This window comes from Candoia aspera, chromosome 1, assembly GCF_035149785.1.
Source record: "Candoia aspera isolate rCanAsp1 chromosome 1, rCanAsp1.hap2, whole genome shotgun sequence".
NCBI lineage: Eukaryota > Metazoa > Chordata > Lepidosauria > Squamata > Boidae > Candoia > Candoia aspera.
This window is the reverse complement of record NC_086153.1, coordinates 51,989,624-52,218,167: the sequence shown is the minus strand read 5'-3', so window position 1 is coordinate 52,218,167 and position 228,544 is coordinate 51,989,624. Positions and strand designations below refer to the sequence as shown.

At 39.5% G+C, this 228,544-nt stretch overlaps 5 protein-coding genes and 1 non-coding gene across 12 annotated transcripts; 3 read left to right on the top strand and 3 right to left on the bottom strand.

The window, feature by feature from the left end:
* Positions 1 to 5,377: 5,377 nt before the first annotated feature.
* BROX (BRO1 domain and CAAX motif containing) lies at positions 5,378 to 39,672 on the bottom strand. Of its 5 annotated transcripts, none has more exons than XM_063303951.1 (13): positions 39,549 to 39,672; positions 22,494 to 22,597; positions 22,289 to 22,395; positions 16,087 to 16,183; positions 14,975 to 15,070; positions 14,489 to 14,561; positions 13,776 to 13,881; positions 11,802 to 11,891; positions 11,313 to 11,398; positions 9,956 to 10,037; positions 9,293 to 9,443; positions 6,595 to 6,754; positions 5,378 to 6,319 (listed from the first exon to the last, which is right to left on the bottom strand). In XM_063303951.1, exons 2-13 carry the CDS (start codon positions 22,592 to 22,594, stop codon positions 6,233 to 6,235), a joined length of 1,236 nt encoding a protein of 411 aa, XP_063160021.1. In that variant the 5' UTR covers positions 22,595 to 22,597; positions 39,549 to 39,672; the 3' UTR covers positions 5,378 to 6,232. The 5 variants fall into 5 exon arrangements, with proteins under 5 accessions (XP_063160021.1, XP_063160012.1, XP_063160031.1 ...); XM_063303942.1 differs by having other exon boundaries at positions 22,494 to 22,625; positions 39,556 to 39,672; XM_063303961.1 differs by lacking the exon at positions 39,549 to 39,672 and adding an exon at positions 37,570 to 37,604 and having other exon boundaries at positions 22,494 to 22,601.
* A 1,096-nt stretch (positions 39,673 to 40,768) lies between these two features.
* On the top strand, positions 40,769 to 63,797 carry AIDA (axin interactor, dorsalization associated). Of its 2 annotated transcripts, XM_063303881.1 has the most exons (11): positions 40,769 to 41,049; positions 47,188 to 47,257; positions 50,014 to 50,067; positions 51,486 to 51,540; positions 53,300 to 53,363; positions 53,574 to 53,680; positions 56,170 to 56,181; positions 60,329 to 60,451; positions 61,934 to 62,056; positions 62,430 to 62,547; positions 63,362 to 63,797. In XM_063303881.1, the coding sequence occupies exons 1-11, from the start codon at positions 40,940 to 40,942 to the stop codon at positions 63,456 to 63,458; spliced, it is 933 nt and encodes a 310-aa protein (XP_063159951.1). In that variant the 5' UTR covers positions 40,769 to 40,939; the 3' UTR covers positions 63,459 to 63,797. The 2 variants fall into 2 exon arrangements, with proteins under 2 accessions (XP_063159951.1, XP_063159960.1); XM_063303890.1 differs by lacking the exon at positions 56,170 to 56,181.
* Positions 63,798 to 72,062: 8,265 nt separating this feature from the next.
* Positions 72,063 to 115,929, bottom strand: MIA3 (MIA SH3 domain ER export factor 3). 2 transcript variants are annotated; one of them, XM_063303902.1, is made up of 28 exons: positions 115,770 to 115,929; positions 113,535 to 113,668; positions 107,194 to 107,280; positions 103,587 to 106,440; positions 97,063 to 97,335; positions 94,274 to 94,413; positions 91,101 to 91,232; positions 89,296 to 89,317; positions 88,415 to 88,503; positions 88,048 to 88,128; positions 87,880 to 87,969; positions 87,009 to 87,080; positions 86,746 to 86,850; positions 85,745 to 85,867; positions 85,531 to 85,633; positions 84,708 to 84,763; positions 84,515 to 84,605; positions 83,258 to 83,396; positions 82,133 to 82,234; positions 81,986 to 82,046; positions 81,855 to 81,890; positions 81,614 to 81,681; positions 81,411 to 81,505; positions 81,172 to 81,303; positions 74,435 to 74,503; positions 74,268 to 74,347; positions 73,908 to 74,034; positions 72,063 to 73,385 (listed from the first exon to the last, which is right to left on the bottom strand). In XM_063303902.1, exons 1-28 carry the CDS (start codon positions 115,912 to 115,914, stop codon positions 73,069 to 73,071), a joined length of 5,823 nt encoding a protein of 1,940 aa, XP_063159972.1. In that variant the 5' UTR covers positions 115,915 to 115,929; the 3' UTR covers positions 72,063 to 73,068. The 2 variants fall into 2 exon arrangements, with proteins under 2 accessions (XP_063159972.1, XP_063159981.1); XM_063303911.1 differs by lacking the exons at positions 72,063 to 73,385; positions 73,908 to 74,034; positions 74,268 to 74,347; ... (4 more) ...; positions 81,855 to 81,890; positions 81,986 to 82,046 and having other exon boundaries at positions 82,132 to 82,233.
* A 5,459-nt stretch (positions 115,930 to 121,388) lies between these two features.
* On the top strand, positions 121,389 to 136,388 carry TAF1A (TATA-box binding protein associated factor, RNA polymerase I subunit A). Its single transcript, XM_063303868.1, has 11 exons — positions 121,389 to 121,625; positions 122,772 to 122,918; positions 125,649 to 125,818; positions 126,660 to 126,773; positions 127,500 to 127,698; positions 129,075 to 129,205; positions 131,381 to 131,539; positions 132,560 to 132,626; positions 133,523 to 133,646; positions 134,475 to 134,635; positions 135,991 to 136,388. The coding sequence occupies exons 2-11, from the start codon at positions 122,780 to 122,782 to the stop codon at positions 136,110 to 136,112; spliced, it is 1,386 nt and encodes a 461-aa protein (XP_063159938.1). The 5' UTR covers positions 121,389 to 121,625; positions 122,772 to 122,779; the 3' UTR covers positions 136,113 to 136,388.
* A 3,936-nt stretch (positions 136,389 to 140,324) lies between these two features.
* HHIPL2 (HHIP like 2) lies at positions 140,325 to 158,029 on the top strand. Its single transcript, XM_063289021.1, has 9 exons — positions 140,325 to 140,696; positions 144,814 to 145,466; positions 146,461 to 146,604; positions 147,279 to 147,610; positions 149,659 to 149,785; positions 150,817 to 150,962; positions 152,251 to 152,332; positions 155,621 to 155,703; positions 157,076 to 158,029. Exons 1-9 carry the CDS (start codon positions 140,325 to 140,327, stop codon positions 157,489 to 157,491), a joined length of 2,355 nt encoding a protein of 784 aa, XP_063145091.1. The 3' UTR covers positions 157,492 to 158,029.
* Positions 158,030 to 159,624: 1,595 nt separating this feature from the next.
* TRNAT-UGU (transfer RNA threonine (anticodon UGU)) lies at positions 159,625 to 159,697 on the bottom strand. Its single transcript has one exon. It is a non-coding gene; the product is annotated as a tRNA-Thr (tRNA).
* Between the last annotated feature and the right edge of the window lie 68,847 nt (positions 159,698 to 228,544).

The following is a 228,544-nucleotide window of genomic DNA, read 5'->3' as shown; positions in this document are numbered from 1 at the left end:
ACCCCAGGAGAAAATGTGTTGCCAGAATTGCTTGTGTGCAAATTGAGAATAAGACATGTAGAAGTTAAAAAAGGGAATATTTACTGTTTAATAATCCAGGAAAAATCTAGTGTTTGAAATAACTGTGTGCATCTTCATAGGCATTTCCTTTTTGATACTTTCAATGGAGGGGAATGACTGAAAGGGTAACTGTCATGTTCATCGTTCCAATGGTCTGGATCCATCGTAACATTTCGCATGTCACTTTCCTGATCCGTGTCTGTCATTTGCGGGGAGGAGGATTTCAGCCCTGCCGGGCTGTAATCTCCTTACTGTTACTGAGGAATGTATGTTTGGGTTATTGCATGTGTTCAAGGTTACTTTCCCAGGCCAATGTGTAACGGTTACCAACACCTGGGAGGGGGTGGTTGCTATGCTGGGGCGAGGGGCGGGATCGGGAGTGAAGCAAGGGTTTTTAGTTTGTATTTGGCGCGCTTTTGGTCATTCTCAGCTTTCTTTGTATTTGCACACTATTCTTTCAATAAATCAGTTTTCATTAAGAACTTGCTTGTGAGGCGGAGTATGTCAGAATAGGCAATCATTACAGTAACCCACTGCAAAGTTAAGAATTTTGGATGCAGCTGCAAGAAAAGATGGACCTGAAGTTTTTCTACCCATTCTCTCCACGTTTATTTCCAGACAGGTGTCATGAAATCTAAAAGCCCTAAATTCTGTCCGTACTTTTATTATCTGTATTGTCTCTCTCTCTGAAATCATTACTTTCTCTTTCTCTCCACACTACAGCTCTGGTCTATGAAAGTTGATGCTGTAATACTATGTTAGTAATAATAATACTAATACTAATAGCAGCAGCTTGTCTTTAAGGTGCCACAAAACATTGGGTTTTAATAAACAAATCGGACAGACCAACAGTGCCACCTGGAGGACCTGGAACAAAGTAGGCATTAATTTTGATTTCTCAATAGGCCTTCCATTTAATTCTTCTCCCTCCTACTGCCAAACAACAATAATTTGTCATATTCCCCAGAAAAGCATCTGACTTGAAGCGAAGTGCTCACTGTTCTGCAATGGAATTTTGACAATAATAATACAACTTTATTAAATTTATATGCTGCCCACCTCTGACTCTGGGTGGTCAAGAGATGGAAGCAGCTTTTACAGATATTTCCAAGTGATTAAACTCCTTGCTTTCTCTCTCACAAAAGCTGCATTCTGTTTGTAACTGATTCTATATAGGGTTGTGATATTAAGTATTTTGTATCTGTTTTCTACAGGTAAATGTCACATTAGCATTACTGAGACATGCAAGAGAAAGAATTAGGAGTTGAAAAGTTGCATCTTCTATGTCCTCCATCTACACCAGCTCCTTTGAGTCCAACAAAGTTTTGAACTGTACTAAGAATTTTATTAATTTCAGTAACAGTGGCTACAGAGCCAGTTTGGTGTAGTGGTTAAGGCATCAGGCTAGAAACTGGGAGACCGTGAGTTCTAGACCCGCCTCAGGCACAAGGCCCCCAGGTGACTTTGGGCTAGTCCCTCTTGCTCTGCCCTAGGAAGGAGGCAATGGCAAATCACTTCCAAAAAACCTTGCCAAAAAAACTGCAGGGACTCATCCAAGCAGTCACCAGGAGTCAAAAACTGACTCAAAGGCACTCCCTCTACCAAAAGTAGCTAAGCCTAATGGTATTTAGAAGGACTACAACCCAAGTTACTTGATAATTTCCTGGAAATAAACACAACTTAACACGCCAATTGTTTTATTATTTATGCAGTGTTATCCAACTTACATAGCATTTATAAAATTATGTTTTAAAGCCAGTATTAGACTTAGTTCAAATATCTCTTAACCAAGAAAAAGCAGCCCAACATTTAGAAACAGTATGTCCAATTTCCATCTTGTCCATGTATACAGAGATACAAACCCAGCTCTAGTTCTTCTAAAAATTATGCAAGCATACAAAGAAACAATTTGGAAATATTAAACAGACATAGAACATATTGGTATTGAATAGTATGATAAAAATGTTTTATGAAAGTACGATTGAAGGTAAACCTACATATACACATACACATATCCTAAAGTGGAAAATAATATATTATATAAGAGTAAAGATAAAGTGTTTACCATTATCTTGAAAAATCAAACAAGGAGTTCTTTAATTGATATTTTATTGATGTATTTAAAGCCCAAAGGCAGGGATCAGTAAGAAATGCAACAAAGATAATTGAATAGCATATGAAGGCTATGTCTGCATTATGCAATGGCCAAGCATTAAGATTAATGTTTTCTTATTCTCTAAACATCATAATATAGCTGGGGAGTTTTCAAAGAGACAGAACAGTGTGTGTGTGTATGCACACACAGCAAAAGTAATTTAAAATAGTTGAACCATACAAACATTAAATTCTAGTTGCAGATGTGCTAGAAAGCCTTTTAAAAATATACATTAGTTCAACTTTCAATTTTATATAAAGTTCCCAGTGTTTCCATCCTAATTATTGATCAGGTCCGCACTTTTTAAAATTGAGCACCTCCAAAGTATCTGTTATTCCCCAAATCATGAAGCACTCATTCCCTGAGAAATCTCAACAAAGATACAATGAAATGTTTTTACTATAGCAAGATGACTTTCAGAATCCTTCCCCCCCAAAATAAGTAAAAAATCTGATGTCCGCAGATTAGATCATTAACATTTTGTTAATTATAGACCTATCAGTTTAATAGACATTGTTGCCAAAATATACGCTAGGTTACTCTTGAGCAGAATTGAAAGCTGGGTAAATCCTTGCAGAAGCAGCAGCAGGTTTTAGGCAAAACCGATCTACCATGGATAATTTCTTCGTTTTGAACCATCTGATTGCCAAATATGCCTGTAAGAGGAGACACTTGTATGCTGCTTTTATTGATTTTACTGCAGCATTTGACATGATGAATAGAGAAGTATTATGGAGTAAATTGACAGCCCTCAAAATTGAACCCAGATTGCTGGTATTGATTGAAGCTCTATACACAAGCACTTGTTTGAAAGTGCAGTTTGGGGTAAATGGAGCCATGACAAACAGGATCAATACATACAAAGGGGTAAGACAAGGGTGCATACTAGCACCACTATTATTCAACCTATTTATCAATGACCTGCCAGGAGTAATGAAGGACCTTGCAGCACATATGCCCAAAGTCCTAAATGCATATTGTAACACCTTGCTATACACTGATATTATCATCATACTCACAAGTTGGACTATGTAGATTGTTAAGAAGACTTAGCTCCTATTGATAACTCTCTAATCATCACTAAATCAAAGTCAAAAATTATGGTGTTTGGAAAAAGACAGCAGAGACATAGATGGCAATTAGATGGTGACATAATAGAACAAGCAAATACCTTTCCTTACCTTGGGGTAATTTTCTCTGAGACTGGATCTTGGGTTTTTCATCACCAAAGGAGCTCACTTAGAGCAAAGGCACATCTGAATCTACTACTTAAATTAAAAACACATAGCTACCCAGGTTCCTTAGCACCAATAATCAAAGTATATAAAGATAAAGTTACCCCTAAGGTAACCCTAAGGTTACCTTAGGGTAAGCCCCTAAGTCTGGGGCTTAAATTCCATTACATTAATAGAGCAAACACAATCCCAGCATCTGAGAAGCATCCTGGATGTAGATAAAAGGACTTCAGCTGCTGCAGTTAGAGCCAAATTGGGAATTTACACAATCTACTCACAGTCTAAAATTAGAGCATACAATTATTGGTGTAAAAATCAATGAAATGGAGTCTGACAGACTTCCAAGATTGTGTCTATTAGAACAGACAAAATCCCAACTACAGACCTCCTGGATTACACGATTAACGAATTATATAAGGAGCTGTGGTCTCCCTGTCTCCTGCACTTCTGGAGATGAAGTCAAAGAGAGTGCTGCACAAAGAATCTCAGATAGAGAAGTGCAAAAAGCAAGGCTGGCAATTTGAAATGGTTGAGCCAATATAAATGCACTTTTCAAATTGCAAACTATTTAAAAATACCAATGCCAAGACATCTCAGGGAGGTATTTACCCGAGCTAGATTTGATCAGCTTAATACAATGGTCAGATACGGGAGATTTAACAGAATCCCTTATAATGAACGCATTTGTATATGTGGAGCGCCTGAAATAGAGGACATAGCGCATATATTATTCAATTGTAATTTATACAAGGAGAGAGATCTGCAACTTGGCCCATACATTAAACGAACGACCCACTGGGAATCACATATTAGAACAACGTATTTTATGTGTGGCCAAGACCCAAATATAACATATAATACAGCTCTGTATTTAAGCAAATCAATACACTTGAGATCTCCATATGTGGGGTTGATTGGGGTAAACTGTAGGGGTGACACGGAAATATGATGTGTATTTTCACTTATATGTATATTTATCTAGTGTATTTTTATTTACTCTTCATTTAACTTGTCTTTTTTATAATAATTTTATATAGAGTTTTATTAACACTCAGTGTTCAATCTTGTATTCTGATACGGCCTAAGGGCTAATCAATAAACTTTGATTGATTGACTGATTTTGTAATACTTTTTTTACAATTGTTGCAAACCTTTTTTAGATATTTATAGTGAAACTGGTAATTAAAAAATAACCTTTTGTCTAATTGTTAGACAAAACATGGCTGCACAAATATGTGAAATCAAGTAAATAAAAATTCTCAAAACATAACTGTAAATGAAATACAATACATAATACAATGTACTACTAACCAGAATGTCTATCAAGACTACAGTTCCTCACTATAGATTGTGAAACATTCTGATACAGGTATATCTGATCACTACTGAGAGCTGTTTGGATATCTTCAAGATCTCTACATAACCAGTAAAGTATGTACAGAAGATATTTATGTTCACAATTCAAATATTTTCTTGTGACTGACTTATCTGGTTTATTATAAGCAAGCAGGAAAAAAATCAGACTGATTTGATGATTTTTGATGACACTCAAAACATAGGATTGCATTAGCACATGCACATCAATTTTAAAGAATAAACATGATGGGGGGCAAAATTAATGCCTAAACATTTTGGCCTTAGTAAGGATTCCCACATGTGCCAAGCTGATATCACTATGCCATATTAAATATTCCCACTTACTGTCTTCAAATATACAGTAGGTCGAAAGAACAAGTCAGAGAAGTTTACAGAAGTTACCACAAACTTAAGCAAATCTAGTATATAAATTAACACATTTGATGTCAATTATGCCAAGCACACATAAACTGCAGTTCTTCACTTTGAAATTAAAGTTTTATAAAACCAAATTCCACTTAAACATTTATTAGCTATAATTTATCTATTATTTTTTTTAGATGTCAAAGACTAAAAAACAGCAATGTTTTCTGCTGGCAACAAATATACAACTGCTGGCAACAAATTGCATACTGTGACTTTCTAGTTGTGGATATATCGAAAGACGGATATACAGTAACTGCACGGAATAATTTTTATTCAGGTTTTTTCCCCCACATATCCAGCTGTTATTACCTTGTGTCTTAATTCTAAATGTTTTTGCCTGCTAATTATTATGGAAAGCCTCCTTTATTTAGGAAAACCTCCTTATTGATTTGACATAACAGTACTTAAAGTGATTCCACTGAGACTGATCCCATAGAATCAACCATTATCTGAAATCACCTTTTCCTTTGATTTCCTTTGTAAAATTCGAAGTACAAAGATGGCAACAATCTATATTCCTACAGGGACTTAATTTATACTGCCTAGAACTTTCCTGTGCTAAACTATATTTTCCTCTTGTTGATAATATGGTTTATTCTTCTGAATAATTTGAGCTTAAAATACGGTAATACATTTTTGTCTTGCTTGCTTCATTGTTGTGCAGACCTTACAACCCCTGAGCACAGCCTGTCTCATCCCTTGCATTCGCCATTATTTGTTCCAGAATCAGATGCCTGTTCATCTAAATGCTAATTTCTACTACGAGGTCCCAAACTTTTACCAATCCAGCTTTAATCTGTTCTTCTTCAATATACTTCTTTTGAAACAAAGCCATTCAACCCAGCCAATGAAAGATAGATATATATATATACCAGTTGAAAAGGAGTGCATTGTTTTTACAGTACAGGCAGCCAGAAGAACCAGCACACAGGATAGGCAATAGTAACCTAAAGTTTACAGAATGCAGTTCACAAGGAGTATTTCTTCACATTTGAGGATCTTATGAGATCTGGCACCCGGTGTCTTTTTGAGGCTTTATATCTGGTTCTTTCAGAGGTTTCACTTCTTCCTCTGGCTTTGGTTTAGCCTATAAATAAAAGTAGAAAAAATGATATTGCATTTGAGGTATGATAAAGTTATTTAAGACTTTTTAAAAGCTTGGCAACACAGCTTAAGCTTTTCAACATAAAGCCTTTGATAAAAGACAGAAATACTCAACATTCCAGTCCCACCCTTCACAAGACATTCTCACCTTCCCCTCCATCCCCAGCATTTCTCCTCTCCTGAGTGAGAAAGAACCAATATAAAAGCTGAACATTACAGATAACACTGGTGAAAAAAGCACCCTGTTTGTGGTCTTACACTGTCCTCCTTTGGCCTTTTGGTGAGATCAAATGCGGCAAGGGATTCTGGGGACCACTGGGCATGCACATCCGGAAATTCAAAAGCAATAGGCTCAACTAGACCGTAGTTTGCTTTCAGCTCAAGCTGGGGAGCCTCTGGAGGAATCTTCTGGAAGTAACTAAAAGAAAACCAGTTTGAATGTTAGCAGTCTTCTAGTTCTGTTCCATGCACTTCCAAATAGGCTAGGAGTGATTCATGCCACACTGCACTTTCACAAATATGGCAGGTGCTAAACTCACTGAAGATTATTTTTATAGCCATATGTACAAACAAATCAAAACAGAATCCAAGACAAAGTAGTGTTTTAGAACTCCTGTTGGCTGAGTGGAAAATGAATCCCCCAAATTGCTTCATTGTGGCCAGTCAATATTAGAGAAAAATCTAATTCCCCTTCCATTATACATTATTGTTTAAATAATGTTAATTATAGAATTAAAGAATTATTCTGCTCTGGGTAGAACTGATTAACACTGAAAGTCACACCATACACATTTCACTGAAGAAGCTATGTGCTCTTTAATTTAAAAAACAAAACCAGCTACAGCTGGGAAATATTGGCAATTACTGCTGTAGGAGGGGGCAAGAAGGGGCAAATAATGGCACTTGCATCGTAATACAACTGTACTTGTATCAGATATTATCATCTCATTACATCATCAATCCATTTGGGTGATATGATGCATGTTGTCATCATTTTGTCACTGTGGCTTGTTGTGGACGTCAGTGAAGCAAGTGCCTGAGAAAAACTAAGTTCTGCAAACTCCCCAAGGCCAATTCGTTGAGGCAGTCCCCTGAAGCCAGAGGCAAACCTCAACAAAATTGTGCATCTAGGCCAGAAAGGTTCCAGTTGCCAGAGGCATTCACAATTATTTACTGTATGTCTGTACCATTACAAGGCAATAGAAGCAGATCTCTCACCCCTCAATTTGCAATCAGCAATACTGTCTTGGGACTAAATCCTTAATTCTAAGGAATTTTAGTGGAAAACCTTAGAACAGCATTCCCTTAAAGCATATTTGTAGAGGGAGAGGGCATTGCCTTTGAGTCAGACTTAACTCCTGGTGACTCCCCGCACAAGTCCATGCAGTTTTCTTGGTGGCATTTTTGAAGTGGTTTGCCACTGCTTCCTTCCTAGGGCTGAGAGAGTGTGCCTGGCTCAGGGCTGCCCAACTGGCTTTCATGACTAGGCCTCAGGTTTCCTGCCATAGCTCCCCTAGCATAATTTGTTGAGGCAGTCCAATAATGGAATACTTGAATAAAAAAGAACGTAATCCCCCGACACTGGTAAACAGGCGTATATCTATACTGCTTTATGCAGACAATGCAGTAATTCTATCACAAACACTGGCTGGTTTGAGAACAGCCATGAGGGCGTTACCCCGCTTTTGCAAGGAAGATTTACTGCAAATTATGTCAAAACTAAGAACATGCACCGTGCAAAGAGTTTTAAAAAACTGCCCTAGAGACTTAATGGAAAATCAGTCAAATAAGTACCCCACTTCTCATATAGGTTTTGTGTTGCAATATTCAGGGAAGTCACATGCTCATAACGTTTAGATTTCTCTGATTGCTTCAAAAAGTTCAATCGCTGTCCGCTGATGTACTTCTCAAGAGGTGCAGTTTATTCCAGCTGCTCTATGTCTGTTTGAGGCCAAATTGTTGGCCCAGCTTTTACATGGGGCTCAGTAATGCCAGGCTCCAACTAAGTATGCTAAATTAGAAAGAGTGCAAACTAATTTCTTGCAAAAAAATATTCCAAGTAGCAAGATGTGTTTCTAATACAGCCTTATGACTGCTGAGGGTTGAAAACAAGGCTATGGCTGAGTATGTTTAAATATTGGCTAACGATTAATTTCCAGCCCCAAGGCCTGACCTCCCTTATTTTGTTTGACACATTTCAAGCTACTGGGAAGCAACAAATTGGAGATAAAATTCAGAAATTGGATTTTTCACTGGAGGCTCTTTAGACAGTCACTCATGCTTTGATTACCTCACAACCGGACTACTACACTGTGCTCTACACGGGGCTTCCCTTGAAGACCACTTAGAAACTGCAGATGATCCAGAACACAGTGGCATGGGCAGTTATGGGCATCCCACGGTATGGCCACATAATATAATTATTTTATGTGCTGCAGTGGTTACCACTAGGCTTCCAGGTACAATTCACGTGCTAGTTATTACCTATAAATACCTTTATGGCACAGGGTGTGATTATATGGGAGAACACTTGTTTTCTATAGTTTCTGCCCACATCATTCAATCAGACAGAGCTGGCATTCTTCAGGTCCCACTTATTAGCTGTGTCATCTGATGGGACCCAGGAAGTGGGCCACCTCTGTCTCAGCACTTACCCTCTGGAATGACCCCCCCCCAACCTTATTTAAATGAGGCCTTAAAACCTGGCTCTTTCCCCAGGATTTGTGCTAGAGTGGGTGATGTTCCCCTTGTGGAATAATTGGTCTGCTAGAGCTTGTGAGTTTTTTCCCGGATGTTTGTTTTTATATTGTTCTGTATTGTACTGCTTTAAATTGTCTCATATTGTATGCCATCCAGAGTCATGATAAATTTGGGTGGTCTATCAATTTATTAAATATATGTTACAAAAACAGACTAAAATGTATTTGTTTGAAAAAAGTACTACAAATATACTTACATGAATCCATTTTCTCGCTGAGATTTTTCTAAGGTATTTTTGACCAGAGTTCCTAATTTCGTAAAGAAGAGATGTCCAGAAGGCTTCGCTGTAGTCCCCGGACCTTTGGTTTCACCATATTCTTTGCACAATTTTTCCGCCTTGGCATAAACTTTACAAGAAAGCAATGCATCAGTTTGTGTTCTTACTACTTTTTTGTACAATTTTTAATATAGTGCAGTACTTCACATTATAGTCTACTGTACTCAATCAAGATGCATCACTGAAATGTTAAGATACATACAAGAATATTAGCTATCCAGAGATGTAGGGTAGCATGTAACAATTACATGGAAAAAGAACACCAAGCTTTGAAAAAGAAGAGTATTGCTTTTATTTATGTTTGTTGTTAAGCTTTTCATTGCAAACCTGACTATAAAAACAAAGCTGTTTTTTATGCTCATATGGCTCTAACATGATTTTTAAAAAATAGGACATGATATTCTCCCTGCAGATTAGACTGTCACAGGAAAATTTACCACGGTAATCCTTAGACCACTCAAGAATTAAAGGTATGCTTTGATTTTTCAAATTTATGATTTCTCACGTATTCAGTGATTTTAATTTGTAGAAATGCAGGGGAAAAAACACTTCTTCTCCTATAAAATATGAAAAAGCACTTACATTTTTCTGCTTCTTGTAGAGACCTAATAGATTCTCCACATTTATCACTGGCCAAGAGGGTCTGACCATGGTAACAGTAGGCCTGGAGAAAGAAAGACTATCTTGAATATTCTTGGCATGCTCTGGAGGTACCTTAATTTCTTACGTGCTTCAGCAGTGAGGGCAGAAGAGTGAGCTTCATGACCTGGGAAGGCGTAGGGCTAAAAGAGAACAATTAGCAATTCTCCTGCTGCTATGGTACCGCCCACAATAAAGGAAGGCTGTTCCAGCTGCACACATACACCTACGCACTTACAGTAGCAGAAGGACTTTGATATATGGCAGTTAAGTACAATCCATTAAAAAAGGAAAGTACCTGCTCTGTGTTCTCAGCTATCCCAGCACAGAGAAGAAGAAAAAGAAAAAGGTATGCATGAAAATGGGTATTTATGCTCTGCCATGTTGTATTTCCTTATCTGAGACAATATACTGCTCCCTCTGCTGAACAGGCTCATGAGGCAAAGGGATGTCTATTAAAGTTGAATGTCCATTAAATGGTAAATGGGATTTTTCAAACAGAAAAACATACATGAGAAAATATACTTTATAGACAACAATGAATACCCTTTGAAAGAAAGCAGCAAACATTGTCCAGACTGATTTGCAAAACAGCTGACTTGGTTCACTGTTTGGAGAAAAGTCTGATTGCCTGAAATTCAGACAAGACTCAGATATGCAGATGTTGTCAATTAAATCCAAGATCCACTAACCTGAAATCGATTAAATCAATCCAGTGGTATGCAGTGCTACTGCATACCATTTCATTGTTAGTCCCACTGCACCAGGAAAAGCTTCTATATGCAAATAAAAATGGGAGGCTGCAGTACACGGACCACCTGTCTTTTACTGTTTTTGTTTGTCTAGTAAGACCTAACAGAGTTCTCCAGGTTCCCTCTTTAAAACACGTCATCCCAGGATGCATGCCTTCTCTGTCCAAGCACCTGGCTTCTGGAATAGTATTTTCCTGGAGGTACGAGTAGTTTTGATCCTGCTGTCCTTTAAAGAAGTCTTGAAGGCCTGGCTTTTCCCCCAAGCTCTGGGTTAGGGGATTGGGTGCCTTCTGAATGCAACTGTATTAATGTGCTGAGTATGTTGGACCCCTGGTATCACCATATTTTATTTGTTTTATTGTATTGAGTTTTGTTTTTATGCCTCCCAGAATCATTATGAGTTGAGTTGCCTTTCATTTATAAATAAATGAATTCTAAAAGACTTACAGAAATATTGCTTGAATAACATTGGTTGCCATTTTATATGACAATTTCATAGCCCTTTGAAAATCCTTTTAAAATAGTTTTTTTAAACCCTAAATACTCACATAAGCCATATAGAAACATGACTTCAACTGAAGGTATTTTCGCCACTTCACTGAATATGTGGGATCCAGACTAGATAACGTTTGATCTAGGAAAAGACAATATTATTTTTAAAATAGTAATCCATTCATGAATTTATCCATCTGCAGTACTTGCTAAGAGACTGATTTAATATTAAAGCCCTGATTAATACCAGAAAATTGTCTGTAAGATACGTTTGTCCATGAAACAGAGATATATAGCAAGCCATGTAAGTGCTAGATTTACGTTAACTTCTTGCCTTCAGTTACCATAAAAACAAAAGTAAATAAAAATTGAGTAAGTTTACTTGGCAAAGCACTACAACCTAAATCAAGTTTACTCTCAGGACCACTGATTCAATTTTTTATCCATGGCACTTCCTTGGTGCTCTGTCCATGGATAAGATTCTATGCCTTAAAATTGGTATCAAATATTCGCCAACTTTTTATTAAATGATTATTTTAACATACCTGCTCTTTGGTAGAAACTGGCTGTTTCATAGGCCAGAGCAGCTATTAGACCAGGATTGTGTTTCAGCTCAATAGCCCGGGCAATTGTCACTAAGACAGAAATGAGAGGCTGCTGTAAACATCACCCCATCATCCCATTTCTCTAATTAAATATGGACAATTCATTAACCACATAAGACCTATCAGAATGCAATGTATTTCTCTCTCTTTTCTTTTCTTACTTCTAATAGCTGAACAGAACTGCTGTTGTGAGAGCTGAGTTGGGGCATTAGCCTACGTGTGAAGTGGGTCTGTCCTTGAATTTGTATCCTAAAGTTTGGAAGATGGGATGGTTGTGTGGACACATTTTTTTTTTGTGGAATTGTAATTGATTCCGTTTCCATGTTCATTGCATGCATGCATGGATAGGAAATCCCTATGGTGGACAGGCAGGAGGAGGGGAATGGGAGTCCCCTTTTTGGGAGACATGGGCAGTGATAGAAATTTTATACATACATACATACATGCATGCATGCATGCATGCTCGCTCGCTCCAATTTATGGGAATTTATGATCTCCATGGCAGACCTGTCAGCATACAAGGCAAGACATCAATTTGCTCTGGCACACTGGTAGGAGGAGGTGGTCTGGATATTTGGAAGAGGGGGGTGGTTACAGTTACCTCATGATACAGACCCCCATCTGGTGAAGTTTGGTTTTATGGCATATTTACTGCATGGGTGATGGTTTCATTGAGACAATACATGTCCTTAAATGCTTACAGGGAATTTCCAGGCACTAGAGCCAATGATGCTGTGAGGACTTCATTGACTTATGGAATAGGGAAATGGAAGAGGCCATTGACACCTTTGCCCCTATCCAGTGCTGTGGATTCCAGGCTTCTCTTTAATGTTATGGTGAGCACTAAGTGATTAAAAAAAATGGGAAGACAGCTAAATCGTAAGTAGTATAAGACTTGCAACTTGCTATGACATCATCCCATCCATTCATTCTAGTTAAGTAACTATTTTCTGCTTTCTATGTGGGGCTGTCATGGTCACCGTTGCGATGTTCACTCCATCATAACGGTTCGCATGCCAGAGTGTTGATGCGTGTTCCTAGCTGGGAGGGTGCTGCTGATAAACCTTGTATGGGGAGATGTGTAGGGCTGTGCCAGGAAGGAATGTGTTTGGGTTATCTCTTAAATGTCAAGGTCTTTTTGCCCGTCGATCAGCAGAGCTCGTTAGGAGCACCTGGGAATGTGGGATTGTTCTGTATGCAAAGGGGGGGGGGTCGTTGTTGGAAACCGAGCTATTTAGTTTGAGTTTAGGCGCGCTTTCCTCATTCTCAGCTTTCTCTCTGTTTGCACCTTATTCTAAATAAAACCAGACCTTAAACTTAGATTTGGAGTCTGAGCATTTTATTTGAGTAGGGCAATCATTACATGGGCTCTGCTTGCAGTTATATGGGAAACCGCAGCTGTTGTATAATGTGAATTGCTGAGCAGAGCACCTAATGCACATGTTACACCTCTGTCAAAGCAAACGTATAGCCGCCAATTTGCTATGGGGCCAAATTCAACGTTATGCTTGTGGCATTTGAAAATTTGGAGCAGAATTTCTGACAGACCACTTCAAGGCTAGAGACCCTGTTAGACTGTTAAGATAATCAGAGATAATCTTGCCGTCTGTGATGAGAGGGACAAACGTTGTGTTGTGCTTATATGTGGGCAGGCTTGCACTTTGGAATTCTCTTCCCTTCCCTCTGAAATTCATGAGGTGCCTGTTAGATAATCTATTACATCCTACTTTTCATTAATAATTCAGTGAGCAAGTAACGGATGCTGCATTTGAATGGAGTAAGGGGCAATGTAATACATTATGTCAGACTATGTTCTACCATTCAGTTCTCCAGAAGAACAAATTGTTTTAAAATCCTCAGAGAGGAAGCCCCCAACATTTATCAGATGCAAGGTTAGTAACATTGTGTAAATACCTTCTTGTGCTTCAGCCTGACATTGGATAATATAGGAATCTATTATTCGAGCTTCTAAATCTCTTCCCTTTTCTACAGGAGTGATCAATTTAGGGATATGGCTTTCCTAAATGAAGAAAATGCACTTTAGTATTGGAAACAGTAGCTGCATTTAATTGACTAATATAAACACACATAAATGAAGCATCCAAAGATTTATGAAAACTTATTAACTATGAAGTATACCAATATAAAAATTGCAACCATTCTATCAGATATCTATCAGTCATTTAAGAAAGGGATCTAGTATTTTGCATTAAAAATCTCCTTCATTGGAAATTTTGTTTAAGAAACAAAGATTTTTAGCTTTCTATCTATGCAAGGAATAATGGAAAACATATGCATCTCCCACATAAAATTTTGAAGTGGAACAATTCTAAGAAGGTAGTCCATGTGTTCTTCCTGAGCTTAACCCTATAAATTCAATAACCTTTTCTAAAAGATACGTGGATCCTAATGAGCTATTGCACTAAGAGGAATATAAGTTGAGCATGCTTCAGAAATGATTTAGAAGAAGTATTTCAGAATTCACACATGCACTGTATATTTCTATCCATTATTCATTAATGCCACTTTTCAGGCTTCTGTGTCAGCCTGGAAAAAAAAAGCTATTTTAACATTGCATTCAAGTCACAGAAAATGCAACTTTTCTGAAAAAAAAAAAGGTGTTATACCTTTAAATGTTTGAAAATTCCAGCTGCTATTTTCATACTTCGATGGACATCTTTTGCTTCATCTTCTGTTATGCTAAAGGATTAGCAGTTCATTAGTATTGCAGCACCTCAGGAGTTTTAAACACCATCCATCAAATTTCTTAATATTCTTGCTAGCCAAGTTCTTTTAACCTTTCTATTGTTTCCTCTCCTTATTTCATGTTTGCTCAGCAAATAAAATACTATCTCTAAGGAGTCAGAAAAAAATTAACATAGGGAACAATATTACAACTGAACTTGGTTTACATTTCTAAGTGTAAGGCTGGGACCCATATTGTTTGACACTAAGAAAGTTGAAGACTGCACTGAAATGGTTTTGCTCTCAATAGCAATTTAGGCTACAATCCTGTGCACAGTTTAGAAAAAACCAAGTCCACCAATTTCAAATGGGCTTAAGGTATGTTTTTAACCTTCTGACATTATTCTAATTAAAGTGAAAATACTTACTCTTCTTTCCCAGCTAATCTCGATGCATATTTAGTATACCACAAGGCCACATTAAATCCCATAGAAACTAATTCAAACACAGCATCTTGCTGGGCACTAAGGAAAGAGGGGAAAAAAATCTCAATCTCTTGCACTGTTTATAACACTTCTGAAGTACAAAACACTGCAATAGCTCCATTTATCTTTTAGACATAAGGCACAATGCCTCAAAATATCTTCTCAGAAATGTCACATTGAGTTCAGAGTCTTGCTTAATTCTTTTCCATACCTTCCTATCCCAAATCACGAGAGCAAACCTCCAAAGCATTCAGATGTTTACATAGAACCTTAACAGCTTGAAAAGTGGAATTGTTTTGGCAGAAATAATTCATGCTTTGTTTTAGCCTGGGTTAAGAATGTCCAGAATATAATGTTTTTACAGTTCTTCCCCTCAGAATGAAAATACAGAAGTAGCAGTCAACCAAGTTACCACTGTTCTTTTAAAATATTTAACTGAGCACTACTATTGAAATAGAAACTACAGGTTTTTTTTCATAGAAGTGGAAACTTTGCTTGATCCAACATAACAACATTGCAAAAATAAATTTCATCTTGACAAAAATTAATTTATCTAGGCTTATACTGTCACACAAGGTCTTGTTTTTAATTATACAAATCCCAGGGAGATGCAATATTAAGATCTGATCATATAAAGATTAAAAAATCTATCTATCTCTTCTACGTGCCACTACCTTGCATACTGGCAATATTTTTATTGATCAGTTGTATTTGTGCTGTATATCTGTATAGCCCATCAGACAATGGAAAATCTGTACAGCCCATCTGTATCTGTATAGCCCATTAAACAATGGAAAAAAGAAAAGGAAAGTCATAACAAAAACCACACATGGAGATAACAGCATGATGCAAATTAAATTAATTGCAGACTAAGATTTCAACTGATCTGATTGATAAAATATATTTTGTCGTAAGATGGCTCTTTCAAAACATGAAAGAAACGTAAGAGCTTCTTTTTTAAATTCCATAATATCCGCTTGGTAATCCATTAAGTTACTTAGTGTTTGCACTACTAAGAACTATCTTACAATTTGAAAACCATACTATAGGTATACCTTGGTACTTGTCCTTGTAACGTGTCTGTCCATTTAAAATTCTGAATGTATCTCAGTTTGCTGTCCTGTGAAGAACTATCCAGCGCAACTATAAAGCCTGTTAAAATAATGCCACTATTAAAATAGCACATCCTCTACAAATCAAAATGCATTTTAAATAATCATTTATCTTTACTTTTTCAACTGATAATGTGGCTGTTAATATAACACTTTTAATGTTTAAAATGTCTGGTATTCAAATTAGCCTCAGAGGTCCTTTTCACTTGGCTGATTGGGGACCAGTTTTATACTACACTATGAAGGTAAATGGTTTCACTAATTTCTTTTAAGTTCAAAGTAACTGACATTCCGTCTTCACAGCAACACCAGACAAAGAATTCTAGGAAATGCGCAGATGGGCTGGTGAGACAATTTACTAAGTACAGAAGAAAAAGAGTCAAAAGGAGATGATGCAAATGGAAAGCCCTTCTGCTCATGTGAGGGGGCTTCCCCTTTGCATTATCCCACGTCATTCCAGAGGCCCTCCCAATGCCTTCTGAGGGGCAGGGGGGACCAGTGGTAAAGCCCCATTACATGGCAGAGATTCAACTTATATGTTACAACATACGACATGTACTCTATATATACTAACTGCAAACTTACTTTCCAAAGGATAATCTTTACATAGCCAAGATGGCACTATCTAGACCCTGTTGGCCTTTTTGAAGACCTGGATGTGCTCCAGCACAGGGGTCGGTTAGTTAGACAGCCTGTGAACTGTTGTTACCGTTGAGTGTTTATTGGCTTTGTTCTTGGCAACCACTATAGATTTTTACGATTTTGCTATTTTTAAAAAATTGTTTTTAATAGGTTGTTAGCCACCCAAAGTTGCATTTGCAAGACAGGTGGCCAGATACATCAATTCAATAAAGAAACAAGGGGGAAGCATCATCACATTTAAGGAAAGTCAAGATTTGCACGTGTACAAAAGAATTCAAGGAAATTCCCACACAGACTAATGGGAACTGAGCATGTACGATAGCTGCAGAATTAAAAAGAAGGCATGACATGGTAGCCTGAACAGGAACAAGGCACTGAAATATCTTGTGGCAGATTGCATTTATAGTTTTAAAAACTAAAACCTATGCTTAAAAAAAGAAGAAAGGGGAAAGAAATATATCAAAAGTAGCAGTATAAACCCAATGGGCTTGAAATAGGGAAAGTTCTCAAAGGAAGAGACCTTGAAAAAAGTAGGAGCAGTTCTCTGTAGATGTTGTTTAAAGCAGCGTTTCTCAATCTCAGCAACGTTAAGAAATATGGACTTCAACTCCTAGAATTCAACTCCCAGCATGCTGGATGGGGAATTCTGGGACTTGAAGGCCACACTTCTTAAAGTCGTTGAGATTGAGAAACACTGCTTTAAAGTATAATAGGCAAGGGCATATGAACATGCTCAGCTCTTTCTTCTACAATACATTTAGAAGGTTATAACTATCTGCTAACTAAACAGAAGACAGGAAACGCTGAAAAAACATGTATTTTGTGGCTGGCTTAAAAAATGAGTGTGTGTGGGTAGAGGGGGAGACTGACATATGAATTGCTGCACTCATGTGGAGGGTTTTTTTAGTTAACCAGTGCTAACTAGTGTTTGCTATTTTGCTCCTTCAATTTAACTGATTTGTTTATCTACCATGTGCTCAGGTTGTTGAAATGTAGCAGGCTACTCTTGAGAATTTCTCAAATAATCTGTAATACTCAAGCCCAAACAGTAAGGCAACATATCACTGAAAAACCCACAATCTTCTTCACTCATTACCTTCCACAGTGTATTTACATGGATACAGCTGCACTCAGCCAACAATTATGCCTGGCATCTACTCATGAAAAAGACTGGCAGCACTGCATTCAGCAGAGAATTTTGCCCATCCCCACAGAAGCCTCTGAGAAATAACGCATGACTGTAGTTCTTTCTCCATGTGTTGGGCATGAAAGAATGGCAGTATTTCCCTTTGCTTTCATTGCTTTGGAGAAGAACAGAAGGAACCACAGAAATGCCTGCATTCCTCTCTTCTCTCAAAGCTTCTTTGGGCTTGGTGCTTGCTGCATGGCCGGAGGAATTAATAAAGACTGTTCTGATTTGTAGAAAACTTTGGACAAATAATGAAACACCAGGCAGTATTCCCCCTTTTCTGACCTTCTACAGTTTTTCTGCAGATCAGAGACACTTCCCTCTCTTTTGTGTTCTCTAGTCATCAAGACCATCAGCAAAGGATCGTTACCTTGTCATGGTGCTGGAGCTTGAGCACCTCAATGATGCCATGAGCGAAACCGTGAAGGGCCACCCAAGACGGGAAGGTCATGACAGAGAGGTCAGACTAAATGCGATCCCTGAGGAAGGTAATGGCAACCCACCCCAGTATTCTTGCCATGAAAACTAAATGGATCAGTACAACCAGAGATATGTCAGTATACCATCGGAAGGTGAGACCCCCAGGTCGGAAGATGGTCAAAATGCTACTGGGGAGGAACAGAGGATAAGTTCAACTAGCCCCAGACGTGATGACGCAGCTAGCTCAAAGCCGAAAGGGTGGCTAGCAGCTGACGGTGCTGGTGGTGAACGGCGAATCCGATGTTCTAAGGATCAACACACCATTGGAACCTGGAATGTAAGATCTATGAGCCAGGGCAAATGGGATGTGGTTATTGGTGAGATGTCAAGATTAAAGATAGACATTTTGGGCATCATTGAACTGAAATGGACTGGAATGGGCCACTTCACATCAAATGACCACCAGATCTACTACTGTGGACAAGAGGACCACAGAAGAAATGGAGTAGCCTTCATAATTAAGAGTAAAGTGGCTAAAGCAGTGCTTGGATACAATCCAAAAAATGATAGAATGATCTCAACTTGAATTCAGGGCAAGCCATCTAACATCACAGTGATCCAAATATACACCCCAACCACAGATGCTGAAGAAGCTGAAGTAGAGCAGTTCTATGAGGATCTGCAGCACCTGCTGGACAACACGCCTAAAAGAGATGTTATTTTCATCACAGGAGACTGGAATGCTAAGGTGGGCAGTCAAATGACACCTGGAATTACAGGCAAGCATGGCCTGGGAGAACAAAATGAAGCAGGACATAGGCTGATAGAATTTTGCCAAGACAATTCACTCTGCATAACAAACACTCTCTTCCAACAACCTAAGAGACGGCTTTATACATGGACTTCACCAGATGGGCAACACCAAAATCAGATTGACTACATCCTTTGCAGCCAAAGGTGGCGGACATCTATATAGTCGGTAAAAACAAGACCTGGAGCTGACTGTAGTTCAGATCACGAACTTCTTATTGCACAATTTAGGATCAGCCTAAAGAGATTAGGGAAGACCCACAGATCAGCTAGATATGAGCTCACTAATATTCCTAAGGAATATGCAGTGGAGGTGAAGAATAGATTTAAGGGACTGGACTTAGTAGATAGGGTCCCGGAAGAACTATGGACAGAAGTTCGCAACATTGTTCAGGAGGCGGCAACAAAATACATCCCAAAGAAAGAGAAAACCAAGAAGACAAAATGGCTGTCTGCTGAGACACGAGAAGTAGCCCAAGAAAGAAGGAAAGCAAAAGGCAAGAGTGATAGGGGGAGATATGCCCAATTAAATGCAAAATTCCAGAGGTTAGCCCGAAGAGATAAGGAATTATTTTTAAACAAGCAATGCGCAGAAGTGGAAGAAGACAATAGAATAGGAAGGACAAGAGGCCTCTTCCAGAAAATTAGAAACATTGGAGGTAAATTCCAGGCAAAAATGGGCATGATCAAAAACAAAGATGGCAAGGACCTAACAGAAGAAGAAGAGATCAAGAAAAGGTGGCAAGAATATACAGAAGACCTGTATAGGAAGGATAACAATATTGGGGATAGCTTTGACAGTGTGGTCAGTGAGCTAGAGCCAGACCTCCTGAAGAGTGAGGTTGAATGGGCCTTAAGAAGCATTGCTAATAACAAGGCAGCAGGAGATGACGGCATCCCAGCTGAACTGTTCAAAATCTTACAAGATGATGCTGTCAAGGTAATGCATGCTATATGCCAGCAAATGTGGAAAACACAAGAATGGCCATCAGATTGGAAAAAATCAACTTATATCCCCATACCAAAAAAGGGGAACACTAAAGAATGTTCAAACTATTGAACAGTGGCACTCATTTCACATGCCAGTAAGGTAATGCTCAAGATCCTGCAAGGTAGACTTCAGCAATTCATGGAGCGAGAATTGCCCAATGTACAAGCTGGGTTTAGAAAAGGCAGAGGAACTAGGGACCAAATTGCCAATATCCACTGGATAATTGAAAAAGCCAGGGAGTTTCAGAAAAACAGCTATTTCTGTTTTATTGACTATTCTAAAGCCTTTGACTGTGTGGATCATAACAAATTGTGGCAAGTTCTTAGTGGTATGGGGATACCAAGTCATCTTGTATGCCTCCTGAAGAATCTGTATAACGACCAAGTAGCAACAGTAAGAACAGACCACAGAACAACGGACTGATTTAAGATTGGGAAAGGAGTATGGCAGGGCTGTATACTCTCACCCTACCTATTCAACTTGTACGCAGAACACATCATGCGACATGCTGGGCTTGAGGAATCCAAGGCTGGAGTTAAAATCTCTGGAAGAAACATTAACCATCTCAGATATGCAGATGATACCACTTTGATGGCTGAAAGTGAAGAGGAACTGAGGAGTCTTATGATGAAGGTGAAAGAAGAAAGTGCAAAAGCTGGCTTGCAGCTAAACCTCAAAAAAAGCAAGATTATGGCAACCAGCTTGATTGATGACTGGCAAATAGAGGGAGAAAATGTGGAAGCAGTGAAAGACTTCGTATTTCTAGGTGGGAAGGCAAAAGGAAGAGGGGCCGACCAAGGGCAAGATGGATAGATGATATTCTAGAAGTGACGGACTCGTCCCTGGGGGAGCTGGGGGTGTTGACGACCGACAGGAAGCTCTGGCGTGGGCTGGTCCATGAAGTCACGAAGAGTCAGAAGCGACTAAACAAATAAACAACAGTCATCAAGACAAATTGGAAGTGAAGTGGCAGTGGGGGGTTGCCTCCTACGAGAACAAAAGTGATAACAGAATTGGTGGCAGAAGTGTTTACCACTCATACTTTGCCGAAATCAAGGAAAAATATCTAATTTGAGAATTAAGAGAATGTGCTTTCTGCTCTGTAACCCACTCTCAGAGTATCAGACAGGTAACCTGAATATAAGATGGACAGTGAAGAAATATAAGAAAGAAAGAAAGAAAGAAAGAAAGAAAGAAAGAAAGAAAGAAAGAAAGAAAGAAAGAAAGAAAGAAAGAAAGAAAGAAAGAAAGAAAGAAAGAAAGTCAAGCTTTTGGTTTCCCACGAAATGTACAGTATGTGTGTGTGTATATACACACGTGCACACAGACTGTATATACACAATACACGCACACATATACTTGCTCTGGAGTTTGCTGAAAACAATGGAACTCTCTTCCCCTAAAAATAAGGGTAAGACTGAAACCCAATGCTGAATTTTGTACACAATTACCTGAAACGGAATCCCACTGAGCTCAGCAAAACAGTAATAGGATTACACTGGAAATCCTACTTTTTATTCATATAGTTTATTTATTTATGCTCTCAATTCTTTGGATATACTTTAGAACCTATTACACCTTACATATTATAGAAAAGGATAGGTTAAAAAAGCTATTCAAGTTAAGAAAGATAAATATAGACTGGTTTTCCACTAGTTACTGCACATGTTAAGCATGTTTGATCAGCCACATAAACAGTCTTTGGGCCACTGATATTCCATATAATGTCCTATTTCTACACAACTATGCCTTGAAACTTCTACAAAAGGGCAAGCAACCTTCTGGAAAGCAAGACTATATTTAATACAGGGTGAATGTCTGAAAATAAGGTATCTGTGGCAGTATGCAATGCAACATCAGTGACATGGGCTTGGTTTGGGATATTCTATTTTCTTCCTGTTTGCCAGTGGGTGAGGAATTTTACTTTTTTTAAAAAACTGAATTTTTAGGGTTACACTCTAGTTGTTATGTGTTTCACACTGCAAAATAGCAGAAAACTCTACTGTCAAGTTTTGGCAATTATGTCACTGAAATTTAGCAGCACATTCAGAGCAAGCTTCAGCCCTCTCCCCAAATAATTGATTTTTTTTTACCTTTCAGGAGTGAAAAATAGGAATCAGTTGCATTTTTCATCATATCTGGATTACAACTCAAATCAGTAAAAAGTTCCAGGAGTCGTGCTCTTGATAACCTTAAATCACTATATTAAAGGGGAAAAAAGACCAAACAGATACTTCTCAGCTGTGCATTGTTTTCACTTATTAACTTATATTTGCATATGTTCTTACAATCACTTACTTGCAGATTTTTGCTGCAGCTGGAGTTGTGGCCACTCCATAGTAATTGAATGGGACAGGAGCTGTAGACTTTAAAGGGTTTCGATGAAACCAATGAGTCATTCTCTTCCTACAAAATTAGAATACAGAAAGACTAAAATAAAAAGGAGAAAAAGTTAGTGATTTTATACATAACTACAAACATAATATTTAACTATCTGGTTGTTAAATACACTTCAGTTTTCTACTGGAAAAAGTCAAACTATACAAGCAGACCCTCATATACATATCATATTTATGTTAGAGAAAGAGAGACAGAAATAAGCCTATCCAGATTTCTGAATAAACATACATACATAGGATTGCCATATATGAAATATTATTGCATATTAGATGTAATGGACAGCACTGAAACTCTGAACTTTTAACACATTACAATTGTGGAAGAAAATCACTGGTTATAAGAATAAACAAGAGAGTTGTTGTTATTATTCATTTATATAGCTGCCCATCTCACATACATGACTCTGTTGTTGTTTATTCATTTAGTCACTTCCGACTCTTCGTGACTTCATGGACCAGCCCACGCCAGAGCTTCCTGTCGGTCATCAACACCCCCAGCTCCCCCAGGGACGAGTCCGTCACTTCTAGAATATCATCCATCCACCTTGCCCTTGGTCGGCCCCTCTTCCTTTTGCCTTCCACTCTCCCTAGCATCAGCATCTTCTCCAGGTTGTCCTGTCTTCTCATTATGTGGCCAAAGTATTTCAGTTTTGCCTTTAATACCATTCCCTCAAGTGAGCAGTCTGGCTTTATTTCCTGGAGGATGGACTGGTTGGATCTTCTTGCAGTCCAAGGCACTCTCAGAATTTTCCTCCAACACCACAGTTCCAAAGCATCGATCTTCCTTCTCTCAGCCTTCCTTATGGTCCAGCTCTCGCAGCCATGTGTTACTACGGGGAATACCACTGCTTTAACTATGCGGACCTTTGTTGTCAGTGTGATGTCTCTGCTCTTAACTATTTGATCGAGATTGGTCATTGCTCTTCCCCCAAGGATTAAGCATCTTCTGATTTCCTGACTGCAGTCAGCATCTGCAGTAATCTTCGCACCTAGAAATACAAAGTCTTTCACTGCTTCTACATTTTCTCCCTCTATTTGCCAGTTATCAATCAAGCTGGTTGCCATAATCTTGCTTTTTTTGAGGTTTAGCTGCAAGCCAGCTTTTGCACTTTCTTCTTTCACCTTCTGTCATGATTGCGGTGGCAATGTTTGTGACATTGCAATGGCTCTCATGACAATACAGGGATATGGGTCCTGAGCTGATAAGGCAAGGGCAATAGAAAAACACAAAAAGAAGTAAGGGGTTTAAGGAAACTATGTAACGACCGAGTCCGGCAGCCCAGGAAGCAACAATAAAAGGAAACTGACATGAAATTGAATAACAACTGAACAGGCGAGGTTTGGAAGGGCGTGCCCGGGCTTTCGAGGAATTAGAAGCCTAATTGCCTGGCAATGGATCATCACCGCCCAGGAAGGCGATCGAGGCAATGCCCGGGGCGCAGAGGGCTGGACGACCTCTCACCTGGCAAGGACGAACTGTTGGGACTCATGGGGTGCACCTGGGGTAAGGTGGGGTGGAGCGCTGACCGGCGCGGGCTATTTAAATCCCGTTCCGGCGCGCTCCCCTCACTCTCAGCTTTCTAAGGGCATGCATTCTATTCCCAAATAAAACCAGAACCTAAGTCTACTCTAGCATCTGTGTTTTTATTGGGTCTCAGGCAGAGCCTGACACAAAGCTGAGAGTCATTTAAAACGAACCTCGCCGGTTTTTTCTGTGGGAGAGAACACCGGCGATGACGGAACTGGGGACGGCCATGGAGTCGGCGCTTCAGACCGGAGGTGCGAAAGACGCAACACACGTGGGAGAGACGACCAGACAGCTTCTGGAGTCGGCGCACCCGAGGGGGGACACGGGCTCCCTCCCTGCCCACACCGCACCCCAGTTCCAAACCTGGAGCTCCAGCCCGGAGTGGAGAGCCCCGATGGAAGAGGAAATCGGGAGCCAACAACTCTTCACTTGGGACGGCGTAACGGGACCCTGGCCGGGGGCATCCTACACCACCTGGAGACTCCACTACCCTCAAATGCCCGAGAGGGAAGTCGCAGGACTGCCAATCGGGCAGCAACCGGCAGCACCGAGGATGGACGACCCTGTCACACCCGACAGGTTCAGAGCCCTGGAGTCCAAGGTACAAGCCCTGGAACACATGCTCCAGTTCATGGCATCGGTGATGAGCGAGCTCACAAAGACTGCTACTGCACAGGGGGTAGGGGGGGATCGTGGCACCCCACCCACCCTATCGACAACCCCGAGAGGAAGGGGCCAAGCCCGGGACTCTTTCTCAGGGCCCCGTGGTCCCATTCTGGTGGGGGTCATCCCTAGCCACCCACAGGTGGGGGTCTCGCAACATGGGGGGTTTGCCAAGGACTTCCCCGTGAAATTTGACGGAGACCCCATGAACCTGTCCTTCTTCGTGACGAACACCACGAACTACATGATGCAATATGGACATTGCTTTGCAACGGAAGGGGCCAAAATCTCGGCGGTAGCCACAAAACTCAAGGGCAGGGCTGCGGACTGGTATGTCCAGATGTCAGAGTCCAGAGCCCCAGCCCTGGCTACCTTCCATACCTTCCTAGCCGCTCTAAAGCAGTACTTCGAAGACCCCCTGGCAAAGGAAAGGGCCAAGAGTACCCTTAAAGAACTTCGCCAAGGACAAAAGCAGTGGCGGACTACGCCCTTGAATTTAAGGTTCTAGTGGGGAAAATCCCGGAATGGTCCAAGGCCACCTTGATCGACATGTTCAAGGATAGCCTCAACTGTGAGGTATTGCAATGGGCACTATACAGAGACGATCCAGACTCCCTGCACGAGTGGATCTGTCTTGCCGGGAAGGCTGAGCACACCCAGTACACCTTCATGCTAGAGACTGAGAAAGACAGACCCCCTCCCAGCGGGAAAGGGCCAATTCCACAGTCGGGCTCAACATGGGACGCGGAGCGACAACGTCGGTTTCCCCGCGGGCAATGTGTCAGGTGTGGGAAGACGGGCCACCGGGCAGCTGAATGCCTCAAGGCCAGAACGACAGATTGCCCGCCCAGACCAACGCAGAAGGCGCCGCACAAGCCACCCAACCCTCCCAGACGGCTGACAGGAGTGCTAGCGACCCCGGACGAGGAAGAGGATGCCTACCTCGTGGGGGATGTGTTGGACGCCCAGGAGCAGCCAGCGGGAAACGCCTTCCACCTGCCCTAAGCAGCGCCGCCGGGCAGGTGGTGAAGAATGGGTGTGACACCCCCAGGGTGAGTGGGGATTGTCCCATCCTGGCAGGGGAAATCAAACTGACCTACGGCCCCAAAGCCATCGCGGTCGGAGCTTTGGTGGACTCTGGGTGCTCCAGAAACCTGATCCACCCGGACATTGCCGCCGCATTAAACCTACCCTGCTTCCCCCTCCCAAAGCCGCTGATCTTTCAGCAACTCAATGGCTCCACGGCAGGGGGGGGCAGCCACCCAGGGTACAAGGAAGGTCACCCTGAAAATGGGCACCCACAAGGAGACCATAGACTTCGTGGTCACCCCGGTAGGCAAGCCCATAGTGGTGTTGGGGATCCCCTGGCTAACCCGCCACAACCCCTACATTAATTGGAGGACCCGTTCAATAACATTCGAGGACGGGTTCTACCAGGCACCAGCAAGGGAGAAATCCTCCAATTTGACTGTGGGGAGGGCTGAGATCGTCAACCACCAAGCCCACACTCCCCCCCCCCGGAAGAACTGCCGGAGCAATACTTGGACTTCGCCGACATCTTCGGGGAGGAGGAGGCAGACCAATTACCCCCCCATCGCAAGACGGACTGTGCAGTTGAACTGCTCCCGAACGTCCCACTACCCAAGCCCAAGATTTACCCCATGACTCAGAGGGAATCGACTTTTTAGACAAAAACCTCGCTAGGGGCTTCATCGAACCAGCAAACTCACCGGTTGGAACGCCCGTCCTATTCCGGGAGAAGAAGGACGGCACTCTAAGACTATGCACAGATTACCGCGGGTTAAATTCCACCTCCCTGTCAAACAAATACCCCCTCCCCCTCGTAAAAGATATGCTGGCACACTTGTCAAAGGGAAGGGTGTTGTCATGAGTAAGGATGGCGAGCAGGGGGCTCCCTTCCAGACTGTTAAAGCGCATGTGTAGCACTGAGGAATTGGTGAGCCATTCCAAGAGGCACAGATTGGGACCGCCTTAACCTGCGGGGTTTATATGGCTGGGTTTTCCCACGTTTGTTCAGTTTGTTAGGATTACTGTTATGTATTAGCAATAAAACATTAGAGACCAGTTCCCTGTCTCAGAGTGTTTCCTGGGAGTCAGGACAGGTGTTTTCCAAACTCGACCTCCGCGAGGCGTACTACCGAATTCGCATCAGGGAGGGGGACGAGTGGAAAACAGTGTTCAACTGTCCCTTGGGCTCCTTCCAGTACAAGGTACTGCCTTTTGGCCTTGCGGGGGCCCCGGGGGTCTTCATGCAACTAATCAACAAGGTGCTGCATGAACATCTGTTCAAAGGAGTCTTAGTTTACCTAGACGATGTCCTAATCTACTCTAAGACTCAGAGGGAACACGAGAGATTAGTGAGACAAGTTCTCACTAAGCTCCGGAAAGCCAAACTCTACGCTAAGCTCTCCAAGTGCGAATTTCACAAGTCGCGCTTGGATTACTTAGGGTACAGAATCTCAGACAAGGGCACAGAAATGGACCTTGTGAAGGTTCAGGCTGTTTTGAGCTGGGAGCGCCCACGCACCTGGCGCCAGCTTCAAAGTTTCCTTGGGTTCGCGAATGTCTATAGGTCCTTCGCAAAAGGGTTCACTGAAATTGCCCTGCCCTTGACCAATTTATTGAAGACCAAAGGGTTCGGGGAGACGCGCAAGGTCAAAAACCCAGGGGCCGTACTTAATTGGACTCCCAACCGTCAAACCGCTTTCGACAGGCTGAAAGCGCTGTTCACAGTGCAGCCAATCCTGTCCCACCCCGACCCCGAACAGCCTTTTGTCATGCAGGCTGACGCCTCCGACTTTTCAATTGGGGCTATCCTACTGCAAAAGGATTCCGCCGGAATCCTGAAGCCCTGCGCCTATCTCTCCCGGAAATTTTCTGAGACAGAGAGGCACTGGCACGTGTGGGAGAAAGAGGCATTTGCGGTTAAAGCAGCACTGGAGGCTTGGCGTCACCTTTTGGAAGGGGCGACTTGCCCTTTTGAGGTCTGGACAGACCACCGCAACCTCGAGGCGCTCCATATGCCCCGGCGACTCAGTCCCAAGCAGATACGCTGGGCTCAGTTTTTCAGCCGGTTCAAATTCCAGCTGAAGTTCATCCCAGGAAAAAAGAATTTCCTGGCAGATGCACTCTCCCGACTACCCCAGGACGTGGAGCCTATCTCCGACGTCGTAGGGACTGTGCTTTCTCACTACCAATTGGGTTTAGCAGCTGTCACCCGGAGCCGCGCTCAGGGACAGCCTTCCCTCCCCTTGCAAACGACTCCGGCACAGTCCGCCCCGAGCCGCAGGCAACCACAGATGCCAGGTGGGTTATGTACAGATTTTCTAACAGCATTAAAATCTGACCCCTGGCTCCTCGCCAACCCTAACAAAGTGACTATGGAACAGGACTTCGCCTGGGTGGAGGGAAGGTTATATGTCCCTGACTCACAAAGACCGACTATCCTCAGCAGGTCGCATGATAGCAAACAGGCTGGTCACTTTGGGTTCCTAAAATCCCTTCACCTAACTCGACGCCAATTTTGGTGGCCCTCGCTGAGGAAGGACGTCAAAACGTATGTGGCGTCCTGCCCTGTGTGTGCGATGGCCAAGCGACTGGCTGGTAAACCCCAGGGGCTGCTGCAGTCCGTGGCTGAACCTTCATGCCCTTGGGATGAAATCTCGATGGATTTCATCGTGGATCTACTGCCCAGCCAAATGAAAATGGTCATCTGGGTAGTCAAAGACTACTTCTCAAAACAAGCCCATTTTATCCCGTGCCTCGATCCTGTCAGCACAACAGCTGGCGAAACTCTTCCTGGTACACGTGTACCACCTCCACGGCTGCCCCTCCGCTTGGTGACCGACAGGGGCACACAATTTACCTTGAGGTTTTGGCGGGCTTTTTTGAAATAGGTACCCAGCAAGCCCTGTCAACCTTCTGGCATCCCCAGATGGACGGATCTACAGAGATCCTTAATGCCACACTGGAACAATTCCTCCGCTCCTATATAAATTACCACCAGGATGACTGGGTGGACTTACTCCCGTTTGCAGAGGTCGCATACAATAACGCGATACATCAAAGCATGGGACAAACCCCCTTTGGGGTGGTGCCGGGTCGGGAATTCGTCCCCATCCCAGAGCTCTCTCAGCCCCCATCCCCAGCAGTGGCCGCCTGCAACTAGGGTTCAAAACTCGCAGACTCCTGGCCCGTCATCAAGGACGCGCTTAAGGAGGCACAAGCCACATACAAACTGCAGGCGGATAAACACCGGCGCCAACAACCAACTTTTCGGGTAGGGGACCTGGTTTACCTATCCACCAAATTCATTAAATCACCGCAACCATCTAAGAAACTGGCCCCCAAATTTATTGGGCCATTCCAGGTGACACAAATCGTGAACCCAGTCACGGTGCGCTTGGACCTGCCCCATAATTTAAAGCGGCTGCACCCGGTGTTCCACTGCAGCTTATTCAAGCCGGCAAGTGACTCCCCCCGGTGGCACCAACGCACTCCCCCCCCACCAGTTATGATAGACGGACAGCAACATTTCGAGGTCAAGGAGGTACTCGACTCCCGCAAACTGCGGGGCTCCCTCCAATACCTGGTAAAATGGAAACACTTTCCACACCCTGAGTGGGTCGCTGCCTGAGACATCCAAGCTCCTGAGCTAATCTGCAACTTCCACACCGCATATCCCTCCAAACCCTTGGCTTGATTTTCTCAAGGGGGGCAGTATTTCATGATCACCGTGGCGATGTTTGCGACATCGCAACGGCTCGCATGACAATACAGGGATATGGGTCCTGGGCTGATAAGGCAAGGGCAATAGAAAAACACAAAAAGAAGTAAGGGGTTTAAGGAAACTATGTAATGACCGAGTCCAGCAGCCCAGGAAGCAACAATAAAAGGAAACTGACATGAAATTGAATAACAACGGAACAGGCGAGGTTCAGAAGGGCACGCTTGGGCTTTCGAGGAATTAGAAGCCTGATCGCCCGGCAATGGATCATCACCACACAGGAAGGCGATCGAGGCGATGCCTGGGGCGCAGGGGGCTGGACGACCTCTCACCTGGCAAGGACGAACTGTTGGGACTCATGGGGCGCACCTGGGGTAAGGTGGGGTGGAGTGCTGACTGGCGCGGGCTATTTAAATCCCATTCTGCCACGCTCCCCTCACTCTCAGCTTTCTAAGGGCATGCATTCTATTCCCAAATAAAACCAGAACCTAAGTCTACTCTAGCGTCTGTGTTTTTATTGGGTCTCAGGCAGAGCCTGACACCTTCATCATAAGACTCCTCAGTTCCTCTTCGCTTTCAGCCATCAAAGTGGTATCATCTGCATATCTGAGATGGTTAATGTTTCTTCTAGAGATTTTAACTCCAGCCTTGGATTCCTCAAGCCCAGCATGTCGCATGATGTGTTCTGCGTACAAGTTGAATAGGTAGGGTGAGAGTATACAGCCCTGCCATACTCCTTTCCCAATCTTAAATCAGTCCGTTGTTCTGTGGTCTGTTCTTACTGTTGCTACTTGGTCGTTATACAGATTCTTCAGGAGGCATACAAGATGACTTGGTATCCCCATACCACTAAGAACTTGCCACAATTTGTTATGATCCACACAGTCAAAGGCTTTAGAATAGTCAATAAAACAGAAATAGATGTTTTTCTGAAACTCCCTGGCTTTTTCCATTATCCAGTGGATATTGGCAATTTGGTCCCTAGTTCCTCTGCCTTTTCTAAACCCAGCTTGTACATTGGGCAATTCTCGCTCCATGAATTGCTGAAGTCTACCTTGCAGGATCTTGAGCATTACCTTACTGGCATGTGAAATGAGTGCCACTGCTCGATAGTTTGAACGTTCTTTAGTGTTCCCCTTTTTTGGTATGGGGATATAAGTTGATTTTTTCCAATCTGATGGCCATTCTTGTGTTTTCCACATTTGCTGGCATATAGCATGCATTACCTTGACAGCATCATCTTGCAAGATTTTGAACAGTTCAACTGGGATGGCGTTGTCTCCTGCTGCGTTGTTGTTAGCAATGCTTCTTAAGGCCCATTCAACCTCACTCTTCAGGATGTCTGGCTCTAGCTCACTGACCACACCGTCAAAGCTATCCCCAATATTGTTATCCTTCCTATACAGGCCTTCTGTATATTCTTGCCACCTTTTCTTGATCTCTTCTTCTTCTGTTAGGTCCTTGCCATCTTTGTTTTTGATCATGCCCATTTTTGCCTGGAATTTACCTCCGATGTTTCTAATTTTCTGGAAGAGGCCTCCTGTCCTTCCTATTCTATTGTCTTCTTCCACTTCTGCGCATTGCTTGTTTAAAAATAATTCCTTATCTTTTCTGGCTAACCTCTGGAATTTTGCATTTAATTGGGCATATCTCCCCCTATCACTCTTGCCTTTTGCTTTCCTTCTTTCTTGGGCTACTTCTCGTGTCTCAGCAGACAGCCATTTTATCTTCTTGGTTTTCTCTTTCTTTGGGATGTATTTTGTTGCCGCCTCCTGAACAATGTTGCGAACTTCTGTCCATAGTTCTTCCGGGACCCTATCTACTAAGTCCAGTCCCTTAAATCTATTCTTCACCTCCACTGCATATTCCTTAGGAATATTAGTGAGCTCATATCTAGCTGATCTGTGGGTCTTCCCTAATCTCTTTAGGCTGATCCTAAATTGTGCAATAAGAAGTTCGTGATCTGAACTACAGTCAGCTCCAGGTCTTGTTTTTACCGACTATATAGATGTCCGCCACCTTTGGCTGCAAAGGATGTAGTCAATCTGATTTTGGTGTTGCCCATCTGGTGAAGTCCATGTATAAAGCCGTCTCTTAGGTTGTTGGAAGAGAGTGTTTGTTATGCAGAGTGAATTGTCTTGGCAAAATTCTATCAGCCTATGTCCTGCTTCATTTTGTTCTCCCAGGCCATGCTTGCCTGTAATTCCAGGTGTCATTTGACTGCCCACCTTAGCATTCCAGTCTCCTGTGATGAAAATAACATCTCTTTTAGGCGTGTTGTCCAGCAGGTGCTGCAGATCCTCATAGAACTGCTCTACTTCAGCTTCTTCAGCATCTGTGGTTGGGGTGTATATTTGGATCACTGTGATGTTAGATGGCTTGCCCTGAATTCAAGTTGAGATCATTCTATCATTTTTTGGATTGTATCCAAGCACTGCTTTAGCCACTTTACTATTAATTATGAAGGCTACTCCATTTCTTCTGTGGTCCTCTTGTCCACAGTAGTAGATCTGGTGGTCATTTGATGTGAAGTGGCCCATTCCAGTCCATTTCAGTTCAATGACGCCCAAAATGTCTATCTTTAATCTTGACATCTCACCAATAACCACATCCCATTTGCCCTGGCTCATAGATCTTACATTCCAGGTTCCAATGGTGTGTTGATCCTTAGAACATCGGATTTGCCGTTCACCACCAGCACCGTCAGCTGCTAGCCACCGTTTGGCTTTGAGCTAGCTGCGTCATCACGTCTGGGGCTAGTTGAACTTATCCTCTGTTCCTCCCCAGTAGCATTTTGACCATCTTCCGACCTGGGGGTCTCATCTTCCGATGGTATACCGACATATCTCTGGTTGTACTGATCCATTTAGTTTTCATGGCAAGAATACTGGGGTGGGTTGCCATTACCTTCCTCAGGGATCACATTTAGTCTGATCTCCCTGTCATGACCTTCCCGTCTTGGGTGGCCCTTCACGATTTAGCTCATGGCATCATTGAGGTGCTCAAGCTCCAGCACCACGACAAGAAATCTACGTGGTATTATAATTGTTGCATCATGTTTAGTATTATTAGCAACAAACATAAAAGAAACAATTAAATCTGATAAAAACAACTCAAATTACTATTAAACAACTTCAATTGAAAAGGTTTGACTAAGGAGGAAGGTCTTGACTCTTCCTAAAAGTGGAAAGAGTTTGGGAGCAACACATGCCCAAGAAACAGATCTCAAAAAGTGAAGGCATTTTAGAAGGGCCTTTTCTGATAACTTTAATGTTCAGACAGGATATCAAAATAATTGGTCCCTTGGATAATCAAGCTCCAAACCACTTTGACCTGTACATGCCAAAATATTTAAATTGTGCCTAGAAAACAACTGACAGCAATCCAGGTATTTTAATGTATGCATGATATGCTTCCAGTTAGCAGCCTGAAGTGTTGTGCTTCCTACCTGGCTCCAGCACATTCCTGCAATTGAAAAAACAGTATTTCTGATGCTGGAAAAGGTAATTTCAAATACATATGGACCTACAACCTTTTATTTTTTTGCAGTTTTTCACTGTAATTTTTGTCATGGATGCCAAGGAAGTTAAACAGTTAGTGTTGTCTGTGTCCTCCTTTGCCTGTTCAATATCTGGTAACCCTAGGAATACCCAAGGCCAACAGCCTAGGTGTTAAAAGAGTCCCTCAGCACCACTTTCTGGACACAGTCCAAACAGAAAAGACTGAATAAAATAGAGCCCTCAAGGCCTAGCCTTGCCAGGTGGTCCAGAAACATCATAAAACTGTTATGAATGTAGTTCCCTCCCCAGTTGGCAGAACTGAAGAGATTCCCATAAACATTCCTTCAGGCAGACTATACAGTTAAAATGCAGATATTTATGAGGTAAGGATACTCTCCATCATGTAGGCACAGAGAGATACCCCTCCATAGCTGGAGACAAGGAACATCTCATCTGTCCTTTTAAGAACCAGGCAGAAATAAAAGAGAAGCTATGGACTAGGGTGAGGGGAAAAGAGACTGATATAATTCCCCAGGAATTCAGATTAAAGGAATTCTGAGGGTAAAGGAAAATTCAGGTACAGTAAAGCAGAGTCAAGATAAAAGGAAGCTTCATAAAACATGGTTCTGTAGAAAGTGGTAGATAGGTTCTAGCCACTAATTTCATTAATCTTTTTGTTCCATGGCCTATGCTAAAGCCTCATTACCTCCTGTGTGTTATCTCTCTATGCAAACTTAGTAATTGTATGTACATCAGCCTTAGACATAGCATTTTATTTTGTACTTTTTAAGGCTCTTATATTTTGTTTCTTCTTCTTCTTCTAAATAAAATCTGATTTTGTTTACATCTGATGACACTGGGAAAGAAGGGTTGAAGTCACATGTCTTTATGCTATGAACCCACAAGGTTGCATAGAAATATTTCATATTTCCCATTTTGGTTATACTGGTTCCAAAAATGCAGCACATCTCTCTCATAAACTAGGATTAAAAGAAGGACCTCAAGCAAAGCACTCCTGGAAGACATGTGATGGCATTAGGAGCCACCAAGCCTCTAAGTTAAAATAGGAGACATGGCAGGCTACGGAGAACCGAAGGTATTCTGGGAGAGCTGTTTTAGTCCTCCAGCATTCTACCCTACATGCTCAGCTATTCCACTACAGAAACCTTCTGAGAGGTCCAACAGAATTGCTGGAGTAGTACTGTCCCCATCTTGTTTGTGACATAGGTTATCCACTAAAGTATCCAAAACAGTTTCAGTTGGGCAGCTAATCATCATCATCATCATCAGGCTGAAAAAGCAAAGTAAGTTTGGATAATCAGTATAATGTAGGTCTATTTAGAGTTGCAAGGAACCAGTTTCTTGATCCTTATCCATAGATGATACAGAAAGTGGTTGATAGTTGCTCAGCTCTTCCAGGTTGAAGAAACATTTTCTTGATGACAAACTTATCACTGCCTCTTTTAATCAGGAAGACACATACCTTCAAAGAAGCATTAATTACCTGTCTAAGCATGGAGCCAGTTCTTTCTGAACATTTTAATCAGCCAGGAAAGGCAAGAGTTGAGCAAACAGAGGTTGGCCCTCACTTCTTCAGATACACTCTCTGTATCCTTGAGATCCAAAAACTGAAAAGAATTTAGAACTGCAAAACCAGTTGTCATGGTTACACCATCATATTCTGTTCCAAGGGAACATAAGGAGCCAGTGTAGTGTTGTATTTAAAGTGCTGAACTAGGACACAAGGGATTCAAATTAAAATCACTCAACTACACAGTTCACAGAATTTGGGACCAATCAATCTCTTGGCCCAACATATCTCAGAGTGTTCTTGTAGGAATAAAATGAGTGCAGTCCCCCTCTGTAAGGCAGACTGAACAGGAAGTAACAACAACAATGAACTCCAGGTTGAGTGAATTTGCTTTTATCTGGAAAGAACACTAAGTTGCCCAGAACAAATCCCCAACTACTAAGAGTCTCCCCTCTCATCATTCTAGTGCAGAAAAGCTGCATGGTACAGAAAAGCAGTGATGGTCTAGTCTATATAGACACGGTAGAGGTCTAAAATAGATGTTCTTTGCTATTTTCACTGCCGCAGAATATTGCTCCAAGTAGGCTTTAGTCCCTGCTTGATTTGATTGCCCCAAGATATTCTCTATTTGCATTTACACTGTTACCTTTCTGGATAATTGGTTAAGCTACCCAATATCTGAGGAGCTGATTTAGCTGTTTTGTAAGGGTTTTTTTTTTTTAAAGATGCCTCAGACTAGGATTTTTGGTGACTAGCTATACAAATCTGCAACAACAATAACTCCCAACTTTACAGGCTTACTATCAATAATCTCTTTTAAGAAGCAAGAAGAGCGTGGCACTCTGCATTAACTAGACTTGCTATCCAGTATTTCTATCAATGGAGTCATTATTAATTAGCCTTTGTATTTCTGAAATCATTACATGTATTGAGAAATGTTGCTGTGACATTTGAGAAATCTACAGCAGTTAAACATGAACATTTGGACCAGATATATAATTATTTTTATTTTAAACCCATTTAAAGCCACCGTTTAAATGAGACCTTTTACAAATTTGGCCCATACTAAAGCAGCTTCCTTCTGGAACAATTCAATGACCTATTTTATGAAAACATGCTAATTTCAATCTTGGGAAAGCTTTTACTTTCTTATTTACTTCTACTTATTTGTTGCTGGCAAATGTTATTAATGGAAAAGGCTTTTATAAACATTATTTTCTATCTTGAATATACTGACTTCTATAAAGTCAAGAATTTGTCAGTTTGACTTTGATTCAATTTCATGCAAATAGAAGCAGGTGCTCAATTTGCTGGATGACCATGAGGCTTTTGAGAATTTTTTCCATAGCCTAGGACATCATGACAAAGGTACAAGTTAACATAAGAGTGATAAAAAAACATAACAATGTACAATACTGTATGAGAGTAGTAGTCGTGGGCAAAGGGAGATGTGGCAATGGCAGTTGGATAAGCTAGTCATGGAAAGACCAGTGAAACATCTAAGGCAGTGCTGCCCCAACTACAGGGCCATCAGTTTGCCCTCAGATTGTGCAATACTGTTTTTGCATTTGAATGCAATCTGAAATATATAGAAGAAGTCTGGATGGCTGAAAAGGGAGGAATTTATTTCTTCTGATTTTATTCACCCAAGTACACAGCACTGCACAAGCTTCACTATTAAACAGCAGGAAAAATAGCTTTCATCTTGGCAATCGTTGAGTTTCAATGTTTGTACCTGGTAGTGGATTAGAGACACAGGAGAGGGGTTCTCCGTATGTAACCACCACCCTACAACTGTTCAGTCTTCCAGGAAAAGGAGATCTCTGGCATGGTATCTTGTCCTGGATGTTTTCAGAATATATAGGAGGATTGCTTTGGGGATTGCTATTGGGACTTCATGGCTGCCAACGTTATCCTCCTATATTAGCTCATCTTTATCTTTCAGGAAGTGGGACGCGGTGGCGCTGCGGGTTAAACCACTGAGCTGCTGAGCTTGCTGATCAGAAGGTCGGCAGTTCAAATCCGCGTGACGGGGTGAGCTCCCGTTGCTAGTCCCAGCTCCTGCCAACCTAGCAGTTCGAAAACATGCAAATGTGAGTAGATTAATAGGTACTGCTTCGGTGGGCAGGTAACGGCATTCCGTGTAGTCATGCTGGCCACATGACCACGGAAGTGACTACGGACAAACGCCGGCTCTTCGGCCTTGAAACGGAGATGAGCACCACCCCCTAGAGTCGGACACGACTGGACTTAATGTCAAGGGAAACCTTTACCTTATCTTTCAGGAGTCAATCCTGACCTACTATTTTTGAAAGAACGGGAAGCTGAAGGTTTGAAATCACAGTAAAGTGTAGTTTCTATAACCCCCTCTGTCATAGCTACTCCAAAACCTTTTAGCCTCTGCTAGTCAAAAAGTCCTTTGAGAATGACCGATTTGGGTAATTCTGTACTCAAATTGGAAGACTTCTTAACAAGGGAGTGGATCCTTTGCATCCAGGGCAAGAAACATATAGCCTCAGACATTTTCCCAATACAACACAGTAAAAAAGACCACCTCCCTTCTCAAATATTACATAAGAAAATTCTGGCCCTGCTTGCTTATTAGACCCAGACAGAAACTTGAACAATAAGACATATTGTTTAGCCTGCCTCCAATAAACACAGTCACAGTAATGAATTAAGACTTTCCCGTGCTGCAGATTAATCACAGTACCAGCCAAAATGTTCATCTAAAATTCTGCAGGAAGAAAAAAGAGGCAATTCACAGACTTAACTTTTGCTTTAAAAAGAAAGCGGAGCCTTAAAAAAAGAGCCTTGTATCCGTGCTCGGAAATTCTGCCCATCACATATTCTAATACACAGGCCTTCTCCGGCTTTAATTGCGCTTCCGCCCTAGCAGACAGCAAAGCGAACAGCACCATATCTGGGACCAATCCAAGCCTCTCCCCCTACCACACATTTTCCTGTCTCCGCCTTCTCTCCCTAGGGTGGGGCTGCTCTATTTACCTTCTTGCTTTCCAGCGGACTCTGTCTGCAGTAGCCACTACTGTACAGTACTACGGAAATCAGCTCCTGCTGGAGGAGGGGCTGCATCCCCAGAGCTATAAAAGGAAGGCGGCAAGGCCCGAATCCGCCTAGCGGTGGTTCTGCTGGAAAGCAGAGAAAAGCGATAGCGGGGCGAACCCGGGCAACTTCGCTGCAGAGAAAAGGCGGAAAAGGACTCGCCTCTCCTCAACCTCCTGCTCGACTGGCAAATGCGTGGCTAAACCCATTTCCTGGAGACACTATGATGCTTTCTGATCAACAGGCCATACAGTTTTGGGATAACCTCAATTGAAATCGGTCTCTTTCTCTCGCCAACTGTATCAATTGCTTTGCGAACTGCTCGTCCGAGCTGTGTACTGGACGGCCATTGGCAACCTGGTGCTCCCTATGCTTCGGATTAGTAGTCCCATTTTATCGACTGGGACTGATAGGACCTGGAGTCTAAATATTTGAAGGACGCTCCCGTGCAGTGAGCACATTGGTGCCGTTTTGTGCCAGCTTCCAGCTGCAAATCCTCTTCAAAGCCGAAGCGCAACTGACCAGCCACAATAGTAAGCAGGATGCTAATCGGAATGGGCTTTCCATTGGATATATAATACGGCTTCTTTGGGCGTCACCCACCGTTTAAAAACGCACTCTAACCTTATCTGAAGTCTCACCAAGGGATTTCCATAAGCCTCAAAACCAGGCTCTTTCCCCACAACAATTGTTTGCCTCTCTAAATAGTCCCACTGATTACAGCAAAGGAGGTCCCGCTGAGTGAAACGAGACGAGACGCCACGCCCTCTCACTCCAGTGAATGGACCCCACGAACGATCATCGATCACAAGAGAAGCAGGCGCGCCTCATTGTTCTCTGCTTTCTTTAGTACAACTGCGGTGTAAACATCCCGGATAGCCTGCCCGGGAATAATCCTTTAATTTCTCACGCTCTGTGCTGTTTACGCCTGACCCATTAGGGTCCTACTATATTCACATCTCCACCCTGAAAATACCATCTAGTTTCCGTCAATTAAGACTGCACCCACCTTACAACTAGCTGCTTCCGTAACAAAGTATTCACATTTCCTCCACTCCGGCTTATAGCGACATCAAGTCTGTTTCTCTTCTATTTTCCTAAAGGGCTTGTGTTTACATCTACTTTACAAAGCCCCAACTTTGTCCTGTCTTGAGGACACCAAACAATAGGCGAAGGACGCGACGAGCGAGGGGACAAAAAACAAAGCAATCTGAGTAAAAACGATATTCATAAATCGTTTAAGGTTAGTCTTGAAACGAAGGCGGAAATGATAGGTTTAATTCTATTCATTCTGGAAATTGCGCTGTGATTGGAGGTCGAGAGGTTTGTGGATCATAGTAGTAAAATAAGGAAAAGAAATCTTAAGAGGGAAGGGGGACAACTCATTTGAGAAGCAATACCTATTTAAACCTGGGTTTGTCCTTACGTGTCCCAGATACATCCAAGTGATCGTGTATACCTAAGAATAGACGAAATAAAGCTTAGGAACGCAACGACGTGGGGAAATAACAGCCATTAGTTTCGAAATTAACACTCAACTGATCATATTTCACAAAATAACGAACTGATTTATATAAATCGCCACAGCCAGATGCAGCTAGTTCTGCAAACTACCAGATCTGGGAACTAAGCCCCGCGAAACTCCGCAAAGAGTCTTGCGGCGCCTTAAAAACCTAACCAGTATTTGTTGGCAAAGAAGTGTTAAAGCATTTATTTTTGTTGCAACAAACTAAAAGGTAATCACCACACTGAATGCACGTAATTCCATGACCAATTATATGCGCAAGACTGGACTGTGGAAAGAAACAGAGGAGCAGGAAGCCACTGAGACGCATCACTGCCTGCGTTCAGGTGCAATAAAGAGGAGCATTTCTGAAGACAAGATACAAGCGCCTGCGATAAAATAAATAGAAGCTTCCTACCACTCACCCACCACGGCAGATTCTCTATGCCAGAGACTCAGGATTAAATAGATCCAAAAATGGTAAAGAGGAGTGTCAGAGTTAAAGGCTAACTTCTGACGGGTGACCTCGGCAATAATGAACCAAGAAATCCCGCCCGACTCCCTAGGCATCAATAGCCGAAGATCACGCGGCCTTCCTGGGCCTGGCAAGGTCTCGATAACCGGGCGGAAGTGCTTCACGTAATGGTAACTTCGAAATCGGGCCGGGCAGCTCTTGGCTCGCCAAGGCATGAATGCCCCCAAGGAGCGCATGGCTTTGTATGCAACCGAATTGCTTGACAAAGCAGAGCGAGAGAGATTAGTTAACTCTCAGGGCCTCCTTTCTTTTGTCGACTGAAAGCCAGTACATTAAAAGCCGGTTAAAATGCATACCCACGGCAAGAGGCTCAGACTTTGAGGCGTGACGGAGAGATCGTGGTGAGTCTGCAAGGCGAACAAAAGGCGAGAGGGCCACCAAAGGGTGGCGACCTGATTTGTCTTGGCTGTGGTGATTAAAGGAAGCGCCGCATGGACCTCACGAGAGCGTTTGGAGTAACGCATTCCAAAGGACATTGGCACAGGGATGTTGTAAGGAAAAAGCGCGCATAAAAACCTAATTTTCTTCACATGTAAAGTTGAGGCAGCTCTACTCTACTCCAAGAAACAGCACAGAAGTATTTGGGACTTGATTTCCCCAGCTACGGCTACAGTTCCGGGCTTTCCTGGTGGCCTCCCTTCCGAGTTCAAACCAACTCGGACTTTGCTTTTTCCTCCAGTTCACGTAAACACAGCGAGTAACAAAAGGTGGGCAGGGTTATCGTGCATTCCTCTCTCTCAGGATCATAACACACAAATCCTCCGTGAGAGCGTTAATGACTGCGCTTTTAGGTGAACATATTTAAAGCTACATTTTTCTACAGGGCAGTGTTTGCCGCTGTCTTGCAACTTCTCGAAAGTTCTGCAATTTTCCTCTGTAGCGACTGGTCTTTCTTTGCCAGCGCGCGCCCGGTGGAATAGAGCCTCAAAAGTAATCAAGAAGCGCCTTCCCCGAGGGTGCTTTTGCAGGTTTAAAATAACTTAGATCTACGCCCGCACGCGCACTCGGGAGCCAATAGCGCCCCCAGTTCCGCTGCGCAGGGGAAGAAGAGGAAGGCGGCTTGGGTACAACCGACCATGCTGGGGGCGGGGCTCGTTAGAAGCGACTGCCAGGTTTGGATGAGAAGGCAAATGGGCTTGGTCGGGGAGTGAGCGGTGGTGTTGCTGGGCTGGAGCGAGCGGCCGTTGCCCGGCGAGAGCCCTCCTCCCCTCGCTCCCCGGCCCCCATTCCCCGGCGCGGCCGCGGGTGAAGATGGAGCCGTAGCAGCTGGGACCATGTCTGAAGCGGCTCGGAGCCTTCTGCAGCGCTGGGGCGCCAGCTTCAGGAAAGGGACCGACTTCGACTCCTGGGGGCAGCTGGTGGAGGCGATCGACGAGTATCAGATGTGAGTGGGGGTGGGCGGCGGCGGCGGCAGCTTCAAAGGGCAGGGCTGGCTGAGGGGAAGCCGCTGAAGAAGAAGGCGGGAGGAAGGGAGGGGGCCGCTGGGTGGGGCGAGAAGTTGGGGCTCGGTCGAAGCACCCGTGGGGTTGGGTGGGTCTGGCGCTTCTGGGCGGAGCCCAATGGGGGTGACCTAGAGGGCAGGCAGGCGCTGCAAAGCCTCTGGGTGGGGCGAAGGGCAGCTGCAAGCAACCAGGGGCTCGGGCTGCAGAGGGGAGAGGAGGTTGTGCGAAGGTCTCTCTAAAGCCTGGTTGTAAATACTTAGCGCTAGAAGGCTTTGTCTGGCGCGAAGGGTCTTTGGGTGAGGATGGGGCTCTGCATCGAGGACATGGAACTGGGGAGACCTCCTGAACAGGGTCCTTTCCGTCGCTGCCCCATGTCTAAGTCTAGGATGCAGAGGGGAAGATGCTGAGCCTCTTGTCGTGGGTATGCATCTATTGGTGCTTTGAAATGTACTGCTTTTAAAAGGATACATGCCAACAAAATGATTCTGCTAATGTTATGCTGCTTCCCCAGGTTCTGAACAGTTTTTAGGTTGGGCAGCTTTGGGCAATCCAAGGAAAGTTTTGCCTTTGGAAGCCACCTGTTGTTTCCACATCATTAATCTGGACATTGGGATTCTCTCAGGGTCAACTCTAGCACTACCAGATGTGGTATGGTGTAGTAATAGTGGAATAAGAGATTCTATAGGTTTCATTGCCGCTGTTTCAATGGTTTGAAAAAGTGTATTTGGCAGCATTGCTTTTTGAATGCAACAACTCTAGTCACCTGCCATTCATAACATCTGGTAAACTTGATAGGCTTCCATACATTAATATTTTGCTAATTTGTATTGAATTGGCATATGGGTTTTTTTTGTAACATTAATAGTTTGTTGTGAAGCAATTAATGTATTGTCTGCCCAAATGTTGCTGCTTTTGAAAACTCCTATGGTTTCAAAATCCATGTGGCGTGAAGAAGGCATCCAGTTGAGAGAATGAACTTGGCTCTCAGGAGGAAATCAATATTTCATTGGCTCCTGACAATTATAAATCATATTCAGTAGTTGATATCAATTACCTTTTTTTTGCTTTCAGAATGTGCAAATTAATTTTGTTTCTTCCCAACACGAAAGTGTCCCTCCCAAATGGCAGTAAAGGAGCACTTGTATACTAGTTTTTGTTTGCTGAAGCTGTCCCAAGACTCCCAAGACTAACATATGCTGTGCTACAACATCATGATACCTACCTCTGATTAGAGTTCAGTGAGTGCAGTTGTAGTCCCTTTTGCTCAGTTATAAAATTCAGTGTGTCTAAATAAAAGATCAGATATTTATATTTAACTTTTATGGCCTGTAACAATAACCTGAGCAACTAGGAACCAAAAAAATCATTTTGTTTAATTAAACTGTGGAAAGATTAAGCTGGGAGGGAGGTTACGGAATGTATAAATGCATACAGCATTTCCCTTGCCCATCCAGTTGGAATGTGCAGCATTGTGAATGTTCGATCCATAATTGTCTACATTTCTAAGAGCTTGCTGGATCAACACCTAGGCTTCCAATATATAGTGTCATCATATAGCTAGTCAGCTAGTAGGCAATGTCTTTTTTCTACTGTTGATCTCTAACAACTGGAATTTAAAGCATTTTGATTTTGGTGGTACTATAACTGCATCAACTAGAAGGCCTTGAAAGCTGTATCTCTGAATTCAATCCTTTTTAAACTGTCTGTAATGGTAACTACCACATCTGATACTAAGCATCTGTATGATATTCTAATTTAAAACCTGGTGTCCATTTCATTTTCTTAACTATATTGAAAAGGAGGGACACTATTGTTTGTAAAGGTGAGCTGAAATGAAATTTTGATTTGTATGCTTTTTCTGAAAAAAGATTGCATCTAAGTAGTTTGCAGTATAAAAACAGAAAAAGCATAATACCAGTTAGCACAGTATAACAATATTTCAGTGACAATAGATGTATGTATTTGGTATCAGATTTAGTATAGATTTAATATAAAAATTTAACAAATCATGGTAAAGGTAGATGACCCTCTAGCACTTTTTCTTGCTAACCTGCAAATTTTGCATAATTCCCAGACATTCTTGTAATTGTGGTGAATGGGCCAGTACCATTTAACTGTTTTTTCCTTACCTCTCAACATTTTCTTAAGTGAGAGAGAGGCTGCTCCAAACAGCAGAGGTAACGATTCTTATTACCAAAAGGCTGTGTCCTTAGAAAATAGCTATGATGCTAGGACCCACAGCAGCTTTTCCCCAATAGTAACTTAAAGGTGGATCATAACACTATTTTCCTCTGAACTTTCATTCAGAACTATTTTCCAAACTAGTTTTAGTTGATGTGAGTATGTACATTTGTCATAAGAGAGTGGTGAAATCTGGAAATGATAAGCTAGAAGTGGTAAATCTAACCCTATGTTTCCAAGAAATACTGGGCAGTGTCACCATGTGGGCAGATTTGGATTTTAATCTAGGTCTGTCAGATCCAAGTTGTACTTTTGCCAGTTTGACTCATTGTGTGGCCTTGGACAAACTGCCATCTTTCAACATCAATTTCTCATCTTAAAAAAAAGAATAGTGATTTGCTTCAATATTTGCTAAAGAAGTAGAGTTTGGGTAGGAAGGGGGATTTTTTTTCAGTGGAAAAGTCTGCAACGTCTTTTGGAAAAAAAAGAAAAAAGCAGGTGTACAGTGCTTCAGATTTGGTTCCAAAAATGTATTTGGAATGGTTGTGGAGCATGAATTTAGCATCTATCTGCAACTCTTTAAAGCAGCTGCATCATTTCCTGTGATCATATGGTAGGTACAGAGGATAGCTACACAGTCCCAAGAAAAGACACTGCTGCTCTAAAGTGTTGCAGACAGGCATTATGTTCATATTCTAAAGTACCTTTCCTGAATTATTTCCAAATTTCTGCATAGCTGTTATATATGATTGAAATACATATTTTAACATATTTGTATTAACTAGTTTTTCCTCAAAATTATAACTCTGCAACATTCTACAATCTTAGATTATTACAACACTTGAATACTCTCAATCTACAACTCAAACCCTAATCTATTAAGCCAGAGAGTTCTCTGTATAAGAAAGTTGAAAATAGTTTTTGAAAAAAATAATCTTTGCTTTCTGTACATAGATACGTCTTTTTCATGACAGAGCTTATTGATAAAATTTTTAAATTCAAATTATTAAGAACTTTTTGGGGTTGATTCTTTGTTACTGTGCAGCTATCAGGAACTAAGATATATCTGTATCTTGGCTGCAGTAGCTTACTCTCCCTCCCTCCCTCCCTCCCTCCCTCCCTTTCTTCCTTCCTGGTATAGCTAAATATCGGAATAAAATTAAGGCACTTTTACATTACATAGCATTGCATTTTTATATGATATAATACACATTGGAGCATTTTATATCGTTATAGGATACTTTTTCTAACTACAGGTAGTCTTCACTTAATGACCATTGTGACTGTTCGAAATTACGACAGTGCTGAAAAAAATGGACCTGTGCCTGAAATTACAGCTGTTGCAGCGCCCCTGCAGTCATGTGATAAAAATTCGGGTGCTTGGCAGCCCGCCCGCACTTACGACTGCAAGGGTGCTTGAGCTCCCCCACCTGCCTGTCTTCCCCACAGTCTCTGCCCTTTTGGAAGCCCTGCACCCAGCCTTGCGGGCGGCAAGCCCAGCAACGTCACCTGTGTGAAGCCACTCCAGCAAGCTCCAGCCTCCCCAGCCTGCATTTGTTCACCCAGCTGCCTCCTCTTCCAGTTCCCTGCTCCTGCCTTTTGACTTTCTCGCCCAGCCGCAGCCACCGTGGGTGAAGCAGGAGCACCTTGCTGCCTTTGCTGAGTCTCTGGCGAACATTTCCTCTGCGTGGCTCCCTTCAGAACGCTGTCTTCGGAGGCTTAGGCTATCTTCTCAGAACCTCTGGAGCAGCTTTCCAAAGGCTCTGAGAAGATAGCCTACACCTCTGAAGACAGCGTTCTGAAGGGAGCCACGCAGAGGAAACGTTCACCAGAGAAACTAGGTCCAAAAAGGACTCAGCAAAGGCAGAAAGGTGCTTCTGCTTCCCCCACAGCGGCTGCGGCTGGGCGAAAAAGTCAAAAGTCAGGTGTGGGGAACTGGGAGAGGAGGCAGCTGGGTGAACAAATGCAGGCTGAGGAGGCTGGAGCTTGCTGGGGTGGGTGGCTTGGTGTGGGCAGCTTCGCGCAGCGGTGGGCTTCCTGCCCCGCAAGGCAGGGTGCAGGGCTTTCAAAAGGGCAGAGATAGGGGGGAGATAGGTGGGGGGGGGAATTAAAGGCAGTGTTCGGGGCTGGAAGGAACCAAGCCCAGAATGGCTTGGATTGGGGTGGGTACTTGAGCTAACAGTGGGTAAAGTTCCCTTAAAGATGGCATAGTTTTTGGGATGCAAGTGATGGAAGTCTCATTACTGGGTGTTATGGTCATTGGACATACAAACAAGTGAGTATTTGCTTGTGGTTATCATTTGTGTGGGTGCACCTTCAGGTCGGTCTTGACTCCTGGCAACTGCCTGGATTAGTTGCTGCAGGTTTCTCGGCAAGATTTTTGGAGGTGGAGGTACTTCCTGGGGATGGGAGAGAGACCGGCCCAAAGTCACGCAACTGGCTTTGTGCCTAAGGACTAGAACTCATGATTGCCTGGTTCCTAGCTTGGTGTCTTAACCAGTACACCAAACTGGCTCTATGTGGTTAGCTAATGGATATCAATCTTTGTTTTTTTCTAGTCCCTAACTTAAAACTTGGAGAGATAAAGCTTATTCCAGGAGGCAAGCAAATGGAGATTCCTTTAGCGGTGCATCAAACAGTTGGCAGAGTAGGGTGGCGGCAAGGAAATAAAGTGATTAAATACATTATGCAAAATGAAAAGTGCCACAAAAACCACAAAACACATTGAATTCTTGCTTATATGATTCTTGAAGAAAGACAGAGCCCTAGATTACTTTAAAATAGGAGGAGGAAGGAGTATTAGGTATGTTCATCGCCTTGAGTTATTTATAAAAATAATAAAGTTGAGGTAGAAAAATAAATAAACAAATAGATAAAGATGTTTATTTCAAGCATACATTCTGCTATCCCAAATGTGTGTTTAGAAGCAAGTTTTGTTGAAATCAGTGGGATGCACTGCTTCTCAATTTGCACTAAGGGAAAGCAGCTAGAATAGCCAAGTAAAAGTCTGTGTGATGTGTCTTGCTCTTATATGGATATCTAAGGGAAAAGTTTCAACTAATCTGTCAGTTTTTTATACAGCAAATACATTTTTATATATAAATAAAAACACTATTAAGCTTAAGGCAAGGGCATGATGTTATTTCTGTTTTAGAGTTTCAGTGAATCTTAAACAACCCAGTCTAAGCCTGTTAAAAATTAGGTTTGAAAGATCACTTATAGAACAATCAAGTTACAAGTATGCTGCATTATTTATTTGTTCACTTGGAAGTCGTGTAGGTATATCAGGTGTGCCATTTCTACAAATCAGAGTTGCATAGTTTTGAAGGGATTTGGGGGAGGCAATTTCTAGATAAAATAATGAAAGCAGGTTTTTAAAATATAGTACAGGATGGATTTAAATGTATACAACATATGCTGCTGTCTGATAAGGATCTACAAAGATAGCAGATGCTATAAATATGCTTTATGCTTTTTTTTTTTTTTTTTTGAGAGAGAGAAGTGGGAAAGGTGTGGAAAATTTGGATTGCCATAGGCTACAGTAATTTACTTTTTTTTTTTACTTTTGGGTGAGGGCTGCTTGAAAATTTGTTCTGGGGGATAAGGTCGCCAGGGCAGAATCTCCCTCACAGTCAGTATGAATGACTATGCTCCATTTTCTATGCATAAACAAAAGGACTATTAGATCACTAATTAAAGGTTAAAACTCTTGTAGAAAATAGAAACTCTAATATGTTGGTTTATATATCATTATTTTCTACACTTCTTGGGATCACAAAATACATTCTGTAATTTGCTTAATCTACTATTCATTCAATTTATATTTCATGGTGAGTATTTTTATAATTGCAAACTCCTCAAAGCCCTTAAATTATTTATTTTTCTTTACTTCTCTCCAGATTAGCAAGGCATCTACAGAAAGAGGCACAGTCTCAACCCAACAATTCAGAATTCACAGAAGATCAAAAGGTATATAATGGTGTATGTTCATTTCATGGTGAATCTGTTTTTAGAAGGATTTTTACATTTGTTTCTTGCAGTCATTAAGAGAAATTACACATGGAATTTCTAATAGTTTTGTATATGATGAAAAGAGAAGTATTATTGCTTATCTGGGCTATTGTTTACAAGTGCTGGGCTTGTATAGCACTTATATGATAACACTGAGTTCAGAGCAATAAACTTAATACTTCAATTCTTTAAAGAAATAAAATACCTTGCAAAGGAACAATACCTATTTTATTGCATATATATGAAATATATATTATCTAAGAAGGGTTATAATAATAGATGTGTATGTTTTTATCTTATTGAATATTGTGTTATTTTTTCCTATATACTAGATATACATGCCTCAACTATATTAGATAATACATTAGCAGTTAAATGAAATGTGATTGTATTTAGAAAAAATAAATTAAAATGCAGACAACTGTTTCTGAAATACCTTTTGAACTATATCAACCTTACGAAGAGGTATAGCTCTTTTGCTGGATTATTATACTTTTTAAAGGAGAGCAAATTTCAGTCTGGTTTCATACCCTGAAAGCTGAAAGTCAAACATTTCAGAGGACAGATTACCAGAAAACACATTGCTGCTTCTTCACAGGTTTCTTCCATCAGGAACTCAACAGCCCAGGTTTTTTCTCAGAAATGTTTCTTTCATGCACAGACTGCCATTGCTATATTCCTCTTATTTTAGGCTATTAAGGAATAAAGAAGCAGTTAAAATTGCTGCCTCTTCAATTGTGATTGAGCATTTCCATTAATAAAATGGCTCTGATTGAGTTAGACATTAAATACTACCAGTGAAATTTTACTCATCTAGTTAGGCTTATTCTTCTTCCTATAACCTCCCACCCCATCCAAATCTAAACCTGTGGTTTTGGAGGCTTTGAGGACAGTTCTGAATGAGAACGCTGCAGCTGGAAGGTGGACGTGTTTTTCTCCTCTCTTCCTCCTACCCCATTGCATGAACGAAAGTGCCTTTTACTCATTCTTTGGCTTTGTTGGATCCCTGCCATTAAGTAATGAATCCTTCATGTAGAAAGTATATGATGAGGGATGGGAAGAGGATTTCCCTGCCTTGCCAGGTACATCCTACAAAGGCATGGATTTGTTCCCTTTTGGGGTTTGTGTGTGTATTGTTTTACAGAATAGCTGAATGCAGTAGTTTTGTGTTAATGTTAAGATGTAGTCCCTGATGTATATGTTGGGCTGACAGGAAATTTTCCTTACTCTCTAGAATAGCAAAACTTCTGCCATTCAGATGAATTAAGTACGGCCCTTCCTTCCTTCCTTCCTTCCTTCCTTCCTTCCTTCCTTCCTTCCTTCCTTCCTTCCTTCCTTCCTTCCTTCCTTCCTTCCTTCCTTCCTTCCTTCCTTCCTTCCTTCCTTCCTTCCTTCCTTCCTTCCTTCCTTCCTTCCTTCCTTCCTTCCTTCCTTCCTTCCTTCCTTCCTTCCTTCCTTCCTTCCTTCCTTCCTTCCTTCCTTCCTTCCTTCGCTATTTTCCCATGCTAGATTTTGACATCTCATGTTTTTGGCTCCTGAAAAAAGATTTTTTCTTTTTTTTTCCTTTTATTTTTCTGGCCATGTGAAATCATGAAAATCTAGTTACACTGAAAGTATTTTTAGTTTAGAAGGTTGTCCTTAAAAACTGATTTAAGTTTCTGAAAAAAGCAGAATTCCATTGGAGCTATAAAATTCTGCATGAAATCGGAAATACGTTTCCATTAATGTTGTTGCTTGTTTATAGAGTTGGTGGCTAGCAAATCTACTAATCAAGAATTTTTTACAGTTTTTTGAAACATAAATTGGGAACAAAGATTCTCACTTTATTTAATGTATTTAATGAGGCATTTTCATTAGTGAAGAATGAAGTGTCTTGTTGGGGATAGTATCACTTAGAAAAACATTAGCTGAGTCTAGCTGTAGTGTTTTAATTTTTTTAATGTTTGTGTTGGGTGTGGTTCCTGAGAAACAGTTGTGAATAATGCTTTCTGGTAACTTGCCACAATTCAGAAGAGGCTTTTACTTAAAAAAAATTATCTCTAAAACTCTCAAGAAAATCTGTTCAGAATACTTTTCTTCAACTCTCAAATGCCTTTTAATATATTCTAAAACTTTCTGGTACATTTACAAAGGATAGTTGCCAAATTCAAGCAGCAGTAATTTTTTTAAAAGGTGAAGATATAATCTCTTAAGCATACTTGCTAAACTGGAAAAGAAAAGTGGCCTGAAAGCTCACTTACCTCTGTCTAAGTGGGTGAGCATATGGTAGAGGTAAAGAATATCTTCATCCTTACTGTACAGGGGAGCTTCTGAACTATGCTTTCATACATATAGATTTGCACTAAGGTATGAACATGTATGTCTTAATATTACAGTCTGCAACTGAGTGGCATTCTGCTTCCAGATCTCTTATATCACAGTGCTGAACTTGCATAAGAAAATGAACATATTTGTGCCTGAGTATGGGAACACATATCCAACTATAAAGTGAGAGGTAGCTTTTGGTGCACAGTTTTGGTTTTCTTGTTTGCTGCCTCTAGAAGCTATGTCAAGTACTTCGGCTATGTCAAGTACTTGGTTTTCTTTTTTCTGTTCTACATATTGGGTTGCTGCTCCCTCGGCATAAATCCTTAAAACGGTTATTGTTGTTTACTTCACATGTAAAAGCATTATTATAACAGCATCAAATTAATCAGTTTTTTCCTCTGTTGCAGAAAACTTTAGCTAAGATTGCAACATGTTTGGAACTCAGGAGTGCAGCTTTGCAGGTAAAATTCTGGTTTCACCTGTGATTTCCAGTTTCTTTATGGGTTTCATTAAATATTAGAGGATTAAAGAACACCCTTTGTAAAAAGCTGGCTCAGGGGCATGTATTCTAATTTATCTCTCTGTTATGACTGATTTATTACAGTGTCTGGGTTTAAGAGAATAGAAAAATTAAGTAATGGCTTATAATATGAATCTTAAAAAAGAACTTGACTTTGGAACAATATAAATACTGGTTTCTCTCAGTCCTTCCATTCAAGCAACCTGAAAGTTATAATATACATCTCCTCTCTCCCCATCTTCCACCAACCTAAGTAATATTCCCAAAAACACTGTTGTAACTCGTATCCACCAAAGAAAAATATTTCTTATTAGCAAAGGTGTATTTTGAAGCTGGTCAAGAATGAGTATCAAATCTGGCTTCACTGTACCTTTTATTATTTATTTATTGCAGCATGTACACTATATACCACCATATCTCATAGAACTCCAGAAAGTTAGAACTGGAGCACTGTTCTGCAGTTATTCTGCTCCTTTCCTAGTGGTTCCAATCAGTGGGGAGGAGAGGAGCCTGTGGCTGCTGTCTTGTGGAGTGCTGTAGGAGTTAGTTCTCCCCGCCCCTTCTGCTTAACATCTACATGAAGCCACTGAGAAAGGTCATCTGATGATTTGGGATCCATCAATGCACTGAAGATACTCAGCTTTATGTCATTATCCCAGGTCAGGCTGGTAATGAAGTACTGTCCCAGTGCCTGGAGGCTTTGAGATTCTGGATGGGAGAAAACAGACTTAAATTGAATTCTAGCAAGACAGAACTTCTGTTTGTCCATCAGGGCTCTCTGTCTGCTCCAATGGTGCCTCTAGATGGGTCTTCCTGGACTTGTGGCTTCTGCTGGAACAGCAAGTAGATGTGCTGTATGTGAGACTGTCTTTAAAGACCACTTGGAAGCAGTAGTTGGTCCAAAATGCAGCAATCTGTGCCTTCCCCAGTGGGAGCACATTATACTAATACTGTAGGCCTATGACTTGGCACAAAGTTATCTGCAGGACCACATTCTTCCATTGGAATTGGTCCACCCAGTTTGATCTAACTGGAAGAAGCTGCTAATGATTCCCTACTTTAGGGCAGTGAAGGGAACTGAGGTTTGGAGGTACTGCTTCTAACTGGCTGCACTGGTTGTTTTGAATGGCCTCCTAGCTCAAAACAAGTTCATACGGAGGGTCTGTGAACCATGATGTCACCTTGATTAGATTAATAGGCTATATTTATATTTTTTTGTATCATGTTTTATGTTTGGTATGATTGGAATTTTTAGTTATGGTTGTGCACTGCAAAACTGCCATTTTATTTATTATTGTAACTCACTACAGTATAGCAATGAATAATAGCTGCAGCTGTATAATACCATTTTTGTTGTAGTCTACACAGTCACAGGAAGAGTTTAAGCTGGAGGATCTGAAGAAACTAGAACCAAGTAAGAATTTCACTTTTTTTTTTAAATTTAGAAGAGGAAATGGTGTTGTAATGGTTAGAATGGAAAAAGTGTTAAAGAAATGTCAGTGAATACCCCCACCAGAAAAAAAACAACTTACAGTGCCCTTTAAAATGCATTTCAGGATTTTGTTTTCATATATGTTTACTTTTTATCCCAGTTGCTATAATTTTGTTCAGAAAAGCTATATATTTTCTGCTATCACAGAAAGTTAGTTTTGAATTATAGGAGAATTATCATTCTGTCAAGAGAAGCAAAATAAATTACGGACAGAATTTTTAAAGCTGGGTATTATGGAATCTTTCTCATCTGCCATGAGATTATACTAACCAAAGGAACCTATACATTCCAAGCTCCCATCCAGTCACATATAAGAGGCTTGTTGCAGTTTGTTTCTTGGAGACTGAGTGATCCTGTCATTTCTCTGCATTGGATTGCTTGTCTTGTTCAGTCACAGGGTAAGGATGGATTACCCATTTTTGGAGGAGAATGCCCATTGCATCTCTGTATGAGCCACTCACAGTACATGTACAGAACACTGACCAATTCAGAAATATAAAGCTTTTGGGTTCCACTTTGGCAGGTAACTGTCATTCTTCCCAAATGGATTTCTCCAATCTGTATGAGTATAACTCTACGTTTTATACAAAAGGCTGCCTTTCCCTTGTAAATAATTACATTATACTTTATGAAACTCAATCTACATAGTATCTTCTTTGTGTTAGTAAAGTCTTGATAGGTTCCTGTGGCTACTCCACATTACCCTGGGAAGGAGTCTTAGGTATATAATCTTCCCCGGTAATTTCTGCTCTGATGGTTGAGTTTTTAGTAAAAGAGGTTGGGACGTTATCACTGTGGGATCAACTGGCAAAAGTATTGCCACAAATTGCTTGAAGGATCATTGCCTGAGCTTTATTGGCAAATATAGGAAACACTATCAATTGTTTGAGAATTTTGAGAATTTCTGTTTTTCTTGGTTGGCAGAGGTTGTTCCAATTGGAAAAGCAAAAAAGCATGGCTTCTGTTTTGCCAATAGTTAAAAAAATGATTTATTTTTTCAACCATATGTACTACTGCTATGACTTTATATAGCTTTGGGTTTTTATGTGAATGGTCTTATATATCAAATGTACTTAGTTTATGTGAGAACTATAATTCTCTGAGAAAGCCAGTTTGGTGTAGTGGTTAAGGCACTGGGCTAGAAACTGGGAGACTGAGTTCTAGTCCCACCTTGGGCACAAAACCGGCTGGGTGACTTTGAGCCAGTCACTCTCTCTCAGCCCTAGGAAGAAGGCAGTGACAAACCACTTCTGAAAAACCTGCCAAGAAAACTGCAAGGATTTGTCTTGGCAGTCTCCAAGAATCGGACACAATTGAACAAATTAAAAATAATAATAGTAATTCTCCGAGTTTCCCAATTACATAATAATTTGTTCCTGCACAGTATTGGTCACAAATATCACCTAAGTGAAATTTATCCTTTCAAGGTGGATGTCTCTGTGTTCTAAAGATAAAACAAATTCCAGTAAGAACTTATAACTAGTTTGTTCCTGCACAGCATTAATTTATGGAAAGAGTTACAAGGACTTACTGCTTTCTTACTGTGGTTTATAAAGAATACACACACACACACGTGTATATATATATACACACACGCACGCATGCACATACTCTTTTATGTGGTATATATATGTAATTACATAGAATTTTGATGGGTGATTATTATTGTCTTCTCTTACAGTCTTAAAGAGTATTCTTACCTATAATAAAGAATTCCCCTTTGATGTTCAGCCTGTTCCACCAAGGTATGGAAAAATTGCATGTAGAAAGAAAGAACCCATGTCAGAAATTGCAAAATATAGGTCTGTAGAATGTAGAAATTTTGAAATTCAATTCTAAGCTTCTGATACTTGAATAGGAGGCCATAGATATTCCCAGTATTACCTTCAGGGATACTGGAGATGCCTATCTAAGTCAGTTCTCAGTTGTACTATGGTGTTTTGCTTTTTTAAAAGGAAAATCTTAGCACCTGGTGAAGAGGAAGACTTAGAATTTGAAGAAGATGAGGAGGAAGGTGGAGCTGGAGCAGGATCTCCAGATGCATTTCCTGCCAGAGTCCCAGGTAAGGGGACGAATGGGTTCAAATGCAATTGACCAGAAGGAAAAATGAGAATGTCGGAAGTACAGTTTTAGAACTGGAAAATGTAAGGGCTGGAAGAGGCCTTGAAGGTAATCTAATCCAATCCCTGACCAGTGCAGGAATCCACTATTACAGCCTCTAGCATCCACTACCTCCTGCTACTGTTAGATTTTTTTTTTATGTTGTCCAATTAAAATCTACTTTCTTGTTTAAATCCATTGTTTCTTGTTTTCTCTTCTGGAACAATTTTGCCCCATTTTCTGCAGGTACTTGAAGACAGCTTTTAAATCTCTGTGAAGTCTTTCTTTTTCAGGTTAAACATACCCAGTGCCTCTAAATGCTCCTCATAAGCTTTTCTTTCCAGTCCCCTTTTCATGCTCCTCATAAGCTTTTCTTTCCAGTCCCCTTTTCATCTTGGTTTCTATCCAATCCTATGCAAGAGCTATTTGGGGAAAAAATCTGCAACTGGACCTGGGTGTTCATTAGCTAAATCTCTTTCTGAGTAAAGAGTTGCTAGAATGCCATATGTGCAAAGATTTCATGAGATGTCATTATTGTTAACCTAAATAAAGACTATTGTGCCTTATCTTCATCTGGAGGTAAGGTGAAGAGCAGAGAGCAAAGCAGAAATCATGGAAGGAGTTTTCTTAGAAAAGCTTTCCCTATATCAAGAAAGCTTGCTTTGTGAAAATCTAAGGATACTAGTTTAATCTATACTAATATTTTGTCAGTTCTCAAATTCAGGTAGGATTTCCAAGTTTACCGTTTTATTAATGCATAATTCCTATGCAAATTGGTGCTTCATAATTATTCATTACTAGCCAGTGGTTAAATAAGTTTGCTGATTGTAGATAGCTCTTTATCTGCTAAGCAGGAAAAAAAATGACAGGGTGTGATTTAAGCATGGCTATTGTATGAACCCAGGAAAGGCATGGCTTCTCTAAAGAGGTACTGACAAGTACAGTAAGTACACCCTACACCCACCCACCCCGAAGCACTTCTTCCTCATTGGATCCAAATAGCTGCACATCTCCGATAATTTGGCTTAAGTGCCAAATTATTTGCAGGAAAACTCATCAGGGTTGCATGCTAGTGTGGAATAGGCAAAAAAAGCATGAGTGATTTTTTAAGAGAGGGGCTCTGCATTGGTAAAAAGAAGATTGGCTTTCTTCTACAATGCCCCCTGAAAACATACCCCATGCAACAAACATGGTTTAAAAGTAGCTCCATTTGTGCAACTAAGGGTATTTTAATAATTCTTATAAAAGCCTTGGAAAGGAAAAGCGGTTATTTGCAATTAGTTGCTGATAGAAGATAGGGGCTTTTTGAGGCTTGGAGAAAAAGCCTGGTGTGGTCAGGAACTGTGTGGCATTTCTTTTGGCCATACTTAGTGAGCTGGAGGTTTCCATACTTGATTTAAAAGCTGGGGGTGGGGGGATGAAAAGATCTTTCCACATTAAAATTGGACCAGTTTTAGATAGCAGTAATGGCAAACCACCCTGCTATAGTCTGCCAAGAAAATGTCACGAAAGTGGCGTCTCCCCAAAGGGTCAGACATGACTTGGTGCTTGCACAGGGGACCTTTCACCTTTCAAATGATTTATGAGGAAATGAGTGAAGTAGGTGACATACTCTAGTTCAATCCAGCAGTATCCCTCTGTCAGTGAAACAGCACTGCTGGGAGGTCGATATCCCTTGCAGCTTCCTTTATACTAATCAAATATATTCTAGAGGATTAGTAAGATCTTCAAGACCTTATGAAGGCAAAGGAGGAAGGATAGAGAAACTTTATACTGGTTTTGTTGAAAGTCCATTTATGTAATACTAGATTTAGCCCAATAGTTCCTTGTAACTATATGATAGTTCTATCTTGTTTTCTGTGCCCATTGCCATGTCTGAAATAGTTAAACATCCAACATAAGCTTAAAGTCTCAAGAAATCCTGTTTTTGGGATATATTCATATATTACACAAGGAGACTTTGCCATGAAACCACACACGCCCTTCAATTCTTCAGATAAGAGTGGGATACAATCTTGACATTTGCATATGCTGACTAAAATGGGTAAAAATTTATTTATCTATCAAATTTCATCACCTCCCATCTCCCTCAAAGAATAGAATTTTGTAATGGTTGAAATACCATGGTGCTGAAATTTATTTATTTTACTTATTTTTTAAATTTATGTAGCCACCCATCTCACAAACAAGTGACTCTAGGCGGCGTACAAAGAGATGGTGCCATTTAAAGATTTATGAAGTTTGAGATAGCTTACCCATACAGTACTAGATTTTGGAGACTGTTTTGCTGAAGTTGTAACTTCCATTGTATGCACTTCACTGTGCAATCTACTACTTTGCATGGATCCCATATTGCATTATTGTGCTGTCTAATCATACATGGTCTTGTCTTGTCTTCTACATGCATGGCTCCATTGTATAACCATGTGCTACATCATTCATCTAATCCAGGAGCCAATGAAGGTATGATAATGTTAATGTTAATAGTTACTATTTGTGAATATAATCATGTTGCTGTTGTCTTATTTTTTAACATTTTAAATATGAAAGCTCTTGTATGCTAAAATCAGCCAGCTAGCTCTATTTTTCCCCAGATAAATGGTAGATGTTGAATGTCCATCCTATATGCATAGAATTAAATTGTACAAGTTTCTGAATTGTTTTTGATACAGAGAAAATCTACCTTTAAAAAAAAATCAGTTGAAAAGGCAGATACTGAAAAATAGTATTTGGATGTATTTTAATGATTTATATCGCATTGTCCTAAAATGAATCTTGGGTATTACGGAAAAAAAGCTACATAAAAACATGTCCAAATCCCCTGGGCTGCTAGTTTTGCCATCATTCTGCAAAGTTAGTGAGCATAATGAAAATACTGCCACATTGCTTCCAACTGAGCATGTCCTTCGTTAAGCATAATTAAAGGAATGGTGCTTTGGTGTTAGTACAGTATTCAGTTCTTGCAAATATTGGGACCTTTATAAAATACTGTAAACAAAAAGTAGTATATAGTGCTTAAAGCCATGTTTTGAATGCAGATTCTGAAAACAGTTCCTTGTCACATGACTAGGGCAAAAGGTAACTGGAAATTTGAAAGAAACCTGAAATGATAGGGATGCAAACCAGCAGTTGCTTGGCAACTGTCTTAAGTGGGTGGGAAGCAAAGCAACTTCATATTTTCCCCACTTTGGCTCTTACTGAAAATCCTGTATAGTTGTTAATAATAACTTGGCTTCTAATGTGAGTTGATTCCTTCCTCCATCCCCAGATGAACAATTGTGGAAGAGTAAGTTCAACATACCTGGAAGACACCAAGTTGAGGCATGCTGTATTAAAATACTTGTTTCCACTTTTAAAACATGTTCTATGTACAGTTCTGGTGAAATCTCTTATTTTGTGATAAAAATCCTTTTCAGTCAGGTTATGGCTCTTAAGTATTCTAACTTTACAATTGGTTATTCATGCTGGTGGCATACTGGAGTCTCTCTGTCTTCCCCTCCCTCCCAGCAAATCTCTTGCTTAGCTTAGGGGAACTTTGGAGCATGTTTTGGGTAAGAAACAGTGGACACTCCTGTTGCCACTTGCATGTTGATGATGGTAATAGGATGTAGGTTCTGTGTTTTTTCTGCTACTCCTTTGATAGCTAATAACTTCCATGCTACTTTAACTGCTTTGGTATGTTCGTGTGTGTATATCTGCATGTCTAAAATGCTATTTTTAAGTGAAGAGAACTGGTATTTAAATGCATTCAGTTGTGTCATATGCATAGGAAGGATTGATATGCTTTCCAGCTTTGTATATATTGCTGAAGGCAGAATATCTGGTCCTTGAATCCTTAAAAGATAATAATTAGGAAAGCTTTATATGGAATCCTATGAGGAACAGGGAGAAAAATTTGAAGTAAGGGTCTCAGATACAGAGTTGTTAGACTGTTGCTGTTACGGAGACTTGAAGGGATGATTCTCATGATTGGACTATATCAGTTGCGCAAATGGGTTAAAATAAATGGAGTCACAAATAAAAGCAGCAGCTGTCATTGTCTACTACCAGCCCTCTCCTAAAAGGAGAAGATGCAGATTATACCTTCCAAAATCAAATTGCAAATCTTTAAAAAAAAAATGTGACACAGGTTGTAGTAATGATTTTGATAATCCCAACCCCTCTTGGGAGACAAATTCTGACAAGCATGATCTTTCCAGGAAATTCCTGACTTATCTTGGCAAAGTGGAGGAAAGCACAATAAGGGAAGACTTAATTGATAATTGGAAATGTAAGGAATGTTGTAGAACATAACTATGTAATGCTGTTATCCTTCATTTTAAAGGATGCTAAAGCTAAATGCAATTAAATACATATATTGGGACTTCAGAAAAGGAGATTTAACAAACTTCATTCCAGAGTCCACAGTGTGGTTCCTCATCAAAGTGGAGAGACGTATTGAGCGTATTGTCACGCAGTTCAGTCCTCTACTCTTTAATACTTTTATTAGTGACTTAGATGAAAATGACGACAAGAATGCTTGTCCAATTTGCAGATGGCAAAATTGGGTGAATGAGTATAGTAGAAGAATAGAAAAAATACTCTAAAAAGGTTAGAGAAATGGGTGGAAATTGCAGAATTACATTTCACAGAGACAAACACACATTTATTGCCTTAGGAAACAGAAATCAAATGCCCAGGAACACCTATACTGCTACTGTTACTTGCAAAAAGGTGTTGGAATAATAGTTGATTGAAACCTGAATATGAGCTAGAAGTATGATGTGGTTGCAACAAGACACATGCAATGCAATTTTAGGCTGTGCTCAACAATATGTAACCCCCAAATCCTATTAGTCTCCGCTACTTTGAGCACCATACTTAGAGAAGAATTCAAAGAAGCTGGAATACATGCAGAGAAGGGCAACAGAGATAATCAGGCAACTAAAAACAATGCCCTGTTGAAAGAGAGTAAAGGAATTGGGAATGTTCAGCCTTGAAAAACTGAGAGGATATGGTAGAATTCTTCAAATACTTGAAAGGATGTCACACAAAAGAAGGTCAAGATTTGTGATCTCTCATTCCAGAGTGCACGATACAGAACATTAGTTACAGGAAGGCAGGTTCTGATTTAATGTTTGGGGGGGAGGTTCTTCCTAAGAGTAAGAGCAGTTTCACAATGGAATCAATTACACAAACTGGTAGTGAACTTGCCTGCATTGGATGTACTGAAGGGGAGGCTAGACAATATTCTAACTTGGAAACTCTAATGTAGATTCTTTCACTGAGCATGAAGTTGGACTTTTATCACCTAAATTGCCCCTTTAGACATACAATTCTCTATATAAATGTCTTTATTTAAATTATTGTATATTGAGGGTTGATATCCTTTTTTAAATTTGAATGCCAAGATTTGTTTTGTTTGCTTAAGAACAAAATGGCCTTTGCAGGTAAAGGAAAAAGCAGGAAAATATTAAGTCTTTTTATTTTTCAGTTCATGTTTGTATTTTACTCTAAAATACCTTAGAAACTTCTTGTACTGATCATTCTTGATGGCATGTGTGGAGACTGCAGAAAGTTTTTCTGTCTGAAGTGCAAGCTTCCCAAGGATGTTGAACTCCCGAACACATTAACAAGTTAGAAGTGCAAGTAAAAAAAAGCACATATCTCAGTGTTTGGCTTTCAGTTGTTTATTTCTCCATAAATCTTATTTGGCAGCCTTGATCCATTTTTTAAAGAAATGTTATTTTGCTAGACTGTAATAACTCATGTGCAGATTTGTATCCCTATGTGCAACATACTGTGTACATCAGGCATTAGCAGTGTGATGCCTTTCAGATGTTTTGGACTTCCATTCCCAGTGCCCCAGCCATCATAGCCAATGGCAATGGATTGTAGAATATATCATCTAGAAGAGTGGTTTTTGGCTTTTATGTCTTATGTTCCAGCAATGATGCTATTAAAGAACCTGGGTTCCACCATGATAAAAACCAAATGTCCCCTTCAACAAAGAAGATTGTATGGTACCAAAATTTTGCTGTGTTTATCATTTACAGTATACTATAAATGTTAAGTTTCCATGCTCCACCTCTGGTTATATCTATCATAAGTTAAAAACTACAGGTCTAAAATATCTGGAAGGTAATTAAGTTGCTTATCTCTGGATCATGGGGTAAATAGGTTTTAATTCTGTCAATAATTCTGCATTTGGCTTTGAGTCCTCCCCAAGCTGGTATTTAGCAAGCGGTTTTAGTTCAGTGGACCACAGATTCTAGTGTTCAAAAAGAAAAGCCTGATGTCTACTCCGTCCAGGCTGTTAACTACTTGTCGTCTTATGATGAATATGTTTGAGTTCATTTGCTCATGCAATACAGCTGACAAATCATTTGTGCAGAGGATTTAACAGATGGTTCCTCACTCTGCTTGTTGAACTTTGAAAAGGATCCTACTTTTTCCAAGATGCTGTAGTTTACAACCAGATCCATATGAATAAATTATGCCTGAGATTGACTCTTATGAAGTTAGCATGGGCTGTCCTTTTGTTGACAGAATTAATAGCAACAGATTGACTCAGAGAATAAAAATATAGAAAATGCTGAATGATTCTATTATTATGGTCAATTTTCCTCAGGTACTTTATTACCCAGATTACCATCTGAACCCGGGATGACATTACTAACTATTAAAATAGAAAAAATTGGTCTTAAAGATGCTGGGCAGTGCATCGATCCCTATATTACGGTTAGTGTAAAAGGTGGGTACATTTTTCTTAATCGATTTGGCTAGGCATGTAATCAGATCCTATTTATCTGATACTAGCTAGTACTGAATTGGCAAAATATTCCAGTATATAATATGCATTTAGGGTTAAAAATTAGTGGCATTTGTCATACTGGATCTACCTTTGCCCCATGGAAACTCTTAAGATGCTGCCTTTCTAGAACTGCCTTATCCTGACTCCATACAAGACTTAACACTTGAAAATACCTGTATTTTTAATTTTCTAATGAAGGGTCACTTTTATTTAATATACAGAGTTCTTGAAATTTAATCTGCCTTTTACACATCAGCTAATTTAAAACAAGTTTTTATGGATTAACTTCTGATAGTGAAAATGTACTGGTAGTCCTCAACCTACAACCATTCGGTCAGTGACCACTCCAAGGTACAATGGTGCTGAACAAATGGTGGTTACGACCAGTCCTCAGAGTTCTGGCTGTCCTGGTACCCCCACAGTCATGTGATCATGATCTGGGTGCTTGGCAACCCATTTGCACTTCCGACTGGTTGCCAAGCACCCCGTGAGCACGTTATCACCATTTGCAACCTTCCCTGCCGGCTCCCCCAGAAGGTCAATGGGAAGTGGCAGGGAAGGTCACAAGTTGCTAGGGTTAGTCTCCCCCACCCACGCACTCTTCCCCAGCCCCTGTGCTCATGCTGCACCGGCCACTTGTGCAGCCTCCAACCCACACGACAACTCTTGCATACCCTCCCCAACCTGCAGTGCACCTCACAGCCCCTCACTTGCCCTCCCCCCTCCCCACTGTGACTTTTGCACACCTCCTCACACCCTCACTGACCTGTGCCTCTTGCGCACCCTCCCCCACCTCCATGTGGCTCCTCATGCACAGCCCCTTGCACATACATCCTCCCAGATCCACACAGTATCTCTCGCGCATTCTGGGATTCGATTAACGATGGCAACCAGGCTGTGCTTTATGACTGCATTGCTTAGCGACAGAAATTCTGGACCCAATTACCACCGTAAGTTGAGGATTACCTGTATTAAATGATTTCCATCTGTTCTTTTTTCAAAGAGCCCTTGATAAGAAATTGTGTTTGTCCTAAGTGTACTTTGTTTCTGCTCAATAAATGTTCACTGGACTGGACTAAGTTTCTGTTGTAAATACCAAGTATGCCATCATGTTGGAAAGCATGTGTCACCTTTCTCAGAAAATGTGCACTGGGAAAGTCAGATAAGCAAGGTTACTTTGCCATAACCACACTGCAATATTGGCTACTACCATGTTTTTGGAAGTGACATTCCTGTAAAGAATTAATCTTGTGTGAAGATGTTTGGACTGTTCACAAAAAGAAATAATCTCCTTTGTAGCTCTTAACTGTTAGATCATGAATGTAATGCCCTGGGGGAACAGATTAAGGTGCTTCTTGTTCAATATTCCAAATGTCGCAAGTTTTTCCCCTTCTTAATGCTTAAATTTTATTCTTGGGACAGATATCAATGGGATAGATCTTACACCTGTGCAGGACACCCCAGTTGCTTCAAGAAAGGAGGACACTTACGTTCATTTTAATGTGGACATTGAGATTCAGAAACATGTTGAAAAATTAACAAAAGGTTTGTTGCATGGAGAGTTGAAAATCATGTTGAACTGTGATCAATAGGACAAAGCATAATTTGGATCAATAACTTGGAGAGAGGGCAAGTGTGCTATCCCCAGAAAAATTTGGTTACCCAACAGTGCCTTAACAAAACTACTCAGAACTTTTTAAAAAAAGTTATTTATGATTAGGGGTGGGGGCAGATCAAAACATTGTGGCTTCAAAGTTCTTAGCCTCTAGTTTGATTCTTTGCAAATGTTCAGAATCTTCAGTGAGCATTTTTCCTCAAGGCAGTTCTAACAATATTGTACTGACTATGCTAGTCTATACAGAAGTACACTGGTGTGATTTGAAGAGTGTTTTAGATTTTTTTCTCCCCTGCCTTTCAGGTGCAGCTATTTTCTTTGAATTTAAACACTATAAACCCAAGAAAAGATTCACCAGCACCAAGTGCTTTGCCTTTATGGAGATGGATGAAATTAAAGCCGGACCAATTGTTATAGAACTGTAAGTAGGAGTGTGCCTGAAAGACTAAAAAACGTTCAAACCCAAACATACAATTGCATTCCAGAAGTTCTGCTAAACTTTCAGATCAGTCATGGTTTGGCAAAAGCAAAACCTGGAATGTTTTGGTGGTTCCAGGCTTTGGTGGAAACCAAATTGGGACTGATTTTATGGGGCAAGTATGGCAAAGCTGGTATGCATCATCTTCTCATCAATGGTGCACATGTCCATCTACCTGCCTATCTTCACAGCACCTCTCCCCACTCCAGCTGCTGCTGCTGTCTACATGTGCCATTGCCAAGAAAATCCCTTATGTACTCTTGCTTTTTCCCCAGAGCTGTGTGTCTCAGTCCATATCCAGAACAAAACAGTCGTTTTATTCCATATATGGACAAAACTTGAGTTTTAGTTGAGGCATGGACCACCCAAAACCAAAAGTTCCATGCATGTCCCTAAATGTAAGTAAAATTGTGCACACAATAGGCATCCATATCCTCTATTATGCAAATGACTTGTGGGGTTAAAGTTCTGCCTGGAAGTAGTGCACTTCATTAACCTTCATTCCAAATAGAAAGAGAACCGTTAAGCTTCCATAATGGTTTTTCTGTGCAGCACAGACTGTGCTCTTGATTTGTATATTTAAATGGGACAATCATTGGGGTGGTGGAATTTAGGATTAAGAGTTATAGCTATTTGTTTTACTTAGTAAGCCTTTCAAATTGTACAAAATCCTTTTAAGTAAGCAAAGAGTAATCTAGGGTAGATTCCTAAGCAGCATTAAGATTAATTCTGATACTTACTCTTTTCACCATTACAGGTACAAAAAACCCACTGATTTTAAGAGGAAGAAACTTCAGTTGTTGACCAAGAAGCCACTTTATCTTCACCTTCATCAAATACTGCACAAAGAGTGACTTTTGTGAACTGAACCACTTGTAGCTGCATATGTAGCACATCTTTCAGGAGGGAGGAAGAATGGATGCATTTACTTTGTGGTCACATACGGCCATTGATGCTGCACAGCAGTGGATCAGCATCCAAGCCCCTGCATCCAAGTCCAGTTTTCTTTGGAATGTATATTTTTATCTCAGATGTTCCAAAGTGTGTTGCGAGTTTTTCCTAAATGGGCTGGTATTAAGTTCAGTTATGTAACTTGATTTCTACAATTATATCAGAACCCTTAATTAAAGCAGTTGAGAAATCCTCATCTTCTGCACCTGATACAGCAATAAAGATATGCCAGTATCAACAAACTTTTACTCTTCTACTGTATCTAGTTTGTATCATTTTCATAAGTTCATTAACTTTATGAAGTATAAATAATTACCATTTGAGTTTAATTATATAGGTCTTGTTGAAAAGACACTCCACCCAATGTTGCATCCATTTTTTTTAAATAAACTTGTTTTTCCTTAAGATTGGAAGGTAAAAGTTGTAAAATGAGCTACTGAAAGTAAACTCATTACAGGTAGTCCTCAGCTTACAACAGCATTGGGACTGGAATTGCCATTGCTAAGTGACACAGTCATAAAGTACATCACATGACTGCATTGCTTAGCAACGGCAGTCCCAGCAGTCCTGGTTGTTGTCAATGAGGACTGCATGGGTCATGACTGCAACTTCCAACTTCCTGCTGGCTTCCCCATTGACTTTGCTTGTGGGAAGCTGGCAGGAAATGTCAGAAATTGCAATCATGTTACCATGGCTCGCCGTGATGTAATGAGCCAGGAGCCCAGATCGTGATCATGTGAGCGTGGGGACAGTGTGATGGCCAGAACTCCGAGGACCCATTGTAAGTACCATTTGTTCAGCCCTGTCATAACTGAACATTCGTAACTTGGGTTACAAATGGTCGTAACCCAAGGACTACCTGTATACTTATTCGAGATAATTTCAACTGCTGTAGAATTTCACTATTGGGAATAGGTTGCAACAAATGGTTTGATTTTTTTTTTTTTTTTAAACTGGTTGATTCTAAAATGAACCCATTCTAATTTACTCTAAGAAAAAAAAAGCTGAACTCTTTCGTTTTCTAAACTTACACTGGAATATGCTTAATGATTCTATCTTTAGAAGAAAAACATACAAATATCATGAATTATGCATATTACTTCTGGATAAAAGTATCTAACAAATATGTCACTGTTCTTAAACAAGTTTGTATCTCATGATTATAACTAATTTCTACATGTACTAGAATATGGGAGACTGATTCTTAACAGTAATGTATCATGTACTACAGACCAGTATTTCCCAACCTCAGCAAGTTTAAGATGCGTGGACTTCAACTCCCAGAATTTCGCAGTCAGCATGCTCGGCAGCAACCTTGGCAAGTTTAAGATACCCACACATCTTAAATTTGCTGAGGTTGGGAAACACTGATTTAGACCACTAACTTCAAATCTTCATTCCATGCAAGAATCCAAATTAAAGCATCCATAAGTGGCTATCCTACTGTTGCTTGAACTTTCCTGGTGAAACCCACTGTGTCAGTAAATGGTTCCACCATAAAACTGCTCTGCTAGAAATTTTCTTTTCACCAGAAATCAGTATTCCCATAAGTTAAATCCATTATTTTACAACCTGCACTCTAGGATAGGAGAACAGGATGAAGAAATGCCATCACATCTCCTTTGTCAAAGCTAAACTTTCTCAAAATGAAATCAACTACTATTCCAAAATCTTTTTAGAAGTACTGATACCAGGCTAGATGTCCCCCATCTTAACTTCTGCATCTGATTGTATTGGTCTCTACTAAATTTCATTTTGTTTTCATTTCTGCATCAAGATCATTTTGAATTTTCTGTTTTCTACAATCATAACTATCCCATCCAAATTTGTATCATGTGCAAATGCCATGAGAATTCCCACCATGTTCTCATCCAAGTAATTGATACCATGTTGAAGAGTAAAAAGCCTGAGATTGGACCGTGTAAAAATAAGGATAATTGTATCTACACACCATTTCCACTATCTACTAAGGAAGTCAGCTGATTTTAAAAAAAGATGATAAATCTGGTCAGTAGTTTATCTGTGCTCACATTTTTTTCAAGGTGATTACAAATTAATCATTTTTTTAAATCAGTGCTACAGCCCTTCTGGGTAGCAATAGCAGATTGATTACTCTGCAGTCCCAATGGCATTTGCCCTCCTCAGTCTGTGGCCCTTCACATGTTCTCCAGTATTTCTCAAATACATGGTAATTTGGCCACACTATCAGCAAGTTCCTTCAGTATCCTAAGATGCAATCTAGATAGAGATGTCAATGTTCAAAGAGGTGTACCTTGACCATGTTTCTATCTATCAAGCTTCAATCATGTCCCTTTAGTCTACTTTTCACATTTTCTTGGTGGAACTATACCCTGTTCTCGGGGAAGAGTGAGCCAAAATAAGAATTAGTAACTGCACCTTTTCATTAGGCCTTTATTGATCAAGTGAAGCTTTTTATTTTTAACCTTTCTGAAGAAGCTGTTTGCCACTGTTTTTAGTATCTTTTCAACCAACCACAGATTAAGTTGTGTGTTATTTTCTTACACTATCTACAATTCCAGGCTACTTACTATGTATTCCTCATTGATGACCTCTCTTTGACATAAACTTTTTGTGCAACCATACTGGCTTTTTCTGCTTGTTTTTATTTTCCCCTTGTTGGAATTCATTGGAACTGTGCCCTTACTACTAACTCCTTAGGAACTTTTTATGAACAACTAAATGGCAAATGATTTAGTAATTACAGAAAAAATAAGCAAACACAGAGGATGCATTCTTGATGAAAAGGAATGAAAATGGCTTACACAATGATACATGTTGGGTCACTAGCCTTCTACACTTTCTTGATGGCAACTAAAAATACTGTATATTTGGACTTTCAAAACAGCCTTGGACAAAGTCCGTCACTGAAGACTATTTGCAAACTCAGGAACCATAGGAGAAACAAATAGATTGGCAACTGGTTGAAAACAGTAATAAGCAGGAATGGGCAATTGCCACATTTGTGAGAAGGCAAAGTGAGGTTCCCCAGCAAATGGTGCTGGGAGACACTTAACTCATTTATTTGATCACCAAGAATACTGACGGAGCAGAACACTGTCTTAGCTCTGCTCTAACCCACTATATCACCTTGCTATGAAAGCAATGGATTTATAACTTGTGCTTTCCTCAGACCTGGTACAAAAGCATGAGGAAACAACCCAGATATGGGAAATAAAAGTACATCAAAAAAACAAGGCAGGATAAGCTCTAGACCAGTGTTTCTCAACCTCTGCAAGTTTATGATGTGTGGACTTCAACTCCCAGAATTCCCCAGCAAGCAAGCAAGCTGATTGGGGAATTCCGGGAGTTGAAGTCCACACCTCATAAACTTGCAGAGGTTGAGAAACACTGCTCTGGACAATCATTGGACACACTGCCAAAACAACTAAAATTGACAACTTGCTGACATCCAAAGCTCAGTATGTACTCAGAATGCTTTAAATTTACTACCATTAAACAATAGATATGAGCAATTAATCTTATTAGAAGTATAAGCTAAATTTAGATGCCAGTGGGAGGAAACAATTTCCAGCAACAACCACAGAGCAGAAAATGAGACTCAAAGCCAACTCAGAGAAAATACAAGTGAGTATAAAGAACTGATTTTATAGCTAAAACAATACCTTTAACTGCACAAACAATGCTTTCTATTTTTGAACAACTAGATAAGGTTGATAACAAAGTAGAGGAATTAAAATAAGTTTTTGATTGGTTTATACATAACTGTTCAAAGAAGGATACAAAAGGCACAAAAATATTGAAGTTAACCAAACTGGCTAAGAAAAAGAATGTGGCTGGCCATATAGAAAGAAAAATCTTAAATTAAATTAGGCAATAGACATAATAGAGAGAAGAATAGAACAAAATTAGCTCAGAAGGGAAATAAAGCCCCAGAGAATCTTATCAACCCAATAACTCCATTCCCTTCTTCAAGCGGTAAGAACAAATCTGATGTCAGGGCAACCTGCTCTTTCAAGTTCGAAGGATCAACATTAACAGAAGAAAATGGAGTTCACATAAAGTGATTCTCAACTCTCTGTGAGAGCTGATACAGTATCAAATTTACTCTGATGACATGGGGATTATAGAATAGTTACCATCTTACCATGATGGGGACAGATTAATGATTGAATTTAAGAAAGCCACCTTTCCCTCAATAATGTTGCATATGAAAGAATTTTTGAGAGAATTCCACATAACCCCAGTTAAGAGTATTTTAGGATACCTTTACTGAAACCTTACCACTTTTTCCTTAAAAGGTGAAGAGATATTCTTGTGAGCCAGAAAGAATCGTCAGTACAACACAGAAGTTAAAGAGGAACAGAAACCTGCTCAATGTCACGAAGTCCTCTCCCCATCAAGGCCAACTTTAAGCAAACATTCTCTGAAAAGGGAGGGAACTGAATATCAAAACCCTGATGAGGATGACAAACTTACTCCTTTATTGCCCTCCTACTACATTAGCAAGAAAACAAATTACAAACTGGAAACACTAAAAAGCTCCCTATCACCAATGCTCTTACATCATTGATCTCACAGAGCTCAAAACCAAAGAAGCCAGGTTTGGCATAAACAAGAGCCCAACCCTCTGCTCATGACAACAGGCAAAAGAATAATTTACTGCCTCCAAAAATACAGAAAATTTTGATAAGATTTAGAATCACTGATGAGCAAGTATCACAGGAATGAGACACTCAACAGCTTTCCCTTGAATCACTTCTCAGCAAATTAACCATCATTCAGCTAAATCAGCAAGTTTGGCTTTGGAACTAAGCTGATAGAAACCCACTGTTCAACAACAGCAGAAGCAAACTCTTGCCCTGGTTGCAGAGGTTGGTCAGCCAAACTGATCACAGCTCTAGAAGGGCTTTTGAATTCCACCCACCTAAAATAGGTCCATATGGAGATTATTTTGATGAAATACCACTCAGGCTTTATGAGCATATGATCCATTCTTGCAAAGAGACAATACTCTACCCCAGATATGGCAATGGGCTAAGTAATCACTGTATTGAGTGATTACTCAATACCAAGCACTGGTTTGATTAAAGAATGCCAAAATGCAAAAAAAGTAGGTATTTTTAGGGCTTACAGGAAGAATTATCTCTCTCACACACACATATTCAAACATTTTGCTTGAGAAGAAGCACTACCAATTCCTGATTGCCCCCCAAATGGGAGAAGCTGTTCATTCATCCTGGGCTCAACTGGTAGTGGTAGCATGGGAAAGACACCCTGCCAAATTCTGATGGCTAGTTGCCAGTAATCTGAATAATCAACCCTCCTGGAGCAGAGTGTTGTTCTCCAGTAGGCATTTGGGAATCTTATTTTTCTGATTTAGGATTCATGCTGCAATACAAGGGAATTGAAATGCTCATACCACCCAGATCTTGTTGAATGCCAAGAGTCAGCAGCAATCCTTTTTCTTCTCTAAAGGCACGGCTGTGCTCTGTCTCTTTGTTACCAAACCCTTGGCTCAGCTAAATCCAGGTATCAATTACAGTAAACTTGAAAGAGTGCAAACTAATTCCTTATGAAAGCTATTCCAAGTACCAATGTGTGTCCCTAATACTGCCCTATGGTTGGAGGCAGGGCTGCTGAGGCTTGAGACATAAGGGTGGCTAAGTATTTTCAAATACTGGCTAAAGATTAATCACCATTAACTTAAAAGTTTGACTTTTTTTAATCTTGCTGACAGCTTTCATTCCACTTGGAAACAGAAATTGGAGACAGAGTTCAAAAACTGGGCTTTGGGTTAGAGACACTTGTTGCTGGGACAAGAATAGACTATGGCTGCTTTTAGACAAAAGGATCAAGCACTGCAAATGGAATATAGCAAAGTACCAGCTAGAATGCAGTTGAGACAAAGTAAATTCTGCTTTCAACTGGATCAATATTTTAACCAGATTACAGTTAATAAATTTCATACAGCCTTTACTCTGAGGCAGTTTGGTATCCTGCCATCAACTATACTGAAGTGCAAGTTTCAGGAAATCCCAAGGACTTGTCCCTGTCAGTCTGGAAACGCTGCATCGGTGGTCCATGTGTTAGCCTCTCGGGACTTCTGTAGCGATATGCATAGCAAATTCTAAATATCAATTCTTATTAGTCATTCTGATGAGCAGATGAATTTGATGTAAATCTCCTTCTGGTAAACAAAGACCCTAGACAAAACAAGCCATTGCTGAGTTTGCATTTGCAGCTTTCAGAATGTATGCTTTACTAATAGCAAATTAATTCTGGATTGATTTGGGGCTATACTATGTACGTGAACTGGAGTTGGAGCTTATCAGTGAAGTGGGCATGTTTGTTGATGGCATCAGCTGTTCAGGATGGTAAAATCAAAAAGGGATTGTAAAAAGCTCCAAAAGACTTCTTCCAAATTGGGAAATGAGCTTCAAAATAGTAAATACAAAGTTATGCATAATGGCACAAAAAACCCACTAACCATCTATACGTTCATGGGATCTCAGGTGGCAGAGCTTGACCAGGGAAGGATCCTGGAGTTACAGTGAATAGCTAGATGAAACTGTCAATTCAGTAAGTAGCTGCTGTTAAAAGATCTATACTTGGAATCATTAGAAAGGGAACTGAAAATAAAATAAAAATATAATAAAATAAAAATACAATTTAAAAATTGCAAATACAGTGATGCCCTTAAAAAAATCTATGGTGGAACCACATTTTTGTATAAAACTTGTGTTGTTAAAAAAGGAGCATCCAAAAAAATTAGAGAACTAAAACAACTCCCCACAAGACAAGACTACAGCATGTAGGGCTCTTTCACTTGGAACAAAGGGAAGACATGGGAGAGGAATGGCACAGGTAGTGCGTGGCATAGATAGTGTGGAGAGAGAAACTTTTTTCTCTTTCTAACAATGCTAGAACTCAGAGTCATCCAATAAAACTAAATGCAAGGAAATTCAGGAATGACAATACTTTTTTTTCATGCTGCACAAACTGTGAAATTCCCTGGCAGTAGTTGTGGTAATGGTAGGTAATTTCAGTAGCTTTAAAAGGGGATTGCATAAGCTCATGAAGGATCATGAGGGCTACCAACACTGATGGGTGTTTATTATTTCTTAAATCACAGGCAGCATGCCCAAAATCTTGGTTGCTGGGCAATATGATAACAGAAGAAGGCTGATGTCCTTCAGTCTGGGCTTGTGAGTTTCCTAAATGCTTCCTGTTGTTATTGACAGCAAATGCTGTATTAGATGTGCATATGGCCTCATCTAGCAGGACTTCATTTATGTTCTTAACTCCCACTCTTCCTGAGCTCTTTTCCCATTAGTTTCTGAATTCATTAAAATATCCTTTCTTGGTCTAAGATACACAATTACATACCCAGCATTTGTTTCTCTTAAAATCAACCCCACTGCAACTTTATGTGGTCACTTTCCCTCAATATCCTAGTATCAAATCAAGAACATCTTATCCTGTTGTGCCTTCCTTTATCCTCTGAAGAAGGTATGAAACCACATGGCCTAAAATAGGGGCAGAAGAGGGGAGAAGAAAAAACATTAGTGCTTCACTCCTCTGATGATACTCCTGACTCAAAGACTTGTATGTGTAAAAATCTGAGTAGCTATTTCCTGAGGTACCACAACACATTTATTTCCAATATCTCAAAGTGCCTGTAGTAGAAATAATGCACTTCCAAAGATAAAATGCCACCCTGCAAAATAATCAAGCCTCCTTTCTATTCATTTAGAAAGCTCTAAGAAACCTTTCAAAAGCCAGCACTCTTAAGTTATAGGGCAGAGTATCTATGTTCAAGAAGAAGAGATGGTCTGTTCTAGAAGGGTCCTTTCATGATTAGCATATGTTTGCCTAAGCTGTGTGTTACATACACTCAAATTACCATTTCATTAAAAAGGAAGTGAAAGTTTTGCTTCAAGGTAAGTAATGGCTACTGAACCTCTGCTTACTCTTCAAATCATGGTTCAGTCTTTGTCTCTCAGGCTAAAAACCCAACACCACAGTTCTACTACGGACTAACAATTGGCACGCCTTGGCTTATGCTCTGTAAGCCATCACTAATCCTGGCAGTTTTGCTGGCTTGAGAGAAAGGCACATATACTCTGTGCTCTGTTCCAAGCCTCCAACAACATGTAGCTCTTAACAGAATGGAGCTATCACCAGAGGAAAAGCTACTTCTCCACTATAGGTTTTACCACTGAGTAGACAGACTTACAATTAGTTTATGAGTTGTAGTTAGGCTATCTTTTCTATTGATAGAGTTTGGAAATAATATTAAATATTAAATTAAAATTTGGAAATATTAAATAGTATTTCCAAACTGTAAGTAGAATATGTATATGTATACATGCATGCATATGTGTGTGTAAAGAAATACATCAAAATAAGCATACAAGTACAGAAGGTAAGATTCAGAAGCTCTGTGAACAGAAGGTTGTCTTATCTCTCTTGCTTTATCATTCTACCCACCTACCCACCCTCAAGAAAACTGCATGATTCAACACTGTACTCCTAGAAAATGCATCTGGCCTACAGCTGTTGTTACACAACAGGATGGGATTTTTTTAAAGACAGAAATAATGGAAGATTTTTACATTAGAAATCAGTTTCCAGTGTCCTCTGATCCAACACATTATTTTAAATAAATTGCCCAGTGATTTGGTATGAAAATAATGACATAATTTCCACCTGTGGTCTTCTGAGCCATTAACTGGGACAAAACAACAACAAACCAGTTGTTATAGTTCACTGTAAAATAAGTTCAAGTTATCAGACTTTATGTGAGTTTGATTTAGAGTTCCCTAAAGCAACAGAGGGCTCTCAAAATAATGCATTTTTATCCTTGCTTCTTTCTTACTGCATTCCATTGAACTGGAACATTGTTTACTCTGGGATACTTAATTTTATAACTACTTACAACTTGTTTAGCCATAAAAGAAAATCATTTTGTATATAGCAAAAAAAGAATCTTGCTTTCTTTATTAGTAGATTTGTCCTTCCAATCTAGCATGTAGCTTTCTTCCGGTACTTTTACACGCGATGCTTTAAAAAGGTATGAGTTAGAATCTTTCTTTATGTAAACCACTTGTCTACAGTGACTGTAGGCTATATATGAATGGTAGCATTTCTTACTGAAGCTATTTCCACAGGAAATGTTCAGATTATAATTTTAAATCATTTAACAATATTACATAGGCTACATTAATTAAAAACTAACCATACAGGTATTTTTGATATATTGCACGTTGAGAGCTGCAAGTTGGCCACCGCTGTAAAAGCAGGCTTCAGGCTCATCAAAGAAACATTCTATGTGCATCCAAAGAGGATGAACAAGTCCTGATTAAAGGTGATCAAAATGCACATTACCAGAGAAATTATTTTTGCAAAAAAAGAAAAAGAAGAGAAAAAGAAAGCTATACTGAAACCAAATCTAGAAGAAACAGTCCTGCTGAAGCCACTGAAATCCTCACCACATGAACCGTGATAAGAGATCAGTCCAGAACTCCAAAGTCATGGTTTCTGTTCAGGAAGATGTGCAGAGTCTTGTGAGCTAGATGGAGAGTGAGAAAAGGGAGGACTTTCTTGGTAGTCACTGGGCCTTGTAGGTGGCAAGTCTCTGACTGGAGGAGGATAGTCCCTTAAACTTTGTGGAGGTAGTCGTGGACCCGGAGGATAATCCCTGGGGAGAGGTGGCCGGAAAGGAGGTGGCCCCCGAACATATCCCCTCTGTTCAGGAGGTGGCAGTGGGCCAGGAGGAAAATCTTGCACTCCAAATGGAGGTCCAGGTGGATAATTTCTAGGAATAGGTGGTGGAGGAGCTCCACGGACTGAAAGAAAAACAGTAAGTGAAGCTGGGTTGTTTAAAATCTGGTTGCCATTTGCCATCACTTTCATTTTAAGAAAGCATGTTTCTAATCTTTATGCCTGCACGTAAATGTTCAAGACAGGCTACAAAAGATTTCTGAGTTGAAAGGATGAAGAATCTGTGCTCTTCATGGCCTCTTGTCACTTCCAAGCATTTTCCCTGAATTTTCCTTTTGTTAAAAATCCATCATATTTAGTACAATTACATTAAGGCTAAACATGCCATCAAAGAAGACTATAAGACTCAAATGGTATTACTGATCCCGCCCAATCCTTACATGTCCTGTATATAAGACAGCATCATATTCTATAAGAAACAACATTTCTCTGAATAATAAGAACTGAATGCCTTTTAAAGTGCGTTTTTAACAGACTCTCTGATATGTACCAGAAAGTATTTGGAATATGTAACAGCGAGTATGTAACAGCATTAAAGCTAAATAATCTGGAAAAAAAAGTAGCACAATGCACAACAAAGTTCATACCTAAAGAGAGAGGAAGAGGCCGAGGTCCATAGGGCACACGGGGTGGTGGTCCAAATCCAACAGGTGCTGGGGAAGTCATTATGGGGCCCCCCGGGAAAGATGGTGGGCCTTTAGAGCCTATGTTAACCTGTAGAAGACCGCAGTGTTAGTCATCTACTAGGCATTATCCATGAAATTACAGAAGTACTGGTAGAGTTTTGCTTCCTGCCCCCCCCCCCAGCAATATAAAGAGGGGATGACAGACAAAACAGAAGTTGATACATAAGTAAGGAATGATGTGGCATCTTTGAGATAACGAAACAAAGATTCTGCCCAGAGTGTCATCTCACCCAAAGAAATAGCACCCCCTCCCTTACTTACCATTCCATCAAGAATTGCAGATGAAGGAGAAGATGTTCTTGGCCCACAGTTGATCAGTGTTGCTACAGTAGGACCAAGATCTGGAAGAAGAAAATTAGACGTTTAACATTGCTTGAAAAAAGATGCTATGCTTCCAGAATGTAGATGGAGTTTCTTGCCATTCTTACCTGGAGCAGACATTCTTCCCGATAGCTCAGAATGCCTTTTTAGGACTGGAGGGCCATCAGTCATAGTATCTGAAGGAGGATTACAATGCAGCTTGGTAAACAGATTGTTATTTTGCCACTCAATAGCAACATGGTACTCTCCAGATACTTTGGACAGCAACCCCCAATCCCTGACCGTTGGTCATGCACAAACTATTTCGTAAGATTGCTGTATGAATAAAATGAAAGAGGGAGCATTATGTACACCACCTTGAGTTCATAAAGAAAATGTAGAATATGAATTTAAATAAATATATAAAAAGCTAGAGCCCATTTTTTCCTTTTATACACGAGCTGTTCAAAGTAAAATGTAAAAGATATTATAAAAGGATTCATCACTAGCACATAGGTATTTGACTGAATTCAGCAAGAAAAAGCGTAATATCTGAATTAAAAATCAATGAGTTAATATAGCATGACAGGGAAACAGCCTAAACTTTGAGGTAGGAAGTTCTGCATACAAGGTATAGCTAAGTATTTCTGTAAAGGTCGTTTATGATTTAGCATTGGAAGAATCCTAGGCAAAGTTATTTCTCACACAATGTCATGTTCATCGTTCCAATGTTACCGCTGCATCGTAACGTTTTGCATGTCATTTTGCTGATGCGTGTTTCGGTTGGGAGGGGAGGAGGAATCGGTCTCCTGGGATGTTTTCTGTATTCAGCTGGATTGGAATGTGTTTGGGTTATTTCGTGTGTTCAAGGTTTTCTTCCCAGGACATCAGCAGAAATTGTCACCAGCACCTGCGGTGGGGAATTTGAAACGGTCTGGGCGAGGGGAGGGATTACGTTCGCACCGAGGGTTTTTAGTTTGTGTTTGGCGCGCTTTTGCTCATTCTCAGCTTTCTCTGTATTTGCATACTATTCTTTAATAAATCAGATATCATTAGGCCTCTACTTGTGAGTCTGGTTTTGTTAGGGTAGGCAATCATTACACACAAGTTCAGTAAACAGAATTATCATGCTTAGTTTTTTTTTAAGCTATAGTGATTCTAAGTACCTCCTCCCCAGTTCTTATCTTGACTCAGCTTGAGGAAGAAACACAAGAACCATTTGATTTAGTTACTGAATTTAACAATTCAGGAAAAGCATCTGTCACACTGGGTGGATCCATATGTTGTGCTAAGCCAAAGGTGAGCAGCTTTTTGATCGTTGGGAGGAATGCTTAATATTTTTCAGGTAACCAGGATGATGGTGATGCAAAATGGATAGTGCCAAAAATTTCCTGATTTTATTCTGAATTTTGAGAAGAGCCTGCTATGTTCAGTTTACTTTCAGTCTGACACTATACTTTTTTAGTTTCTGAGCTCAAAATGGAAGGACATCATTAATTTTCAGCAACTGTGGTCAGAGGTACACTGAGGACCAGCAAAAGGCTCAGGGCCTCAGGTTGATCACCCATGTGCTATGCCACAGTCTGTCTATTTTCAGTTCAGTACAATATGCAAATCCAATTACAATTTTGTTGTTGTTGTTTATTCGTTCAGTCGCATCCGACTCTTTGTGACTGCATGGATCAGCCCACGCCAGAACTTCCTGTTGGTCGTCAACACCCCCAGCTCCCCCAGGGACGAGTCCGTCACCTCTAGAATATCATCCATCCACCTTGCCCTTGGTCGGCCCCTCTTCCTTTTGCCTTCCACTCTCCCTAGCATCAGCATCTTCTCCAGGGTGTCCTGTCTTCTCATTATGTGGCCAAAGTATTTCAGTTTTGCCTTTAATATCATTCCCTCAAGTGAGCAGTCTGGCTTTATTTCCTGGAGGATGGACTGGTTTGATCTTCTTGCAGTCCAAGGCACTCTCAGAATTTTCCTCCAACACCACAGTTCCAAAGCATCGATCTTCCTTCTCTCAGCCTTCCTTATGGTCCAGCTCTCGCAGCCATATGTTACTACGGGGAACACCATTGCTTTAACTATGTGGGCCTTTGTTGTCAGTGTGATGTCTCTGCTCTTAACTATTTTATCGAGATTGGTCATTGCTCTTCTCCCAAGGATTAAACGTCTTCTGATTTCCTGACTGCAGTCAGCATCTGCAGTAATCTTCGCACCTAGAAATACAAAGTCTTTCACTGCTTCTACATTTTCTCCCTCTATTTGCCAGTTATCAATCAAGTTGGTTGCCATAATCTTGCTTTTTTTGAGGTTTAGCTGCAAACCAGCTTTTGCACTTTCTTCTTTCACCTTGATCATAAGGCTCCTCAGTTCCTCTTCGCTTTCAGCCATCAAAGTGGTATCATCTGCATATCTGAGATTGTTAATGTTTCTTCCAGCAATTTTAACCCCAGCCTTGGATTCCTCAAGCCCAGCATGTCACATGATGTGTTCTGCGTACAAGTTGAATAGGTAGGGTGAGAGTATACAACCCTGCCGTACTCCTTTCCCAATCTTAAACCAGTCTGTTGTTCCGTGGTTTGTTTTTACTGTTGCTACTTGGTCGTTATACAGATTCTTCAGGAGGCATACAAGATGACTTGGTATCCCCATACCACTAAGAACTTGCCACAATTTGTTATGGTCCACACAGTCAAAGGCTTTAGAATAGTCAATAAAACAGAAATAGATGTTTTTCTGAAACTCCCTGGCTTTTTCCATTATCCAGCGGATATTGGCAATTTGGTCCCTAGTTCCTCTGCTTTTTCTAAACCCAGCTTGTGCATCTGGCAATTCTCGCTCCACGAATTGCTGAAGTTTACCTTGCAGGATCTTGAGCATTACCTTACTGGCATGTGAAATGAGTGCCACCGTTTGATAGTTTGAACATTCTTTAGTGTTTCCCTTTTTTGGTATGGGGATATAAGTTGATTCTTTCCAATCTGATGGGCATTCCTGTGTTTTCCAAATTTGCTGGCATATAGCATGCATTACCTTGACAGCATCATCTTGCAAGATTTTGAACAGTTCAGCTGGGATGCCGTCATCTCCTGCTGCCTTGTTATTAGCGATGCTTCTTAAGGCCCATTCAACCTCACTCTTCAGGAGGTCTGGCTCTAGCTCACTGACGACACCGTCAAAGCTATCCCCGATATTGTTATCCTTCCTATACAGGTCTTCCATATATTCTTGCCACCTTTTCTTGATCTCTTCTTCTTCTGTTAGGTCCTTGCCATCTTTGTTTTTGATCATACCCATTTTGGCCTGGAATTTACCTCTGATGTTTCTAATTTTCTGGAAGAGGCCTCTTGTCCTTCCTATTCTATTGTCTTCTTCCACTTCCGAGCATTGCTTGTTTAAAAATAATTCCTGATCTCTTCTGGCTAACCTCTGGAATTTTGCATTTAATTGGGCATATCTCCCCCTATCACTCTTGCCTTTTGCTTTCCTTCTTTCTTGGGCTACTTCTAGTGTCTCAGCAGACAGCCACTTTGCCTTCTTGGTTTTCTCTTTCTTTGGGATGTATTTTGTTGCCGCCTCCTGAACAATGTTGCGAACTTCTGTCCATAGTTCTTCCGGGACCCTATCTACTAAGTCCAGTCCCATAAATCGATTCTTCACCTCCACTGCATATTCCTTAGGGATATTAGCGAGCTCATATCTAGCTGATATGTGGGTCTTCCCTAATCTCTTTAGGCTGATCCTAAATTGTGCAAGAAGTAGTTCGCGATCTGAACTACAGTCAGCTCCAGGTCTTGTTTTTACCGACTGTATAGATGTCTGCCACCTTTGGCTGCAAAGGATGTAGTCAATCTGATTTTGGTGTTGTTCATCTGGTGAAGTCCATGTATAAAGCCGTCTCTTAGGTTGTTGGACGGGAGTGTTTGTTATGCAGAGTGAATTGTCTTGGCAAAATTCTATCAGCCTATGTCCTGCTTCGTTTTGTTCTCCCAGGCCATGCTTACCTATAATTCCAGGTGTCATTTGACTGCCCACCTTAGCATTCCAGTCTCCTATGATGAAAATAACATCTCTTTTAGGCGTGTTGTCCAGTAGGTGCTGCAGATCCTCATAGAACTGCTCTACTTCAGCTTCTTCAGCATCTGTGGTTGGGGCGTATATTTGGATCACTGTGATGTTAGATGGCTTGCCCTGGATTCGAATTGAGATCATTCTATTGTTTTTTGGATTGTATCCAAGCACTGCTTTAGCCACTTTACTATTAATTATGAAGGCTACTCCATTTCTTCTGTGGTCCTCTTGTCCACAGTAGTAGATCTGGTGGTCATTTGATGTGAAGTGGCCCATTCCAGTCCATTTCAGTTCACTGATGCCCAAAATGTCTATCTTTAATCTTGACATCTCACCAACAACCACATCCAATTTGCCCTGGCTCATAGATCTTACATTCCAGGTTCCAATGGTGTGTTGATCCTTAGAACATCGGATTCGCCGTTCACCACCAGCACCGTCGGCCACTAGCTGTCCTTTCGGCTTTGAGCTAGCTCCGTCAAATTACGATTTAGTCATAATAAAACAAACTGAATCAACCCAGTTTCTTGATTAATACATCACACTAAGATGTGGACTAACTTAAAATAAGCTGAATTCACAGAGTTTATGCACCATGGGTGCATCTTGGTATGCCTATTTAATATCATCACTTTGTGAGCTGCAGTAGTTACCACTGGAGTTCCAGGTGTAATTCAAAGTGGTGGCAATCACCTACAAAGCCCTTCATGACACAGGGCCTGGATATTCGCAGGAACACTTGTCTCCCTTTACCTCTGTATGTCCTTTAAGATCCAAAAGGGTTTGCACACACCAGGTCTCATAAATTAAACAGTGTCATGGTATGGGACCAGGAGGCATGACACCTCTGTCACAGCACCTGCCAGATGGAACAGCCTCCCCACCCCCATCCCAAATGTGGTTGGCCTTGACTCTGCCAGCCTTTAAAAAGACCCTGAAGATCTAGATCTTCTCCCAGATGCTGGCCCAGGACAACCCAGGGATAAGTTGTGTGTCTGGCCCCTAGAAGTGTATTTTATCATTTTTATTTGTTTGTTTACCCAATTTGTCCCCACCCATCTCCTCCCATCAGGAGACTCTGGGCAGTTTACAATAATCAATTAAAACAACAATCATAAAATATACAGTATAAAATTACAATAAACAATTTTCCTTTGTATTTGATGTTTTTAACTGCCTAGAGTTGTCTGGCAAGTGGGTGGCCATATAATTGAATGAATGAATGAACAAACAAACAAACAAGAAAAGTCAAAAAATGGCTGCAGGTCTGCATTTCCCATACATAAATATTTAAATGTATGTGGAAATGGTTAGATACAAAGTAATTCCTAGAAAGTTACAGGTGCTCTCTGGCATGGTTGACTACTTCTACTTCAATGACTAATGTTTTCAACCATTTTCTGATCCATGTGGATACAAAGAAACATATATTATAAATGTTTAATGCAGCCCTTTGGTAACCAAAGTGCAGAAGGTTTTCTAGTTCTAACTAGGGTATAAATAATATAAACCTAACCAAAAGCAATATGTATTATTTTTTTTCTGGTGAATGATAAATTTGTTATTCATAAAATGCTGCCACTTTTATTGAAAACTTGATAATATAAGTTAACAGCAAGTGATATTGGAATCTCCAAAGGCCCTCATCCAAGATACAACGGTGATGATAACATAATGGAAAGAGTGACAGTAACAGAAATGAAGAATTAATAAACAGGTCTGTCCAACAAAACAGATACCATTGGTGGAACAAGATCTGCTTTTGCCAAAGTTCCCTAAGTCCACTTGAGGAGACTGGGGATATCCTCAAGAGGAGTAGACGGAAAAGAAAAAAATGAGTAAATCCCACTGTGCAAGTGGCAGCCCATTATCATAATATTGGATGTTGCCCAAAGTTATACAGGTAGTCCTTGTTTAGTGACCATTCGCAATTATGACAGTGATGAAGAAGTAAGTCTGTGACCAATGCACGCATTTACAACCTTTGCAGTGTCTCTCTCAGTCACATGTTCACCATTACAGTCAGTCAGTATGTGCTGTCCTATGCCTGACCTGTTTTTTTTTCTCCCTCCCCGCCTTGCAGGGCAGAGAGATTGCCTAAACAAGCTATCTCTTCCTGAGCTGCTTTTCTCTACAGCACAGCACTTCCCTAAAAAGGGCTAATGGCAAGCTAAACAAGCTCAGCTCCTTCACCTTAATTTGCAGAGACTGCCTGAAATTGACAAGACCCCAATCAGTTTCACACTAAAGGCTTTCTTTTGCCTCCTAAGCAGGTTCCCCCTAGTGCTGGTGCTAGTGCCTCGCTTTCAATGTGTATTCCCCATTGTGTGCCGGCTTACTCTGTTGTAATCCCTTCCTCTCTAATGAGTGTAAATACAAATATTAATTCTCTTCTTGCTAATTATCCCAGCACAAGGGTGAGCATTCCAAAAAGGTGGGGGAGTGGGGAAAAAGGGATAAAAGATTTGCCCTTTTACCCTGCTTCCTTGTGAGTTGAGTTCCAGAAATCTTCCCCGCCTTTTGGGCTCACCCAGCTGTATGGGATTGTATCCTTCTGACACTGTAAAGCAAAGGAAAGCTGAAATAAAATTGTAAGCATAGTTGCAGTGACATGGTTTTTCACTTAGCGACCACTTCACTTAACAACCAAGTTGCCAGTCCCAATTGCAGTCACTAAACAAGGACTACCTGTACTATTGTTAACTCCATAGAGTTGTTTTTTTAAAATACATCTGTTTAGAAGATAAATATTAGAGTCTTGCTGCAAAATAATTATTAAAAAAGGTTTGCTTACTAAGTTCACCTCTTGACCCATCTCTTGGATTGGCAGAAAGAGGTCGTCCAGGGGCTTCCATCATCAGTGGTGGAGAAGGAGCTCCACCACTCACAGGTGAAGGCCCAAAAGATCCATCCCGACTTAATGGACCTGTTATATAGTAGAAATAATGCACAGGAAATGTGGCAAAGTATCTACAGTATTTCCTCTTCTAAAATGCTAACTCTGAGACTTTAAACACATGGGAAAAAATATACCTCTGCGAGGCAGAGTTTGGTCTGGCCGTCCTGCAGTTGGTTTCACAATTATTGGTCTCTGAAGTGCAGCTATTTTTTGATTTACCTCTATGTATCTAATAAGAAAAAAAAAAAACATTCTTGAGGGAATTCCAGCTACTTAAAAAAAAAGTTCTTTCTCAGTGGTGTCTCTTAGAGACAGTGATCACATGCACAGAACATACTTTTGTCTCAAGCTGGCAGCTTCCCTTTTTTCTTCAACTAACGCCCTCTCTGCAGAACGTGCTATGAGCTGTAAGACAAAGTATATAAATCAGAAACTGTTAGGTAAATACCACCTGAAACCTAAAGATACTCTGCCAGAACAGCTGTTCAAGAATATTAAGAGCTTACAGTGAATAACTTCAATGCAACAAAATATTCAAAGCTGAAATATGATTCTTAAAAGAAAAAGCACAGGCTTACCCAATTGTCATGGGCCTTCTTCTCATGAGTAGCAATCTTAAAACAATAAAAGAAAAATGTTTTGTTTTAATTTGCACATCAGCTTATATCTAAAATTTACTTTTTCAGAATATCTTGAAATAGCTCCAGACCTGATTTTTATAAGACCGCTCTGTTTTTTGCAATTCTTCCTCCATTTCCTGAATCCTCTGCCTGTTAAAGAAGATGAAAAGTTACTTCTATTCATAATGCTCTCCCTCAAAATCAAAAGTCCCCAACTCTTTACGTGTTAGAATTACTTGTAAATTTTCACTTCTTCAACAGCCAGGACTGCCTTTTCATCTGCAGCAGAGAGCTTCTGCTCTTTCTCTTGACGTTCATACTCTTCTTGTGTCAATTTCCTAGGACAAGATAAAAGGAGGCATAATGAAGTATAACCAAGTTATGTTCCGTTTGGCAGCATTCAACTGTCAGTACCAAAAAGCAAGCAACCAGAGGAGAGGAGGTGGGGAGAAAGCCAAAGTAACTTTGAAGGAAGAGATACAAGAGTATAGTCTCCAGCTAAGGAAGGAGGAAGAGTGCCCCTTCCTCATTTGGGATTATAAGATGTGCTGGCACTCTACCTTCCTGCAGAGAAAGGCAGCAGAGACAAGCTCCTTTAAAACACCAATGCATCCCTTAAGAGAAGACCTCAACTTTAGAAAGCTGAAACCTCCACAACAAAGCTTCAGAGCTGTGACTGTCACTGAAGAGAAGGCAAAAGTACAGTGCTTAAAGAAACCCACTAGCCTAAAAATCCAACCCTGTTTAAATGGAATAACATTTGCAGTATGGATAAGTTTTGGGTTTCATATACAAGGCATTGTGTTTCCTTAATGAAACATACTGAAGGCAAACCTAGCAATTCTTTCTTACTGCCTCATTGGGCTCCTTTTCTCTTGATACTACTAACTGTCCTTTTGTAGCAATAATGTGTAAGAATTCTACTGAAGGTATTAATTTTAGAAACAGTTCACCCTGCAGGTTAGCCAAATGTAAATAGCTTTTCAAAGGATAAGTAAATATTTAAGTAGGGTGAGCACAGGACTGGGGAGTGCTTGTTCTCTTATTATACTACAGCGCTGTCTTCTCCATTTTTCAAGGACTGCTAGCAAGTATACCTAAACCTCATCACTCATGCCACCAGCTGAAAACTGCTGAGCTAGAAGGTGAGAGTTGATCTTTACATTGAGGGGGATCACATTTTTACTTATTTATAGCTACTTTTCTTCTCAGAGCTCAAGGCTGGCTGCAAGCTACTTAGGAGGACAGAATATAATTGTATCAAAATAGAGTGAAATTAGCTGGAGGGGAAAATGTAATAATTTTATACTATATTTTAGGCCATATGGCCTAAAATATGATAATGATTTAAAAATACTTACTTTTGAAGTGCCATCTCTTTCTGCTGATAAAGTTCATTGAGAATCTCTACTTTCTGTTGCAGCACTTTACACTCACTTTCTAGCTGAGATTTTACTGTCTGTAAGGAACATGAATCATGCTCCAGCTTCTTGATTTGCTCTGCAATATAACAAATCTACATAGTATTATTGCATTCATGAGAGTAATACTTCTAACTCTTATTATCTGTGTTGATGTAGCAATGCAAAACACTACTCAGAGCGAAGCAGCTTTGGAGCAGATAAAAAAAGACAGCTGCTCACAGAAGTAAAATATGGATGAGGGGAATGAGGAAGAGAGCTGAGAGCAAGATGAAGCTTGTATCAGGCAGGGTGCACACCTGCACATCCTAAAGTAGACCAAAAAAAAAGTAACATTCGCTGATGCACAGCCGTTCCTTTTACTAGGCCCATTTTCTAGTTTGAAGAGCCGGTCTGGTGTAATGGTTAATGCATCAGGCTAGAAACTGGGAGACTGTGAGTTCTAGTCCCGCCTTAGGCACAAAGCCAGCTGGGTGACCTTGGGCCAGTCACTCTCTCTCAGCCCTAGGAAGCAGGCAATGGCAAACCACTTCTGGGAAACCTTGCCAAGAAAACTGCAGGGACTTGTCCAGGCAGTGGCCAGGAGTCAAAAACTTCAGTCTTGACTTCATACCCAGTAACGCAGAAGGATGCAACCCTTACTGGACAGCAGTTTTGAGAGTGGGAGTCCAAACATAGGGAGGGCAACAGGTTGTCTACCATAGCGCTAACTATATGCTGCTGCTTTTTCAAATTCTCAGGTTTTCAAGTATGTCTTACCTGCTCATTTATATCCTATAACTTTCGGGGCGGGGGGGGGAATGCCTTTGACTCAAAGGCATCCCCTCAAAAATTTTATACTGATAGGATATAAATGAGCAGGCAAGACATACTTGAAAACCTGAGAATTTGAAAAAGCAGCAGCATATAGTTAGCGCTATGGTAGACAACCTGTTGCCCTCCCTATGTTTGGACTCCCACTCTCAAAACTGCTGTCCAGTAAGGGTTGCATCCTTCTGCGTTACTGGGTATGAAGTCAAGACTGAGAGAGATCTAAGCTAACAGCTATAACTTCCATTGTCACAAAAATGTATGAACTTTTAAGAGGAAAATCAAAATCTAAAAGCAGGATAGACTTTTTCTGTCTCCAGAATGAAGCAGACATAACTGATACAATACTTCAGTTAAAACAATAAATTATTAATTTGCTGAACACACCTTCTAATTCATGTCTTGCTGCTACTTCATCATTTAATTTGGAACGTAAGTGATCTCTTTCTTCTTCAATGATAGATAATGTTGTTTTTACCTGCAAAAGGTTTATTAACTTAATTATATTATAGCAAGTTATGAACCATGCTATAATATAAACATGAGTCAAATCGTTTAGGTAAATCAATGTGTTATATACCCTTGAAACATCCATCATCTGTTTAATCTGAGTCTTCATCTTTTCATTCCTGGAATCTAAGGAAAGAAAGAAATTATTTCATTGTGTATAATATGAAAATATTTTTAAAAGGGAGCTCACAATAATTTCTTATAAAGTTCCAGTTTGAGCCAATGAAGTATTATCATACAAATTAAACATTGCTACTAAGGCAAGAAAGGAGTATGGCAATATAAATTCAAACCAGTTATCTAGCGAATTACATTGCAAACTAGAATGTAAGAAATGCACTTAACAATTATTTTATCATTTTTATTAGGTGATTTTATTTTCTTTCATTTTGCTTTTATCTTTGTAGGCCACCCAGATTCTCATGACTGGGGTAGTTCAGTATAATAAATAAAATAGATTAAGTATGTGGTATAATACAAGATGCGCTCCATTTGTGTCCTCATTCTTTTGGGGAATGATGGGCAGATTTGGAATTCTGAGAACAAGACATGCTCCTACCCAATGGCAAATATGACTGTAGATCTGATGGCCCAAGAGAAAAGTAATTTCTTTAACAACTTGAAAACACTTTTTTGAACCAAGGTGGTTGTTTTTGCCCTAACAGACATATCACATAGAAGTGAAATGATGAATATCAGAAGCAATTAACATAAGGAACTCAAGGCAAGGCAGAAATTGTATCGAGCAAGTTCTTCCCTTTAACTAAAAATCACTACCATCATTGTAAGATTTGATTACACACTGTTAGGCTCCACTACTCTTTTAACTATTGCTCAAAATTGGGCCTTGTGCAGTTATCACATCAGAAGTCTATCATCTGAGTTTTAGGCACCTGAGATTTCTCCATTGGCCAGGTCATTTCCTTCCTCCCTCTTTCCTTCGGACTCAGAATCTGCATCAAGTTGCTTCAGCTGAATAATGCAATTAGTCAAAACCTAAAGCAGCAGCAAAAAGCCAAAATTTAGCCAAAAGGACTAGAGTACTTGGTACAGTAATGTAGTGATGCAATCACAGAACAAGCAACTGTACTGTTAAACTGAATTCACCTCAATTTCATTTTCCTTATAGGCAAGTGCTTCTTCAATATCTTTCTGAGACTTCTGATATAACTTGATCTGTTCACTGAGTTCCGCATGCCTTTCACTCCAGCCCTCTGCTTCTTGCAGCAGCTAAAAAAATGAGTTAAAATCTTATTAAAATGTATCTTTCAAGGTAGTCCTACAAGGTTCACATGAAGTGCTCAGGTGAACTACCACAGGCATCTAAATATTCACATAACTTAAAATGAAAATCACAAATTTGAAATGGTTCTCTTTCATTCATATTTATGGACGTGTACACATGAATGTAGAGAGCCAGTATGGTGTAGTGGTTAAGGCATCAGGCTAGAAACCAGGAGACCGTAAGTTCTAGTCCTGCCTTAGGCACAAAGCCAGCTGGGTGACCTTGGGCCAGTCACTTTCTCTCAGCCCTAGAAAGGAGGCAATGGCAAACCACTTCTGAAAAACCTTGCCAAGAAGACTGTAGGGACTTGTCCGGACAGTCCCCAAGAATCGGACATGACTGAATGGGAAAGAACAAAACACACGCATGTCCACTTGTTGAACGTTTGTGGATATAAACAATACATCATGTAATAAACTAACCAGAGGAAAATAATGGATATAAGAAAGACATTTTTGGTGTTTTGTGTCTGTGTGTGATGGCAAAAGCATTCTTAAAGTACCTATTAGTTATTTAAAGAAACATCAAGCTGGCATTAGAAAACAATGTACTCCTTTAACTGCAGTTCTCCAAAGTGGTTTGCCTCTGATCACAATATTCCTTTAGTTACTGGGACATGATGTCTGCACAACATTCCCCTATATCCAAGGTATTCTTCCTCAACACTGCTCAATTACCATCCAATGTCACCTTTTCTTAATTGCCTTATGGTATTACTTGTGTTCTCCATAAAATATGTAACGTTCAAGTCTTCACCAAACCTAACATGCAGGCTAGTATATTCAAGAGGCAATTTTTAAAGAATTGAATAAGCACAACTCACTTGCTCCTTACTCTTCTTCAATCTTATATTCTCTTCTTGCATACGATGCAGTTCAGACTTCACTTTTTCTTCACTTAATTTAGCTTCATTAAGAGCTATCAGAACCTGTGTCAATAATTTCACATCTGAGATACAAATCTTGAAAAATTCATATTCCCAAGCACAGATTATGCAAGAATTTTATTTGCCCAAACTTTTAGTTTTTAGATCTTGCTTTTAATAGTCATAAAAGCTGCTTTAAGTTGAAGATCCAGATACTTTACCTCAGAAAGCTCTACAGAATGCAAAGTAATGACTTCCTGGAGTTTCTCCAAAGACTTCTGTGCTTCCATAATCTACACAAATAGAAATAAAAAACTGTCATGTAAATTGACTTCAAACCTGAAGTCAATTTGAGTTAATGCAATAAAAGATTTGCAAAGATATTTATGCACATAAGTTTTTGAAGAGTAAAGCAAGCCTTCAGGTTAATACCAACCCAATTACTTACTAGTTTGTATCAGGCAATCAAAACCAGCTATAAATCCCCAGTGTGGATCATTTTAGAAAGAGAATCCTTTGTTCCTCAAAAAAAAGGCTTACCAGTTATGCATAAGAACTGACTACTCTCAGCATAAAAATGATAACATAGTTAATACTGTACAGAGCATTGGGATGCTTGTGGATATTACTTTTCACTAGCAATAGCATCAGACAAGCAGGGCACTACTTTCTTACCCTCACTCACAGCACCTACTATGCCTACTTAACAGGACTATGATAAAGATTTACGTAAATTCCAACAAGCACTTTTCATACTAAAATATATTATGTAAACATTAAATATACTATGCTTTAGCAAAATGTATACAGTATTCCTGCAGCAAATCAAGAATCTGCAAAGAACAAAAAGGAAGCATTTATAAAATTCTTATCTTATCCTCCACAAAGAGTAGTAAAAGAATATACCACAGTACAAAAGCAGACTGTGAAATCAGTATAATCAGAATAATATACATGAATTTCAATAAATGTCAGAATATTAGGTTTCAGGACAGAGTAGAACCAGGAGCAACAAAAGTTGTGACATTTTTCTTCCTTATGGATTCCAAAGACTGATTAAACTCTCTTTGGCAAATAAGAAAAGTTACTTACTTCTTCCTGTTTCTTCAAACCATGCTTTCTCTCCACTTCTAGCATGGTGTTTAAGTTTTTCATCTTTTTATCCAGAAGATTATTTGTGTCCTATAACATACATTGTATCAATTTAATTGAACTGAATTTGAATTCTTTAATACAAAACCAAAAATCATTCCTACATACCTTAAGCTTTGCAATTTCCTCCGCAAGATTTGTATTTTCTTTCTGGCCTTCCTCCACAGCTTCCTTTACCCTTTCCTTTATCTAATCACAAAGGGAAAATAATGTAATAAACAACAAATAATGGCTGATAATCACAAGTTTTCTTTGTTACTTGATTGGTTGTTCCTAGTATTTTTATTTTAATGTTTTAACTTTTAATGGTTTTTTTATGACAGCTTACTTACCTGCTCAGTATTATATGTTGTTATAAATTTTGCACCATTAATCAAATGTAGATAAATGCATACATTTTAAATTAGATTGACATTTATACTTATTCCGTATATTTGCCTTATGTCACAATTAAACATGTAAACAGCACATATACCTTTTGATCATATTCTGACAACTTTTCTAGTATTTCTGTCTTTTCTTTCAGAAGAGTCTTAATTTTTTCTACTAGCTGCGCTTCTGTCACTAAGAAAAAAAGAAAGTAAAGACAAATGTAGAAGAGTTTCTTGCAGAACTGGACTATTTGCTATTTTATCTCAAAAACTGACCCATGAATTTCCAACATACCCCCCTCCCACAGCACTAATTTCATCACTGGAAATAATAAGAGGCATCTTCCCACCCTGGAGCATGACATTTAAATGTATGTACTGAATCTGTTTGTCTTTTTAGTTGAAAAATGCTGGTGAGGAAGGGGGGAAACTCTACAAATTAATAATACAGTAATGTTTCAAACTGATAAACACTCCAGCTAGGGCCTTCTTTCAGAGTCAAAAGGAAGGTACTTCTCACAGTTGAGATCAACTAGGCCAAAATTATAGTGAGGTATTGAAGACATGACATATTCAGGAATTTATCTGGAAAGATTGAGGCAGACAGAACAAGTGGAATTTTGGAAATAATAAATATCCAATCTCAGAAGGCTGCAATTACATTAATGTTTCTTAGTCTCCTATTCCCAGTTCAGCTGTCCAAAAACCTCTACAGAAGAATAAGAATTCTCCCCAAATGACATTAATACAGTGTAGAAGTATACAAATAAACCAGACAGTACTGTTTGAGAAGTACAGAGTTAAAGATGTTTTGGAATCCTAAATGTCCATTGACATTGGAACACAAGCTCATCATGCCGAAATAGCTTTAAGTACACATGACAGTGCAGCATATTCTATTATTTATAACAGCTCATAGTTATATTAAACAAGTAACTCTCCCAAAATTAATCACAGTACCATCATTTAAGGGCAAAAATCTTACCTTGATACATTCTACTCTTAATCTACAAACAAAAAATAATATGGAATGTTATTAAAAAATAGCCATTTTATTAATACTATTTCAACAACAAAAACCAAGAGCTGACCAATGTATCAGCAAACACACTGCTTCCAACAGAAGTATCAAGTGACATAACACACGTAAGCTGATTCTAATTAAAGCTTCAAGTTCAATGTCCTACTGGAAAATCAAGCCACCAGTTTGGTTACTCAATTCTTATGTAGGAACAATTTAGTGATATATATTTTATTTTAAAACTTAATTAGAAAATTAACCAAAAGTTACAATAAACAAGATAAAGAATTAGTATATGTATAATTGTTTTCAATAAACAATCTATCCTGAATTTTGAAGGTTAAATGGTTGGTCCAAATTTTGCTCTCTCAGGTTGAAGTTCAGTTGTCCATCAAGTCATTTTGTCACTGGCTACATTGTAATTTCAGGCTGAGCACCTTTAACAACAGCATATTGCATACTGATAACCTCTTTCACCTCAATATACTTTATAAACTGTATTGATAATTTGTATCAGTATAATTTGTATCAGTATTTTTTTTTGTCTGAAGTACTGCTATTTAAGTATAAAATGCTTTCTGTGCATTGAGTTAAATCATCTGTTGAAGCCAAGGATTCAATACGTAGACTACGAGTAAAATCGTATGTACAATTGCTTTCAGTTAAGTAGGTATAGGACTGTAGCCTGACGGCATAGTCCTGTAGTTAAATACATTGAAGTAAGTTAATTAAAGTCAATAGAACTTGCTTCTTATATGCATAGGGTTATGCTATATACAAGTTAAGTGAGGCAAGGATCTGTACTGTACCAGAAAATAAATATCCAGTATGTACTATGGAAAACCCATGCACCAGGGAACTAATCCCACAAAATAAAAAGCTGCCTTATACCTCAACAGACCAGCACTGGTATTCTTGAGTTTCAATTAAGAAGATTTTGCCAGTCCTATCTGCAGATCCCAGGACCTTTGGTATGTAATACATTTACTGTACTGTTCCTCATTTGAGAAAGATTAGCAGAAGAGAGAAGAATTCTACATAGGAAAAAAAAAGTATTTGGGGGATCACAGCATGTTACACTGTATCTTGCTCCTTTATTCTTACAAATTAAATTATTAGCTAAATAATCTCTGCTGTCATCCCAACTCTTAAAAATAGAATGATTTGGGGAAGTCAACTTTATATTGCACTACTATAGTAGATATTTTACGGCAGATGCGGGGAACCTGTGGCTGTTATTTTCAATTCCAATCAGTTCTAGTTTATACAGTAAGTGATGGGACGTGCTGGGATCTGTTATTCAGCAACGTCTGGAGGCAAAGGATCACCAAATCTGTTTTATAGCAACAGCCATGAGTTACTCTTATGGTTTTACAAATCTCAATATTATTGTTCCCTTCCTTATAACCATTGGTTTCCACAGATAATAAGCTCACACAAGTCACAGCAATTTATCCTGGTAATTCAGATCATTGCCCAAATTATCAAAACTGAATGAGTTAAATTACTGTTTGAAACCTGGCCATAACAGCAGCAATAACAAAGCTGGCAGCCAAATATTAATATGACATTTTTCAGATGAATGGGAAAGATGACCTGCTAAGTCTTTTTTATTAACATCACATTTTACATATATAAAATAAATGTTATGCTCTATTTCTAATGATAAAAAACAGGACACCAACTGATCCGCAAAAATTTATTACTCACTGCTAAAATTAGTTAACTGCTCTATTTATTAGCATCCTAGGTCATGAAAGTTTACTCACAGATAGACAGGTTCTCCAGAAGAAAATAGCAAGTGTAGCAATTCCAGCAAAGGCAGTGATAATAATGGGCTCCCAAGGAAATCCATGAAAGTCAGGGCCAGGCTGCATGTTTTCAGGTAGTGTTGAAACCAGCTTAAAAAAAAAGAAGGTAAGCCTTTACATTTAAAATAATTTAAATGGACATTTAGAAATGGCAGGACAAATTTCTACAAATACTCTACAAATTTCATAAAAGAAGATTCAAATTAATTCCATAACTTGTGTATCTCATTATAATCTTATTCCCAAAAACCACAAAGCCAGAGTTAAGTATATATACAATGATCTGAAGAATAGCATAACAGATTTCAACAGAACCATCAGATTCTCTCCAGGAAAGCAAGTTCAAGCTGAAACAAGAGTTACAGGGTAGAAATCCAAGCAATTTTATCCTACTCTAAATTTGTTTAGAACAATTCTAGTTTATATTCTTCACTATTTTTAGTATTCTAAGTATAGACCAAAAAAAAATTCCAGAAGCTAATGGTAACAAGTTAAGCCTAATTACATGCTAGTTTATAATTCTTGATGATTCACATTTAATTCCAATACTTCACAGATTTTGAATGTATTATTTTCATCTTTGCACATAATACATTAACCTAACTTTTAAAAACATGCATATATTCTATCAAATAGTTTTTAGCATAGCTCATAAAGTTTGCCTTATTTTCCCCATCCATAATCTCAGAAAAAATGACTTGCTATAATGTTATCCTTTTGCTCCATGATAGGATTCTACTAAAAAGTACCTCAAATAATTAGTTTACCACTGTTTTAAGACTAAAACAACATGCCTTTAAGATACTGCTCTAGCCAAACAAGTTTACATTTAAACAATATGTTAATGCTGTAGCTAGTGTATAATGAAGAAAACACAGATGAAACTAATTTAAAGTGCTTTCTCCTGAACTCCACATCCCTATATTTTATGTTTTCAGATGGATATATATACTCTTAAAAATGTTACAATCTCTGACAGCTTCCTATACTGTATATTTCAAACATTTTACAATCCAGATTATCAGAAGTCAACATACAGTTATATCAAACTTATTCCCTCACATGGCTCCTCAAACATTAATAATTAAAACTAAATTATCAACACAGAAACAAAATACTCATATATAAAGTATTCTCCACCACCACCACAGATACTACTTTAACTAACAATTTTCACTCCCTTCAGCATTTGGATAAAGCAAGTAAGAATTCAACTTCTTTAATCCTTTTACCCCCCCCCCCCAAAAACCCCACACCTTTGCTTGATCTCCTCGGCACTTCTTTCATTTACACAGGACCACCAAGAGCCACAAAATCTGATCCTAAAGTATGAAGGATATCTATATGGTCGCTAGAAGTGGAAAATGACTTGATGGCACATAACCAATCAAAGTATGAAGCCAGCATTTTGTTCTGGCTTTTTTTTGTTGTTGTTGTTTATTCGTTTAGTCGCTTCCGACTCTTCGTGACTTCATGGACCAGCCCACGCCAGAGCTTCCTGTCGGTCGTCAACACCCCCAGCTCCCCCAGGGACGAGTCCGTCACCTCTAGAATATCATCCATCCATCTTGCCCTTGGTCGACCCCTCTTCCTTTTGCCTTCCACTCTCCCTAGCATCAGCATCTTCTCCAGGGTGTCCTGTCTTCTCATTATGTGGCCAAAGTATTTCAGTTTTGCCTTTAATATCATTCCCTCAAGTGAGCAGTCTGGCTTTATTTCCTGGAGGATGGACTGGTTTGATCTTCTTGCAGTCCAAGGCACTCTCAGAATTTTCCTCCAACACCACAGTTCAAAAGCATCGATCTTCCTTCGCTCAGCCTTCCTTATGGTCCAGCTCTCGCAGCCATATGTTACTACAGGGAACACCATTGCTTTAACTATGCGGGCTTTTTTTTAATTACTATTTATTTCCAAAGCAACAACACATCCTTTTTTCCCAGCAGCCCCGATCCACCTTCCACTTATTTCTTCGCCGACAGAGTGGCTTTCTCCGTTTCCCTCCACCACCGTGATAACAGCAATCTTCACCAGGCCCCGCCGCCCTGTCGATACTTCCCCCTCGTCCTTGCCCGCCCGCAGCCGTGGGAATTTGGCCAGCCACGAAAGGCAACCGGCTATCCCGCTTCTCCCCGAGAAAAGACCCTTCGGTCCCCTCGATTACCCCCGTCTCTTCCTTTCCTCACCCACAAAAGACGGCCCGTAAAGGAAGCATAGCCCCGGGACAGCGGCCCCAGGAGCAGAGCGGCGCCGCTGCCGCCGGAAGGAACAATGGATTCCATCGAGAAACCGGCTTGCGACGAACCTCTCGCTCTCCTCCTCGCCCGTTGGTGCGGCAACCCCCCCCCCGCTCCTGTTTCCACAGGGACACGTCACCTCACCGTGACCCCACCACGACCCCTCAACGTCATCAGCCCGTGCCTGCAAGTCACGATTGAAGGTTCCGGAAGCGGAGAAGCTTCGCCAGCTTTTGACCGGAAGAAGGGTGCAGGAAGAGCATGTAAATTCGTTAGTTAAGATTAGCTCTTGGTAAAAAGAGTTGGGGGTGGGGATGGTTTTTTTTGTAAGCTGTGATGACAGGGAAAATCTCTTATATGGGAATGGCTGCAATACTTATATGGACTCTTCTGAGCTCCTGAAAAGTATATAATTTATTTTCCTTATTATGTAGCAAACAAGATAGGGGAACGGAACTTACAGGCAATCTCAGGGTTCCAATATTCGGAGCTCAGATCTACTGAGCCCCATATAAGAAGGCAAAACTAGTTGGGGGTTCTCAAACATGTGCTTAAAAACCCAGTAAGCTATATACACAGACCAACAGAAGCAGTTTCCGAAATCGAATTTTTAACAAAATACCAAGTTGTGTTACATAAGTAGCTATTTTCCTACAGCATTTTAAAACTAAAAATGCCCCACTATACTTTGCTTTTCTCCCCTACATGTTTATAATTTTTGTCAAAGACTTAAGTGCCAGTAATACTATTTCAACAGTGTTCAGACTAGGCTGCAAATACTGTGTGTATTTTAATTCTGCAGTGCTACAGTTACATGGAAGCAAATTCTATTAAAGCATATGGGAATTAGTTTTGGCTTTTAAATCTACTATATACCAGGAAAGATAAAATACTTACAATTTCTGTGATGGGTTGCATATTTTCTTTGGCTGACAGGACTACACCATCCAAGATAGAAAGAATGTAGGGAGCAGCACAGTTTCCTTCTGATAGATTACTATCTTCTTGCATTGCCTCATCCTTAGCATTCATTTGACCTTATATTAAAACAAAGATTTTAACGAAATTATCTTTATTGAACAATATTTTTGAACAATATTGTTCAATAATTTTGAACAATATTGAACAATAGTTTTGGGGCATCTCAACACAGCTATGAGTAATAATCATATTAGTATGTAGAAGCAAACCAAAATCTTGTGGCATAAGTTTTCATAAATACAGTCCACTTCATCAGACACATAAAATATTTCTGTGGCAGGGTGCACATGTATGTATATGCTAGGGCTGTCCACATCTTTGAAAGATGCTACGGAAAGCATAGCAACAAGCATGAAATACCCTTTTTTTAAGAAATCATTAAAACAGCCACATCTTTTTACAGGCTCATGCAGCTTACTTCACTTTATTGAGGAAAACAAAGCAGGGACTGTGTATACACATACAGGGTGAGATAGCTGGAAACACCTTCTTAAGCAGCTACTTGAGTGTGGCTGCTAGAAGTGCTCTGTACCCCTGCTCATTTCAAAGCTTTTCTTCTAAAGTGCCTACAGGTAGATTTTAAAAACAGAAAACAGTAGGACCACAATTCATAAGCTACTCTTTACGTCCCACATTTAATTCTATTTTTTCTATATTCATATGTGTGTGCAGACATGGGGAAAAAAAAGGAGGAAGCATGGCCTGCACATGTTCTTCTGCCACCACACTATAGTGATCTCAAAGTACGGTTTTATTGTTCAAGTACAACATTTGGAGAAAACTCCATAGCGGCTAAGTAAAGCAGCCTACTGCAAACTTTAATGTGGGGAAAAAAATCATACAATATGGAAACCACAGCCAGCAATTATACTAAATGAATCAAAAGAAGTATATGTTTTAAGCAAATAACATGATTTACAGATCTCATAGAATCATAGAGCTGAAAGGGACCATTTAAGACCACTGGTTCAACCTCCTAGCATTCTAAGGTATCAAAACGGTCTAACAGTCCAAACATCTACATTGTCAGTAAAACTACTTGACACTGCATTTTCACAATCCAATTTGATAAAAAGCTAATTAAGTATTTCTGCAGAAACAATACAACTCTCAACAGGGAATCAGCTTAAAAGACCAACACCCAGGACACTGAACTGTATTCAGGGTCTGTTTACAAATTTCATCTAAAAAATACAAGGGGTTGTCCACAAGAAATGTCATCCCCTCATTCTAGTCTCCCGGAGACAAATTCCTAAAATTCAGAATCTCCTTATACTGCTCAATATAACTTTAGAGAAATAACTGTAAACTTACATTTAATCATGATACCTTTTTCTATATCCTACAAAAGAATATACATGACTTCGTATCCACTCTCTGCTAGCTTTCTTCAGCTATGTCTCCAGATCTCTCTTCCATGAACTATGTTTTAAGAATTCTTGGATCCTACTGAAATGCCTTGCAATTATACAGTTCCACTATATTTTTAAAAATGCAGGCCAGCTGAAAATAACTTTATGCAACTGATAAATCAATTTCTAGACCAAGAAAGCTTATGACATAATGAATAATACATATATTAGCATGTAACTCTCACTAGATTCCATTATTTTCTTGGAACTTTGAAATAAGGCTACCTCTTTTGAAGTTATAATTACACTGTTTGTCTTTGCTTAATGCTTACTTTAATTGTACCCCTGATCTGGACATTGTAGCTTTACAGTTTCATCAGAATGGATAGTGAGGGATTCTAGAAATGGTAATTTACTAACACCAAAGGAGACATTGATTGCCTGTCCCTCATTGAACTGATTTTTGAATAGACTTCAGTGGACTCTTTGAATCAGTTGTTTGACTAGAATTGTATCTAAGTTTATATTCGATTTCAGCCTGACAGACAAGAATCCTTAGAACGTTTACTCAAAAACAAATCCATTCAGTTTGCTGGAACTTATCCTCTAGTAGAAGTTTCAGAACTGCGGTCTTAGTATGACTTAGCAATGTTTTTGTTTAGACATTTTGAAATGCTAGGCTCAAATTACCCTACTTTAGACACATTATGCAAAGACCTAACTCTCTGGAGAAGAGAGTATTGCTGGGAGAGATGGAAGGGAAGAGAAGAAGAGGATGACCAGCAGCAAGGCTATGAGTGCACCGTTGGAAGACCTGAAGGACCAGGTCAATGACAGATTGTCTGGGAGAAAATCTATCCATGGGGTCACTAGGAGTCAACAACAACTTGAGGGCACATAATCAGTCTATTAATTTTGAAATATAGTGTTTCATGAGGTAAGTACAATGGACTCCTAGCACGATTTAAAGAAAAACAGTGCTTTGTTTCCATTGCTGAGTTTGTACTTTGTCCCTAGCTATTGTTTGCTTAACTAAATTTTGTTGAATACACTATTAGTGCTTAAGTCTGTACCCTAAACCATCAACCATGGCTTATAAACCACACTGACTAGGTTGTCATAATCTGCTATCTTGAAACCAAATACCTCTGTGGCTTTGATATAACCTGACTCATGGTAGCAACATTTATCCCTCTAAGGCATTTGTCTCTTTAAAAGTTTACATGCAGAAGACGATGTCTCTCTAGTAATGAACATATTTTTTTAAAAAGTCATTTTCTTAATTACAATCTTACAGCTACTTTTATATGCTACTTCTGTATAAAGAAACAAGTAAGCTACTATGAAAGTTACCTGTAATGAAGTCTTTTTTAGTTTCCGAATCAACTGATCCAAAGACTATATCCACATTTGGCAAGCTTCTGTCACCCTCAGGAACATCCTTGTTTTCCATATTAACCACAATTCCAGTCTCTGTCAAAATGCTTCTTTCTTCTTTTGATTGATCCAGCTGAACAATTTCTTCTTTTTCAAATATCTGCTCTACGTCTTGTGGAAACTTTTGATCTATCCCCTCCACCAGGGTTTCCCCAGTATGTCTGTCGTATTCTGTTTGTTTTCCATTACCTACAGTGAGTAGAGATATGTATCTAGTTATAAGCTCACACCTCACTTACTTCTTGAATTATATTTACTATGACACATTTTTCTTGCAAATTTATTTTAGTTATCTCTAACAGTGTTTGAAATTAAGCACAATACCTACATAGATATTAAAACCACTTTTTGTCCTGCAAGAATCCTGCAGGAGAATGGATTCCTTTTTATTATTTTTGTTTTCTCTTGCCTTTTTTTCATCTTAGAACTCATGGCAGCAAATTCCTAGGTGGTCTTTTATGCAGGCATTGATCAGACCTTGTTTAGCTATAGCACATTTCTTATACTTTCCAGTAAGATTACAGTCCAAATTGCTAAGATATCAACTAATTTTGGGAACAAAATAAAATAAATAACAGAGTCACAATGTAATGTCTCAGGAACAATAATCTTTTGCCAGGCCGTTACTTATTTATCCACATTGTTGTTGTTGTTGTTGTTTTCAATATTAATTCTCAAACAGAACTGGTAAACCAGTTTTTATCAGCTAAACACTAGTAATCTTAAAATAGTATGCAAGGTATATGAAAATTGATACATATACAGTAATGTTTTTATTGGGGTTGATCATGTTTCCTAGTCTCATTTTACTGTTGTAGTAAGGCAGAGCTAATTATAATAGTCTAGCCTACAAATGTTAATTGGCGGACATTTGCTTGCAAGTTCATTTTTAGGGAATGATGATACTGAGTTCTATAGTAACGCACAATTTGTTGCTAAGAATCTGGTTCCCTATGTAAAAGTATATAATAGATCCCCTAACTTACTTAAGCTTATAGTAGTCCTCAGGACCGCTGCAATCTGATGTGCAAACTGTGTACTGCACGAGGCTGCCACACGAGGGGAGGGACCAGCTGCAACTGAAAAAAATGTTTGAATGGCAGGCAAGTGCACAGGTGCACAGCTGGAAGCAAGTGCAATATTTAATAAATTTTGAATATTTTTTTAAAAAGTGGGGGGCACTAAGTGGAGTTCTGCACAAGGGCACCTTGTATGCCAGCAGCAGTCCTGGTAGCCCTACTGAAATAATTGAGATTAAGGTGTTCAATTATTTTAAACCTGAAGAATGATTATGTCGGGATATAGCCCAACGTGTAAACAATTACAGTGCTATGCTTAAGGACAGGTACTTCGTAATTTTAAAAATAGTTTTAACTGAGAAACTGAAATGAAGATATTAATTTGTGTAGCAAAATATGTCTGCATCTTTCAGGCCTGGAAACAGAATGTCACCCAAAAGCATAAAAACGGAAAACATCAAGATTATCTTATTAGAATTTGTACTGAAATAAAGGCACCAAGCCCTCAATTATAAACTATTAAAAAAATCAGTTTTAATTGAATGGGAGGATGACAAAATGATGGAAGAAATAGAAAAAGTCTTTCACATTAACTCAAGGTACACAACTATGAATAACAAGCCAAGAGATGTTCTGGTCTAGTTTGCTAGGAGGAAAACAACAGAATTGGTCCTACAAGGTAACTTTGTCTCTAAACTTAATATTGACAAAGTGGATATAATTGTACTGAAAGAAATTCCTGTGAGAATTTTAAGAAAGAGAAAAGAATATACTTTCTTAACTGATGTTCTGAAAAAGAATGGGATTCCCTTTTGTTGGGAAAAACTGGAAGGGGTAAGTTTTACTTACCAACAACAAAGGTTTAGACTAACTTTAATCCCTAAACCAAAGATTTCCTTGTCAAGCATGGAACTAAGTTGGAGCAGGATGCAACTGAAAAGGTTGCATCTGGAACTAAACAAATGGATTCCACAATACAAGATGAAGAGATGGGTGCTACATCCAAAGACTTTGGTGGGTTGTTTATATTCCATGGACTGTCTTACATGGAATATAAATGGGGCAAATGCCCCTCAAAAAAGAAGAATTTTTTTTCATTATTTGAAAAAAATGAAACAAGATATCTACAAGAAACTCATACAGGGAGAAAAGATGCAAAATATTTGATAAATAAAAATTTGGGACAAGAATTTATTTCAGCAGGTTTGAAGAAAATTAATGGTCTTGTATTATATGTTAAACCACATTTAAAACCACATTTATTATTAGCTGATGAGCATGGTAGATATATAGCAGTTGAAGTGGAACTTTATGGACTTAAATCTATTATTGTGGGAATATATGTACCAAGTGAAGATAAAAGCAATTTCTTAATGCAACTTTTGAATGAATTGTCATCTTTTTTAGATCAAAGTCGGTGTTTAATGTGGGACTGGAATGGAGTTATTTCCCCACTGATTGACAGAACATCTGAGAAACAAATTAAAATTAAACAAGGGAAATTACCAAAATCCGTTTTTGATCTGATGGACAATTTGGCATTGGTGGACTCTTGGAGATACAAAAATGGACTGGCAAAGGATTATACTTTTTTTTCTGAGAAACATAAATCTTTTTCAAGAATTTTTCAAGAATTGGATTTCAAGGGACTTGGTGAATAAAGTTTCTAAAGTGGATATTTTACCAAAGACTTTTTCTGATCATAATCCTGTAAGTATGACAATGAAGAAAACATTTAGGGCATATAGATGGAGACTGAATGAATTAATTCTACAAAAAGAAAAGATTGTGGAGGATTGTAAGAGGAAATTAATTTTTTTAATATTAACTTGAACAATGAAATAGATCTGAAAACTGTTTGGGATACTAGTAAAGTGGTTATGAGGGGGCATTTTATGTTTGGGGTACTAGTAAAGTGGTTATGAGGGGGCATTTTATCTATCATAACTGCAGTCTTAAGAAGAAATCTCAACAAAAGTTACAGTTTTGGATCAGATTAAGCTGAAAGAAACTGAGCTACAGAAAAAACTGACAGAGAACAATATTGTGTACCAACTTAAGTTACTACATCAGCAATTGTCAATGTTGACTGTGAAAGAAATAGAAGCAAAGTTGAAATATGCTAAACAGAAACATTTTGAATTTGCTAATAAACCAGGAAGATGGCTAGCATATAAACTGAGGAAAGAAAGAGAGAAGAAAATGATATTAAAGATTCAAGAAGGAAATGTGGAATTATTGGACAATGAGAAGATTAAGAAAGCATTTTATAGTTTTTCTCTAACTTGTATAAGAAACAAGAAGTTTCATCTTCTTGTAGAAGATAGATGAATATTTGAATAAACAAGATTTACCAAAACTTTCACAGACACAGAAGCAATATTGAATAATCCTTTAACTACTTTTGAAATAGCCGGAGCCATAAAAAGAACAAAATTGGGAAAAGCACCAAGTCCCAATGGTTTACCTGCATTATATTATAAATGTGTTGAAGATCAGATTCTTCAACCTTTTAAAAGACTGATAAACTCTATTTTGTTAGGTTCCACAATTCATGGAAAGAAGCTAACTTTGCACTTTTACCAAAGGAAGGACAAGACCTTTCTCTAATTAAGAATTACAGACCAATCTCATTGCTGAACAATGATGATAGAATATTTGCTTCAATACTGCCTGAAAGAATGAAGAAAATTCTACAGGAATTTATTCATCACGATCAATGTGGGTTCTTACCCAAAAGACAGCTAAAAGATAATGCAAGAATTGTTTTGGACATTATAGAATACTTACAATATCATAATGAATGTCAAGCAGCTCTTATTTTTCTAGATGCAGAGAAAGCTTTTGACAATTTGAACTGGAGTTTTTTGTTTAAAGTGTCGGAAAATAATGGACTTTGGAGAATATTTTATTCAGGGAATTAAGTCAATCTCTACACCTCAAAAGGCAAGCTTCATTGTGAATGATGAGTTAACTTGAAATGTGTCATATACAAAAAGGGACAATACAAGGATGTCCTTTGTCACCTTTGCTCTTTATTTTGCTGTTGGAAGTTTTTAATAGAGGTTTTAGAAGAGATGGACAAATAAAGGGATTAAAGATTTAAAAAGAGGTCTTTACACTGAGGGCTTTTGCTGATGATTTAGTGTTGATACTACAAGACCCTCTGGATGCTCTGGAGCATCTGATGAAGAAATTGAGAGAATTTGGTCATTGGCAGGACTTAAAGTAAATAAACAAAAAACAAAGATGCTGACAAAAAATATGACTTTGTCTAATCAAGACTTGTTGATGGGTAAGACTGGTTTTAAGATTGAAAAAAGGTTAGATATTTGGGGGTGATTTTATCAACCAAGAATAGTATGTTGTTTCAGAATAATTATGTTAAAATTTGGAATGATGTGAAAAACGACCTGTTAAGATGGGAAAAATTACAATTGTCTCTTATGGGGAGCATATCTGTGATCAAGATGAATGTTTTGCCTAGGATGTTGTTTCTTTTTCAGACTATACCAATTTTGTCAACAGATTTACCATTTAAACAATGGCAGAAGGATATCTCTAAGTTCATTTGGCAAGGCAAGAAACCAAGAATTAAATATAAATTGTTACAACATGCCAAAGAACGAAGAGGTTTGGGTTTACCTGATTTGAAATTGTATTTTGATGCCTGTTGTTTGCTTTGGATGAAGGAATGGATAACTTTGAAGAACAGGAAGTTACTGCAACTTGAGGGACATGAATTGAGATTTGGGTGGCACACCTATTTGTGGTATGATAAAATCAAAGTTAATAAAGATTTTAAAAACCATTTTGTTAAGAGTGCCATAATGAGGGTTTGGAACAAATATAAAGCAAGACTATCTCCTAATGTACCATTATGGTTGCCACCTCAAAAAGCATTTGTTAGAAGAGAAAATGTAGGAGGAATAAGTTGGTTAAAGTATAAAGATTTGTTAAATTTTGAAGCGGGTGAACCAAAGCTGAAAACAAGGGAACTGTTAGAGTTGGAAGGTTTTACATGTCATTGGTTTACATATCTACAATTGTTAGAATGTTTTAAAGTGGATAAAAAGAATTTCAGATTTGTTAATGAAACAACTCAATTTGAAATGGAACTCTGTATAAATGATGAACATGTTATTACAAAGAGGTATAAAATGTTGTTACAGATGAATTTAGAAGATGAACAAGTTAAAGAATGTATGATTAAACGGGCTAAGAATTTTTGATACAGTGTGTTGGAGCAATGGGAGAACATGTGGAACAAAGGTATGAAATTTACTTTGAATTATAACTTAAAAGAATTTTTATAAAATGATGAATTATTGGTATTTAACTCCTGATAAATTGTCAAAAATGTATAATGGAGTAACGAATGTTTGTTGGAAATGTTCTCTTGGTGAAGGAACTTTTTATCATCTTTGGTGGACTTGTGAAAAGGCCAAAAAATTTTGGGACCAAATACATGCTAATATTCAAAAGATCCTTAAAGTGGACTTACAAAACAAACCAGAGCTGTTTCTCTTGGGCATAATGGAGAAGCAGCTCGAGAAACAACATGGGACTTTGCTTTTATATATGATTACAGCAGCAAGAATTTTATATGCACAAAGATGGAAAAATCCACAAATGCCTACGGTGGAGTACTGAATTATCAAACTGATGGAGCTGGCCCAAATGGCCAAGTTAACAGCGTAGATAAGAGAAAATACTGTTTCTGGGTTTGTTTCTACTTGGCAACCACTTTTAGACTACTTGCTTGTGTCAGAAAAAATGAAGTTTTGATTTTGGGTTTTAATGATTAAACAGTTTGATTTGATAGAAATAATGATACTAAGGTTTAACTAATGGTAAGAGATTATATTTGTATATGTATTCATATCTGTATTGGAGAAGGTCGGAAGTCACTTTTTGTTTCTGTTCTCTCTCTGTTCCACACTTTTATAGTTGTTCTTTTTTCTTTAGTCCTGTATTCTATCTGTTCTATATTCTATATTTTGTATTTTAATTATATTCTGAAAATTAATAAAGGTCTTTAAAAAATCAATTTATCATGAGCTGATTTTCTGTCATTTAAATCTGGAACAAATTGATTTGTCACATCAAATTTGACAAGTTTGATTTTGTCATATCAAGTTTGATTTGTCATGTCAAGTAATTTAATCAGACATGAAGCCAACAACTTAGTTAAAATACGTCCTTAACAATTAGTCTAGTCAAGGGCTATTGAAATAGTTGACATTTACTCTGAGATTACTATCAAATTTGCTTACATCACAAAGGAATCTGGTATTCTTTCCAGCTCTGTCACCAAATCATTATAAAGCACAATCCTAAATATATTAAAAAATACGAACCATGAAAGGAATGGAGTTTATTCCCAACTAAGTGGTGTGAAACTGCAGCCTGAAGTCTTACCTTTAACGGGATCAGGGAAGTCCATCCCTGCTTTCGGAAGGGATGCAAGTGGCACACTCTCGCTAACTGGAGAGTATTTTTGCCTTAATGAATACATTAGCTCCTGTATATCATCCATTAAGGCAGCTTCTTCATCAAACAAGTCTGTTTCCTTAATCTCTTTATTTTCCAACTCCCTCGAATCTAAAACCTTGTTCAAAATGTCCAGAATATTAGACTCTGAAGATTCAAGGATCTGATCCAAAGTTTTTTCAGTGTCCTCTTGATTATCACTATGTTTCTGAGCAAGCATCAGCTCTAATTCCATGTCATGAAATAAATACTCTATTCTGAAAAGATGCTGTTGCCCAAGATACTTTTGTAAACGTGCAATACGTTTTTCATCAAGAAACTCTTTTGTTATACGGAGCTGGGTCACAGACTCACTATATTCTGGCTCTGTAAGTTCATTTGAGTTTTCCATCACATCTCTGGGATCATGAAAGTGCTGGAACTGGTTTTCTGAGATCTGTGGAACTTTAAGACCCTCTTCTGAAAAATCTGTAGGGAGGTGCTCATTTCTTTGACTGAAATCATAATCCCTGTCTTCTGGTTCAGAAATGTTTAAATTGCTTGGTATTATTTTATCATATATAGTTTTTTTCTCATGTGGAGATGTTTTAATTTCAGACAATATTGTTGACTTCATCTTCTCCTTGTCTTCATTTCCCCTCATTTTATTCTGTAGAGAATTGTGGTTTATTTGCACTGCCTCACCAATGGCCTCATTAAGTTCTTCACCCACATCTTCTTGCTTAGCCTGATCAAGTATCATTGCTTCTTCTCCTGTTTCATCAACAGGATTAGCAGTTTTTAAAATAGCATGATTTGGCATTTGCAGCTGAGGACTTGGAATTTCAGTATCTAATTTGAAACTATGATCATCTATAAGTTGCTCCTTGGATAATTTGGCACTTTCAGCATTTTCATCTTGTAGTAACTCCTCTTCTGATTCCTCTATAAAATCATCATCTTCAGCCTCTAGGTCTATAGGCTCAGGTTCTTCTGTGAGTGATTTTTCTGTATTTAAGTAATCAGCTTCGCTGTAATCAATATTATAATGAGTAAGGTTTCTAGGTTGTGCAATTCTCTTAGATTTTTCTAGAGCAGTTTTTTCCTCAAATGTTTTCTTGCTACTGGTAAGGTCATCCTCTTCATTTTCTAAATCCTGCATTGCAGTTTCTTGTTGAGACTGTTCAATAGGCACTTCCATATTTTTCTCATTGGAAGTATTTCCCACTGCAGAGCCATTTGACTTCTTCTTACTACTGAAAATCTTTCTTAATTCAAAATCTTCTTTATCTTCCTTTGTGTCATACTTCCTTTTTTCTTCAAAGAATTCACCATCATCCAAATCACTTAGTGACTTATTCATTAGGTCCTCTGTCAAATCTGGTACTACATTCATTGGCTGATTACCTTTCTCATCTGTTTTGCCCATTTTTTCCAAGCTATTGTCCTCACTTTTTTCTTCTCTTTCATTCTCTTTCATTATTTTATTTAGAGAAAGGCCTTCTGAGTCAACTTTGATATCTAGAGATGGACTTAATGTTTCTTCTGTTGTTTTCATAGATGTTTTAGGTTTCTGGTCATCTACATAATTAGAAAAAGTACCTAAATTATGTGTAGAAGTGCTTGGCAGTTGTTCTTCTCTAGTTTGTTCTTCTTCATTTTTTGCATCCTCTTCAGCATAGTACTGAATTGTATCTGTTTCTCCTGTAAGGTCTCTGATATTTACATTATGCATCTCTTCTTTAATAAAATCGTGTTCTGATATTAAAGGATCATCTTCAGATGAAGTATCTGCATGCGTTAATACATGCTCAGTATTTTGCTGCTTTCTAGATGAATCTTCTTCTTCTTCTTCTTCTTCTTCTTCTTCTTCTTCTTCTTCAGTTTTATCAACTGTTCTTTCATCTCCACTGACAACTGCAAGAAAATTATCTCCTAAATGTGCAGAATCATCTTTTGTTTCATGCTGCAGTTTTGCAGCAGCTTCCCGAGTACTATCATCACCACCACCACCACCATCACCTTCATCATGGTTATCATCATCACTATGACTGCTTGCTTCTGATACAAATATACCATCAGATGACATCATTTCAGCTTCTGGGTCTTTTGACAATGTGATTTCTTCTTCTACAAATGATAATGAAGGAATTTCTTCTGATTGTGCCTCTGGTTCTTGTTGCTTCTCTATATCGTAAGAATCAGTGTCCAGTTCTTCCCTGAAGTTGTCACCATCACGTGATGTAACAAAGCTAGTTGTCTCATCATCAGACACAAAGGCATCTGCAGTTGAGCCAAATGTTGTTTTCAAGTCTTCTGATACTTCTTGGTGTAAAAGTGTATAAGCAGCATCATTTTTATCTCCATAATCTGATTGTTCAGTTTCACCCTGAGACTTGTCATAAGTTTTGGCACTTTCATGTTTTGGCACTTTTAATGTTTCCTGCAGCATTTCTTCTGTAGGCTGATGTGCATTTTTGTCTCCCTGAGAATTGTCTGTCTCCTTACTTATAACAAGGCTTTCCCCCTTGGAATCAAGAGCTTCTTCTACATTCTCATTCTTCTTATGGAGAAAACTGCTGTGTCCATCAATTTTGGCATAGTCCTCATTGTCTTTTAAGCCTATTTCAAAACCATTTTCAATCTCTGGATCAACAGATACTGTCCAATCAATCACTTCTTCCTTTACAGTTTCCAACTCTGGTTCTTTAGTTTCCATGTTCTCTGATAGTTTTAAAAGTTCATTCACGTTATAATTGTCAAAATCATCTTTGCCTCCATCAAAGCAAATAAAGTCTGTTTCCTGAAAGAAAAAAACCCTCAATTTAAACTATTTGTCTTAAAATTATATTTACATTAATTGTTCCTGGAGACTAAATATGTGATCAAACTAGCAGTCAGAAACTCTTTAAAATATAAACAAGATCTGTGCTGCAATCCTCTCATATTTACCCATGAATAAAGCCCCCCAAGCCTATTTGGGATTTTATAACTATGCATTGTATCAGGTGGCACAGAACTTAAAATATATTAGATTGGATTATATCACAATTTATACACCACTATCTTCAAGCCACAGATGCAATCCTATATTCCCAATGGGAGTGGACTGCACTGGATTATATTAAGCAGGCAATGATGCCATTTAACATAAATACACTTCACAAAATCTGGTAATCTGATATGGTAGGAGCCTGACAATGCCCTTCTCTTCTATGTCCCAGTCAGGTAGGAAAATAAAGGTTTACTGAATCTGCTGTGTATTTTCATACAGGACGGGTGAAACAAGAAAGGATTGACAACTGTCGACTCAGCTTAGCAGGTTGCATTTTGTGCAAGCTTAATAAACTAGTAGAATTCTCTTCAGCCTTCCTCCCAATATTTGAAAAAACTAATTGCACCCAGTTAGTGGTTAGCTTAAACACAGACGAACACTTGATGAACCGTTTCCTTCTTTTCCCATCACTTTTCTCCTTTGCACTCTGTTTCTACTGTCTGCATACAATTCTGTTGTGGCATGTAGCTGGAAAACAACACACAAACTTAAATAACTTACATCTGTTGGTAATTCTAGCTCATCATGAGTATAAATATGATTTATTTCAAGTAAATCCTTAGGAAAATATCCAAATTCATTCCCAACCTGTCAGGAAAACAAAGTAATGAACAGTGTAAGAAGAAAACTTTGTAAGGACTCTATTTCTATCCCTGTTTAAGCCCAGCTGTGCCTAATAGCCCATACAGAAGCATAAGCTCTAGCAAAGTAGGCTCCCATCCAGAGGTTCAGCAAGTATGGCCAACATCTTCCACAGGACATTTAAATATTATTTAAAAAATAACTATACTGCACCAGGATACCCATTTATGGAATTTCAGATTCCTTTGTAGTGATTTTATTTCCGTCCATAATTTTAAAATTATTTAAATTAGAGCCACAGAATAAAGTAAGTTTTAATCCATTTTTTCTAAACAAAATTAAATGAAAGCTACCGTTAGAATATTATTCCAAATGCATCCAAACATTATTTAAGACATAATTGACAGTCATGTGTCTTTAAAATGTTCAAATAAATACAGAAAACTGAAACAGCAAACTCTGCACTCTGTTTTTTTTAGTATGTCCCATTATCATTCCATTTGGGGTAACAGCATTATCAATAAAGCGCCAATGGTACTACCTTCTTGATTATCCTAGCCAAAAATGATATATTTCAAACTGGGTTGTAATTTCCTAGATTTTCCAGGTTAAGGGAAGGTGTCTTTAATAATGCTCTTTTAACTACTTTACAGAAGAGGTGTCACTGAGCCCACAAGAAAGCGTTAATTACCTCCTAAACCACGAGACCAGCGCCATCCTGGCCAATTTGATCAGCCAGGAGGGAAAAGGGGCAGACGCCTTATCTACATCCTCAAAATCCACAGGCTGAAAGGAATCCAAATAATAGGACCAGCTTTGCAAAGGTTTTATCATCATATTGTGACCCAAAATTGGAGTCCAGTGAACATTGCTGCAAAAGCATTTCTGCCCTCTTCATTGGTATACCCCATTTCCTCTGCAGTTATACTTGCCACTTGAAATGGGAACACTCCTATTCCAGTACAACAAGCACTATTAAAAAAAAAAAGAAGCAAAACCTGTAATCTTAAACTCATTTTATAGGGAGCTATAGCAGAGCTTCTTCTGAATAAATTCGTAAGAGGCTTATACTTTCTGGTGCATTCATACTATGTTCTCTAGGTTATTACAACTGTTATCAGGAAGCCAGTATTAACAGTGGAGAATTGCCACTGAGATTAGATAACCTCGGCAATTAGATGCGGCAGAACACATTAAAAGTAAACACACTCTCTAGAGATACTATGTGTAGTTAGAGTGTGCTTTGTGAGTGTTGCCCTTTTCCTTTTATTATAGGAAGAACTAGATAGCCTTTTATTTAGTAATATTCTTGACATTTACAAATAATCTGATGGCTCAAATTTTCTAAAATTATTTTTATTCTTAAAATAGTGACATTCAAAATACAAAAGATAAATCAAATTCTAATTTTAATACATTTAATATTAGTGGTTTCAATTGGTTTTGTACAATGTGAAAGCTGATTCTAAATACTTAGGATTTTGGATCCAACAAATATTTTCCTAGAATGTGTTTGTTCTCTTAAAAGATGGTAAAATAAAAATTATGGGCTTAATAAATAGCTAATTAAGGGTCTAAAATTTAATCCTTGACAATCCATGGAAATGGTTTAATCCTCAGAAAATCTAGCAATGAATGGGAACAATTTTTGTTAATACAGCCCAGCCAGCAAAAAGAGCAAAAGAGAAGGAAGAAGACAAATCACTAAAATCACATTTTTTCCCCTTCACTTTTGGCAAATACTCTCTCTCTTTTATCTTTTACTTCCCTTTTTTCTCCTCCCAGTTGGTTTTTCTAACCTCTCCTTTTATCTATCTCTGTTGGAAGAAGAGGAAAGACTTCTGTTCTTATTAAAATAACTATAAACTACCTTTGTGATATAGACTGATTTATTACCTAGAATGATAAGGAAGTTACAATGTTTTAGATCACTCTAGTTTACAGTAACTATTTTTTTAACCTGTACAAGATCGGAAATCATGGAGGGAGCTGGAGTATGGAATTGTCAAGGGTCAGATACGACTGAATGGATAATTCGACTCGATCTTTTTAACAGATTTTCCTTAAGTCTTACCCACTGTGAAATGTCAAATTGAGATTGGAGAGTTGCTTTCTGGATGTACCAATAGTCCGATTTGAGATGATACAAGCTTCCAGGTTTACAATGAAGAATTTTCTAACTACAAAAATCTTTTTTAAAGATTATTAAACACTATTTCAAGTGTATGGAAAGTTTTCTATGCACTAGTCTCAGACCAAGTTAGTAAAGAGAGAGAGAGATCCTAGTCCTTGTGTACATACAGCTCTTCTAGAATTACTTGTCTGCAGCTTATTGGGAAGTAGCTTATACATTATAAATGTATTTGTAAGACATGGAAGGACATACTTACTAAAAAATTAAAATTCTTTCTCTGCTGTATAATTTGAAAGCGGTAGAAGTCTGCACTTGGTAAGTGGAGGTTTTAGCGTGAAAATTTCAAAAGCCTAGCACAAATCAAGCCTTTCTTCCCTGCAAACTACTTGGAAGAACCCAGCCTGGCAGCAACTGTGCTTATTTTTTAAAAAGGCAGTAGGCACTTGCCATTCAGGCAGGCAAGATATAGACTATTACTGGTAATGGAGCTTCACCGGATTTCTCCTCACATTCCAGAGGAATTCGTTTCGCTAGCACTTTCTCAAGCTACCTGTCATTCTATTCCTGCAACTCTTAGTTAGCCATGCCCAAAATGGTCTGAAAACCAAGAATATCTATATCTTTCAAATTTAGCCAATATGAATGTCTTTCATTATGCAGATTGCTGAATGGACTCGGCATATGTTTTTTCCAACCTGAGTAAAAAGTATTATATTTTTGCATGCAGATTTGTATTTTCAAAAAGCATGTAAAAATTGAACCTGTTTTGTTAGCTTTGATCCAAACTTGAATGTTTAATGTTTCTGACCCAATACTCAAGATTATGATCAAGAACCGACAGGCCTTGCCTGTATCATTTTAGTTGCCTAGATGAAAATGAAAAGGGTTTCCCACCACCACCTCCAAATGTAAGGAAGATTTTTAAATGCACATATGGCATAATTTAATTAGCATAACAGAAACCCTGCACCATGATAATGGCAGGTGGAATATTAGACCTGGGCTTGTAAAATAGAGGGCAACCATTTAATTGGGATTACTAATGAAAAACATGATTATAGGTATACAGTACTTTGAACTGTGAAAATGCTACTATAGTCTAGACCAGCGTTCCTCAACCTTAACAACTTTAAAATGTCTGGACTTCAACTCCCAGAATTCTCCAGCCAGCAGCTGGGGAATTCTGGGAGTTGAAGTCTAGACATCTTAAAGTTCCTAAGGTTGAGAAATGCTGGTCTAGATCTATAGTTCATCTAAATCACTATGCTGCACTCTAGATGTCAAGATCAAGAGAACAATCATCTAACAAGATTAAGTATCCTACAGAGTGTGATCTGTTAGAGATCACCACATGTCTACATCAAGAAACAGGGACCTAATCCAACAAAATAGGCAATTCATTCTTCTACATGAAAAACTACCCTTGCTGAACCACGGTGATCTATCTATCTATCTATCTATCTATCTATCTATCTATCTATCTATCTATCTATCTATCTTTTCCATTCTTCTAAATTATGTACTTCAGGCTTTGGAACTGAAGCTTATGACAGATTCTAAATATAGAATTCTAAGATCAGCTCAAGAAGTGGATAAGTTACAATTCCATACAGTGTCAAAGGAGAAATATAATGCTAACTGGAAAAAAACAAATACATCATTTTTTTTAGTAAAACAATGGCAAAATTGTCATTGATTTTTCATTGATACCATTTCTGTAAGAGGAAAAGACAGTTCTACTTTTTATTATATCATTTTATAGTCTTATTTTACTAGAGGATTTCTAATTAAATACAATAGATTTCCAAGATTAATATACCCTCAGCTTCAACTTTCACTGCTTCCTGTATACAAACTAACGTGGTTAATATATCTGTTAAGCACATTAGTTTGTACACAGGAAGCAGTGAAAGTGCTAAATCAGTTTTCTTTAATAACAGTTTTCTGATATTAAGTGCTAATATCAGTTTTCTTTTGTTTAAAAACTTGGGATGTCTAATTATCCAATCCCATGGTTAGAGCTGCTCTTTACAATTGTTCGTGTTTTACATTTATGTCTCCTAATTATCCAGGTTACTTGTGACACAGTACTGTAGATGTCAGAAGGGAATTATTGGAGTGATACAGTGATTCCATTCTGCCACTTTCACTGTATGAGATTTATTTCATATGAGCAATTTTAACTGTTGTTGAGAAGCTGTCATGTCACAGCCCTAGTCACATATCTAATGCAAATAGCACTTATAAAGACTCAGAGCAGCAGGTCTTCTTTTGCACAGGAAAATGATCTTTTCAGAGATACAGTGAGCCCTATCATCTAGTACAGCCACCTCTAAGGATCTGTTCACAAGTGACTTACTAGTGAGAAAGGGCAGCCCACTAATATCTCCTTGACTCTCACTCGCAAAAGAAAATAGCACTTAATGTAAGATGAATCACTTTGAACTGAAAGCAGTATCTCTGAAAGAAATTCCAGCACCAACCTAAGATAACGCCCTATCATGCTAAGCCAGAAACAAACAAAACCAGCTATATCAGAGTTCAGAGCGATGTGTACTGAAGAAAGATCCACAGATATCACAGCAATTTGAGTTAACTAACTTGTATGATTTTAAATGTCACTTAGTTGAGGCTATTAGTATACCATGTTTACAACAGGGAATGGTGTCCAATAGCACAGTCATTCTTAACAGGTGGCATGCGTACCACAGGTGGGACTCTGAAGTAGTCTCTATGAGTCACAGGGCTTTTAAAGCTTTCAAAACTTTAGTCTTTAAAATTTACTGTGGATGATAAGAATGCTTTTAAGAAATCGTTGGGGAAAAGAAGCCTATCATTTCAGCTAATGCACTTACATCCTCAGGCTTATTTCAGTAATATTTGAAATGCTACCATAATTAACTTTTTCAACTGAAATACAGAATGTTTGAATTATTAAAAATGTACTTAATAACATGTTCTTGCATGATACAGCAGACTGATATTTACAAGATAAAAACTCTCTCTCTGTATGGTTAATACAGTTTGCCATGCAGGAGCATTTTATTATTACAATTATTATTTTAAACAATAACTCTCAGTAATGAGAGTTTATTTAAATGAACTGGCAATGGCATTTTCACTTTCCTATTAGATGTGGCCTTAATATGGGAACAGAAATAGGATGTAGATTCCTCAGCAATTGGCAGATTTCCCCTCAAAGGAATTGTTCTGCTTCAAGGGAGCAGATCTTCTACCTTAAAAAAAAAGAGAGAGAAGTAGGGGCTAGTTCAAGTAATACAAAAATAGATACTGTTACAATTGCTAGGAACCCATTGTTTCTTAAGATAAATTGATATTTGGTCAAGGAGAGATTAGAGATATTTTCATGGAAGTGAATTCTATCCAGAGTCAGATTCAAGACCAGTGTTCTGTGTGAATGAAGGAAAAGGAAACTGTTAACCAATTACTTAATTTAGAAAATGCCACAAAGACTATGCTTGGATTATCATATTTGTTCAAGAAATCAAGACATAACCCAGATGTTTGTCTCTGCAATTATATTCTTTAGTCTTTTCCTCAAACCATAATACCTCTAATCAACAATTTACCATTTGATCCCAACTTTGAAATGGTGGTTATTTCAGAACAAGCCAAGATATTAAAGCATAATCGGTTACTATCCCAATTTGTTCACAACCTGCTCACAGTTAACAGAAATTAAGTAGTACAAGCTTTCTGATTTGCTTTTTATTTACAACAAAGCTAACTAGAAGCAAGGACATACCTTAAAACAGTCAACTTCCTTGATTTTACATTTGAGTCCCAGAGAAAACCAAAACCAAACTATTTCTAACCCTTTTCTTTGTCCAATTCAAATTTGTATCATGCTTTATCTATTTTCAACTATTGGTATCATGCCTTAATAGGCAGAGAAATGAATGAATGGTCTCCTTACAATACTGAAAAACAACAAAATCTTCAATTAGCCACGGTTCTCCAAATATTTCTCAGCAAAATTAGGAGGCTTTGGTAATACAGGATTAAAAAAAACCTTGGTAAACACAGTCCTATACAAGTAAAATTCTAATTAAAACATTAAAGCATCAGTTTTTCCAATGTTTGTAAAAACAAAAACAAAACTTACACTTCCAGCCCAAAGCTCATTTGTTCTTCCGGTTAATTTGTAGTATACATATATTGATTCACCTTCTTTAAAATCTACAAAACGACAATCTGGACTTTTAAAATCCTTTACTGCCTTTCCTCGACACATTAACACTGTTGAAAGAAAGAGAGACAAAAATAAGAGACAGTAAAGGAAATCTGTCACTGATGTATAGACCATTGTGTTCACAAAAGAATGCATGTAGCCCAGGAATGAGAACTTAGAAAGGCACTAATGTACTGAAATTATGTCTTCAATATTTCCTAGCACAATGAAACCCAGTCCATGATTTGCTGAAGATTATGGCAAAATTTCTATTTAATTCAATGGGCTGCAGCTGTATCTCAAATTCAATCCACAATTAAGTTCCATGTAGACCATAAAGAACTTGAAATGTTAGATACATTATCAGTTAACGTCAGGTCAAATGAATAATCTCAAGACAACAGATTCAGCTATGCAATCGAAGAACCACCCATTTATTATTTTCAAAGGACCACATTTTATGTACTTGTTACTTTTAGTAATTTGATTCCAGAGAGAGAAAAGGAATAAAGGAAATGAGAATTAGATACTGAAAGTGATTCTCATTAAAGCCACTTGTAGAATTTGCAGGTTTGTTTACAAGAAGAAAGGCACAAAATATTAATATCTATTCAATACACATACAACACATTAAAGCAATGCTGGGGGGGGTGAAGACAAACAGGTTTATTAGAAGCTTATACCCTACCCAATGTTAAAATTGCACAATCATGACATAAGGTCAATTTCGGACAACATCAACACAATTGGCTAGCTGCCAATCAGCATCGAGGTGCAGTTCAGGGTGCTGGTTATCACTTTTAAAGCCTTACATGGCTCAAGGCTTGGCTATCTCCAAGACTAACTGTTTCAAAGTGAACCTACATATCCTGTAAAATCTGGGAAAGAGGCCTTCTTGAGGGTTCCATCTCTGAAAAAGTTCTACCTGCAGGAGCCCTGGTGTGCAGAGTAAGGAAAATGGCCTTGAGGAAAATATACAGGAATCGTGATCTGGGCAAAAGGGGCTAAAACATGTTTTAAGTCCAGAGAAACAAGATAACAGTTGGAAGCAGCTCAGGCAGACACCTCCCTAATTTACTGGATGAAGGGGAAGTTTAGCACAATCAGACTTACAAGATTCTGTTATTATAACCACTCTCCGTAAAAGTAGTTTTAACCGTCCTATGGAGTTGATTTCCTGGTCTCATCCACCTAGTGAGAGTGACATCTGGAGCTTAATAGTGGTGCCCCTCCCATGGAACAGCTTCCCCTCACCTATAAGAATTGTGTATTCCCTAGTTTCCAAAAAGATATAAACTTCTCTCTGGGAAATAGCATTTGGGGGATGTAAGATTTTCTTTTACGATCTTCCTCCGCAGGGGAAGTACTACCAAGGGGATGTACTACCAAGGTTAGTACAATATATATCAAGTGTCACTGTTTCAATGCTTTTAATTTTTATTTCTGTTCTATGCCACCCTGAGCTATTCAGAGCAAAGTGGCATAAAAATACCAGTAATACAAGTTACAATGGAGCCACAAAAGCCTTTAACGTTGGGCACAGAACTCTTTTTCTGTCACAGCACAACATCTCAGACTGTGTAATGTGGCTGCATGGGGTGATAACATGTCAAGGATCAAGCCTGTCTCTCCAGTGAACTCAAAAGTAATACAGTACACAAAGGTGAGGAGAGAATGTTTCTCAGCTTTAATTCCAAGCCAGAATTTATTTATTTTTTAATTCCGCTATAAATCCTGTAGTAATCAAAGAAGCCTAGTTGCCGTAAGTTTTACAGCGGCCCAAACAAGCCTCGATTGCTTTCATCACCGACTTCAATAAGTAGCACAGGAAAAGCAAGCAGCAAGGAATGCTCAGCCTCCAGAGGTTCCGAAACAGCAAAAGGCGTCTCTCGCTCTTCGCAACCAGGAAAGGCGAGGGGAGGGATGCCCGCCGCTACCGCCTCCCTCCCCAGCTCCGCCGTAGCCCCAGCTTGGGAGAGAAACCGCGGCTCTCCGAAGGGAAGCAGAGGCTGCAGCCCACCCCTCTCCCGAGCGCCCGGGAGGAAGGAAGCAGCCAGCGGAGGTCTGCTTGGCGTGGCCTTGGGGATGCCACAGGTCCAGCCCGGTTCAGAGCTGCCGCGGCTCGGCAGTCGCAGGGACCCTGTGGACGCCGTCCTCCCTGTCACTTACTGCTACATTCGGGGTCGGCGCAGCGCTTGTATTCGGCGAACCGGCGATCCGGCTTTCGGCTGGCGTGACTGGGGCCCGCCGCGGTGCAAAGCAGCAGGGCGAGGAGCGGGAGCGCCGAGGGAAGAAGCCGCCGCGCCGCAGCCATGTTTCAGTTGACGAGGACTGCCGAGCTTGGCGGAGGGGGGAGGTAAAGCAGACACGTCAGCAGAGCCGGCTGGGAGAAGGATGTGGAGAGGAGGAGGAGGAGGAGGAGCAGACTCGGCCGCTCTCCCAAAGGCGGAGGGGATGGAGGCTCACCACGCCCTGTGCGGCGCCCTCGGGGCATCCTCAGCCGCCCCGCAAAGCCCAGGGGAGGAACGCTGCATTTTGCTTGCCGAGAGGCGTTCAACTATGCATCCCCTTATCGCGTTCTCATCGGTATTCCATTAGAGATGGATGGATGGATGGATGGACACAGACAGACAGACAGACAGACCATGTAAATATAGATAGACCATATAAATGTATCAGGCGAGGCTTCCTCTGGTATGGCTCCCAAGCGTACAAAATCAAAGGGTTTTTTTTCACCCTCTGTTGTTAAAGAAAAATTCTCCCGTTGACTTTCATTGCTGAACCGTTTTAGTTTATGGTCCCCAATAATCAGGAGTCTGGTAATAGCTTTTCTGATTAACAAATTTTGTTGAAAGGCATAAGTTTTTGTGAGCTGCAGCTCATTCCATCAGATGCCTAAAGGGGCTAGACTGATATAGGGCTTAACACGTTGCAATTATTGATACAGGACTTATAATGTGTCTCACATGCAAGCTGCATCAACATAACCAACCTGTCTTCCCCTCGCTTTCCCCCAGCCCAATTTAAATCCTACACCAGTTTAGCCACTCTGTGCCTTTTATGAAGTGTATTGTGGCTCACAAATTTTTTAGTCCGAAAAGGTGCTCCCAGACTCATGATTTTTCACTTCTCAAAAAGCTGTGAGCTTAGGCCTGAAGTTACTGAGCTGATGCGCAGTGAGCAAGATTCCCACAATTTATTGGGATTTACTTGTTTCCCGATTTAAAGTATTGAAAGGGATGGACTTTACACCCAAGGGATCTCTCCAAAAAGAAAAGTGAAAAAGGAGTGGGAGATCATTTTTCAAGTGTAAGAGATAAAATAGATAACTTAGACTAAAGAAAAGGAGGGAAATCCACTTTTTTTTAACCTCCAGAAAATAATTTTCCTGCACGTAGTGCAAGGACAATGCAAGACAAATAAAACCTTCTCTTCTGTCTTACTACCTTTTGTTAGTTTCTTGAAAGGATTATGAAGGTGAAGGATGTTACCTCTGAAGATATGGTTGGATGGAAAAGCGCACAAGAATTAGTCCTGTACAGGAAATATCTTTCTCCAAGAGTCTGACAAAAGAAAGCCACAGTCACACGCAGGGAGCAGGCTACCCACTGAAATGCAGTTGTGTTCATCTTTGGATGGTTGGCAGAAGGGTCCTTGAAAATAATTGAAATGTATAGAGACAGAGTTTCTGGGGCCAAGTTCAGTGTGTGACTGTTTTAGTTGCAATCCACTGTGTTTTTCCAATGTTGCTATTTTCTTCTCTGAAATTACTATAAGTAATCTTAATTAATAACTAATGGCAATACTGAGAATATATTGGAACATCAGTCACAGTTAATTGTTTTATCTTTGTTGCTGCTGTTGTTGTTGCATGCTTTTCTCTGCAATCCTCAATGTTAACCTGAACGTTCTGAAAGATTGCCTACCGTCCTGCTCTTTAATTGTTATGTCTAAATATAAGAGTGAGAGCCAGTTTGGTGTAGTGGTTAAGGCATCAGGCTAGAAACTGGAAGACCGTAAATTCTAGTCCTCCTTAGGCCCAGAGCCAGCTGGGTGACCTTGGGCCAGTCACTTTCTCTCAGCCCTAGGAAGCAGGCAATGGCAAACCACTTCTGAAAAACCTTGCCAAGAAAACTGCAGGGACTTGTCCAGGCAGTCTCCAAGAATCAGACATCATTGATTGGATAATGAGTAATTTTGTCGCGGTTGGCTTACTTTTAAGTGACTTGTTGATTACTAGGATCTTTGATCTACATCTGTTTGAGTTGTATGATTATTCACTTTTTTTTTGTCCCATACAAAATGGAATATCTACTGTAGGTTCTTCATTCACCAGGATAAATGGTATAGAGGAGAAAACATCATACTACAGTTACTTAATATTTCACCCTAGATCCAATCTCTGGTCCAAGTAAAGGAAGAATAAAGCTCATCATATGTATGAAAACAACACCTCATAGTCACTGTGTTGTTCTCATGCCTGGACAGATCTTCCCTGTCATGTTCCTGTTCCGATGTTTATGGTTTCTCGTAACGTTTCACATGTCATGTCTGCGGTTGCGTGCCTGCCTGGCCACGCTGGTAAATTTCCTCTCTGCTAACTGTGATCTTCTGGAATGTATGTTTGGGTTATCTCTGCTGTTCAAGGTTACTTTCTCAGGCCGATTCTAACGGTTGCTAGCATCTAGGGGGGGTGGTTGCTATGCTAGCCTGAGGGGAGGGTTCGCAACGGGAGCAAGGCTTTTTAAGTTTGTATTTGGCGCGCTTTGGCTCATTCTCAGCTTTCTTCGTACTTTGCATACTATTCATTCAATAAATCAGTTTTCTCTAGTATTTACTGGTGAGACTCCTTTTATTGGAATACGCAACCATTACATTCCCTGTCTTCTCTCCAACCACTAATCTTGGTCCAGAACTCTGCACTATACATTATTCTAGGCATTTCTTGCTTGTCCCATATTTCCTCCCACTGCAGGGCTTTACACTGGTTCCGTATTAGGACCCAAGCCCAATTTAAATTGTTGGTGCTAGCATTTAAAGCCTTATAGTTAGTGTCCCTTCTGTCTTGGAATGATCCTGTTTCTTTCTGTCCCTTTTTTGCATCATGCTCCATCTGGAGTAAATCAGATGGAGCATGATGCAAAAAGTTCAGGATTTGAGTCCTCAGTTACAGAAATGTTCTCCTCTCCCCGGATACATTTTAAAAAGTTTTGAAAACTTGTTTATTCAGTAAAGTAGGTTGATTAGTAGAAATGTTTTTGAGTAGGTGCTGAGAATGGCAGAAGGGCTTTTTAAGATCAATTGTATTAGTAAAGTTAGATTATAAGTAGGCTTAATCTTTATAATTGTATAGTATTTTTATTGTGATTGTAAATATTATATATATATACACACACACACACATTTACAAAGTCTTTTTATGTGATTTTAACTGCTGTTTAGTTCTTATTTAATTTTATGGTTGGAGCAAGTATTATAAATCTTTTGTTTGTTTTGGTTGGTTGAGTTGTAAGTCTTTCTGGATGTTAGAATTATCAGAGGTCAACTCAACATTGTCTCATAAGCATAAGGGGGTCTCTCTAGCAAACGCATCTCTATTGTGCTTGTGGGATGTCACATGGGTCACCTGATTTCCACTTCCTCCTCCTTGGGCTTGGGGATTAACAACCTCCATTACCTTTCTGGCAGACATGCAAGCAGGAGGTGCTGCTGTGTACAGCTCCTCCCCCTACCATCTTGCTTGCACCCAGACTTTCTATTCGACATAGAAAGTGTCTACAAAGAACCAGTGATGATTAAGTGCTGTCTGCTATGAACCTACCTGTATCCAGATCTACTGAATAAAAGTATGCTATCTCTATTTTTCTTCATCTAACTACAGAGTGAAAACTGAATTTATTTCTGAACATAATTAAGCTTACTGTGCAAGTTCTCTTTTTTGGGTCACGCGTCTACTCTGCAAGATTGCTGTTAGCTGCTTGGAGTTCTTTTATTAATATTTAAAAACTCCATCACTGGAGGGCAGCAGAATGGTGAAAGTAATCTTTGAGAAACCGCTTAGATAGGATATATGGCCCAATCAGAGCATTAATCCATAGTTAATGCTGGAAAGTTATATAATAAGGCCTCTGGGGTGCTTTAGAATCCAGGCATTTCATTGCTGGCTCTTGATTAGGCAAGGAAATCTTTGCAAAGTCTGTTTCCGAGTCCCAAATCTATTTTACTTTGTGAAAATGTCTTTCCAGTATACTGCTTGCAGTCCCTAGCATACATTCATGGAATCCCTCTCTGGCCACCTCTTTTGTTGTTTTTAGTTAAGCAAGCTATCTGTCCTAACAACCAGGAAACACACTGAGACAATGAACTGGTCTCTAATATTTATTGCTAGTACTTAACAGGAATCCTAACAAACTGAAGAAGCGTGGGAAAACCCAGACATATAACCCCCAAGGGTTAAGGCGGTCCCGATCTGTGTCTCTTTGAATGGCTGAACAATTCATCAGTGCTACGCATGCACTTGACTGTCTGGATGGGAGCCCCCTGCTCGCCATCCTTACTCATGACACTATCAAGCAATAAGCCTTACTATACAGCTGTAAGATAGATTGACTTTTAACGTGGATAGTGATTAATATTTTGCCCTGGGACTAGGGAGGTCCACGTTCAAGTCTACTCTCTGCCTTGGAAACTCACTGGATGACTTTGGGCTAGTCGGTCTTGCTTATTTGAAACTTTACTGCACAGAGTTGGGTCACAATAAAATAAAATTCACTTTGTGTGCAGTGGCAAAACAATACTCTGTGAAAGAATGTATGCCAATCATAGTCACATTTTTCCAAGTGCATGTAATAATGTAACACCAGAAATATCAGAAGTCTCAGAATATCCTAAGGAGGGAAAGAACAGCCAATTAGCATTGAACATGCTGAGCCAATTAGGATTCAACCATAGATGGAAGAAATTTCTCCCTGCATAGTGATTAGGTTCTATAAATGGTTAGATACCAGTGGAAAGGGTTAGATACCAGTGGAAAGGGTAAATTAGTCCCAGGGGAACGAGAATGAATGGATTTCCAGAGAAGATCACAGGGGGAGGGAAATATTAACTCTCTCTGTCCTATATTCAAGGAAAGGTAGACTTCCTTGAAACAAGTTGTTTCATGCATGTAGTTTTCTTGACATCATTCTGAGAGTGGTTCACCATTGCCTTCTTTCAAAATGTTCCTAGTCTAGCCCACAGCCCTGGGATTTCTGAGAAGACCCTGACCCTGCTTCACTTTCTGAGACCAGCCAAGGTCTATTAGGCTCAACCCTCTGCAAAAAGCATTTTCTGGAGGTGAATCTGAAGTGCACCTATGTTATCCTGGATGTAAATACTTTTTAATGCAATATTAGACTACAGACCATAATATGAAAACAGACAATACAGCAGTGAGACAACGTACGAAAAAGCCTGAGAAGCTATTCGTCAACTTATTTGTTCCTGCTCATTCTATTGTGTATCGAAAGACCACCAGGACCTCTGAAAAAATATGGAAAGGATTAACTGGCGGTATTTTAAACAAGGCTCAGTTTACGAGCACAAAAACGCGTATCTTGGTCCCTGGGCTCCGAGGCGGGGAAGGGATGCCGGAAAGAAAGTGAAATCTCAAACAATCAGGCCAAGAAAACGAAACGGTTCACGCATGCACATGCGAGTTTGAAACTTTTGAAAGGCAGCGAAGATCTCGTGGCATAAAGGGCAAGCGTTTTCGTGGTGCCCAAAGAAAAGATGGCGCTCGCTTTGGCGAAGCATCGGAAGTGAAAGAGAAGGCGTTGCCTTTGCGTAGAGTGTAGTGCGCATATCCTCGGCCGGAAGGAACGCCTGGTGCGTTCTTCCCCTATGACCGGAACGAAGGGAGGTGGGAGGAAAGGCAAGCTTCCTGTTCCGATAGGTAGCGCCAATCTTAAGCGTTCTCAGGTGTCGCGTTTTCACTGGCTACTAGAAATAGGAAAAGGGAAGGTAGCAATCAGTCTTCTAAGGGAGGTGAGTGGTGTGTGGGTGTGTTGCTAGTCGGTTGCAAAAGCAACAGACGATTGCAGCGCTTAAACTAATGAATTCATTTGCAGGTTATGATGACGCAAAACATAGTCTTCACGATCTTTATAACTCAGATGTTATTTCGTATTGTCGTTTTCCTTTTGCTCTTAAAACAGGTGCTTGGAAGACTCCTGCAAAGGCCAGCTGAGTTTCCCGCTTCGCAGCTGTGGATTGCTGGGTTAATATTTGAAGGACTCCTTTTTTACCAGGAGGCTATGAATCTTATGCTTTTCAATTGCAGGCCCTGTGAAGCAAGGTGGGCTCTAACTCCTCAGTTGAGGGCTTTTTTAGTCACATTATCTTCCACTTGGAAAGCATGTCAATGGCAGCTTTTTCTGTAATTTTGTACTTGTATGTATTTAGAAATTTTTAATGCCACCCACTCCTTTAAGAGTTCTTGAGGGCTCACAAGATATAGGAAAAAGATGCATAAAAATTATTTATATATACACACACATACACACCTGCACCTAGAGACCTCTGCAGGACCAGTGCTTCAGTTGAAATGATGAAAGGAACATTACATCTTAGGATACAAGCTGGACCCTTTTCATATGTGCATATGAATGACTTCATGACACATGTATAGAAGGGTGGCTTGCAAAGGTGCAATGCTGATTTCATCATTTGCCCCCTTCCCCATGCCTCTGCATAACACACAAATGTGAATACAGTAATATTGAAAGGGATGGGAAAACACATATTTTGAAGTTCTTGAACTGTTACAAGGAGGGAAATTACTTCAACTTCAATGGCAGTTTATTCCATAATATGGTTCCTGCCACAAAGAAAGCCAGATTGGTTGCTTATGTCCAACTCATCAATAAAAGGTGTCCATTACAGGTTCAGGAATATAACTAGTGTGGCTAGCTACATTACCTGTTAAACACATTTAAAACTATGAAGGTTGCTGATTTTTTTCTAAGCTGTAATGTGTGTTTTTCCTCTTTCCTGTTTTTGCAGGCTATTAGGTTTTGATTTTTTGTTTGTAAGTTTTGAACTACAAGTAATGGGTTTTCTTCCACTTTACTTTAAAGCTGGTTATAACAATGTTTTTTCCTCCTTTTTGTTTCTTATTCTTAAAACATATAGTCATAGAAATGGATAACTTTGTTGAAGAACTGAGACAAGAAAGAAGTTGGCTGTCCACAGAAGAAGAAACAGAGGATGTGCCTGCAGCCAATGCTCTGCTCCCAGGAATTTATTTGCCTTTACTGCCAAGATATTTCCACCATCCAAGTACGTTCTTAGTGTCATGATGGAATTGGTAGGGATGAAGGAAAGTAGCAAAATCATGGGGTCATTCTCTCCCCTTCCCCCATGTAGATACAGTACATGGTAGTGTTACCTTTTATTATAAAACCTCTTATAGTTTTTGTGTTCAAGAAAATTGCATAATACATCTTTTAGGTGCCACTTTGGAATGCAGTTGAGGAATGGTATGTTGAACATTAAGATAACATGGAATCCTCCTTGTTTATAGAAAAACTAGCAATTAGAAAGATGGGTTCTAACCTAGCTGTTGCTCTGATACTTTTTTCCTTTTTGCAAAGCAAATTCAATCAGGTGGCCCTTACCAGCATGCTCTGCTATAGTACATATTAAGGAGATGGTGACAGAGTATTTAACAGTATACAGACTGGTAGTCAAAAATCACATGTTAGAAACTTGCAATATCTTCCTGCAATTCTGTAGCCAGAGTTAGGATATAATGTATGTAGTAAAACTGCAGCTATTACATACTGATCAGGTTCTTCAACTTGTTGTTTCCACAAACTCCCTTGCTGCTCTGGGGCAAAATGTGAGTTCTTTTGACGACAGGAGAAAGAGGGTAGGCTGGAAAATTAGTGGAAAATGACAGTAGCATCTGCAACCTTAGGTTTATTTACTGAAAGGGATTGTCTTTTGAAGCCAGTAAATATAAAAAGGAAATTCTAGAAGCAATTAAACTGTAAACTGTTGGCCCAAAAGTCTTTGGAGAGAAGAGCATTGAACTTGGAAGGATATGGAATTCAGAATTCTTTAGCTGATTCAAAAAACAGTCATGTAAAGTATCACATGATCTGTTTATATTTAACTGATTACAGCATTATTTTGTAATTGTCAGATGACAATTGGAATGTCAAAATATTGTGCTTTTGTATACTGGTGTTTACACTAAAAATTGATTTGTATGTGACTGAAAATGGCCAGTGAAATAGATTTTAGTACGAACTGTCCTTTCTACCACATAAACATCATGTACTTTAAAGAAAATATGGTAATACAAACATTCTCTGAGTAAGGGTATGCCATCTTAGCTTAGATCAGTCCTCTTGAATCTGGTTCCCTTCAGATATGTTGGGCTACAGGATTCATCAAGTTGGTTGGAGATGTGGAGAGTTGTATATTTATCTGGGGTTGCCAGATCAATGAAGCTGAATTTAAGTATTGATTTCATGTAGGATTTTGTAGCAAGACACTTCAAATTATAAGGAAGTATCCTGAGATTTTTTTTTAATGTTTGTTCTGTTGAAAAACAAGAGTAACATTACAGTATTAGGAATTGGCATAAAGTATGTTTTTATATCTGGTATGGAAACATGCTTTCCTACTGACAACAGTTTATAAACAGTTTACAAAAATTAAACATCTTTAATTTTAATAAAGATGTTGGATGTTTAATTAAGTTTTGAATATACTTGGACATCCTATTATTGCAGCACATGTTGGAACATATCTGCCTTTGGTATAATAAATCTCCAGATGCAGAGTGACAACTGATGGCACTTTTATAGTTTTTTCCACTTTGTTTGTTTGTTTGTTTGACTTGTATGGCTGCTGGTCTTAGGCATCACAAGCCTGGGCAGTTCATAAAATCCATCAGAACAGTAAAACCAACATACAAAAAAGAAAAAATGAATCCCGGCACCGCAACCAGCACTTCCCAACTGATTCACAATTGCAATCACTGGACCCCGGCCTCATGTTATCCCAACGTCTGATTTAAAAGCCAGCTTTTCAAGGCCTTCCGGAAGGCTAGGAGAGTGGGGACTTACTGGATCCTGAGGGGAGGGTATTCCACAGAGCAGGGGCTGTTACAGAAAAGGCATGCTGCCTAGGTCTCATTGGGGGCAACATTTAAGGGAAGGTGTCTGGATCATAGAGCCTCGTGTGGCGCAGTGTGGTAGGCAGCAGTATTGCAACCGAAACTCTCCCCACGACCCGAGTTTGATCTCAGTGGAAGCTGGATTCTCAGGTAGCCAGCTCAGGTCGACTCAGCCTTCCATCCTTCTGAGGTTGGTAAAATGAGTACTCAGCTTGCTGGGGAAGGCGACGACTGGGGAAGGCAATGGCAAACCACCCCACTATAGTCTGCCAAGAAAACATTGTGAAAGCGGCGTCCCCCCAAAGGGTCAGACATGGCTTGGTGCTTGCATAGAGGACCTTTCACCATCTGGATCATGCCCAGCCTATCTAACCTAGTGGAACAGACAGATACCTTTGGGACACCCTGTCCCGCAAATAAAATGGCCTGGTGCCATGTAGGGCTCTAAAGGTGATAGCCAGCACCTTGAATTGTTCCTAGAAAGAAAGTGGGAGCCAGGGCGGTTCACACATATGCTCTCAACATTCTTCCACTAAGAAATATTCCTTCTTGTTTTAATTCCATTACAGGAAGGATTGTTTATGTTTATAATGTTTGTGCATTCATCAGAAAGCAAGCTGGATTTCATTCATAATGCTTTTCAGTTGATGTGATGCATGGTAACATGCCAGGAAGACCCAAGAATTTGATGCTGCAGGGTCTGATAAGGTTTATGAAATCAGATAATACAAAGTTGATTACAGTACATTCTTGGAGTTCACATTCCAGACATGAATATAGAAGTTCACATTTTTTTTCTGTGAACGGCAAACTTAGTTCCGTAAATGCTTTATATATGCATTATTTGGAAAACAAATAACATTTTCTTATGTTGGTTGAAGCAAATAGGGGTGTGAAACCTTCAGAATTTCAAAAGGTGAAAGAAGATTGTTTATGCTGTATCCAGGATGCCCTCTTACAAAGTCAGTGGCAGAGGGCTGCAGAATTAATGATAAGCTATGTAGAGATGCTGGAAAATACAACTGCAAGAAAAAGGGTGGCAGCTCAAGAGGTAAGTAAATTAATAACACAGTATCTTTGAAATCAATGTGTGGAGAGTTGTCGCTTTAACATTTCTGTAGCATGTGCCTCTATGTAATATGATTAAGAACAGGGTAGAAAAATGGGTAGAAACCTTCTGTGTTTTCCACTTAGGTGTGCCACATGTGAGTCTTATTTGTAAATTTGGGGTGCAAACCTTTTTCAGGCAGTGGGAACCCTTGGAAATTTGAATGCATGTACTGGGTGCTCTCACAGAACATCTGAGTAAGTTGCAGTGGGGTTGTCTGTTCACAAAACGGTTGCCAAACAATGCAGCCAATCACGAAATACCTGTTCTGTTGCCATAAGGCAAGCTGGTGAGGTTGGCCTTCACCACCTGTTAGCCCTTCAGAAAGCTTCCTACCATCTTCTATTTTATCTTTGACGTTTTCCTACCTTACATTCACCCACCCTTTTTATGTTTCTGTAATATATGTTGGGTCTATAAGAGGTCCTGTATTCTATGAAAATAAAGATGATAGAGGCTGATGTTTTGATTTGTAGAATGCCAGATTGATCTGCCTGCCATGCCTGCTGGGTACAGCCCGTGGTGAGGTGAATATGGGAACTGCAGTGTTCATAGGCAGGTGTGTTGGGATGTCAGTCAAGAAAATCAAGATGGCAGCCTTGATCACACAGTTGAGGCTGCCATCTTGACCTCTCCCCTGTGGATACCTCTGCTCATAGGCATCATGTCAGTGATTTTGTTGCAAATAATAGCATACATTAAAGGTGCATCAGTAGTCACAGTACATTTGCTTCTAGTACTATGGCTTTATGATTTGCTTGGAATGTATTTTCTTCCTGATTAGGAAATCTGGAGAATAGGAACTGAAATCTTGCAGCAGCATCCACAGAGTAATATAGAAGAGATCAACTGTTTTGCAGATCGGATGAAAAATTTAGGGGTCAAAAGATATTTAAAAGTAAGAAAAAAAAACTCTTAAGGTGAAAATAATTTTAATTCAACATTTTAATATTGAAAATGTGCCGTTTTATTATGAGACCTGCTACTGATTCCTTTAAGAATCATGATGTAACCTTAGAGAGAGAGAGAGGGTAAAATATAAATGTATTTATAACTGCTGTCAAAAAAATCAGAAGCTGCTTCTTTAAAATCTTTAAAATCAAAAATCTTTTTCTATTTTCTTTCTTATTCGCTATATTCTTTTAAAATTCTTTCTTGTCTAATACTTGTATTGTCTTGTTAAAAATTTACAATAACAAAAGTTATTTCTGCGATAAAACATACAGCTTCAGATTTTAATTACACAGAACTGTGTTTTAGTTATGGCTCTGGAGCTATTTAAAAATGAGTGGTTCCATAATTAGTTGATTCTAACTGAATATCATAAGCATATTTGTTCTACAACCTGATCTGGAAAAAATCACTCTCATGTATGAGCAAAAAAATGTGATTTTTTTTCTACAGTAAAAATCTTTGGTTTCATACACAAACTGAACATCTAGTACACCCACACACAACTCCTGCAGTTGAAAGTGGTTCCTTGTAAAAGAGAATAGTTCTGAAGACATGATTCTTTTCTGAAGTTATTGGAAAGATTTACTGCTGCGGGATCTCTTTGTTTATGAACATTTGTATCCAAAGTTGCTGCTTCTGTTCAACCTGGTAAACAAAGCTCATATTACAGATTTCTCTAGAGCATACCTTCCACCTTTTGTGCAGCGGGTTTCTGGATGAGGCCTATCAGAACTTGATCTTGGCTGAAAGTTGGCGATATGGAGAAGAAACAGTTGCTCAGGAGAAATTGCTGAAACTCATTCAAGCTTATAAGGGGCTGCTGGACTATTACATGTGGTTAAAAAAGAAGACAGAGCTGTTGGAGCTGGGTGAGTATGTGCCTGTAGATGGCGCTGTGACAGCATGCAGCAGGAACTCCTGCAGTTGTCCATGCATTTTTCAATTCCGTTCATGAAATGGGAAAGGTGAGATAGAACTTTGGCTGAGTTCTCTGGCACACTTACTAGGAAGGAAGTCCCAGAGAATTCCATGAAATTGGTATCTGATGAAGCATGTAGAGCAGTGTTTCTTAACCTTGGCGATTTTAAGATGTGTGGATTTCAATTCCCAGAATTCCTCAGCCAGCTTTGCTGCCTAGGGAATTCTGGGAATTGAAGTCCACACATCTTAAAATTGCCAAGGTTGAGCAACACTGATGTAGAAGGTTTTGAAATTCATTTGGTATCTTCTTCAGCCATGGGGGAATGGCTAAGCATGACTGTATAAGTTGTTCCTCCTCTGATTTTGTCTGTATTGTGTGTTTTAAAAGAAACCTGGCCTTGGAGAAATCAAACCAAATGGCTTTCTTAACTGGCTACTTTTGTTTTAGTCTCTTTGCAGATAAACTCCATCATATTCCTTGGCCTTGGATAATAATAATATTTATGATTTGGGGCCATAATCAGGACTCTCAAAAATGCAGTGACAACATGGGTTTAGCTTGCTAAGCTAAATTTTATTCCTCAAAGGAAAATGTAAGGAGAAATCTAATCTGTTAGTCATCTTGAGAATACACAGAATGGAGAGGTAGGGAAACTATGGTTGCTCAATTCAGCTATAATATTGTACAGTAAGTATTAAACCAGGGTTTTACATCCTAAAACATCCGATTTTTAGCAGTGGTTTTTCAAGGTGGAAAAACATTTTAACCCCTTACTGTTTGTACAGGACCATTAAGTTTGTCACAGTATAATGGTAGTGGGAGAAAGTGAACACATCTGTGTTGTTTAACCAGGGTTGTGTATTTCAGAGAAACATCCTCTTCCCAACCCCAAACCATGTGCAGATATTATTGGCAATATGAACTGATTATCTTGGGATGCTACTTTTGAGTTTCATGAAAGAGATGCTGATCATAACTTACCAAGTATATTATTGTGGTATTTTTACTCCCAGCAGAGGCACTGATTGAATATTTTGCCAGTTATGAGATGAAGGACTGATCTTTATCATTTCCCCTCACTTTTATTGTTTGGCTTGTTTAGTACAAGAAATATTCAGGAGATCTGAAATGGCAGCTATTGTATTGTAAATACAACATATCCCTTCCTATGTTCAATTTGAATCACCATCTTCGATTATCTCTTTTTTTAAGGTTTTTTTTTCCTGGAGGGTTCTTGAAAAGTTGATTTTAAAACCAAGGGTAGAATCATGATGTCATCTGTTTCAAATTGGAGTTATGAGATGGGTGTCTTGCCTTTCACAGATGAAGACAGCTATGCACAATCTTCTCTTCAGCAGGAAATGCACGGCTTGTACCAGCAGGCTAAAGTCAGCCTCAAGGAGATAATTAGAATTCCTGGAGTTTGGGATCCTTTTGTGATTTGTTATGTGGATGTAAGAACACACTTTGTACAACAGGCTTGCCTCTTAATTAATACTTGATCTAAGTTGCATTGGCAGTTCAAAGTCTTATAGCTTGGTAAATATTGTGTTGACAATCCCATGGCAGTGAATAAAAGAGGACTCCGATTAGGTGTTAAGTAAATTCCATGTCATGTAATCTGGATGGCTGTCAGGTGGGGCAGCTTTAAAGAGGCATTAGGTAACTTAGCGGTAGAGGCTTTTGGGGAGGTCTGTAGATTTGGAAAATTTTGAAAGTGGTATAAGCCCTACCATCACACAGCTAACGGTCAAGTACAGCTAGTCAAACAGTTATTGGGTGGACTAGTATTGCCTTATGCTTAGTTTCATGGGCATGAGCCCAACATATGAACTCATACATTTATCCCCACATTGTAAAAAACCACAAACAAAACAACCCTCATATGTATTCATTTATTTATTTGATTTATATCCCACCTTTTGTTCAGGAGCTTGAGGTAGCATGTACAGTGCCCCCTCTTCTCATTTCCCCCCACAAGTACCCGTAAGGTAGGTTGAACTGAAAGAAAGTGACTGGCCCAAAATCACCCAACGAGCTTCCTTGGCTGAGGGTGGATTAGAGCCTGGGTCTCCCCAGTGCCAATCCAACTCTTAACTGTTCCATCACACTGGCTCACCATTATCACAGAAGGCGCATTAACCCTGGTTCAGCTAAAGTCTCCTAAAAGCTGGCTTGCTCGTGGGCTGGGGAGCAACAAAAGCAACCGCATGGGAAAGAAAGAGGTTGCCAGGGCATGGTTGTACAAGTGGGGAATGGTTGTAGAATTTATATAGCTGCCCATCTCACTAGAAGAGACTCTTACACTAAGCTGTAACGTGATTTGTTTGGTTTTGCCGTAATACATTGTGGGAGCCAACCACTTGATCTGTAAACCAAAGTTTATGATTCTACATGTTTTTGTGGAACCAACCAGTCATGGGCTAGACCAGAACCAGTGGTTTTGAGATATTAGGAAACTAGATTCAGGTTAGATACTGGGAAACATTGCCTGATGATATGATGTGTCACTCAATGGAACAGGTTGCCTTATGGAATGATATGTTCCCCTTCACTGGAGGCCTGCAAACAGGTTGGAGATCCATCTGTCCAAAATGCTTATTATATAATATTATTATATTATGTGCTATGATACTGAGATTTGACTTTTCCCATCACACATACACAGATCCCCTTTCCATATTTATCACTGTAGCAAAATCTTCCTTGGTGCTGTGGCTCATTTAGCTGCTGATAGATGGCCCCCTGGTGCTGATTTTAGCAGTGAGACAAAAACTGGAAAAAGAAGCCATAAGGGAGGAAGAAGAGAATAGAAGAGGAAGGGAAAGGGAGAGAAGAGGAGCAGCCTGTGGGATAATAGAAAGGCAGAAAAACCACATGGGAGTGGGGAGGAAATGCAGGGAGGCACAGTGGGCAGGAAATGTGGAAAAGCATTGGGGAGGCAGCAGGTGGGGAGAGATGGGAGGGCAGTCAGGAAGGGAACTCAGAGATCATCTTGTCCAACCCTCTGCTTGTGCAAAATTTGTGAAAGCCTTTTGGACAGATGGCTATCCAGCCTCTGTTTAGAGACCTTCACTGAAAAGGAACATATAGGCAACCTGTTTCATTGGTTGACAGATCTAACCAGCAGGAATTTTCTCCCAGTGTCTTATCCAAATCTACTTTCTTGTGGTTTTAATCCACTGGCCTGGTCAATACCCCCAGAGCAACAAAGAAGAAGTTCATTCCCTCCTTTATATGACAGTCCTGTAGTTATCCAGAGACTGCTGTCACGATCTCACCTCAGTCTGTTCTTATGCTACGTCCTTTAACTGTTCTTCCTGGGACTTGGTTTCCAGGCCCTGCACCATCTTAGTAGTATTGGCAGGCAAAAGCTTGGATGGGCATATGGGTGAGAAAAGAGCTTGTCAGGGAGCCTCTGGGGCCACATCTGACCCCCTAGGCTGCACCTGAGGCTGTATGTTTTTGCACCGTGCCTTAATGAAATTTAAAAAATAATTGAATTGCTAAATTAATCATTTGCAACTAGAGCTTTTGTTATAATTTCATTCTGTTGCAAAACACTTTTGTACTGCTTTGTAACATGATGGCAGTTTTAAATGATCAGCTGGGCATTTATGTTCCCTTAGTTGCTGGAACATTACGAGGAGTATGAAGAAGCACGGGAAGTGCTAAGTGACTCTGCGTATGATTCCAGGTTTCCTTCCAACCCTAATGCTCATGTCTACTACTACCAGTTCTTAAAGAGAAGAGGGGAATCAAGGAAAACACAGATCTCTGCACTGCAGGCAAGAATTCTAGGGCTTTATTATTCTGTTTATCTATGATTCTGTTACTATCCTCTTTTATATATGAAAAATGAAGAACACCAATCAACCAATCAAATCTGAATGCCTTCTTGGAAGTTGAATGTGTCTAATAGCATATCAAATTGCACACTGAAATCAGAAGTTATAGCTCTGACGTAAGTTCCTACATTCTTAACTTAAGCTGGAACAAAAGCTGTCCGAGTGGTGCAACTATGTACGCAGCAACATAAATTCTCCAAACCCAGATTGTCCTTTCTAAGAACATTGTCCTATTTTGTCACAATGCTGCTATTGCACAATTTGCTTGAGAGAATTCAGTGTCTTCTACAGTGAACAGGAACTTGGGAGCATGCAGAGGTGCAAACATAGCACCTGTCTGCAACTTCTTAAACCAAATACTGTATGTTTTGACCTAGGCTTGTGTAGTGGGTAGTGCAGCCACACGATCCTGGGAGAAGGCAGGGTTGCTTTAAAAAGTTGCAAACAGGGTGCCCCTGATGTTTTCCAAACCACCTTTTGTATTTGTAACTGAAATGTTGCACATACTTTTATATGTATATAGTCATGGCCTTCTACACTGATTTTTTTCTTCTGTACTGTGTTTTCCAAGTATAAAATGCTCTAACACTTTTTAAAAAGACAAATTAAATGCAATAATTGTGCCACAATCCTAAAATATTTGCCATACAAATCTGATACTCTTATTCAATAATAGTGTGATGCCAGCAATCTCTGCAGTAACTGGGATATATTAATGGGCTGACTTCACGCACCATACGTGCTTAATAATATATATTTTTTTGATGCCAGCATATCTCAAACTCTTAATGTGGTGTGTACTTTACACCTGAATAATATGTTGGGGTTCTGAGTTGAAACTGGCAGTCCAATCCTGTCCTCTGGCATAAACATCTGCAGGTATCTTCTGTGAAACCACTGGGATGTAAAAGTGCCTAATTTTGCTTTCAAACATTCATTCATGTGCCTGTTTCTTCCTAGATCCTGCATGAGCTTGTTCCTTCCCATGAACTGATGCTGGAATTTTACAAATTGCTTAAAAAATCAAGTAAGACCTTTTAAGGTATCCCAGCATTACACTCAAATTAGTTGTTGTGTTCCTTCCCTGAGCCATAATTAACAGAAAAGGTAACAAGCAAATGTAAATAAAAGTTTATGGCCAAGAGTGCCTTTTGCTATCTTGGGGTTACCGGCCTCTTGGAGGAAAGCAGAACAACCCTGTTCCACCTGCATTGGTTACAGCCTGACTAAACTATTGTAAGCCATTCTGTGCAGAACTGTCTTTGTTTTGAAAACATTAATTGCTATAGATGATAGTGCCTGGATGCTCATGAAAGCCAAACGTGCTAATTAGATTACGCTGATAATCACTTATTTGTTTGTTTGTTTGTTTCCTGGCTCAGTTTATCCTATTGGTGTTCATATTTAAAGGCCTGATCGGTTTTTTAAAAGATCACCTGTACTCCCATGAACCTGCCCATATCTTGTGATGGGACCCCTCTGTTTCTGGCCCAACCATTAATGTCCATCAAGGGACAGGACTTCTTTAGCTGTGGCTCCCTATCTTTGGATAATGTATGGTTGGCTTTTAAGCTAATTTTAAAAACTAGTTTTTTATCACTTGATTTTTAATTCATTTTATATTGAGTCCTTCTCAGTTTGTGATCATTTCCAACTAGCATGGTTAAAAGCTAGGAATTAATGGCACTTGGTTTCAGAATGGCATCTGGTTGGGGAAGGTTAATACATAGTGTTTTATCATTGCAAAATGAGGGGACTATATCCAACATGATTAGTTGCTAATATTGCAGCTACTATTGGGCTTTTGTGCTTGATTTCAGAAATTTTTTTAAAAAAAAACACCAATTCACCAACTGGAAAAGAGAACTAATACCATAAAATATTAGAATGCTGTAAGAATAACGGGATATATTCTAATTTCAGAAAAAAGGAAAAAACACAAATTACAGCTGAAAGTTATTTTTGCAGCCTTGGATTTTGCTGCATGGAAGGAAAATATAAAAGCTTGGAGTTACTTGGCAAAGCAGACAGTAGAAATTCTGCAGAAGTAAGTCTATCAGCTCTCCCAATGTGATACATGTATTTGCTGTTCTATTTCATATGATATATTTAAATTCTCCTTTATGCAAAATCTCTTAATGAGCTTTAACTGGTATGTCAGGGAAAGGTTCTAGTCCTTTGCATGAAATGAGGGATCATTTCAGATTGAAATAAGAAATCCTTAAAAAATAGAATCTGTAACCCAGAGTTGGAAATGTTCAAGAAAGCTACTAGTCTACTGAAAATTTAGTAATCTGCATTATTGAGCATTAGCTAAATTTTAATAAGATGCACACCTGGGAAGAGTTTCCCCCCCTTAAATTCTAGGTTTTAGGTGATCCAACTGTACCAGGTCAAAGCATTAAAAATAAAAGTGAAAAGTAACTCAGTGGAGTTTCATAGGAATGTGTAGTTTTTAAAAAAAAATCAGTTGCATAGAGTTTTTTTGCTGGATCCTCTAGAAAGGTTCTAACTGACTGAAGATAGGTCAAAACTATGTTTGCCCAAAGTGACATTTAATTAGAACAAAGCTGCGTTTACTTAGATTTGCTGGCTAACACTCACCTTGCTTCACCTGCCCTTTTGAATTTAAGCTAGGATTTACTAAAACTGGAACTAGAATTTGTATTTAGTATGAGAGTGCAACTATAATTGTCTGAAAACAGAAATGGCCTTAGATTACCCAGAGTGAGCTTTTTGAAGCAATGAACTCTTTGTACACGATCTTTGCAATCTTCTAATAAAGTATGAAATTCTCCTAACAATATATGAGATATATCTACTCAGGTCTAAACCTAGCTTAGATACTATTGGGTTTTCTTTGAATGTTTTTCAGCACTGACAAGCAGTTTCACTGGCTCAGAAAGGAGTGGGATACCCGAAAGGACTGGTGGCCAGCTTTTCATTTCAGCCTTTATTTGGCAAAAAATAACTGGCATCAAAACAAAAAACTTGCTTGTGAAAAAGTTCTGATAGCTGGAATATTGTTGGGAAAAGGTGACTTTTTTCTCCTATAAATATTATTTTCTTATATGTTGATGATGATTTAAAAGAATATTTAAATAGTATTTAAAATACTATTCCTTCTTCCCCCCAAAGCCTACATAGTCCATGACTCTGCCATGAAGAGCTTTATAGGTGATTACCAGCACCCTGAATGACACCCAGAAGGCTACTGGAAAGTAGTGCAGCTATCAAAGTAGTAGTGTTACACGGGCATACTGTGGTACATCATAAATACATGTGTCACTGTATTTTGGACCAGTTGTACTTCTGAGTGGTTTTCAAGGGCAACTTCATATAAAATGTGTTGCAGTAATCCAACTGGGAGGTGACTAAGGGAGTGACCATGAGCTAGGCTTTCCAGTCCAGGAACAAGTGCACATAAGATGGAGGTGTGCAAAGGCCCTCTGGGCCACAACTGACCTGCTATTCAAGCAGGAGCCACAAGTCCAAACAGATTCCCAAATTTCACACTACTTCTGGTGTCTGATAATTCACATCCTCCAGGGCTCTCTGAAGCTGCAGCCTGACCACCTTCTCAACAGCCTTCCCTAAAAATGATTTCTTGAGGAGGGGACAGGCCACTCCTTCCTCAAGTGCAGGCAGAACCACCCCCTCACTCAAGAATGAATTTATCACGGCCTGGACTCAACCACATGATGTCTCCCAGAAGGCCTTGACCAGCCTGATTTAATAGGCAGACAGCCATGTTTACAGCCCAGGGACACTTGTCTACAACAGGTGTAAATTTTCCCCAGATAACCAAGCCAGACTCTGCTTCGGTCCACTCCAGAGGATCTACACACGGAGTCCAGCTCAGAGCTGATCCTAGTGACTTCATGTGACAGATGCCTCAAGTGGTCCTCACCGTTGCCCTGCAGATATTTCTCTGACCCTTCCCTCCGCAGGAGGGACCAGGTCACCTTGAAGAGGCTGCAGTGGCAGTAAGAGCAAAAAATAGTTGTTTGGCTGCTGTTCTTGTCACAAGGTAATACCTGTGTTTGGCTGGATTTGCTGTTCATCTCCAAGTGTCTCTTCTGAAGTTTCATCTCCCGGAGTTTTGAAAGTCGGGACTCCCTGGGATTCGTGAGCAGGGAGAGGCCACACAGGTACAATCCTTGATAGGAAGTAGGAAGCCTGAATCAGGATTACTAATGTGTCCTTGTGCAGCCAGTTGCCTTAAAGAATCAACCAGGTTATATTTCAATTAGTGAAACAAAATCTAAAATTTGTCTTTGTCTAAAGCTAAGAAAATATGCCCAGTTTAATTGGCTGATTGTGTTCAGAAGAGCCCTCCTTGGGTCACAAGTTGTTCTAACGCCATTTCATCTTTGTTTGTATATGCTTAGACTGCAAGTACTTCAAGTATGTCACAAAAGAAGGCTGTAAAGTTCAGAAGAAAAAGTTCCGACAGTTGAAGAAATTTGTGAAAGAACACAGCTGGGTCAGCTTAAGATTGACTGATACCTGATTATTGTAGTGTCAAATCTCTTGATTTTTTCAAAGGTGTTAGATGATTTTGATGTATATATAAGTCTTCCTGGCAAATAATTCTTATAAAAGACTTATATGTATAAGAATGTTATATATATTTTTACAGAGTTCTTTCTATAATCCATTGGTATGGATGCATTGTTCCACTTTGAGTTTATGTTAAAATAAAAGTTGAGGCTTTAGACTTTTATAGGAAACAGACATGATCATTTATATTTCCAAGGTTGCACATACAATAAAACCATTCATTCATTCATTCATTCATTTAAAATATTTATATGGCTGCCCATCTTGAGGCACACAAGTCAAAATACGTTAAAAGTGGATGTGTTTAGTGGTCATGCACATGGTGTTGTTGGATGCATCCTGGAGGCATACATTGCTGAAAGCTTCCCTGTTCAAGGATAGCAAGGTGTGTGATATAAAGGATGACACCCAAGAGATGGGCAGGACTAGGCTCCTTGGGGAGTGATGAAGTAAGTGCTTAAGTAAGTGCACAGTGCAAGCCACTCATTTTACTGTTTTAAAACATCCTAAATCTAATAAAAAAAGAAACTAAAAAGGGATCCCAAATGTTGGTCTCGTCCACATTTTTCTTGCTCTTAAGAACTTTCTTTGTCATGCAGCAGTTTATAGCATGATAAGTGGGACAGTCAACCACTGTCCGCTTTATGATATGAATGACATGTTTGCAAAGTTACTTGTATTTTAATGCACAATACAGGTCCTCAACTTAATGACTGTTCATTTAACAATGGTCTGAAGTTACAGTAGCCTCTGAATGGGTGCTTTACGACATGTAAAGCACTTCCGGGCTTCGCAAAATGTCACCCCCCCTGCATGATCGCATTTTGAGAGCTTGGTAACCGGCTTGCATTTACCACCTGTCGCAGCATCTTGTGGTCACGGGATCACATTTTGCGATCCCCCCCTCCCCTTTTTAGCAAAAAAACGCCCATTGGGGAAGCTGGATTCGCTTAACAACTGCCATAAAAATGGTCATAAAATTGGGTGACTCATGACTGCAATGATTTACAATGGAAGTGCTGGTCCCGATTGTGGTCATAAGTTGGGGACTACTTGTATGTATGGATGAGGTGGAAGCAAATATGATTTTCAAGGAATTCAAGAAATGGGGAAGAATTAAGCTGATGTAAACTAATGTTAGCTGCTATTTCCTTTTCTGTTATGTCTTTAATTTCTTTTGTTCACTCATTTTCTACATTCTACATAATATTAATCTGAAAGGGAATAACATCATGGATGTGTATCTATGAGATACGTTTTAAAAGATAAACTTACTTACTTACTTATTTATTTTCCCTCTTTTATGTATACAATTAATTTGTCCTGTATGGTTGTTTTGAAGGTTGGGTGTCATCCAAATCTGTTCTTTCTCATGCTTACTGTTAGGATTTACATAGCAATTAAGTCACCCTACCTTCCCATTCATCAAAAGGTTGCGGTGGTGGTGGGGTTCCCAACAGGATAGTTTTACCTTGGCTGGGCAACTTGGCTGGGCAACATCAGATCCATTAGTCCGGTGTTCCTCAAACCTGGCAACTTTAAGATGTATGGACTTCAACTCTCAGAATACCCCAGCCAGCACCCCAGTTCACACATCTTAAAAGTTGCCAAGTCTGAGGAACACTGAATTAGACAATTAAATGGTCAAAATCCTTACTGTAAGGAGGCATCTGATTCTATCAGTGGTTCTGATGGTGAGTGTCTAACCCAGTGAAAATTCTTCTGAAATGCCACTTCACCCTTTATCGGAACTCAGATGTTGCAAGAGCCACGATACCATGAAGCAGTATTAACCCATTCAGCCCACCCTCTACAGCTCCTTGGAACTGTGTCTTTGTCTGATGTGTGACTAGACAAAGCAACTCACAAAGACATCCAGCAGATAATGTCTGGACTTCGACAAGGCAGCTTCTCCTGCCCTTCAGTGAATGATGAAAAACATAAAGATAGCAAGACGGCTGCTACAAAAGGATGGCGGTGGTGGTGGTGGTGGTGGTGGTATCAGCCTTCGTTGCTACTGGCCAATGTATATTTCTTCTAGTACAATCTTGTGAATGAATCCACATCAGTTACAAATCTCACAACAGGCCTGTTGGACAATGACAGAAACTGAATTGGCTCCAGCCCTCTTTCAGTAACTCCCAGCATGTCTAAGCAAGCTGCAAGGTGATTTCCCTTTTCTGGCTGCTGACTTGATATCTATGCTGGATGCAAAAGAGGTTGGAGAAGCCTAACTTTGCTTTATCAGATTGCTTCTTGCCTGCACGTGACTCCTGTTTTCTTGTGGCCTCAGGTGAGGGCATTAATATAACATTGCTTTAATGTCTTGGAAAAATGTAACAGAGACATGCAAAGAACTTTGGCCATTGAGTTTCATGATGGTAGCTTGCAGGGGCTAGAGTATCTTCTGTGCAAAGGGTTCACCTGCATGATAGTAAGATGCTCTACTTGTATGTAGTTGGTTTATCAATCCCCTCAACTATATCAAGACATTTTAAGCACTCCCTGGAAGCATCCACAACAGGTTTAGCCTAGATTACAACTAATCCAATCATTGGCCCTTCCCACGGTATCTACTAGCATCTAATCCCACTAAGTCAGTCAATGGCCACCATCTGAGGGAATACAGAATCCCTGCCTACTTTCTTCAGTCCTGCCTGGTCTACCAGGACTCCTTACACCAGCAGTGTATTGTCAAAGCTTTGTTATGTTAATGCCCCTTCATCTTTAGGGAGTGAGCAATGGGCTTGACTTACACACTGTAAATAGTGCTGGGGAGGCCATTTCTGTGGCTTGCAGGCCATGGTAGCTAGATTTGTCAAGAAGTATCTCACAGTTTTTGCTGTTCTACACTTCTGTCATGTTCCCTTGAAGGACTGACGTGATAGAACCTGGATTTTGCCACTTGATTGAGTGGGGTTTTGGGTCCACAGAAGGCTAATGGGGGAGGATAGTTTGATTCACAATTACCCCAGTACAATTTTGAGTTACAATTGACCTGACTAGTGGATTCACAAAACAAACTAATTCGTTATTGTGCAGTTAATAATGTGTGAATCCAAACAAATAATAAAAATAGTACTATTTAGGCGCAAGGACAAAAAACCAAAATAGAATATAACAGGTACACCACAATCTAATAAAGCAGAGTAAAGAGTTGGTGTAATAAAAAAGACAGAAGTTTAAAAGTGGGTGTAAACCTTTGGGGGCAAAAGAGATTAGCTGCCAGTTCCAATTTGAGATCAAACTCAGTCTTCTCACAGCAATCAGAATTAAATAAAATTTCAGTCTGTGTGTACAGAATTCTTGAACTGCAGAGTATGCACTTTGTATACAGAAGACGTAGTACAACCAGTATTTCTGGAGTCAGCAGGTCTGAAAAATCAGACAAAATCCTGATACTGGTCAGTAGGGGCAATATGACCTTCTGTTCATATGATGCTGTAGCACAGCAGAAAAAAAGCCAGTGGACGCCCCCCACCTTAAAGTGCTTTGTATGCTTAAATTTCCAGCGCATGTATGTATATTGGTGTCTTTATTAAGTCTGTTCCTCTCTATCATTTTAAAAAATATTATTGTGAGGTTGAAATATATTAAAGTACCGTTAATCCAAAACTGTTGCAGCAAGAAGCAATTACAAATGACTGATGATTAAAAGTCCTATTTTTGTTTCCACATGCTTAGGATCTGATATGGAGGAGAATCATGCTTATAATTCAGTCTGGCTAAGCTGAAATAAATTGGAATGGAAGCATAATTGATGAATATGATTCATCTTCCTTCTCAGCTGTTTGGCTGAGCTTTGGGAATCATTTGGAATAGGAAAAAACAGATCATTTTCTCCCCCTATAGCCACAGACCAGACATCACTGAATGGCTACAGCAGTTATTATTATTGGGTCTGTCTGTCCATTTCCCTCTTAGCGATCTCTGTCTGGGATGTGCTCTCGGATGGCATCTATGGTGTTCAGGGTAGCAGATAACTTTGCAAAAAGGAAGGACGGAGGCGTGGAACTGCAAGGAGGCGGACTGGAGGGTTGCTTCTCAGCTCACCATTAGCAAACTTAATGAGACAGGGAGGGATTGTGGGGGTGTGCTTGCATGCCTGGAAGCAAACCCGAGCAAACATTGGGCTCTATGCTGATGTATCACAGTTTAGAAGATGAATGAACCCAATTTTCCAGATGGACACATCTCAGATTTGCATGAACCCAGGAAACTTCCAGGGGAGAAACCTACTATAAGCCTCCACAGCTCCAGGGTTTCTCTCCGTGCGTCTCATTTCCTCATTTGCATCTCCGTACTCCTTTTGCACCATGCTGCAGTTCTCCTGGGACATCCCCAATGCCTGGATTATGGCCCTCCTTTCCAGCCCCCTTTCCATCTGGAGTTTTGCTCTGCCTATGAGACATTTGGCTGTTGCGAGCAAGAGAAGGACAACCGTATTGCAGCCAAATACTGGGAGATCATGGACTATATTGATCCCCATGCCCATAAACTGTGTGGAGGATACATCAAAGATATCTTGTGCCAGGTAAGGTGGTGGTGAGTAGCCTCATCTTCCTCATGTGCCTTTATGATGGATTTGATTGTCAGCTGTATTGGACTTTCTGAAAAATGGTGGGAACGGTAATTTAGGAATTTGCATTTGAGGTTGCCAGGAGCATTTTCCTCTGGCAATTAAGGTGAGCCGACTAGATGAGCATAAATCCTGCAAATCTGCTTCACGTGGACATATCAAGTTGCTAAACCGTATGTTAATCAAAACAAGGTTCTGCTAAACTAAACCACTATGATTCAAGGGTGATTCAAGGGTAGAAGTTCGCCTTCTGTTGAATTCACAGTTCCAAGCAAGTATAAAGTTATGGCTGGAGAGAGAAATGTTGGTTTGCTCTTCCCTGCCCTCCAAAAATGTAAAGGTAGCTTGGAAAAAAAAAATCACTGCTTGTGATTGAACACTCAGGCCATTTTATTCCCTGGTAAACAGATTTTTCAGATTTCATACTGATTTGGAATGGTGGCATAGTTTGAACAGTGGCAGCAGTGTGATAAATTATATATATCTATATAAAACACACCACGAGAAGCAAAAACTTCTCAGAGCAGTTGATGGAAGAATGATAATCATCCTCTCTGTCACTCTAAGTCTCCTCTGCAAGACAGATGTGAGCTCAGGAAGAAGAACATGGAATGGCATATCCTGGTGCCACAAAAAATAATTTGCAGTGTTCTATCTGATCAAATAAAAAAGAAATGTTGCATTCTGGCAAGGGATGCAGCGGAATATTTCATGTTCATGGGTAAAACCAAAAGACCAGCATACCTTTTTGTGGGGTAGGCGCTCAGCAAATGAATCAAATCAACCCACAGACTTTGGTAGTTTGGTTTTTGGCTGCCATAAAGGAGCTGTTTGGACAGCACTCCTAATGACCAGCAATAGCCATGCTCCTGAAGACAGCCTTAGGTCAAACAGCTGGATTCCTGCCTCTGGAACAGCTCTTGGAACAGCCACCCTCCCCTCTGCTCCCTCCCCACCTCTCCCTGTCTCCCAGCCTGCTCTCTGCCTTGCTAAAGCAGCAGGCCCACCAGTGTGCAGGAGAACAATGACTTTCGGGTGCAGCCCTTCCTCACCTCCCGCCTATTCATTGATTTATGGGCAGGACGGGATTCCCTTCTGAACCTTAGCCAAGTTGTTGTGATTTACCATATGCCAGCACAGAGCAGCGAAAAACCCCCAAAGGTTAACGTTCTTCCAGCTTGCCATTCCTTCATGCTACAATGATCTATACATGTTGGGTATGTCCTAATGTTGTTCAGTCAGTATGGAACTGTTTTTCAGTTTCCATTTTGAAAAGAATAATGGCACAGCTGCAGAACCCTAAATTGTTGTGATGCTAAATGCACTTTTGCAGTTAATGTGCAGGCTTTAACAAAAAATAAATTGGGTCAAGAAGTGGATTTCATCTCAACGCAAAGACCAACTTCAGAAGAGAAATTTTCTAAAGAGCCACAGCTGGAGAGAAAGGGATTAAACTAAATCTTATTGCTCATCTGAGCCAAGTTTCCTTATTATCATCTTATAGCTGATGAATTTGCATTAAAAATCTGCACATTAAATAAAACACATTTTTAATTACATCACTGTGTCCCTTATTCACTTTCCTAAAACAAAATTCTGACATCAGTATGCTAAGCAGACATATTCAGGGTTGTGCTGTGAATCATGTCTTTTTGGACCCTTTATCATGCTTCTTATGTCTCAGCACAACAGCCTTTTCTAATTAGGGAGCCTCCAAGTGTGCTGGACTTCAACTCCCCAAATTTCCAGCCAGTCAATATAATTGCTGAAAGCTGCAGACCAGTGCATTCTGGAGGGCTACACAAATTAATAAACAAAATTGTCATTAACTTCTACAAGGAAAAAAAAGGGGGGGTTGATATATTTCCTCAAGCACCATCAGAATCTGAAAGATTATAAGATTCTGTTTTAAATCCTTGTTGGGCCTCTGAAATTTAATAACAAGCAGAGCAATTGAGTGAAAGAGTAAAATGGAAGATGATTCACAAGTAACTCTTGAGTCTTTGAAATTCCATCCCACTCTTGAATCCAAGAAAGCAAAATTTATTAGGGTTAGTTTCAGATTGGGATACTTGATGGGTCCAATCCTGATGCCTCATAGAGGATCCAAGGATATCTCTGATCTACCTAGGTATATCCCTGGAAAACCCTGTTTGGGGTCCTACTGGCAGAAATGCCACCATCAAAGATCTACATGTACAAAACAACTCTCCCGGCTCTTCAGCAGAACACTTCTGCATAAGCACGGGATAATTTTTGTTCATCCTGAATTTCAACCAGCAGTTTAGGATTGTACTCTAAAGCTTTGCTTGATTACAAAAGTCTGCAGCTGTATGGGAATTTGATTTCAAGACATTCTTTGTAGGAAAGGAGTAAGATATACTTGAATGCCACCTGGATCATCTAATATAAAGATGGTATATAAAGGAAGGAAGGAGGGAGGGGTGCTCATGCAGGGAGGGAGGGAGAAAGAAAAAGAAAAAGAAAAAAAGCTGCTCACACGAGTAGAGAGTGAGTGTTTTACAGCTGCTATCTAGAATTAGCAATTACATTCTGGTGACAACTAATTCTATGTAGGTCTAAACTAAAGACTATTTGGTAAAAGCAACTTTTTCAAAAGGGAAATGAGCAAAGAGAATTCAGTGGACACAGTGGGGATGAAATTTTCATGTGCCAAGTTCTTGCTGAGGCAGAACAAGAACAGCCAGCAGAACCTCATCTTACACCTCACATGGAAAAATGAAAAGTAACAGGGGATGAGCTTTTTATTGTTATGACACTTTAATTCTAGCAAGGTTATGTCAACCCGAAGGACTGTCTTAACTTTAGGCATGCTTAGTCACAATGGATGTTTCCTGCATTCTTTGATATAGAAACAAGGCAGGGGCAAAATTTGGACTTTAAGCAATAGACCACAAACCTAAGGAAATGGCAGGAAAACAGGTATTGATTTGTTAAGTTACATTTTTTGAATAAGTAGCACCTCTGTGGCTTTCACTTATTTTTGATTTTCAAACTAAGTATGTGCTGTCCTACAGGTAACTTGATTTACAAGAACATGGAAGACATAAACCAATCAACTCTCTCTTTAAATTGTGCATTTGCCTGATCTGTGAGATTTGAAAATGTTTAGGCTAGAAAGTTTTCTTCAGGGCTCCTGGCTCAGGCCTGAATCACACTGATGACCTTGATTGCTCATTTGTTCCCTCAGGAACCCATATAATTTGCTTTGCATGGAAAATGCCTCTGACATTTCCGATTAAATGAATCAGAAAGCAGATGATGGGAAAGGCCACTGCTCCTAGAAACCACGATTTAAACCCATGGCAAATTGGAATGAAAGCTTGGTCTCTTAATAAGACAGTTGTTAGGTAACTTCAAAAGGTGCTGTGAAAATAAAAAAATACATGGGGTAGATGCAACTACAGTTCATTTACCCTGAACTCTCTAAAGAACGCATAGCTTTTTTCTGGAAACATCTCAGGTATTGTCCCCCCATTAGAGGTCCTAATTTAGTTAAATGTTGACTTTTAGCCAACCTAGAATAAATGTAGCATAGTTGTTTTTGTTTAAACCTTTCTCTTCAGTTTATGGTTCAGATCTTGATATTTTAACCTATGATAACAAATGCTTTCCAAGCAATCAATTTTAAGTTAATTCTCCATGATATTTTCTAGTACCCCCCTTCCTTTCGCACCCCCACCATATTGCCCAGCATCTGACATATAGTTCTTTGATGAATGGCACCAAGTATCACACTGTTAATTTGTATGTACAACAGGGAAGTCCAGATTTAATCTTACACATTGCAGTCAGTGGGGCAATGACTAGCCTAACTATGTCTGGATCCAACTTACTGTTTATTCCTCCATTGTGCAGTGGAAAGCTTAGGAATATTTTTAGATGATTGTATTCCTTAAGAACAAGAAGCCCTGCCTATTTGAAGTGTCTTTATAATAATTTATTTATTCACATTTGGCTTGAGCAGATGCAAATGGTTGAGCAGATGCAAGCAGTCACAATCTGTTCCACAGAATTCCGGAGGATGACAGATTGTTTTAACTTTTAACAGGAATGCTCACCCTATGCAGCCCATCTGTATGATGCCGAGAACCCCCAGACACCCCTTCGAAACCTCCCTGGCCTTTGTTTTGACTACTGCTCAGAATTCCACCTCTACTGCCGTTCTGCAATCACACTGCTTACAGATGACAGACACATTCGGGAATGGTGTGAGAAGAACAGGACCCATTTCTGCAACATCTTAAACATTCAGGATAAAGACTATTGCTTCCCTGATGTACTGAAGAACACTGACCTTAACAATAATTTGGGTGCCGTGGTGGCAGACAAGAAAGGTTGCCTTCAACTGTGCCTTAGAGAAGTGGCCAATGGGCTGAGGAATCCAGTGCTCATGGTGCATGCCAATGACAATACCCATCGTATGTTTGTAGCTGAACAAGTAGGCCTTGTGTGGGTTTACCTCCCAGATGGAAGTAGATTAGAAGAACCTTTTCTAGACATTAAACAATTGGTGCTGACTACCCCCTGGGTTGGGGATGAGAGGGGCTTTCTTGGGATGGCTTTCCATCCCAAATACAAAGAAAACAGGAAATTCTACATTTATTACTCCTACCAGGACAAGAAAAAGGTGGAAAAAATCAGGATTAGTGAACTGATGGTCTCCATATCAGATGTTAACAAGGCTGATATAACCACAGAAAGGTAATAACCCCTTTCCTTGACTTGCTTTCTGCCAAGGCCTTAGGACATGTTCATTCACGTAAGAACCTTACATGACAGGATAGACCAAAATTGAATGCCAAGGTCATGAATAACCCATTTCAAAATAAATAAATCAAATTAAGAAACACTTATTTTTCTGCTGCTAAACAAGAGAAGGAACACTGTGATGTTAAGCACAGCCAATAATGTATCTGTCTGTGGCACACATCAATCTTTAGCCAACATCACTTTAGAGCAGTCTTTAACTGTTTGTGAGTCTGGAGCTAGCTAAAACTCTGACCCATAAACAAGCTTTTCTGCTGTTTTCACTGAGGTATGGCATGACTGATTTTTTTAGGGTCCTGACCAACTGGACCAACTGAAGTCCAATTCAGAACTAGGGCTAATAATCTATCATTCATGAAGGTACAGAGGGTTCTAAGAAAAAAGCTTCATGAGATTTTGTTCTTAGTAATCCTGCAACCAGGCTTGAATTTTCCTATTTCAGAAGACAGGGAGGGTCATGAATACCTTCTGAGATAACAATGGCCTATGCAGCAGAACCTTCAGAGCCTTCAGTCATACTCCAGAACCAGCAGCAATGCTGCTACTGCATCCAGAGTTGTGCTGACTAGCAGTCTGGATTCAAAATACATAGGAGAGCCATCATACTTCACTCCAAAGCTAGTGACTCTGTTCCACAATCACAGAAGCGTAGATGCTGATAGACATTGTGTCCTCACCCAGCTTTTATCGTGGGCTGATGATCAGTGTCAGCAGAAACATAGAAGTAGCCAAAGAATGCTAATGCCTTTTCTTTGCTTAGTCTAAGAAAAGTTAAACATCAGGCATTAAGCTGATAAGCTGTTCTGATTAAAGCTTGAATAAATAATTTATTTGTAAGGAATCCTTGAAAGTCATCCAAGAGATCCAACTTTATCTATGAGTGTTTCTTCTTCTTTTCCTTGTTCCTTGTTTCTCTTTTCTTCTTTAGGAATCTCTTAGAGATTGAACAACCAGCCGCAAATCATAATGGTGGACAGATCCTCTTTGGATTAGATGGTTACTTGTATCTGTTTACTGGAGATGGAGGGAAAGCTGGGGACCCTTTTGGAAAATTTGGAAATGCTCAAAACAAGTAAATATATCCACCTTTCATTGCATTTAAATGTGAATGGTTATATGGGACATTTGTTAATATAAACAGGTTAATAAAGCTAGTTATTCTAACTATTTCAAATTAATTTTTATTATATTTTAATCTCTATATTAGTTTTCAAAACTATTTAATAACAGCTGTCTTAAGTATCATTGATAACATGGCAGATGGGCACCTTTCAAATAATGCTGCAGTTTATTAATATAAACTATTAAATAAAGTTTGGCATATAATGCCAAATAGGACCCTATACAGGAGAAAATATTTTTCACAACAAATATTCAATGCATGATAGGCAAACAGAAAAACAAACCGGTTAGATTGCTCAAAGCCTCCTCACATTTGAGTAAGTTAAATTGTAAATATTGGTATTCTGTATTTGGAGATCAAATCTTGGCTTAGAATTTCATTCAGCTGGCCTTGAGGAGTTTCATGGAGAAATAAAAAGTAAACCAAGATTCTCTGCTTCCCAAACCAGGATAAATCTCTATTGAGGCTCTTCATGACTACTGTATTGTCTGCCGAGTAGTACAATATATTATTTCTTCTAGTTCAAACCAAACCAAACCAACTGCCTATTTTTAACTTGTTGTAGGCTTAACCTGTTTGTCCATGCCTTTAACAATGCCTTCTTATGTCTTGCTTTTTTGTAGGAGTAGCTTGTTAGGGAAGGTATTGCGGATTGATGTGGATGGAAGAGGTCCTCAAGGGAGGCCCTACCGCATTCCCCCTGACAATCCTTTTTCCTCGGATCCCAAGGCTCGCCCCGAAGTCTATGCGTATGGTGTGAGGAACATGTGGCGCTGCTCTGTGGACCGTGGGGATCCACTCAGTCACAGGGGAAAGGGACGAATGTTCTGTGGAGATGTTGGCCAGAACAAGTTTGAAGAAGTGGATATAATTATTAAAGGCGGGAACTATGGTTGGAGAGCCAAGGAAGGGTTTGAGTGCTATGATGTAAAACTGTGTCAAAATTCCTCATTAGGTAATTGTTATAACATCTCAGAGCTGTTAATAAGATGAACACCAAGGCACGGGTATCCATAGAAGCTTACTACTTTCATTAAAACAATGAAAGCAGTGTTGTGGCATTGGGGTCCCTTTCATGCATGCATGCAACATCACAATGCACACACAAAAGGATGTGTAAACCTGCTTTTGTTATTTTATCCCCCTCGCCTGCCTCTCAGATGCTGCTGCACCTGCATCCTTAGAAGAAGAAAGTTAAGGCCCCACAACATGGGTTAAACTATCGTTTAGCTTGTTGTTGCAAACAAACAAAGGGGGTTAACTAACCAAAAATAGACATCTGTAACTCTACCCAGGCAGTCATGGAACCACCTACATTTAATCAACTGAACCATTTTGCATACCTAAGAAAAATGGCTGGTGAGAAAGAGTTGCAGAAAAGGCAAACCCACACCATTACAGAACCCAACGCATAGTCCTCTTGCTGCCTGCCTGGCCATAGAACAGGGTAGTGATGTCCCAAAGCCTTGCCAGTACTCCCTTGGCACAAAGGTTCATAGGATGCTAGATACAGTACTAGGATACCGGGAAGTGGGTGGGACTCTGTGTTCCCCAAATGGTGATTTTTTAAACTAGTTAGCATGTGTGGTGCTACTAGAAACACTGGCATGGAGCATATTGTGGGAACAGGGTCTGTCAGATCCCTTAGAATTGAGCATTAAGCCATCTGCTTCCTAAGAGACACAGGTGTCCTCAGGATCTGGCCGCTTTCCTCAAAACAGCGAAAAGTGTGTTGTGGAGTTGTGCCACAAGCTCTGCCCTTCTACTGAAAGGGTGGAGCATGCAGCATGTAACCACTATGCTGGTTTGGGGATTTGGCTCTCCCTGGGCCTCCTCTGCAAACGCTGCCGCTAAGACCCTTCCTGAGTCTCTAAGTGAGCACCCCAAATATTACTTCTATAGTGTGTCAATCAGGCAGAAGGCCCCACCTACAAACATTTAACTTTTTATTTACCTCTGGAAATGAAGGATAAATAAAATTTATTTATTTATTTAGTCATATTTCAAATTTAGTCACTGCCCATCTCACTCAAAGAGCAACTCTGGGTGGTTTACAATAAAACAAGAATAAATAATTGTTTAAATATAATAAAATAATATTCTTAAATAAAAAATATAGTCCAAGACATAGATGTTAAAAAGTTCTTAATTTACGGGAACATCTTCAGGGTGCTAACCACCCCCAGGGTTGGTTGTCCCTCCTCCTGCCCATGAGAGATGGCAGAGCCAGGTCTTCACTCCTTTCTGGAAGGCCGGAGAGAGGGGGCCTGCCTCACCTCTGGGGGAAGAGTGTTCCACAGGGCGGGGGCCATGGCAGAGAAGGCTCTCTTCCTGGGCCCCTCCAATCGGCAGTCTCTCATGGATGGGGTCCATAACGTGCTTTCTCTGCCTAACCAGGTGGAATGGGTCGATGTAATGGGGGTGAGACGATCTCTGAGGAAACCTGGACCTATGCCATGTAGGGCTTTAAAATAATATTTAAAAAGATTCTTGGACAGGCCTCTTACTTATAAGACTGTTTGATTGCCTAGTATGTTGCAGCTATTGTTGGGTCAAAAGACAAGGCTTTTAATGTACTTAATAAAGAATAATATCATGCAAATCCGTTTTCTCTGGGCAACCCACCCTAGAATACTGTGCCTGTGTGCATGCACATTGCACATAGATTGAGGAAGTGGTGTTTGGAGGAGTCAAACTGCTCTGTTCCAAACTGAGTGTCCTGACAGGGGCTCTGGCCTGCTTTTGAGATTCCATTCTCCCAGTAGGCTTTTCTTAATTTTGGTTTCTTTTGTGTAGCTATAAATCTTGGGGTTCATCCTTCTCTGCAGAAGTGGTGCTGGTTTGGCTATTTAAGGACTGACCCATTGGAAATTTAGATCTTTATTAGTAGATAATAATCAGAAGATAAACATTAACATTGCTCTCAATTTTCAGTGCATCAGGAGATTTTTTTTTTTAGATAATTGGATAATTTCAATTGAGCAACTTCTATTTTTTTAACAGAGGATATACTTCCAATATTTGCTTATGGTCACTCTGTGGGAAAATCAGTCACTGGTGGATATGTATATCGAGGGTGTGAATCTCCAAACCTCAATGGCGTTTACATTTTTGGTGACTTTATGAATGGGTAAGAAAGACACTTATTTCCATTAATATTTAAATACACTAAAAATGTGTAACATATAGAGAAGACCAAAGTTTGTTGATCACAAAAAGAATTCATTTCTGTTCATCTTGCCTGAGTGTCCGAAACATTGTTTCTTTTCAACTCTTCTCTTTTAGCCCAAATATTTATCTGGGATTATATATTTGTTGATAGTGCTGTTTGTGTGACCCCATCAAGTAAAGGCCAGTGGGCTAGCAAAGCATCACAGTGCATGAAGTGACCATGGTAGAGAAGTTCAACACCATGTTTCTAAAGGTTGTGTTCCTGTTCTGGTTGCTATCACTGTGCAATGAGTTGTATCACCTAGTTTTTGACAGCTCTCATCAGGTAGCACTATGTCTCAGCGGCAGATAGGTAACCATTCCTTCAAGACACAGAGAATCATTAGAAAATGAATGTCCTTCCCACAGGTACAGGTTTATAGCTCTACACCTAAAAATCACTCATAGAGCCAGTACCGATAGGGAAAATAGATACAAGTTATTTAAATGGGAGAGAGCAGTAGATGGCAACCTATTGCCTTTCAGTTTCCATCACATCTAATTAGTATGTTCAGTAGCCAAGGATGATGGGAAGTATAGTCTAACAATATCTGAAGCGTCACAAGCTCCCTGTTTCTGGGTAATGCAGAAACATAGGAAGTGACCTCATATTGAGCCAGAATATAGATCCATCTAGTTCAGTTTTACTACACTGGCGTTCTGGTCCAAGCTTTCAGGTGAAAGATTTTAAAGCCCATTTTTTAGAGATTCTGGGGATTGAACCTAGAAACTTTTGCATGAAAGCAGATGCTCCAACATGGAGTTATGGCCCTTCCTAAATGAATGCAGTGGGTGTATGGCTCAAGATCCCCAAGGTTTAAATTAACTTCTGCTTGAATTAACAAGGGAGCCACATTTTGTAGATATGTACCACCATTATTTTTCTAAACTTCAAACTACCATGAAATTGCAAAATAATAAAAAAAAGACTTTATTTTTTTCCCCATTCAGTCGACTTATGGCTTTGCAGGAAGATGAGAGAACAAATACATGGAAGAAGCAAGACATCTGCATCGGTAGCATGAAAGCTTGTGCTTTTCCAGGGCTCATTAGTTCTTATAGCAAATTTATCATCTCTTTTGCAGAGGATGAAGCAGGTAACTTGTTTCCTAAACCTTGTTTCCCAAATCTTAGGAATTGGGGTTTTTTGGGGGGTCTAATTCAAAGAAGTATATGATTAGTACAGGGATACATCAGTCACCGCCTTGTCAAAATTGAATCTCCCATCTGGTCTGAACCACTAGAGATAATCTGCTGGGAATCCTACTCTCATGACAGGTACATAGGTGGAAGCTAGATGACAGGCCTTTTTTTGTAATAACCTCCACACTGGAAGAGGCTTTCCCCAGAGAGATTTCACAAAGAAGTTAAAATGGTATTATTCTACTAGGCCTCTGGCTTGATTTGATTGGGTATGCGTGCATCTTTTAATTTAATTTTGGTTTACTGTACTTTGTTTTATTCCTTCTTTGTTTACCACCAAGAAGTTTTAATTGTTTTGGACAGTCTACACATATTGTATGCATTGTATTTATGTGCAATTAACTGATTAAACTTGTATGCCTTTTTGGTGACTTTCCAAAGCATCTGTTTAGTCACAGACAATGTTTTTGAATTGCTAGGCACATTTGGAATGTTTAGAGCTTGCTGTGGGTGCTCTCACAAAATGACTACTGCAGGAATATTTGAAAAATTATTACCATGGCCAGTCCCCAAATACCCATTTGTCAGAATGCACTTGAGGTTGCTCCTGCCAAGTCCTTGACTCTCACAGGAATTTCTTTAATATTTTAGTTTACCTTTTGTCTTTTTCCCCACCAGATGGACATATTTCCAAAGTCCTGAGCTCAGCTGCCATCTATTTTTCTTCCTACGGATGCCTGTGGGCTAATGTGAGGCCCATAGATACACTTAGAACCAAAAATAATGCTAGAGGCTGATGCTGTCTGCCACTTTCCCATTAAATTGTGCTTTTAAAATTAAAAACATCTTTAAAAAATTAAAATGAGGAGGGGCAAGGAGTACAGCAGATGCCAAGGGAAATGTCTGGTTACTCATGTTGTATAGCTCTATACCAGATAGAACATTACTCTTGCTTGTATTAGAATAGAGGTAGGCAGACATGGCCAGCTAGTATTCAATAAAGCCAAATCAACTATACTTGGTATCCTACCAAAAAAACCTTCCAGCTTTATATCTGCCAGAAATTGCAAAAACAGGAACTGGAAAAGAAAGACAGGCTGGCTATAGTATTCAGCTGCCTTCAGCTTGATGTGACCTATAACATGAGCCAGCCAAGAGAGAAATTACATCCTATCAACCAATTCAGTTTTGTGCAAAGTAGTCCATGTTACTAGTACCCATCCTTCCTTCTGTTGTCTCCAGGTGAACTTTATTTTATGGCTACATCTTATCCAAGTGCCTATGCTTCACGTGGCTCTATCTACAAATTTGTGGATCCAGCAAGGTTGGTACTTCTTCCAACATCTTGAAAGTTCTTGCTTTGTTGATCTACTTAAAAAAGAAAGAAAGAAAGAAAGAAAGAAAGAAAGAAAGAAAGAAAGAAAGAAAGAAAGAAAGAAAGAAAGCGAGCATCTGTAATCGCATAGACATCCTCCTGATTCAATCAGACCTCAGTTTCATAAATGACATCTGAGGGTGAATTTATGTTATTGAGAAGTTACTCTTCCTTCCTTAATGCTGGGGTGCACAACTTTTATTGGGCTGAGGGACAGCCCAGTCTTTGGAGGCAAGTTGGGGATTACTCAGCAAAATGGACGTGAGACCACTGTTACGTATAGCAGAGGTGCTGAGCCTGCAGCTAATGCTTTTTGATTCACTGCAGTTTATGTACTCTGAGAAATTCATCCATCCATCCATCCATCCATCATATTTATATGGCCGCCATCTCATAAAAAAGTGACCATGGGCAGCATATCTATCTCTTGGGCAGAGTTTCTACAGTTCCTGTTTAGTAGCAACAAAGATCAGTTGTATCTGCAACTGCAGATACAAGTGCAAAACAATAGAGGCAAGCTTCTGATTAAGCAGAGAAACAGTAAGGTAGGGCAGTGTTTCTCAACCTCAGCAACTTGAACACGTATGGACTTCAATTCCCAGAATTCCCCAGCCAGCTCAGTTGAGAAACACTGAGGTAGGGCCTTCAACTCCTTTTCTATGACTGCATTCAATATATAAACCCACCAATGCAACACTTCCCCCCACCCCAAAGCTTTTTCCTTCTGAGGGAAAAATATTTAAGAACTTTGCATTTTTTCCCCTCTGCAGCTGGGAAAGTCTTTTTCCCATATGGAGGCTTCCTGCTGGTGCTGCTTCTCATTAAAATAAAATCTGTCAGAAAAAGCTGTCCCAGAACTGAAAATTTGGAGACAGATGAAAAGCATTTAGTTATTTAGAAGGACAAACTCTAATGTGTGCATGCCTTAACAACCTGAGATACTGTTTTTAATGATATCAAAAATAGTTTGTTTTCAGGGCCTGAAAAAATAATTTGTATTCTTTGGCCCCACAACAAAAACTGATTTTGGCTGCTCAGAATCCAAGTAAGCCCAAAGCATCAGTTCATGTGATAGAATACGTAGTATCTTCATAAGCTACCCTTCTTTATTATTGCTCACTTCAATATATATTCCATGTTCTGCTTTTTCACCATCCTGGCCCACCCATCATTCTAACTCAAAAACAACGAAACCATATTATGGCTTAGTGTGACATGTGAGCCATCCCACACTCTTAATGCTGGTTAGCTGTCTCTCAGAAAAGCATTTAAGACTGCATTTATTGACTCTGCATCCCCCCCTTATGCAAAGGAGCAGTTATATTATCAAAACATGGGAATAATAATAATAATAATGGTCCGAGTAATCAATTTTAAAAAAGAGGCACTGAGATAAGTCTGAGTCTGTCCTCCAAAATCTGTTTAGTTTACTGCTCTGTGCATCTTGTTTTCATTTCTGGAAGTTATCATGTTCTTTCTGTTCTGTCTTGTTCTGATTTTAGAGCAGTGTTCCTCAGCCTTGGCGACTTCAAGATGTGTGGACTTCAACTCCCAGAATTCCCAGTCAGCCATGCTGGCTGGGGAATTCTGGGAGCTGACGTCCACACATCTTGAAGTCACCAAGGTTGAGAAACACTGTTTTAGAGGATAGCTTTATCCCAGTCGATGCCCTCCAGATGTGTTGGACTATAACTCTCATCTGAAGCAAGTTGTACAGTAATCCAGCACATCTCCAGGTGCCAGCTTAAGGAAGACTGTGGTAAGCAAAATTGGTCATCAAGGAAAGTTGGCTTGCAGGAGTCTCTGTGGGACTGACAGCATGGAAAGCAGACAAAAATGTATCTTTCCATTCCATCTAAATTAGGTCTGTATTTATTTTAAAATTGAGGATGACCATAGAATTTGTCTGAAACTGAGGAACAGGTCTAGCACAAACACGAAAACTCTGTTGATAGACTTGAAGCGAAAGCATTGGAGATTCCACACAAGAGCAGGCCACAGTAAGAAAAACAGCAGCAGCAAAAAAAGAGTATTCTCTGCTACTCTTTTTATGAAAGGATAGGAAAAAGATGAATGCAGGAAATATAATTTACATTGTGAAAGAGGGAAGTATTTATATAGAAAATTCAGGCATGTTTGAACTATCAATTTCAGATGATTACAGGTAGTCCTTGTTTAGCAACTGCCTTGTTTAGTGACCATTTGCAGTTACAACAGTAACTTTATGACCAGTCCTCACATTTACGACCTTCGCAGATCTGTAGAGCAAAGGAAAGCTGAAGTAAGATCATAAGCACAGTTGTGGTTTCACTTAGTGACTGCTTTGCTTAACAACTAAGTTGCTGGTCCCAATTGTGATCACTAAATGAGGACTACACATACATACAAAGCAAAACTGGCATGTTGAGCCTGTAGTTTGCAGCTACCGGTTTTGCTTTTAAATGTGCTATAACTTTCTTGAGCGAGTAGAATAGGGCAAGCTATAAATAAACAGGAATTGTATGTATGCATACATGCACGTTAGGGTATATAAAAGACTTTTGACCAAAACCCTTGAAGGAAGAATGGATAAACACATTGTGCTGGGCTAATAAAGTTACTGCTGTAATATGGCTTGTCTTCCTTCTGGCCAACATACCTGCTTGTGTTTAAAGTCACAGTTAATTAGCAGAGCATGGGAAATATACAAAAGCAACTATGATCTCACTGGCAGGTTAGGTAAATTAGGAATAATGTCCATTTTAAATAGAAAATATATTAACATCATCCTTAATTAAAGCCATTATTCTGTCAAGGGAAGGATTAACATGAGGATTCAAAACAGGGCATCGGCAAAAGGGTCAAAAAAGTAAAAAAAGCAGCTGTGACCATTGAATTGAAGCCCACCATTTCTTTAGCTGTGTCATGACTTTTTTGACACTGCCCCGTGGATGCCTTATTCAAAAGGGTGTAACTGGACCCTTCAGTAGCAAAAACACCAAAACCTCTTCGCTTATATTTACTGTAAATTAAAGTCATTAACTATCGTTGGCCACATTACCTCCTATATATTTAATAATTTTCCCCTTTAGCAGCAACTTTTGAAGAGACCCAGAGGGTCCACCACCCCTCAGACTGCACACCTCTGAATTCCTCAAAAATTAGGTAACATCCTTCAGCCCCCAGGGTGAAAAAAGAAATTCCTTATTCAGGCTGAGATGCCCAGATGTATTTTTCATGATCCAATTTGTGTTTTAGGAGAGCTCCACCAGGAAAATGTAAACAGAAGCCAGTTCCAGTGAAAACAAAGAGTAAGCAGATCCCATTCGTTCCACTTGCAAGTAAGTCAATAAGGTTTGGGGTTTGCTTGGCTGTTTATTTTCACTGTGTAGTACAAATATTCAGACATACTGAAAGGAAGGATTTGTTCAACTTTCACCCTTTCTTCCGGGCTCCGAGAAGTCAGTTCCTCACCGGGAAATCACACATTGTTTCTCTTCCATTCCCACCTCTCACCCATAATCCCTCGTCCAGATAATACGGCCATTTACTGATAACACCATGGCCTGGTTTGGTAATGTTTCTCAGCCCGTGGGAGACATGCCATGGGAAGTACGGAAAAGTACTCCACGGTGGATGCAGCTCTTCTTCCCAAATGGGAAAGAGCTCCAGAAGGGGCAGAGGAGAGCAGAGCCGATGGGCAAAGCTGCCAACCTCTAATCAAATCCATCAAAGCACAGGGAACTGAGCATCTTTGCAAGCGGTTCCTGGAAACCAGGATTGGAACATTTGGGCTTGAGAATCTAAATAATTGAATATATTTTTCCCTAGCTACTTAGCTTTTGCTCATTATTTAGGTGTAGTTTTTGCTTTGGATACAGGGAAGACTGCTCTCAGAGTGACGAACACTTTAAATCCCACTTAGCTCTCATTCTTTTTTTTAAATAGTGGTCCTGCATTTTTAATGTTCTTAAATGATAAATATAATAAAGAAATGCCTCTAAACACCTCTCTCTCCTTCTCTGTCCATCCATCTTGGGAAAAGTAGCATTTAGGTTCTTTGACAGTGTGATTAAGATACAGTTAAGATACACAGAATTAAAAAACACTGGAATAGAAAACCAGGAGTGGGTAATTTGGGGGGACTTAATATTGCCAGGGGGAGGGAAGGCCAGGTGGTGGAGCAATGATGCAAATATCTGTGGTCACATCTCACATGGGTGTGGTTGGGATGTCTTATTACCTTTCCAAACTTCTGTTTTTAACTATATAAAACCTATGTTAGAACGTACACTACAGTTTTCTCAAGAAACATGTTGCTGATTTTCAGCAACTGTACTGCTGAATTTGGGGCAAAATAATGGGTTTGGGGGCCACATGAGATCATGGGTTTGTAGGCTAGTTACCCTTGATTTAGGCAACACTGTTTCCTGATTCCTTCCAGTATGGGAAATGGGTGCACTTTTACCGCCAAATATCTACAGGTATGGGCATAGCATTTGAAAATATGTTCATACTTTCCTTTAATCTGCTACCCAGGTCAGCTTTTCAAATGTTATGCCCATGGTTGAATGAAAGTGTGATCTTGCTTCCACTACTTCTGCAAGTAAGAGAAAAATTTGGGGGGAGAGTATCACTTGCTCCAAGGCAGCGTTAATAAGTAGTCAAGCTGCTGACATGGAAATTATGACCTTTTAAACCATTTTTTCTCAGAGACTGTCCCTGAACTGATCAAAGAGCGCCTTACAACCCAGTCTTCCAAAACAGCTGTCCATTCTACAGAACGTCCCCCAGCTTCTTCTGGCCAGAAACGGAAGAAGCCTGCATCCCACAGAAACTCTTCGAAACACGGCTCAGCAGATCCTGCACGGTCTGGTAGGAAGCCACCAACAGCACGGCCTCCCAAAGGCCGGGGTTCCCAAGCCAAATCTGATGGGCAAGCACAAAAGGAGAAAGCACCACCCATCTCTGGAGCAGGAACTCTGCGCCCCCAGAGGAGAAGATCACAGTTATCTGGAGCCCTGAAGAAACTTTCACCATCTCCAAAGCTGAGATCAGCAGCTAAGGAGAAAACACTGAAGAAGAGAAGGAAGAAGAGAAGAAGGGTCGGTGGAAGGAGTTCTGTTTGAACGTTCAAAATGCTTCCGAGAGTCAAGAGACAGGAGTCTGAATGGGATTGCTGAGTGGCTCATTTTACTTCCAAGAAAAAGAATCAGAAGCGAGTATAGTTTTTATGCAAAACATCTCTTTCCATCCACTGACCACACCAGATGCGATACATGCATTTACATAGGATTTAACCATCCCAGATGTTTTCCAGTTTACTGCTCTGCGCAGGTCTTTCTCTGAGGACTGCTTAGTCAATTTAAGCAGGCACTCTAGTGGGCACTTACTGCAGTCCACCGAGAATACAGCTGTCTCAGGTGAGAATGGACTTGCTTCCTCTTTTTTGAGAAACCAGTCCCTTGATGACTTCCTTGCAAAAAGCATCCCTGAGAATACAGAGAGCTGCAGCTTAAGAGCTCATTTATGGCAAAGGAGGAAGGGCTGAGCAAATGAGGAATGCTGGTTGTATCTCAAGAGTGAAAGCCAATTTTTCTTCTAAAATGTTTGCATTTTCACAACAAGAACCAAAATGACCAAATGTTACTCAATCTTTATATTTCAATGATGCCAATCAAAAAGTTGAATTTATAAAACGAGCGATAGCATGCAGTCTAAAAGTTTCTCTCTTACTCTATTCTATTAAATATAGACAGAAAGAAAAAAAGAGGTGCTTGTGGTTTCTGTGAGACTCTTGCAAGGCTATAGATGTTAATCACAGGACATTTTGTATGTCAAAGTCCTCTCCATCACTAAAATGCATATGCCTGTGGACTTTGCTCTGGATTTTATCTTTTCTCACCCTCTCCATGCTGGTGCCCCCAGATGTGTTAGAGTAAAACTCCCCCACCCCCAGATGCACTGCTAATATGGAGAGCCAGTCTGGTCTAGTGGTTAAGGCAACAGGCTAGAAACTGGGAGACTGTGAGTTCTAGTCCTGGCTTAGGCATGAAAGCTGGCTGGGTGACCCTCAGCCAGTCACTCTCTCTTAGCCCAACTCACCTCACAGGGTTGTTGTTGTGGGGAAAATAGGAGGGGGAAGGAGTATTAGGTATGTTCCCCACCTTGAGGTATTTATAAAAATAATAAAGGCGGGATAGAAAATAAATAAATAAGTGCTGTCTGAGGTTTACTGGAATCGTAGCGTAACACACATGGAGGAGACTCTGCTTTGAGAAGGCAGATATCTGCTAATAGAGGATTCCTTCTTCAGGTTTTGAGCCTTATTAGCCAAACCTAATATTGCCCAGACTATCTGCTGATTTGTCAAAGACAGCAGTTGGGTTGGTGCAGCAACCCAAAACAACCCCATAAAGGCCGTGCAGTGGGGTGAATAAAGACAGCACAGTTGCCTGTGAGTCTGAACTGAAACCCCTGTCCTTGTGTGATCATTCTGCTGTTCAGATGGTTAAGATACTGGATAGGGAGCAGGAAGCCCCAGGTACAAATCCACCAGCAGCCCCAGATGAGTGATTTGGAGCCAGTTACTCACTGAGCCCAACCTACCTCCCTTTTCCCATAACAACAACCCTGTAACGTATTTGGGCTCAGAGATTCATCCTGGAGGAAAGGGGATATAAATCTGACGAATGAATGGACATCCAAATGCTGTCCAGGGTGATGGGAATAGGGGATGGTAGGCTAAGTATTCCAACAGAGTGCTCAAGAGGGTGAATTTTTTTCTTGTTGCTCCAAATTAATCTTTCTCCCCCTTCAATACCCACTTCATCATGGGGAGCCTAGGAGATTCCTTGATCAGCAGCCCCACCTGCTGGTTCTCTCGTGGAATGACACCGGACACTGCAGTTTTTGCTACTCAACCCCCCGCCATTGTCCTTCGGACCTAAAATTTATTTGGGGTCCTAGCTGACTAAGCATGATTTTTACGCCCGAAGCAGTCGTTCAGGGCAAGCATACGATTTCTAATTGTAGGTAAATCAAAATGTTTCGATTCTACCTGCACCAACTAAGCAATAATGAACGAAAAGGAATGAAACCTCTTCGATTGTCGATATTTGGCAATCAGTAAATGCGTTTGTTCGTGCACAATAGCGCTGTCACCGACCTTAAATTCCTACATTAAACGTGTTGCGTTAAGTTGCACCCAGAACAATTTTTAAAAAAATAAGCGAGAGTTTTCTTTTTAAAAAAAGACACCGAGGCCCCAGCGAGGATCGAACTCACGACCCCTGGTTTACAAGACCAGTGCTCTAACCACTGAGCTATGGAGCCACCTATCATCTCGGCTTATCCAGATGAATGGTACGGTACTGTTCTTCGAATACGTCCGCTCGTTCCATCGATTTCTCTAGATCGATGCTCTTGCGAAGATTGAATTAACTCCGTTTTTCAGCTAGAGATTTGAGATGGCGTTTGGTGACACAGTTTACAGTGGCAAGTCGACTGCCGGCCCTATTTCTTGCTATAACACAAAACCATTTCATTAAAAATAGGGATGAATACCCAGCAAACAGCCAAGAACGACTAGGTCGTATTTCTGGAGGATAAAAACACGCAAGTACTGTACATAACAGCCGATTGATGCTGTTTATTGCATTTTATTATTATTTTTTCAATAACAGCAAGGAGCTCTTCAATATTTACTAATGCATGCGCCTGCCCTCAGATATCGTAAAATGCTGAAAACTTTAAGAGCGCAATGCGGAAAAGAAGCGGAGAAAGTTGCAGGCAGTTCCGCCGGTTTCTCCGCTCAGGCGCCTTCCCAGCCCATGGCGGTGGGGATGGAGGACAGGGAGAGACGGGGTGCGGGTGAACACAGGATATGACTCCAACTCACCGCTGGTATTTTTATAACAGTGTTTCTCAACCTCAGCAACTTTAAGATGGGTGGACTTCAACTCCCAGGATTCCCCAGCCAGATGCTGGCTGGGGAATTCTGGGAGTTGAAGTCCACCCATCTTAAAGTTGCTGAGGTTGAGAAACACTGTTTTATAAGATGGGCCAGAAGCATCGCAGTGTTGCAACACAGATCAACTTTCAGAAAGATTTTCTGCTGGGCTATTCTGCTCCCTGTCTATTAGATTACTACCCCTTGTGTCCTAATGATTAAGTAGGGATTGTAGTTAGGGAGTATGCATTGTTGATAATACAAAAAAGAGGGACATGCCCTGTTCCTGTTCTTGAGCTGACCATGCCCTCCCTGGGACCCTCCATTCCACGCGCTGCAGCATCTAAAACTGGTCTGTCTGCAACTTTCCTGCCAGTTAGGGTAAACTTTGCTTACCTTTAAATACACTGCCTGGGGCTGTGGGGGGTGTAGCCACGGAACAGTGAAGACGTCAATGGGGACAGGGCCTAAGTTGTGTTTATTTAGAAAGGATTATTTCAAAAAAGGGGGAAATCGTGCCTCTTAATTATGCTGATTAACAGGGGAAGCTGCAGAGTGTGGTCAAAAAAGTCAAGATGGTGGCCACCATGGTGCAATCCAAGCACTGCCGTGGACACACCTGTTGGTTAGTGCTCAGCTTTACCAACACAAAAGCGGGAGGCAGGGGGTGCTTTGGTATCTTCTACAGCTGGGGATCACTTGAGAGCTGTAAGCCACAGGTTGCTCATCCCTAGGCTATAAGGACCCAACTACACCAGTAATAATCAGAATAATCTGTCACCCCCAGTTCTTTCTGAGATACATTGACTATCCAACTCAGAGCCACTAGGTGGAGCCAAAAAGTCATAGGAAACCAGAGAAAGTTAAGTGGGGAAGAATGTCATGTTTCAAAATAACATTGCAGAGCAAATTACAGCATTAAATCTACTAGGCAGGCCAACAAGGGAAAAGCTAAAATTTCATCAATTCCATAAATATTTCATCTGATTTACTGGAGGGCTTAACTGGCTTGCATTGTTCAGTACTTCTGGGTCTTTACCTTGCTTTGCCGAGTTATACACATCCCACATAATCTCTCAAAGTTAATTGTTCTGAACAATTTTGAATGCCTTTTAAAACTTTTCTATTTGGATCATGACAACATAATGAGAGCTGTGTAAGTACACCTAGCCTTCTATTCTTGCATTGGTCAACCGGATGGCTAGAGAAAACCTATCATCAAGGCATAAATCATAGAATCATGGAATTACAGAATTGTGGAGTCAAAATTGTGGGGGCCAGAAGGATCATTCTGCAGACTATACCAACTCTCTGCAATGTACAAGAAAATTAATTAAACCACCCTTGAGATGTCATTGTCCAACCTCTTCTTAACCTCCAGAGATAAAGAATCCACAGTCTCCATAGGCAGATCGTTCTGCCTATGGACAGATGTTATGATCAGAAAGTCTGTCTTTATATTAAATGAAATATACGTAGCTGCAGCTTGTATCCATTGTTTTTAGTTTCTGTGGCATGGAAGATACTTCCTCACCATCTCCCCTATGGCACTCTTCTACGTGACTGTTTACAATGATTAAGTGCCATCAAGTTGGTGTTGACTCTTAGTGTCCAGAATATGACAATTTGAACTTGGTTATTTGTGCCTGAGGTGAGAACTCTGGGTTGATTTGTTAGATGATTCTTTTTATTTTCTTGGCTGTCCATAGTATTCTCAGGAGTCTTCTTCAACACCAAAGTTCAAAAGCATCAATACTCTTTCTATCTTGCTTCTTCAAAGTCCACTGTTTAATTATACATAGTTTGAAGAAATTCTTCCTTTGATCATCCTAAATCTTGCATGTCATTCTTTGCAGATAATATTCTACAGAAATGTTGTCACCAAAGATAGCACTGCTCAATCATTTCTCCCCTCACCATATTTAGACCACAGCTAATTAATCCTCAGGAATGTTTTCATGGTGTCTAAAAAGTACGTAATGGCAATAGCTGCTTTTCAAAATATGCTTTTCTGGCAAGTTCATTTTCTTTAAAATATTTTAAGATTTATTTATTTAAAATAGATTTATCCTCTTGGCTTCCAACCTACTGTACACGTATCAAAGTGCAGCTATTACTCTAGCACATTTGCTTTGCTCCTTCTCGACCCAATAATGCAGTTTCTTTTATGCATTTTGCCTCAATATTTTATTCATTTTTAATTAATTGTCATTCTATGATTATACTGTTGGCTATTTCAAGTATATTAATATAATTCTATGTTGTGAGAGTTAGAAAAACAACTAAAATGATCCATGATCATCTTGATACTTAAGTTCATTATAACTGAGAACTACTGGGAGGGAAACTACTGTAAATGATCAGGGTCAACTGGCAGAACCAACCCAAGGCCATTAGGTAGAGAAGACATTGAAGTCGTCACTGACTTTGCCTTCCTGGGATCAACAGTTCACAGGGATGGTGACCATAGCTATGAAATAGAGACTTGGGAGAAAATATATGTCAATTCTGGATGATAAAACTGTAGAGACATCACCCTGACAAACAAAGGCACTTATTGTCAAAGTCATGGTTTTTCCAGTTGGCTGTCAAAACTAGACCATCAGGAAGACTTAATGAAAAAATGCCTTTGAAATGTGGTATGGGAGAAAATGCTTTTGAATACCTTGGATTGCAAGAGGAACAAATAATTCAACCACAAATAATGAAGCTAAATTTTAAATATTTTGGACACATAATGCAAAGACAAGAGTCAAAGACCCTGATGCTTGGAAGAATTGAAGGCAATCAAAAGAGAGGCAAAAAGAAGACACGGTGGCCAGATTCCATCACTGATGATCCAAGCCTGAGCTTCTAAGATCTCAAAGGAGCAATTCCTGACAGCTCTGGTGAAAGGATCTTCATTGAGTCAGGATGAATCAGGAGCCCTGAATGGCAGCGATGACCTTGTTCACCTCCCTGACAGTGTAATCATGCTGCCAGCCAATCATGCTTACCTACATGCATGTAGTAAACATCTACTACATGGCCACAGAGAATTGCAGAGAACATTTAACTCTTTTGTCATTCAGACTTTGTCAGACCTGATCTAGTAGCCATGTCCCCTTCGCCTCCCTCCTCCTCACTTCATTATATCGTACAACTAGTTTTCTCTTCCCCCTTTCCTTTTGACCATTTAAAGATGTGTTAAAAAGATTTTTGGAATCTTCAGGGATCCTAGAGGCATGCCAATACTTATCTCTTGCTGTCCAGAAGTGTTCTTTTGGCTAGAATCCTGTCAGTATTCATAATCTGAGTTCAGTTTTAGGAATGATGATTGCAGGTTTTTAACCTGCCTACAGTTTTGGCTGCCCTGATGGAATTTGCTGTCCTGCACCAATAATACTGACCGAAGCCTATGAATATGACATCTTTCTGTGTATGTCAGAAAGGGAATATACATTCAGATTTCAAATTTCAGTGTAACTACATATACATGTGTATGTGCCACTGTGCATGAACCTTGTACCATGATCTGCCTTTACTAACTGCCACGACAAAAAAGGGTCAATTGTATATAAATATCATTTGCTGCTAATGATCATTTCCTGACAATAATGCTTCAAAGTATAAACGAATTAGCTTCTCTTCCTCGCAAGAAAATATTTATGTGTGCCTCCCTCAAGAGACTCTTGTCATTTCTGCACATATTTCTGAAGATGGAGCTTGGTAAGAGTACAATCCATTTCCTGGAAGTAGTTCTGCTGAATCCCACACATTTAGGACCATTTTTTCAATTTCTCTTCAGTTTCCAATCTTTAGATACCCCATTTTTTTTCTTAAAGTGATAGTATCAGTGCCAACTTCTGAGATTTATTATTTGACAGACTCTTCTTGATATTACAATCCAACAGAGATAATTGACCATTTCTTTCTTAGAATTGTTTTCACACTGACATGGAAATTACCTCCAGGTTCTCTCTGTCTCTGTCTCTGATCCTTTGAACATTTTATTTATACTTACATTTTAGGAAAAGCAGAATGGAAGCATTTTTTATGTAAATCAATAGTATTGTTGTGGCTACTGTTATTAGGCTGAGGGCAATGGCTTAGGCAGATGTTCTCAAAGTGTTGGTGATCCAAATCCAACAGATTGACTCTTCAGCCCCTCATTATCTACTGACCACAAGTTGGCCAGGATTTAGTCTGGCGATCAGAATGGTATGTGTAGAGTCTTTAGCTCTCAGAGGAAAGCAATACAGATGTTAAATTATGTTGTGACCCCATCTATGGGGTTTTACATGACTTCCACCTCCCTCATGGAGCAAGGAAAACTTCTCTATCATTACACAGTGCGTATCCTGTGTTATTTTCAGTTACATTGACCATCAGGAGGCACCACATTACTGGTTTCATTAGGAATCATGGGTAGCCAGATGTTGTTCTGTGGGATTCAAACCTTCTATCAGGAATTGAACTCACTGACTTTTGCACTTAGATGACTATAAACAGAGTATTAGCTTAAGGAGCTATCCAGGTTCTGGCTCTCACTGGGTTATAGGAAGGGATATATAGAAGCTCTCCAAAAGATATATACAGTCCACCTTCCCTTAAGTAATCAGAAGAGAGAGAGAGACAGGGGTTACATTATTTCATGCCCCCATGTATGGGATTTACTCTGTGTCCCCTTTGTCTATCCCTGTCTGTTCTTTGTCTGAGAAATTGCTAATCAGAGGTCACTTCCTTCTGCCTTTCTTCCCAGGCACATACTGCACAGAGCACATGATTTTAGACTCTTCTCCTGGATGGATTTAGCTAGCTAGGTATCAGGCTGTCACTGTTACATATTACCTGTAAACGAATCTCCTTTCCATTATAGTTACACAACCTGCTTCACCAATCTTTACTTAAGTCACAATTCCCTTTCTTAATAACCCTTGTATGCACACTCGGAACACTTCAATCTCCAGCACAAAGAGCTTCATGCCATGTGATCTGTTTGTCAAGAGGAAGAGGAGATGCTCTGTGACTTGATGAGGCACTTTGCATTGCTTTGCATGCTCCAGCCAGCACTTGCTAAAGCTGGAAGAGGCTTCTGTACCTCACATACAGTACTTCACATACACAGAACCCTCTTTTGGCCATTGCAAATTTTGGATGAATCATAAGAAGAAAAGCAGCAAGGCCACTTCACTTTGCTCTTAGAAACAAGGGGTCAGATTGCCTGGCAGAGCAGATTCAGCAGGGAGCCCTGCCCAAGCTTTCATCAACACAAAGCACTTTCTTGAAGAACTACCCAGCCCTGAAAAGTCATGGCGGGGCACAAAAATATGCAGGACATACAGTAAGTTCTGTGAGGCATCATGGAGGGAGAAAAGTCATCTGGGCATTTCTTTTGACAGAAGCAGTGTGTTTATTTACCAGGCCTTTTGCTCTATAAGTGAGTAGAGATGCACACTTGTAATTGCCATAAAAGGCTTCTGGGCATGTGCTGTGCAAGAAAGGTGAGAGAAAAATTAGTTCACTTCACATTTGAATTCAAATGCATCCAACATTGCATTTTTAAGCCAATACAGAAATTAAAGCTTAGTGAACATGTAACATCTCAAGTTTCTTAAATGTTGCAATGTACTTTCCTATAAAAAACTATATTAGCAAAAAGTCTGCAAAATTATAATATGTTCATGAAAGTACTGTACAAAGACTCCTATGTCAGGGAAATAATTGTTTGCAAAAGTATGAATTTTAGGCAGTTAAAATTCATACATTTAAAGAAAGAATGCATCAAAATACAAGTGACTGGTGGGACCAACATACTGTAAGGAGTTCTTAGAGTAGAGAATAAGTCAGAGATGTATGCAGTGCTTTTTTAGCAGACTCTCCCAGGACTTTTCAGAAGGTGAAAGGCTAATATTGCAAGGATTTTTATACTTTCCCTGATCCGCTACTTAAAATGTATATTTTAACCAGTGTGAGCAGATGCCCTTAAAAGGCACCATCCCAGGTTGGAACCTTGGAAATTGGTGGACCATCTTCCCCCTTCCAAGCTTTCTGCTTTATAGTCATTTATGGAGGCAACCTTCTTCTGCATGACCCTTCTTTCATAAATTTGGAGGGAAGCTATTGGAGAAGAATACCTTCTAGGTGATGGTGTCACAATTTCACAGAGAAATGTGTTTGATGCCGACATGTTATTCCTTTCTGGGATCAGAATGAAATGTTTTTGCCCTTTTAGTTTTTTAAAAAAATGTATCTTATTTTAATCCATATGCTATTTTGATGAGTTTAATCCTTATACTTTTTAAGTGATATTAGTTCTTCCTATACATGTTTAAGAAATAAACATAAACTTACAGTTTATGTATTTTTTATTGTTACAGTTTTGTATTATTTCTGTTGGTGTAATTCAACATTTGTTGTCTTTTGAATCGTTTTTTTAATGATTGTGGATTCTAGAGAATTTAATAGGTCTTTCATATTCATTCATTCATTCTAATAATTTATAGCTTGCCCCAATTGTGATGGATTCCAAGTGGTGGACAATAGAAACAAAACAAAAAAACCCACCACTACCAAAAAACCACACTAAAAGCAAAAATCCACAATCAACTGGGGCTAGAGGTATGTTGGAACAGTATGGATTCCAATTCCTTGTAAAATATAAACAAAATAGGTAATAAATAATTGAAATAAAATATGGATTGACACTGCAGCAGACATTCATAAACAAGCAGGGAGGAAAGCATAAGGAATAGCTATAATTTGCAGGGTCATCTCTTGCATATCATTCCTAAAGTCTGAAATGAGCAGAAACATATTTGTGTGTGTGTGTGTTTTACAACAGTTTATATTTCAGTGCAGATTGATTGCATGAGAATTCCCAGTTGTCATATTTTAAACATCCAATTCCCCATTATCATATTTTTAAACATACAAAATCTGTTAGTGAGCAGGAAATAAGCCTATGAAAGTCAGAAGTGTTTGAAAATTATGGCCAGTCACAATTTCTTGCCATAAATGAAACAGATTCATGAGTTGGTGGGATTTGTCATACAATTCTCTCTCTTAATCAGAAAGGCATTTAAGGAACATTTAGATAGTTCTAGTTAGTTCTTTTAGTACTATTGTCTTGGTTTTGAAAAACATAGAAGATTGAAATTAGACTTAGTTGTCTTTAGAATATACTCATTGTAATCATAAACTTACATCTAATTAATTTCAGTAGGCTTAATGAATTCTAAGAATGACAGGTACTCTCAGATTAGTACATGTATAAATTTATACTTATCACACCATTCCCTTTTGGAGTAAGCAATGTTAATTTTCAGATCCATACTCCTTGTTGCCTTATACAGTCTAACTTTTGCTGCAGAACATTTGGGTTCTCAGCCAACAACAGAGCATTATATGTACATCATGTCTCCAAGCAATATACCTTTAATGTCTCTGTACCTGATGACTGTACAACCATTCCGTATACATTTATCCACACATTAGACAAATAAGAAGGTATCACATGTCCTTGTCTTATTCCCTGTTCAATATTGAACCATTTGCTGTCCTACTTCCTCTCGTGCATGCTTTACTTCCATCAGGGCCGCAACTAGGGTCTGTGTCACCTGGGGCAAACATGGATTCCACACCCATTTTGGCACCCCCCAGCACTCATTTTGGCACCCCCTAATGCTCATTTTGGCACCCCACCAGCGTGGCCCCCAGGGCACATGCCCCGGTTGTCCCCACTAGTTGTGGCCCTGACTTCCATTACATACCACTCTTATCACATTCAGCAACTTACCTTTAATTCCATATTCAAGCAGAACATCCCATAATTCAAGCCTATTATCATATTCTTGGAATTAATATATAAATAATAAACTTTCTTTCACACATTCATACATTTCTCAGTAATGTGCTAAACAGCAAAAATCAGGTCTGCTCATCCCCAGCCTGATGCAATTCCCAACTGTAAAACCCTACTGTAATTCCCAAACATTGCTTCGGGCAACAGTTGCGTGTTATAACTCCAGTTAAATGACAGGAATAGATGGGTGGGAACAGTTAAGAGAATCCAGAAAAAGGCATTAGGCCATTCAAAGACCAAAGACGAAATCAGAATGGTGACTGATGAGTATTGCTTAGAAAAACATATGAATAAAATCTTCAAGCAGGATTGATTTGACAGTTTATAATGGAAGACTGAGGGACTTAGTGAAGAGTGATGAGCAGTTCTGAAAGGAGGACAGACCATTTTTTGGTAGTGTCAAAAATGGATATGAAAAAAAAGGAAAGTGACAGAAATGAGAGTTAAAGTAGAACAACTGTAGAAGAAAAAGTATGAGCACAGTATGAAAAAGCAGAAGAAAACTGATGAATCTCCCAACAGAATGAAGGGAAAAGGGACATAAGGAAAGAGGATGTGGAAGTTGCTCAGAACAGAGTGAAAAGAATTTCAAGAGAAGTGTACAGAGTTATGATAATGGTAATTATGAAAAGAAGACTTGGTGAAACAATGAAGTGAAAGAGGCTGTGGATGAGAAAAATGTATATAAAAGAATGTGGATGCAAAAAATAAGGATAAAAGAGAGGTATTGTATGTAGAGAAAATGATAATTGCAAAAATGTAGTTGGGGCAAGGGACAGTTAAAGTCAACAGAAAAGTACAAAGTGATTTTGATGAAAATAAGAAAAAATGTTTTGGAAGTGGGTGAAGGGGGCTAAACAAGGAGACACAAGGAGTGAATAAAATTAAATATGATACAATTATTTGGGATGAGATTGAAGTGAGAGAAAGCAGGCAGCAATATTTTAGAGATTTGTATGGGAATAATAGTGATATGTCAGAGAGTGGACATGAAAAATGAATGCTATAAATGTTAGTGTTCAGGAAAAACGTTGATGAAAAGGAAGTAATAAATGCCCTAAGAATGTTGAAAATTAATAAGGCTTGATCACTCTTTACTGAAATGATTGTGTACAGCTTTATATAGATATGTATGTATAAATATATGAGAAGCCCTTGTATATATAATTTTGTTGATGGTTTGCTCTTTTTCTTTTTCCTTTTCTCTTTAATTAAACAAATAAGGCAAAAAAGACAAAAATAGGAAGATGCTGTTAAGTGGAGAAAATTGGAAATATGTATGTGGTTTGCTTATGAGCACTGTAGGACTTATTTAACATGTGTGTGAAGACTGCATCTATGCCTGATGAAACATCCTTTTATTGTTCCTCTATACAAAGGGCAAGGTAGCAAGAATGAATTCAAAAACTATACAACATTCAGTGGGTATATGGGTGTTAGCTTGTTAAGTGTGCCTGGGAAGATGTTTTTATTGATATAACAATTAGTTTTCGCAGTCACCTCTCAACTAGACTGCTGTCATTCAATGTATGTGGGACCTTCAAGACCACACAGAAACCTCCATTGGTACAAAATGCAGCTGCCCATTTGCTTACAGGTCAGTCCTGTTATTGTCACATTACATGGCAGCTACACAAGTTGTGTTGGTTTTGTCTCTGAGTACAGTTGAAGGTGTTGGTTGCTAACTAAAGTGTCCCAGAAGGCTTGGGATGTGGGTATCTTCTGGGTAGACTCTTCAGCAGGATCAAGGCATACAGTGGTTGTTGAAGGTCTCTGCTCATCAGGATGCCTGGTGGGCAGGGGCAGAGAAGTAGGCATTCTTTGTAGGGGCTCCTCTCCTTGTCCCAGAAATGAAAATGTCCCCTTCCCTCACAGAAACTTGTTAAGGCTTTGGAGAAAAGATTGCTATTCTGAGAGAATGATGAATGCTGTAATAGGATATATTTTATAGTTTTGTCTTACTGTATTTTTATTTTACTGTGTATCTTTGTTGACTTGTAAAATGCTCAGAGTTGGACAGGACAGACTTGGACATTCAAGTCTTGTAATTAAAAAACCAAAAAGTTTGAAGGATGTTTTTTTCCCCCTTTCCTTATGACAGAGGTGCAGAACTGGAGGCCTCAAACCAAATGTGGCCTTTGAAAATCTTGGGAGTAGCCTCCAAAAATGTCCTAAAGTCATAACTGAATTGTAATTAAATAGGACAGAAGGCAAAAATGATGAAATGTGTGACTGGAGAGTAATCAGATGAACTGTATTTTATCTTAATTCTAAATGTGAGATGTGATCAAACTGAGTGTTGATCCTGGCCTTAAATACTACATTTTGGAATGTGATGGGGAATGCCCCTCAGAAGGCAGGCACAGTCTTAAACTTGAAAAAAAAGGCACTTGTGCCTTAAGGAGTCACATGAGGTTACAGTGAACTATCATTCTTTTATAACGATCTTCTGTTGTGGTAGAAGCCTTGGAGACCAATGTACTATATTGTATAAGTAGCTTTGGGAATAAAACCAAATAGCCTTATGGACCAAGAGCATTATAATTTTAATCTCTTCCCCTTTGCAACAAGAATAATTCTAGTAAAATTTACGATTGACAACATCACTGCTTGGAAGTCAAGTTGTGTCTAGAACTGTGCTTTGCCTCCACAGTCCAGAACTCTCATTTTGGGCATTAAATTACCTGTTCCTCTTTTTGAGGGACTGCCTGTCCATCTCTCTCAGTGATTTTGCATGCTATCTCAAATATGCCACCAAACTAAATGTTTCTGGAAATTTTCAAATAGCCTGTATAATGGCTGAGGGAAAACACCTCCCAGAAATTGACTCCAAAGTAGCCCTATTAAAGGGTAGGAGGCCATCTGCTTTATGTGTGTTGACCTGTTCATTTCCCTTTTGCCATGAATGACTATATTCTTGTTGTCTTTGGTATGGAGCAATGCCTCATAAGGCCAGTTGTACAGACAAAAAAAAAAAAAGAAATCCATAAAAGAGATGGCCTTGAGGGCTAAGTACTCTATCCTAGTTTACTTTCTTGGGTGTGAACAGTAAGCAGTACTTGCATTACAAATCTGCTTCGTAGTACATAGTTGTCATAAATAACCACATATTGAAACTGTAAATATATTAAAAAGCAAAGGAATAAATTAATTTGGGTAGTCCTTTATCACATAATCACCTTGCTTAATGTACTAATTTTTTCATAATCAAAACCTTGAACTGCAGCTTGCGGTTTGTTCTGAATGGGGGCCCATCAGCTTTGCATTGTAATTTGCATGGAAGTCATCAGGGAAAAGCGAAACCTCAGTTAATATAACAAAAAGATATTGAACTCCAAGGATTTTCTAACAGTGAAGGAGACCCGAAAGAAAAGCTAATGTGTAGTGAGTCTTTTACTGTGAGCTGACGATACTCTCTTTAGATGCCCAGAAGAGGGAGTAGCTGTTCTATCGTGTTCTTCTTTTGGTTTATGAGGAGTAATGCTGCCTAAATTCTTGTCTAATCACAATCCTATTCATCCTTACAAAGGCCATTGCAGGAAAGGGATTTCAGAGCCACCATATTCCCAGTTTAGAGACAGAAAAGGAAGAGGAAGATTCCTGGGGTTCTATCATGGTATCCTCACAAATTATCATCTTAAACTGAGATTGTTCACACTGAATGGAGAAGGCAGGCATCCCCTGATTGAATCAGCACCGGCCCAAGAACTTCTCAGGAGCCATGAGAATTCCATACTGGTGGGAATTTGGGGCTTGTAGTCCCAGATTGCAGAAGGCTGGTTTAGACCTCAGATGTAGCACCAAAGGTTTTCAGTGTTTTCTGGAGGAAAACATCCAAAGTTGTTCTAATGGTTGGAGAGACTTTAGGGAGCAGTGCAGTGTTATAATGTACCTGACAACAGCACCTAGAGACCTTGGGTATTCTTAAAAAGTTAAGCAGGGTCAGACCTGGTTAGTATTTGGATGGGAAGTTACCAGAAAACCTCAAGGTTAAAGGCTAGACTGGGAAAAAAACAGTAGCAAACCATTTCTGTACTGCTGCCAGGAAAATTCCATGGAGGTGTCGATGTTGCCAGGAGGCCCTGCGCAAAAATTTGAGGGAGACTTTACTTTATTTAATCACTGCAGTCCTAAGTAGTGGAGACAGATTAATTTGAATACAGTAGGCTGATGACATAAGAATAGGTCTGTGTATATCACTCTATGTCTGTCTGTCTGTGTTTATGTTTGTTTATGTGTATGTAGATAGATAGATAGATAATTCCCCCAGTGTGGATCTTTTTTTTTTTAATACTCTCAGTGAGTTGCATGGAGACTGCAGTTTTTATGCCATGCCTTGATTAGTAGGAAATAATCTTGAGAGACATGGAAGCTATGCCTGTTGAACCCTAGTCCTGAAATGTACCACCAGCAGTGGAGGCAAAGGACTTACCTATGGCCATACCATATTCTGGATGGGGGTGATCCCTCACATTGCTGAAGTTCTTCCCTGTTGGTGAGCACAGGCCCATCTTAACCATCTTGAGGTAGCCATCCATGGCATTGGGATTATTCTGCAAGAGGAGAAGATAAAATTAGGAGGAAGGGCAGACTTAATTAAAAGATAAGCAAAAACAAAATAAGGATAAACATCCCCCAAAGAACTATTCTTTGTAGCAAAAACTACCAAGAATTTTTGGCACAGGCAAGTTCATAATACTACTGTATATTAGTGAAATGGTATGGTATAGTATAAACAGTGTAGTATAATAGCATGGTATAAGATTTTCTGATGAAGTGGACTCCAGTCCACAAAAGTTTATGCCATAAAAAAAAATGTTACTCTTTAAGGCTCTTTGGTGAAAGTTCAAGAGTGTTGCATAATAATTCTGGGTAACCTTCTGCCCTTCATTAATACAAAATTAATTAATAATAATGACAAAAGAAAGATTTGATTACCCCAATTTTTTTCCAGCAGATGCTTATTGGGAATGCTGGAGTCATAAAACCAGCAAATGTGATGAGCAGCAGTATGGGAAAAGCCTGATTAAGTAGTAAAGTATTTTGTGCTGATTTCTTCAGTAGGGTGAGGCCCAAGATACAGTACCTGCTGGTTCTTGACTCAGGAAAAAAAAGTCAGAATCTTTGAAAGTCAGTCAGAATAATAAAAATAAACCCCTTTCACTCCAAGTGAATGTTACAGCTTTATTTTTCCCCATCAACATTTTCTTCAATTGCATGTGGGAGAGAGCATTTTACTGAATCATTCCTACTTGGAAGATGGAGTGTGTCTGTGTGTGTGTGAGAGAGTGAGAGTGAGAGTTATTTTTTAATCTTAGAGAAGATAAATAACTCACAAATGGTAAGACTGTGTTGTGGTTCCTTCCAGGAACAAGCTATCTGAATATTATGGCTGCTAGTACTTTTACTGTTTTGTTATGTTTTTAACTCTCAGGGCAATAAAACATCGTTCTGGAGCCCAGAAAGAAGCTGAAGGACACTGTTTATCCTGAAGGGGCACCATAAAAAAACATCAGTATGGGAAAAAAAAGATAATAATGGCTCTTTGTTAGACAAAAGGCAATGTTTTTCTTACTCCATCTGGGCAATTAATAATAGAGTCATTGGTATTGAGAGTTGACTGTTAAAATGCTGGATTGGGCTACCTGTTCTCAGTGTGGTGAGGGATGCTAGAACACATAGGACATCTCTCAGCAACTTAGCACCCCTTTTGCCTACACAAATTAAAAAAAAGTAGCCAACTGCAAAATCTGCTTTGCCAAGATCCTCATTTAATATTAATTTTACTGATTGTGATAGATTTCATAGCTGTCCCATCTCCTTGGGAATGGACAGCTTTTATCATTAGAAGACAGCTCTGAGTACTTGCAGGTTGATAAGTGATAATGAAGTCCTAAACTTTCTTTTGGAAGAATGTGACCTTCAGGGACTGGATTTGAGACCATTGGAGAATTCTATCTGAGCATGTTGGAGTTACAGAATATCAAGTGTGATATTCCAAGTGCCTGGGGGCTGTGGGGGCCTGGATGGGGAACAACAGGCTTCAACGGAACCCTGGTAAGACAGAGTGGCTGTGGATTGATGGCCCCTCGGGTTCCAGGAAGTTGTCATGTTTGGTTCTGGATGGGGTGGCGCTGCCCCATTCGGAACCAGTGCGGAACTTGGGGGTCCTCCTGGACTCGCGTGCCTCCTGCTCGAAGAGCAGGTGGCAGTCACGGCCAGGAGGGCCTTTGCACATCTTCTGGTGGTGCGCCAGCTACACCCATTCCTGGACCGAGATGCCCTCCGAACAGTCACTCATGCCCTTGTCATCTCCCATATAGACTATTGCAATGCGCTCTACATGGGGCTACCCTTGAAGAGTATTTGGAAGCTTCAGCTGGTCCAGAATGGGGCTGTGCAGACAGTTACCAGTGCTGTAAAATCAGCCAATGTGACACCACTGTTACGCGAGCTGCATTGGGTACCAGTTTGCTTCCGGGTCCAATTCAAGGTGTTGGTTATCACCTTTAAAGCCCTACATGGCATGGGACCAGGGTATCTGAGGGACCGTCTCATCCCCATAACATCAACCTGCCCCATCAGGTCAGGCAGGGAGGGCATGCTACGGACCCCATCAGTAAAGGAATTTCATCTAGCGGGGTCCAGGAGGCGAGCCTTCTCTGCAGTGGCACCCACCCTTTGGAACATCTTGCCCCCAGAGTTGAGATGGGTCTCCTCGCTCTTGGATTTCCAGAAGAAATTGAAGACCTGGTTCTGGCGCCTTGCTTGGGAGGGGGAGAGTGATAGCTCCACCTGGGGATGGCTGGCACCATAGCACCCCTTAGTGATGGTGTTCCATCTCCACTTGGATTTTTCCTTCATTTTATTATATCTTAATGGTAATTTAGATGGCTATGTTTTTAGTGTTATTTTATTGTAAACTGCCCAGAGTCCCCCATTGGGGGAGATGGGTGGTGACATAAATTTAATAAATAAATAAATAAATAAATTAGGCAATTGTATATAAAGGATGTTACCTGGAGCCATTTGGGAGTGGGCAACATACGCGTTTGTAAAATAAATGAAGTAAATTAAAATAAGATAATGAAGATGAAAACCAGGGTTATATCTTTGCTCATTTGGTCCAGATCCTATTTTTATACATACCTCAGTATCAGTGACTGTATGTTAGTGAATATCAGAGACTATACTAGGTTTCCTAAAGTTCCGGTCTTGGAATAGGGAAGAGGAAACTCAAGTTTCTTGGGTTCTGATAATACACATTGACATCTTCGCATGTTGCTAATTGTGCATTGAGAAATCCTTTTCTTTATATGCTAACGGGATATGGCATGGGGCAACCCAGACAGAATGTAGTCTGGCCTCTGCCTGAAGGGGAGCCCAATACTTCTTCGAGTAATTGGTTCTACTGGTGAATTGCTCTTATGATTAGGAAGTTTTCCCCTTAACATTCTACGAGATTCTGCCATCCCTTTCCCATGTCCTCCCCCAGAGAGAATATGTTCTGATCTCCTTCTTCCTCACCTGCATCTAACTGCAGCACAACATGCCCTGGCAGCTTCTTTTTTCTGCTGTGTCTTCATGATAGTGCTTTCATTGGCTTTCTAGTCCATCCTCTAATCATCTTAGCTCTACTGGCTTAAAATGTTTCTCCCCTTGCCCCATACATATTTTGCCATGGATACAATCCGATATACTTCACTGACCACTTTCTCAGTGTTACAGTCAAGTTAACACTTAGGAAGTGGAATCAGCCTGACATGTATCACTGTTAGAGGCCTGTGTAGATATATTCCCTTCCCTCCATCCCCTAGGCACTTACTTCCAAGGGCATTCTGCTTTGGGCATAGGATAAGTCTGGTTCATTCAAACTGGACTCTGCTATTGATTCCATCAAGTCTCCAAGCCAATCTCTGCCTCAGAGACTTGAATCAGCCAGAACAGCAGCTGATCAGCTGTGGCATCAGGAGAAACTACTGTATGACAGGTATGTCTTTATGCCTGTCAACTGTTATTTGAGCTAAACATGGATTTAGTGCTTTTCTAAAATACATGAGTCTAAAAGAGCCCAACATCAGCTAATATCATATGACATCACTGTCTTTAACAGGTCCTGTACAGTGTAAATAAGGATGGTGCTATTTTGCCAGCATCGTATCTCTGGCAGGACAAGGATCACCCACAGGGGCAGCAAATCTTATGCTGGTATAGCTTTCTGTTGGCTCTTGGACTGGTGGACAGCACTAACAGCTATGGGGAAGAGCCCCTTGTGACATTCTTTCAGGTATTTGAATAATGCCATCATATCTCTTTCCCATCTTTTTCCAAGACTAAATATACCTAGCTCTTTCAGTCTCTCTTCATAGGTCTTCAGCTTTATTGCTGTTCTCTGAACCTGTTCCAGTTTCTCTGAATTGTTTTTAAATTGTTGTGCTCAAATCCTGTGTCATTTAATCCTCTCATCACAACAACACACAAAACAGAAAGAAAATAAACTGATAATGTGCTTCCCCTCTTCAGGTTAATAATTTAGGATGGATGCATATGTCTGGTGGTATAATAAAAAGAGACAAGGACAAAAAAAAAGTTGCTATGAGGGGACACTGCAGTGCTGCTAGTCCAGCATTTCCCTTAATACTTCTGTGAAATTATAGCATGGATCTCTGTCAGTATCTTGAATGCAAGGTAAGTAAGATTTTCCATAGTGGTAGAATGGATAAAGGGGAAGGAAGGAAGGAAGGAAGGAAGGAAGGAAGGAAGGAAGGAAGGAAGGAAGGAAGGAAGGAAGGAAGGAAGGAAGGAAGGAAACTTGATTCAGTTTCAGATAAACTGGTATACAGCCAGAAATTAACTGACTCAGCTTTTGCAAAAGTTAACATCACAGGACTATGCACATCTGGAACAGTTTCTCAACATCTACAAAGATGCAGCAGTGCCTGTACGAGGTGAAACTGATGAAAAGGCAGACAGATCTTGCAAGCTGAATGCAGATACATTGTGGAATGAAATGCAAAAACTGGTGGTTTAGAAAATGTATCTAATTTTTGTATGGACTTTTTAGGAGGATCATGTTACTATGTTGTATATTTTGGAACTTTTTCTTTTTTCTTTATTGCTGCATGAAGCACAGAGGAGTTATCTTATCTGGGAATAAGCTCCTTTAGACTTTCTGATGCACAAGCCAAGATTTTAAGTGGACTTTTATTAGTGACAATCTGATGTCACCTACGGGATGAATTAAAATGCAACAGCACAGGCTAATGCAGTGGGAAGTAGTTTTGTGTTGTTGCTGATTTTTTAGGGAGAAGAAGGCAGGAGACCTTCTATGCTCAATAACTGCTCTTGTTCACTGTAGAATTAAATGATTGTTGTGCTGTATTAGTTTAAGAGTTAAGCTCTGTGAAGACGTGGAGGGGACCCAGAAGTGAGGACTGTAGAGAAGTGCTTTTAGACATAGAGAATTTTGCAAGAAACCAGTTGGCTGATCTGACCACTCTAGCTTTGAGTGGATACCACAGGATATGATTAAAGAAAGTCAAGATGGTGGCCCCAGTGGTGCAATTGAAGCTCCATCCATTGTTTATGTGCTCTGCACTGTTGTTGCTTGCACTGTGACCTTTTTTACCTTACCCTGCAGACACCCCTGGTGGATGCCCAGATAGATTTGTGGAGTCTGTCAAAAACAGATGGCTTGGTATGGAAGCATACTTACTGTGCTGAATACAAAATGGGTAATTTCTTGTCCAGGCTAAAACTCTACACAAATGGACTGAATTTGTAGTAAAAGTGGCTCTGATATGTCAAAGGTCTGTTCCTTCTCAGAAGTAGTTTTGTGACTCTTTTTAAAACATGTCCAACTTTTTTAAAAAAGGAAAACAGCAGAGGGAAACATATGCCACTAAAAAGGAAAAGAACAAGAAAAAGATAAAAATGAAGAAACTGCCTGAAGCACGATGAGATTCAGCTTGATGGGATGCCTGTCTGTGACACAAAATGAAAAGGCAGGAGAAGCATTTACATGCTTCAGATAATTCTCTGGATATGAAAATCTACCATCACATCACATACAAATGGAAACAAAATTCTATCCATCTAAATTTCTCCCCAGAGTTTTGGATTCTGCTTTTAATTTATCAAACCACTAGGTTTCTGCTATTCTTCTATTTTTGATTTTGGGGCTTTCATCAGATACCTGTCCTGTATGTCGCTGTATTCAGAATGTGATTTTTCTTTTTCTTAGAGATTACTTATGAATAAGTTCCCAAGCATTTGTGCATTGATTGCCATAGTACATGAAGGAATACAGTAATACAATTACAATGAGGTTCTGATGCTCATTTTATGAAGAGGCATTACAGGCCTGGAAGGGAAATTGAAAGAATGGGAGGGATAGAGAGAGATCAACTGAAGTCTGCAGCAAAGATTCATCATTTATGAAGTTCTCTGGGTTAAACTGTCAGACAGGAACATAGGGTTTATTGATCCCATGGAATAATCACAGATCAGAATACAGCAATCTGGTTACCCTATTCATTTAGAAGATCGATTGATTTATACTAAAATTACTTCAAGTCAACTGATTCTCCAGGTAGCTTATAACAAATACTCAAACATCCTCTCCCTTTCCCTCTTCCTCTCCCTTTCCCTCTCATACACAAACACAAACAGAAACACAATTGTGTCCTTACTCCTCTCGCCAGCTGATGGGGACCAGTCCCTGAGTAATTATGAATGAAACTGAGCATTGCTTCAGATAGTGTAAAGAGTAAAGAAGATAAACTTGACAGAGATATGCAGGAGCTGTTGCCCAGACAAAAGGAGGTGAAGCATTTTTTAAGGCCAGAATAGTCAGATAACATTTGGAAGCAGTTCAGACAGATGCCTCCATAATTCACTGAACTATAAGGAGGAGGAGGAGGAGGAGGAGGAGGAGGAGGAGGAGGAGGGGACTTGCAAGCATCTGGTATTATAGCCCATATCAATAAAAGTAGTACTAGCCTTCTTGGGGAGTTGATTTTCTGATCTGGTCAATCTAGTGGGGCTGACAGGTAGGGAGAGAAACAAATCCTGGCATCTTTGATCAATGGATGGAGCCAGGCTGATCTTTCCACTGCCATTATGCTCTTTCTTGGAGCAGCAATGTCTACAGGGAAGATTAAAAAAGTCAAGAGGGTGGTCACCACCATCCTCACCCTCTTTGTATGTATACATAACATTGATGAATGTACAAATAGGGGAGAGTCTTGATCATGCTGCTGTCCCTGCCATCCTGACTTTTTTGACTCCCCCTGCAGTCTCTACTGCCTTGAGGGAGTGGCCTGGTGGACAGTGGTTGTTGGAGACTGAGATTTTTTTCTGGCAGGGAGGAAGGAAAAGAGGAAGGACATTACCAGATTAATTTGAGCCCTCTTTTGGAATTCTGATCCATTGCACACCAAATTAAAATCATATGAAGGAAAATGGGATGTGAGCACATTAGATCTGCTGTACTCTGCTCTACTCCTATCATTACCCTCCAAGATTTGGAGGGATCTAAATTGTATAGAAAGCCTATATGAATAGAACAGATATCCCACTCATGTTCCAACTCATGGGGGACAATGTGATGAAAATAGTGGTAGAACAGATGGAAGTGGTTCTCACTGACCCTTAAACAGTAAATTAATAGGCCTAAATAAGCTCTTCTGGATGTCTATATCTCATTGTCCTTGATGGAAGTACATGGAGATTGAACCTTAGGGGTATATTAGCTGTACTAGAAAAATACCACAAGGTACTGATAAACTATGTATACTTGTGATGGAAAAACAGTGAACAGCACATTATGGTCTGTATAGGGCTTAAGAGATAAAAATTGGTTTCTGTTTTTTTATTTTACAACTTCACGATATGACCTTGGTTAGTATGTCTTCTCTTTCACACAGAGGTTAGGCATTTTATGGGCTAAGTGTTGTTATTTTGATGAACATCATTACTGAGCAGATATATTCCTTCAGATGCTATAACAAACCTGTGACTCAGGCCAGCTTTTCACTTGAATTGTGAATGGCTTCTGCCCATCATTTTTAATGTTTTTCACAGAGCCACACCCTGCCACTCAGAGTTAGTGGCCTGAACTAGGAGCCTAAAGGATCAGAAACAGATTACCCCGATCTTTATTTCTACCAGACTGGGCCAGTCAGGAAGTATCAATTGCAAGGGCAGACCTCTATTCCTGTATCTAAAGAAGGGTTTGAGGACATTTTCATAGACATGGTACTAGATTCCCAGCTCATTTTTGCAGTCTCAAGCAATAGTAAGTTCTTCTCCAGAATATAGTCCCATGTGGTGAAATTTACTAGCAGGGCTGCAACTAGGGTCTGTGTCACCCGGGGCAAACATGGATTCCATGCCCATTTTGGTGTCCCCCCAGCGCTCAGTTTGGCGCCCTCCCCAGCACAGTGCCTGAGGCACATGCCCAGGTTGCACTCCCCAGTTGTGGCCCTGTTTACTAGATCCTGGAAAACTGATTTTCAGCATCTTTCTCATCAGTCTCACATGATGCCAGAACTGGAGCAATCCAGAGGCAATAGCTGATAGCATCTGGATGCATCCTCCTGACATGGGTTTTGTAGTTAGTTGTGTAGTTAGTTCAGTAGAAAGCAGAGCACAGAATTCAAATGGCAGATTGGAATGGTGGGGAGCAGGCAGCATTCCTGCATTCCTGCGGCTCATAAAGAATTGTTTGGGGAAGCGTTATCACCACTTGGTAGCCAGGTCATTTGGTAGCCAGGGCAATGGGGAGAGATCAAAGGTGAGGTGAGCTAGGCAAGGGTCATCAAGGACTGGTAGCTATGGTGACAGAGCAGGAGGGGGAAAGAACAGAGTTTTATTCAACTGTTTGGGCACCAAATGCCAGTTGTGACTTTAGCTAGAATGTTGGTCACTTCTTATTAACGAATCTACATTTATCTTAATGGCTTGTACTGTGGATTACTGGAAATAAGGGTGCAAGGGCCACGTTCCTCACACCTGACATCTTAAAGGAAACATTCGTAAGAAATATTATTGCAAAAAAGTAAGGGAAAAAAGTCACATCCTAATGAATTCAGGAAGTAAAACCCCATGAACGCTGGGTTTTAGGTTTCTTCTGTTATTCCCATCTTTGGTTTGGCATTGGCTTCCTTTTTCTTTCCTTTTTTTCTTTTTAGTGCAAATTTTGGCCAAAGGTAGAGGTATAGGACTGTGCAACTGCAAAGCAACCAGCTGCTCGAATAGACTGGCAATATTACATAAAGAGTTATAATGATTTTTCTTCCTCCAAACTGTACAACCAATGCAGCAGTATTGTATTTATGCATCGGGAAGCATCTGATGATTGCTTTTATAGAAGAGAACGTATGTAGCTCAGGGTTGAACCGGGGAGTCCTTGATGCTCTCTGAGCCTGGTTGTTTGCTTTCAGACATTTCATTGCCCAACTAGGTAACATCACCAGTGCGAGTTGTGTGACCTCACACTTACTCGCACTAATGATGTTACCTAGTTGGGGCAATGAAATGTTTGCAAGCAAATAAACAAGCTCAGAGAGCACCAAGGAGACCACGATAGCTTTTATGCCCTGATCATGGCTACAACGGAATGAGCACTAGCACAGAAGCTTATACAAACTCTGTATAGAGTCCTATTTCAGAATTAAGTTGGGGGGTGGGTTTTGAAAAGATGTTTATCATGCTATTGGCACACCTCATTCATGGATTGTTTTGAGAGAGGTCCAAATACTATTGCAGCTCGCCCCTGCTTCCCCACAGCTTCTTTCAAAAAATCATAGAACTGGAAAGGGATATTTAGGTCATTGGGTCCAGCTTTCTGAGTTGGGAGCTGACTAAAATGTATGGGGATAGCCTGGTTGTATTTTCTGATGGCATCCCAGTAAAGAGGGCTTGTAGACATCCAGTTAAGGGGAGCCCATCGGCCTTCTGTGTAATTGTTTCCATGGTTGAACTGATCACTGCTAGAATATGTTTTCTTAGCATTCAGTTGGACTCTGCCTTTTTTCACAAAACAAAAATAAAGGCAAAGACAAAGCATTAATAATGAAAGTTGGAATTGCTTCACAGTGTCTTCTGAATGGAATCTTCTGCTGAGAAACTTCTCAGTTGTGATTTAGAAACCAGATTCCATTCAGCAACAGCCCTATTCCCCACTTACATCACTGATACTAGGAGGGGGCATACTTTTGAATAAATAAAGATTGTGCTTTTACTGTTTCATTAGTCCACTCTTTGTTTCAAAGGCTAACAAACTTAAAAGGAAGTGGGGAGGGGGGAAGGAGAAACATTCTGAAATGCTGTGGGAGACAGAATGTTAATGTTGTGTTTTACCTTGGAAACCAAAGGAGTGAAACCTGTCTATTAGTTGAATGTCAAAAAAATGAGGTCCTTAATACGGCAGGACAAATCCTGCAGAAGTTGATCTAGCACTTTGAAAGATAGCATCTTGCATTTCCCTCAGTATGTCTAGCTCTATATGCCAGTGCCTAAAATATTCATGTTACTGGAGTAGCATTATATTTTTAAAAATGGCATCCCCATTTTTAAAGGGGATTTAAGAAGCCCCTGTCTGTCATTAGTCCATATAGATAAATGTATCACACTATCCTGGTTGTATTCTATTTAATTAAAGAGGCCTAGATAAGAGCTGTACAGTTTCTCCAGCATAGAAAATATGACAACCCAAGAAAAAAATTATTCTAGATTGTGCCAAATATCTTGACAAATGAAACCCATCAAGAACTGAAATGAAGCCTTTTACTTCAATCTCCTGACTTTAACCAGAGCATGGAGCTTTCCTTTTCTAATGCTTACACTCTGTCTTACTTTTAAGGTCACTGAAACAAGGACAGGCTCTTTAATGGGTGTGATTATTACAGCATAGTTCACAAAGCTAAGTTTTTGCACTACTCTCCCATTTATAAAAGGTACAGTCCCAGTAGTGCGGCAAGGTTCTGCTGATCACATGATATTGTAACTGTACCTATGAGCAATTTGGATATATCTCTGTGCCAGTAACATTTTATCTGGGGACAGCGAAATGCTGTTTTAAGACATCTGAAATGCTATGGGAGAAAGCTATGTATATTACTTCGAGTTCCTTGGAGGAAAGTTGGGATATAAAAAGAAACGCAATCCATAGTCTATCTTTAGAAAGTGGTAATATACAATTATATTTAAATTATAGATAACAATATCAAAGAAGTATACATATTTAAATCAGATAATACCTTCCCAAAACAGAATTTGCCCATCCAGTATGGACATCTTGAGACAGCCTTTTAAGGTTTCTCCTACTTGTGAGGTACATGGAGTGTGGATCTGGTGACAGGTCTTCTTGGTAGCAGCCGCCATTCTTTGGAAGATCTTACCCATGGAAGTATGGTAGCCCCAACCCTCCTTGCTTTCTGGACAAATGTTAAATCAGTTCCGTTCCAGGAGCTTTCAGCCATTAGTAACATTTCAGCCATTAGTAATCATCATAGGTACTTTCTTATTATTAAAGTTATTGCTTGTTTTAATTTTATTCCTTATTGAATTGTTCACCAGAGTCTGTATGGATTGGGGCAGTCTATAAATGCTGTTCAACAAATAAACTAATACTATTATTTCAAATTTTATATCCATAAATCAAATTCTTAAGGGGTAAATAAACTATCTCTAAGAATCCTGATACATTTGTCCTTAAATGACCTATGAATACCTAACTGATGGGTTATAATAGTGAGGCTAAGTAATATTTCAGACTTACAAGGTCCTGATATGATAATGACTTTTTAATGTACTCTTTTTCTAATATTATAATGGATTTACTATGAGGAAGTTACTTTTCTTTACCTTGTTTCTAATTTATTTTATAATCTGTTTCCTTTGGAGATGTTGAAGGATGATAAAGAAATTGAAAACCCTTCCATATATTTATACTGTAAAAAAGGGGTGGGGTGGCCATGACTGCCATCTTTTTTTTTTTTAACTTCCCCTCCAGATACCATTGCTCTGAGTTAAGGTTGAGTCAAAATTTCTCTTAGAGAATAGTATTGTTTTTATTTGAAGAGGCTTTGCATAAGATTTGAAAAAATCTCTAACAAGATCCACCATGTGACAGCCTCTTCTCTCCCTCCAGGAGCTTCTGTGGAAGTCCTGATCTTCACCTGTGGCCTCTGTGGAGACCCTCCTTTCTGTCTGCAAGGCTCTGTGGACCCCCCACCCCCAGCCTCTGTCCTTGTATCCTGTACATGGGTCCTGTATCCTGGCAAGATGCTTCATGAGCTACTGTGATTTTGCCTGCCTGTGGTCATTCTGTTTCTCTGTTTAGGCAAGGAAATATCTCTGAAAACGATGACCCAATAGGTCACAGATTGTCCAGGCATAATATAAGCAGTAGAAACTGGCAAACTAGTGAGCTATTGAGCACAACACCATCTAAATCGCTGGCAGTGTTTCTCTAGGGTTGCAGACAAACATTTTTGCTTAAAGGAACTCCTTACACAACATGCTGAGAACTGAATTGAGAATTTATACCAGCAACACATGCAATCTGCTTCTGATCTGGAATGTGTCCCTTCTCCTTAAGTTTATATTAAAGCTTCTTTTCTTACAAAGAATGACTTCAGTTTTGCTTGCTAAGTTATTGTAAAGAAAATAACCTCCTCTGTCTATTCTTATTTTAAAAAAAACTATGGATAAAAACATTTATATGACTGTTCCTACTGTAGTGTAATAAATTCCAACCAAGAAATGAACATGCTGGCTGTGCAATAAAATGATTAGTTCAATGGCAATAATGTGCTGCTTATTAAATGTTGTTTGGGATTCCTTTTGCTTAAGCACTGAAGCTGCTGTTTGCACAGGAAAAGCAATATTGTAGTCACAGATTTGTTAAAGTTAATTTTCCTAGGAGGCAGACTATGCAGGAAGGCAAGTAGATACAAGTAATTATTCAGCGAGCTTCCAGTGGGGATTACGGTGGACTAGAATCTCCAAAGGAGCAGGGATGACATTGTGGCCTAGAACGCAGGCTGGAGGGCAGATGCTGGCCAGCAAAATCTCTCCAGATCAAGGAGAGATTGTGAGACAGCCCATTTGTACTCTGGACTGCCGCTCCTCATGAGTAAATTGCAGGAATGGAAGTTTTTCCAGTTGGCTCAGGAGTTGAGCAGCTGGGAGTCGCGGGATTCCCTCTATGCTCACAACTGCAGTATAGCCTATACAGACAGTAAGTTCAGCCATCTTCATTTCTTAGCCATGTTTGGATTTAATTAATATACAGATAAAGAGCTTCAGCAAAGCATCGTTACCTTGTTGTGGTGCTGGAGCTTGAGCACCTCAATGATGCCATGAGCTAAACCGTGAAGGGCCACCCAAGACGGGAAGGTCATGACAGAGAGGTCAGACTAAATGCGATCCCTGGGGAAGGTAATGGCAACCCACCCCAGTATTCTTGCCGTGAAAACTAAATGGATCAGTACAACCAGAGATATGTCGGTATACCATCGGAAGATGAGACCCCCAGGTTGGAAGATGGTCAAAATGCTACTGGGGAGAAACAGAGGATGAGTGCAACTAGCCCCAGACGTGATGACGTAGCTAGCTCAAAGCCGAAAGGACGGCTAGCGGCCAACGGTGCTGGTGGTGAACGGCGAATCCGATGTTCTAAGGATCAACACACCATTGGAAGCTGGAATGTAAGATCTATGAGCTAGGGCAAATTGGATGTGGTTATTGGTGAGATGTCAAGATTAAAGATAGACATTTTGGGCGTCAGTGAACTGAAATGGACTGGAATGGGCCACTTCACATCAAATGACCACCAGATTTACTACTGTGGACAAGAGGACCACAGAAGAAATGGAGTAGCCTTCATAATTAATAGTAAAGTGGCTAAAGCAGTGCTTGGATACAATCCAAAAAACAACAGAATGATCTCAATTCGAATTCAGGGACAGCCATCTAACATCACAGTGATCCAAATATACGCCCCAACCACAAATGCTGAAGAAGCTGAAGTAGAGCAGTTCTATGAGGATCTGCAGCACCTACTGGACAACACGCCTAAAAGAGATGTTATTTTCATCACAGGAGACTGGAATGCTAAGGTGGGCAGTCAAATGACACCTGGAATTACAGGTAAGTATGGCCTGGGAGAACAAAACGAAGCAGGATATAGGCTGATAGAATTTTGCCAAGACAATTCACTCTGCATAACAAACACTCTCTTCCAACAACCTAAGAGACGGCTTTATACATGGACTTCACCAGAATGATAACACCGAAATCAGATTGACTACATCCTTTGCAGCCAAAGGTGGCGGACATCTGTACAGTCGGTAAAAACAAGACCTGGAGCTGACTGTAGTTCAGAACATGAACTTCTTCTTGCACAATTTAGGATCAGACTAAAGAGATTAGGGAAGACCCACAGATCAGCTAGATATGAGCTCACTAATATTCCTAAGGAATATGCAGTGGAGGTGAAGAATCGATTTAAGGGACTGGACTTAGTAGATAGGGTCCCAGAAGAACTATGGACAGAAGTCCGCAACATTGTTCAAGAGGCGGCAACAAAATACATCCCAAAGAAAGAGAAAACCAAGAAGGCAAAATGGCTGTCTGCTGAGACACTAGAAGTAGCCCAAGAAAGAAGGAAAGCAAAAGGCAACAGTGATAGGGGGAGATATGCCCAATTAAATGCAAAATTCCAGAGGTTAGCCAGAAGAGATAAGGAATTATTTTTAAACAAGCAATGCGCGGAAGTGGAAGAAGACAATAGAATAGGAAGGACAAGAGACCTCTTCCAGAAAATTAGAAACATAGGAGATAAATTCCAGGCAAAAATGGGTATGATCAAAAACAAAGATCGCAAGGACCTAACAGAAGAAGAAGAGATCAAGAAAAGGTGGCAAGAATATACAGAAGACCTGTATAGGAAGGATAACAATATCGGGGATAGCTTTGACGGTGTGGTCAGTGAGCTAGAGCCAGACATCCTGAAGAGTGAGGTTGAGTGGGCCTTAAGAAGCATTGCTAATAACAAGGCAGCAGGAGACGACGGCATCCCAGCTGAAGTGTTCAAAATCTTGCAAGATGATGCTGTCAAGGTAATGCATGCTATATGCCAGCAAATTTGGAAAACACAAGAATGGCCATCAGATTGGAAAAAATCAACTTATATCCCCATACCAAAAAAGGGGAACACTAGAGAATGTTCAAACTATCGAACAGTGGCACTCATTTCACATGCCAGTAAGGTAATGCTCAAGATCCTGCAAGGTAGACTTCAGCAGTTCATGGAGCGAGAATTGCCAGATGTACAAGCTGGGTTTAGAAAAGGCAGAGGAACTAGAGACCAAATTGCCAATATCCGCTGGATAATGGAAAAAGCCAGGGAGTTTCAGAAAAACATCTATTTCTGTTTTATTGACTATTCTAAAGCCTTTGACTGTGTGGACCATAACAAATTGTGGCAAGTTCTTAGTGGTATGGGGATACCAAGTCATCTTGTCTGCCTCCTGAAGAATCTGTATAACGACCAAGTAGCAACAGTAAGAACAGACCACGGAACAACGGACTGGTTTAAGATTGGGAAAGGAGTACGGCAGGGCTGTATACTCTCACCCTACCTATTCAACTTGTATGCAGAACACATCATGCGACATGCTGGGCTTGAGGAATCCAAGGCTGGAGTTAAATCTCTGGAAGAAACATTAACAATCTCAGATATGCAGATGATACCACTTTGATGGCTGAAAGCGAAGAGGAACTGAGGAGCCTTATGATGAAGGTGAAAGAAGAAAGTGCAGAAGCTGGCTTGCAGCTAAACCTCAAAAAAACCAAGATTATGGCAACCAGCTTGATTGATAACTGGCAAATAGAGGGAGAAAATGTAGAAGCAGTGAAAGACTTTGTATTCCTAGGTGCAAAGATTATTGCGGATGCTGACTGCAGTCAGGAAATCAGAAGACGCTTAATCCTTGGGAGAAGAGCAATGACAAATCTCGATAAAATAGTTAAGAGCAGAGACATCACTCTGACAACAAAGGTCCGCATAGTTAAAGCAATGGTGTTCCCCGTAGTAACATATGGCTGTGAGAGCTGGACCATAAGGAAGGCTGAGCGAAGGAAGATCGATGCTTTTGAACTGTGGTGTTGGAGGAAAATTCTGAGAGTGCCTTGGACTGCAAGAAGATCAAACCAGTCCATCCTCCAGGAAATAAAGCCAGACTGCTCACTTGGGGGAATGATATTAAAGGCAAAACCGAAATACTTTGGCCACATAATGAGAAGACAGGACACCCTGGAGAAGATGCTGATGCTAGGGAGAGTGGAAGGCAAAAGGAAGAGGGGCTGACCAAGGGCAAGATGGATGGATGATATCCTAGAGGTGACGGACCCGTCCCTGGGGGAGCTGGGGGTGTTGACGATCGACAGGAAGCTCTGGTGTGGGCTGGCCATGAAGTCACAAAGAGTCGGAAGCGACTAAACGAATAAACAACAAGAAACAGATAAAGAGAGATTTTCCTTGTGGCAAGATAAGAATCCTCTTGATGAATGTAACTTTATTTTTGGATTACAAAAATAAAAAGAGACCTGAAGGATTTAAAGACTTAAGAATTTTTGGCAAAAAGCTTAACAAAGAAATGATTTAAGAAAGTTTTAAATGGATAAAGGGAACAGTTATTTTTCTATTTTTACTATTTTTATTTTTGGTGAAAATGCTTTTGTATAAATGTGAGTTAAACTAGACAAATGGACCAGACCTTCCTGGGACTGCTTTCTCTTTACTGCTAAAGAGTGCAAGTAGTTGGCAGATTTTACAAAACAAAAGATAAAGGTAATTTGAGCCAGTGTAAGGATTGCCTACCCTAATAGACTCAGACTCACAAGCAGGAACTTAATGATATCTGATTTATTAAAGAATAGTATGCAAATACAGAGAAAGCTGAGAATGAACAAAAGCGCGCCAAATACAAACTAAAAACCCTCGGCACAAACATAATCCCTCCCCTCGCCCAGCCGTTGCAAACTCCCCCCCCCCCCCCCAGGTGCTGGTAACCGTTTCTGCTGATGTCCTGGGAAAGAAACCTTGAACACACGAGATAACCCAAACACATTCCAATCCAGCTGCCAACATATAACAATCCCACGAGATAGAATCCTCCTCCCCTCCCAAACAAAACACGCATCAGCCAAATGACATGCGAAATGTTACGATGCAGTGGTAACATTGGAACGATGAACATGACAGCCAGTTGGTGATACTTTGTTGCTATGGAGTTGTGGATTGGGAGATGGACTGAAACTACAGAGTGCTATTGGAAACAAAAATGTTAAAGGCACAGAAAGAGAAAAGAGAAAATAAAATGGGGGGAGTTTGCTTTTTTTACTTTCCCTTTCCTTGAGTCATTTTTACTTTTGGATTATAATATCAGAATGGCAACTATGAGAAAAGTGGCAAGAATGGAAGGGAGGAGGGGATTGTTGGAGCAACTTGCAGAGAAAGGTACGACAGGAGGACAAACAGCTGGAAAAAAGTCATGGAACTTTGTTTTTATACATGATAACTGCAGCAAGCTTATTATATGCACAAAAATGGAAAGATTCAGCACTACCCACAATGGAGGAATGGTTGGTAAAGTTGATGGAACTTGTAGAGATGGCTAAATTGACTTTCTTAATTAGAGAAAAGACAATATCTATGTTCATTGCTGACTGGAAACCCCTTATAGACTTTTTGCATGAAACAGAAAAAAAATGAACATGATTCATGGTTTTTATGATTAGAAAAAAATAGATAATAGAAAAAAGAGGGCGTTTTTTTTCTTGTAACCATAGAATAAGAGGTAATTTTGTATTGGTAGTTATAATTGCTATAAAGATAAAGAAGCTACTTCTTTCTATTTCTTTTCATGGTTTCTTTTTGCACTTTTGATCTTTTCTTTCTTTTCCTTTTTCCTTTCTTTTTTCCCTCTACTTTATATTAATTCTGATTAGTTCTGATTAGCTTTTATCGTTGTATGTATGTATGTATGTATATATATATTTATATATATATATAAATAAAACCAAGTAATTATTCACGCAGGATTTTATGTTGAAGTGTGACAATTACATTTGAGTGTTTGCATTTGCCTGCATTCCATATGATGGAATAACTTGAACTTGGGAGTCTGCATCAGATTCAGATGAATTAGAAATCCTATTACCTTCCAGGAGAAAGAGGGGCTCCTTTTCCTCCAAAGAAATTAGAACCAAATCTGAACTTTGTCCAGCCATTTCAAAGGGACACCAAAAAATAAATGGTGCTTGCCAAAACAGTGACTGAACTCCTGCCCATGGCATCTCTAGTAGGAGGAGAGAGAGGAGAAGGCATCTTTCTTCATATTGAAAAGAAGACAAACACCACCCTGACAAGCTGTTACTGTGATGCAACAAAGGTTGAGTAACATTAAGGATTCCTAGTGAGGAAAGACTGTTACTTTCCTTGGGAGTCTTGCTTATTTATTTATTAATTTACTTAGAGAATTTATAAGGCCACCCAACTTATTATTTATGACTCTAGGTGCCATATGTTAAAAATTTCCCAATATAATCAGAACCCAACCAGTACAGACATAATATAGAAAATACAACCATTATGCACATAGCCAAGGCTGGAAGAAGCAGACCTTCCCTTTCCCAACAGAATAGGCTCAGTTATTGACCTGGCCCAATGAATGAGAGAAGAGCCAGGTCTTCACGGCTAATAGGGTTTCCCATGTAGTGAGGCACCCAGGTGGCCCTTCCCCAACAATGTCCCTCTAACCTTGTGGTAGACCTGGAATTTAGGCTACTCTGAGTCTGGGTCACTGTAGAATGGGATTCCCTTTGCAGTGGTGTCAGGTCTGAGCTATGCTATCTATCTGCATTCAGAAAAGATATGAACAGAAGGAAGAAACTGGGCATTATATCTCTAACCCTAACTCTCTCGGACTCTCCTTTGAAGAAATAGTTTTAGATGAACCACTATGAAAGGGATGGGATATGATAAATATTGGGCATAAGGCAACAATTTTGAAATGACCAAATACATTGGAATAATGGTAGCTTTTGACCATTAAGGGACAGGAGAAGTGTATGTCAGTAGACATCACTTTTGTCAGGCAACACAATTGTCATCAATTGCAGGAGGCCACAAGGTTAGGGATTCTTAGACTTTTCAGCTCAAAATATTCTTAATAATGTTAAAATTATGTCTGATCACATCCAAGTTCAACTAAGTTTAGAATTTGTTGTTTGCCTTCACCTTTTCAACCTCTTTTCCTGGAGAATCTCTGGGGTTCACTCATGTATCTTAGATATATAATGCGAGTGCATATTGTATCTCTTTATATCTGTTGGTCTGGTATATCTGAGGAGGGTCATGGGATGGAACAGGAGGGAGATCACCTGATACACCAGGATAGCTCCATCCTGCTTCACTCTGTACTCCCACCTCATGCTCCACTGATCTGTCAGCTGAGAAATCTATCAATCACTACCGTTAAATTGTCCTGCAATAAAATTGTAAGGTCAGCACCAGCTGGCAATCTTGTCATTGAAGCAGAACAGGGTCTGCCCATCATTTGTTGCCATATATTTCTATCAGCTCAGAGACTGGAGGAATGCACATTAATGTGGCTGTATAGAAGTTAATTGTACTGAAAGCAATGATGCACACTTCCCTGATTAGCCTGCCTGCCTGCCTGCCTGCCTGCCTGCCTGCCTGCCTGCCTGCCTGCCTGCCTGCCTGCCTGCCTTCCTTCCTTCCTTCCTTCCTTCCTTCCTTCCTTCCTTCCTTCCTTCATTCCTGGGTGAAGGAATTTCTATTACTGTAGGAGATCCAGCAGCTTAAGTGGAGGCACTCATTTTTATCCATGTTCTAAGCATTTCAAGGTGACAAAAATGAAGACAATCCTCAGTCACCTTCGAATTGCTTCTGAGAGTTTGGAGAATAAAAACACTGGAAATGCCCTGACTATCATCAAGAAAAGGTCTACCTAATTGCCTTATTGATCTTATTAAGGGGAAGGGATTATGATTGATTGTGTTCTACCCTTTGAAAGTTGTGTAAAGATTGATGTAATAGAGGCATACTTTTTTGTTCTCCTTCTGAGTGGCTTCCCAGAACAGTATTATGAAACTCTATTATTTAAAGCAATATTTGAAGTGATGGCTTGCTCTAGCATATAATCAATCATACCCTTCCTTTACAGCTGACTTCCTTAAATATCTAATTATTACATTTTTTTCAGATTTTGCATCAATGTCATTATATGTTATACATTTTCCCCCTAATTAATTAACCAATTGTTTAAATAAGGTTGGTTGAGTTCTTGCTCATGTTATTATAAAATGGTTATTTTAAAAAATGCTTAGCAGAACAGCCATTATGGTTTATTTCAGAAGTGGGTAAATTTTAGACAGTTGAAGACCACTTTTTACATTTGTTGGCTAGCCAGGGCCAAAGTAGTTCAGGTAAATGATGCAAAGTCATGTTTTATTGGGTTTGGTATGAGTGTGTACAGTATGAATGTTTAAGCCTTTCTCTGTTTTTTCCTTTTCACTATTTAAAACCAATGTTTGTATTTCCTGTACCATTTTTGCATGTTTCCCACTTTAAAATGGCCAGAAACTCTGCCCTGTCATTATTTTTGGCCCTTTGTTTTCCCAACTTTTGGGTTACTTGAATATATTTGGTAATTCATCCCATTCAAAATGTTCAGAACTATCAAAGCAGGTGTACTCAGAATGCTCATATTTCTCCTTGTAGGCACAGCACGCCTAAGGGATACCCATGTCCCAGGCAGCTAGAAAGGTCCAGTCTGTGGCATTAAGACACTGGTTTCATGAAAGGCTCAAACATCTGCATATATCCTGTTTTAGAGATGTGAAAGAAACCTATCTGGATCTCTTTGATATCAAAGAACTGCAAAACAGAGCCTGTTGTAGATTAAACAAATTATACTGCATATAAAGTAGCATTCAAAAGTGCATATTTGAGGACACTGCATTCAGTTTAGGGATATACTAATGACCAGCTGTATATTCAAAAAGAAACATGTAGAAAATCTTGCAACTTAAAAGCAGTACATTTTGGAAACTTGCATTCGAAAATGTGTGTGTTTAGGGAAAATTATTTACAATAACAAACACAGATTTTGCAGTAGTTAAAAGCAAACAGGAAATTGACAGAATGAAAGACTACATCAATATCTCTGACAATAATATGAATGTATTTGGATTGATCGATAAATCTATACTTTGTTTAAAGACTTGGCTAATTAAGCTTACCTTCTCCTGTAGGAACCTGTCAGATTACTGAGATCTTGATTGCAGGCCCATCTTCTAATATGGCCTGCTTTCTAAATATTATATTATGAGTTTGAAGGTAAGCTGTTCTCATGTTTATGCAAATCTAAATAGAGTACTTTCTGAATTCCCTGATCTTCACAAAGCAGTGCCCCAGATCACAGACACAGCTAATACTTTAATTCAAGCCTGTGTGAGTGTAGTTTTTCTCAATCCCCCCTCAACCAAGCGTGTGAAGGTCATGGAGAGCAAGGATCAAGGCAGGCAAGATGCATATAGACAGGTGGTAGGGAAGCTTAACCCTGTTCATGATTTAAGTTTTTATGTGTACAGTTGAATATACCTGCCTAGAACTACAGCTTTACCTTAGGCCTCTGCATATGTTACCCAGTAGCTCAAGAATCACCTTTAATATCTTTTTCTAATGCTGCTGTGATAACAACATAGGGGGGATGGGATCAGCCACATGGATCCAACTCCCCTGATCAGCCTTTAGTCAAGGAGTTGGTGATGACCATCAGATGAAAAGGATTGCATGTAGGACTGAAAGTAGAACAACATAGAAAAAAGTTCCCATGACATTGTTTTAGGGCAGCCTTTTTCAACTTTCCAACCTCTAGACTTGTTGGAATGGATCACCCAGACTTCTCACTTAGCATGACATTTAGAATTTACTGCTCAAAAATTCTGGGAGATGTATCTCACTATCTCTGGAGGGTACAAAACTGAGGAACTGCGATCTGGAAAGTGCTGGGGTAGGGAAAGCTGCTGTAGCATAAACTGTCACAGGAATCCCTTGTTTGAAGAACTGCTCTGCTGGGTTAGAGGGCAGGAGTACGGGCCAACATAAGAGGATTCCTGGCAGGCAGAAAGTGAAGAAATCTGCAAGGTGAGCACAATTGTGAGCAACTGGGGAGGAAAACATTCGTGGTATGGATATATTGAAGTCTTCAGAAGCTTTTCCTTGGGTCTCACTGCTATGGCTGGTGACTGCCTTCTCTAGTTGTGTCCCAGCTTTCAAACGTGATCCTCAGCAAGAGTGGCCTGGCAGTGAGTTTATTGGTGATATTTTTGGTGAGAGATCTGATTTTCTGAAGCCTGAGAGCTTTGTTTTTAACTTGGATGTTTTAGATGCCTTTCTACTGGCCAATTTATTGTTGTTCTGTTACATGAGTTGCTAATTGTTGTTGATATATTTTCTTTTCTGTTCTGTGAACAGTGGTATTGAACAGCAGGGTACAGAATGCATAATTAAAAACAAATGCATTTGGCACTTAACCAATCTCACTGTGCTTGAAAACCAAACATAAATTACATAGAGAAAGAAGAGACAAATGATAGTGTATGGAAGGCCAGTTTTCCTGCCACCCTCCCAGCAATCATCATTTTCAGAATGGTTGGTTCATTTGCTGAAATAGACAGTAGGGCTATATAGTACATACTTGAAAACACTTTGAATGAAGTACTTTGGATTTTCTGCTATTCATTTCAAAATGCGTACAGCTCTGAAGACAGTAAAAGGCTGCATATATTTATGATGTAAAGATACATCTGCATTATGAGTTTTCTGGTATCATGCTATTTGTAAAAATGAAGTCTTGCCCCCACTTTGTGTAAGCAGGATATCCTGGGGCAGTTAACAATATTTCATGATTATCTATCAAGGATTTAACATCTCTTACATTATACAGCAATAAATTCTTTCTATCTATCTATCTATCTATCTATCTATCTATCTATCTATCTATCTATCTATCTATCTATCTATCTATCCATTGAAGCAAAAATTTGTAGCTATCTATATTTATTTATGTTTATGTCATTCCATGTTGACCTGCATTCAATATATTAAAAATTAACATATTTAGAAAGTGTTGCTGAAAAAGAATTACTGGAAATGTAGGGTTACAATAGGGTTACAGTGTTAATCTAATCAATGGTAATGAACACATTCATACTATGCTCAATTGACTAATCAGATATTCTGGAGTTTCGTAGCCTTCAGTTATCACATTGCCAAAGTCTTTCAAAGCTTGAATATACTTATGATTCTATAGTCATTTGTTTGACTCCAATTGTACAGACCACTAAGGTTCCTTCAGGTGTGAATGTTCTATGTTGTTGTTTATTCGTTTAGTCGCTTCCGACTCTTCGTGACTTCATGGACCAGCCCACGCCAGAGCTTCCTGTCGGTCGTCAACACCCCCAGCTCCCCCAGGGACGAGTCCGTCACCTCTAGAATATCATCCATCCACCTTGCCCTTGGTCGGCCCCTCTTCCTTTTGCCCTCCACTCTCCCTAGCATCAGCATCTTCTCCAGGGTGTCCTGTCTTCTCATTATGTGGCCAAAGTATTTCAGTTTGGCCTTTAATATCGTTCCCTTAAGTGAGCAGTCTGGCTTAATTTCCTGGAGGATGGACTGGTTTGATCTTCTTGCAGTCCAAGGCACTCTCGGAATTCTCCTCCAACACCACAGTTCAAAAGCATCGATCTTCCTTCTCTCAGCCTTCCTCATGGTCCAGCTCTCGCAGCCATATGTTACTATGGGGAACACCATTGCTTTAACTATGCGGACCTTTGTTGTCAGTGTGATGTCTCTGCTCTTAACTATTTGATCGAGATTTGTCATTGCTCTTCTCCCAAGGATTAAGTGTCTTCTGATTTCCTGACTGCAGTCAGCATCTGCAGTAATCTTCTCTCCCCACCACTACAATCTCAATGAAAATTCTTCCACCATGGCTGTTGTCTTCTGTGGAAAGTAACATACAATATCTGGAGCACACTGGAAAAAATGGGTAGTTTCAAGATTTCAGAAGTACTTTTGCTGCTCAACCACCTCAATAATGATTAAAACAGAGTAGAAGGAGGCTGGCCTTGACTACTCCATTTGCCATAGATTAGCTTTCTGTAATCTGTCACAAAATGTCATGGCTACTGAAGAATGACCAGTCTAAGTCCATCATTCAGTCATCATCTGCAAATAAGGCTATACATTTAGAGAACCTTGTAGGCATTGGGACACACAAACAAAATGTCTGAGGTTGTCCAGCTTTCCTTAAGAAATCTGTGCTATGACCACTACTGGGGAAAAAAACCCCCAAACCTTCCCTGGCTCATAGATTATAGTAACTTTCACCAGTAGCATATACCTTCTTTTTAGTTGGTGAAATAGATACTGATCACCTAGATCCATTTCAGTCTGGATTCTGGCCTGGTTATGGGGCACAGTTGGCCTTGTTCTCCCTGATGAACGAATGGAATTGCCTGCTTTGGCTGAGGTTGCACTCCTTCATAACTTGAGAATGTTCCTGGATCCATCCTGAATCCATCATTGAAGATCCAAGAGACCTCTGTGGCTAGGAGTGCCTACTATTAACTTAGGCTAGTATATCATCTGTACCCATTGCTAAACATGGACAGCTTGGCCATTGTGATCCATGCACTGGTAACCTCAGGACTAGATTATTGTAACACACTCTATATGGGGCTGCTCTTGAATTGGTTTAGAAGTTACATCTGATGCAGAATGCAGTCACTAGGTTATGAACTAGGGGGCCGTACTGTACAAACATGACTGCTATGCTGAATTGGATGCCAGTCTTTTAATTTTGGATTCAAAATAATGGTGTTACCCAGTATAAAAACTTCTGAACAACATTTAAGATTGCCTGAATCATCACTTAGAATCTTTGGGGGAGGTCCTGCAAGCAACAGCTTGCAATTGCCTCTTGTCAGGCTTTCTTCATGGTGGTCTCTGTGAGTTCCAAGCCTTGTCTTGTAGATCCAGCCAAGTCCAGCCTTGTCTCCAGTTCTAAGCCTTGTCTTGCTGATCCAGCTGAATTCAGCCTTGTCTCCAGATCCGAGCCTTGTCTTGTCATTCCAGCAGAGTCTTGCCTAGCCTCCATGGTCAAGCCTAACCTCGCCTCCGTGCCGCGTCCTGCAATCAGACCTCAAGCTACATCCTTGCCATGCACTTTAGCCACACCCGGTCTTGCTGATGCATTGAGACAGTTAGCAGAGTTCTGTCTTGCTGTGTTGCCACAATCTCCTGCTACTCTTGATCTGGTAGCCTTGCCCTGTGTTCCTCCATTGCCTGGGATAATAATGCTTGATTGAATTATATTGCCTATTAGTAAGGACTCTTTTCTGTTGTAAATAGTTGGTTGTTAATAAAGATCTTCCTTTTACAATTCTGCCTGGCTGTCTCATAGTCTGAACAGGACAACATCCTATGTGACATGTGTATTGCTTTGTCAAAGACCACTCCACAATTTAATTTTCTTATTTACGCTAAACAACAACAGCAATCACACTGAAATGTCTTTTTAAAAAATATAATTTAATTTTCATTTGACTATCTTTCAAATGTATTTATTGTCTTGTTATAGATTTAATGGATTAACAAAGAAGCACATATATGCATATATATTAGTATTTTTAATATATTAAATATATTTAATTTAATATATTTTAATGTAGTAAATAAATATATGTTTATATATTTAAATATTTTGATAACTGTATTTGAGCATAATTGGTTTCATTTTTCATGCAATCTATAGCTATGCATTTTATTTTATGCATTTAAATACCTTTTTCTGAGAAGGTCCTTAGGTTCCACCAGACTCTCAAAGGGGATGTTACAGTGTTAAGAACCCTTGCTCTAGAACATACAGTGAATCAAGATTCTTTGCAAACATTTTCTTATCAGTTATCAGGTTAAACAAAGTATAATTGAGTTTGCCTGTTTGAAATCATACTGAAAGCTCTAAAGAAATTCTCTTTTAAGTTTTTGCTTTCTAAATAATGAATACTTGAGTCTCCATTTTTAAGCAGGAATGTCTGCTCAATCAATCTCTAACATCTGACAAACTGTTTGATAAGTATTTCTCCTTTATTTACAGAAAAATCCATAAAATACAGCTTGCAACAATGGTTTTCATCCTTAAACAATCTTTTCTTCCTCCCTTCCCTCCCTCTTACTTGATTACCTTGTGCACTGAATGATAAATCAGTTTGATTCCACACATTTTTCCTTAACTGATTTGCTATTCATTTCCTTAACTAATTTGCTATTCATTAGTATAATAGCTAACTCTGGTTGAAACATTAATTATTTTTAGCTGCAGTGAAGTCCTCAAGGAACATGTTATTTCTGCTCATGGAATTTACCTTTAGCTTTAATTTAGCTTTAGTGATGTACAAATGGGCGTATGTAGTATGTATTTATTTAAAATGCTCCCATCCCACTAAAATGATCCCAAAGCAGATTGTAAATGATTCTAATGATCTATCATTCAAGTGCACTGGGGTAGTAAAGACTTGGGGTAATAAGAAGTCTTTCAAGTTTAACATTTTTTGGTAGATCAACATGTAGAATGTTTGGAAAATAATTGAACAGAATTGAATACTTCTTTAATTTCCTTTGTCAGGGCTCATATTCCATGCTAGCCATAGTTTGCATTATAAATTCTTTTTAAAAGATTGCTTGCATTTCTTTATTTTTGTATTTGTTCATTTTCCAGATAGATTTCTAGCGAACAAACCTTCTCAGAGAAGGTTGAAAGTTACTAATGCTGACCCAAAATCATAATAAAAGCCTTGAAACGAAATTTAATATGTTCATTATTGTAATGGCAGAGAAGAAATTGAGAAATATGAAAACAGCTACAAGAAGAGATAAAATTCAGTGACAAGCTTGCAATGCTAAAATGACCCAAATCTGCAAGTATAGCTTCTGGCAAAGGAAGAACACAGTGTCATTCTTTGATGCCTGAATGATTCAAGGAATAGTTCCTGCTTTCATCCATGATTTTCCTCTATGTCATGGTATGGCTACTACTTGTTAATAGTGCCTATTGCAAAACCCCTAGCCAACAGTTACAATGTCAGATCAGATACGGCCTCTGATGCAGGAGGCACTACAGAAACAAAGATATTTCTACCTTCCAATAACCCATTATGTTTTCACTGCTTTTCTACGCAAATGTTAGCCATGGCAGGATACAGTCTACATATCTGCCAATTTTTCAGAATCAGAAACAGGGACAGGATGATTTCGTTTCCTCCTACCCTACCAACATCATCATAGTTTATTGCAGTCATGGACCAATACAAGGATAATGCTCTATAAAGGTATACATAGTCTGTCTTAGAGTGATAACAATGTAAGATAAAATAGAAAATGAAAAATTAAAATACATTTAAAATACATTTGTTGGCTAGCTAACTAAACTCTGTGGGTATGATCTGAGGTGCAGCCTATAATGAATAAAAATATAGACTTTCAGATTATATAGTATATAATATATAAAATATATACAGTAAGTATCTAAAATTGCCACTATGTTAATATATAAAAAATTAAATGAGTTGCTATTACATAAAATACATTACAAAATTAGCCCATCAGGGTCTGATGAACCTTCATTGCTGCAGCACAAAACTTAGCTACCTGCGCTGTGACAATAGGCTTTTCATCTATAAGCAGCATTTGGGTATAGTCAGAATTTGTGTGACCAGGATGTTTACTAATCAAAGGTTAAATAAGTTTGGTTCGGATATCTCTCTAAAAGACGCAGGGAAGAAGAACATGGTCTGTAGTTTCCACCTCTCCAGAGTCACAAGGACAAAGCTTTGTGGCTGGTGGTATTTTCTTATATTTGCCCTCCAATACCACAGAGGGGAGAGTGTGACATACCGCACCAACATATAAAGGGATAGATCCAGCAAAACAAGATAGTAATAACTTGGGCTAAACCAGTATTTGCCAAAGTGGAAATGAGTAATGTGGCCCAGCCCAGAAGAAGAAATCCATGTAAAGATATTGTGAAACTAAACTCAGTTCCTCATATTCTGCATAGGATGGTAAATTTATAAAGCCATCTGGAAAAGGTCGTTTATCCAAGCGAAGGAAATTTGTGTTGTGATTTCAATGCTAAACCATACCAAATATTGTTAAAAAGCTGGTTTATGCCCCCTTAATTCTTATGATTCACAGTTATGATCACAGCAAGAACCACTGGAATATCTCTGTTTCTGAGTTCAGACTGCTAGACTGGTTTAAAAGCCCTCAAAGGATTATTTTTTACCATATATCATTAGGAACTTTAGCCATATATTCCTCTCTTTTGTTTAGCGAGTGGGTTTTTATCATGGCAAGTTCAGTGGGTGATAAACTTCAAGTATTTTAGTTGAAATAGGATGATTCACACTTGCTCTAGGCTCTTTTGCTTGCTGTTACAAGCGCATCCAAGGATCATCAGCACCCTGAAGACTTCCTTTTCAAGCAATATTTTCATTCACTGGCTCAGATTAGAGGCTTTAGGAATTGTAGTTTTTCTACTGATAGAAGCTTCAACTTTTTCTGGACTTTATTACAACCAGAATGTATCACATTCTGGGAGGCTTTGTTGTTGTTGTTGTTGTTGCTGCTGTTATTTTTTACTATAAGACATGTGTGTACAATATGTTTCTGGCTAAAGCTGAAGGATTAACTTGAAAAAGCAGACAGGGCTTTAAAATGCTGGATAGCAGCATTTTAAAGGAATAGTTTGGACCAGGGTTTCTTTAGAAGCCATTTCTTTATTTCTTTATTTGTTCAATTTATATAGCTGCACATCTCACGTAGGTGACTCTGGGTGGTTCACAAAGTTAAAATACAAGAAACAATACAAAAAATAGCCAAAATCATACAACAAAAACCATTATAACACATTAAAAACAATAAAAACTATCAAGACCATAAAAAACAATCTATGAGGGTGCAATCTGATTTACTAACAACAAAAGCATTTAGCAGGCTCCACACCACCACTACCCAATCCCCAGGCAAGATGGGAAAGCCAAGACTTCAGGCCCTTCCTAAAGGCCGGAGGGTGGGTGCCAACCGAAGTCCTAGGGAATGATGTTCCAAAGGGCAGGCGCCACAGCAGAAAAGGCTATCTTCCTGGGTCCTGTCAGATGACACTCCATAATAGACTGGCCCTATAACATGCCTCTCTTGCTATTTTATATCCTAATATTAGTTCTGACTTTCAGAGACACATAGTATTTATAAACCCCGATATTCCATATGGATTACACATACTCTAAGTATGAAGCAAGCTAGAATTTTCATTAGTGCAAAGGAAAATATATATTGTAAAAATAACCTTTGAATAAAACAAGGATTACCCTGCAAAGAAAAACCCTTACAAGATCCCTTTAGACAAAGGGCAAAAAAAAAAAAAAAAAAGAGGCGTTCAGGTAAAATACAGGCAGTATCTCACTTTTCAGCAAAAGCCTTTTTATGTTCTTTCCCATTAACTTCCTCATCATTTTTCTGAAACCTGGAGAACTTTATGGCCTTTTGCTCCTGAAAATTTTTGCAGGGCTGTTGCTGAATTTATTTCAGGAATGATAAAGACTGTGAACAAGCTTTCAAGGACTCTGTGGGATATTGTTCTTTTTAAAAAAGGAAGCAAGATAAAATTTTAAAATTTGTTTTATGTTTAAGCACGATGAAAGTTGAGTTTGGTTGTATTCTTGCCAGGGGTATCTGCAGGATGTGGTCAGATATGTCAGGATGATAGCCATGATGGTGGCTACAATGGTGTGATCGAAGCTCTGACTGTTTTTTATGTGTGTGGAATTATTATGAATATTTTAATAACTAAAAAATGGGAAAGTATCCTATAATAAGCCAGTCCATAAAATGAAATTCTTCATTTAATGATACTTGAAGAGTTTGAACCCCTTATTCCTTTGCAGTTGCCCTCAAATTCATGGTGTGCAATGAAAGCCTTTGATGCCAGCAAAGACAAAAAGCATTTACAGTGCTGCTGCAAAGTGCTAGTGCCTGCCATTAAGGAAGTACAGAGCAATGTTCTCAGGTCCTAAATCAATAGCTCAGAAAAGGGTTTTAATTTAGACTGTAGAAAATACGAGATTTTCAGAAGTTTTGGGCGATTAGAAGCGTATAGTACTTTCTCATCTAGGGACTACTAAAGGATAGACAATGGACGATCTAGCTCCATTTATCTCACAATTGTTCATTTCTTTTCAACAGCTTCTTTCTTAGATCAGAGGGGTGTTGCTAAGGTTCTCCTTCCAAGTAAGAGCTTGTGATGGTCTTTCTCACATATCTACTAACTCTTTTTTGCTTTCTCACATGAAGGCTTTTATTCTACCCATCTATTTACAAACAAACATGTCCATCCCTTACTCCCTCCCACCCACAAAAGAGCTTACTGTCTTAAAAGGCAGCCAAAGAATGTATTGAGGTAACAAGGACAACAGCCATCTCTCAAAACCATGGGTCCACTTGCCTTTTCCTGGCATGGAGGTCGATGGCTTTTACTGAGAGACAGAGGGGTTTAAACCTTCCCATTGCCCTGTGATTTTGATGAACACCCCCTACTAGAATTTGGCTTCCTGTGGTATCTTGCAGGGTCTTGCTTTGCATTATGTCTATGCTCACTTCAGTTCACATAGGGGTGTCCTGTTCAGACTATGAGGCAGCCAGACAGCAGTATTATCGAACTCTTTATTAAAAACAACTATTTACAACAGTAAAGTCTGTGAATGATTAAGCAAGCAATTTCAATCAAGACCTCCCAGGCAATGGCGGATGAACAGGCAATGCTGTGGTGTCAGACTGAGGCAGAATCGCAAGGCAGAATTCAGCTAACTCTCTGATTGAAGTTGTCAGGTTTGGTGAGGCTAGAGTGCGAGGCAAAGAGGAAACCAAAGGCAAGGTCCCATGGACTGGCATGCAGAAAGGATCGGGCTGGAGCGTGGAGGCTAGGCAAGACTGGGCTGGAACCTTTAGACGAGGCTTGGTTCTGAAGGCTAGGCTGGACTGGGCTGGAGAGTCTGGACAAGGCTGAGAGCTGAAAGCAAGGCTGGACTGGACTGGAGATTCTAGGCAAGGCTGAGAACTGGAAACAAAGCTGGTCTGGACTGGAGATTCTAGGCAAGGCTGAGAACTGGAAGCAAAGCTGGTCTGGACTGGAGATTCTAGGCAAGACTTAGAGCTGGAAACAAGGTTAGACTGGACTGGAGATCCTAGGCAAAGCTGAGAGCTGGAAGCAAGGCTGCAGTGGGCTGGAGACCCTAGGCAAGGCTGAGAGCTGGAAGCAAGGCTGGATGCACACCTGGATCGCACTGAAACATGGTGATGAGGTCCGGAGCTAGATGTGAGGCTGTGCTCAGCAGGGCCGGCAAGGAGAGGTTTGCCTGGAGCAGCTTGTGCAGAAGGCAGTTCCGTGGAGGTAGAAGACACTGGTGCTGGTTCCACGCTGGCTACAGGCAAGGCTTCTGGTGCAGGTAAGGACTCTTCTGCAAGAGCTGTGTACTTGAAGGATCGGTTATCTCTGGCAGCTTGTTCTTCACGCATCTGCCTTTTAAGACAATCCTTTCTGCACCTTTTCTCTCCTGCAGCCAATTGAGCTGCTTTCTGATTTGCGCGCTTCTCTGCTCTCCTGTCTCGAGCACTGATTGGAGGATTCAAATCCCCCTCTGGAGTTTGGCCAACCCGTGTCTGCAATTTTTCCCACTCTGCTGAGTCACTTCCTGGTTCAGCTTCTCCAACTCTCTCCTGATGAGTTTCGTTTTCCCCCTCTGACTCCGGATAAGTTTCGTTTTCGGAGTCAGATGCGGGCTGAAACCTCACAAGGGGTTTGTTTTTCAGCTGGCTACTGTCTTGCAGTGATTGATGCTGTTTTGGGCTCAGAGGGAATGACTGGTCCAAGGTCATCCAGCTGGCTTTCATGCATTGGTTTTGCCATTCTTAGTCCCAATACCTTAATCACTACACCGTACTGTCTCTCTCTCACAGCCAGCTTGGATTGGTGGAATTCAGAATCAGTGTGAGGAAATATGATTCTGCCTTTTTGGTTCAGAAAGAGTCAAACACTTCATCACATCTGGGGGGTGGGGCAAAACCCTAGAGTCACTTAGTCTTACTAGGGTTGAACTAGAGCTAATTCTTCCCCATCCAGGGCCCCATATCCTTCAGGCACTGGGTGATTGGAAAAGTGAAATTATTCTAGATGTCAAGTGATGACTTTTGGAAAAAGCAATATGTTCCACTAAGCAAATGAGGAAGCAATATGTACTACTGTGATACTGATTTTGTGATATTTTACAATAATATTTTGTACTGATTATCTTACTGTACTGATTAGTAAACCAGTGACTGTTGATACATATAATATATAGATTTTTTTTTCTTTTACTTTCTTTCTTTGGGTTTTTTCTCTAATTTTTTCTCTAATTTTTTCTCTTCTTGGTTTCTATTAATTATTTTTCCTTAAGTTCAATTATTTTTCTTTAAGTGCGTGTTTTTGTGTGTTTAGATGTTTGTCAATTTTTTTGTAATTTGTAAATAAAATAAAATTAAAAGAAAAAAGGGCATTGAGAGATGCAAACCCTGAGGCACTCCACACTGTGGGGGCCTAGGGTTAGGCCTCTTCTCTGACTGGAGCCATGAAGCCATGAAGGAAGGTATGTTATGAGTTCAGAACAGGAATTAATGGCTACAGCCAAAGTCCCATTTTCATGTGTAGCTTTTGGAATTAATTACAGTTATACTTTTCAGTTCCCTAAATATCTTAATAGTTTATATTTAAGTAAATGCAGAATAGCCTTTTCAAAAACCAGATTAAATATGTTGCCATCAAATATGCTATATGGTAGATTTCAAAAAAATCCCCATCTCTCAAAGATTTTGTCCCTGTAATGGTATTGGTCTTGAAATGGTAGATTTTTATGGTATTGTGAATTTTATAAGAGTCTATGGCAGGATGTTATCTGGCCTATTTTAAAATCAAAACCAGGATTGTCAGCCTTACTAGGTAGGCCAGACAGGAAACATGACCAGATGAGCTAATTCTACTTTATTGTAAAGCTACATTAACAGATCTTGCAAGTCTGAAAGTACTTCTCTCTCTTGACCCCTTTACAGCCCAAAAACTAAGGAGGGTCTCTTCTTAGCCTCTTGCCCTGCCCACATTCCTGTTGCGGGCTCAGCTGCCTTTTATCTGACTGTTCCCTTGGCTGTGCCACTTTGCCCTGTCTCCCAGGGTCATTCCCACATACCATTACAGAGATACTTCTGAGTATATTAAAATTTTACTTGCAGATGAAAATTCTAAAATTACAGAGGCAACAGCCAGATTTTGAACTATGGCTATAACAACAAGGGACCGACAGGAAGCTCTGGCATGGGCTGGTCCATGAAATCATGAAGAGTTGGAAGCGACTGAACAAATAAACAACAACAACAAATAACAACAAGGTCTTTAGTAACACATTGATAAGTTGGGTTTTTAAGTGTTTTATGTAGTATTTATCAAATGTTTTGCTTGTTAAACTGTTTTAGATTATATTTTTAACATGCTATTTGGGCCTTTTGGCTGTAATAATGAATTGAATTATGAGTTCAGCATTTTATAAATGACACCATTCCATGACAGGACCCCTCAACATGATAATTAAAAATGACAGGAGTAGTTGAGTAGTTATTCTATATACTAAAAAAAAGGCTTTTGAAAAAAAAATTAGACAGCACGGTGTCTTTATAACCCCTCCATACTTTATGTTCAGTTGCTTTCTTTAAACACAGCATGGAGTTTTAAAAAAAGAATGCAGTGCAAAACACACATCAGATTTGTTTTCTCTCACATTTGAAATTCTTTTTAATTTCAAGTTGTTTACATTGTTTTAATGAAGAGATTACTAAATGTTCTAATTCTAACTCACAAAAACCGCAAAGAGAATAAGATTCTCACCCCTCCTCACTTGAAAATCATTTGAATTTGTGTGGATCGGTAGAAATGAAGCATTCAGACTGAAACTGAACTTTAAATCTTGCGACAGAATTAGAAATTAGCAAAAGCGCAAGTCGTGTGTGTTGGAGGAGTTTGAATTAGAAAAGAACAGGTGCAAATGAATCTGTCTACTGTGTCATTTGTTAGTCATGTGGTGATTTGTTCACTTTATAATACTTTAATAGTCAACACTGTGGTGCTGCCTGTGGGCTAACAAAACACTGCTGATTGCAGCGAAGGTTACGTACAAGATTATGGCATAAGTAGGAGTTTTGTTCATTAATATTTTCTTTGGTATTTTGACTTTCAAGTGCTGTATCTTATCATGATGTTATTATGTTCTGTTTGTCTCTGATTAAACTGGAAACAGTCTTCAAAAGTATTCATATATGAATGTTACGTGAATAGCCTCCTCGACCCCCACCCCCACTATACTCCTGGCAACTCCGTCTGGCGATGTCCATTGATCCTCTTAAAGAGACAGTTGACATTTCCCAAAACCATGATTGTTCTTTTGGAGACTGTCTCAGAAACAGGGATTAAGAATCAATCCAGTAACAGACTTGTTCAAAAGAACATAGGGTCTAAAACATAAAATGGACATTCTAGCTCCCAGTCTTGAAGTGATCATAAAATAAAAGTTGACAAAGGACAGCTTTTGCTGCAAGTGCTTAGAGAACCAAATGTTCCCTCAACACTAATCCAGGAAAAAAGGGAAATAAGATAAGCTGCTTGCATCCCCATCTCATCCATCCACGGTGTGTTCTATTGTGTAGTCATATGCAAAAAAGATCTGAGTCCATCTTATGAGATGGAGCTACAGATAAATTGGCTCAGCTGATTCCAATGGCCACATTTACCAATGAGAACAGCAGCATGTAAAATTTCCTTGTATCAGTTCAGGTTTATTTGTCCCTCTGGCCTTGTATCATCTGCTCAGAGGCTTTCCCACTGAGATCCTTTAAAACACAAATGCCCCAGACTTAATTGGGATCTTCTTTATGCATAGAACTATTGAATGATTGTCCAACTGAATGAAAATGATATTATCAGCCCCCCCCCATAGCCATTATATATGTACGTTTAGCATTGATTTTGTTACTCTAGTGTCATAGAATGTGGAGAAGAATAAAGCTTAATGTATTTAAACCACCTTTTGCTTTCTCTTCAAGGTGGCTGAATGTTCTATTCGTTGTTCTCCATGTTGGGGTGGTTGATTCTTCAGAACTTGATTAGATGTGATGTCAGTCCTCTTTCTCTTTCTCTGAGCTAATAACTCTGGGAAGGTAAGTAAACTAGTAGTTAGAGCCATTGATAGGATAAACAAGGTAAGAGTACATACTAGCCAAAAGTTAGGAATATTTAGAAATCTCACAAGTTGCAGTGGAAAGTTTAAATGATTGGTGTATGTTTTAACACCCAGTTAGGTGCCAGTAGGTTCTTTTAAGATTCAAGACAGTAAGCACACTCATAGAGGAAAGGGCCCAGAAGTTTATTAAAGCAATATACATTACAATAGAAGATATACCTAAATGTCTTTTCTGCATATAGGAACTCTGAAAAAGACTGTAGATGGAACCCTTTCTCATACCAGCTGGAACGTAGCACCTTCCTGGTTAGGTCTACACTGAAGTTCCCATTCCACACTGACTTTTCTTGGCTTAAATACTTCTTCATAAGTGAGGGAGGGTGATCTAATTTAGTACCTGGAGGTGTCTGCCCAGAACATTCCAGGGGAGATGTCTTTTCCTGGCATCTATCAACTCATCCTCCCTTTTGGAGAATTATACAGCTGTTCATTAGAGCAAAAAGGTTGAGATAAATAACAGAAGTTTAGGACAGCAAGTGCTTGTGCATCAAGGTCAGTACAAGATCAGGTTATTAGAGGACAATCCAAAGGAATACAGAAGCAAGCAAGTAATGCGACATGGGGTGAGACAGGATAATATGGAGTTCATATAAAGTACCATAGGAAAAGTGGATCAGACTACTACACCTCCTTGCCATTTCTTCTGCATGGATACTACAGTGTGGTAACATTTCATATGACAATAAATGTATTTAAAAGTAAGTGCCATTGACATGAGTACAAATGGTTTGGTTTGGGTTACAAATAAAATGAAAATAAAACATCCACTCTGATACGGTTGAAAGAAGGAGAAGGAAGAGGAGAAGCAAAACCACCAAAATTCTCCTGGTTTGCCCTGAAGTTGCTAGTGTAGTGTAGTTGTTTTGAAAATGTTTTGTAACAACTTTTAGCAACAGAAAAATTCAAGGGAATTCCACTAAGCTAGAGGGGAAGCTTATGAAATCATCTCACTGGGCACTTTCTTCCTATCCTCTGAGATGCTAGAAACAGCTTGTCTACAACAGTGCTTATCTGGATACGGGAACCCAGCACCTCTATGAACATATTTTTCTTTAATGGCATCTCTTTTCAGACACAAAGAATGAATCCAGCTGGCCTCCTTTCTCATTGACAGCCAAACTGTTGGAGATTGAAATGTTCTGGGTGTACATGGGAGTGTTCCTGAAAGCACAAATTGGACCTGAGGGGTGACTAGAGAAGCAAGTTTTGAAAGGAGGTTACTTCACTGGGAATACATTATAGGAATAGGCAAAGCCTAGCATGTAACTAACCATACCCTATCAGGAGAGAGTCAAAGAGCATGTGCTCTGTCCAGTAGGTGCCTGGGAAGAAAGGCCAAAGCAAGTGACCTCTGATTAGCAATCTCAGACAAATTGCAGGAGGACAAAGAGGGAGTTCATCCTTAACTTTCTATCCACATCCTATTACCCCCTTGAGGTTAGTAGGTCATTTTGTTTTGCACTTTCCTAGTTTCCTATTGTTTATCAATTAAAACAGTATTTTAAAAAAGTAAAGTCAGGTGAAACAAGGAGTTGAGAAAAAGCCTTGGGAAACATGTCATTTCCTAATCTTGCTCCAGCATGTCACTGCCTCTGCTTCTTACTTCTGTTAGTATCCTATTTGCTGGGAGATTTTTAACACAGAAAATCCTGCTCCCAAACCAGTCAAGCTTATACAATTAGAGAGATATTTCCAAACAATTATGAAATCCCATTGTCTTGGTCAAGTTGCTTTGTTGACTGACTGTCTGTAGACAGTACCTCTTTATAAAAGAAATCTTCTGCTCACTCACTTGGATTCTGCCTCTGGGTTCCTAACCCCACAACTCCATTGTAAATTACTCCTTTCCTCTGTTCAGATGGCTTTCTGGATACCTCTGCACCAGCTGATCTTGTACAATTTGATTATATATACAGTCTGTTGTAAGCTCTAAGAAAATCCCACATTCTTTCATTTATGAAACTATAAAATAGGAAATGATCCAAATGTTCTTGTAGTTATCTGCATCTTTGCTGACAACAGATGAGGCTCATGGCTTTATAAAACTTCCACGATTGATCAATATTATTTGATATCTGGGAATAATCTCTCTACCTGCTGTGCTTCAGTTCAGCACTGAAAGCCATCTTTCCCAGAAAAATCAATTTACCATTCATTTTAACAATACATTCCTGCCATTCACAAAACATGAACATGGGACTCTTTACTCCCTCACATTTTAAAATGTTATATTTTGAGTTATTAATTCACCTGGTAAGCTTATTTTTAGGAATCAAAGCTCTGGATTCAATTTTAATTTTTTAATTCTGGCATTCTGTAATTAAGGGATATTGATTTTCAATTTTAAGTATTACAATTACTTCTAAGCTTGCATCTCTAATAAGAAATTAGCACATTCAGTTTTGATAGGAAATCTGTCCCCTTCTTTTTTTTGCTTTTTTATGTGGATAGGAATTTCTATTGCCTCTATTTTGTCTTCTGTTTCTGATGTCTTAACTTTTTCTCCATGAACTATGGAAGTATCCAGAGTTGGAAGTATGGAAGTATCTCACCAGGAATGGAAGGTCAACATAGTGATGCTTCTTTTGAACTGTTCCTAAAATTGCAGGCGAGGGGCTCCAGACAATAATCCCTGGTGTGAGATGCCATCATATCCCTGGCTCATGTATAAAATATTGGAAGATCTGATGATTTTATATCAGTTCCTGGGAACATTTAGACCTGAGCCAATCCAGACCTGGGAGCATTTAATTCTATCAAGCATGCCAATCTGGTTGAGGGGTTATGGTGCTGGATTGGAACTAGAGAGACCCACATTCAAGTTGCCATTAAATCCCAGATCTCACTTATAATTTTGGAAAGGTTTCTATTTTCAGATCAGCATCCCCTTATACGGTTGTTGGAAGATAAAATTAGGGGAGATCCCATCTCATATGCATCACATTTGTCAAAATATTCAGAGATCGTTGGGGGAAAAGGAAGTTGATCAAGGACCACATCTCTTTGTCAGCCTTGCTCAGTAGACCAGACAGGAAACATGACCGGATGAGCTAATCCTACTTTACTGTAAAGCTACATTAACAGAATCTTTCAAGTATGAAAGTACAGTTCTCCCACTGTCTCCTTTATAGCCCAAGAAACTAGGGAGGGTCTCTTCTGAGCCTCTTGCCCTGCCTACTATCCAGCTACAGGCTATGCTGAATCTTATCTCATCATTCCCTAAGCAGTGTTTCTGGCCCATTTGCCCAAGGTCTTCCCCACATACCATTACATTACTATTGACACCCCTACTATCCCCCTTTATAGTAGGTGGGATAAATCAGTGTCAAGAGATTGTACAAAATTAAACTGAGAGGGAATGCAAAAGTATCTTATTCAATTAGGTGCCATTGGGAAAAATTAAAATGCTCATCAAATTAGAGGTGAAATTGTGGGGCCACTGAGATAACTGGGGATATTGGAGGACTTAGCAGTTTTGAATCTACCTTTTGCTTTTTGAAGTCAGAAATGGATGGCCCAGCCCTGCCTTGCTAAGCTGGAACTTCAGAGCTGCTTTATTTTCTAGTGAGGACAAGCTAATGGCTGTACATTTTTTCAATACAAATTGATGCCTGGGTAACATCCCAATTTCCCTGAGTACCATTCATTGCCCATAAGATTAATGCAGCATTGTAATATCAATCAAAACAGCTATAAAGGCTTTTTGATTACAGTATGAGGTTTCTCTTGAAGAGCCATTTTCACAGATCCCTGTCTGCTGCCAATGCTGAGTCAAGAAAACTCTGCCCACAAATGGAAGACCACAAACCTATTACAACAGAGGGAAAGCTTTCGGCTGAGAATTTGTGCAGGGCTTGGTAGGTTTTCCCATGGTGTGGCTTAGCCACGAAAGCTACACAAATATAGGACACATGATTCATGTCTGCAGTCAAGGACTCTAGACATAACATAAAATAGAGAAGTACGAGATGGGTGGGAAAGAAAGCACCCTTCACTTTCTTGAATGCTTCAGTCATAAAACAGAAAAAAAAACAACCTTGGCCACAAATGAAAGATGGAGTTAAAACGAGAAGTCTCAGAATTACTACTGATCTCATAGTTGGGAACAAAGTGAGTGTACATGTACATTTCTCTCCATTTGCCTAAGTATCCATGGCTTTTCTTCCTAGGAGGTGGGGTAATGTCTTGAATCATGGTATCTAATTTAAGTATCTAATCAAACATGTCCTGTCCTGATTCCTTACCAAAACTGTAAACAATTTGCAGTTTCAGGGTTGTTTGAAGATCTCCAAAGCTTTGGGGACCAAGAGTCTCTAAAAGAGGTTGCCAAATTATAATTTTGATATGACAGAAAGGGGAATTATATTACTTGCATTTAACTGAATTTTAATTTGGTTTATATTTAAAATAAAAGAAATCAAATTTAGTTATCCTTGTTCCATGTGCTTTTTTGTCCTGTTTTTGGCTACTTTTTGAAGTGTGGGCCACTACACTTATTTAAAGACAAAGTGTGATCTTCAGCTTAAAAAGATGAGTACTCATGCTTTATTGTAATGCTGTGTACTTCCCCATCCTACCCTATGTGTGTCTGCATCCCTCTTTATCAGCAGGCTCTAAAGATAAAGTCAGTAATAGACTCTTGATTTCAAAGCTGTACATGCTTTGAAGATGATCCAGAAGAAATGCTTTGGAACTCATGGGAGTGTAAACCCAGCATTTCTCTGAACCATTAAACCATTTATTGAAATAGCAGGAAAAAGATGCAGCTGCTTTAAGAAGTGCAGTAATGACCCGGACACTTCAATGGGTTGACTCATGCAGCCACATTTTTTTTCCATTGCATGAACTAAAACATTCCAAGTATTCCTTCATTTTTAGCCAACAGAACTCATCCAAACTGGGGTCTCTTGTAGAGTATTTTTTTTTTGGGGGGGGACATCATTTATTCTTGACAACTTGTCAATCATCTGGAACAAGAGCTTAATTTTTTCATTCCTTCTCTAATCCAATGACCTTCCTGACTTTCTAATTGTTCTTCATGGGTTGTAAAGTCTATATAATTTGCTTTAGTGGCAAACATTGCCTTTGAATTATATGGATTCAGTTAAGCTGCATGCAATTTATTCATGTTACTTTCAGTGTGAAAGGAGAAGACTCTCTATTAAGGCTACAAACAGCTGTGCCTCCCTACTCTTACAGTTACTGTTACTACTTCCATATGGATGAGTTTTCTTATTTGTCTTAATCTTCCACTCCTATTGCTGTCCTTTCCCCACTCTAGAAAATTATTCAGGAATTACTGAATTGTTGATCTCCCTCCCCTTTCAGACTGCCCTATCTGTACTCAGTGAAAAACAGGTGAGAACATTATTTAGACCAGGCAACCTGGTGACTTTCAGAAATTTTGGGAAACTTGCATACCTAATGATAAAGCAGAGTTGTAATAGAAAAATACAGTCCGTTCATTCATTCATTCATTCATTCATTCATTCATTCAATTTATGTAGCTACCCATTTCACATATGTGACTCTAGGCGGCTTACAATAAAATAGATAAAACAGATAAAATACATTATATAAAAAATAAAACACTTAGCAGCCAAGCATCATTAAACAACTATCAACATAGCCAGGAGAAGGGCTCTGAACACACCCAGGGCTCAGGCTCAGGCACAAAACCAAGTCTTCAGGACCGTACAGAAGGCCAACAGGGATGGGGCTAATCTAATCTGAGAGGATTTGCTGGGTTTAGGCTTTATTCACTAGCTTAGTAAAGAGCTAGTGAGATGTTAGTGGGCAGAGGATCATGTTAAGATCAAGGTAACTTAGCTGAGAAATGTCATTGTTGGAGTTAAAGAATAAGACACTCCCCCACTGGCGACAGGTCAGATTCTTCTACCACCTCCAAGTAGAACAGTCTAGCTAGGAGGCTTAGAATATAGTCCAACACATCAACATTGTCAGGCAAGCCTCTTGGTAATGCCCCTATACCAGAAAGCCATTGCAGTCTGGCACATGGTAGGGGTAATTTTGACGTGGTTTTATTTGAGCCTGTCACTTAGGTTTAACTTGCACCGAAAGATGTGAGAAAGGGATAGCTATGTTCACTACTTTAGGACTCCTTGAGATGAATGTATGCTGGCTGAAGGAATAAATGGCCAATTTATTTGCCCAGAGAGGGTAAAGAGATCATTTCCTTTCCTGCCACTGCCTGGCACAGGGGAAGCTGCCTTATATTTGCCCATCTAACCTAGTTGGCAGTCTGGACGACCTGGGCCAGAATTGTTGCCACCTTTGCTAATGAAGAGGAGGTGCTACTGGATTGGGCCCAGACAGCCAAATCTCTACTGCTTGTTTTATAATCTAGCTCATGGATACCTGAAGTAGTTTCATCTGTGACATTTAAGAGAGAAAAGGAATTTCATAGTGTCAGATAAGATTCAACCCTGCAGCAGCAAACTGGCTGTGTGCCACAAACATTACAGCTTAATATAAATTCTGGATGCATGAAGAATTGATAAAATGCTTAATCTGAATAACGGGCAAGGTGAATTTTAATGCAGCTTTGGGAAATGTATCATTATACAAGTTATTTCTCGGTGCACACCATTCCCTGTGCTGTCCATATTCCTTATTTTATTAAGCCAAAGGTAGCCCAGCTTGATTCTTTTCATAGCAAGTTAATCTTTTAAAAGAAAAAGGAATCAGTTTTTTTTCTTTAAGTCTTGTGGTTGTCTGTCTTTTTGCTTGCTGAGCTACTGACAAAATGACTTTTGAAATGGTAGCTCACCAGCATGATTGTTACAGGCTTGTTTTTTGATTATTTTATTTTACTTTATTTTAACAGATATTTAAAAGCATGATGAAGTAAGAAAGAGGGAAAAAAGAAATGGAAAAGTAAAAATAAAAATAAAAATAAAATAAAAAGAGATTTACAAGCTATACATAACCGAACAAGAATTTTCAGAGCAACATTACATCAATACTAAATATAAGATTATCTTGTATGTGACTCTCTTTTATTTAAAGGCCTCAGTTATTCTGTACAATGCAGAAAGAGTTGCCTTCACAAACAAGTCGCTGTTTTAGAATCACCATTGCTATAAAACAGTCCCTGGTTTATCAGTCCCTGTTTTTTTTTAAAAAAAAGTATTTTAAAAAATACCTGATACCGAGTTCAAGCTCTGAATACGTCAAAGTACAGTATACAGCTGTGAAGACCTCTGTACTCCCATAATGCAGATTTGGTTGGATTTCTTCTAATGGCCAACAGGACTAACTATCCTTTTCATATTCTTCATGAACTTTAAATATTTACAGGTGGATCATTGCTATGACATCTCCAGGGCTTCAATCAAATTAAGATTATATTATTTTCTTAATTAGATGCCCTGCATTTATTGATCTAATCACTGGGATCATTGTGATTGCCCTAGAGATGTTTAATCACCTTATTGTAATAGTATTTAATCTTAGTTGTCCTGTTGTTATCTAGCCGTCCTTCCTTATAGGTCATGGCTGAGCAATGCACAGCCTACCAAACCCGTGTCCCTTGTGGAACAGTTTGGAGACCTGTCATATTGCCATCAAGACTGAGTAACACGGTTTGCTGCCTACTTTTGGCAATTACTTTGTAAAGATCAAAGAAATTATTTAAAGCGGGCCATCCATCCATACGTATATGAATATGCAGATACTTTTACATTGGGAGTATTTTTTTAATCTGGCTCCTGCCTCATCGTCCAAAGACTCCAGCCTTGGCAATATTGTTCATTCCTATTGTACAGGACAGAACAGAATGAAACATAAAGATGACTACCCACTATTGTGTAAAGCTACATCTACCCAAAAAAGACGGTCAGAAATTAGTAACTGCTTTGGTAATCTGAATTAACGTAATGAAACTTTGAAAACTACCATTAGTACGGTAGCTACTTGATGGACTGAAAGTAGTCTAAACACATCTCTTTTAAGGCAGCTTCTCTGCTTTCCGCCCAGAGTCACTGGGAGTTGGGCAGCATATAAATTTAATAAATTGATATTTAAAAATTGTTTTTATAAATAAAAAATATAAATATTTAATAAATGTATTAAATTTAATGAATCATTATTATTCCTGTCGTTCGTTCATTCATTTATTTAATTTATTTATTTATTAAATTTGTCTCCGCCCATCTCCTCCCATTGGGGGACTCTGTGCGGTTTACAATAAATAACTACAATTACTACTTCCGAACTTTAAAGCAGAACTTAGATGCAGAATTTAGGGCTGTGCGAAGCTTAGAAGTGGCACTTCTCCTTTGAAGTGCCAGAACCAAGCATCTGTCCTACTACAGTGGGCTTCCTCTTTCCATTGTATTGAAGTGGCTGGTGGAAACAAGTCAGCCTGCTTCAGAGTTTCCATCTGAGGTACTGTGGTGCGGTGAGTCAAGCCACTGCTTCTACTGGGTTGTTGAAACAATCCTGATCAAGGCAGGTGCTTACTGCAGAGCAGAGCCTGTTTACATGAGTCTGAATGTCACACACATCCACATGGATCTGCTTATCCGTTAAGTTGACAGTAGAGAGCTTCATCTGGGGACCCTGCTATAAAAGAAGTTTTTGTAACCAGGCAGAGCATCTTCTTAGTGGTGGCACCTTAATTTGGACATGCTGTTTTTTGTGCTGATTGCTTGGTGCGTTGTTTCAGTTTTAAGCTCCACTACAAAAGGCTGAGGTTTGCTGTGAGATGTTGTGACACACTTTTCATCATTTTGTTGTCATTGTGGTTTGGCAACAACTGAAGACAGCTGCAATACACAGTTAGTTAATGACTCAGATATTTTAGTGTCCAGAATACTTCAGTCATCTTTTTATTTTCAATTCTTTTTAAACTATCACATTAAATGCACTCTAAAGGCACTGCCATTAGATAGGCAAGAAGATACTGTGGCTCGAGTCTGGTCCTTTCCATAGCAATAATAAAATACTGATATTATGCAAATGCCCAAATGTTTAATTTGGGAAGAGGCTTCTGCTGTTCCAGGTGATGGACATGTACTGGAATCGAACAATCCTGTTTTTATCTCCAGCATGCAGTCAAATGACAGTATTCTTTATCGTAACCATCATGATAGACAATATGTTCAGGATGTTCTGGTTCAGTTTTCAGGCTACTAGGCCTTTTCTAAATTGAGAAAAGCCATCTGTTATCAGGAATAGTAATTCTGATGGCAAAAATAGTCAGCCTTACATATATTTGCATATCAGTATCTCAATTTCCATCAAGCGCTTGGAGGAAGGGAAGAATATGATACGAGATATATACAGAAACATCTACCTAAGATTAACCATTTTCATTCTCAGGCAATGCAGGTATTTCCATCTCTTAAAGTGAGCCAGTTAGATGGCATCAGCTAGCAGATCTTGAATAATCTTAAAAAAGCTAAGCTGGGCCAGACCTGATCATTTCTTGGATGGGATTCCACCAGGAAATATGAGAACTGTAGGCAAGATTGGGGAACTGAAAAAACATCCTGGAAAAAAATAGTGACAAATCACTGGTATAATTTCCAAGAAAACTATATGGATGGGTCCACATAATGACTAGGAGCTGAGCACAGATCCTTTACCTTTTAACATTAATGAGTTTGAATGATTAGGTTGTGCCACAAAGATAGCTGGCATTTCTGGGCAGCAGCTTTGGTGTGTTCATAGAAGATTGTCTGTATATATGGTACATGTATCTCGCTCCCCGCCATCAGAAAACAGAACCTACGAAAAAGGATACATCTGTGAATATGTAGATTTACTTTAGCAAGATGAGAAAATTATATTATGTTGGATCAGATCCATCTACAAACATTTGGCCTTCAGTCTTCAACATATGTTTATGCGTCTGTAGACATCAGTTTACAAAACTATGCACATGATGTTCTAGAAGATTTTAGTTCTGTTAAACTGTAGGGAACTGAATGCTCCATTGGAATAATAAATCAGAGGCTTAATTGATTTATTGGGAGTGAGAAGGCCTCTTCTTTGTATATCTGTTTCCTAATAGGAAGCAAAAGCAACCTTTAAAACTAAAATAGACATACCCCCCAATGTGCTTTACACTGGAATATAGGATATGAAAAAGGAATACGCTTTTGATTCATGTATGAAAGAATCTAGTTTATCAAAAATACAGATGTGTAATAAGTTTTTTTTTAAACTTTCAGACCAAGATCCACCAACAGGAGCTTGATGGAAAAGATATACCCATAGAAGAAACAGGAACTCTCCCAGCAGTGTTAGGGCTGCAAATTATTGAAGTTTCAACTAGGTTGAAAAGGTTGCCTTAGAATTAAAGAATACAGTATTAAAGAATAATTGATCTTGGTCTACCAGAATTAAATACAGCTTTCCATCTATTGATACAAAAATCCATTCATGCTGGTCCCCTCCCCATCCAGGCTTTCTTCATTTCACCTGTGTGGGTTTGTTGCTGCTTTTCTTCAACATCACTCTGTAGGTATTGCACATTCACCAGTTGGGTAGTACCTGATCCACATTCTGTTTACCTTGTTTTAATCACATGTTGACCCATTTAAACAATCCCAGAATCCACCAGTGGGTACTTATTAGATGAACCAAAATACCACAGGAGTCGTGAGCAAAATAGTTCTGAATTATACAGGATAAGTTAGCAAGCTAGAGATTAAACAAATCAAAGAGGAAACAGATTGACTGGAATCCATGGCCATGATGTCTAAAGTATTGGTCCTTGTCTTAATAGACAGGAGCTGGGAAGGAGGAAAAATAAAACAGAAGAATGAAAAAAAGAAAAGAATGGAAGAGGTAAACGATGATGATGGTTTTGTTCATGTATCACTTTTTCTCTTTCATTTTTTTAGTTTACTGAAATTGTGCCAAAATTGGAGGCCCTGGTGTGAAGCCCTGGGCAACTGCCTGATTTGTCATATCCCATAGTCTACCACTGCATTCCTGTTACAAACCTGATATTCAACTATTCATTGTGGCCTTCAGCAAGAAAAAAAGATGCCCATTCTCAAGACTTCTGAGACACTGAGTGACCAGGCCACTTCCTGAATTTGAGGCCCCCAGTCATGATAAAAATAAGACCCCCCCCAAAAAAGAGATGTACAGTGAAACTTCATTTTAATGGAATGGGGAGAAAAGGAGGTCAGTTATTCAGAAATGTCAAAATATATCATCAGAGTGAGTTACATCATTTTTGTGATGATGTTATTACTCAAATGTTATCATTTGTGTCATTTGCTTTGCTTTGCTTTTCCTTGTTTACGTAATGCAAGTGACAATTCACCACAGATGTTTGGTCTATTGCATATGAAGTTTGTTGTACCTAGGACTGTTAATTTGCGGTTTCAGCATAACCTGATTTTCTTTTCAATGCTAAGAAAAAAATCTTGTGCCTGATCTATGCCCTTCTGACTTCCTCCCTCTCACTGGTTTTACCACGTCTGATGTAGACCATAAAATGGAAAAAAATGTCTTTTCTGCCCCCAGCATTAAACTATTTGAATAGATATATGAGTTTCTGTATATTACAACAATGTAAGTAACTGTATCAGATTCACTACACAAACATTATGTCTTATATTCATAGTGTTTCATTCACGATTCAAAGAAAAGGTCTTGGGCAGAGAATCACAAGTGACAGAAAGAACAAATTGGCTAAAATCTGACATTCATTAAGAAGAGCCATCCCTTAAAAAATAAAAGAAGAAGAAAATGCTAGAATGCACCTGTAACATGGCACGTACATGCTCCTAGAAGCCAGTTATGAGTTTCTGGAGATAAGAGTGATACAATCAGATAAGGGGAGTATCAATTCATATGAACCTGGCTTGGCAATTCATAATTCAGTCTGTACTGTTATAGCCTACGTTTCTGACAAATCAAATCTATCCGTATGTACTTCAAACTGTTTCTGTTATAAATAAGAGTAATGTCTAGTTTTGGTTTACTGAAATCAGTTTTGAAAGGGAACAGCAGCAATTTGCTATGAACATGTGTGTGTGTGCGCATGTGGGTTCCATTCTGTATGGAATCATTTTAATTTATGAAGGTAACAGATGCTCAAAGGTTGGCTTGTTATCCAAGCTGTACTTAAGCCCCAGCATGCCATATGCTCCTTTCTTTCCGAAAATGTAGTGCAAGAAATTATATAAATAGTGACATGGTTTTGAGTCATTCCAAATATAAAGTGTACCTTATGGTATTTCCTCAAACATTGACCCAGTCCTCTTTTCAAGAATGTAACTCCCACTATAATTCCATTCCCTTTATGAAGAGGTGAGGTGGCATGAGCAGACCTCACCAACAAATGCCCCGTGGATGTGTTGGATAACAGTCCAAGCCAGCTGGCTGTACTGTAGTCTATGAATCTAGGAGGCACCAGATTGTGGAAGATTGATCTAGGACCTGGATGACCTAGTTCAAATGTCACTCAGTCCTGAAGCTCACAAACTGGTGTCAATTTTCTTTTCCTTTTTTTTAAAATTAAGAACTTTATTCGATTTCAACATATATAGTTACAATACAATATAAAAAATATAGAAAAGCAAGAAAAGATAGCCAAAGAACAAAGAAGGAACTATAAAAGAAGAAATGAAAGATGCTTGGCAACCACTTTTAGACTACCTGCGTGTGATGTGATGGTGGTGGTGGGGAATGAAGCCTTAATTGTGGGTTTTAGTGACTAAATGGTTTGCTGTGAAAACAACAGTATTAATATGGTCTAATTACGGGTAAGAGATTACATCTCAAATTGTATTTATACCTGAATGGGAGAAATAGACTGGTGTCAGTTTTCAACCTTGGCTCACAGAGCTACGGATCAAAATGCATGAGGAACTGTTGCTTAGTGGAAAGGCGGGCTGAACAGGTAATAAATAATAAATCTTGTTGCACAGATACACGTTCGATACTTGTCTAATGCTATTAGATAAAACAATTTTTTCAACTCAGTTTCACAAAGCACTTATGAGAAGGAAGTCCAAATACAACTTTTAAACCAATTTCTGGGATATTTATAATATGTGTAATTGAGTATACCTGAACTGAATAATTGAGGTGTATTTATTCTTCTGCAAAGCAAATGAACTGAAATCTCAATCACCAGCATAAGCAGTTTAAAGTCAGGTTGCAAATATATTACATTTATCATTTAACATTTATCACACTTGGTCCTTTATTTCTGTTTTGACTTTTTTCGACTTGATTCATTTATTCCATTTATAATTCTACCAATCAGAGAGAATATCTGTAGCTCAGGGTTGAACTGTGGAGTCCTTGGTGTTCTCTGAGCCTTGTTGTTTTCTTGCAGATGTTTCATTGCCCAAATGGACAACATCTTCAGTGCAAGAAAACAACCAAGCTCAGAGAACACCAAGGACTCCACATTTATAGTTCTGTTCATAGTATTCTTTATTAGTCTTCATTGATTGACCCATTTCAGATTCAGATTAATTTGATTTAGATTCAACTTATCAATTTACTCGTTTGTTGGCTCCTGTCTATTTTTTTTCACCTTTTCTATCGTTACCTCCTCATTCTTTGCATTGATTCATTCCTTTTCTTGGTTTCTAAATTTACATTTCTGTTTTCTTAACCCTACGTCTTTTTGATCTTAAACCAGTTGCCATGCTTGTAATGATGATCATTTATGATATGCTTTGTTAAATCTCTTGTTCCCTCTCTTTTCTAGTTGGTATATCATCTCATTTATCTCCTGTTCCATTTCATCTTCCTTCTTTCCATTTTTCTTATTCCTGTTCTTCTCTTCCATCTAGGGCATATAAAAAAGGAAGACAAGTCAGCCATCCTAGGGTCTACAGGCACAACAGACCCTGGGCTCTCCCTTGCCCCACATCCTCAACCAACCTGGTTGCACTGGGCCTTGATAGAAGCTGTAACAGAGAAGTGGGGTGGAAAGTAGGAACAGATGAGGAGTGACTGCTATACACTTCCTCCTCTGTTGCCAACCTGAGTCAGCCATTGCCTCAGTCAGCAGTGGCAGCCCCACCACCATTGCTGCCAGTTTTCTCTTCTTCTTTTAATTGGTCAGGTTGTCTAAAAATGGGGCAAGGAGGGCCATGTCATGCAGTGGAACTGGTGTTCATGGAGGCACTGGAGGCTTCCATGAAACTTCCTTTTGGCTCCTCTCGTCTTCCTCTCCTTGGCCTGTCAGGGGGCTCAGGCCAGCTGCTACAGTTATGGCAGGGAAGAAGTGGCCATGCAACTCTTCTGGAGGGAGAGGCAGGACTTCTTTTACAAGTAGAATGAATAAGGGGAGAGGATTTGGGGATCTGATCACCGTACTCCCCAGTGAAACTTGTCTGTTTGATGTTTGTTGTAAAGATTGCTTTGCACATGCAGAAATGTGGGCGGAGAGCTACTTCATGCATGGCAGGAGCCTGGTCCATCCAAGTTCCTCTTCATGTGCAAGAGCTCTCCACGTGTAATCCATATGTGCAGAGATAACCTGATATTCACAGTGCTCCTAGTCGGTGGGGCTAACCCTCACAGCCTTACAATGCCCTCAGTGGATTGATGAGCTTGTGTTTAAGACCTAAAAGGACTTCTATGTAAAAGAAAGACTGTGCAGGATGGACAAAAGATTGAGACAGGTCCAAGTAGGCTGTCTCCTCTGCATGTTAATACCAAATTGTAATATGAGGAAGAGGATGTAGAATAACGATCTGCAAAACCCTTTACAAAATAATATTATAGAGGAATTCTGGCAAAGAAGGAAAGTTGGAATGGAGAAAGAAAGAAACTCTTTTGAGGAAGGAGACATGAGAGTGTGAAGAAGCAAAATTAGCTTCCAAAGCCCATCCTTTTCATTGTTTAAATAAGGGATGGGCAAATTGCCCAGATTCATGAGCTGTAAACTGCCCCCCCCCGCAACCAGCTACAGGTAGTCCTTGCTTAACAACCACAATTGGGACCAGAATTTTGGTTGCTAACTGAAGCTGTCATTAAGTGAATCTCACCTGATTTTAGGACCTTTTTTGCAGTGATCGTTAAATGAATCACTACAGGTGTTAAGCAAACCACATGGTTGTTAAGTGAATCATGCAGTTCCCCACTGATTTTGCTTGCCAGAAGCTGGCCAGGAAGGTCGAAAATGGTGATCATGTGATCACAGGACACTGTGATGGTCATAAATGTGGACTGGTTGCCAAGTGCCCAAATTGTGATCATGTGACAGCGGGGACACTGTGATGGTCGTAAGTGTGAGGACAGTCATAAGTCTTTTATTTCAGCACCATCGTACATCGGAACCATCACTAAATGAATGGTTGTTAAGTGAGGACTACCTGTAAATACAGATAACCTTAATGCAATGATGAAGATGTCACAGGAAAGAAGGACAATATTTTAGTCCCGTTTGTGTATGTCTTTGGGAGACAGGATTAAAGGTATGCAGAAATACTTCCCAAACTCAATCAATTGGCTACTGACCTTCAATGGTCTTAATGTGGGATGCTGGTGGGATGGGTGGGGGGGACTGCCAGCTAGGTGCTGGTATGTATACAAAACTTTTGGGCTTCATGCTACTCACCTCAGATTTCAGTTCTTTAGCTTGGTGAGTTCTCACAGAGTCTTCTTAAGATGAATAATGTTTCACTTCCTTTTTGGAGTGAAAGTTGAGCATAATTTTTCTTGAATGATGGTATCAAAATTTCTGTGATTAAAAGGCCTCTAAGGCAAGACAAAATATTTAAAAACATAGCTTGCAAATGTGATTTATGTGATATTCACTCTAAAAGCAGATAAATGTCTTCTTCCTGTATAATTTTTACTTGGTTATAGGTGAAAAATTGATAATAATATGCTGGTATAGTTTTATTGTGTGCATGTTTTGACTCCTGCTTAGAGTAAGCAACCTAATTATTTTTTTATAGTTTTGTTGGAATGGAATGTTTTATTGTTAATTTTATCTTCTCTCCTAAGACAAAAGGATGATCCTGAATTCTAAAAATGTCTGCAAGTGGCCTTCAGACGTGCTTTGCTTTAGTTAGTTAGTTAGCAGGCTCAGTGATTTTCTTTGTGATCATTGTTGCCTTTGCTGATAAGTTTAGGAGAAGGACTGACTTGTGGGGTTTTTTAAAATTACGAATCAAAACATGGAATGCTATATTTTACAAATGGCCCCATGAATAAATGGATAGACAACTATAAAATGACTTCAGAAAGACATTATGGGCCCAAATCCAGGATATTTTGTGATTTCTTTTCCTCTAGACATTTGCTGACCAACAAAAACCACAGGATATTTGCTGATTTCCGAACAGTATTTCAATTGCACACCAGAAAACAGTGGTTATTTCTTACCCAATAATTCTGCTGGGATTTTATGGTTTGTTCCTCCTGGTCTTTTGTTTAAGATATCGTAGTAGGTGAAATGTGTGAAAATTACCATAAAATAAACCAGAAACCTGCCTTACATCAGTCAAAACTCTTTGTTCATCTAGTCAATTATTGTCATCTCCAATTAGAAGCAATTCTTTGTGGTTTTTCATTGGAGGCCCTTTCCATCACTTGCTACCTGGCACTTTGTATGGGGGAATGACAAGGACTGACTCTGGTGCACTCTGCATGCAAAAGATGTGTGTGATTAGTGTAGTTATGGTCCCTTCTGTTGACTGGAACTCTAGGTTTGTTATACAAAGCCTTAACATGATGTCAGTGATCCACAAGGCATCCATCACAGAAATACTAGCTCACCTACTTCTTGGCTGGCAGCAAAATATAAGAAGCCATTGGATAGGAGGAAACAATTATGCCAAACAATCAGGCAACCATGAAATTAAATGTTCTCCTAATTAGAAGAAAATTGGGAACACACGTCTCTAATTATGGTAATCAGACAGATTTTTTTTTCTGTTCAATTGTCTCTGATTCTTGGAGACTGCCAGGACAAATCCCTGCAGTTTTCTTGGCAAGGTTTTTCAGAAGTGGTTTGCCATTGCCTCCTTCCTAGGGCTGAGAGAGAGTGACTGGCCCAAGGTCACCAAGCTGGCTTTGTGCCTAAGGCAGGACTAGGACTCACAGTCTCCCAGTTTCTACCTGATGCCTTAACCACTACACCAAACTGTGTCATGATCACCGTTGCGATGTTTGTGACAGCGCAACGGCTCGCATGACAATAAAAGAATATGGGTCCCTGGCTGATAAGACAAGGGCAATAGAGAAACACAAAAAGCAGCAATGGGTCTAAAGAAACAAAGTAACAACTGAGGCCGGCAACCCAGGAAGCAACAAATTAAGGTAACTGACAAGAAATTGAATAACAACTGAACAGGCGAGATTCGGAAGGGTGCGCCTGGGCTTTCGAGGAATTAGAAGCCTGATTGCCCGGCAATGGATCATCACCGCACAGGAAGGCGATCAAGGTGATGCCCGGGGCGCAGGGGGGCTGGACGACCTCGCACATGGCAAGGACGAACTGATGGGACTTGTGGGGCGCACCTGGGGTAAAGTGGGGTGGAGCGCTGACCGGCGCAGGCTATTTAAATCCCGTTCCGGCGTGCTCCCCTCACTCTCAGCTTTCTAAGGGCATGCACTAGTCCTAAATAAAACCAGAACCTAAAGCCTACTCTAGCGTCTGGGTTTTTACTGGATCTCAGGCAGAGCCTGACAAACTGGCTCTCAACTATGGTTATCCCAGAGATTATTTCAGCCTAATTTGTGTAGAAAGTAAGGTTCAAAAAGTGGGAAGGAAGAAGAACATGAGATTCAGTATAGATTTACACAGAGTATGCTGTAAATACAGAAAATAAAATTCACACATAAAACTAAACTATAAAGTAATTTGTCAGGATTTGGAATAAGTAATGTACAAGCCAGGCCACTATGGTTTGTTCAACAAGCCACTGTCTGTCTAACTGTCCCTATGCATATAATAGGTAGGATTATTGTGTCTGTTGTCAAAATTCAGACTTGTGCTGAAGTGGGTCTGCCAATCTGCCCATTCACAGTAACAATGTAAGAAAGTTATTGGGATTTGACCACAGCAGGAAAGTTAGATCTGGCTGACATCCATCCTCAAGCTTGCAAGAAAGGAGAAATATAGCTGAATATTGTTGTTTTGTTTAAGACTGCTCCAAACCTGAAGTTATCATTTCCTATACATGTAGATGTCAAACAACATGAGAGTTAAGATAGAACTTTGCAGGATCCCACAGGATAATTCAACATATAATTTTTTATTGAGGATTTTGATTACAATAGTAAGAACTAATACAACCTAAACTTAAAGAAAAAAGAATAGTAAGAAAGAATAAAAAGGGCAAGAAAAAAGAAAAAGAAAAAAGAGGAAAGAAAGAATATGATAAAGAAAAAGAAAATAAATATATAAAGAAGTGACTTCCAACCTTAATTACAATAAGTATAGACAAATTTAGTAACTCTTTACCCCCTATAAGGTTACAGACAGATATCTCTTCATCCCATATCTCATCCCTTATCTATAAGCAAATCCAAAAACATTAGTTTTTCAATCCTGGTATCAGCAAAAAGTCCATAAAGGGTTGCCAGAAATTTGCAAATAAATTACTTATTTAACCTTGATCAAAAATACCAACTTTATATTCCTTTCTTTTACTTCTAACAGTCTTAATCTTTAGTTCATTCAAATATTGTTGTAGGATTTGATTTCTCTTCAGTTCTTTATCCCATCGCATAGACTCCTTCAAGGGTTTAACAAGCCTCTTTTGTAGATCCAATAAGAAAACATTTTTCAGGACATTCTCTTGGTTTGTTATTTGTATTTCCCCTTTAATTTTTAAAACTTCAGCCAGTTTCTTTTGTAAATCCAGTAAAGTATCCTTTTCCAAATAATTCTCTTGGCTTGTCATTGGTAATTCTATTTTTGGTACTTTCTCTGTCTTGTCAGACAAAGTTTGCTCCACATCTGTCATTCTCTCATTGTTATCTTTTGGACATAATCTATCCATAGAGTCAGACATCATTACTGACACTGTTGATATTGTAGCTACTAATTTCTGGCTTCATTCTTCAAAGATCTCCTTTAATATTTCCAATGTTATGACATTTCATGTCATTTGTAAGTCCCAGTTAACTGACACCAAAAGCTAGCGTGTATTTTTTCTCCTCTACTTAGAATCTTTAGTCCCCTCTTGTGTCCAGTTTCTAAAATCATAAAGTCACTTATCTTCTTTATGAACCAAGATAGCCAAGATAACTTTGGTTCCCATGAGAAGCTATTTATTTTGTATAGTTAATTCCAAAATCTTATAGTAAAAGTCAATATTCCAAATTTAACTGGACCCTTAATCCATTTGTAACTTTCTTAGATCAAAATTGTATTTAGCTTTTTGCTGTTTATTTCAAATTCTTTAAGTAATTTTTCTTTTGTTCAGAGTTGAACTTAGGGTTAGGGTCCTCTCCTTATCTGGAGGGGTTCTGAAGAACCGGTCTACTCACCGGTTCTTTGGTCTTTGCCACAGTTGTTGGCTCTGCTTTTGTGGAGACGTCTTCACCCTGACTCCCCTGGAAGTCCCCCACAGGAGAATTCCTAGGGAGCTGAATGAAACTCTTTCTGAATCACTTTCTGATTGCATCTGATGAGATAGAGTGGAACCATCCCAAAGTGGCACCTCCAACTCCTACTTCTCTCAAGTGCTCCAATAAGATATGGTGGTCAATGGTATCAAACAGTATCAAAAGCTACAGAGAATTCCAGGAACTGTACAGATCTATGGCCATAATTGCATCTTTAATAGCAAATTCCACAGTTTAATTATGTTCTATAGAAACTGGTGCTTCCATATGTTCATATTGTTGGATATTTGAGTCAAAATGTTTGTGACAAATGCTTGAATGATTTCTCCATGTCTAGGTGGAAAGGGCTGGAGCTGACTGGAGCCTGGGACGAGACAGGACCATTTTGTAAACATAGACCACATGCAATAACGAGCAAGTGTGAGAAACACACTGCAAGCAGCCCATTGCAGTAACAGGACAGGAGAAAGGAACTTGGGATTTAAACCTTAGGACAGACATATGTATAGAACCAGGTTCTTAGCCTTTGTACAAGATGATGTTCATAGTAACTAAAGTTGCTTGTATCTGCAATAAAGTATGTTATTTCCTCAAGCCAAGTCCTTGATTCACTAGGAGAGTGCTGAATTTCTAGAGAAAAATTATTTCAGTGTCCTGGGGCAATCTCTGGGCTAGTTATTCCAGGGATTTGATGTTTGTGCATATATGTGTTTGTGTCTATATCAGTGAGAATATGTGGGATTATTTTAAGGAACAGAAACTGGAGTAGGGAGCTAGAATGATTTACCCAAGGCTGCAATCAGCTGCAGCTACTGTTAAAACAGGCAAGAACATTTGAGAAGCTCCTGGCTCCTCAAATTAGACCAGACCTAATAAAATGGAGGCTGTATATGTATCAGTGAAGTTTAGTCCAGAAAAAAAAGTGGAACATGGATGAAATTTCATGCCACTCTCCTCAATTTAGGTAGAGAGGCCTAGAAGGAGGAACTGGGTACTGAAGATATGAATGGCTTCAATGCACAGGCCTGTAAAATGCCAAGAAGAATAGATGGCATTTTATTCAGGTATGAAAGTGACTCACCCACAACACTCACCACTGTTTTCAGGCATTTGGCTGGTAATCAAAGTCAGCCCATCCAGGGTTGGTTTCCCAGTTTTAGGGAGCCTTGAGCAAAGTGTCCGTGGTTGAGCTCTTTTCTGGCAATATCACTGACCATCTTGATCCCAGTATGATATTTGCCAGGGACACTGAGCACTGCAGTGATGACATCAGCTGCCTGGTGGCTAAATAGAAAGAACTATCATTCCTGTG

Coding starts and splice junctions, on each gene's coding strand:
- BROX (XM_063303951.1), bottom strand. CDS start 22,594: ATGACTCATTGGTTTCATCGAAACCCTTTAAAGTCTACAGCTCCTGTC. Junction 15,071..16,086: donor TTACAAGGACAAGTACCAAG/GTATACCTATAG, acceptor CTCTTTCCTTAG/TGCCCAGCAAGATGCTGTGT. Junction 13,882..14,488: donor GAATTTTCAAACATTTAAAG/GTATAACACCTT, acceptor TTCTTCATTTAG/GAAAGCCATATCCCTAAATT.
- AIDA (XM_063303881.1), top strand. CDS start 40,940: ATGTCTGAAGCGGCTCGGAGCCTTCTGCAGCGCTGGGGCGCCAGCTTC. Junction 41,050..47,187: donor GCGATCGACGAGTATCAGAT/GTGAGTGGGGGT, acceptor ACTTCTCTCCAG/ATTAGCAAGGCATCTACAGA. Junction 47,258..50,013: donor AATTCACAGAAGATCAAAAG/GTATATAATGGT, acceptor CCTCTGTTGCAG/AAAACTTTAGCTAAGATTGC.
- MIA3 (XM_063303902.1), bottom strand. CDS start 115,914: ATGGCTGCGGCGCGGCGGCTTCTTCCCTCGGCGCTCCCGCTCCTCGCC. Junction 94,414..97,062: donor TAAAAAAGACTTCATTACAG/GTAACTTTCATA, acceptor TTTTAATATAAG/GTCAAATGAATGCTAAGGAT. Junction 82,047..82,132: donor GAAGAAGTGAAAATTTACAA/GTAATTCTAACA, acceptor CTTCTTTAACAG/GCAGAGGATTCAGGAAATGG.
- TAF1A (XM_063303868.1), top strand. CDS start 122,780: ATGGATAACTTTGTTGAAGAACTGAGACAAGAAAGAAGTTGGCTGTCC. Junction 122,919..125,648: donor AAGATATTTCCACCATCCAA/GTACGTTCTTAG, acceptor TGTTGGTTGAAG/CAAATAGGGGTGTGAAACCT. Junction 131,540..132,559: donor CACAGATCTCTGCACTGCAG/GCAAGAATTCTA, acceptor GTTTCTTCCTAG/ATCCTGCATGAGCTTGTTCC.
- HHIPL2 (XM_063289021.1), top strand. CDS start 140,325: ATGAATGAACCCAATTTTCCAGATGGACACATCTCAGATTTGCATGAA. Junction 140,697..144,813: donor TCAAAGATATCTTGTGCCAG/GTAAGGTGGTGG, acceptor AACTTTTAACAG/GAATGCTCACCCTATGCAGC. Junction 152,333..155,620: donor AAATTTGTGGATCCAGCAAG/GTTGGTACTTCT, acceptor TTTGTGTTTTAG/GAGAGCTCCACCAGGAAAAT.